The sequence below is a fragment of the Lepisosteus oculatus genome, chromosome 4 (assembly GCF_040954835.1).
Source record: "Lepisosteus oculatus isolate fLepOcu1 chromosome 4, fLepOcu1.hap2, whole genome shotgun sequence".
Taxonomy (NCBI): domain Eukaryota; kingdom Metazoa; phylum Chordata; class Actinopteri; order Semionotiformes; family Lepisosteidae; genus Lepisosteus; species Lepisosteus oculatus.
The window spans coordinates 39,860,973-40,149,330 of NC_090699.1; the positions used below are offsets into that span (position 1 = coordinate 39,860,973).

Consider the following 288,358-nt stretch of genomic DNA (forward strand, 5'->3'; position numbering starts at 1 on the left):
GAGAAAAATGGCTCAGTCCCTTTATGTTCTATGCCACTTCAAAGGCTCTTCTACAAGCTGCTGCTATTTGATGTAAAGTTCATAGAAAGCTTGGAAGTTCAATAAACAGAAAGATCATTGACATATTTTCCTACACCAGAAAAAAATCGAGATTCAGATGATAGAAAAGTAAGGTATTGTAAACCTCATGCCTTAACTCATGCACTGACCAAACACGATCCTTCTCAAGACTTTGGAGTTAGTTAGGGCACAGGGAGGTTTTGCCATCCCAACAAGCTCAATTTCCAGCTGTATCTTGTTTCCAGCTGCAACATTTCAAATGGATGTTGCCTCTTTGTTCATAACAACTAGACTAAGTGTAATTAAGAGATCCTGGCAAGCAGTTCAAAACCCAGCCTTTCCCAGTCCTAGGAAATCACTGAGCACCTGTGCTACACAAATGTTTTGGATAACCATCCCAAAGGATCTTTATTTAATCTTCACAGTTTCTTCACAGATCACAGATTGAAACATTTTAAATCAGGTGTATTTTAGCTGTAAAAGCTGTAGTATTTCCTACTCTATTGTTGTGCTGAATTAAAATAAATACTAGAACAAACTCTCAAAGGTTCTTTTGAGGATCATTTGAAATGTTCCTGAATGACTAGATTCCTTATATATAATGACATGGTGCTGAAGAAAAAGAGAAGAAATTCTTTAAATTTGTAAGGTCTAGTTCAATAGTTTTGTATTATTTATGAGTACGTGGTTATTAACTGAGAGTTTGCAGGGGATGTTTTGTCACTGCAAATACCAATAAAACAGCCAGAGACGTCCCCCAACATGCTCGATTGGAATAACTTCAGAGGTGTTGACCTCTCACTACATGATTGAATCCCACCATGCTATTTATGACATGGTTCCTTTTCTACTACCCTCTATAACAACATTTCAAAACTGTTTCATTCATCCATTTCACCAGAACAAACAATACCATAAAACTATAGCTCATCCTCTAAGAAGAGAGAAGACTAAATAAAAAGGGTTATTTTCAAAGCAATTAGGATATTTCCTATGTAGGTAACATGATATTCTGTTTTTTTACCAAACATACAGTGATCATTTACTTCATCACATGATTCTGTTTTCAAAGTTTTAAAATTTATTTTATTTATACATACAAAATAATTCAAGATGTAACTTAATTCACACACAGCTGAGCACTAATTCATCAAAATGTATACATTCTTCTCTAATGAAGAAAAAACACAGACTATAACAAACACAAATGGTAAACAAAAACAATATCACTATATGTTACTCAAGGCAATATTTGTATTGCAGCAACACTTTAAAGAGATTTCAGAGCTTGTCATATTAATTTCAGCTTTAATGTTCATTTCATTTTTTGATATAAACAACAACTAATATGGCTGGCAAAAAAGTAATATAAGGAAAAACAAACTAAGTTCCAATTAAACATTCAAATCAAATATCAAAATTAGATGTATTGATTTAATATACAGTATAATAACTTCACAATAGCATTTAGTAATGTTGATTTGATTAAATACAGTAAGACAATGGCTTGTCTTTAGCAGAGCTCACTGGGGCAAAATTATGAAGACGTGAAGACAATGTGTTTTTATTAAAAAATGAAAATACATTTTTCTTTTCAAAGAGGGAAATTTTAATGTATGCACCCTTTAGGTATTTGAAACTGAGGTATGAGCTATGGACTTTCACATTACTCATAGTTTGCTCCCTGATATGCTGTCATTTAACTTAGAAATATCAGAAGTGTTGAATGTACAGAATGGACAGTGGAATTTTAGACTAGCAAACCATTCATTGTATTTAAGGCTTCAAATTTAAAGACTGATAACATTCAAGTTAAACAATCATGCAAAGTATGTCATTGCAATGTTATCTGCCCCAAAAAGACAAATCACATTTATTTTAATACACAGTGTTAACACAAAAACATTAGAATGGAAGTTATATTTGTTAGAGAAGGCAATTCTTGTACTACTAAGGGTTTGCTCCTCTGCATATCTACAAATTAAATTTTTGTGTATGATTTCTGGTATTGAGTGGTAATTCAAGGATATTCTGATAACTGTAGTGGTTTTTATGAATATATAAACCACAGTGTCTCCCAAATATATAATGACCATTCTAACTCACAGCACACTTCCTATTTAACTGCATTTTGTTGCCAGGTGTTGAATGGTCTAATGTAAAACAGAAGCCAGTAAAATGTAACTGACACTCTGGTCTCTTTGAGGAAATATGCATGTGTATTATGCCTGTTTTGATAAACAAATTGTTTTGAGGTTTTTTTTTTCCAAAAGAGCTAAGTTTTCGTGTTTTTTTTACCACTCTGAATGCTGAATTTTTCAAACGAAACCATGTTTCAATGAACCCTTTGTAATTGAAAGGTTCTAGTGACATTTATTAAAATGGGTTTCCTTTCAAATGGAAAACTGCAGTTGTTTCAATTCCATCTAACTTAAACGCTTATTCTAAATGTTCTTATTCTGAATGTGTAATACTCCAAGTAACAATGTTTAATCTAAATATGAAACATTATATGACAAAATACTGTTTGTCTACAAACTAGTGACTCAAGAATTCTGTTAAGCAGGTGTGTTGGTGACAATAATTCCTCACATATACTATAATTCTGATGCTGCAAATAATTCAAAGAGCATTTAGGAGATAGGATATTTAAATACTCCATTGTGCATTTTCCAGTAAAGTATAACATGTGTTATTGTTGCAGTTCTGTTATCAGGAAATGTAAAAAAAAAACCCGCTAGAATTCTAAATTCTGCATTCTACATGACCCATGCTCTGAATGGACAGTGCAGCATGTATTACTCATAGTGAGAAATAAATGATTTAGCTGAGGTTAGAGCAGAAAAGACTAAATGAAATGGTTTTACACAGAGAAAAAGTGGCTGCCTTAATGTGCTATAAAAAGGGAACTGAGAACAAACCTGTAAAAAAAAATAATCCCAGAATTAAAAAAAACCCTCCAAATCAGACAATAACATGACAATAACCAAATGGTCAGTTTACTTTAAAGCTTCTCTGGTAATTTTTTCCCCATGATTAAGCAGTATCTGAAGCAAAAGATCAGCAAAATAAAAAGGAGAGAGGGGGATAATTGCTGGCCTAACCTCTCTATCAGGTTAGACTCAATTGTTTGTCCTTTAATCACAAAGGCTGGACAATTTAAATTATAGTACAATTTACCTACACTTTAAAAACCTGAAAGCCACTGGCCTTGATTTGATTTTTTCACTAAGGTTATCTCCAGATCCTTCAGTTCTGATCCAAGCAGTCATTTGTGAAAGGAAGAGGTCCTGCACGGTTTCCAAAGTACAGTAAGTTATTTTGGGTCCACAAAATACAACGTATCCACAATAGTCTTCCCTTCAGTGATACCAAAACTTCCTATCCGGCGCAAGTGTCATCTATCTCTTCCTGCAAAAATGCTGCTAAGGCTTCCCTCCGTATGGTATCTGTGGATTTCCCTAGACTCTTATACTAACTTGTGCGTGCGGTTCAGACAAGCTTAAGGCCTCTTTTGTGGGAAAGTGTCGTTGTATTCCCAGGACAATTGCCCTTTTAACTCCCGGTGACCATTGTCTTGTTTTGTTCCCAAGGAGAGCCATCTGGTGACAAAAGCACCAGCAAAAATGGACAGAATGCCACCTAGTTTTTAATTAGACAACTTCTCAGGGTTCCTGTTTGCCCAGCAGTTCAGATAACCTGTTATTACTGCCAAGGGGTTTGAGTTCGGTAGAGGTTTTTGTTTTTGCTTGAGGTGATGAGCTCACCGCCCACTCCATCTGCGCACTGGCTCTGCCCAACGTTTTGGTACTGACAGACCCCCAAATTAACTCCGCTCCCGGCTCGCGTGTTACAGTTTCTGAGAAATTAGAGGAGACCAAGGGTAAAATGAGAGAGAGCAGGTCTGAGTGAAGAAAAACAGCGGGGCTAAAATTATCCCAGCAGATCTGCTGTTCTCTGCCCGTCTTGTGGCTGGTGAGCTGGAGACAAGGGCGGAACAGAGACCTGACAGCCTGAAAGTCTTCAAACGCATTTCAGTAAGTGGGCCGGAGTCATCATTCCATTATTGTTATTTTTAGCCTCCCTCTCCTTCCCTCTGCTCTAGTTGATAAAACATGCGTGTTGTGCTCTGGGTGTCACACCGGTGCACTAAACTTTCTGGCTGCTTCTCCATTGCTGCATCGACTTAATATCCTCTTTTGTTTGTTTTTGCCTTAAGGTTGTTCATCCGCCCCTCACATTCTCTCACAAACACCTCAGCGAAGAACACACAGGGCAGCATCCCGTTTTGAAACTTCCTTATTAAAACATTTGGAAGCACAACTGTGAATCTTTCTCTCTTTCAATTGTCTGCATTTTACACGCACACACGTTTAATTTTAGTTACAATTAACTATTCTTAATTATGTATTTTTTCTTATCCTACTGCAGCTCATAGAGTCCACATATTGTAAATGGGCATTAAGGTACAGTTTAGGTTTACAGTATAACTGGCTGTGTTAGATATTTGGAGCATGTGCTTGTCTGAGGAGATGTGAAGCTACCATCTGTGGGACTATGACAGAATGCTCCTAAAACAGAATATTCCCTTAGAAGGTTAGGTCTTTTATATATTTGATTGCTTATCTGACAGCTCTAGAAATTATAGAACAAATATTGCATCAGACAGAAATCCTTAGTAAACCTGTCTGGAGTCAGAAGAATTAATTCCATTCTTTACAATTGTTCCACTATGACAATCCCATTAGATTGTACATGGCTGGATGCAAGCAATAAAAAGGAGCCTTGTGGAGGTTAGACCTGAAACAGCACTATTGAAATATTATGGGTTTGGCAAGGGAGTAAGGGAAGGAATACGTTTACTAAATTTTACCTCAACAGAAAAACAACAGCCCAAAATTGTGCAGGTCTGCTGTGTGCTGTGTTAGTAACTTGTACCTTATACAATAAGACATTAAAAAGGCAGCATGTGCTGTTGGTTCCAACTCATTTTTTAACAAAACTCCATCAATGCCTGTTTACAAAGAAAACGCTCACTTTCCTTCAAACTCTTTGAACACTGACACACACTGACAACCCTCCACCACTCTGCAAAATCTGAAAAGTACAAAACAGCCGTGTTCTGTGCAGTAACCTGCCTTTTAACTAAGTGATTGTTGTTGTGCGACAAAGAAGTCAAAGCAACATTTACGGGCTGTCTTATTTGTCTGTCTTCCTCATGTAAAGCGGTTATTTTAAGATCAGTGTGGTTTTAATTACCACAGACAGCACTGTGCTCTACGTCGACAAACAGAAATAGGGTTTCATTGAGGAATTCCAGTTACAATCAATCACTGCAAAAATCACATGGCTGACGTGGCCCACAACAAGAGTTACATGGCCTGTGACTTCATCTAATGGGATTTGGGTTCCACCCACTGCTCGACACTTTGACATTTTAATTACTGTCTTTAGACTCCTGTTTTTGCAGTGACTAGATGTATTCAGAAAGTGTTCACAGGTTTTGTCCTCTTTTGCAACAGATGTTCTGCACCTGGATTTCATTCTGTGCCCACCTACAATAAGAGGTAGATTTTCATTTGAAGAAACTTCCAGATTGAACAAGAGCTTCAGCTATCAACCATGGGTTCACACAACCTCTGACTCTGGCTGCCACAAGTGCTGAAAATAACTAGGATTCATGAAGAAAAAAAAAGGTTTACAAAGCTGCTACTGCACCACTATTTCTTAATAGAACTTCAAGGCAACTGCTAGGATGAATTTTACACTTTTAATTTTTTATTTAGTCTTTTTAAACAGTCCTGTTTATTTGTTTCAGTTTAAACTGTTGAACAGAGATGGAAAATATTTCTTTCAGTAGTCTGTTCCTGGTGGAAATGTACTACAGTATGGTTAACATGCATTTGTGTCAAGTGCAGTACAGTTGAATTTTTGCACTTTTGTCACAGATTTACTACACTACTGCCATGCTTGCAATTGGTTTTTATAAACATAATAAGCTTTAGAATCTTTAAATTTATAAGCTTTCCTTTGCTTACCGTAACTTGTCTTCTATAACTTTTGATGCTAGTCAATACCATGTGTATAAAATACAATAAATAAAAAATTCCAACTAACATTATGCAGTCTTCAACCTAGTTTATAGAGTATGGATTCAGAATAAAACATGATATTTATGAAAGAAATGTTTTTTTTTATACTCACTTTTTCATCTTATTAGCTAAATTAAAAGCGAAAGTAGAAAACTCTAGACATGGAAATCCCAATAACTAGACGCCCAGCGTTATTTATCACCTGTATCACATTCCCACACACATAATATTGCCATGTTTCGTTTTTTCATGTGTGAGTGAAGAAATGTCCCCACCTGATATATACGTTTGGGGCACAGGAGGGGGCAAGAGTAAAACCCTGTTCCCAAAATTCATTCTAACAGGAACATTGATGGATGCACTATTCCTTAAGTGAACAAGGAGGGTAAAGATGTTAATCCTAAAATCAATCACATAACCCCTAAGAGGAGTGAGGACAGAGGACAAAAAAATGGGCTCGGAGAGAGCAGAGGACAATCCTGACCAAGAACTAGATCTTCAATTCTCTGAACTTGGATGTCTGGCACTGTGTTTCAAGAGACAATAGGAGCTTCAAAGCGGTTTTTAAGTCAGGGCTCTAGAGAGGCCTCACGTTCAATGGTGACCTCTAGGTTTGTCTGTAACATCTGCACAAGTTTTGTTTAAAACCTCCGACGATGTTTTTAACCTCATAATAATTTGTAATGAAGTCCTGAATTGTTTTTCTAAATCTAAATCGCAAACTTTATTGTGCTTTTACCATAGCTTTCCATCTTTAACATTTGCCACAAGTTAATAGCGTCTCTATAAAATACAATAACTAAAAAATGCATAGAGGTGCTTTTTTACTTTTTTCTGTGTTATTTTTGAATATATCACATATTTATGAGAATGAAAGTTTGAGTGGAAGACATTTTGCTCTCTCATGTAAATTAATAATAATCACTATCAATTAATAAGGCCTTCACGATTTACTTCTGATAATATTCTGGGAACAAAATGTTTCTGAAATAAGTTTTGTATTCATTTAGGGCAAACAAACCAGAGACCTTTTTTTGAATTTTTTGTAGTGTGTGGCCACATGTTCAGTAATTCACATGCTTTAGAAGTGTTACTGAAATCTTGTTTGATCTGTTTATGTTTCAAAAAATGTTAGCAATGGTAAAATATGTAAAAACCTGTTGTCAACAGCACTGTATTTCTCCAGACCTTTAAACAAATAAAACTACTGCAACTTCTTCCACGATTTCATCTACGAGCAAGACACAATATTTCATTGTTCAAAGTGGAAAAAAAAGTTTGTATTTCATACAGCGGCTACAGCTGCAGAAGAAATAAAAGATAGCTTTGAATAGAATTTATTTCCATCTGACAGTCTATTTGCATTGCTTCTTTGACTACTTAATAAGTCATTTTTCTTAATAAAAAGAATACTGTGGTCAGAGCGAGACCCCTGTCTGAGCAGCCATGCGTGTGTGGAGAGGTCAAACTCAGACACAATGGCGGCAGATGGCTGAGACTCCACAGATTCCTGCAAAAAAGAGAGAAAGGGAGCAGATCTCCCTTGGAATTCACGTTGGCACAGTGCATTGGACTGCTTTCAGGTACATCCTTAGTTAGGAAACCCTTTAAAAATTGGGAATCTTGTGCTGCACCAAAAACAACATTCTTAAATATTTGTGGATTTTTTAAAATCTGAATTGTTGAATGACAAAACACGCTTATGCACGCAAAATACACACGTTTTTCATTATGTTCTGACAGAGGTACTAAATCAATGCTTTAAAGTTCTAGAACTAAGCTGCCTGTTAAAAGTTTGTAACTGTAATGAATAGCAAAATCCTTTTAGAACAGGAGAATGGTCTTGGCTACACCTCCTAATGCTAATCATATCTGCTGCCTGAAATAAGAAAGAAAAGTAAAATCTTTTTTCATGAAATAACAAACAAGCATATCCTTTTTCAAAAGCAAGTGCTTTACATTTACAGTTAAAAACATCAGTATGTTGACAGTGAAGTGAAAATTGTCATTTTTGCCATGTCCTAATGACAGTTGTATGTCAGATTAAAATATGAGGAAAAACTGCAGAATTTCAGCTCTTATTTCTGGGTGTAAATATATTAAAATAAGATACACAAATATCAGTGCTTTTTAAGATGAGTAGAAGACCAAGAACAAATGTGTACTGAGAGGCACATCATATAATATTTACTGTCGATAAGTTCTTGTTTGTCTGATGTACACTTCCAGGGAAAATTAAAATAAGAACCTGTGAAGCACTGAACAATCCAGTATATACAGACCTTATAGTAGAAGGGCTAGATGGAGTACATGTGTTTACAGTATTCTTGCTGAACTCTGTGGTTTAGGTTTTTCCATACATGAAGGGATGTCCTCATTTACTGTTCTGAACCTGTGGGCCGTGTATCTGTTTCCTCATCTCCCTATCTGGATGCTCCCATATGTGCTCTGTGGAACTCGTGGCAGAAGATAAATGCCCTTTTCCTCTTCCATATTGTTATCACTCAGGCTATGAGGCAAGTTATCTGTTTTCCAGAACTGAAGGGGTGTCAGACGGTAATACACCTCACTGGAAAAGAGGTAAGTACAGTGGTTCTGTAGAATAGTGAGTTTACTGGCAGCATATAGACAACCAACAAGAAAACAACATCCAGCTTTTCCAGCATATAAAAACAGCAGCCACCACGTCTGCAAACAGGAAAGCTGGTATTAATTTCCTGCTTTTCATCACACTCACACACATCTGCTGGAGCCAAACTACTAGTTGGGAATCATTGACAAGACCACTGTCATCCATCACATCAGCAGGATGGCACCACATTTCAGTAGCCCGGGAAAATCACCTCACTTGTGTATCTGCACTATGTGTATCCTGTCTACAATGTATTTGTCAGTGTCCTGTCTGTATGTGCACCGTGGACCAAGAGGAACGATATTTCTTTCCACTGTATACTTGTTTATGGCTGGATTGACAAATAAACGTGAACTTCAACTATATATCAAGGGCACTTGTGCATGGTATTAGAAACACAGAGTTGATGTCACATTTTCCCCTTTATATCATTTACACGTAAGGCAGTATGTATAACAGGTGGTTCTCTCTTTTTCAAGGGTGATCTCTAAAATTCTGCAAGGATAATATACAGCCACCCATTGTACTGATGTGCTTTTTGATTTGCTCTAAGAAAGGAAAAAACAACAACAACAACAACAACAACAACAATCAGCTCAATATATTATGTACCCTGCACACAGTCTTTGAACTGCCATGTTTTAAAATTATTTAGGAATCAATGCAACTGTGAACAGAGTAGTGAACAGACTATTTCACTGATCATTACCTTCATATTTGTCAGGAATTTACTGCCATCATTTGAAAATGTTAGAAACACATCAGAAAGGACAATTAATATTTGGATGTTAAACTTCACAAAGCAGTGGCTGCAGAAAGCACTGCAGAAATCCTCCCGATTCAACTAGAAACACAACACTTTGTTAAAGATTTGATGCAGTGTCTCACTTTAGCAGACTAGCTTAGCTCTGTGAGGTTGTGGGTGTTTCCATTGTCTCTTTATGATGGGCAGCACTTGCAGTCTTAAATCCCAGTGTGATTTCCCAAGGTCTGCAACTCATTGACTTCTCCTGGTGATATGGCAGAGTCCTAAGAGTATCACATTACTGTGACCCTTGTGTAATAGGCAGGTGTGGCTCACCATGACCTTTAAAAGTGGGGCACTGACTGCCTTCATCACCGAAGAGACAGGGAGCTCACAGGTACAGGATGAACCTGATCCCCTCTAATCTGCAAAGCCTTAGGCTTCCCTCTGGCACACGGCTGTCACTAAGGCAGTACAGTCAAAGTTCTCCTTCTCAGTTTCTGTTCGCAGTTGGGAAGGCCAGATGCAGCAGGAAATTACCCTCATTGCTTCACTGTTCCAAGCAGTAATCCCTTTTTAATTTAAGACTCAGAGGCGGATTCAGGACAACTCTGGAACATTTCAGACTTACACCTAGCTTTGAAGAAACAAGACTGATATACACTCTTTAATCTGGTCTATATAGTTAATAGTTAATAGCATTAGATTTGTGGTTTTTGTGTGTTCATTTTGTAACATTAACATATTCAAGTTGAAAGAAAAATAATCAGGTAAACCCATGATATCCCACAAACAGAAGCTGTGTAAAAGGCAGTACTATGTTGTACTACAGTGTCTTTATAAACACCAAGAAGTATTAGGATTATGATATGAAAGTGGTACCTGGAAAGTTTCCAGGGTACAGAGACTGCCAATGGTGTGTCCTTTAAAAGAGTGGCTATATGGAGGGTGTGGCAAACTATCCATCAAGTTAAATTCCTTAGGACAGCCTGGAATGGGAATATTGTGGAAATCCATTTCTGGTGAAGACACTGACTGCAGATAGGTGATAATGGATTGAGTTAACAGATTGGATTGACATATTGTGATCAGACACTTTTTACAGGCTTTTTGTACAATACAGAACCCTTTTTTGCTTTCAGAGGTAAATACTTCAAGTAGTGTCTCATCATTGTCATAGAGGAGGGATATACAAATATAGCCAAGCACAACTGGAAGTCATACAGTACAATTTTGTATATATTGCTGAAATACCTGGGTAGTTCTTGCAGTTGCCACAGTTTTGCTCTAGCAGGACAGATTTAATTAAAACTTCTTTCTCATACCTTTGTCATTTATGGCCATAGAGAATTCTTACACAGAACTGTAACAACATGTACATAGCTCTACAATTAGGAACAGCTTAAGAAAATGGTTTTAAATGGGGAAAACAAGGAAATTAAAAAAGTGGCAACAAATTCGCCAGCATCCATCAGTGTCACTCAGAAACTCTTACTCTCCCATTAAGTCCTTGGGTGTTCGGGAAAAAGAAAACACCTCAAGGCAAAAATGGAGATTCATCTAATTCTGCAGAGGCCATCCCTTATTGACCTCTTCATGGGAGATGCAACTCTCTTTGCAGTATGCTACCCAGTGGAGCGTGACCAGTCTCGGTGCTGCAAGTGTTGCTTGTGGTCCCGAAAAAGACACAGCCTTCCCCATTAACACATTGTCCCTGAGCATGTACATCCACCTGCCTATCATCATTATGGTGGGAATAAAAGCCCCATCCCTCCCCAGGCCCCCTCCTCCCAGCTCGTCCACACAAGCACACGCATGTCCCCATTGTCACTGCACAATCGCCGGCCTCCGAGGGAAAGGTCAGCGCAGCCGGGCAGACGTGGCAGGTCGTCACTCGAGCACGACACTCCCAGAGTACCATCTGCTCCTTACAGCCATGGGCACAGACCCAGGCCAGGAGCTCTGCATACCCAGTGGTTAAGAAAGCTGGGAGGATGAAGACGAAACAGGCCCAGCGTACCCACACGTCAGCCTTATTTATTTTGCGATCAGTCTAGCTTTTAATTTAAGGAAACTTGAAAAGTTCACGAGGCCTATACAGTATGTGTATTTTATTTATGTGTGATCTTTCATAGTAGACTTTTTCACTGTATATTTTTGTCACCATAAGCCCGGGTGCTTTTTCCTTTTCTTTCACCGTACCTACATCAAAGCCCAGAATACCGTTTTTTTATTCTGGGCTTCACATGACCATATTGAAAAAAAAATCAACACCAGCACGCCCACATTTCAGACATTTAATTTAAATGAGAACTTGTTTTGCATAATGCTAAAAAATGCAGGTGTTAAAAATACATGTGGTGGTGGGAAATGATGATTAAGATGTAGGATCTCCTGGGAGAATAACGTGAAGCCTGGATTACTGGCTTGAAGTCAGTTTGAAGATTATTCACTCTTTCCTTAGCTTGAACACCTGTTATTGGTAAGCAGATCCTGCCTTGGTAAATTACTGCCATGGAAACCAAACCAAACCCAAGAGGTGTTTCATGGTTCCTTTTAGAAATTAGTCAACTGTATATAGGTACTCGCAGATCCCCAAAACTTAACAATAACTATATTATGCTGTGGCATTTCATAAAAAGATCTTTTTTTCTCCTCAGTGGTAAAAATGTTTCTACATTAAAAAAGGATAAATTAATTTCTTTTAAATATCAATACTGTTGCATTTTAAATGCCAAAGATTTTTTTAAAAGCTAAAAAACATGAAAAAAGTTAATGTTTCATTATTCTAATGTTACACCAGGTAACAAGTATTAAAAATGAATGCAATTACAGACACTTCTTAACATGAAACAGGCCCATCATTTTCCCTTACTCCTCTCTGACAATTTGTCTGGTTTCGATCTTTCCTTGGTTCCTGCCAGATTCTGAGAGCATGCTTGAACCACACATCTTCCTTTTTTTCCCCAGTCACATGGCAAGAAACAACCATTTCATGCAGTGGCTGGCATCTCTTCTACCTTGTGAACAACCCTCATAGACAGAGCTGTTGACTGTTCAGGGTTGGAAAATAACTTTATTTTCCCCCTTCACTTACAACAGTTTTGCTGCTTTTGTAGTGTGTGGCCTGGTGACTTACGAACTTTCAAAAGGCTGGTTGTCAATGGAATTTTCTTGCAGTGCCTGCCCCCTTCAGCAAATGTACTTACAAGCTGTAACTGTAGCAACGCCATTCTTTGCTGGGAAGAGTGTGTGCTCTCTGTCAGACCCTGGGAATGGTTTAATTGCAGCAACAAGCTGAGTCAACTAAGCAGGGAACCAAGAGGTAAATTCCCATCACCCTTCTCTGGTGGTAAATGTGTGCCATTTTTACTGTTCTGTGCTTGTTTGCAAAAGATGCTGCTGGGGTCAAAGAAGTTCACAATCTTACGTGGTCATTTAGAGCCGAGAACATTCAATCGAGCTTTGGCATTACCTTCTTGTTGTGCTGTTTAATTGCAGGTTTAAATGAATAATTTTAAATTTTATCCCACTAGGCATGCAGTTTCCTATACCCGATGTCTCTCACACAACTTTGACTTGGGCTGAATTGAATGTGCGTTCTTTAAGTGGTGTCAAAAGCCCCAAATCATAAAATACTACCTGTTTTCAGCAGTTGCCTGCACACAAGGGGAACATGAGCAAGAGTCTTCCCTTAATTACTCATGTTCTAGACCGCAGACTTAATGTACATTACCAAGAAGTTTGCGATAGCTAATTTTCAAGCCCTCCTTTTCCACTGTGACCGTCATACCAGAATTGTACAAGATGAAGACCCCTGTCTTCCTGTCAGAGCCATATTAAACACCGCCAAGTCCTCCAGCAGATTTTGCAGAAATAACCATGAGGGTGATTTGGCTGAAAACACTTCAAGTTCACAAGCGCTCAAGGAGGGGGTCACGTAGGGGTCCCTAGTGCACAGGATACCATGATGGAAGCCTAGATGACTCTAGCAATGCTCAAGCAATTTTGTAGCATTACTTAGGGAACTCTGGTAATGACAAGCACACTAGGCACTGTCTGTACCGCAGGAGTCCCTGCTATCCCAAACAAGAATGTTTCTTTAAAGAAACTTGGACACATTACTCTGACTGGAATTCTGCCCATTGTTTAAAATCTGGTTCCACCCTGGAACAGATATGGTATTTCACTTTGCCACTAAATCTATATAAAAATTGCTAATACGAAGGCCACAATAAACACTGTTCATTCTTTAACCGACATAGCTTAAACTATGCAATGACAAAATACATTAAAGATATTAGCATTTTCTTGCAAAAAAACATATTATTCACTGTTGCTCAATAAGTGGGAGCATACAGGCAAAGGCATTTTGGAGCAGCAGAACGTGCTCTCCAAATTGTGGTTAAGAAAGTCTTTAGTTTCACTCGACTGATTATAGTTTTATTATTTTTTTTACTGATTAAATTGTAATGTTACACACCAGGTATATAACTTTTTGAAGTTAAATTGATAAATGCACACAAAATTCACTGAAACATTTGCATTACAGTATATTTGAACTGTCTAAAAAAGGAGAAAAGGCCTTTTCATTTCTTGTGGATGACAAACAGCACTTTAGTGAAGTAAAAGGTACATCAGCATTAATTTCTGAATTTAATTTCTTTAGCTCTCCAGGCACAGGGATTGATTGAAGACACATGGCTTAGTAATGTAACCACAAAGGACACTAACCATATTTACACATTAGAAGACTGGACTGCTTTGTGTACACAGTGTGACAGACTGGACAGCCCTTTGAAAATCTCCCAAGTAGTTCATAATTATAATTTCGGCATATTTTTTAGAAAAAACATCCTTCAGCAGTTTTCTAACTTTTTCAGTTTTTAGGAACCCAAAATGTATTAAATCATATAACATTATCAGAACCTATTTTACCTCCAACAGAGTCACTCACATATATATTAATAATTATAATATTATATTAAACTTCTCTCACAAAGATAACATCTAACAATCTCTAACAATGATAATGATAATGATAAGTTATTTAGTCGGCTTTGTTGAAGTCTACAGATCATTGTGTAGAAATTAGAATTTTCACTCATTAAATGACAATGTTTTAATGTTCATTGAGATTAAATGAGTGAATTCTGAAAATATGGCTGGACAGTATTTAAAGAATATTGCATACAGCTAATGAAGATTGAAGCTTTATTTGTATTTTAATACATAGCCTGCTGAGGTGATGCAAAAGCTGAAATACAAAAGGACCCACGACCCTTTGCGTTTAGATGCATTTAATTTTTAAAGCAAAGAAGCTATACAGAGTGCCACCTTTGTTTTACATTCCTTCATGTGCAGGTACCAAATGCAGTTAAGTTGCTTTACAGGAACATTTTATTTAAAATATATTTTTCAGAAAGCAAAAGAAGCTTTTGTTAAAAGAGGATAAAGGTTAGAGAAGGATTTAAACTATCAGCACTGCACAGTCAGCGTTCTATTTGACACAAAGTACAACTTCAAGGAAAAAAAAAACTTTGGGAAAAAAGAGAACTCAACAAATTAGATGTATTTTTGAAAGGCAATTCATTTTTTTTAGTTCTAAATTTCCATACAAACCGATGCATCTATTGCATATTTCATATAGTGCATCAGGGGAATAACTGTGTCAAGGCACAATGGCACACTCTTGTTGTTCCTTCATAACACTTAACTTTTAATTAACTGCAAAAAATGGCAATATTAAGAGTAAATTCTCCTAGTCACACCTGCTCCCAATGTGGATTTTCTTTGGAAAACAGCTTTTTCATATATATTTCTGTCAAGGTTTCACTATCTATGTGCCTGGCTTACTTGTGAACAGACTTTGGAGGTACAAGTTCATCTATGAGGTGAATTGAAATGTGTTACTCCCATGATGCACTATCACAAGCAAATGCATCTGTATAGGACAAACTGGCTTTTAAAGGCTGGATTTTTTACCACTATTGATATCTGAAAATGGGAAACCTTACGATGCGTTAACTACACAACTATGGTCGAATGAAATGTCTAATGGCATCTATGTCTAATTGTCATCAATATAGAAACAAGAATTAAGCTTCCATGACTATCATAATAGCTTGATCTTGACTTGTATGAGGCATGACTAGCCCTATAATACCACTTTTATTTTAATGCGTTCTAAAACATATTGCTTGTCATGTACTGTGTTGTACATGTTGCATAGAATCGTCAGACCATGCACTTGAAGGATTTGTGGACGAATTGAACAATTTTTAAAAGCATGCTTTTCTTTTTAGACATTTCTTTTCTATGGTGTAAAATAACCACTAGATTAGAAGTCCTGATTTTCTGGTATGGGGTGACTGAAGTGTTAGATTTCAGACTGAGCAAATGTTTTGCAGTACACCCAATTGGAGTATTCTTACACTGTCTGTTAACGCCACACACCCCTCAGGATTAGGGCAAAGTTTCTGTTGTATGCAAGGGACACCACAGAACGTTGTGTTACCACATCTATGAATGAAATAGCCAAAATGCAACAGAATATTTATTTGCATAAGTACCATTGTAGTTGAGTTCTCCTTTCATTCAAGACCATGTCCCCATGTTTACAGAGTTAAAAATGGCAATTGTTCCTTAAAATACTGTTTTATTTTGTGAATTTACATAGCAATACATCTAAAAAATGCAACTCCATTAGATAACCATTTATATAGCTTCCACAGGTCACAGAAAGGCTTGGCTCATTCTCAAGTGCCAAAGTAAATTCAAACAAATAGAACAAAAAAAGAGGCATCAGTAAAACAAGGTGCACAAGTCTGGAAAAAAAAAAGCAATGCACATCCATTCAGCAACAATGTATGCCTGTGAATGGTTATTAGAAGCATAATGCTCAGAAAACTATTTCATAAAATATACTGTAAAATAGTTATGGAAAATGTTAAAATTACATTTGAGCACAAAAAAATAAAAGTAAGCACATGGACAGTAAAGTTAAAACAAGATGTTACCAAAGGGTGTTTTTCCAGTATTAGTTTATTTCTCCTCAAGAAACGCGCACCCCATTCTCGAACTTTCATGTTTGCTCTTTCCAAACCTGGGCCAACACTAAGCCACATGCTATATACAAAGTTTAAAGGTTCCTCTCCTCTCTTGCCAAAGGAAATAATTCACATTGCTAGCTGGGATATTAGCATCTCTCATTTGACAGATGTCTATCCATTCTGTGTTCTCTTTTTGGATTTTATTTTGAAGACATGATCCAAATCATCATGAAAAAATTAAAAACAAAAGCTGCTTTACAATTAAAAGCAAACAGTACTGTACAACCCAGGGCACGCTTATTTCACTTGACGTTATCTACCAACACATTTACATTGGAGTAGAGGGGGGGGGGTGGGATGAGGAAGTCAGAGGAACATCATAATAAAACTACCTGGAGATGAAGATGTAAGAGGGCATGCAGATAACCTCTCAGTAACTCATGAAAACACACAGTTGTTTTACTGCTTAATGCCTGGGCGCTTTGGGGGTACTGTAGGTATGGCGTGGGTGACCTGCAAAGACAATGATTTTTCATTCTCCCTCACCACCGCCAGTGCAGAAACAGCTCCCAAGGATAAAAAAAGCTGCCTAGTCTTGAAATGTAACGGATAAAGAAGAAACGGAAGGGCAGGAATCACTTGCAGTGGAGCTTGGCATAAGGAAGGGAGAATTGAAAAGTGGTACCGGGAGGACTCCAAGACGAGCCCCACGCCACGTCTGCAGAGACAAGCAAGTCCATGGAATCACACTTATAGCTGCAAATAAGGCTTCCAACACAGCTGCTTCTGGGAGAGAGGGTGGGGGGGCTTTTGGATCACAGCCAGCGTGCCCTGGGGGCTCAGGCTAGGCTCCTTGTGGTTTTCTACAGCATCAGGGAGGCAAGATGGGAGAAGTTAAAAAGCCGCTCACAAATCGTCACCTTTTACAGCTGAAGGAATATGTTCCCAGTGTCTACATGCAATTTCAGACTCTAGGACTTAATCTAAATGGACTTAAAGATGTCCACTCCTATTTAGTTTTACATATGGAAACATTTTCTTGTCCGATTCAAATTGGGTTGAATGAGAACTTCCAATACAAGCCCCATCTAGCTGCCAACAAGGCTTTCAACACTAAAATGACAGCTGGTTTTGAAGGGGAAAATGATGCTTAACTGTTCCTCCCCAAATCTTAACCTCTCACTTAATGATTCTGGTAATACTCTTTCATTTTAAAATATGATCACCAGCTGCTACCTTTGTTAGGCCTGGCTGGAATTTAGAATGGTAGGTTGAGAACTGCATGGGGACCAAGCTAAGAATCTATCTTCATTTTCTGAGATGTGTTTTTATTACAACCATCTGAGATGTGTTTTTATTACAAAGCACTGTCCAACATAACTGACTTTCAAAAACCTAAAGCATATACCTTACAGAATCAGTTCTCTAACTCGCCCAACCACAGTCTTTCACTTTAAATCTAATTCTCCTTCATTTTGGTAAGATTTCTGAACACCTGTGTGTATGATTTATTATATACCATTAGAAAAGTGCAGTGAAGTAAAATAAAAATATATAATTAAAAAAATCTATCTATAACCACAAAATCCAGTTTTTTTATATATAATCTATACTTTTTTTAGTAATCTGAGCTACACTGTCTGCAACAATGCTAAATTTAAGAACCCAGGCGTTACTAGGTTTTCAGCTCAATACGATTTCTTGCAAAACATGCTGACGTTTGTATAGAAATAAGTATAAAACCGATTGGATTAATACCAGATTTGAATTGAATAAAAAAAAAGTTTATTCAGTGAGATGATCCTTTTCTCCATTTTTTAAATGTAAATGCAAGTAAATCTAAAAGAGAAAAATAATGACTTTTCCGAGATTATGATTCACTAAAACGTGAGCTTCTTTTCTTTTGGCAAAAACAAAAAAGGAAACTAAATGGAACAAATATGTGCTTTGAAGAAAAGCTCCAAATAAAACACTACACAGGTTTTTCCAACAATTTCTGAGTCAGTGCAGAATTAAAAACTTCTCTGAAAATAAAAAGTACAGGCATGCAAATAGAAGGTCCACCTGTACAGACCCATGTAAATATAGACCCATTAATCTTCTATGTGTATCAGAAACCCTGTAATTACTGATGATCTGTTAGTTTCCAGTGTGGCAGTCACTTATCCTGTATGGAATTTCTAGTGTGGTTATCCATGCTTCCAGGAACCAGCAGACAGAAAACATTACTAAGTCTTCCAAATAGTGGCAACACACAAACAAGACCTTTGTTTCATAACCAAAGGTGGGTAACACTGACAGCTACTGCTGAACTGGGTGGAGTCAAGGAAGAACAGAAGAACTCTGCCACTTTGTATTTTGTATCACCCACCCAATGTTAACAGTAATACAGAAGCAATAAAAAAATCATATTTCATATCAGCCCTTGGCAAAAGAGACTGGAATTAGGAGGAGGCAGATATCCAGGACTTATTTCCACTCCAGTTTGGCTCACATTAGAAATCCAATCTTTAAATTTCACCCCGACCCCCATTGCACCCTTGAGATCTGTTACCTCAGTTTCTAGTTTTCTTTTCACTGTGTTTTAAATTGTGCAGTCATTTTTTTTAACCAGAAAAAATAAATCGTTAGAAAAAAAATCCAAATAAAAAAACAAACCAACAAAATGAAAGGACTTGATTCGCTTCTTCTTAGGCCTCCGCTTTCTCCTTCTTTTTGTTTTTCTTGAGGAAGGAAGGCGTGCGGAACTTCTTCTTCTTCTTGTTGGGGGATTTGGAGGGCGAGCTCTCGGGGGACAGGGCCTCCTCGATCTTCTCCCCCGGCTTGGTGATCTCCACGCTCTCCATGGTGCTGGTGGTCAGCTGGCTGACCCTCTTGGCCAAGTCCTCCTCCACCTCGTGCAGGTCGTCCTTCCCGTTGACGATCACAGCTGGCGTGCCCTGGGGGCTTAGGCCGGGCCCCTTGTGGTTTTCTACAGCATCGGGGAGGCAAGACGGGAGAAGGTAAAAAGCCACTCGCTGGTCGTCACCTTTCACAGCCGAGGGAAAATGTTCCCAGTCTCTAGATGCAATTTCATAGTCGTTTCTAAGGATATGGCCAAATCAAATGTCCACTGCTACTTAGTTTTACATAAGGAAACATTTTCTTGTCTGATTCAAATTGAGTTGAATGAGATAACTTACTTGAACATACAACATCTGTAAGAGTCTTGAAGAGTATATTCACAGTAATTATGTGCCCTTTATAAATTGTATAATTATTCAAAAAAACAGACTTTTCATAAGTCTATTCATAAGTCCGCTTATGAATGAATGGATTGAAGGCCAAGAAGGAGTATACATCTGTTTTACAATGTTGTCATGTATATAGCAACAGGGATAATGCTTGCGTCTCAATCTCACTCCACTAAAGTTGTCTTGTGAGAAAGTATTTCTGCTTTAATAGTAATTGAGTGAGATAAATATCCACTGAACTAAAGAAAGACCAAAACCTGAAGACATTTATTGGAAATTCAAATAATAAACTGACAGGAAATTCAAATGATAAACTACTGCTAATATCACTGCTATGCTCTTTAACAGCCTGATAAAATAGTACTTAAAATGTAATTTATGACAGAGATAATATTTTGAATTATGCTGGGATTTTGTCATTTCATTGCCACTTCAAAAAACCAAAACAATGAGAAACATCGTTCAAAATACACCCAAAGGTGGGTTCAAACAGTGAGTTATTTCCGACAGATAACAACAGATTTCTTATCTTATAGTTTTTCTAGCTCTGTATAAAGTATCTGAGAACAATGCAGGAGGACATGGGCTGTCTTACTTATTCAGGAACCAGAACAAACAAAGTTGAAAAGTACCCAGTCCTTGACAATAGGTAACATTCACTGGTGGTATGCAGCAAAGGACTGGGAGATAAATGAAACAAATCAGAAACAAGGAGAGCTTGATATATCAGGTCAACGTTCCAGGCTATATATCTATTCTTGAGTTATCCACTATTTAAAAGTGACATAACTCTCTCCCATACGATTTAAGATTCAGAAATGTGCAACTGGCAAAAACCATACACTTATACGTTGCACATTTAAACAATATTTAAAGCAGGCATGTGAAAGGTTTTGGTTTTATTGCGCACAGCGTACTGTAACATGTTAGTGGTACAATTAAGAACTAAGGCATGCAGAATGTTTATAATGTTAGTTCGCCCGTTTAAATGACTGAATAGTAAGAATGTGTAATGTGAAGCAATGAACAAATATAATTGGGCCCGTTGAAAACTTGTTCCCAAAGAACAGCGATAGCAGACTACACACCAGTGAACATTAACGCTACTTGTTTGCATTTAAAACTTCCATTGATTTCTTTCCATAGTGGAGACACTTGAATAGGTTAAATATGCACACCCTGTATTTTAAAGATGCATCTATACTACACTTTGGATTTCTCTAGAGTGCTGTACTTTTTTATAATGGAGTCTGGAAGGGTAACAAGGTTAACATCATGAACAGGATCTCTTCTACTGCACTAATGAAACAAATGCAATAAATATTTCAGCTGGTCATAAAAAGTTCCCCTTTCCCTGTCATGCCCGATACCTTCTTTAGCCGGAGTGATTTGCGGAGACTGAGTTTGTGACTGAGACTGAGACAGAGTGGAACCATCGTCAGATGTTAACTCTTGCTCAGCATCTGAAAAGGGAGAGTTTAGTGTTCAAACATATTAGAAGCCATGCACAGCCATCAGGTCTTTAGTTAATACAGTAGTCAGGGAAATTAGTTGGCATGGTTTTATTATCTGCATTGTCAGCACTAACCCACACAAATCATATCAATGTGATGCAAAAGGCTACGAATGGGAGTGTGCACATTTTATCACCATCTTGATCATCATCTTGTTAATAAATTCTTCCGAATGGTGAAAATGCAATTACAAAAGATTCTTCCAAACAAGTCACGGTTCATTTCACATCATCTGTCTATGCACAATCTGATGTTTTTTATGTGTTATTGTTGTGCTTCAATTTAACATTAGTAGGTTAAATCAAATGTTATACATTAAAATCATGCTTTAAAGTTATTTCTTAATAACCAGTACAAAGTATAAATTGGGGACCATGATTGTGAGAGAAAGACCACAATTAGATTGACACAAAGCAGTTGTTATACGGTTAAAAGTGATCAATTGTAAAAAAAAAGGGTTCTCCAATACCTTTTTTAAACTGAAGAGATCAACAAATACGAAAGAGGTAATTAAATGGAGAGCAAATGGATGGACTTTGTACAGAGCTAACATTAGTATTTGTCTGGTCCCCTCAGAGCTCAATGCTGTGAACTGATGCTTTCTGGTCATGTGCTACTCATGGTTATATTACACGTAGGAGCAATGCAGACAGCAAAGCAGCCCCTAACCAGATTTGTGCTGTCATGTACTGACGGCCTACTCGGCCTACCCAAAAAATGATTTGAATTGGCTTGGATATCACATTGCTTAAGATATGAACATTTCAACTAAACTCTGATGTATTCAAAAAGGAATAAGAACTTCTCGGTTGACCAGGACTGAGGTTCCAGGGTGCAGTGTTTCTCAATGTACCGGATGCCTCACCCTCAATACCCAGCTGCCGGCGCTCCACGGTTTTTTTGTACTCCTCCAGCTCCTTCTCCGTCAGCTGGCTGAAGGGATTGGGAGGGAGAGGTTCCATCTGCTCATCATCGGGGATCACGAAGGGCTGTGGAGAGGCTGATGGCATTAGCAAGAATAGTGTCTGGTGGCGGCTGTCGTCTGGCAACCACACACCCCTGTGCTTCATGTAACACACTTCAACAGGAATAGACTTGAAACATGCAAAACACACTGGATTTCCCCCAGTTTCCTGAATACACCATGGGGAATGCCATGACTCTGACCGGCAGAAACAGCAGGGAAGAAGATGTATCAGAGTTTGTATTACAGTGACCTGTCTTTAAATTTACATGACCCAACTGCCAAACCTAGACTTCTGTTTGTAGTATTGTGTGCAAATTACTAACTAAAACAGGGGTCAACTAGGGGATCTCATTTAGGGAGCTGCATGGCAGGGAAAGACACAAAGAGACAGCAATAAAGATATTGATGTACCAATTGGATAACTGATGTCTATATACCACAGCAGCAACACAAAATACAGAGGAACACTAGCTGCAGCTGTGTCATATATACGATCACAATAAAATAGACGTTTTTGAGGTAGATGCATTAAAAAGCTGAGTAAAACAACTTCTGTAATAACTATAGTGTTTTCATCTTTTCTGTGCTGTTTCTACCCTAAGGGTTTTACTGTGTAATTCAAATGGTTAACTTTTACACTGCAACAGATCAAAAACTCACTATGTCATGCAACTTTTAGTGGGACACAAAAACAAACACCAATATCTACGTAAAAACGGACATTCCAGACACTTGCATTCAGGAACACAGATACTGTACAATTACCTTTAGGTAGACCTGACCATAAAGGAAGAGAACATAAAACCACATGATCAAAATGTCAGATCACAACAGGGAAAGAGCTACATTTACGCCGCAGCTACCATCAACTTTTAATTAATTTCTTTCCTTTTAATTCAGATGACCTCCTAGCTTGTGTCCCTCGTGTGCATTGCAATATTGAAAAACAGAAAGAACTAACAGTGGTTTGGCTGTGTTGAACCTTCTTCAAGTACAAATGCCAGAAGAACTCTCAACAGCCACAACTTTCTTTCTAGTTTTCAGCATGAACAACCTTTAGTTGCTCTCTGCAGCCAACGCGAGTTGACGTAGCTCCCCCCCCCCGAACTTCTGCAATACTGAACGCTTACAATGCTGCATTATTGCATTTCACATGGAAACAGCCCCATCTAGTGGAGGCCACAACGAATATATTCTACAACACCTAGATCCCTCAGTGCGGTGAGGTCAATGAACCTAGTCAGCATGATTTTGGGAGGTGGAGGATAACCATGGCATCTGAAGAAAATCAACACACCCTAAGCATTAATCAAACCTAGGACATAAGAGCTTTGAGACAGAAGTGCTAATGCCATTCTTTTGAATAATAAAAAAAGATACTGTATTATTGTAAGTCAGTAGTTCATTTTCTCACCTCCTCATCCATTTTAAAATCCCCTATTTTTATATTTGTACTTTTCTGGTTATTATTTTATTCAGATGACCATCCATTAAGCTGTTGAATCAAGATAAGTAAACATTCAGGCTTTCCACACATTGAACACTAAAGTCTCCTATGACACTCAAAGGACTGCTGCTCTCCAGGACTGGGGAAGCAGATACCCGACCTACCGGCACAGTTGCAGCTAATCTCCCATCAGAAACCTTTAGAGTATCGAACATTCCACCCATCCATATTCTCACTGCTTTATCCAATACAAGGAGATGGGGGAGCCAGAGCCTATCCAGAGAAACAATGGACACAAAGCAGGGTACACCCCGGACGGGGTGCCAGTCCATCGCAGGGCTCACACGAACATGCAGACTCACACCAGGGCCAGTTTTCCAAGAAGCCAATTAACCTACCAATATGTCTTTGCATGTTGGGAGAAAACCAGAGCATCCGAAAGAAGCCCATAGGAACACCCGGCGAACATAAAAAATCTATGCAGACAGCACCCCAGGCCTGGAACAGAACCAAGGGCCTAGTGCTGAGAGGCAGCACCGCTAACCACTGTGCCACCATGCCACCCTTTATTCAGTGTGTACACCTGAAATACAACTCGTTATTGGAAATGGACTGAATGTGAAGACAGCAACAGAAGACATTTCTCCCCAAGTTTTTTTTCTTAAAAGTTGGAAAAGTCTACCCTCTCAGTTGGCTTCATGGAAAAAATGCATGTTTCAGAGCAAAGAATATGTGAAAAGGCAGTTGCCGTTTTTTTTTCCCCATGGTGTGGATTCCCTCAGTGACCAAAAGAGAAACAGAACTGGCAGAAGCAGTGCTAATCAATCACTGGTGGCACTTCTGCGACATGAGTGGCGAGTGATGTCCGATGTCGTCAACCCCTCATGACAAACATCAATATCTACACAGCACAAAGGGACACTGAACCAGTGACATCGGGACTGCACAGCGCAACCTGGCCGGGCCACTTAGGGCTGGGCTCACCTCCTCCACAACACCCCAAAGAAACATTTCAGTGTAATGGCAATCGTGCTTTATAAACACTGGAAATACACTCTACTTACTGGACCTGGCTTCTTATCCACCACAATGCCGGCCAACAGCTGAGACTGGGGTCCTGCTGTCATAAGATCATATCTGTTCTGCTCCCTGATCTACAGAAACCAGAGACGAAGAGTTCAAATGAATGAGCGCAACACAGTAAATAACGGCCTTTAAAATTGTTTAGGTGGACTGAAGCATAATGATCAATGTACATACATTAAGGACATTAGCACTTCCAAGCATGTATTTGTCTGATAACATGAGGTTAATTACACAAGAACAAACAGACACACTTTATGCCTTCTGTTTGAACCTGCTAATCTCAGAAATTTGTTTGACCTCAAACTACATCTAAAAATACTTCAATAATATAGAGTACTAGAAAAATAAATTTTCTAGTACTAATAATATACATTATAGATGAACAGCCTTTGAGTAAAATACTAATTAACAAAATAATATACTGATACACTATTGGGTAGGAGAATATTGTCAGGTAACTCATTAGAAAAAGTGCCTGAAGGCCTCCATAAGCACAGGCACTGAAGAGTTGAAAATGTGGTACAGTATGTACCACTATGGCTCCTGGGAAGAAATCTCTCAAGAGCATAGAAATGAAACAGCTTCAGTAGAACACAATACTGTTAAAAGTATTACTTTTGACAAAAAGTTAAGAGTTTTTTGTTTTCCCAGTAATGCAGTATTTAAGATTTTGAGGGAGATTTATGAAAATAGTATTGTAGAGGAGGCGGAAGAAGTAAATTCAAACTCCCCAAGTCTGCTGTCATCTGTCTCAGAGCAAATTCTCTGCATTGCAGGTGTTTATAAGCAGATCTATGTACACTTAGCCAGACAGCATAACTCTCCGTTTTCACGTACAAAGACTTTATTGCTTATATTTTAAAAACCGTACTTTGTAAAAGCACAAAGATCAACATTAAATTGAAGAACACAAGCACTGGAACTGGTAGAAAATGAATAATTAACTCACAAAGACAAATCAAACCAACAGACTGCACAAAGACTGAGGAAAAGGATAAACCAAAGCCACTAAGCTAGGGCAGCTAATTGTCAAATTCTGATCATTAGAGTGATCAATATTCTCTTTTTAGAAAAGGAATTCAATACCACTTCCTGGTACATTCAATAAAGGAAGTCAATTTTCAGCACTCACTACCGCAGCGTAGCATTTGGGCCTGTCCATGTGAGCAGTGTCCTAACAAAGGAGAAAGCATTCTCTCTCACCTTGTTTCTCTTGGCCAGAACCTCGCTGGGGTTTGTGTTCATCGGAACAAACTGATTGGGGTCCTCAATCTTGATGGGGGTTCCACTGCTGTTAGCAGAGTCTTCTGCCTTCATCCACTATCAAACAAAATAAAAAAATGAGTAATTCCTGTAGTCACTAATTATAGTAAGATATTTTATATAGTAAGAGTAAGTAGGTAAGTCTCCTGTCACACTAATATCGAATTACAGAATCAGTTAAAAGTAAAAACAAATAACGATTACAAACGGCTGGCAACAATTGTGCATTTGAGGCCTCTTTATTAGGTTCACTGTGCCACATGGACATTTAATACAGTAAAGCTTTATAATAATGGAGACTTTTTGAATAGCTGGGGAGCATATAGTGGATTTTACCTTGACAGTCAGAAACTGGCTTATGTTTATAAGAAAAATGTTTATGGAAAAAAGGAGGGTAACGAGAACAGATCTGCCTTCTGTATATGGTATACCTGAACAATACAGTTACTATCTGCAAGGAGCTAATTTCGGAAACTGAAGAAGGCATGATGGGACACCAGTTTAAAAGGCAACAACTACATCTTCACTATCAATTTAACACACTAGGAATGAAGTAGTCATACAATTGTTATGCATTATAGTAATCAACTGTTTCAGATGTCAAATGCTTCAGAGAGGATGACGTAAATAAGAAGGGAAATAACATTTTTTTATAATGTGGTTCCAGGAGCTACCTCCAGATGGCAGTCAAGCGTAACAGGTCCCTTAAGAGCCTACAAGGCAACTGTAAATCAGAGCCTTTTGCTTATCAAAGCAGACACCAGAAATTACATTTATCTCCTGTGTTGACAGTTTAAAACTCAAGTCACAAAAACTACAATCATCCAGAATCATTCACAGTTTACTCATTTAAAACATTTTCATTCATGTAGAAAAACTACAAAAAATAAATGAAACAAAACTGGGTTTCAGGGTAGCTACATGGTTATTAAATTGAAAATAACTACAGTGATGTGAAAGAGAAAATACAGCCCCTTACGATTCAATGGTTTTACACATCAAGATATACAGTATCTGACCTTCACCTAGTCCTCACCAAGTCCTAACAGTAGATAAATCTAACCTCCTGTGACAGATAACACACACCAGTTTTGCTTTGTCAGTATTTTTTAAACAAAAAATCATTTTGTACACACTAAGTAGCCTTGTGTAAAAAAGTAAGTGCACCCCGTGATTCAGTAACATGGGGAACACCTTTAGCAGCAATAACTTGAAGCAATTGTTTTATTTTAAAAGTTTCAGTCTCTAACATCAACTGGGATAATTTCTGGCCCACTCCTCCGCACAAAACTGGTTCAACTCGGTGAGGTTTGAGGGCATTCGTTCATGCACAGCTCTCTTTAGGCCCTGCCGCAGCACCTCAACTGGGTTGAGGTCTGGACTTTGACTTGGCCATCCCACAATCCTGATTCTTTTCTTTTTCAGCCATTCAGCCACAGATTAACTGATGTGTGTTGGATCATTGTCCTGTTGCACGATCTGCTTTCAGCCAAGCTTTTAGCTGCTGGACGCCACTGTGATCTCATCTGTGAAGAGGATATCGTTCCAGAAGCCTCGTGGTCCATTCGGATGCTCTTTTGCACACCTAAGCCGTGCAGCAATGTTCTTTTATATTTTTGAGAGAAGGAGATTTTTCCCGTCTACCTTTCCACAAAAGCCATTCTTGTTCAGTCTTTTCCTCATGGTAGAATCATGAAGACTAACTTTTATACTGTATTACAGGTATTTACAGGCCTGTAGATCCCTGGATGTACAGTGCAGTGAAAAAGTATTTGCCCCCTTCCTGATTTCCTCTATTATTGCATATTTGTCACCCTGGATGTTTCAGACCTTTAGACAAAATCTCATATTAGATAAAGGGAAACTGAGTGAACAAATAACACTTATTATGATATCATTTATTTAATAAACAAAGTTATCCAACGCCTATATCCCCTGTGTGAAAAAGAACACTTAATAACTGGTTGCGCCACCTTTAGCTGCAATGACAGCAACAAATTGCTTCCTAGAATTCCTACACATTGCTGTGGAGGAATTTTAGCCCACTCTTCCTCACAGAACTGCTTTAATTCAGAAACACTGGTAGGTCTTCAAGCATGAACCATTCGTTTCGGCTCCTGCTACAACATCTCTATTGGGTTTAGGTCTGGACTTTGACTAGGCCACTCCAAAACTTTAATTTTTCTTCTTTTCAGCTATTCTGATGTGGACTTGCTTTTGTGTTTTGGATTATTGCCTTGCTGCATGACCCAACTACCTCTCAGCTTCAGCTCAAGGACAGATGACTGGACATAAAAGTACTTAAAAGTTTCTGATACAGAGCAGAATTCATGGTTCCTTTAATTATGGCAAGTCGCCCAGGTCCTGAGGCGGCAAAACATCCCCACACCATCATACTACCACCACATTGTTTGGCTGTTGGTATGATGTTCTTACTGTGGAATGCTGTGTTTGCTTTACACCAGCATAATGGGACCCATGTCATCCAAAAAGTTACACTTTTGACTCACCTGTCCATAGAACATTCTCCCAAAAGGCTTGGGGATCATCCAGGTGCTTTTTGGCATACGAGAGACAAGCATTTATGATCTTCTTGGTTAGCAGTGGTTTCTGCCTTGCTACTCTCCCATGAAGCCCATTTTTTCCCAGTCTCTTTCTGATTGTAGAGTAATGAACACTGACCTTAGCTGAGGCAAGAGAAGCTGCAGTTCTTTGGATATTTTTTAGGATTCTTTTTGACTTCCTGGATGATTTTACGCTGTGCCCTTGGAGAAATTTTGGCAGGACGTCCACTCCTAGGAAGATTCACTACTGTTCCAAGTGTTCTCCTTTTGGAGATTATGGCTCTCACTGTGGTTCAGTGGAGTCCCAGAGCCTTACAAATAGATTTGTAATCTTTCCTGACTGATAGATATCAACAACTTTTTTTCTGATCTCTTCAGGAATTTGCTTTGATCGTGGCAAAATGTGCTTGTTGAATCTTTGTACTGGCAACTTGACTCTGATGGTAAGGGTCAAAATAAGTGAGGTAAATATTAAGCAGGTCTGGCTGTAATCAAGCCTGGGTATGTTCAATTAGCTGACTCTAAATTATCCCTTTAATTTGGTTGATTTCCTTTTTCACACAGTGCCAGTTGGTGTTGGATAACTTTGTTCATTAAATAAATGAAATAAGTAAAAAGAAAGTGTTCTTTGTTCCCTCAGTTCCCTTTATCTAATATTAGATTTTGGTTGAAGACCTGAAAAAATTCAGTGTCAAAAATATGCAGTAATAGAGGAAATCAGCAAGGGGGCAGATACTTTTTCACTGTAGCTTTGCAATCTCTAGGAGCGTCATATAGTCTGATCTTGTGGTGAATTTGCTGGTACGCCCACTCCTGGTTAGATTGGCAGCCGAATTTGAATTTCTCTATTTGTAAATCATTTTTCTCACCGTGGAATGATAGCTTTTTTATTGTTTGGAAATGAATTTATAACTGATGATCAGCAATGATTCTTTCTCTGAGACCGTCTTTTGACCTAGACATGAAGTGTCACCACAAATCTGAATACCCCAGACCAGACAGACACAGTTTCTGATTTTATATACAGGTGGAAGCACTTACTGATAATCAACTTATCATGTGCATACGTTTAGCAGCACTCGATTCTAATTACATTCTTAAATTACTGTATGTGGAAGAAGTAAAAGTGTACTTTTTACAGAAGGCTTCTGAATGTCAGCTGATTTTTGTTTTTAATAAATAATAAAGTAAAAATTGTTATCTGTCACAAGAGGTTAGATTTATCTACTGTTGGGACTTGGTGAGGTCTAGGTGAAGGTCAGAAATGTCTTAATATGTACAACAACAGAATCTTAAGAATCTTAAGAATACTTTCTTTTTCACATCACTGTAGATCTGACAAACAGGCTAGACAGCAACAGCATTTTTGGATGGGGAGGGAAAAGGAAGTTAAAATGCCAACAGGAATATCAAAAGTAAAAAAATCAAACAAATCATTTTGGCTACTTTCCAAACAGAGAGGCAAATTTTCAGGATAAGTTAGAAACTACAATTGATGTTTGTTAACTCCTTAAAGGGCCAGTTTCACAACAGTAACCCCCTGCAGAACAAGTTGTTGAGCTGGGGTGAGCTCGCAATGCCCTCAGGATATCGGCACAGCTGGACATTCAGGGTAGCCGTGTCAATATTTCCCATAAAAATTCTCATGACTAGGTCTGCAGAAGTGTACCACAATAGGAAACGATGTGAGCAACTCACCGTCGTCTTGGTCCTGGGACTGCTCTCTCCGTTCTGCGACGCCTCTGGTACGTTCACCTTCATGTAGGTGTTGGGCGAGTTCAGCCACCTGGTCTTCTCGCGCTGCTGTCGCTGGGCCAGGTATTTGAAAGGGGAGCGCAGCATGGCGTCATCGTCGTCAAACATGAATGCCGTGACCGTGGCGGGGATCTCCACTTCACTCTTGTGTCGGGGTTTCTCTCTGACAATCGGGTGCCTGTAGGCATAGCCCGTCCTGTAGCCCTGGCAACCATGGGGAAAAGGCAAGGTGTTAAAAAACGGTGTCGTCATTTCTGGTTTGTTTGGTGTTGGGAGCTACTTCCTTGAAGTGTACTGAAAATATAAAGCTTTGTTTGCAGAAACAACAGAACAGAAAACATTTTAAGAGCATGGAGCTGTGCATGACATAAAAGAAAATTTCATTATTATTGTCACTTAGAAAAGCTTTAGTAGAAAACAATATTTCCTAATATCACTGTAACAAAAATATTATTGCTTATTTAGCATTATTATAACAATATTTTTTATTTAATAATATTCGTCAAAGTAAGATTACTGTTTAACTATATTAATTAAAAAAAAAACAGCACCAAAGACAGAGAATATAGGTTTGAACAAGAGCCAGGTTTTATGAATGATCCTCCATCATCCAGGTGGATGCTGCATATTGGTGGTGGTGGAGGGGAGTCCCCATTAAACACTTTTAGTAGAGTGCCCAGAAAAGCGCTTTATAAGTGTAAGCAATGATTAATTATTATAATAATAATTTGGGCTTATGGGATTCTGAATCAGCAAATAGGAGAGACATGAGTGTATTGTCCTTGATAAACATTATTGAGAAGCATACAGAGATATTGTGTGATTTCTGAGAGTAGAAAATTCACCAAAATTGTTGTTGTTTATGTAGAATACATAGCTCCGTAAAACCCATTAAGTAAATTCAACATTTAATTTGAGCTCATATTCACAAAGGTTTACGTTTTGGCACAAATCATACATTAATAAAGTGAAGCCAGAGTAAAGCATTACAAAGATATTCTTAAAGAAGATTTGATATTCTCTTACACATTACATATTAAACATGAGCTTTGGTTTTTAACACAAAACCAAAAACAAAACCTTTGCGTTTAACCAAAAGCAGACTCAAGTGGCATTACCACACATTCATGATATATATATATATGAGTAGTAGTGTATAACAAAACTCATCAGGTTTAGAGTGAGTGGAAATGTAAAAAAAGTTTCTTAAAGATATGCAGACTTCCAGTACATCTGAATCCACTCAGTATTCACTTCACTTGCATATGAATGTGGGCAGTATTAAATGTGCAGTAATGGCAGAAACTCCGTAATCTGAGGATGAACACCTGCTTTTCTCGGTGGCTCTGACCAAAGCCTTAACAACAATTCTCAAGACAGTTTTCCAAATAAACGTCTTTCAGTCTGAAAGAGTGAATGCAATTTCCAGATCCTAAAGTTATTTCACTCAGGCCTTCTCAGGAAACTGAATGATGTGTCGGTTGTGGGATTTGGCAAAGCATGCTATATAGTTAATTCAGGCATTTGATAAAGTGCTTCAGTAATACGAGTACCATTATTCCATTAATTTATAAAGCCTAAGAAGCTTTCATGTTTTGTTGACAAAGACCACTACTAAAGAATACATACATCAATCTTGGCAGTCCTTACAACACCTGAATAAGAAATAATTTTAAGAGTGTTATACCAAGAGTATCCCACTGGAATAGTATGCTTTTAATCCCACTATTTTGTTCCTGTCTAGGAAACCTAAGGAAGACCGCCTGGAAGCAGATTTTGCTCCTGCTGTAGTAGCCTTGCCTCAGCCTGGAACAGTTGCCTCAGCCTTGCCTCAGGCTGAAAAACAGTTTTCTAACTGCTCAATCAGGAATAAAAATAAATCCTGTAAAAAATACCTCCATAAAATTCTCTTTTTGTCAAACACATTATATGGTGGAATGGTCTAAAAATCCTTTGAATTTTTTTCCAGTTACACAAATGAAATAGTAGGTTCCATTATTAACAATTACACCCTTTCTAAAGTAGCAAAGGAATAATGAAGATTAGTAAAGGAAGTAAAGAAATCCTCATCTTGCTAAAGAAATGAATTGGTTAATAAGGTGGGATAAGCAATAAAGACTTCACATTTTCAGATCCTTGTTACTGTTGAAACTGAACTTTCTTTCCTTCACTGTGCAATCATTCCAGTATTTTCAGAGACTCAAGACTCCACGCCTGTCTCAGGCAGGTGTTAAAAACAAAGATGTCCCATACCTATGGTATTGATTTCACAGGGTTTTTTTTGCAGAAATTATATACACAAATTGCATACAAATTCCCACAACAAAACACTGTCTTGATGATTGCTTCCTGAGAATTTCACAATAATAAAAAACATGAAACGCATATGGCATTCATGGACCGCATTGTGCACTAAATAGCGGCCTGCAGGAGGCCTGTGTTTTACAGGCTAAAAATAGACAAGACACCTGTACCACTAACTAAACACATGCTATTACTTCTCCAGTCTGTTGGAGCTGATTAAACAGTTGCTGTCAAACGCAAAACTGTGGCAAGTCGAAATCAACAGAAAAGAAGCAAAAAAAATCACAACCGCAGATTCAATTCCCTACAAGACGTCTTAAATGAAAGCCAACTGGTTAGCCAGAAAATTCTGAATGCCGAGACGAACACCAGAGTATCAGGAAACTGCGCTGAAAGCCAGAAAGGCACCAGATGTAGAGCCAATAATAGTACCCTGACCTCTAGTGAAGAGCAGATGATATAACTTAGTTATATAACCTAGAAAGAGGCTGAGGCCTCACACGGTGGTGTCAACAAATCCACCCTACACTGTAGGCCAAGATGCTTGTGCTTTCAAATGTTTGTTCTCCGCTGACAAAAGTGTCTGCCTGCAGCCCTGTGTAAAAGCTTCTACCAACAGGCTTAAACACACAAACTCAATCATGCGCACCAGCTGGCTAGCCTGAAAATGCAAAAGTAGCCCCAGTGCAGTAAATAAATGCTAAACTAAGTGTGACACATATTGCTTGAGAGCAGTAATCAACACTGCTCACTCCATGTAAACTTTTTTTCTACACGAGGTGCCTTTACTAGCTGGCAGAAAGGGAATTCTTGGAAAGAGGAACATGGCTTGGGGAGGATGGTGCCTGTCCTAGTCCACATCTGTAACCACCACCAGTCAGGACACGAATGCTTGCCTGCAAACACACAGACTTTTCTCCATCGGTTCTGAAAATCAATTTGTCTGACAAGAGCATGTTCGTAATCATTCCACAAGTGTGCCAAACAGTGCCCCGTATAAAATGAATGCTCAAACTGGGGGGCGGGGGCAGACAAGCTCTGTTGGTAGAGCATGTGACTCAATCTCAGGGTAGTGGGTTTGTGTCCCACGTCAGGGGCCAGGTTCCCAAAGTTGGAGGCTGGGCACAAGACTAACAACCCTGTCCTGCAAAAGAAAATGTTACAGAAACAACAACAGGATGTTGCTGCCCCTACATGTCAGAAGTAGGGGCAGCATAATGTGCAAACATCCATCCATCAGTTTGCAGGGGTACCGATTCAGGCTTTTCAGGTTCCATTTCCTTCAGCTCCTGGCACATTAAGATCAGCGGTTGAGTTACTTACAAGATTGTCCAACATCCTCATGAGGGACTCAAACTCCAGTTCACCCAATTTCCATTTAATCTGAGAACCCATGTTCACGCCGGCCACCGCCACCCCTTGTGTCACGGGCTTGTACTTCTCCAGGTCAAGCACTATCAGGTTGTCTACTCCGCCTGCACATGACAGCGCATTTACCTAAAAAACACCCAAAAAGAAAGACCTGACGGCATTGAATATCATCTCGACCGTGGGTCAGTTTGCCATAGTGAAACAACACTGTTAAGTTTATTTTTAGAAATTAAATAGGCTTTGAGTGGATTATTGTTTTTTTCCTTCTCCTGGCACAGATTCAGACATGGATTGTTTTATGCTTATTAAATGACTGCACCCACTTGTTGCCCATTCCCACCGTATTCACAAGCAAAACAATTATTCACTCCAATCCCAGATGTACGGAGCTCTGAGTCCCAGCAAAGCAAGTTATTAAAAGTGATTTATGATATCCCACCAAAACACTGTTAAAACAAGTGGCATTGCATGCAAAGCCTCTGGCGAGAAGATGTTTTTTTTGAATGTGCAATGGTTTCAAAAAGAGCACCTCGAACATTACCAAATGTGTTGGACTATGGCTACATCAAGATTTTGCCTCACCCGCACACTACAAACTACAAAGTCAGACTTTGTGGATTGCTTTTGTTTAGAACTGGCCACCGAATACTGGGTTGGCAATTTAGGACTGATGGCTATACACCCAAGTTAGCGCTGGAAAACTAGGGCACGACTAAATGAAATATCGGAAAAAAAAACAATATTTGAAAACAAACAAACAAAAAAAAAACATCTGTATTGTTCAGTTAGGACTGAAGTGAAAACCCAAACATGCTGACCCAGATGGAACCACTGAGCAAGACTAACAACATCCAGACATTTTCACCTTCCGTCCTTCATTGCAAACCCCACAAGCAATGTACTTGACACAGAACTACCCCCGGGTGAAAAAATAATGTGCTGGTACAAAGTGTTCTGACCTGTGCCATTGGGAATGTTATTCTAGACTTTCAAGTCTTTGGTTACAATTTGTTTAAACAGATGCTTAGCAGATCACTGTTCGAATTCTGGTGGGACATGGTTTGAAGTACAAACTTGACAGGAAACACTTTTGAAATATTTTCTAAGATCAAACAGTTATTTTTTAACAGCAGATATTTTGCTCATGTGTTCTTAATGAATTAACTTTTGCTAAATTGTACTTTTAAGTCTAATATTTGCCATTGCAAATTAAAAAGACCCTTTCTGTAACACATCTGACCTCATGGTTTGAAATATACTGTATAGCCAACTCCTTCTGCACTTTTTTTATACAGAATATTAAAAAAAAAACAATGTGCGATATTTGATCAATTCTGCATAAGAACATTTTTAATATAAATAATGGGTGAAAAGTAGGATTGTGGTCAGTGCTACAATTTCAATCTGGATAACCTTATGTGTGGAGACTGCACATTCCTTTTTGTATGAGTGGGTACACTCCATGGGCACTGTTTTTTCCTCCCCAGTCCAAGGACATGCTGTTCACTTAAGACATACAGTACAGCCCCCTTCTCCTGAGATGGACTGGCCCGTCGGATTACGGTTTGTCATTGTGATCCACTGACAAGGAAGTGCAAATATCAAATTCCACTGGTCTCCGGGCCACTTCAGTATCAAATACTTCAAACAACTTCAGGTCTGTCGCAACAAGCTGAAATCTTACCTGGATTTCGCATGCCAGCTGGGCACAGTAAATGTAATGAAAGGCCTCTTCTATCGTTTCCCCAAGAGCCACAACACCATGGTTTCTCAGGACTAGAACCTAGAAAATCGATTTTCAAGAACAGAAGAGTCTTTTATAGTACATATGAGAATGAAGTCTTCATGCCTTCTTTATTAAACTTAATTGAATAATCTGAAAAATTGAAAGGGAAGTGCTTCCATCTTTGGCTAATGGCTTGTGCCAAACAAAGATGAATCAACATTCTTTTTTTAAACCCACCATGGAATTGGCACAAGACTATTTCTGCTCAGATATCTTCTGTCATATGGAATAATGGACAAAAAAAGGCTCCCTTTTGCCCATATTCAAAATGTTCTTATTTCACTTTTCTTTGAATAATAAAAATATATACTACTGGAAATGGTCTCCAAAATAATTTGAAATAATACATCACAATTTCTCAGACATTTATAATACTGTCTTCCAGATAAGGCTTAGGATCACCGTGACCATGTACTGAATTCGACTAGTTATTGAAAATGGACAGACAACAAAAAAGATGTGTTAACGCAATGTGATGAACCAGACACTGCTACTTAAAAAAAAAGGAATGAATGCTACCTTGGTTGAAGGACCAAGGGCTTTCTGGAGCTCAATCCTTTCTTCCTGATCATCAAGAGACCCCTGGTAATTGTAATAGGCAATATCTCCGAGAATCAGGGCCTCTTGAGAGATGGGGAGAATTCCACATTTCATAGAGGAGACCTGCATTTTTGGATACAGAGAGAGGTGTTATATGTCCAGGCATACTGAGAGATAGGGGGGCTTCTGAAAGCAGAAGAATCTAGGCATGGGAATTGTGGTTTGATTGTTTAGATTACAGCACAAGGGGGATTATAAAACACTTAGATGGTTATATTATAAAATACCAATCATCTACTGGATTTGGTATTAGTCAATACAATTGTTACCATAAAAATATGCATTGAATTTAAGTTCTAGAACTACATTCCCACTTAAAAAATTGTTTCAAAAAGCTGAAAAATCAGATGCAAGAATGCTTACAATATAACTGATAACACTGAACATGGCATTTTTGTTAGAGCCTAGTGTAGCTAGTCCTGAAATGATATAAGAGCACAGCTTATTTTTTTTCCCCTACTGCTAACCATTTACAATGTCAAGGCATTCTGTGAAGCTGCCTTAACAAACCCTTCTCTTCCTGAAACAGACATGGCTGTCCGGTTCAGTGTTGAGTACATTGGAGACTCACGGCAGCAGCTGCAGGTGTGTGGATGTGAATAATACATCTGGCGTCCGGTCGCATGGAGTAGATAGCTGCATGTGGACTAAAGCCAGCATGGTCAATGCTCAGGTTGGTGGTGCCCTGGTCTACAACCTCCCCGATGATGTTCACTTTCACCTGGAGATGAAGCAAGGACACATGTGGCAATGGTCTCTGCACAGTGAGAAAACAAACTCCGAACCTTTTCAAACGGAATTAACAGTGAAAACATCAGGCTATTTCCTTCCAGCGCAGATGTATTTTAATAGAATGTGCCAACACTGTGAGCACAATGATATAGTGTATTGTAAATACATGGAATAAATGATCAAATTATATTGTGGAGATGGATATGCATACTGTAAGCCTTCCAAAATTAAGCTAGATGCTGTGATAAGTTACACAGTGTAATAAAAATGGCAAGCTTCCATGTGCTGTGCTGGACATACAATGTTAAAGGTCTGTGCAAAGCCAAACGTTGAAGTTAATCTACCTTCCCCTGGAAGAGATCTTCAAAACAGAGTGTCAATTATTCTTGACCAGCTATTATTGTACTTTAAGAACAAACTCTTTTTATTAATACCCTGTCATATTCAACCACGAAACCTGAAATTTTATACATTTTAGATATGACCAAAACCAGGATTTCATAATTTAATAGTGTAGAATGGAAAAAATACATTGGGAAAAAGGAAAGTATAATTTAATCAAAGCTTTTGTCCAGCAGACATAACTGTCTTTTATTTACGATCTAATTGCCCTTGACTTTCTAGTGATTCTTGTGTAACTCCATCCATCTCACCAGGGGGTGTTGTTATTGGGGCTGGGCTGTGTCACCCATCAATATAGAAACCAATGCTTGTCTGACACCTGATACAAAACATCCCAAACCATAGTAAAGCAAAGCAAATGCATGGTATAACCATGGTGAAACCAGGGAGGTGGGTCAGCAAACATACCAAGTTCCAACATTAACCTTTCTTAAGGATTTAACCAAACACACAGGGATACTGCTGTGTGCATTTTAACACTGCAAAAGACCCTCAGCACAGAACATGACATGAATGGAAACGGTTTCTTTATATGATGCCCACTTTCACCTGGAGACGAGGCAAGGACAAATGTAGCAATGGACAGCAGTTGGCAAATTATTTTTCAATGATGACAGCAACGGTATTATTATAATCTTTATGGCAGCAGGTGTCTTTAGAAGGGGGTGCACCTTTTTAATCTTCCTGGTGATTTACATCGTAAGGGGCTCCTGAACTGATTTCTCCAGTTCATTTAGCTCCTAAAGCTTTAACATAGCACACATATTATTAGAAGCTACTAGACACTAATGCCAATGTTAATAAATACTGGCTCAAAAAGCCACTAAATCACAACCTGCGTTTCTTTTAGTTATGGTCAACTGTCTAACAGAAATGGTCGCCATGTTTTTATGACTGTTACACCGTCAATACAGCTGGTATTGATTACTGCACAATCTACTCCAAACCACTCCAATGAAGTCATTTCCTAATGTGGGGTTTTATAATGACAGGTTACAACAAACTCTGCAGGCTAGCTAAATATACTAGAAGTACGAAGGAAAGTTAAAATGAAACCTGAGAAACTACTTTATTTTTATATTTTTGGGAGGGGAGTGAAATGGAACTCTGACAATTTGTCTGACATATGAAAGCCATTCTACATTGATCTTCATGTGGAATGTCTCCAGCTCTGGGGCCTCGTGCTTCAACTTTCTTTTTTCAGATGAAATTTAAGGGCTAGTTTTAAAAGTAAGTGAAACTAAAAAAGAAGCAAGACCCTGAGAAAGGCGTATTCTGCCCACCCAAAGGTTCAAATATTACAAATTGTCCTTAGTCTGAATTGAGAATGACTTCGATTCATCTACAAGTGGTTATCCTCCAGGTAAAAGAAGATGGAGGGTAGTGTAGCATAATAGGTAAGTGGTGTGAATTCATATTCTCTCTACAGACACTTGGTGTGGCTTGAGGAAGTTGCTTTACCCCAGCTCCTCCAGCTCACCCAGCTGTATAAATGGGGACCAGTGTTTGCTGGGAATAGGCTCAGGGACGAACCAAGGTCCCATCCAGGCAGCAGTCACGTGCTCATTATTTGCTTAGTGCCATGGTAACCAGGATAAACTCTGGATCAATGGACTGTTGTGGCTCAAATAAGTGTCTTTACTCAAGAATTCAAACACTATGTGGCTGACTGTCAAGAATCTTTTAACGAAAAAATTAAAAAGCTTTAGAGGAACAATCCAGAATAATGGAAAACTGTACCAAATCATACCACAACATTAGGATGCAATAAAATTATTTGCATGAACAGGAACATGAAATGGAATGGAAATTAAATCCTAATCCTAATAATAATAATAATAATAATAATAATAATAATAATAATAATAATAATACGTTCCTGGTCTCTTTTCCTTGTTGTCAAATTGTATTCAATATATTACTCTAGTTTACTAACACAATTAAATGGTCACTGCCCAACAAACATCACAGATTTTCTCTTGGAGTATGAACAGAAAATTGTGACTATATTATACATACAGTTTCCCCACTATGGTAGGAAAAGATAGCAGATCCTGATTATATAATGTACTGCTAATTTAATTAAACATCATATTACACACATGCAAACGTCAAGCATATAAAAAATAAAGGAACAACCTTAATGCTTCACAAGCAGTGATGAGTTCCCCTAGTCAATGAGACAGCCTCTGGAAATGACTCTTTTCCAGCAGATGGAGAACTGGGAATCTATTTTAACTTTTCTTCAAAATATATACAAAAAATAATTTCCGATTTAATCCGTGTTCATATATTTTTGTAGTTAGAGGAATGTAGCCTTGTGAAATAGGGTGCTAACATCTGCTTTCATAAAAAACATAGAAGTGGCCAGCAGGGATTTCTACTAATCAGGCTGCAAAAACGAAAAGTAAAATAAAACGTATTGCCGAACACTGGTTCATTTGCAGCGTTCACAGGTACACAGTTTACACACATAATGGAGTCCTTTCCCTGTCAAAGTCTGTAAACTGAGTTAATTAACTAAACCCCAATGTCAAAGACCATTGCATCTGTCTTTTAAACAGCACTAAGACACTGTCTAAAGTGACTGAATGCCTCTGGCTGAATTAGCATCTACTTAGTCTCATTCTTTTCAAGTGAAACCAAAGGCACCTATCAGCCTCATAGCTGAGTTAATATTAGAACACCTACTGCAAATACTGCAAGATTAAACCTCCACTGCACTATATTGCATGCACAGTGCCTGTGTTCCACATGTGTTCCTGTTCACTAAGTACCACAGATGTGAGGGTTAGGAGTCTGTAAAAAAGTTTCAAATGGTAAACAAACTCAAATGGCTTCCAGAAGTTAAATTCATTTCATGCATTAAGAAAGCAGAAAAACTCTGCTTAGTACTATGTTGAAGAAGATTGAATGGTACTGACCATTTCTGATCTCTGTGGACACTTTTCAAAAACATTTCCCCATTCTAAGACAAAAGCTGCAGGACTTCAAAAAAGCACAATTTGTCAACACATTGGATTTCTTTTAATCTAATAGTGCTTCATGTGTTAAACTAAACTGCTGATTAACTGGAACGCAAACACTCAAGAGTCTCTGGCACAGCTTTCAGCAGGTGTGGTAAAGTACTGCCAGGAATGAGTAAGTTAAGAGGTATCTCTGTCATGGTAGCCAAACCCTTTATGTTATTGGAAGCTGATATACATAATTTTCACACTGATAACCTGATCAGGCTCAATTTTCTTAATATAGAATCCATTTGTCTTGTATTTCACCATTACATCAATGGACACTGAAAGATAAATTTTTACAATCTACATCACACATCAACTTGCTCATGCTGGTCAGCAAACAGATCCACACTATGACTATTTTGATTGGCCACTAAGTAACACTCACCTACTGTATAACACAGATTCCCAGCCATAACTGGATTTTGATTTTGCACAGCAGGATTAAAAATATTATCTACAAACCAGTGTATGTACACTGTCCACATACAGAACAATGAATGTCAACACACTATTAACCCCATTCGTATTTTGCCACTGCTCAAGACTACTCCAAAAACAGGTACATTTGAAACTTTGAAAGTTGAAACTGAAACTTAACTTGCATAGAACAGGATAACAGATCTGATCTTAGCTTTATGCAGTTCAAATATGACTATCATCTGTATTAAGACAACCTGATTATTCTGATGCAATCTTTTAAGCAAAGGGCTATATAAAACCAGGTCACAATTAGCCAATAATTACTGTACTTACCAAGTTTGAGGCTGTGGTTTCAGCAAAAGACAAGCCCCTGGGAATAATAAGAATATGGTCTTGTTCTTTGCTGACCCGAACCTGAGAGAGACCAAGAGAAAAACATATTTTGGTGCAATGGATACAGGATACATTGTTTTTAACAAACAACAATCACATGTTTGTTTTTTATATGTGAAAATCCTAAGATAAGCTTACTTGAAACAGCAAATCTGCTAAAACATAAAAGTTAAGCCACAGTAAAATGTGGCCACCCTTGAGACTAAGAAAAATCTTAATATATCTTAAAAAGTTGTTTAAAGAGTTAGTAAAAACAATGGCTGTTAAACAAAAATAATGGAAATGACTAACAACGAACCAGATGTACCAGGAAGGAAAACACGTTTGTATATACAGTGCCCCATTGATAGAAGATCTATTCAAGGAAACATACAGTTACTGTAGATGACACACCCTTAAAATGTCATAAGAATCCTTAAGGAGCATTGTGGTTGCATGAACATGGTAAGGTTAGACTGCAAAATGTTCAGAGAATAGTTTACATTTGTTCCCACAGAACTCTAAACCAGCTCTCTGCTGCAATTATTCACGACATCACTGTAGATGGTAATATTTTAAACAAATCCACAAGTATGGACAATAATTAAAAGCAAACTGCAACTCTGCTATTGCACACAACCTAAAAAAACAAATGGACTTAACAGAAGACCGTTTTAAAATAACAAACTGTATACCTTTAGAAATCTATGCATATACATAATATAACGCCATTTTCATGTTCTTCATTTGACTTAAATGTGTCTCAAAACCGAGCCTACATTAGAATGGATAAAAAAATCGCTTGAGCAATTTTCAACAGGGTTCAGTAAGAAAGACAGACAGAACATTATCTTATCTAGGCTTTTAGAGCCCAATTCCAGGTTTGAGCAGCTGATCTTACAATGCAGGTAGTCACTAGAAAATTAGTGAAGCTCTTCTTTTTACCAGGCAGAGAACCTCATGGAAGTTGTCAAACTATTGTACATGTACCACAGAAAGCTCCAGGGAATCATTCCTGAATCACCACATTCACTGTCCTCTTTCCAAATCCCAGAGCTAGCCAATGAGTGTCAGGCCAGCGTGGAGTAACGGCTGTACGTACTGTAATGTAGGAGCTGGCAAAGTGTGCCCAGCTGAAGAGGTCGACAAGCCTGTACAAGCTGGCCAGCTTACATCGGGTCTGTTTCTCCCCTTTCACGAATGAAGAGGATTCTACCGCTTGTAGGTCATTGATGGGCGTGACCATCCCAAGGCCTGGAAGAAACAGAAGGAAAATCAGAGCAGAAAAAACACAAAACACCAAATTAATGTGTAAATGAACAGCTGTCATCTACATATGTAAATATTTGAACTACACAGAGCCCAGATCAAACAGTGGTTACCCATGCTACTGTTTCACCTCTGCAGTACCCTGTAGTCCCATGTAGTCTTGAAGACAAACAATTCCCTGAGGGGGTCTCACATTCCCTCACTGACACCATCCATGAAAAGGTTAAATAAATACTAAATTGTATAAGATTCTCATTCGGTGTATGTTTGTTTTGGCATTTGCTTTACACTGTTAAATAAGCCACTGAACACCTCAGAAGTCTCAAACCTGATGGAATAAAAATGCCGTAACTATTATTTCTCTGCAAACTTGATGTTCATTTATACATACAGTATGTAAAGTTTAATTTTTTTTTCTGTTGCAATGAGATCGACTAGACTACATCTAGAGAAATAAAAGAAAAACACCAGCCACCTTTTCCAGAAAGTATGTACATACTTCCTCTTAATCCAAGGGAACCACAAGGTCCAGATGGTGTTAGTTACATATTAAGAGCTGAGCACTGCCAACACAAAGCCCGCAGGTGTGCCTGAGACATCTGACTTGTCAGGAGACATACAATAAAGTGGTGTCAAGAAGGTACTCTGTGCTCAGCTTTTAACACCCCACCTTATAACAAGGTCATGAGATTAATAGGGATAAGTAAATTGATAACATTAATATACATTTTATTTTTGGTAATCACGTGCATATACTTTCATTGTATTAAAACAAAAACACACTCTGAGTTCAACCCAGAGTGTTCGAGAGATGTATCTCAACACACTCACATTAAGTAAATCTCAGAGTGTAAAAGTCAATATTTTGGTTACATATGCTTGTAAGGCTATAACTGGATGAAGTTTGTGACCATTTCAGCTCTCCCTCCTTTTTGTGTAATTGTCTGAGATGCTTTGCTGCTTTGATTTGAGGGTTGGAGAGTCTGGAGACTGGTTTAGCAAGTTTAAGATGATTACAAACATACACTGCTTCAGAAATAAAAAAGGAAAACTAGTTTTGCTATTGTTGTCCCAATACTTTGGGAGGACACTGCAAATCTGACAATAGAAGGTCTAGAAGGTATATTTTGTGTGGTGTGAGAGCACATACCTGAGGCTACCCAAAATATATAAAAAAATTACAAAGCCCAGTACATTAGGGATTGTCGGGAGCAGAAATATCTTCCTACTAGTGTCACCTGTCTTTGCAGTAGAGTCAATCCAATGTCAGAATTCACTTGGTGACACACTGGGTATGTGCATTTCTGTGTAGGAAACAACCAAACAAAGCAAATGCTTTTTTCCTGCATAATCACTTGATAAAGCAAATGGGATTCACAAAGGTTAATTTGCAGTTTAGAATCTGCAGGTTCTGTTTAGCACTCATTTGGATGTCCTGTGCTCTAACAGACAAAGCACTGACACTTATTTCAGCCTGACTGAGCAGCTTGTTCTATAGCATCAGCATTTTACTCAGGCTCTCTGGAATCCAATTACATTGCTGAATTCCACACAGAAAACAAATCAATTGTTCATTAAAACATCTGCAAAAAATGCATTATGCAGTGTATCTATTACAAAGATCCAGCCATATTCAATCCTACTGCAGGATGAAGGTCTCATCAATGAGGAAAATGGCCATAGGCTTGCTGGCAGGTAAAGGCTCCATAATGGTACATCACCAGTATTCTGCCAAGGGGTCTACCAAGTGGGATACCCAGTCACCAATATATAGCTATTTGTATGTATGTATATGTGTACAAAATGAACAAAATTCCATTCTGATCAAAATCCAAAAGCGAATTGATATGAGGCATGCCACAACATACTACATTTACTTTTTAATGATTTGTCAAGTGGTCAGTTGTTTGAATAGTTCCAACACAATAAACTATTAAATAAATTACAAACGCAGCATGGTAGGAGAAACTTAAACTTAAATAGGCAGAGAGGGGATTTCCAAACCTGGTATATATTAAAAAACGGATGTGGCCAGTGCTGTTTATTAACAGATATCTTGTTCAAAGACACTTTTATCTGTTGGAAGGAAAACAATGCTTGTGAAACCTTAGTGACTCAGCCTGTGTGAAGCTCCCAGCAGCTCTGCATGTGCTCAGCGCTGCTCACCTGGGTCACACACACTGGCACTTACTGAGGGGAGACGTGGAGAAGCCTGCGATGGAGCTCGCCATGAAGAAGTCTGCTATCTGCCGCAAAGCCAGGAGCCCTGTGGGGTTGTTTCCTTTTCTCAGCTGCTCCTGGATGAGTCCCTCCAGCTCGTCTTTGAAGGCCTGGAGAGGAAGCCGAGAAGCGCAACAGATTAAAACCTGTTTTCTTGGCGTCACAGCCCTTCTGAGTCAGAGGGATGCACTCACCGCAGAGACACCGTGTCAGATGGTTTTAATCCCTGCCCTGACATAGCCTTCACCATCCGTCTTTCCCACACCTCGCCTACAGCAGCTTAGAGTACTTTATGAACAGCTACATTGTGATGAGACCTTTACTAGGTAAAATATAACCACCAGTGGCTCCTCACACTAAAGAGAACATTAGCCTGTGCCTTCAGAAATGCCTCCCTGTAATTCAATAATCCAAACACCGACACAAGAGGATACAGTAATCCAGGATAATGAAGTGCCAGGTCACTTAAAATTAGCCATGCTCATTTAATTATATTGGCAAAGTGACATTTTATGCCCTAATCTTAGCTGCACTGTCTAAACAATTTGTGTAAGAATTTCCTTTTGGTTTTCCTGTTCATTTGGCTGCTTTTGTCCTTGATCAATCTTAGAGTCCCATCAGTATCACCTCAAACAACAGGCTCACAAGCTTTGCAGGCTTTATGGAATAAACTAGGCAGATAAATACTGCTGATTAATCTTACTTTTATTGCCTTTTGCAATATTTCTTAGGTTCTATTGTATAATGTGGGGGATCCGAGGTAGGTAATTTAGAGGATTTATAGCTTGGAGAATTTGCTCAGTTGTTTATCTTGCTGTAAGATTCCCCTTGTAAAAACTGTCCTAGGTCAGTCAGGTTCAGTCAAAACTGTGCTTCAGCGCTTGCAGACTGGTTATCTGGAACAGTCTTACGCACTTTAACTAAAAGGTTTTTTGAGAGTTTCCCTTTGCTTTAATATATGTAGCATTTAGATCTGCAACATCTATTCATTAAGACTATTACTGTCTCCTTGGATCTGCAGTACACCTTTTGAAAAAGAACTCAAATAAGTTTAATTTTGCACCCCTTTGATCATACGCTGTAATGGCACAACATATATCACAGCCTTTCAGTGTGAAGAATTATCAGGAATCCTGCTGACAGCATTAAAAGTGTACGAGCAATATTAAACAATAATTTAGCGGTTCTGATGACGATACCTACAGTATAATCTTTCTAGGCTAGAACAATTTGTGTGGGAGTCTTGCCCCAAATGAAAGGTGTGTGTCACAGCAGTTGCTTACTCATATACATCCATCTCTTATTGAAATAAAGTACTTTAACAGATGTGACAAACTGAATTTCACCAGTTCATCTAGCTATGTTTGGAAAACACACATCATCAGATCCTCTAATACTACCTTGCTCTCTGGTGGAGACTCTCTTAATGCAAAACATCAAAGAGTCCTGCGTAGGTGTAACCATTACATACTCATGTTCTACTGCGTACATACAACACAGCTGATAATACTTTTTCACCTCACATCTTTGTTGACTAACTTTCTAGACTGTTAATTTATTAGGGGTGGAGTGAGAATCACTATTTCTTCAACGGTTTTATGGCACACCAGGGAGAGACTGTTTTTCTTTTTCTGTTTGAATCAATCCTCACACTTGCACGGCCCTCAGCCCTCCACCCTTTGTGTTCTTGTACTTTGCTTCCTCCCATTGAGCTGTACTGCAGCCTCTTCCACAGCCGAGAACCTTGCAGAAATAAATGAAGAATTATGCATTATATCCCTCAACATGCTGGAATCCACAAATATATTATTCCCATTTATTCTATTAGACATAATAAAAGAAAATGGAAATAAAACACTGCATGAAAAACATTTTCTACTAATACTACCAATATTAATGTAATTACTGGTAGCAAGTGTCTTAATTTAAAGATAGCCACGAATCCAGCATCAATACTGCAAGCCTTTGAACTAAAATGTTGCTCAATACTTGGGAGTCCCATTCACCCATTATTGCAAAGTGTACTGGCAAATCAGAGACTAACCTGTCCTATTCTGGAAAAAGACATAAAGCAAGACTCTCCAACATTCACCAGCCCATCGAAGGCTATAGAAAATGGGCCATTTGGAATAAGTTATATCATCTATCCGTCATATCTTTAAGTTTTTTTTATTCTAACCAATAAAAGTACAACCCTATGACAACTTTTAAAGCAAGGATACTTAACATTCCATCATTATTTATTATCTGCTCTCTTTCTAATTGCTGCTAACAGTCTTTTTATGGTTACTTGAAGCTTAACTCACAAGATCTGACCTCAGTATTGTCGGTTTCTGTCATTTTAAACCCCTCGACCCCTGCCTTTGTATCTTTCATGTGAATTTCAATCTGGGTTGCACATCTTTTCTAGGTACCTGTCAGTTTATGCCCACAAAAAACAGTTAAATGAAACGCAAGATTTTTAACATTACTCTGCTCACTGTGCAGCACTTTATAGACGAGGTCAAACATTCCCCTACATTCACAACTGTTGCCATGGAGATCTACTGTGGCCCAAACCTTTGCAATTGCTCTCAGCTGTGGAGGTACACCAAAGGTTTCCTCATCCCCTAAGAGCTATTTCACAACCGTTTACTGCATTATCAGTTCTCCGATAGGCAGGACTAGCTGCTTTGATGCGTAGGTTTAGAAGACATGGCTTGAAGTAACATGGCTCCTTCTTCTATTACATGTTGCCTATCATCCACACCCAATAACAGCTGTGTAAATAAACACAAACAATCTGCTGGGGGTAATCCACATGCTGTCAGCATACAAATGTATCTGTTAATCTCCATGGACAGTCTTTTGGAAATTGCATTTTTTCAGAATGCAGAAGAGACTATGCATTGCAAACAGATTAGATTTGGTCTGATTTTATTCATGGGATGGAGAAGGACTATACTACACATGCAGGCCAGGGAAATATGTAATGGCTTGATGTTTCTAAAGCCAATGCTGAGGGAAAATGCCTAACAGAATACATCTGAAGCACATAAAACCCAATGCAAGCATTTTTTGCAAAAGTAGCTGTTGATGGCTTAGGTTTTTGTAATCGATTCTATCATAGATAGATATGATGGCTGAAAGGCAAGTTACTGTAGAACATGTTTTAACATTCCTTGCATACAACAAGGCATTTCTAACTAAAGAACAAACCAGTCTTTTTCTAGACTGTCATTCAAGCGATTACTTTAAAATTGCACTTTAAAAGTCACTCCCTTCTTTCAGAAAGAAATGTTATCAAAAGAGCACTGACAGACTATGTAAACCTGCTCCTCTTGAGAAAGTAATGCTTACTTTTGCTGATGGCAGAAACAAGTGTTTAATTTAGAGGAAAATCTAATATGATTATGGTTTATTTCAAAGGACATCCCCCTAATGCTCCTACTGTATACATCACTAAATGGTCAAAATTCCCAGCCACTGTATACTCAGTTAAACATCAAAATCTTCAGAAGTGAATATAATACCCAAGCTAAGGAACCACAAGAAACAAAAAACAACTAATGGATGGCAAGGTCACTTACTTTAGAGGATAATGCCCCCAGCAGGGCTCATTAATGCTTATTAACCTTTAAAATTGCTTAATGCATCAATACATTATGAAGAACTTCAATTAGGCTACTTTTAACTGTGACAGGAAACAGATTTTCTGAGACTACACGCAGGCCTCTCAGCTATGGAATAAAATCCATGACTTGCTTAATGAGAAAATGGCTTGGGAGACAGAATTTATAGAATCCATAAAACTAAAGCAAATTTCAAAGAATCTCCCAAAATCCAATTTAAAACCCATTTCATTTAAATGCAAACAGGTAGAGAAGTGCAAAAACTGCTTCAACAGTTGAATTAAGGAAGAACGTTAAGCAGGCTAGACTGTGCAAGTAATCCCAGAGTCTAATTTAGCCAGGACACTAGGGTTAACAACTCTGTACTGTTACTAACAGCACCATTGGATACCTAACCATCAAGTAGTCCGGACCTCGATTTCAAGTATAATCTAAAGGATGGCTCATGCTACATTACAGTTGCTCCATTCACCATTCAGGGATTTGAAAATTCTGGTCAGAGAAAAGAGCATCACCTACTGGTTCACCAACACCACTTTCAGCACCTAGATGTGTTTCCTTACAGTTTCGATCTTGGTACCAACCAGAGGTAAGCTTTGGTGATCTGATAAAATAAGATCACTTTATTGGCCATATACAATTTCTTGTATTAGGAATTTGTCTTTTCGCATACGCCGACTTGCTCTCCATGAGACACACAGACAGGGAGAGGAGCTTGGGGTCAGAGCAGAGGGGGCAGCTGGGGATAAGGGCCTTGCTCTTTGGGCCCAACAGAGAAGGATTCCTCTGCCGGCCGCGGGATACAAACCGGCAACCTTCCAGCCACTGTGGCCCAGATCCTTAGCCACAGACCCACTGCACCACACTGATTTGATGAGCTCTGGCTAGAAGGTGGTAGTACTTTTGAAAAATATGTCTAAACTTGAAAAAAACTCCTATATTGTTTAGGTTTTATCCTATAATCATGTAATGAGTTCCCAGATAGCCCAATTAAGTCCCAGATCTGCTTCATAGGCTTCAGTCTAGCAGGTTTGTTTGATTTCTATTCATCTACCACAGCATAAAGACCATTTAGAATAAAGTAACTAGTTTAATTAAGCCAATTAAGCCTTAAATTCACCAATTTACCCCCTTTCCTTGGGTCCTGATTTAAAAAGAATTGGAAAGGATTGGCGATCCTGTAGAGGCAATTAAGTAGGATACTGAATGTGCTTTTTCAGCAAACCTTTTAAGTACTACTGTATGTGTGTGGAAACACTGAACGAGTCCAATGAGTCCGGGTAGATGGTGACGCTAGGAAATGACTAGGGTATAGTTTGCCACCTGGCATACATGAAAGCCATATTATGCCAACTGTTCATTTCTTTATACTTTATTAAAGATGTTGACTGTAAGTAAACCAACACTTATTAAGTTAAATTCTATCTCCCTGGCACACAATATTTTTTGCTGGCACCAGCAATCGGAATACTGGTTCTTCCTGCTGGTTCAACAAAAATGTTCTTGAAGTCCTAAACTGCTGTGTGTGTTTCTTTTCTTCTCTCTGCAAAGCTTCCGCACACCGATCGAAGTGAGACCACCATGGTATAACAGGATATTTAAACGACTGTCCACTTGATAATGGACATAATTTTAAGGATGATATTTGTGGGTACTACTGCTGTGAAGCATAATGCATCTTTGTCCAGATTGTTTCTGTAAATTGAGCTATATAAACAATTTAATTAAGAAAATCATCTGGCTGAACACAAAGCTTTTGTTTTATAAGCAATTGTATGCATTGAATTACTGAAAAACAAAATTAGCATTATATTGTGATTACCATTCATATTAATCTAATCATCACAAATGGATGGACTATAATGCAAAAATAAAAGTATACTTCGGCATTCCACTGCCTTTTAAATAAGCTGTACAGTATAACATCTGATTTAACTCTGTTTTAGGGATGATTTTTTTGTCCTGGCCATTATTTTAACTACTCCAAACAGGATGTCTGTCTGTGTGTGACACGGATACAGGCCAGGTGTGCATCCCTTTGCTAACTGTGGTAAAGGCAAAAAGAATCGAAAAAAGGTACGCAAGCTCTTAGCCATAATACATGCAATGTGTTTATGGTTACAATATAGTCAGGGCCCTTTGTAACTGCTCTGCTGCTACTCTGTGTGCGCAGAGCTCTTCAGTGATCTTGCCCATTTTGCTTATTAATATTCATGTGAGCCAAAGCTTGGCCCATCCCAGCAGATGTAGCTACTCCTATTAGTCTTACACCCAGTAGTTAATTTGCAGAAGTTCTGAAACTAATGAACTGTTGTATAGACATTTTTTCCCCTGTAACTATACAGCAATTTTAAAATAAAACTCCTTTCTGTAAAACTGATATTTGTCATTACATCCTGTGGTAAATATCAGTAATACTATAACTGATACCCCAACAAAGCCCACATACACAACCTATATGTAAGAAATAGTACTACAGAATACATCCCCACAGAACCAATGCTATAATTGCCTGTTAGTGCAGATTCTCACATTGTTCCCTTTGCTTTAAAGTATCAATAAATCTAGAACTAAATGAAGAATCGTTGTCTACTCCTCAAAATACATTAATTTAAATAAAGTTCTCAGAAAAAAAAACTTGAGACACTAATCTGTCATGTCTAACAAAATTAAAAATATTTTAATTGGGATTAACCCCCTGTTATTTAGTTGAGACAGCAGTATCAATTAAATGCAAAATAAAGGAATAGAGGTAACATCTTTCCATCCACGTTGAAAGACTGTGGTTGCAGGGTAAACATTATTAGTATCAGTAAACCATTATGATTTGCATGACACTCCAAAAGGTCAAACTTCTTTCCTCAGGGTTATACCCGACTACTTCAAAACTGCCCAAACTTGTGTGGAATTCAGGTCATATTAACCTTTTAGAAATGCAAGACTCTGCTCTCCAATATACCTTTCCAGTTCTTGTTTTGTTCCCTTCCAAAGCTTTGGATGGGAGGCATATTTTTCGAAAGCACACAGCTCCAATCTGCTATTGTCACAGGCACTGACAGATGAATGCCTGCAGGGGAACCGTGTCAGAAGACGAACAGCAAGGAGTTCTCCGTCAGAAGTTTGTTTTAAAAAAAGCAAAAATTCTAACATACAACAGGTCCAATTAAACAACAAAACAAGATGCAGAAACTCACCGGACTCTGCAGAATCTGAGTGACTCTTTTTTTCTGTTCCATCATATTGAAATCTTGCCGTAGGTCTGGTGACATGTTTCTGGCACGGAGGTACTCTGGGTCGTTCTCATTGATACGGTCGAAGTATCTCTCCTTCTGGGCCATGCTGGGTGGAGGAGGGGTGGTCACTACCTCCTGACTTGCATCTGCACTCATGCTTCACAGCTCTTCTCAGACTTGTCTCTTCACCTGCAGGGAGCACAGGGGCGAGGGGGAGGGGGATCAGAAGAGACAAAAAAAAATGATTTAGTCCCAACAGTCCTAATGCATTAGTTCTGAGGGGTGGGGTGCATGAAAGTACATAATTTCTGCTGAAGTCAAAATTTAGAAACTAATGGTACACTTCCAAACTGGTCAAAGACCTTTTTGGGGAAAAAAGAGAAACTTCTTCAAAGACACAGAAGCTGTAATGTAAATTCAGACTTATACACGCATTGAAAATAAATGCCGTGATATTTGTCAATGGAAAAAAAAATGCTCTAACCAGTTTTTGACAGAATCACTCTGTCCATCTCCTTTAAATACTGCAATGTAATGGAGTTTTAACTGCACAAAGAAAGTTTCACAGAAGAATCTTAATGGAAATAACCCACGTCAAGTCCAGTTGTTAATTCAATTTCCAATCAGGAAGAGGTCAACAAATACACGTGACTTCCCTTATAAGACCATTTATTATTCAACTCCCCTGATTGTCTTCTGAACAAACTAAACTATATTAAGGACTGTTTTGCTCAGTCATGTTGCTGCTTCAGACGAGTTCTGAAATGCTCTACGAGACTCAATTATCCACGATCCATTGTGAGGCTCTTCAAGGGAGGCTAAGCTGTGTCGCATTAAAGATTGGAAGCAAAACCCAAGCTCAGCCAGATGGTGCCCTGCAGTTTCAAGAGGGGGTGGTGGGGAAGGGATCTTGCTGTTGGGATTGTTTTGAAATTGCAGCACTGTCACATGACCACCTCCTCAAAGGTTTACTAAAGCTGCAGTGAAAGGCTATACCTGCGCGCTTTATTTTGCTTTGCTTTATAAACCACCCCGATGCAGTGAGGGGAGGGGAGGTTGGAGATCTGTTTTTTGATCTGCATTGCTAAGAATTTCAGGTCAAATGGCACTTTGAGAGTTAAGAGAGTTTAAAATTAGGCAGTATACAACTCAAAGTGTTTTACAAAGAGTTGTGTGGAAACAGAAGAGAGATGCCGATATTTCATTTTCTTCAATTTTTGTAAACAAAACTAAGAGGAAGGAAGACGGGCAGCTGTGCTGAGTAGGAGTCAGCAACACAAAATGCCCAATTCTTGATGCACATCTAATCTAAACCTGGCATCAGCTCAGAGCACGAGGCATTTTTTGGCTCAGAAATGACTGTTGGACTTAGCAGGTTGAGCAGATGTCTGGGGGACAGGAAGAGAGGTTCTGCATTCCAGCCTCAAACTGCCGGGGAGAACTCCTGTGAACTTTGGACCATGACAGTTCAACCTGTGCATGCTGCACTGCCAGCACTCATAAAATGTGTTAATTTTCACTTGATGCCAAATGCAGAGGGTGGGATCTAAGTGTCTTGTACAGGTGGCTTTCATGCAAATGAAAGCATGTAGAAAGGACTCTGTGCAATTAACAAGTTCTACAGTACCTTGTTGAGGGGAGACAGGACAGTGCTTTAGTCTCTGAAACATCTTTTCCTCTTTTAACAACTCCCAGCCTTCTTGGAACTATATCCCCTAGGACTGGGTGAGTGTGGTAAGGCTAGTGTTTGATTACAAGCAAAGGCAGTTAAATGAAAAAAAAAAACAGGACAAAAATTTCTACCCATTTTTATAAAGAATATCTAGAATGTATTAAATTCCACTTAAAACAGTGCTATTATAAGAAATGCATACTATATTGCATCTCTAACAGTAAATTATCAGACTTACAATTAATATTTTTAGGAACATAAGTGATTATAGAGAACTAATAAAAAGTAAAACAGCAAAGATTTGTAAGGCAGAAGCTAGGTTTTCCACTGTGAATTTGCTGATGTTGACATGCCTGCCCTAAGTTAAAAACAACAAAGATTGATGATGAGTATAGGAGTAAGTGCAGACAAGAGGGATTTTGCAATGCAAAAGGTCAGAAATATAGAAGTGCATTCATTGGCTGTCCAGTGTACAATGCAATAATCTTCATACAATATCTTTCCAAGATGTACAAAAAGCTTTGGAAAAGCAGTCCTCTAACATAGTGCTCAGAAAACAGCACTGCTGTCACATCAGGATCTCAGGTCTAAGAGTCACACTTCATTCTTTGATGCACTGAAGAAACACTTAGGCTTTGGAGTCCACAGAAACTTAATTAAAAGCATCGGTCAATATAAGGAATAGGGATTTTTAACAGATTAAAGCAATGCAAACATCTGTGAAGCTTTTACCTAATCGAATGCTCTGACAGCCGGAGGGAGACGTTTTTCTCTGATATCTGTGGAAAAAATGGCTTAAATTTCTGGTTTCACTTCTATTTTAATGCCCAAGGTGGCAATGAGTTTTTTTCCCCAACAGTTCTCCTTCTATATACTGTATGCAGGAAAAAACAAAAATTTTAGGTCAGCTTCAGATCAAGCATAACTCTCTACTATACTTCAAGCCACCAAATCAATAAACTAGTCCAGAATGCATTTGTTCCAATCCTCATTCTAACTGCCTTGTTGAAAGAGCCATGAACCCGTCAGCAGCAAGACTAATTTCACAGCTGTATTAAGAAAGTTTACAAAAAAAGCTGACAATTTCACAATGTAATAAAACAAAAGGCAATGAAATACAAATTTATACCTTCACTGATATTCCAATAGCAATTCCAGTCACTACAATCAGAGCTACCTTGATCAAACTTTGTACGGCTATCCCTGACCTTTTTGGTGTTGAACCACACTAGTGTAACATTGTGCAAGTGATGGAATACAGTATATTGCATTAAATTCAACAGGTTTACTTTATTGAGGGCTGCATCTTGCCTATCAAACGTAAATTAGAATCGCCATGAACTAAATTTTTAATTGAGGCAAATCAATTTTCAGGAAAAATTTTAAATTGACCTAAAAAAATAAATAGGCGTTTAAAGAATTTGAGATGAAATTCAACCAGCCTTTACCTTTTCACCTCACAAAATAAATAGCTTCTTTCATTCTTTTCTAGCATATGCAGACTCTGCTTGAATAAAGCCGATACTTATCATCCCTAATTAATCCCAGTCTCAAATGCAATTCTGAGTTGGACATTTTGATATAAAATTAAGAGACAAAATAAAATCTACTATTTTTAAGGAGCTTTTTACAAATGTTTTACATAAATTCTCCCAGTGTCAAAGATGAATGCAGATGAGGCACTTTCCAAGTTTACAGTATACAGTTGTGAAACTTAAGTTTGAAAGTAGATCTCCTATGAAGAAACAGAACTCCAGACACAAATGTAAGGCTGTAAGCTAGTGAAATTACAAAACACTTCTCTGCCAGTTAAATCAATGGCTTTTTGTGTGAGTTCCCCTCATGTTGAGGCATTCAAACTTTTGCAAATGTTCACTTAAAAGCCATTCAACTAATCAGAGGCAATATATTGGATTAGAAGCAAACCACAAAACCATAAAATGCCAACTCTGCATACTCAATTCCAAAACCTTGAGTTTGTCCTTTTGAATATTCATTAACCACGTTGTTTCTTTGAGGTGTTATTCAGCTGCAGCTCTGCAGCTTAAAAACAAACATGCAGAAACACCCTGGATTTGGAAATCTACAAACTGTCAGGTTCATATAGTCAGAATTAGATCATGCAGATTTCTTTTATTCATCTTTTGGATAGAAATCAGTAACCATTCTCTTGTAATTTTTTATTGGAATTAGTTCATAGTTTCTTCCTTGTCAGTTAATTATTTGAAGAAAACAAGCTCTATGGATACTTTACAAAGCTGCAAACATTACACCAGCTTTCTGACATCCAATGAAAAATGCTTAAAAATAATAATGAAGGTAGGTGGAAAGAAGCTTTAGTTTCTTGCAAGATATCTGCTGAATAAGAACATCAGCAACTATAAAAAGGATCCTAAAACACTATTTTATGCATAGTATACATCAACAAAACCTAAAACCTGCAAAATTGGTCTGAGGTTTGATTTGTTAGACTTCCTAAATGCATTGAAATCCTAAAACTCCAGATGCAAATCTTCAAGAACCTCCAGCTTTCCTTAAAAACACTAAATTATTTCTGCCAAGGACATGCCTGACATTTTATTTGCATTCTCTTACTGTATCAAAGAAAAACAAGATCATGTTATACAAAGCAGGTTTTTCAGCTTTTAAAACAGATACTTAAACCTAAGCAGAAAAAAAGCATCTATCTCACTGCCTTGTACAGTAACTGCACTGCAGCTAACATGCAGAGCAAGCAATAGCAAAAAAGAACACTGCCCATTGTATCCGCCACTGTACATCATTAATGTATACAGAAAGGGGTAAGGAAAAACAAATGAAATGGAATTTGACCATAAGGCTCTTCCCTTTATTTTGACTACATTTTTTTCACTCACTGATTTCTTAACTAAATTGCAAGAGTCATTAGATTTCACAGCGTTTTACTGGGTGAGGTACAGAAAAGAACTGCACTGGTTTTAAGTCCAGCAGCTTATGCTTTATAAAGATGGGAGCTTTAGTAATCCTCGTTATGTTTTTCCCTTTAATTCAATATACCATAAGATAACTTTTATAAGGGTTTTTTAAATGACGTTTGTGACGGTCTCCTAAAAGCTCCCTCAGACCTCCCACTCCTTTCTCTATCGGCAGACATCATGTTATAAAAGGAAGGGAGATGGTTTAATGACAAGTCTGAAAGGCAGATCAAAGCAGTAGGAAATAACCGACAAAAACAAACAACTTCAAGTGTACTTCCTATAAATCCTAATTCAAAGACAAAAATCTATTACTGCTAAAAACCAACTTGTAAGAGAATTTAAATAAGATGCAAACTAAAACTTTGAAAAGCCAACATCTGAAAATACTGGATGTGCTTTATACATATTCAAACATTCAGTTCTCGGTATCATAATAAACAAAAACATCCAACCTTTTTACTATCCTTGATGTACCACCTTCATGGAACAAAAGTGCCAGCTGACAAAAACATACTTCCTTCTTTCCTTGTAAATCCAAAGCCAGTTCCAGAAAGCAAAAGTATTTTTTTCACAGTTTAATCCACAACATCCTATTCCAACACAAATCTTCCTGTGGATTCCAGTTACAGCTCTCAGAGAATCTGCAATGACAAGCTCCGGGGTGTCATGCTCGCCAGCCGAGGGATTTCAACAGCTGTGTGTGTCTGTGTGTGTGTGGTGTGGGTGTGTTTGTGTGGGACGAAGATGAGGACTCACGTGATGGCCCTAATCCACCCACTGCCTGGAGCACACATTGTTGTCAGACCAATCTAAACAAGAGATAGCACAGTCCCATCTTTTCGTACTAAGTTCCTAATTAAAGGTTAATATACATAAATACATATACTGTATAAACCCACAATACCTGATCTCAACAAAGCTAGATTTCTACCAACATCCAAGGACTCTGAGATTGAGATATAGTTAATTATTTTAATTTTGATGTACTGTACACTGTTTAGTCTACTGTTGTTTACTGGACTCCCACTGTCTTTTTTTGAAACTCTCAGTCTTGATGGGGTCTATTAAAATGCTGTTTAAAACTTAAGTGAAGGTAAAGACTCAGCAGAGCCATTAGGAAACAATTTCAAATCAAGAGGTCAGTCAACTGGTAGCCTGCCTTACCTCCCCATGCAAGACCAGTCTGCGCTCTCCATGGACACTGATAAACTAGTACCACTGATTCGAGGACACGCTGTACATGAACTGACGGCTTGTTTAATTCTTCCCTTTCCTTCTACTCAGTGCAAGTGCAGTTGCTCCATTTCCTGTTTGAACACACCGGATTACAGAGAAGACAAGCCACACATTTTGACTTTGGCAAACCACGCCTTAGCCTGAAACCTCACCTGTGTTTCACCGGGTTGCGTCCAGATCATGGGAGACAAGAGCCGGCCAAGCCTATCAGGAATGGCTCACAAAACAACTTTTTACTGTTTCCAGGAGCCTAATATGAGACACTCTAATCAAAAGCTGAAGACAAACTGCTCACTTGAAAAACAAATCTAAGACATATATGAAAAAATACAGATTACATACTTATTTTGCATCTTAACCTTTGTACTTCACTGTCTGTTGAGAATATTCATTTGAATTATACTTCCTAGCTCAACGTACGTAAAGAACAATTCCATTTGGACTTTAATATTAAAAGACAGAACAAAAGCATCACAAGCTTCAAAGGCAAAAGGCTATGAAACAAATGTGGTAAAAACATTAATTACTTGCTTGGTAACAAAGAAATAAACAAGCATATTTATTTAATCTATTTATTTGGGACTATGTTGTGCCAATCCTCCATGCACTCTTAAGATAACTTTAGGCTCTAGAAGCCTGGGATAATTTTTACAGGAAACACGAATTCCATGGAGCCAAAATCAATATAGAGACAGCATACGTAGTGCCTTATTCTGTCAGTAGGGGCTTCTGTGGAACACTGTTCCACAATTCCTATAGGAGGTAACGGCAATCATTTACTTGTACTAGCACCCCAAAAAATACACACAGTAAAAACACTGTAAAATATACATTGACAATAGCATGCTTCTGTAAACAACAAAAATGAATGCAACTTTTTTTTTAACTATTACAGGCATTAGATAAATTTTATTTCATTCTTGAATGTAATCTTGTGAGACGGTCGGAGAATTCTTCTAATAAGCAGGAGTTTCACGGTTTGAGGAAACACCTTTCTATGAAGAATTCAACTCAATAAGGGGTACTGTTAAGTTCAATGTACACGAAGTACATACAGCACATACCAATAGTTTATTTTAAACAAGTTTACATGTACAGTTAAGAAGCTGAAAGTGTAATCAGGATGCTAGAAGACAGACATACCTATAGCTTGCAGCACAGTGATAGTTAAAATCTACACTGCCGACCCAACTGATCAATTCTAGATTAAGAATGGAACAGTTTTACAACTTAATTAAAAGGGGAAACTGTTTTTTTAAAAGATTAGAATAACAGTGAAAACCATGGTCCTGACAGAACAAGATAAAAAAAAAATTCTGAACTAGCAATACAAGAGGATTTTGAAGTGGTCTTTAAATAGTCAGGGAAAACGAACTGTTTGTAGTTTAAATACAAAAAGCTTGATGGTACAGAATAAGACCTGCCATTTCCTAAATGCAGTATCCATTGGAAAAAAGGTGGCTTAAGCTAAATGTGAAGAGCTAGATGCCACGGGGACAAGTCAGATGCTAAATCAATTTTAATGCATAACCTGCAGAGAATTTCAAATCAGTTTGATGTTCAAAAGGGAGATGAAGGGAAACAGTCATATCAGCAGAGCTGAGAACACTACTGGGTACAGAGCACAGCACCATGACAAATGAGAAGAAGGGTTCTTTAATATTTAATCGAAATACTTTAATCTGCTCATCACTTTCACTGGCCTTTAATTACATTTATCCACAGCCTACACCCTATCTGAAGCTTGAGTCTTAAAAGATGTAACTAATTAATTAATTTTTCGTCTGTAAAATAATCATTAACTGTAAAAGTGAAATCTGGGCACAGGTGTTCATTCTTATATAATCATTGCCTTCTCCGCCTTTCAAAAACAACTTTTGCATTGGAAGGAAAATGGAGCTTTAACAGGATAAAAATACACAAAGCTTTTCGGTTAAAAGCTTTGTAGAAATAAGTATTTTGACTTCAAGTACAGATTACTTTGGTAAATATGAAATGGTGAGGAATTTTGTTGTAATATGTTTTTATAACCCAGTGTTGGTCAAATGCCACACAATGATCTTGACTGCTCTCGGACAGCACGCACCCTAAGCTGTAGGCAGCGGCCATGCAATGCAATTTTCACGTACCTAAGAAGCTTGAAAAATAATCTGGCCGAAGCCTGAAACCAGTACAGTAATGGAATCATATCTAAATGAATGGAAAACAAATAGATTTTTATAGTTATCTTGATTTATACATTAAGCCAACCGAAAAGGGAATTCTTTAATCAACTAGTTAACACAACATATTCAAGAGCATTTTCTAATTAATGCAAGCAAGTGACTCTTATTTTTAAGAAGTGCTGATTGATTTATTTGCTGACCATAAAGAAAAATCTTTACGACAAAAGAGTGATGTTTCAGCACATTGTCTGTTTGCCATCTCCCGTTGGCACCAATATTACAGAGTCAGGCACCGTTTTCACACACAAAAGCCCCATGTATGAGCTATCAGGGTTCAGACTGTCACTGCTCAATAAACGAAGCCTTTATTAACCGTAACAGCACCATTGATCTGTCCTGGAAGGAATAAGAACTTCCATTTAAGGAAAATGCTTAACAGTATATTCGGCACACTTTCAAGCAGCCATGAATATCCTTAAAGTGTATCACCCATGAATGTAGTATTTATGATTCTCTTATCATTCAGTTCAATGTCTCCACCTTGTGATGAGTTTTTTTTTTAATATTGCATCTCTGCGAGGGCAAAAAAGGATTGTGGCAGCATCTGGGTTACATGAGCGGAGGCCAGTGACAAATCCATTCTTGCAGTTACAGTAACTGGAGAAAAATGTGGCCAGTGATACATTACCTATCATTTCCAAGGATCAGAGATGTATTCTCAATAAGGTGGCAGGTTGTTTATTATGGTCAAAACTGTAAAATGCAAGGAAGTAAACATTCTTTCATTTGTCATGTGACCTGCTGTGTCATGTGTCTCACCAACTTTAATTTTACAGGTGTCCAGCTGGCACTAGGAGTTGCTCAGCCTCACTGGTCGACAACAGTCACTTCCAAAGTGAGGAGATACTGTATGAAAACAAATGTGATAAATAGCAAATCCAGGTTTAATGAACAAACATTGTATAACAAAGCTTCATCACTGAGGTGCACCGCAAACATGAAGAGTGACTGCAAGTACAGTCTTGTTCACCAAGGCATCCCCAGAGGCCCAACGTTCAACTTGGTAAGAATTCTCCTCTACACTGACTGCTACAAGTTGTGCACACCTAGAATGGAAAAAAAAACCCAGGGATTCTTATGTTCCCCATGATACGTCAGGAAACATTTGGTCCCAAGACTCAAATTGAGATGCCTTGTTAAATCTAGGATGGCAGAAAACACTCCATGGTTACCAGACAATTTCAGCTGGCAAGGCTGTAAGTACTGTCAAACCACATGAGCTCACAGATTCCTTGGTCACATAAGACAAGTGGGACTGTCAGGTTTTATGGAATGTTAGGGTCTCTAATTTTAACCTTGTCATGTAATTCTGTCAACACCTAAAGTAACATCCGTGTGTGTTACTGCCCTTGGGCAGAAGACATATATGGGAGTTTTCTGTTAAATAAATCATACATTTCACTATGCAAAACAAACAAAAGAAAAGTCATTTTTCATACTTTTGGTCCACCATTTCTGTTTAAGTCAGACCAAAGAGCCAATCCTGTAATTAATTCTGTAATGCAGGGCATCAGTATGATTCTATATAATTCCTGGGCTAAAGAAAAAAAAACACTTCTATGGGTATCACATCAAGGTCAATGAGGTCATCCAGAAAACATCAGTAACACAATACCTCCCAGCCTCTATTCTATTATATATTCCTACTATTCCCTCAGTTTAAGCACACATTGTTGACTGACCTCTAAATTAATCAAAAAAGAGGGTAAACTAGATGATGCAGAGGATTTGGAATGGAAACACGTTACCTCATTTTAGCTCTCATTTCCCAACAATTGCAGATCCCTCTGGGCAATTTTTTAAAACTTACTTTGTAAAAATAAATTGCACAAGAGGTCTTTACAGCATTTATCGTCATCTTTTTTTGTCCAACTAGTGAAAAGGTTGCCTCATGCTGTCAGACATTAATGCAGGCAAATAAGAGTAATATGTTTAGCATGGTATGAAAGTGTACGCTGTATCCCAGCAGCCTCAAATTTTTTAGCCCCCTGTATATTAGGAAATGGGAAAATAAACAGAAAATGTAATGGGGTTCCCTTCTTATTCTATGCTTCACTGCCACAATTTTGATTTAAAATGAAGGATAAACATGCTTTTTCCCTGACCTGTTTCCTCAAGAATTCCAAAGGAACTACAAAGTTTTCTAATTGCAGTTTTCAGAAAACTGGCTGCAATAGTCCCTGTTATAGGGCTGTAAAGTATTTCAGATATAACACCACTACAGTATATATATATAAGTCAAATCAAAACCTCTGAGAGTGGAGTTGGATACGATATTGTGGTTTCTCAAGTGCAAAACTGACAACTTAATTTTCAATTTCTTTTCCTAGCCTGTGGTTGTCTTTACTGCTAGAGCCTAGAGAAAGAAAGTTGTTCCACCTAATGTTTGAGAAACTAACTCAGTAATGAACATCACAAACAGATTAACTTTAGATTAAAGTCTATAGATTAAGTAGAGATGAAAGAGAGTAGGAAGAAAAACTTTTTTTGGCGTTTTAATAGGAGTTCAATGAGGCACCACATAAATGACTGAAACTGCTCCAGCTTCAGTGCTCTGGTTAAGGAAAAACCTAGGATTACTCTGTGTTTAATAATAATAAACTAGTCATATTACATGAGCTTTGTCACTAAGAGACGTGCTGTTATTGCAATTCAATGGCTAGTGTTTACATTTACTGTGGAGCAACCCACTCTTGGCTGCCAAATTGTGCTATTATTTTTTACTTCATGTTCATGTTGATTAATCATTAATAGAGCATCAATAACTTTTTCATTGCACTCAGTACGGCTACAACAAGTTGTATATACCACACTACTAACATATGCTTTATAATTTCACTCAAAAAAAGGTTAAATATACATTGTATAAACTACTTAATTGCCAGTGTTATTGAGAGATTCCTTTTCTTTTGTAATTTAGTCAGAAACACATGTATCCGTGTGTATCCTGTGGAGAATACATTTCCTTTACTATTGTTAGTAGTTTTCTTAAAGTCACTAAAGAAAAACTGATGGTTCCTGACTGCAGTTAAAGTAACCAAAGCATTTTTAACTTAGGTATCGTGAATTGTAAATAGTTACTTTTATTCCGGCTCCACTATCTTTAGACATCCAGGAAACCTTTTCAATCTAATAGCAAAATGTAAAGAATGATTAAAAAATAAATTATTTCCAAACCAGCCAGAATCATCATGCACTTCTGTTCCTACCTCAGACAAAAGCTGCAGTACAATGCCGTGGTTATAGTTTGCACTGTAAATAAACTACTATGGAGGTAGTGCAAAAAGCCTTCATAGAGCATTTTTTTCCCTTGTTTTACTTCGAGAGAGCAATTCAAGAGAAAAGCCATGTTTGTTTCCTCTATCCTGTAGAACAATGCCGTCATTATCCAGCTGTAGTATAACCATCACCATTACCTCACGTTCAACTTTCATACAGTAGGTTACAGACAATCATCGCTGTAGTCCCCTCTGAAACAGCACTGTGGCTTTCCCAGTCTCAGAGGCATGCCAGGAGCCTCACAAGTTGAAACAGAGCAGAATAACAAAAGCTGCTTGGATCGCTGTTTACTAAAGGATTATAATTCACTTTTCCTTCATGACGAAACAAGGTATGGAGTCAAAAGTTCAGCCTTTGCAATAGAGTAATGATAATCATTATCCATGTAGCTACGGATGCCAACAGAAACTATCTTTTCTGGCACCCGATCCTCTGTAGGAATACTCAATGGAGAAAATCTACAACATTACGTATAAACACTCATAATTTTCATAATAATTACCATGGACTGTTTTTGAAAAATGGATCTATAGCAGCAGCTGTCTTAAATGGAGGTCCAGCATATCCTATATGTAAAAGTCTTTCTGGAGGGCTTGAAACTGCAAAACATGGTTGTCAAAACAAGTGGGCCGGTTGCAAAAGCATCACTGAACTCTTTACTAAAGGATTTGTTTTAGTAGGAAAATCAGGTCAGGCTGAGATCAACCTGGTTGAAGAATTTGTGCTGCAGGTAAAGTCAGTGAGAAATCTAAAGCTTGCAGAAGTCTATTTATACAGAATATTCAATTGAGTTCAGGCAAATATGTTTCACAGCTGATAGAGGGAATAGCTTCAAGTGCGTGTACTACTTGTCGTCAGATGTTTTGTGATCGAGATCGGTGTGAATAACAAATTATCTATTGTAAACTGCAAGCACACAGCAAAGGCTAAAAATCCTATACAGTACTATGCAGTCTCTATAACAGTCACAGACAAGAGGAAGCACAGCATTCCTTGATAGTCTTAAAATTATACGCCTTGCCTAGTCACATGGCCCAAGCTAAATGTATTTTGATACCCGTTCCTACAGCAACACCGATGCTATACACAGTATTCATGTACCCAGTTACCAAAAATGAATGCCTGCAACATTTTATCCTATGGAAAAGGCTGCACTAGGCAGATAATTAAGATTTTAGAAAGTGTATCAAATTTATCTCTGAAAGCGAGAAAGCACTAGGATCGGCACAAAGAAAGGAGCCCATCAGGAAACTGTAGCTTGTGAAATGAAGCTGTGCTCTAAACATCCACAGCAGAGCATGATCTTGAGCCCTGTCAGTAACTGAGCATCTTGGTCTCATACTCTGGAAGTCTAACAGGTTGGCTCTAGAAAGGCTCTAATTAAATGGCTACCCTAATAAAAAATGGCTTGAGGGCAACTGTACAGTTCATGCCACCATTTTCAAAACAGAAAAGAAAAGATGAGAATGAAAGTATTACAGATCACTTATTGTTTCAAGTAGGAACATAATTCCAGTGCAATACCAGTGGTGGTTATTTTGTTTGCCCAGTTTGAAGTAGGCTTGGCAGTGAAAGCAACAAAACCAGTGCTTTGTCACACTCCACTTGCCCTCATTATTGCCAATGTGGCGATGTGAACTTTCTGCTGTGAAAAGCGCAGCTTATTTAATGTTTTCTGTTACAAACTCTACACAAATTAGTAGTTTTCACAATATTGAATCATCATCAACATCGTTACATAGTACACATTCCCATGCCTAAAGCTGGAATGGAGGGGGAGACAACAAAACATGCACAAACTACACCCCACTCAACACTCCTCCTCATTTTATATTTAAAGCTGTAAAAGGAAGCCATCGTATTCTTGTCAAGCTTGGGAAAAGTGTTTGATGTAAAATGTTAGCGTAGAAAATTAAGTGCTGGCAACCTGTATACAAAAGTTACAAAAAAACCCTCAACTATTTGTTAGGCTAAATTAGGTTAAATATCATTGCGTAATGAAGAAATAGGCTATAGAATGTTAAATTTGCTGTAAATAATATGTTTGGGAATAAATTAAATTAGTTACATATACTAGGTGCCAATAATTGATCTGGAACCGACATTGGATTTACGTTACATCTGGCTTAGAACTGCACTTTTTATATTTTCAATAACTTACTCTCATCCTCAGTATGAATTGCAATTTCATGCAGTCTTTCAGCACAAATTCCACTGCTTTCAGATTTGGAAAGTTCATTATCTACAAAGCATACCAGTTAAAAACAAAAAACAGATGAAAAAATTCAGAAACAAATAGTTCAGTAAAGTGAAAGAAAAGTAAGCTGGGATAATGAAAGTGGAAACTCTCCAAACCTTTGACATCCCCCGACAGCAAAGAAGAATTCCTTTGACATCCCACTAATCATACTGCAATTATGGTTTTTAATGAGCAGCCCACAAAGACATATTCTAACAGACTCTGTTTGCTGTAAAAAAGGGTACTGCTCCATTGCTTTGGTTTCCTATCTGAAACCAAGGGCATAAGATGTTTGGAAATGTAACAGCTTAGGCCTGAACAGCAATCTGGTCTTTGATTTAGCAATACCAGTACAATGGGTGTCTGAGGGAGAGAGGCATGTTTACTCCACTGCAAACAAGGCTGTTAGGAATCAAGCCAAGAGTCTGATTCTTGAACTTTGTATTTTGTGGTTATATGCATTGGGTATTCAAGGACAAAACAACTTTCCTCATATCCATCCCATTTACCACCACACTAATAGTATTTGTAAATGTAAATTTTTCATTTTTTAAGCCCTCTGGCAGACAACAAAGGCTCTATGGCTGTGTGGCCCCAGAATAATTAAAGCTAATCTTTAACCTGACTAACCAGTCAGTTGAGACTAAAGGCACCAGTACATTTCTCCACCAGTAAGAAATGCAGAGCCTTATGCAAACAGGATTGAGGTACACAATTTAACCTGAATGTTCGATTAAACCTGTAGAAGAATGGCTGCATTAGGGGCCATTTTACCCCAAACAACATCTCTTAAAAGCTGTGGAAAAAATGACTAGGCAAATAATACAGCTGATTTATATTCATCGTTAATAATGCTTGGTTAGAATAAATTATTAACAGTGGTTTTACACAATAGACTACATTCAAAATCCCCTTAAAACGGAAGGATAGAACAGTGTGCTCGCTTCTCAGATTCAGCATTTGCTTGTTGACTTGTTTAAAGAGATGCCCATTAACTCACTGTTCTCGAGTCTGACTCATTAAAGTGGTACCACAATTTGCATGTGCATTGTTTTCGCGCAACACGCAAGACCAATAAACCAAACTGACTGAAACAGCATCCCAGAGAAAGCAGGAAAATGTGGGCCTTAATGAACTAAGATTTGGTAAACCTTTGACATAACCTCAAAGTACAATGGACAGCTGACTGGAAACAGCTGATGACGGGCAGTTATTGACTGGTGGTATTTACATGCCATTAAAGTGACCATGAGGGCTAAGCACCTGAAATTGATATCTGAATAACCTGCTTGCTGTGTCGATTATGTATGTGGTGGTTGAAGCAATATGATTTTAGTGAATTCTATATGAAAAGCCTATCTCAGCATTTTACTTTAAGCAAAGACTTTCCAATTAGCAAAGTTCAATCTGTCATGGTCAAAAACAAAAATGCTCTACATCAATCTTCATAAAACTGTTGTGCAAATGAGCTTCAAGGTGTTACTTCAGGCATTTAGTGTTTTTGCAGGTTCCAGTGAATACTAAAAGGTACCAGCCCTATTTAAATTTGCATTTTACCAACTCCTAAGCTTATGGATTACCTTCCTAGAAATCTGATCCTATTTAAGTAGCCGAGCTCCTCTGATACCACATGAAATTACAATTGTGAGATTAAAAAGTGAATCTTTTTTAGTTTTAGGAGTAAATCAGTTCTATTTAGCTGCATGCGTATTCAATGGTAGCAGATATTGCTGAGCCTCCCGGATTCTTGCAGCCGCCTCATACAAATGTATCATTAACATGAGATGCATAACAAGGTAAAACCACACTAGACTTCTTAACTGAGGTTTTAGACAGGCTGTCAAAATGTAGATAAGCACTGAATTAAAGAGTTGTGAGCTACAGTAGCTCACCAGTGAAGTGTGAAAAGTCCTAGATGTGAATCCTAGACAAACCCATTACTGAGAGAGGCTGGAGCAAATGGCCGCTGAAGCTGACATCTTGGGATCGTTTATTTACCTCAACTAGTTGATGAAATGAAAAAGATAGGTTACATGGCCACGTGTGGATGGTCCTCATGCTTATGCCTCACCTTGTTCTCTGAATAGCCTTTCACGAGCCAAACTGAAAGAGATCTAAACATCTGAAAACAATTCGCAAACAAAATACCATCAACAAAAAAAAACCAAAATCAAACAAAAGTGCATTCTATGTTCATATTCCATGGTTCAGTTACAAACTGTATTCTGTGTCCTAAGGAGAAACTGCCTGCAGTATGGTCACATGGTTCTGTCATAAGCCATTCACAATCAGTTTCCTTCATTCCGCTCTGAAAGAGTGCCGAAACTAAACGTCTATTCAGATGATGGGAAACACTGCCTCACCAGAGCACATCACTCTCCAGTGACGCCACTTCTAAAAATGTTTACTGCTTGGTATATTTTCAATGGCTCTTTTGTTATGTATGCCTAAAATTGACGATTTACACAGATCAAACTGCATGAGCTGGGCACTTTTTCCATTTAGTCGGGGGCAACCAAAACATTCAGTGCAGTGCAACCTATTAGTTCAGCTAATTATTAATTAAGTTATTATGCAGACAAACTGAAGAAGACAAACACTTGATGAACATTTAATAGAAGAATAAATACACAAATCAGCTCGATAAAGATTGATATTTCAAGATTTACATATTCTTTTTCGCCAGCAGCCATATCACCCTGCAGCTTTCAACTGTCTACCCACTGAATCTAAGCAGGGTTGAGCCTGGTCAGTACCTGGATATGAGACCTCCTGGGATGTTATGGTTGCAGCTGGAAGTGGTGTTAGTGGGACCATCAGGGGGCACCCACCCTGCCGTCTGTGTTGGTCCTTATGCCCCGATATAGTGGCCGGGACACTATACTGTAGTGGGCCCTGTCTTTCGGATGAGATGTTAAACCGAGGTCCTGACTCTCAGTGGTCATAAAAGATCCCCAGGCATTTCTACATAAGAGTAGGGAGTTATCCTGGTGTCCGAGCCAAATTTTCCCCCTTGACCTTTATCTTTACGGTGGCCTCCAAATTGTCCCCATGTATGATTGGCTTGCACTTGCCCTGTGATGGACTGGCACCCCGTCCAGGGTGTCCCCTGCCTTGCGCTCGTTGCTTGCCGGGTAGGCTCCGGCTTCCTGCGACACCGTATGGTATAAAGTGGTTTGGCAAATGACATGTCATATCCGTTGTGTTTTGATACACGTAATAATCACAAGTATTTGTTAGGACCTTTATCAACTGCATATTACAGACTGTACAAACATGGCCTCGTTAGTTCAAGTAAAGTGTTAAAGTTTAGGCCGATTTTTTCACTTTCTGTGTTTATTTTCCAGTTAACCCCGGTGTCCTGGTAAAAAAAATTCCCATTGGCCCTTACCAATCATGGCCTCCTAATAATCCCCATCTACTATTTGGCTTCATTACTCTGCTCTCCTCCCCACCGATAGCTGATGTGTGGTGGCATTTTGGCGCACTATGGCTGCCGTCATATCATCCAGATGGATGCTGCACATTGGTGATGGTGGAGGGGAGTCCCCATTACCTGTAAAGCGCTTTGAGTGGAGTGTCCAGAAAAGCGCAATATAAGTGGAAGCAATTATTTTAATAATTTATTATTATTAATAATGAGTTATAACTGCTTTATTGAATCTGCTTGTGCTAATGAAAAAATAATATTAAACAAAGATAGAAATGTATTTCTAACCAAGGCATGCACTTATTAATGAAAAGGATCTGGGAGGAATTTCCAATTGGTTTAATTTCAGCCATGCCAATGTTGCATTGTTCAGAGTGAGGGAAAAAAAAGATCTACGTGCTGATGTGTTTTCGTACGTTGTATGCAAGAATTGACTTTCATTTAAACACATCTGGGGCCCTGCTATTCCTCACAATAATAAGATGGTAATGATGGTGCAGTTGCATGATGCACCCAGTGAAAGAAGCACCATGTCCCATGAGTAAATTCACTCAACAATTCCAGGAAGTTCTACGGAGTCGCCAAGGCTAGGTTGATATGCGACACGTTTGATATAATGAAAAACAAAACTTTCTCACTACAATCAGTCTGACCCCTCAGCTTCTTACATCTGCCCTACAGTCAACTTTGTGAAGTTCCCTTGGAAACCTAAAGTAAACACATATGCATAGAACTTGACTTTCCTGATACTCTATTACAATTCCTGAGGGAGCCATCGTTAGAAAACACTTCTTCTGGAACAGATGTTTCATGTACATCTCATTCATAAAAAATACAATAAAGTTCAGACACAAACATGCACAAAAAGGTGAGCTGATGAAAATGTTTTACTTCTTTTTAACGCTAATCTTATTTTATACACCTCTCTCTCAAATTCAGAATTAACACTATTTCCCAAAAGTTGATTTATACCTTATTTTTGTATTTAATGATCACTAATATTATTTTTTAAGAAAATGGAACTGAGTTTAAATTAAACTGATGTGTATGCACTGATGTGTACAGACACAACAAATGGGGCTATCAATTGCTTAGCTGATGTCTTTAACCAGGACGAATAATAACGTACAAAAGTTTACATTAAGGAAAAGGAAAGGATAGGGTAGCATGCGAGAACAATTAAATATATTTGTGCTAGCCTTATTGTAAATTAATAAGTGTCATGGTAATACAAAGACACAAGACCTTTAAATAAAAAACAGACAGAATACCATGCTAATACTGGGCATATGAAGACATGCACATGAGCCTCAAAATCATACCACCAGGAATTCCATACTGAATAATCAAAACACAGCACATTTTTTTTAGATTGCAAATCAAAATAGAACAGACAACTTGGTTACCTTCTTTGCAAGTCTTAAAGGATAAAAATCCTTTAGAAACCTCAACAAAATGCCACCAGACTAGTAAGCAGCTGCCCTTATTACAGACATGAACTTGACCTAGTCTCTGTTGCAAAGTGCAACACGTAAAAATGCTGATTTATAGCTTGAAGAGGTCTTTGGAAACAGGTCCTGCTGCGTTCCCAATGGCCCTGCGTGGCTTCAAACTGTGCCAAGTGAATTCCTCACACATCACCCAAGTTCTTTCAAGTGTCAGTCAGCACAGCTGTGAGCTCTGAACAGAGACGCCGTTCAACATTCGCCGAACAAATTACACAAGATCACAATCGTGGTGCAAAGAGAAAGGATTGATAGGATAACGAGTTCTAGATTGTGCAGTCACTTAACTCAAACTATTATTTCATATTTTAGCCCAGCAAATTCAATGATCAGAGAAGTACTGTACACTCTTCTTGTAATACTACAGCTGAAAATATGTTGAGGTGTGGAATATGTGCAATATAAATTAACATGGTCTTTAGTACCTTCAATCAATCAATACTATTTAAAAAGTTTAAAAGCTGTGTCACAGCTGAACTTTGAGTTTCTTTACAATATTATTTCTACTTATTTTTAGATATGGGGATATGTAACCCTGACAATTCTATACGTCAAGATAGAAATAAAAAGGATACAAACAGCAATATGTACTGCCTATCCATTTGTTTCTACAGTACAGTAGGTTGGTCATGGATTAAGGATCCCCCCTTGTTCTAAATCAATACAGTAACTTTCTGACACATTCAAGAAATTTGCCTGCAAGAAAAACCATAGCCTTGTTTATGAAACATGTTCTATCCAGTGATGAGACAATTCCAAATAATATGCAGTATGTATTCCAGAATTTTTTTGTGGAAATGACAGCAATGAAATGAGCAAGAATAAAGACCGTCTTTGAAGATCATCTTCCAATTTCTAACTTCTGAGGCGAATTCCTGCTATTTCAGTTGCCTCTATGCAACCGTCTGTTATGTATAAAAAATTGTGAAGGATTTTATCACTGCAAAACATTTCTTTTGAAAGGCAACTACCAATTCAGGCGTACTGCAATAGAAAAGTGAAATTCTGGTTCCATAATGAGAGGCTCTGCAACATACATGTACTGTATGAGTACCTGAAAACACAGAGCTGTTTAAGTGTTAAAAAAAATTCAAAGGGAGTTGAGCTTCTAAAACCCTGTTCTCTTTGGGAAACAGAAGGGATGAATATAAAAAAAATATTTTACTAAACTATACAAGAGATTCTCAGCCTCGTTTGGTTATGAAACCCTTTTCCAGGACACTGTTCTCACCGAGAGGCCCTAATTTAACCAATCTGATCTCCATCACTATTACAAAATAAAGCAATTATTAACTTTAAAATGCTAAGTACAGCTGCGACACTCCATAAGCACTATCATATCAGATCCTCTGTGCAAGAGAGCAAATTTTACAAGGTATACAGATTGGCCAATAAAAAATTGCTATTTTTTTCCTGTTTTCTTCAACCTGAAGACTAGTCTATATTTCAAAAAAGTTTTCATTTGCAACATGGTAATGATGTCCAAGTTTAATTAACAAAAAAAAAAAACATTTTAGCTGTCACTAAGGTGCATTGTGTTACTGAATTTGCAATTGTCCAGCACAGCTGCTGAGTTCCTCTTCCAATTAAAGAATTCCTTGTAGCAGCAAAGCCACGACTAAACAAACTCAACAATGATGAAAAAATCCATTAGCTTCTCAGTTCACCTGTCAAGACTATTTTTTCTCATCTATGTCAAGCCTCCCTTTGGAGTAGCATGGAGCCTAAGGGCTTGGTTATTAAAATAAACCATCAATCACACAGTGCAAACACTAAGGGAATCCCTTCTCATTTCATTGAACACTCTTCAGAAGGTTTGCAACAATGAATCTTCCAAAAGACCAGTAAAAGAAGAAAAAAAACTACATAATTAGTTAATTCTTCACTTTTACTAAATGGAATCCAAACCGTCAACAATATTCCTTTAAAGCTTATGTTGGTTTCAAAACTTTACTGTTGGAAAAGACACCGAAGGAAAGTCTCTGGAAGTCAAATTCTTGGTACAGTGTTTGATGATTGTTTCTCTCCCCAGAGGGTCACTCTGCTCTTCTGCTAGGATAGAGAAACAGAAGGATAGTGGTGGTGTTGGGGAGGGTTGTACAGTTTGAGATTCTGAAGTTCTGCCAACACACTTCTTCCTCTATACAGCAGAGAACAAAGTAAATATTGGCTTGCTTATGATGGTCGTTGCTCTTTTCAGTTTAAATGGCTATTGTTCGCTTGTGGGCGCCTCAGTGAGATAATAAATTGAAAAACAGCATTTCCTGACAGGAAGTGAATTCCCACTGTGGGTCCCAGGCAACTAGCCAGGATTTTCCTCTGCTTGCTGGGATTGAGGGAAATAAGGAGGTGGTGGGGGGGGGGGGGGGGGGCGGCAATGAATTCTTTTAATAAAAACTTTGTTTACTATGAAACATTAATTTAGACTTATTTTGTTAGTGCCACTACTCAAAACATACTGATGCTTAAGGGTATTGCTAACACACACACAATGCTAATACAAAAAAAATGAATTCTGCATCTGCTTTATATTTTCTTACCTGAATCATTTTTATAAGATTTAGGTTTATTCTCCCTGAAACGTTTATTTTACAACATTGTGGATTATACAGCTTCACAGCTCTCCAAACCCAGTACACATTTTTCTGGTTAAGAGTTCACAGCAACCTCTTTGGTGCATTGTTATTGGACTAGTTTAAAGTAGGTGCATAAAATACATTTTATGCAAAAAACACTGTTTTCATCACAGAAGAACTTCCAGACCTTCCACTTTACAAAGATAAGAATAAAAACATTAAAGCAAAAACTAAAACAAAAGAGCATAACAGTTTTCCTCCAACTGATTAGATCTGATGTCAGTTAAATTAGTCTTTAGTTTCACATGAGTGCTGTTGCTTCACTCTGCTCAGTATGTAGATATTGTATAAGCATCACATGAATAGGAGAATGAACAAAGTAAAGAAGCTGCCAACTTTTTTTCTAATTACACCACAACAATTACACAACTACACTTCTTAAGTTTTGAATTAAACACAAATCAAGTGTAAATACCCAACCTACTTAGGCACAGCAGCTGATGCCCAGCCAGGTTATCACACCTAAGCACTTCTGCTTAGAAAAACGAAGACGGGTTTCGTACTTCCAAAGCTCACAGAACTCTAAGTCCACTGCAGTGGCTCAAACACACAACTGCTCCTACTTTTCCTATAGTATGTGTGGGTTTAGGGCAGGGGTGCGGGCGATTCTCACACTTCCAGGTCTACAATCATTTTTCTCAGATGAACCTCCAGGTCCACAAAGTTTTCTTTTTCTCAGAAGAACCAGATGCTGTACCGTGCTTCAGCTCTGTGTTCTCTCCTAGGCAAACTGTGCTGGCTCACTTTCAGAGACCAATTACCAACAGGTCCTGTTTTCCCTCCTCCTTCCAGGCTGAGTAAATGCAGTGCAAACATCCTAATCTTGGTTACTGTAAATTCCAGGTGCTGTTGCTGCTCTCTGCTTATTCCAGTTACCAGGACAGAGGGTCAAAAGTCACCCCTCACACTAGTTTCCTAAACTACCAATCAGAGACCTCCAATTCTAATGGTCAATTTCCATATCCACAAGAGCCTTAACTGTGGATTAAGCAGCTAAACACTGTAGATTAACTGTAGCAGAGCATTTCCCCTCTCTAAACACGCTGCAATACCACATAACCACAAAGCAATGTTACACAGGAATCATATGCATTATTAGAAAGGAAAAGCCCTTCATACTACAGCATGGACTACACAACAGATCTTAATTTGAAAAATTCGTATGTAGCTCTATCCTCCCCTACTCCTACCACAGTAGCTTCTACTAGAATTAATAACACAGATCTTACATTTCCATTCAAAGTGGAGTCTTGTATTCTACTTTGCTAGGTAATGTAAAGTACATCTTGGAAAGGCTAGTCAAGAAATCAACTGTAGTTTCTGAAATGAAAAAATGCTGCTTGCAATGGCAAACCAAAAAAATCTGAATAAGCATGTTTTCCATTTTACATATGGATTATTTTTTGCATGATTGCATACAGCTTAGACCTAAAATAACTTTCAAATTTTAAATGACAACCTTTAACTTTTTCTGCTTATTAAATTTTCACAGAAGACTTTATGTTCCGTCTTTACGTATCCACATGTCACATGCTATAAAGGAGAAAATACGATGAAATGCTCTGGATTTAAAGTAATGGGAAACAACATGTAACAACAGTACAGTGATAATCTACATAATAGTCCAAGTGGTCTACTTTGTAAAGACAACAGGTTGGGCCCAGCAGTACAAAGATCATTGGACTAAATGACAAAGGTGAGTACATATTGCCAGGATTAAGCAGACTGAAAGCTGGACAAGGATTTCTAGGCTTCCAGTGTAATCGCAACAACAGTGGCTCTTCTGATGAGCTTTCAGTGTTATCAGCGAGTGCTGCATCAGTCCCTAGTCTGGTGGCACTTTGGGCTCATGTGCAGCAAGGCAAGAAGCAGGTAGTGGCAGTAGACTTATGCTGGACATGTATGTTGTCTTCAATTGTCATGTAAGAAATTTGTAGAGGTAAATGAAGCAGATAAAAATCTGGCAATTGCAAAGTTACCAACTCATTACCCTTAACATTCTAAGAAAATCATAGTAGGGTCTTATCTAAAGGATCCACCTTGAGAGTGGAATGTAAAGCACAATTTCTTCATATTTACAACAGGAATACTGCAATACACTGTGAGGCTACAGGTACCCTGAAGTCATATCATTGTGTTAAATACTAACCATCTATAGGCTTTATGGCAGACACCAGATATGTTTTCAATACAGAGGCTCATCTCAAATCATCTAAACATATACTACTACAGGGCCAGTTTTCAGTTTTCTTGTGATATTTAATTATGAACCTGAGATCAATCAGTTACCAAATGGGATGAATGAGCCAAAGCCCTCCTCTTGTTTGTAACTCTCCTTATGTATTTACAAAGGATTAAGAACAAAATGGGTGATTTCAGGTATATTCATGCAATTTGGTTTTGAGATGAAAGCATGAATAAGACAAAAGTACAGAGTATTATCCTTTATTTGGGGACTTCTGTGTTTACGTTGTACCATTTTAGAATAAGTACTTTTTGTGTTCAAACCCCCATTTCAGGTGAGCAGAAGTATTGGAACAATTGACAGGTGATTCCCACACATAAAACAGTTGTGGATATGTAGTCTGGATTTAGACTTTGCTCTTCCCTTTGGTGTTGGCCTTTGGAGTCAGAAGGCCTAAACCAACATGAAGACTAGAGAACTGTCTATGAAAGAAAAACAAGCGATTTCGATGCTAAAACAAAAGAAGAATTCAATCAGAACCAATAAGGCAGAAACTGGGCATCGTTAAATCAACAACTTGAAATCTTGGAAAAAAAAAAAACTGGTGTACTTAGGAATGATCAGGACAGCCGAGGTTGGCAGTTATAGAAAAATGATCAGAGCTAGAGAAAAACTCTAAAACAACTGTGGGTGAAATCGCCAACAACCTACACACTGTAGGGGTGAAGGTATCACAATCTACGATTCACAGAAGACCGACAGCAGAATTATAATGGCTACATCATGAGATGGAAACCTCTCATTAGCACTAAAACTAGACAGGCCAGTTAGCAAGTTGCTAAAAAGTACAGAGATGAGCCAGCAGAGGTTTGGAACAAAGTGTTATGGACAGATTAAAAAAAACAAGGATAAACCTTTGGGATGACAAGGTGAAAGTGTGGAGAAAGAAACAACTGCACAAAATCCACAGCACACCACAAGTGAAACAAGGTGGAGGCAGTGTCATGGCTTAGGCATGCATGGCTGCCTCTAGAACACACATCTTAATTGATGATGTAACTAATGATTATAGCAGCAGAATGACTTCAGAAGTACGAAGAAATATTTAGTCTGCCTATGTACAAGAAAAAGCTTCCAGATTCATTGGCCAGCACTTCATTATGCAGTGAAACAATGACCCAAAACAGACTGCTAATGCAACCAATAAGTACATTAGGGGGGAAAAGTGGACAGTCTTAGACTGGCCAAGTCAATCTGCTGATTTAAATCCAATCAGACAAGCATTTCATTTGCTGAAAAGGAGACTGATGTACAAAAACCCCCTAAACAAACAGCCATTTAAAATGGCTGCAGCCAAGGCTTGGCAAAGCATCTCAAGAGAACAAACCAAGAGTTTGGTGATGTTGACGGGTCACAGGCTTGACGCAGCTATTGCAAGAAAAGGATGTGCAACCAAAGTTAATTTAAGTTAATTTGTCCTAATACTCATCCTCACCTAAAAGGGGGGGAAGGAACACAAAAAGTGTATTATTTTAAAACGTTAAAACATATATGCACAGAAATACCCAGAAATAAAAGCTAAAATTTTGCCTCATTTTTCATTGCATCCCAAATCCAAATTGCTTGAGTAACAGCACAAATTGCAATTTTGACTTCACTTCCCAGTACTTATGGCACAATGGCACAGCTGTGGTCTCTTCTAAGACTACCTTGCTTCACTGCTTCTTAAAAAACCTTCACGAAATGAAGTCTAGAAGTCTACAATAGCAAATGGGAAACACTGCTGGGACTAAATGACTTTCACATAGCATACTGTTAAAAGAAGAGCAACACAAAGATCAATTTAGGTTCTTTGCAACTCTTGTTGCCAAAAGTCTACATATAATCTTACTGTAAAATCTATAGAAAACCTATACTATATTGTTAGATATTGTTCAGATGTGCCAAATGAAACTTCAGATATGCACAAAAATTCTTACACAGATATTTAAAACACTTGGTATTTCACCCTTGCTGCTCTGTCCAGCACAGTGGAGGCTTGCACAAAGCTGCTTTACAATCTTCTACAAAAGGCCCTTTAATGTCTTACAGTATATTTTCTCCTGCTTCATTGAATGAGCCCACTTTTATACCAAGAACACAAACGTCTCGTGCAACAGGACTGTCAGCAGTACAGAAAATTACAACACGTAAAAGCCATTCTAAAGTCTGTCAAGCTCGGTTCCAACAGAGGGAAAAAAAAGCATGCCTCAGAATCATATCTACCCAGGGAATATCCACATATCGGATTATATTTTAACCCTGAGTGCCAATAACCAAGATTTAAGAAATTCTGAACTAGTCCCCTTCCTGAGTACTATAGCCTTCAAGACATAATGGTTAAAACGTATGTGACTCGAAGCTGTTAAAGTCAAGGGGACCAATTGCTGTTTTGCATAGTATTGCAACTTCGAGGTGGCTTTTGAGACCAAAGTTAATTCCCTCTTCACATTCTGCTTTACACATCAGAAACTTTTTCCTCAGCATGTGGCTTTTGGGGTGAAGCACATTACAGGAATCAAAATTTTCCACGCGGTTTAGGAAAAAGAATTCAAATTAATAGTTCATGAATGATGTACAGTGGATATACTGTATTGAGGAAAGATTTCATACACTAATGCATTTTGGTCTATAGAGCAACTTTCTTAATGACCCATCGCACAGAAATTCCAGTATGGCCCAGAAAATATGATAAAATCAACAAACAGACCCGCAGTTTCACAACAGCTTGATATGCACAGGAAGAGCCAAGTCATTTTTCTTATTAGTTAAGTTAATATGGATTAGATATTCAGTCCCTGACAACTTTATTTCAATGAATTATAGAAAGTGTGTTAAAAAGGTCAGTCTTTCTCATCTTTCAGTTAAGGTAAATTTAACAGTAGGCTAAGTCTTTTAAATCACTTGACTTAAGTGCACTTAAAAAACAGAACAATAAATGTCCATACTCTGACTTGAACAATAAAAGAGCAGTACAAATGCAAGTTTATAATCTTTTCCTTCCTGTGCCTTCACCTCCTGACTGGACATCCACTGCTAATCTCTTTTTACGTCTGCTTCAATGAGCTTTCAGCTCTCGTTTATTGACCGCCTTGTTCAGAGCAATCCGTGATTTCTGCCAGAGCCTTAATGGGACTCCATTTACAGAAAAGGACAGTGCAGCCCTCCTGAGCTCAGCCCACACTCAGAAAACAAACATGTTTGGGAGGAATTGTAATTGCTTCCATAACAGCATGTTACCTGCCAAAGACCAAAGAAGGCAGAGGACTTTGTGAAATTAGTTATTTCTATTGACACCACCTCCAAATGTTTTAAACATAAAATCACTACTTGCTTTATCAACATACAGTATTACATGCAAGTCACAAATAGCCAAAGAAGTGATAAAATATATGAAGTTATTATGTTATTATAGTTAGGCAGCTTAAATTTAGCAGATGTAGCATTTGGATATCATTAGAAAGTATTATAACCTGTATGTAATGCTAAAGTAAAACTATGTAGTTTTACTCTTAAATATGCATAAAACCTCTATGATCAATTCCTTAATAAAATGTTACAAGCCCATTTCCTATTTCTAATTAATGTGCTCATCTGAGGAATCCCTAGACATTTCTAGGAACTGTAGTGTGGCGATTCCTGGTTGCTTCTTTTCAATAGTTTTATTTTATACTGAACAGAACAAAGCAGTGCAGCACATTCAGATGTGCCTTTGATGTTTTTAACCACCCTTTAAACATTTAATTCAACATAACATCTGTAAATAGTCTTGTACGAATTGTGCTACTGAAACTGGGTGGTCTTGTGGGATACACGTCTTGTTTAGAGTGAAATACCAGTCATACAGCTGTGCAGGGAGAAAGAATGGTCCCAATATATCAAAGATTGTGCACCCACACGGTTAACTGTACCATCTGTCAAACAAAACCCAGCCTATGAATTATATGCTTAATATGATTTCTCATCGGCATGGTAGTACAGTGATTAGCATTCCTGCCTCACTTCACTGGTACCATTTTTTGAATTCCTCGAATGCTATCTGCATGGAGTTTGTATGTTCTCTGCGTGTTAGCTTGGGTTTTCTCCAGGTGTACGGTCCAAAAGACATGCTGGTATTTTAATTGGCTTCTAGGAAAATTGGTCGTGGTGCGAGTGTGTGTGTTTGTGTCTATGTGCGGCCTGCCAATGACAGGTATATCCTGACTTGTGCTCAATGCTTCCTAGCATAGGTTCTGAGCCATTATGACCCTGAATATGATAAGCATTTTGTATTGCCCACGTCATTTAATCTTGATAAATTGTCCCTGTAATTGACTGGATTTGTGGCTTGTCCAATCTACTCCGGTGCAGTACTGCATTGAGCATCTTAAATATTCTATTGATCCTGCAATCAAATTAAGAAATCAGGAACTGGATATTACAAAATTATCTAACAGAATGAGGGCTGGAAGAGTTAGAGACAATTTCAAGGACTGATTCCTAAACAGATTTGTATTTTTAAAGCAATGCTTGCTGCATCCTGAAAAAGAAGCCTTTATTCCAAATTGATGAGATCTGAAAAACACTCATCTCAATTATTAGAACTTGCATACATATTAATAAATATTAAAGAAGAATTAAGCTTATGAAATGCAGAGTAGTTGTTTTTACCTCTGACATTTCAATCAAATCTGACAGTTTTTCACAGACTGTAACTTTTAAGGCTATCTCAAAAGATTTCTTATTACCCCATATTTCAGCTGTATTTGCCCTGGCTTAATGGCAAGTGACCTTTTAATAATACTGCCAGAAAAATCCAAGTTCTGGAAAACAAAATGCACTTGAGAGCTTTTATAAGAAACAGAAGAGCTCAAGTTCATGGAAAATCCGATGACATTTCTGAGTAAAACCATGCTGAAGAACTACATTGGGCATGCAATCATGAATATAATGGCCAAAATGAGGTGCTTTGGAAAGCATTTATCTGAGGATCGAAATCTTTATAAAAAAGTAATAAGTGGTGGCCAAAGCCTTTCATATGAATGTTTTTAAATGGTGATAAAAAAAATACTATACACCCAAACACATGCTGGGTAAATGTTTAGATTTTAAACTCTTCTGGGCTGAGCATCTTTTGTTATTTTTCTCCTTCAGCCTGGAGCAGCTGCAAAGGAAATGACAATGCTAGGAAAACAAGAGCCAATGCAGGTCTGCAATTAATAATTCCATCCACAGCTGGCCAGCTGTGCAGTAACAGAGAAGTCTAGGCGTTTCCTATTGGGGGTTGACACTGAAAGCTGATATAATGCACACCAAGATCAGGACTCTCTCTAATGCAAAAAGAATTCACACAGGTTCTCAGGGAATGAAAACTGAAATTAGAAACAGATCTTGGGCTGCGGCATTCATATCGGATAAGACTGATAAACCCTGGTCTGCAGGAGAATTCACACCTTTTCGGTGTTTATTACCATGTACTCGGTCACAAAAATCAAAGCTGAAAAACAAAAATCAGCAGCTGCTGTACACTTATTAAGGTTACTGAGGGTACCTACATTTAGAGCTCAAATTAATCCTACCTGGTCATTTCAAAAGACCAGCTCTCAAAAGAAAACACTATGAGCTTTGGTAGTTTTTAATGGCTGGTGAAACTCAGTTGTCATCCAAGTTTCTGAAAACTAATGCCAATTAACTTAAGGTAAAAGTAGGAAAAACAAAACAAAAAAGTCATATCGACAGTCAAGCAACCCTTTTTTTGATGCTAGGGGAGTTTTGTTTCTAGGCCTTGGAAAAATAGTAATCGAAGGCTACAAAGCTGAGCTTTTTAGAAACTATTATTGTGATTTTCCTTCCAGAATTTTTCTACAAATGTGTTGACTGCTGTAGCACTGGGCTTGGGTCCTGGGACTGATTCCATACAACCTGTCCAGTGTGTAGTTCTGCATTTCACCCCATGCTTCTAGAAAAGGTGCTGTTGTGTTATGAACCATAACAGGAATGAGCAGCTCTCAGATAATGAATGGATGGATTCTGTCTGAAGCAGAGAGATTCTACAGAAACTATGCCCAAACCTCAATGATTTTCTTTCATGCACACATTCTCGTTTTGAACACTTATACCCATTTCCTTACAAATGGAGCATCACTGCAGAATCTAACAGAGCAAATACAGTTGATACAGGATCAGCCCTAGTGTTCAAGAGAAAAAAAAATACTTTTTGGTTTCACTTGTTTCCAATCTATTATATAACAGTATTATTTGGAGTATGCGGTGTCTACACAGACTGCATTACTATACTGTATGTATTGTTATATAAATAACTTGGAATCTCTTCTCAAGATAAAATGCAATAAAGCAGCAAGAAGCTTTCTTTATACATGAAAGGAACTGAATGGTTGAAAAACAAGGGGTAGTAGTACACACTTAACCACTACACACACAGCTGAACAAACCGACCCTACACTGACAGGCTGAAGGAATTGAATCTTTTTACTCTTGAACAGAGAAGACTATGAAGATACCGAATAAGTATTCAATATCCCAAAGGGCATTGACAAGGTCTGCTGAGCAGATTTCCTCAGAATGAACACTTGGGTTTTCACAGGACACAAGTGGGGAAGCACATTTAAAACTTGGAACAGGAGGCACTTTTCCCCTAGAAGTGGGGGCACTATGGAATAATCTACCTAACCATGTTGTTGAAGCTGATGCCCTGGTTTCTCTCATGAAGATGAAACTGTTGGATCAATTAGCTACTATCAAAAAAGCTAGATAAACAGAATGTTTGTAGTCATTAATATGTTCTCATTTTATTCTACTCACAGAATATCTCATTAACACCAGCCATTATCACCTTCGACGTCTACTTTCACAAAAAGCTCACAAAAATGCCACTTGTAAGACTGCTTTAATACATTTAAGTAAATAAAGCATACATTTACTTTGAAAGGTCAAAATAAAACAAACAATATTTGGATGTTCGGAGGACTGGAGACACACACCCAAAAGTGAGTTCATCAAAGTGGAAATGGAATTTCTATTGTTGCGCAGGAACTGGAAGACAAGGCCTGTATCAGTAAGGCAATATCCTTCTTCCTGTATCCTTTTCCTATTTTCCATTCAGTTTTGTTTTTTCTTCATTACTGAACTTTTGTAAACTGCACATTTACAAGACAGGATGTGCACATGTGAAAGCTGTCATGAAGAAAATAACTTTGCAAGGTCAAAGCTACTACAGGCAGAAGATCCCCACGTTACGTTATGCTGTCACTGGGAACAAAAACATAGTAAAGGGTTTCCTCTCTTATACCTCCTTCATTTCACAAAATAGACTAAAGTACTGCTTATCCAAGTGCAGTGATTATACAGAGATTAAGTTCTTCCTGTTATACATAGTAGTGCATTATCAGTAAATCAGGGTCTGTTTACTTTGACTAGAGTAGTATTTCATACTGATAGGGAGATCTTGCTTCTGATTCATGAAAGATCACAAACTATTTAAATCCAAAGTCTCTCTGCGGCATTTTTTCCCAAACTGGGATTCCGTGTCTTTTAATTGAATGGGATGGCACCATATTTTTAAAATATTTCATAGTGTAATGCAGAGCAGATTCAGCACAATGTAGTCAACTGCACCACAAGGCTTTCCAATATTTCCAAGCTCATGTTCCTAACTTCTGTAATGGGAAGCCTTCAAACACAGAAGCAAACCTTGCTAGACTTTCATTTCAATGCAACTAGAGAAAGTTGATTAGCTTGGATTTTCTTAATTATTAACACTACCTGGGAATTACCGAGAGGAGGCTGATTTCATTTCAGGTCCAATTTTGGTATGAAGCTACAAATCTAGGGCATTCTAACTTGATAGTGAAAAAGTCTTATGCAATACATCCAATAGGAGCTAGATGAGTGTTTATCTGTCAAACAATGGATTCTACTGTACTGATAAGACCGATTAATTCCTGTACCATGTTTCCCCACTTACAGTACTCCAGCAGAGAGGAAAATGTACGGTTCAGTGGTTGGGGAAGAAACTATCATTATCACGTCAGTGTTTGTGGGCGAGTCCCTGTAGGTTATGTATGAGATTCATGCCATCTGGTCTGACAGTGTAGAATACAGGGAATCAGAGCTGAAGCTCACAATAAGCTGTAAGTCTTATGCAAGAGTTTTCTCACAACGTAAACAAATCTAATTCCTTCCAGATGTAGTGGCCACAGCAAGCCGGGATTGGCAGCATACATATTTTAGCAACATACTGTACATTAGAGACAGTTGGTTTTTCTTTTGTACATATGGACAGAAAAACCCTAGTTCCACCTATCAAGTTGATTAAAATTAGTTCAATCTAAAAAAATTAATCTAGAACATATTAATGCCTTCCACATTAACACATGTCTGCATTTCAAAGCGTAATATATTACCACCCACTTACTCAATACTAATTGGGTGCTTGAGAAACTACAAGGTAAAATTCCTGACAAAGATGAAGAGATGAATAATTAAACTAAATGAATAATTCTTTAACAATTTAAAACAGAATGTTAACATTGTACAATTTATTTATAAAGCAGGTTAAATGAATTGAAGTTAAACAGAGACTTTTGGTGCTCAATGCAAGAACTTAGAATCCTCAAAGGTACAGGCAAAAATCAAACCAGAGCACTACTTCATGACCCAAGGAAAGAAAGACCAAAGATGAAGCACATCTTTACACCAGGACTGTGGGTGTCTTACTGGAAGCAATCCAACCACTTACTGCAGTATAAATATATCCTCGGAGATCCTTCAAGGGAAAGTTAGTTGAGAACCTCAGTTCAGTACTAGCTAGCCAAAATATCAGGAAACGCCTAATAAAGATTCAATGAGCAGCAAGACCAGCTTGAGCAGGATATGGCAAGCATTCAGTCTTTTAGTACGATCACATTAAGCTGAGGTTATGACAAGGGTAATGGTGTGCAGGAGCATAGATAACCATGTTGACTCTTTGGGATTTAATTCATAGTTGGATTTCATAGGATTTGACAGGCCAAAATCCCAGTATGCTGGCCCGTGCATGCGTAATCTATCAACAACCAAAGAAAAATGATCAGCCAAATGGCATTCTCTTTTCTTACCACAAGTCTTTATTACGTAAACCTCAGAGTAGGTTATGTACTCTAACATAGAACAGAGCTGGAAATTTAAGCCCGGATTAAATCAAAATGTTGACCCACTAAACTCTAAAACCAAGACACTGACAGCAGGTTTCTATTGGGTTTGTAATTTACAATTGGCAGGAAGGTCAATGTTTTGATTCAATCAGGGTTTTATTTCAATGCTCAGAAGAGGAAGAAAATCTGGAAGAATATTTATGATACATTGGCCTACTTGTACATTAGTTTGAACACAGTTTATGGCACGGTTTGGAGGTGTTCTGAGGTTTTTTTTTAAATTACTCATCTATTCCCCAGACCACATATCAATTATAAACATTTTCACAAAGCCAAAACTGTTCCCAAAGGGGTAAAATATGAAGATCTTATTCATCACACATGAATAGCAATATTGATGATAACTTGATAGAACACTGCATAAAATAAGCTCTCATATGAATCCTTCAGTAAACAGAGATAGTTAAGAGCATTTATCGCACTGTGAAAAACACTTTACAGGTTTCCCTCCAATTTTGGAGGACCTTAATAAAAGGCTCCAACCAAACACTACAGTAACACAAAGGGATTATAGAGAAGTTGTCATTAATAAGGCAACTCAATCTAAACCTGGATGTGAAAAGCATAGAAAGAAATCAGTTTCAAACCCCTCCTTGTGCATTCTTTACAGCTTTCGGTGGGATTCTGAAGGGAGCTTTCTTGCAGACCATCTCCTGCTTTGAGCTGAGGTGGGCCTGACTTGAGGCCAGAGCAGTGGAGAAAGAAGGACAAGCTGAAGCATATTTCTTTAACCCAGTGGGGTGGAAACATCTTAAGTCATCACAATTGATGAAATCATTAATCATCCCATTCTTTTCACTTATATGGACTCCAGAACTACCAATTGTTAACCGTTTTGCCGTTTTTTCAGTATACTGGAAGAAGGAAAACAATTTGGAGGGAGGCCCGGAATTCTCAAAGTCATCCTTTCACTACCATCAAACCATAAAAATGTCTATTGGTATTTTAATGTTTTCTTTGTTTTCAACTGAAAACAGTAAGGCCTTTTCTTATCACAGCAATAAAGAAGCATGGTATGACGAGCCTTTACTGTAAAACCTCAATTTTAGCAGCATTATCCAAAATATACATAAAGAACAATCTGAAAAGCAACCATAACTTTACTATATATTTTCATAAAGGCATTATTTGGTATAAGACTGTTAAATAAGTATGATTGTCTAGAGTGCTTCGCTTCACAGCTATTTCTCAGGAAGACTCCCTGCACAAAACAAGAAATCTGCTTGCTATAGATCTAAGCAGATGCAAAACACAAAATGTTTTTTTTTAAAAAGTGTCACTTGGATTGAAATTAAGTGCATGCAGCTGTAAATGACTTCAACAGCTGGAGCTCGTGCTGTTGAGTGACATCACTGCAGGCACCCCAGCCAAACAATTAAACTGAAAACACATTATCACAGCACCATTACATAAACCAATCTTATACACAAGGCGACCAACACCCTCATTTCTGTTTATCCTGCTTGTAAAGCCTTTTCACTGCCCCCCCCCCCCCTTAAACTATACAATAACAGTTTATCAGAATTATTTTTTATCAATTATTGGTCCATGTAACCAGTATCTCATTTCTTTCTTGCTTTCTGCTCTATTCTGTGTATTTCTCCCCGTTATTTCCTCTCTGACTTAAATGCCAGGCTGACAAATGGTTCAAGTTTATCAATGGACAAAAATGCAAAAAGCTCCTGTAATGGACTTTCAATATACATTTTCCACTAATATCCATCAAGACAACCAAGTTACTTTGCTGTTACAGTTTCTCAACATGTATCAAGGGCAACCTAGAATCACAGAGAATACCACAAGCTAAAGTAAATTAAAGTTAGCAAATTAAAATACATACAGTATAAGGGATATAAGACATCTAAATTAAAAATTACATGAAAGGACTGCAACTCCAGAACTACTCTAAACTATTAACAGCTGGTACAATTAGAATTTTTCAGCTTGGTATTTCTACTTTATCTTACAAACACTACTGCAATTTCTTTAAATGCTCACCTTTTCCATAACTGCCAGGTTTATTTTATGACGGGTTTAAGATGCTGTAGCTCTAGCATGTTTTGTTATCCAAAAACTGAATATGAGTGACTCAGTGTGTCTGGAGACACAGAAACCTGCCAGGCTCGGTCTTGTAGCCTGTCTGTGGGACACAAGTCTAAGAGATTAATCCAAAACTGGAGAGAAAAGTGTAATTTTCCCAAAAGCCAAAACTATCTTAAATCACTTTTTATCAAAATTCATTATTTATCTGAAAAGTGCATGGTGATTAAGTGTTATACAGGAACATTTTTCTTCTAAACATTTTAGAAAAAATACTGACCAAAAATATAGGCCTCAACTGTGACACAGAGTTAGGTGTTGCCACGGTAACTTCCAAATTGCAAAGTGCTGTAGCAGCTCTCGGTTAAACCCAAGTTCACTCCAAGAACTGCTCACTTAAACACGTAGCCATATAAACTCAGTGTTACATATTGTGTGATTATTCATGAAAAGTTTGCTTAGCCTAACAGAAAGCAGGTGTAGTTCTGTTTTGATTTATTCTGTTTGTGCTGTAACCTTTCAAGGCAATACGGCATTTGGAGAGCAAGCAAATACAGTACAACCATATGCTAAACATAACAGAATGATAGAGGTCAGAATGCATCATGCATGCAAAAAGGTAAATCAAGAACAGGATTGTTTTGCAGGGTAAAATTTTCCAAAATGTCAGCTCCATGAAACTGTTCCGTCATAAAGCAGCACGGAACACAAGATGTGTACCATGTTAGAAATACCTTCAAAAGCATCCTCATCAGATTTTATTTCAGTGGAGAGATCCAACAGAGGATTCCTGAGTAGTAAGACCTAAACATAGAAACTTATATATGGAAAATTCCCTTATCATTCCCTCTCACTCTAAGAGCAGTCCATGCAGTTCATAAAACAACTAACAGAAAGGTTCCTCTGCATCTCACATTGTTAGGTGGGTCTGTTGCAATGGGATCTCATTAGCTCACTGATGAAATATAGTTGTTCAAAGGGATTGAGAGCATTACCTGAAAGCAGCATCTTATTTGAAGCTAGTTAACTCTATTTGGAGAAAGGCATCACCACTGAGGTTAAGACTGATTCATCAATCAACAGCTGTTTACCTCTGGTGGCAGTTGTGACAGTAAACAGTAACAACCAACAACCAACAGTAAAAGGCGCACAGATTACACCCTGGACAGGACAGAGTCCATTGTAGAGTGCACAAACAATTTTGAGACAGCAGCTTACCTAGTCAATATGTTTAACATGTCTTTGAAGGTAGAAGAAACTGGATCACCCATCAAAAACATACATACTGTACACTTGAAAATAACATACAAACTCCACACGGTCAGATATCAAACAGAGGACTTAGGAGCTTCAAAGATTGATTTCCTGTTTTGTACCCATTGTTGGAACCATACACGGCAGGACTTCTGAAAGCCAAAGTGAAAGCCAAGTGTCATGGTAATGAAAACTGATCATTTTCTGTTATCTCATTTACAACTCTGAACAGACTGCCTAATCCTTGCACTCAGCATCTTTCTAGAATCCTCCAAGCACTGTAAAAGAACAAAACATCTTTGAGAAGTCTGATTCATGCAAGTGAAAAGTAGAGTCTCTTAAAATCAGTTCACAGCAGATGAGAAGCTGTGTGCTATAGTACACTAATGGCGAGATTCAGTTTAAAGAAGTTCCATACTGTATCAATCTGGCACAGACTCTCTACTTTCACTGTGAGCTTCAGCACACAAACACTGTAAGAGGTCACGCTTTCAAGTCAACTGCAGTCTTGCAACCAGAGGGAATCTGCTGCACTCTCTGCTTAATAGACGGTCAAGCAAGAATGGAAGCCCACAAAAAGTGGAGACATGTCTTTCCCGAACCAATGCCACGCAGCACCCTATAGGATTAGACAGCTTTCAAAACTCTGCCTTTGAACACTGCATGCATTATTTATAAACTGCAGGGAATTATCCTGGAAATCAAATGACTCGGTTCAACCTGCAGTTGATTAAAACATAATTTGCTACACATCTAAAGAATATTTGTTAACACATGAAGAGCTCGTAAAGAAGTAATGACCAGTTGTGCATTCAGACATGCACACACAAAGTATATTACAAATAGACGAAGCAGCAGCACATACATTACGCTCAACAAAAATCAATAAGCATTTCACATCATGAAAAACTAATAAAGAGGCATGCAGCCTTTCAATGCAGGTCCCTGCATGTTAAGAGCTCTCTTCTCAGGCAGTATAATCCCGTTTCCCAAGCAAAGACAGCAATTCTGTCTTTTCCACAAATCAGGGCAATTCTTACTAACCTGTAACAGATTCCGAATTTTCCTTGCAAAGGAAAGGCTTCACCTGGTCTGTGTCAGACAGCTCCGGAGTTTCTTTTCAAATTCCAAAGAAGCACTGTGGTCAGTCCCCCCTTTACATTCTGAGAGCGAACAGGGCTCCAAAGAGAGATGAGACACTGTTGCTGTGCTTCACACTTCTACTCTCTCCCTAACATTTGCTGCTTTATCTCACAGCACAGGAACCCGAGCAGAGAAAAGCGATACTAGGGAACTTATCTGGAGGGCAGGGAGAGCAGCCTCTGGCATGGGCTTTTTTTTTTCTAAAGAGGGGAGGAGCAAGGACACGCTGATTAGAATGCTCCAGGCACATGCAGGGACAGCCACAACAGCTTGACTTCTTTGGTTGCAGGCTTTTGTTCAGTTTTCCAGGAGAGTTTACGCTTTTTGGCCCATTCTGTGGGAGAATGTGGGGGGAAGGGAGCTTACAAACCACCACAATTAAATACAAGGTATTTGCACTAACTATTACCCTCCCCCTCCTTCACGCTCCTCTTATTCACACACACTGAAAACATGCTGTACTTCCGTGAAATCACTTTTACAGTTCAAATTTCGAAACTCGTATGAATAACGCTTAATTACTTGGAAACATGAAAGGACACAGCTGCTTTTCACAATGCAAACTGAGCGCCTCCACCGCCACTCCGATCTGTAAGTGGGATCTCAAACAGCCGAAGTCATCTAGAAATTCTTTAGCAGAAGTTCAGCCTGGAAGCTGAAATGCAACAAAGAATGATGGCAGCAATTGTTTTGCAATCATATAACCACTGAAGACTTTTATAAAGACAAAATGCTGTTTAGAGCAGCATATATTTAAAAAGAAACTTGCACATTAGATCACCAAACCAGCTAACTTTACAAGCATGCTGTATTGCAAACATCTTCTACAGTCTTGGATGAATTTAACTCTCTATTTTTAAAATAATTTTATTTTAGTGTAAAAAATCACAACCTATGTAATGTGGCCTGTTCCTAAAACCTCTGCCCCAAAAGAACATTTTTGCAAAAGGCTACAGAAAATACCTTAAGCTAATTCCCCTAGTACCAATGTAAAAGTAAACAAATTTGAAAATAGAGTTAAGTCATGTAAAACCAAAAAATGAATCCAGGATAAAACAGAAAAACAATGCCGTTGTTGATCGTTGTACATACTCGAATGAAGCAGATTCCAATTCACCTAAAAGTAACACGACATAAAAGATTCGTACTGCATTCAGTCAATATATTTTTCAAAAGCAAGATGGCTTTAATATTCATAAATGCAATCTCCCCATGTGATAACTGTATTTATTGTTTTCGTGAGACATATTCTATCCTTCACAGTACAAAACTCTTCAGCACAATGCCTCGCATCTGTAACCGTTTAATCAGGCCACTGAATTATCTGACGCTCTGCAGGACTGGGAAGAGACAGAAATCATCCAGCACTTTGCACTGCCAAGATTATGAATACCTCTGTATGTGACATCACACATATTTTGCCTTAGGTTTCACAACTTGAATCTCTCAATCAAAATATGGATAATTTCTTTTACTATGTGTGGTTTCGTGCCCTACACCTGAAAAACACTTTAATAACATAAATAAACATTTGCAAAAAAAAAAACTAGTTATCCCCAATGTGAAAAAAAAAATTCCGGTCAGTTTCCACCCAACCTCCCCCTGCCAAATAAAAAAAAACTCTTCCCACGTAGAGCTGAGCATTCAAATGCCATGCAATCTAACGCAATCCAAGAGTTTAGGCTATAGAGCCAATAAAAGTCACTTCAAAATTTAAGGACTAAGAACAGAATTGTTTTAATGTCTTCTTAATGTAAATTCTCAAAAATGAAAGACTGGAGCTTGTGGGCTCTCGTGGCAACAGATCAAAGAAAACATTTAAAGTGCATCAAACTAACATCTGAAATCCTTATCTGCATGGATGTGTTTTAATTGGTTCATGCTTCTCTCAATGGTTTCTTGTGTAATGCATTACAGAAAATGGATGCCAAAAGTTTCACTTTCCTAAATAATTAATACAATATTACATCACAAAACAGGCCTATCCATCAGTCTACAAACCTTTAGTAGCAAGAGGTTCTGCCAGCTTGCTATTTGTGGGGGTACTTGTCAGGGATGCCCACTTTCACCTATTGTGTGCCCAGGCTTTGGAACCACCAGCTTAGACTGTTCATCAAATCTACTATTTATTTGTAATACCTTTTCTGCTAACAGTACTCAGCATTGTATAATCTATGCAGACGACAATAATATGTTGACTGGCTTTCAAACTCTGCATTATCTGCCAAGTTCAAACTAATGAAGTCTTTTTTTTGTTTGTTTTATCAGGGTATAAGATCAATTGGTCCAAGTCAACGTGAATACTTTTAACGTTGAAATGGATAACTTTGATACCAACATTTAGTCCTTGTTACATGTCAACACAACCAATTGAAAAGAGTCTGAATCCTACAGATGCTAACGTGAAAAAAACTCTTGCCAGTCAAGCATTTGTTGCCGTAACTAAAATTCAAGATTTTTTGCTTAACACTTTGCTTAAACTTTCTCCCTCTTGAAGGTATTGGGGATTGACAGCTTATGCTAATTTCTTAATTCATTTGGAAAAGCAGATGACCACATATTAAATTCTTCACTCAGCACTGTGCGAGTTCTGCTGACGGCTTAGCTTAGCTAAACTCTAAATCTTATTGCTACTCCTTTGTTCGGCAAGTGCTGTCTCCTTGGTTTAATCCTGACACTCCTGCAACTTGAAGAATGTGCTCATCTTAAAGCTTGCAATCTCAATAAGAGCTTTCTGAGTACTTTTTTTACGTACATCTGTATTCTGCAATGTTACGGTGTGTCCCCTGGGGGTTGGGGTACAGGATGTCTATTCACTCAAATATACTATTGTATATAATGGGACGGATTTCAGGGGCTGATTAACAAAGTGATTGGATTCTTCTATTTGTATTTTCCTGTCATAATTTACACCGAAGATATGACTGTTACAAATTTGGCTTCACAAATCTTCCAGAATTATACAAGGATACCCTTATATGTTCTGCAGCATACTGGACCAAATATGTACTGTAAATGCTATAATATAAAGCAGGTTCCTAGTGCTGCACATACATTCTATCCATTCTATCCACATTTCTTACGTTCTGGAAATACCAGTCATCATCTTGGGCTACACGGTGGTGCAGTGGTAAGCATTCCAGTGCTGGGGTCCTGGGTTCAGTTCCAGACTTGGGGAGCTTTCTGCGTGGAGTTTGCATGTTCACCCTGTATTCACGTGGGTTTCCTGCTGGTGCTCTGGTTTCCTCCCACAGTCCATAGACATACAGAAAAATGGCCCTGGTGTGTGCCCTATGCTGGAATAGGTTCCAGCTCCCCCATGAAACTCAACAGTGGATGAAGCAGTCAGAAAAGGATGGATGGACGGACAGTTTTTGTCTATTCTTGACAAGAACATTCGTAGTTCTCTTACAGGGCTGTTGTTGAATGGTGGCTGATCTTGGCCTGTTGCCCCAGCATCAGCAAATTGTGGTTTAAACAATGGTGGTTCATCACTGGAGGCCTCCTCAATCCCCATCCTACCACCATCGTATTTTGGCCTATTTTAGGGTAATATAAGGAGAGAGTTCAGGTTCATGGTGGAAGAAGGGATGGGGGAACACTGGGTGCCTTGAATGCTTCTCCCGATACACACAAATTGTTATAACATGGTACTTCTACCATGGAGTCTGAATTTATTTTAGAAGTTTTTTGGTAAGAATTAGAAGGGGTGGTGATAAATCATTGTATTATTTCATTCTGTTTTTGAAAAATAAAAATAAAACTAATAAGAATTGGTCGACCAAAAACTGCAGACTTTGTGCTCATACAGAGCACATTATTCATCTCAAACTCTGCATGTAAGCCCTCTTTTTAATTAGAGTAATCTGTAACAAGGCATCATTTACAGTTTTTTCTTAATCAATGCACTTCTATTCTACTGAACACTGCATTAATTAGAATGCAGCATGACATTTTAGCTCTATATAATGTGGTCAAAGGGACTGTAAACTCCCCTGTATTATTGTTCACCAGTTAGTATGGCTGCTGGGGATAAAAACTTCCCAGCTGTATGCAAAGCGATATGCAATATTGCATAAAAATGAATGTATAATTAGTTCTCCTTTTATTTTAGCATTCATCTGAATGAAGGCATTTTGACATCTGGGGCATCACCAATGCCAGAATTTCAATTTTCTGTAACCACTTGGATTGAATTTCTCTTAGGGTGTATGCACTTCTTCTGGTCTGCTGGCTCTTTAAGTCAAGTTGTCTTGAGAAATATTAAAAAAAAAAACAATATAACACACCAAAGAAAGATCCAGATCAGAAATGAGGTAATACATATAAACAGTGGTTTGGTGAGCTTTAGTTCTTGGAGGAATAATCTTTATTAGGGCCAATCAAGTTGTTAAAGCATTTAGATTAAAAAGCCTCCTGAGGGTGGGGTGGTGATAGTGCGGTAAATACATGTAAATACAAGAAAAAAAGAAACATTGAAACTATCTTTCAAGTAATGCTTCCTTAAATCGAGCTTGAAACGCCCTGTGAAAGAGCACTCAGGCAGAACCGAGAGCACCGAAAAGCCAAACTACAGATAATTGTCATCACAGACAAGAAATGTTAGCCTTCATTTAAACCCATATAAATCCAACTGGAGGGTTTTGTTCATTTTCCGGTCTCATGAAACATCCACGCTTTAAAGAGCATTTTTCTCCAAAACTCACAACAGAACCAATCATTAAAATCAAAACCTTTGCCCCAAAATAACTTGTTTTTTTTCCCCACAAGGACCTAAACAGAGAGCACTCTAAAATTACCACATTTTTTATGTCGTAATTGTACGCTGAACTGCGGCTGTCACATTCTCCAGTCTAAAAAGAGTTGCTGGGATATACACTTTCTGACAAACTGCACTATATGAGCACTTTTGAAAGTTTTGCTATTACGTACTTACACAATTGTCCAGTCTTTTTAGACAAAAGAAGAAACATTTAATCACTTTTATTTGGTAAGATTACCAAATTGCCTTAAAGTAGCTTTCCATTCTCATGGTGATTCTTTTAGTTTGATTCAGAATTTGTTTACCATCTGCAGCAACACAAGCACAGTTCTAGTGAGAGGTAAAATGGACCAACAAAGGACAATCATACATCAGTATTGTGTAACCTCTTCTTGTAGGTCTGAAGATGATCTATTTATTCCTTATTCATACACCTAGCAATTTAAATACACCAAAAGGAAAAACACAAATGCTATTGGTTCAATAGTAACATTCTTATTGCCTCCCAGATTATTTTATTAATTTGCAGAAGGTCTTACAACCTGTTGAATCTATACTTTGTGACTGTTTTTGGTTATTCATTGTCTTATCAGTACCCTCACTTAGAAAAAAAAGCCTTGGAGAGTTTACCAATAGGCTTTCCAGTAAAAAGAAAGTGCTTTGACTCACAGGTGAATGCAATTCCTGCGCTACAAACATTTTACACAAGGACCTGCTGGCTCCCTAGCCAAAAGATCATTTACAGTAGCTGGGGCTCAAAAATGTAATTTGGGAAAGCCAAAAACACCTTCTGCTCCCCAGACTCACCTTTACATTAATGCACAAGAAGGGTTACAAAGTAAAGGAATCTATTTTGCTCATCTACCGTGTTGCAATTATGTAAATGCTTCTTCACCATAGCTCAGAAGATTTTTCCCCAGACACTCACGGCGTCCCTTTCAAGGGTGTGTCCCATTCTCTATGCTACAAAAAGGCAAAGGCTGTGCTGCAGGTGCCAGTGGAGACAAGCCTCAGTAACACATTATCCAAACACACAGTATTCTTTGGCCTTGTTTGTCTCCATTTTAGTGCAAACTGAAGTCTTGGCCTTGTGAAGCACAAATAGTGTTTGTACCGTTTATCAAATGGTGCTAGTCTGGTATAATATAGTTACTGCAAGTTTTTAAAATGAGAATTATAGTATAGAATGAATGAGAAAAAATAGTGGAATGTACCAATCTACTACATTTTCTTGCATTGACGGTTCGAGTGCTTATATTGTAAAGCTTGTGATCAAGACACAAAACAGAGCCGACCAAAAAACTCAAATGTCAGCGTTGTAACCTCCAGCTGTTGGTTTGGAGCTGTTCCTTGTTTTTCAAGTATGTAAATTCATATGCATAAAAACTGGTGCTCCAGGGAGGCCTTAAAGAAAGAAACACTGCTTTATAAAGTTTCGTGTGGTCCAAATAATCCAAAACTGTACTTTGGATTATGTAGAAAACCAACTAAAATCAAAGACAATATGGTACAGCTTTGACATTTAGCTTAAAGAAACCCAAGCCTTTTGCTTTAAAAAATATCCAGACCATGAAAACACCAATGTCATAGCAAAGTAAAAACCAAAAGCCACTATGTGTATTTTTTTGTCAATATTTAAAACATTTTGATTGGTTGCCCAGTCCATTCATGACCCTGGGCTACATCTTGCTCTACTTATGGATCTGGAAACTAAAATAACTCTACTCCAAACATAATATCATGTGACAAAACTGGACTGCACTTACTCTAATGAGCAAATGCTGCAGGCATGACAAGTGACCTGATATTTAATATGCTTAACTTACTGTACATTGAATGCCTTTGAAAGGTCAATGAAATAGAAAAGCAACTAACCCACTGTAAGGAATGATGTGCGCTTTACACACAGCAGAAGATGACCTTTCCAGTCCCCTCAGACAATGTGAAATATGTTTATGAGGGGCTGTTGGCCTAGCAGCAAAAGTCGAAGTAAGATGGAATGCTTTGATAATGGACAAAACTTAAAGCCTTTCTCTGCAGTAGGAAAAGGAGTAACCTGTGTGCTATTAAGAAAAAACAGTTTCTACATGTAGCCTGAAAGCTAGTGTAACATGTATCACAAAAAGGACTAGGTGAGAAGACAACCAATCATGACTTAATACTATTAGCAAATAACACAAAAGCACAGAGAAATCACCAAGTTACCAAAATGGAAGATTTCCTTCTGCACATTGCTGTTTGATGGATGATATTACCTAGTGTAGATATGTTTTGACAATATTACAAGGCCACAATAAGAAGAGAAACATTTTGCTTGTAGTTAGCACATAGCCCCCGATTTATCACTCCTCTATAGATCTAAGCTGTGAAGAATTCTCACAGACAAGCTGCAATTGTAGTCCTCCGATTCTCATTATGAACTGCTGACTCAGATGAGAAGAAAAACAAACTGGTGCTTGAAGATGAATGGAGCTGCAGACTACCAGGACACTGCAAAGGAGTTGGATGCAACAGTGCACATTGGGGTCAGACAATCTTCTAGCTTCAGAGTGCAATTAAAGTACTTGTGGTCTTTCACTAAATTAAACGGACCACAGATGCGTCATACAGACCAAATCGAGGATGAGACACCACTTGCTCCCTTAGCTTAAGAAATCGTTCTGACAGATGAGTAGAAACAAAAACGCAAGGAAGACTGGACAGCTTAAGTGCTCAGAAGTATAACAAATAGGTTTGGAATTATTTTGAATGAACTACTCTTTGTGGGAGGATTTATCCACATAGCATCTTCACTTAACATGAAAGAAATTAGAAATAATTAAAGAATCAAATAAGACACAGGAGAATATCCAGCTGTAAGATGAACACCCTACTACAGCATATTCTTAGCACCCCTGGACTTTCTCTGAGCTGGATTTTTTTTCATGTTTTATGGATAACTTACACAGTGCTTGCTGTCTTTGGCATTCTGAAGGGCTGAAGTCATTTTAAAAAGTCTTTCCAAAAACGTATCCTCCCTATCATCTGAAGACTGAATGAGAAGCAGAAGATTCAGATGCATTGCTTTCTTCGCCCAAATTTAATGTGAAAATATCACATCGCCCCTGCAGGGCAAAGGAAAGGGGCCAGGGAATGAGGGCTGTGAGAATGGCCTATGCACCATCCATCAGTAGGACATGCATGGGATTTTTTGTATCATCACACAGATCCTACTTTTGCTGCTGTGGGCAATCTGAGGCAACACATTCCAAACATTTCTACATGACGCCTGAAACTCAATTATCAAAAAAACAGAAGCACAATAGTGCTGTTATCGCTATAACAGATGTTCCATTCCATCTCTCTCATATATCCAATAAATTAAGGAGAAAAAAAACGTAAATAAAATTTGATCGTCAATCTGGCACTTTCTTTGTTCAGGATTTTCAACACTCATGCTAATGAAAATGTACATACAGTATTAAGGGTTTATACCTTCTAAATAATTTTAATTGATTAAACATGGGAAACCCTCAGAAGGCTTGGTAATACATAAAGAATTATTACAACTCTCATATATTTTCTTTCTACATCGTTTGATAGGAGCCCATTGCAATGTTTACTTTGACGAAACACTAATGGAGGAGCTCCTCTTACTTTTAGCAGCTCCTTCTTCACCACCAGTACTGCAGCTCTGCACCTGGAGGAAGTCACAACTCGGCACAAGGTGTTCCAGGACAGAGCGCCATATCACTCCCAGACTCGTCCATATCACTTTTTGACTGCAGTTGTACCATCAAGCAGAAGAACAGAATAGCAGGCAAAGATCAAGTCTCATTTCATCGTTTGTTTTCATAAGATAACATCCAAAGCACAGTTTCGCAATTACTGCAGAAATCTGTCAGCTGTGGGTGTAGAGGATATAATACTGAGACCTACACGTGGGTCACCGGATACTGGGATGGTAAAACTAGGTTTGTTTTGCACTCGTTACAATAAAAGGAAAAGAGCAATACAAACTGAAGTAGAAAGCAGTACATTTTCGAAAAGGAAAAGAATCACTGGCTCTGCATTCAACTGACATTTTGGCAAAATTTGCTTAAAAAACATCAGAACTCTCTATGTAAATTTCAGGGTTAGCAGGGCAGCTTACGGTTCCAATATTTACCCTTCAAAGTCATTTGAGTCAATGAACGATGCAAGGCAGGGCTGTTCAAGCCTTGTCCTGGACGGCCGGTGTGTCTGCAGGTTTTCACTCTAAATGGGCACTTAAACTAAACCACATAATTACTGGCTTAACTAAACCAGTTTAAGAGCTTCTCCCAGTTCTAAAAATGTATCTGCTTTAAAAAGACCTAGAAATCCTGCAGGCACTCTGGCACTTCAGGACCAGGATTGGTCACCTAGGAGGTAGTGTTAAATTAGACATCAGTGAGATATGATAATAAGGAATTAAAGAGTCCAGGCCAAATTTCTTGTTAAATACCCTACCTCCTACCTTATCAGTGCACTTGTCGACCAAACTTCTGACTGAAATAATTTTGATTCTTTTGAGAAACCCTGAATAAATAATGTCAAATATGCCATAAATGTCAAATATTCCAGTAAAATTTCAGTTCATTGAAAAGCAGTTCATTGAAAACAAGTCAGCAGTTTCCGGAGCCTGACCGTATGAAGTAAATCAGAAGGACAGTCACAAACCAGTGCTTCCATTACATCACAACAGAACACACATCTACAGCATATGGAAAATTATACTCTGCTGTACTTTCCATAGTCCAGACAGGCGCTTTATCCAGAATGCCAGGCCAAGACAAGTTAAATTTAAAGAGTGGCGAGGGACAACAGACAGGGCCCCTGTATTCTCAAGCAAGTAACCCTGGGGATGACCTTACAGAGGCGGTAAGCTTCTGATCTGGCACTTTCATCTTCATGTAAAAAGGTTTACATGAAATGTAAACATAATGTTTACATAAAATGTGCCTCATTTTTGGGAAATTATGTACCTGGCATAATGGCTTTGCAAAAGGTTGGATCTCAGTCAATTTTTTTCCCCTTCACCGACATTAGTCACATCAGACTGCCTGCAAGGAACTGAATACATTGGGAAAGCAAATTAAACAAGGATGGTAAAACCAAAAATTTAGTAGAACAGGAGAGTTCTGGAGGGGAATCTTAGAGTTCAGGTCTGTAGGGCAGTATAATCCAGGACTGACCTATAGAAACCTGATGTGAACGTTTAACAATTCACTTTTTAATTTTATTTTACTCAAAACAATCAAATTATGTAAAAAAACATTGGTGTTAATGGACAACAAAAGTAATCTCACACTGTTAGAATAGAACAGGAAGCATATTGATGGTCTTCAGACACTGTCTTTTCAGCAGATGAGTCCATTATGGAAAAAGTTAGTAGCTCAAAAAACAACTAATAAAGCCTAATTTAAGGATTACCTCACACAAGTTTCTCTTGAAGGCTTTGGAGAGATTTAAGTGTCTGACAACATGCCTACCTTACAGTATCTAAAGAACCCACCCAGGAAGTTAAAAAGAGTTAGAGATTAAAATCAAGGTCAGCCTTGCCTTTGAACTTGAATGAGAATGTTATTTCGAAAACGGACAACACATTTTTATAAAATAATTTCATTTTGTAAAAGGGTCCCTAGTTTAACAAGCTCCAACATATTATGAAATATATATATTTAGTATGCTGCCATTAAGCTGAAAATCTAATGCTGTTGTGTGAAGTGAACCAAAAATGCACATTTTTGTAGCATGTAACATAATTGCCTATAAGTGAAGGAGTAAAATCATTATAAGACTGATTTTATTTCTATAGACTCTATACAAATGTTACATTCCTAACAACTCCATGAAAATCACCATCTCCCACAGTAAGCTACAATACCAGAGTACCTTCAAGGCTTCTCATGACATTCACACTTATTAATAAGTTTTAATGTGAAGCACTTTCTATCAAAGTAAAACCAACAGTGAAAACAGAATTTTGAAAGGCGGGGTGGAACAGGACAGATATGTCTAAAGATGTGCTACAATCCTTTGCTGTGGTCACATCAAAAGAGTACGAAACAAAGACAAGAAGCAGATGCATAAAGATGTTCTGAAGCTGTCTGATGGCAGCTCTACCTGATGTGGAATGTGACACATGTACGGTGGCACGTCAGCACTCAGCTCACTCTTCAGTAACTTATAACACGCAACAGCAAGCTTTATTTCCCCATCCTCAGTGCTGTATTTTTACAAAATGTTTAGAGAAGATTAGGAGAGCTACAAAGACGGATAAATAAGACTTTAAGAGTATTCAAAATTATAAGAAGAGACTAATTACAGCTGATTAGAACACTGATTAGTCACTACAGCATAGAAGCCACATTACCAAACCCCTTGGTAACTTGGCATCTTAACTAAGACTCATTGCTTGCAACCTACACAGACATTAAGATAAAGGGTTCCCCATGTAAAAATAAGCAACTGCTTTTCCCTAATAAACCAATTTAGAGCCCTCAATGTGTACTCTGCTAAATCTTTCATTGCAATGCCATATTGATTTGGCACATATGAGGCCTTTGAAATGCATGGGCAACTGAGATGAGCCAGTTCTTTTGTTGTTTTACATGCAGAAAGGCATGTAAGGCAGTGGTTTAGCAGGACAGTCCTGTTGTCCCATAAATTCCACGGAAAATTCAGGGATCACTGCTTTGCGGTCATCACATCAACTCCAAGTCAACTCCCCTCTAACCACTAACGGTCCAAACAAATTATCATGTTCTGTGATACCTGTACTGCCATCTCTCTGCAGTCATAAACCTGTCTAGAAAGTTGTTCTGTTGGTCGGGTCTTGAGATTTTCAGTCTTTCCAGGCTGGAGTGTCCGTTTTGCAAAATATCGATTAAATTAATCTTCTACTAAAACAATTCAATTAGATTAAATTCTGTAGTTATCATGAATAGAGCTACTATAAAATATTAAAAACAGAGCAGACCAACATTTACATATGGAAAGCTCTGTACTGATGATACAACAAATGTATTAATTTATTGTAAGCACTACTAGATGTGTCTGCAAATCCCTGCATTACAATTTAAATAGGAAAAAGAATTATGCTCAACATTTCAAAGCAAGACATTTTGAAAGTGGTTAATCTAATGTTAAAATTTTTTTAAACAGATTTCAAATACTTTTGTTTCTGATCGTGAAGAATCAGTATTATTCCAAGAAGGACATCTTAAGATTATAGGTATTTCATTAATAATGACCCCCTATGCAAACAACCGGATCAATTTAAAGATCGTGGGCGGCACAATGACACAGTGTTAGCACTGCTGCCTCGCAGCGCTCTGGCTCTGCGCTCAATGCCAGACCTTGGGCCAAAACTGGCCCTGGTGTGGGTGTGTGAGTGTTTGTGTGCCCTGCTCTCTGGCTCCCACCCTACCCTGTACTTGATAAAACAGTTAGAAAACTGATGAAATTTTAAGATTGCCAACTGTCATGAAGTGAAAACAAGAATGCACAGTGACAGCTAGGAACTCTATCCAGCTACACCTGAGCAAAAACACTTCACCTTAGATATTCTGTTCTGTATCTGGGAACTGGGTTTATGAAGAAAACCACTTCAGACAAACCACCCCTTTCTTAGGGAGAGACTATTTCACATAAGACGCATAACATCTGAAACAGGACATGCATCAGATGATGCAAACAAGAAAGTCATTCCTGGATCGTTTCAAGACAAACATTTAAACGGTTTCTACTGCAGCCTAAACAACAACACTGAAATGCTTCTTGTAATAAGCGTTTCATTACAACGCCTTAATTGTTAATGAATGCAAAATGACTTAAGACTACAACACAAACCGTGCAAACTGGGAAAATGAAAAGCCACAATGCCTTGTGAAGAGAAGTATCCTCACCTTCTGAAGCTTCTGAGTTACTCTGAGCAACAGTGGCAACAGCTTTACCTGCAACCAATCACAAGGAAACGTTATCTTTTATGACATTCTTGGCAAACGTTTTTTCTTTCATATCACACTTAAAGTTAATGGATCACCCATGTCAGTCCCTGATAAACGTACACATCAGAAAGAACTTCCACCTGAATCTCACAACAGTTAGTTATACCAGAAGTACACAATGCACAATATGCCAACATATCACAGCTAACCAGTGGTTGCTGCATGCATTGCCGGAAATCTGGTGGTAAAATATACACAAGTACTTACAGTAAGCTAAAGTGCTTTTTGTGCTTTAAAACTGTAAACATAAACTGAGCGAAGTCTGAAAAGAGATGTGCTCAGATTTGAAACAAACGTAGCCAGACTATAAGCAGTACAATTAAAAATGACAAGATAAAACAACTGTTTCCAGCAATCTCTTGCCAGAAAATCTGAATATTTCATATACAGTACCTGTATATAGTATTAGGTCAATTAAATACTTGCCTATTACAACAGTTTACCACACAGCATGAACTCAAAAAAAGTTATGATGCTGGCAGTTAATGCCAATCTTTTATTTTACCTACTGTATATATGAAGGGATGTGTTGAAACTTGTCTTCAGCTGTTAAATATCAAAAGCAATCTTTAGCAGCGTGCAGATCTGGTAAAGGTAATGATCATATTACTCATACCCTTTTATGAAATCTTGATGGGAACAGTTACATACTACAGTTTTGCTATTACAACCCTGAAGACAGATCATGTCAAACCTAACATCAATCAGGTTTTTTGCTGCCCAGAATAATGTTATTAAAACAAAGATCCCTTTCACTTACAGCTTCTGTATATATAAAAAAAAGATTTCCACATAGGCCATCAATTCAATAACTTGTCCGGACCTTCATTCGTGTCTCCTGATATTCACCATTTCAATTGCACGGCTTGTATTATTTATCCTAGAAGACAAACAGTCTCAATAAAAATTCAAACTGCCTTCCCCAAAAACTGAGTTGAGTCACTTTTGTAAGCCTCCACCCAAACTCGATGCACATCTGCAAATTTAACATCTTAACCTCAATCAACATGCAAATCACACAACAGCAAGGGGTGTATAGCTTTTTGCACTATGGATATCGTATTATGGTATACTAGTATACCACTGCTTTCAATTCTGGATCCAAGTTGTTCTCAAATTTGCACCTGAATTCCATTTCAAGGCTTGAATACAGCACATACAGCACATACAGTACACAAAGCTGAAAAGCAATGAAGCTAAACTATGACCTATACAGAAAACATGCACATTGCATCACATGAAGCAACACATTCTGTGGTCTCCAGCTTATGTCTTACAACAAATATAAGCTGATTCATGCATGTGGAAGTGGCCACATCTGAAACCACAATTTATCCTACGTGAGCAGTGGTAACTGGGTAGGCCAGATCTGTGGCCGAGGCCTTCGTGTGCCTGTGGTTCTATTGGTTGAGGCTAGGGCTTCAGATGCATAGAAACCAGCTAAATACAATGGCAACTACAAACTGAGATATAAAGGGGGAGAAGAATGGGGAATTCTAGACTTGGTTACTGGAAAAAAAAAAACATTTTTTCCGTCCTTGAAAAAGCCACTCTGTGTTGAAATCAGGATGCAGAGTAGTGACACGTAGTTGGGAAAGCATTCAAGGGACAGACTCTTTAATTACAAACTAATAAGGACAGGGCTCCAGTTTGTGCCTAAATTGTTGCATAACTGTAATCATTAGTCCGATTTTGTCAGTCCTTTCAAAAACTGACTAACAACTGTGCTTTGGCAGTTATAAACCTATCAAGAGCATTAGAGAAACTACATGTCTTTGGGGGAACAAAATGTAGCTAAAAGGAGTGTCTGTATTACGACAGACATGTTTGTCATGCAATCTTAACTCTTTGTCTGTTCAGCTGAGCACTTGAGGCATTCTTATCATTGGCTGTCAGTATTTTGTACAGGAAAGGTGCTACTTATTACATCATTGATGTCTGTTTCCAGAAGGACAAGTTACATGGGTGTTTTGTGATTTTGTGAGTGCAATATTCTTTGTGTACTACACAGTAATGTTACTAAACAAGCCATTTTTCTGATACACGCTGACCCACACGATGAACTCTTCTCAACTAATGTATGCCACTGCACAAAAAAGGATTTGTTCCTCCCTAGTTTAATCTATTTACAAATACAATTAATTTAAAAAAAAGTTTCAAAAGGGGCACGCCAAAAAATAACAATCTCATGTGTAAATTAAGCTAGCCATTATACTCTTCTTAATTTCATAGTTCATAGTCATAGTTACTTTTTTGAAAAAGTAATGAAAAGTGCCAAATACATAAGTCAAAGGCTCTACCGTTGCAGCAGTTCTGTGATTCCAGGTTCGAGCCTGCGTTATGTCTCTATCCAGCTGCGACCAAGATTGCTCAAGTGACAATGCACAAATGGTGGAGCACCTCCAAGGATAGTGCTGGAGGTAGCTAGTTAATCAGTCAACGATCTTTAGGCCGAGCTCTCAATGACAGCGGCCTTGGCCCCTTTGGCCTCTCTGGCATTGGAGGCATGCTGTGCGGTCAGTGGGAGATACACCTCTTTCCAAACTGTTCTGCAGTGCCTGTGACTCATGTAAAGACAAGTGGCTTGTAGGTACAGTGGCTAGCACTGCTACACCTGCTGTGTTGGGGTACTGGGTTTGATTCCTGGGGTGCCATCTACTTGGAGTTTTTATGTTATCCCTGTGTTCAGTTAGGTTTCCTCCAGACGCTCCGGTTCCCTCCCACAGCCCAAAGACATACTGGTAGGTAAAATGGCTTCTGTGAAAACTGGCCGTAGTGAGTGCACGAGTCCTGGGATAGGCTACAGCAGGGGTGGGGAACATCCGGCCCGCGAAATCATTTGGTCTGGCCCTGCCAAGGCAACCGCAGGCGTAGAGCCTGGCGATAATTCGATAACGATAATTATCGCGATATAATTTTCCTCAATATAATTTTAACAAAAGTTCGATAAATGTTCATGCTTTACGCACGATTCGCGCATGCGCACTAAATACTGCATGAGTGCGCGTGCGTGTTGCAGACCGGGCAGCTAACAGATTTGTTTAATGTTTCTGCTGTTTGGCAAGTGATAAAGAGTAGTTTAATTCACCAATTAACGGTCTGGTTTCTTCAACTTTCACTCAGGAGAAAAAAATCTGCCTTTAAACTTGAAAGAAATAATGATTTGACATTTATCGTGTCAAATATACTATCGATATCAACTGATATGGCATTTTTTATCGTGATAATGTTTTTGGCCATATCGCCCAGCCCTACGCAGGCGGAACTTGAAATTCAATAAATCTAGGAGCTTTTTTCATAGCAACATAAATTTATATTAAGTGAATCATAATAATAACGTTAATTTTGAGGGACAAGCAAGGAACGTCCATTACGGGATAGACAGGACACATACAAGTACATGACGGGACAGACACGCATGCTTCTCGTCAGCTGCCCGCGGCCCGTCTGCCTCTATTGCGGTGACTCAGAGGGCAGTCAGTGCCAGGCAGGCTGGGAGTGTACACGTTGTGAAAGTGTTAACACACTGTGTTTTACAAACTGCGGGATGAAGTCAAGCAGTTCATGGAGGTGAAGGGAAAACCTGTCAGGGAACTCAATGATAGCAAGTGGCTGTTTGATCGACTGGGCTCCAGACTGACCGACGCAAACCTGGAAAAGCAGTTGCGAGTAGCAACATCATCAATACCAGCTAACATCACACGCCTCACCAAAGAGAGGCAGTTCCAGCCATCACATTAGGGGTGAGTTAATTAAATGTTTGACCAAATATAGCAGGCTAATTTTTAAATTGATAATTTTGTATGGCCCGCGAATGATGTTATAAATATCCAAATGGCCCTTGGCAGAAAAAAGGTTCCCCACCCCTGGGCTACAGCAACCACGCAACCCTGTATTGGATGAAGCAGTTAGAAAATGGATGAAAGGATGGCTTGAAGGCAGGTGGCACAGAGCAGTCTGCCTACACTGACACATTCTTCCCTTTGTGCGGACATGGTGTTCATAGCAGCAAGCCGAGACCTATGAACTACAGAATTGCATATTCCGCATCGGCTGGGTACACCAAAAAATAATTGGCAAATCTAAATTTTAATATATAAATAACTGTTCTAAACATCTGTTTGGAATGATTAAAATCTCAATCAAAACTACAGGTTAAAGGGCCCATCAAGTTTTTGCATAACATATTTTTCAGTGTTACAAATCTGTAAAATTGTTGCTCAGGGCCCCCTTGACAGTCTCTGTTTCTGAACCATGACTGATACATTTCAGACTCGTCAAAGCAAGTTCACTCAGAGTTACATTTCATTCTTGATAATCACAAAGCAGCCTTTCTAAATTCCACAGAGCTTCCCCTGATATGAAGAAACTACCAGAATACCTTTTTATTTATTTTACGGTGACCTGCATTTTACACTAAAAAGGCAAACTGCCTTGAAGAAGCAGAAACCAATCCGTGAACCAAGAGGGAATTTTTATTGCCAAACTGGTGACAAAACGCTAGCTATCAGACGACAAAGTGAACTACAGTATTTGCAGACCCCTACTTGCGAGTCAGACTACAATCATGTAGGTAAGTGCCCAGTACACAATCGCCCTCGCCAGGAAGAGCAGCTGCTAAACAGGTTACGTCTGCCAGTAAGTCCTGTGAAGGCTACTTAGAGCTGAAACACAAGCAGCACTTTCATGTCATGTGATGTTGTTGTCAATTCTACTCCCGATAATGCTCACAACCAAAGAAGGCCTGGCACACACCAGGAGTGAAACACATTGCAGAGAGCAGATAAATCCAAATTATGCATGAGGAAACACTACAATACAAAGGACAAAAATAGTCAAAAACCTTGAAAAGTGACCCCACACCTTTGTTTTGGAAACATCTGAAGAAAAAAAAAGGTTATTTTCTTGTGCCATACAAAATGTCCTTCATTAGGATATGAAAAACATTTTTTCCCCACTGTAACATTAACAGTATCATAGTACACGGTAATTTGTAGAATGATTTCACCAACATTAGACCTAACTAAAAATCATCTTGAAATCCCACTTACAAGAAACTGTAGCTTCCCTTTATTCATGCAATGACATTATATGGATCAAGATTTTACATGTACATTTTCTAACCACATGAATGCTTATCACCCGTTTCTTACAGCACCAAATATCCAACAGTTTATGGGTTAATACATCTGTTCAATCTGTTCAATGCTCTGCTACAAACATACAGTATCACAGCATAGTTAGCCACATGGAAACCAATGGACATGTAAAACAATGGACAATCAATACAAATACAAATCAACATGTCAAGACTCAGATTTTCAAGTGATGATAATTTTTCATCTCGTACAGGAATTCCACTATAAACACCATGGAAATTGACAAAACAAAGGAAAAAACAGTTCATCTAATGAACAGTGAACATAGTGAATCTGGTGAACAGCCAGTTATTTTTAATGCCATCTGTCAGCTTAAACGGAGCATGTCTGAAATCTTTAGGAATGCACACCCAGTCAATGGCCACCCTACACCCACATACACAATTTGAACAATCTCACAATTAAAGTGTGTAGACTTTTAATACACAAATATGGTTTGACTTGGGTTGTTAACAATACTGGCATCTGTCTAAGGTAGGTAATTAGAGTAATCTAATTATTTTCAAATATGTATTATAAAATACCACTAGGCAAGTAGAGGTGTACAAGGCAATGTTAAACATCACTTATTTTTCAAGCTGGTTTAATATTCTTTGTTGAATTGTTCTGGAGTTCTTAGTATTGTGAACAGATTATAGTTCATGCTAACAGTTTCAGAAAGCTGAGGCAGTAAAGAAGGTATGGGATGTGTAGCAGAGTACATTTTGATGAAAAGCAAGCAATATAAAGCATCATTTGACTGCCTGTGGAAGAACAATAAAGTAAAGCTTTCTGAATCATGTCTATTTGGAAATGGTTATAATTATATATACCTGACCTCCAAACATAAGCCTTGTTTAACACATTGCTTCCACGTTATAAATTAAACTTTAAGATTGTCTTTTTTTCAAGTGTTTAACATTATTTCTCGAAAATGTCTGTCTGTATGACAAAGCATTGTCAGAAGGAGTTTATATCAGCTAAGCTTGACAAAAAGAAGTCCTGAAAACACAAAACAGCAAGTTAATGATAATGAATGTCATAAACTAAAGGCTATAAACTAAACAAGAATCAAGCAGCAAGTTAAAAAAAACATTCGAGGTAATTCATGAATTATGATGTATGCAGAAGCCTACCAACTATATAAGCAAATAGTCTGCATTTTCCTTGATTTGACAGTATAAAAACTGAAATACATTTCCAGAAATAATACAACACTCACAGTTCTTCTGAGAGGGGTAGTTTTAAGAGTGATTCTATGTTTTCTGCACACTGAATGCCTCTTCACCTGCTATGTTGTTTAGGGAGAAATGGCTGGCCTCTTAACATTATCAACAATCTACAGTTTATGCATTATATCCAAAACATACCATCATGCTGTGCGGTTATTTACCAAAATAGGTTTAATGTCAGAAGCTGCATCTTTAAAGCAGATTCCATTAAATGGAAATTGTTGCTGATACCACTCAACAGTGTCTAACAATTACAACCACTACAGCTGCAACACTGTTACAGTAAATACCTTTATGGCGTATTCTCTTTACTTGGGTTTACTTGAGTGATGTTCCATTAACATTTCAATGGGGGGGAGGCAAATCAGACTTCTAAATCTATTCTTAAATCAGCATTTTCAGTTGCTCAACCTAAGTCAATGCTCAAAGATCTGTTGTCACTGCTTCTGACTTTTCATTAGAATAATTCACAAAAATTCAGACTATGACAGAGGCGTTGCTTGTAAAAAAAAATTAAAAATCCTGAATTGAGAAGTGAGTGTCTCCAAGAGACATTCAAGTCAAAAACAGGGTGGTTAAAAACCGGAGAACAGGAATTACAGAAGAGTAATGACATGAACCCCAACAGAGGGAAATAATTAAGCATGATGTACACTAAAGTTTAACTACAAACAAAGAATGCTTTTAAATATTGTTTTCTAGTTACATTTCTCACCATGCAGCAAAAGTGCTTATATACAGTACGTGTAGTATGCACAGCATAACAGGGGCCCCCAGCATTAGTCCCACCGTCCAACATTCATGTCCATGTTCAAGTTCTATTCAGGTTCATGTCCAAGCCAGCTAAACCTGAACACAAGGATAATACAGCAATCTCTAATATATAATACCAAACCTCACTAGTTACTGAAGGTCTGACTTCAGAAAACGTTCAGAGAACTCTTCCGTGAACAAGTACCAGATACCTTGTATCTTGCTGCTATCATTGCGTTTACTTTCTCTACTGACAGATAGCCACTCACTGCTTACTTATGAGTTACTTAGGAAAGCCACTGACACTACCTCTTGTGAGAATTTTTTTAAAATAAAAATTTTAAGTCTTTCTTATTGATTTCACAAGGGTTGTATAAACCAGCTTAACACATTTAAGTCAATGTCATGGTTTAAGAAAAGTTATAAATAATTTAAGATTTGATGCATAGCATTGTGTATGGACATTTAGAAAACACTTCAAATGTCAAGCAGGCTAAGGTTTCCCCTTTATGATGACATTGACATTAATTATTCTGCTTTTAATTTCATACAATTCACATTTAGAGGTGAAATTCACAAGATATCTGCCACGGTTTGAACGACAATTTAGTATGAATTAAATGATCAATACTCATTTCTGCCCAGCTTGATCATTTAATAAACATTACGCACACAAAAGTGTTAAAGTGTTCAGCAAACATTTCCAATTTTATTAAAAAGATAGATGTTTTTTTTTTGTTGGTCAAAAAAATGTTACTTAATAAAATGCATTTCTCACGTTAACAACACCCCAGGTGTACTCAAGGAAAGGGAAAGTCATTCATTTGCTTTATGTTGTATTTGACATGAAGTGAAGTTTTGTTGGATTCCACTCTGCCGATCACTGTAACAGACAAGCAATTAATTCATGTTGCTGAAAGGTGCCTAGTCATGAGATACCACTTGCATGTAATCCAGATGAGTTTAATGTATTTCTTCCACAGTGTGTGATGTGACAGTTTGGAGCGTCTCAACCCAACTCAACCCAAAATCTGCATGTCTTCCAAAAGCCAGCAAAGGACTTTTAATTAAGTACTACAGCATTCATTCCTGCAGTTCTTCAGTGTTCTTGGCTATGCATCTGTTATTTTCCAAAATACAATTTCCCTGCAACTTCATAACAAAAAGGTATTGACTGAGATGGTAATTTTACTTTGGCACTTGCACAGGCATTAAAAGGCAAGCGTCCAGGCAAGTCTGCCTTATCTTTCTTGCATATCTCACTGCTTCTACTGAAATATGAACTCACTTTTAAAAGCCTAAGCTATACTTCAAATGGCAGTGAAAACCATTTTACCTAAGCCATAACGAACCAAATGCTGACAGAGATATCTGATATACTGGATTCAGAGATTAATGAGAAGAGATTATGCAATCAGTGCAATGTATACAATATCAGAATTAGAATTCTCTGGTTTATTGCTACAACCCTTCCCCTTACAAGATTTTTTTGTAATCTCACAAATATCAAAGAACCATTTTTGGCAACAACAGAGTTTATGTAACTGAAAACACGGCGATTTCAACTGGTTTGAGTGAGGGGTTTCTACTGAAATGCTGGGAAACAGGGTGACTTGACTCAGTTAATTAAGTGTTTTGTTCTAATTCAACAGTACACTTACATTTAACATGATTTGATTTGAAAACCCTCTACATCTGATGTTTTGTGTATTTTCTCATGCCTGTTTGTGAAAGCAAATTTAAAACCAAGGGGCCTGGTATAATCACATCTTAACAGCACTGCAGCATACAGTATATTCAGATGATTTAATTGGTAACCATAACAAACTGGACTGCTGTGAGAGCGGTTACCAAACCGACCCCCCCAAAAACACAAACAAGCATGCAAGTTAATAGATTCCATGAGGAATCACTGTTATCTGTTATTTCATTTCTTAAAGAGGCTGCATTATATCAAGTGGTGCAGTACAGATAAAACAGATACCATCAACAAAGAACTTTGATATGTTAAATGAAAAACGCACTTGTGAAAGAGCAATGATTAGCTTTTTGTTCCGGTTAGCTCAGTTACTATACGGACAAACCCAAACGTACTAAATCACTATTTTGCAACTTAAAATACCACATTAGGAATATGTTTATTTAAGCAGACATTATAATCTGACTACAGAACTATATAGTGGTGCGACACACATTCCTATTCCCATCGCAGTGTATCCCTGCTTTATAACGTGCACAAATTCTCACCAAGTGTTACTAGTGGGAAGAGCAATCTCTAATCTGTACAGACACTTCCTAACTGGAAATTGTGTAGGGGCGCTCTGATAAGATGCAAAACGTACTTGTTATGTATGTCACCAGTTACCAGGCCTGTGTTGGGACTTTTTCACTGTTTGCCTTTAACAGCAAGCACTGTCATTACCCTGAACTCACCACCATCAAGACCAACCAACTGGTGTACCACTTAGCAAATGTATTTTTAATGAAGAGCACAAGATACCACATCCCCTGACTGGCCAAACACAGACAGTGGTGAATGGTATTGCTTGCCAAGAAAGGCTCTGGCTCCCTCGCCAGGCCTTCCCCACTTGTTTGTATTTCAATTCATCAGGTGTCTCAGATTGTAAAATGCTTTACCTTGATTCCACTCTGCTTCAGTACACCTTATACATCCTTGACCACTGTATTCAACAAGAGATTTCAGCAAAATAACTCACTGGACACATTCAAAAAGATTGGTAGCATCCTATGGTTTTAATACCAAGACTGGGGTTTTCCATACTGCTCTACAACTTTAATCAGTAACACTGCTCTATTACTTTAATCAGTCAGCTTAAACAGCTTTTATAACTCCTTAATAAAGGCAATCTTAAAAAAATATTAGCATTTTTTCTAAATCACAATTTCCTTCCAAACATTTTGGAGTCTGGAGAAACAGTTTATGGGAAGGCATCGTTCTAAAAGCAAAACCACAACTGTGGGGTATGAAATTAGCACTGGCCCACCATCTACTCCTGCATTTAAGTGCAGCATTAATCAAGAGAGATACAATACTGCATAGCAAATGACCAACCATGTACCAGAAACTCTCTCTTGTACAGCCCCTGTATAGCAACAAATCTGTACCACACTACAGTTATTTTTTTCTGTCTCTTTTTGTTATCATGAAGCACTTCAACTGGATTGGCAAAATAAACATTTCATGTATGAAATGGGTAATTTTACTTCATAATCACCTGAACATGCCAGACATCTTTTTAGACCCCATTTCTTATATCTGATTCTGAAAGAATTCCTTCAATTAAACACTTGTTTTTTTTTTTGTTTTGGAGCAGAGCGCCACCATGTCAGAAAATTAAAGTTTGGAAGTTGGATGAGTAGGGAGAGATGAGGATTCAGTGAAAAGGGCTGGGGGAAAACTTTACAGAAAATTATATGAATGGATAAATGATAATGGAAAAAAAATAATACAGGTATAGTATCCCTTAGATCTTCTTTACTTAAAAAACATTTTTTCCTTTTAATAAAGAAGGCAAGCAAAGAAAAGAAAAGAAGAGAAAAACTCATTATCGTCTTGTGGAATCTCATGTTATTTATCAGCATTGAGCTTCTGCTGCAAATGAGTGCAAACAACCAGCCAGCCGAGCATGCCAACACAGCACAGACACAGGAGCCAGAGTTCCTGTCCCATCAGCAGTATCCAGTCTCTCAGAGAAGAGAAGCTCTGGAGGGAATGTTAAAAAGGCTTGACGGAGCAATAAAGCAATGACAATTAAGAAACACAGCAGCCAGCTCTAAGCCACATAACCCCCACCCCACACCCACCAAAAAACAGGTAGACCTTAGCTAAATCAAAACCCCACACCTCGGGCAACAAATCAGAATGGATGAGTTCTGTTTATATATATATTTTTTCCAAAAAGTATCTAAAAAATGTAGAGACAAGGATTTTGTTTCAAAAGGCATACACGAAACGCACGCAAGCCCCTCAAAAGATCAGACTTCAAAACGTGGCATAAAAACAGCCTTTTCAAAGCAATCCAGAAGGATTTCCCTGAAACCTCTTGGATACTGACCAACTATTTCGAAGCTCCTTCACAGATTCATTTCTGATCAGAAATATTTACCTTCTGCTTACTCTGTTGACTTCGACCCTAGTACCACAGTTTTTCTTACTCCTCAATCAGAGTAGAACCAAACAACTGAGCAAAAATTAAAGGATTTTAAACAGAATACTACTGTGCATGAAATGATGTGATTTGAAATTTAGTTCAGTCTCATGATGGATATACAAAGATGAAAAACAAAAAAAGCCCTGTAGGCATTTTTTAATGATTATTTCTCAATGAAAAATTGTTGTTCTACAATTGTTTTCTAAGCCTGCTTAAAGTATATATAATGTACTAAAATCAGTCTAATGTTTGTGCCTCTCTTATGCCTGCAATCTGATCATACTTCAGCACTGTTACTTCAAAATGAAAAGATTGCAAAATCCAATATTACACAGTTTTCTAATGCCACAGGAAGCTTTATTCCTCTTCAAATACATCTGTACCAAATTCACTCTGAAGAAAGGAAGTCAAACATTCGAGCACACAAAGCATGAACTGGCTATCATTGTATCCTGTTTATGCACTCATTTCCACCAGTTTTTTCTTTATTTTCCAGATGAAATCAGCTTCTTTCTATAGCTCTTATGCTTTTCAAGGAAGATTCTGTTCTACCAGCTCTGACCTGTGACCTGGATATTATCTAATTAGTGGAATTAGTTCGCTGCCAACGTGAAGGTAGTGATCCAAGACAAACAATTTGGCCAAAACTGGTCAGTGCAGAACATCACATACCGTATAAAGCTAAATATCAGTAAACTCAAATTGCAAATTCAGACTACTGAAAATAAAAATGACATACAATCCTCATTTAGCCGGTCTTGCTTGTTTTATAGTTATCCAAGGACCTCAGTATATTGAAGATTGCCTGGTAAACATCTTCAGAAACATGTAGCCAAGTAGCTTGTTCAAGCCCATTCCTTATTCCACTTATTTACCCTGAAAATGTACTCTGAATAGACATGGTCAAGACGCTTTAGATGTTACATGATTTTATCAGTTTAGCCTTTTTCACTCAAGGCCGAAGAACTGTATGTCCTTTAATCTGTCAATGTAGGTAAGGAAATTAATCTTTTTGTTACTCTTTGAGCTGATTCAACACATTCTGTACTCCAGCACTAATAAACAAATTATTAGAGCTTGTACTCCAGCAGATGAATGTGAACACTAAATATCATGAAGGCCCTAAGCACACACAATAACATTTTATTTTTAATTTCTTTCTTCTAAACTATTTTGTCTGGGATATAATCAAAACTTCAACCTACAGTACATACGAATCACAAACTACAAATTCCATACATGATTAAAGCTTACCCTCTGATTTAAGTCTTCTCCATTCTTCCAACAGAAAACCGCTGTTATGTCAGGAATTATCAACCAGTGAAAAGTCAAAGCTATTCATCAATAATCTGAGTCACTTACAAGTAAACAAGCACCAATGCTGCCTTTTTGTCTGATTTTTTCCCCAAAGTAGGGTAAAACTGTGTCTAACAAAGTTTATCATAAAGATAACAAAGAACTTACAGTACGTACAACAATATGACACATCTGAGGTAGGCACACCCTTTAGAAGCCTCACAGTCAACTGTTCTGCCTGGAAAAGCTGCTGCCAAAACAAACCCCTAACATTGTGGAAATAATTGTGCTGGGGCATAGCACAGAAAGGTGTACTGTACATTATGAGACTTACATTTCTAGCTGAAAACTCTAGTTTGATCTACTCAATATTCCATAGGACACAATGATTAATGGCTCATCTATGATCTGCTGAAGTGCAGAAGGCAGTTGTCACCTGTCTGCAGTTAGTTAATCACTCTGTCTTGGTTCATAAATACACGTCATTAAAGCACACAAACGTATTGTGAAGAAAAGATTTTAAAGTATATGGGTAACATACCTTACCACTTTCTAACATCCTCAGGAAAACTATCAGATAAAAAAAAAGTATAGTATACTTTGCTTTAGCACTGATAAATTATTTTCAAGCAAGTTGTACATTTATTTCTTCTTTAGGATGTATTTCTTAGATTCCAAAACCAACAAGACAACAAGTGACACTTATAACAAATGGGTCTCTCTTTTTCAAAGTTTATGATGGATGTACACCTCAGATGTCACATTAGCACTATATTAGTGCTAGATTAGTCTGGAGAACAGGTTTTAAAATGTTTCTTAATAAACACCTTTTAAATTAAGCATATACAAGTTTTCAGACACTGCTAAAAGATTAACACTGACATCCACATACAAAAGCAGCTGTCCCTCATCCTAAAGCAAAATATAATGGAAAGAAACACAATATAACTGTTCTGGACAGTGTTAAAATCAATGATCCCCAAAAGTCACAGCCAGACAGGACTGGACTTAATTAACGTCTTCTTCGATTAGCTTCACGAAAGTGGGATTCTAATCTCTTCAACTGGACATGAGGAGTCTATGGAGCAGAGGAGATATGACAGATGCCACGTCTGAATGATGTCTTCTTTACAACAGATTATGTTCCCTTTGGAGTTTTCTTGTCTTTTTTCAAATAAAACGGCTGGTAACATAAAAAACACTGCTTGTTAACATAACGTAAGGAAGGAAAAAACTACAAATCATTTTGCAAAAGCAAACTTAAAGAACTTAAATAGTGCGATGAAGGGTAGAGAAGATCTTTTCTATTAAATGTATTAATTTTATTATTGATAATGATAGCAAATACTGTACATGGAAAAAATAACCCAGGACAAACTCCAGGGCTGTACAAAGGCACAAATGCAGGTACAGTAAGATCTGATATTTCTTTGCAAGGCACTCTTCCTTAGCAGAACAGAATTATAAGCAAAGGGGAAAAAAGACATGAATGCACGTCCTGCAATTCTAATAATAGACTAGTTGAAGCACATCCTGCACACTTCTCTGTTTGAATGTACTCTGTGAAAGCAATTAATGATCTGTGATTAAACACTAACATGTGCCCTGTGTGTTACAGGAGTTATTTAGAGATCTAATTTCACTAGGCATAGTAAACATGATACTGTCCTCTGCAGTTTACAGCCAGTAAGTCGCATACGACTCTGTCACCAAATACAGGATGAAAAGAGTCTACTGTTTCCACTAGCCCTCTCCTCAATGTTTATTTTTAGCAAAAAGGGGTCATACTGCCATATTGAACAACCCACAGTAAATGAAAAAGGGCATTCCTTTTCAAAACGACTAGGTTTACAAATGTTCTCATTAAGAGAATAATCATTTGTGTATATTTGACCAAATGCAAAGGTTTAAGTGTGCTGGTCAAAAACACTGTAGAGAAAGTTACAGATTGAAATAGTTTATTGTTTTACAGTGTAATCTGTACTGATTGTTTTTATTACAAACTGAAAAAAACATGCAACATGTCCACTAACTCCACGAGTACTTGAAGGCGATCCGACACTCAGCAGTCCGCGTTTTGGTAACCCCTCAACCTGGGTGAGATGCTGCGGTCAACATGGCACTGGACTATTTAAGCACAGCCACCTGCCACCTTTCATCTGGGCAGATCTAGTGAACTTTAATAGCTCTTCAGGCCATGACTGAAAATGTGTGAGATTTCACGACCACATAAAGAAACAGACATTTCATTCCCCCACCCAAAGTATCTACTGGAAACCAGCATTTCTGTAAGGAACAACTCAGGACAAAGCTGCAGCTTAAGTCTCTTTTGAGTTTGGCTCACAAGTCCAGCACTTTTCTAATCAAGTAGTATTTAAGTAAAAAAATAATGCTCCATCAGTTTCTCCTTTTCTCATTCACACTAAATAAATACTGCAGTTTACTCAGTGGCCAAAGCAATTAGGGAAAGTTAATTAATTTGGTAATTATACAATATCACGAAGTACAGAAATACCAAAGGCATCATCACAGGATTCACGCTAAGAGGCTTACCTGTAGTCAACACTGGGTTATGTATATAATCTTCCACAAAATGCAACCGTGTTTGTTTGATAGAGAAGATGATACAAACATTTCCTGAGCCCCTGCACAAACAGTGACTCCACCCTGAGGCAGGATACAGTGCCCCACCCCTAAACACAACTAAAAGGTCACAGATTAAAACTGGTCTGACTCATAATAAAACTGGCTACATTAATATTTTTCTACTTGAAAAACATGTGAGTTCCAGTCTACAAATGGAAAACAAAGGGTCTTACATTTTAAGCATTTTCTGACATCATTCCACCTTTTTATCATTTTCTGGTAAATACCCATACTGTACCTCAGATGGTCATGCACCAAACGCCTGAGGTAGAAATCATATTCTGGCTCGTTTCACATTGCTCGATTATTTCATGGAAACTTAGGTCACTGGCTTTGGTTTCAGCTCAGCTCTGACTTAAAAATTTCAAACAGCACTTTACTGGCTAAAAGACAAAAAAAATGCTATATGAGGAACACAAAGCAGAAACCTACAGGAATAATACCAATAATGACATATATAAAATGGAATTTGATTGTCCTTGACTTAAAAGATCACAGTTGATAGCTGTCCTTTTTAAAAAACAAGAAAAATTAGAATTGCCAATTATTTTCTGTTATACAGTACCTACCCAACTTCCAACTAATTTTCAACTTATCTTTATTTTATATTGCACCTTTAAAGGTGGCTTCTCAAAGCACTTTAAAGAATGACAACAGCAACAACATCTAAAAATAAACAATAAAAAATACACAAGATAAACATGATGAGAATACACAGAGGAGACAGTAGATGGTTATACTAAATACAGTACGTGGTAAATACAGAGGGGTAAAGAGAGGTAAAGAAGGGAACCAGTTAAGTAAAGGCTCTTCTAAAGAAGAAAGTTCTGAGTCTGGATTTGAAGGAGTTTAGAGAAGGTGAGTCTCTGATATCCCTGGGGAGAGTTCCAGAGCTTAGGGGCATAACAGGAGAAGGCCCTGCCACCCCGTAGAGTGTAGACGGGCTTGGGGGACAGTTAGGAGACCACAATTAGAGGAGCGAAGGTTGAGAGATCGGGAGCAGGACAATTATAGATCAAACAGGTACTGAGGTGCCAAACCATGCAGAGCCTTATAGGTGAGCATAAGGATTTAGAAGTCGACACAAAACTTGACAGGAAGCCAGTGCAAGGTCTCCAGGATAGGTGTAATAAAGTAACTTGCATTAGATCTGGTCAGGATTCTGGCTGCCAAATTTTGGATATACTGGAGTTTGGAGTTTGTTCAATATGGATTTAGATACACCAGCGAGTAGAGCATTACATCTACTTGGAAATCGCCACAAAGTCTTTTGTTTATGAAATAAAGAAAACAATTTCATAATATTTGGTTTTGTGGTGGTATTGCAAGTGATTTTCCATAGAAGATGGTTAAGAGGTCCAAAGGTTGAGGGGCATTCAAGAATTTCTTACTACGAGTTTTTAATGCTACTGCAACATTCTGGATATCATTTTGGATTAAGTGTCGACTAAATGACTTATCAAATAAATTATCTACATAATTAAGGACATCTTTAGCAATATTTCCAAAATGCAGAGTTGTTTCTGCTTTTATTCAACACTGCTTGGCAAATTTTAATTATTTTTTTGGGCAAAGGGGAGAGTCTCCAATGAAAGCCTTCTTTGCTGGGCAACATTATAAAGTTTAAAATGAACAGATTATCAATAAAATTTTCAGTAGCCTCAAAAATGAACACCAGAAAATTCAAAATTCAGAACAAATCAAAAAGCTATCATTTTAGGATCAATAAAGTTGTGCTACAATGTACAATCTACAATGTATGCTGAATCTGCAAAATTCACACTGCTCTTCATAGCATACCAACATAAACTAAAGCCTAATATATGACTTGAGAATACAGTATATTAAACCACAGGATTGCAAAAACTTAACACCACTAATGGGTATTTCTGCTGTTTAAAGGCTACTGTCTGACCCCCAGCTATTTAGCTAGACTGTGACTAAAGCAAAAAGAAAGAGAAGGGTTAGATATTCACAGTGACATTTTAGACCGTTTTTCATTCCTGTTTAAAACATTGCTTAGAAGCCCATAAATAAAGCAAACAGTTGAAAGCACTTCCAAAAGCATAATGAATGGAATGCTATACTTAATCCTAAATAGCTCTGGAAACACTACACACATACCATTGAGTTCAGTGCACAGTACCATAGAGCCGCTTCTGACCCATAAATTCTGCTCCAGAAATAAACGTGCAAAGCACAACCCTTTATTGAGCTGGGCCAAAAATCAGCATCACAAATGGAATCCTTAAACAAGACTTCACACATCAAATGAGAATCTTAAAGCAGTGCTTGTCCACATCATCGAAGTATTTTAATTTCTTTGCTCATAGTTCCTTGATAATGAATGTGTACCTGTTCTAATTCAGAGCAGCTGAGAAATCCTCTGACATAGTTCCTGAAAAAGCATAATAAATGGAAAATAAGTACCTCTTGCAAAAATATACCATGTCTAATATACACTGTCTATGATAATAATTCTACAATTCTCTGATCATAGCACCAAAGCTTTCAGGAAGAAAACTTAATCAGAAGATAAAAAGGAACACGGCTTAAATAAAACTTCTTTCTTCTAGCCAAGACATTGCAAATGGTCTGCAAGGATCTTTACTAACCATGTTTGGAATTTCAGGTTGTGCATTGGTACTGCATGTGCAGTTGTGTGCAAAAGTTTAGGCAGCCCTGGTCACATTGTATGTTTCTGTGAATCTCTAAGTGAAAAGAATCTGAAACAGCCTCTTCATGGTAGGAACTTAAACATAACACCTTTCTGCAAATTTTACTAATTTTTTCTTAGTTACAACCACACGCTCCTTAATGCAGCTGTTTGAGGACTCAAAAATAATTCACCATAGATAATTCACTCTTACACAGCAGGGGGAGCCTATAAAAAGGTCTCCAAATGCTTCATTGTTGCAATTTGTACTGTCAGGAATATCATTAAGAAATGTCATTTAAAGGGATCTATTGAAGTCAAGGCTTCTTAGACCTAGAAAAATGTTCTGTAGAAATGCTTGAAAACTGGTCAGATCTGCAAAGCACAACCAAGAGATCACTGCAAAAGACCTACAGAAAGTTTAGCCGACACTGAAGTAGATTTCCACAGGTCCACAGTACAGCACTGCTTACACGAAAATGATCTGCTTAGGAGATTTGTCAGAAGGAAACCTTTCTTATGACCTCATCACTAAAATCAATGCCTGAAGTACGCAAAACAAAACCTTGATAAGCTTGAAACATTTTGGAACAAAGTGCTAAGGACTGATGAAACAAAACTAGAACTTTCTGGCCACAACCAAAGAAGATACATTTGGAGAAAAAAAACAAAGTATTTGAAGAAAAGAACACATTGCCAACCATTAAGCATGGGGATGGATCTGTTATGCTTTGGGGTTGTGTGGAAAAGAGGTTGGATATTTCATCAAGACAACAATCCGAAACATAATGTACCTCAAAAGCATCCATGAAATACTTAAGTGAAACGTGAAGGTTTTGGAATGACATTCACAGTACACAGACTTGAATGTTATTGAAAACCTGTGGGGGGATATCAAACATACACTGCATGCAAGAAGATCTAAGAATGCTTCTGAACAAAAAGAGCAAAAATAGAAAGACTCTTAGCTGGCTACAGGAAACATTTGAAAGCTGTGATTTCTGCCAATGGATGTGCTTCTACTGTAGGTACTAACTGACAGGGTGCCAACTTTTTCACATGCCATATTCACTGTTTTATTATTTTGAATATCTATTAAAAACAGTACATATTAAAATGTGTAGTCAGAAAGTCATGTTTAATTATGTACTGAGTTTGTCAGCTTCTTTCCACTGAATCAATTTGAACAGGGCTGCCTACACATGGACACAATTGAATCTAGTTTTAAAAGAAATGGAAATGCTGCAACTGCAGCGATTTACGTTTTTTAAAATGAGATTGCTTTGTAACAAAAAGTTTTCATCAGTGGTAGTGATGGCTGTTTATTTAAATAAACTACTTTTAAAATTAAATGAATAAGACACAAACATACGGGTCCCAAAATCCAGAAACATCAACAGCGGCTAAGAAAAAATAGCAGGTGTATGACTGCAAGGCAAATCAATAACATCGTTATTTAAGGCAAAACAAACTTTCCAACACAAAGGTTATGCGTACCACAGATAAACAATACACTGACAGCCAAGCATAGCTCTCCTTGGTTGGAAATACATGGCTCTTTTACTTGCTAGCTCAAAATAGCAAAGCAGATAGCTTCATTAGTGTTTATTAATATCCTGGTACACAAGTGCATCTTTTTTTGCACAGTAAAAATGATTCACTCTAATATACAGATGCGCAGGCATGAGAGACATTAAGTAAATAAAATGGCTGAAATCAGGCACTTGACCTGATGAACATCTGCTTGAACTAGGACTGCTCCAGGTGCAACCGCTAATCTTAGAAGGGAAAACAAACCACTTTTTTTTTCCCCAACGCAGTGGCGTGGTAGCGCAGTGCTTAGTGTTGCTGCCTCAAAGCTCTGTGGTCCTGGGTTCAATTCCTGATGTGCTATCTGCATAGAGTTGATATATGTTATTCCCATGTTTGCGCATGGACGTTCCAGTTTCTTTTCTCATTCAAAAGATATGCTGGTAGGTTACCTGGTATCTGGGAAAATTGGTACTGGGGTGTGTGTGTCTGTGCTGGCATGTGTGTTGGCATCTCCAACTCTTGAGATGGAATGGCATCCCATCAAAGGTGTATCCTGCCTTACTGGGATGTTAAATGGTTATGAAATGGACGGACCTTCAATGCAATGAAAGTATTTTTGCACATATTTCATGAAGAAGCTTATGCATTCAGCTTCTTTAGCGAATGAAGACTAAAATATCCCATTTCAAAGATGTCCACACAAAAAAAGGCTAAGTACAACTTTACACAAACATCTTGATTTAAACTTTACTTGCCTAAATAAGCAGTTTAAAGCATAAAAGCATTCACTCTGAACAGAAGTTTCAAAGCTATACAATACGATCAATTTTAATGTGAACAAGCAACTACTTTACATCTTAAGCTGTACTTTTGCTGTAATACATTTGTAATGGATTAGTAATGTTCAGCTTTAAGAAAGGAAACTCAAAATGATGATCAAATCAACAAGCTGTTTTAAAAAGCTGCCTTTTTAGTTCATATACTGTAGGTAGCTCTACTTCCTAAAAAACACTGTTTAAATACATTTTTCAAAGCGTAAAGGAAATACAAAGGCAATGCATGTAAAGGGTTTACCCTCAACCAAAGGGTTGGACTATAAAATAAAAACACAAGCATCCATATAGTTATACTAAAATTATTTTAAAGTAAATATTTGTTCATGCATTAACTGCATGTAAAATGAGAAGGGAAGACTGTTGTTTGCGGTGGGTGGTGAAAAGTGTTGGAAATACAGGAGTTGCCAGTGGAATTCAATCCTAGTCCAGGTTGGCTGGTAAGTCTAGAGGGTTTCAGTGGGTCTGGGTTCGTAAACTAGTCTAATGCTCTAATATTGAGCTGATTTACCTTAACAGCAGGTGATGCTGCATTGAAGAGACCTGGAACACCTGAAGACAAACTGGCCCTCCGGGACAAGGACTGTTTAAAACCACCACACGCAGCCAGACATTAAAAGTATCAGTGGCTAGCTTCTCATCTTACAGATAAAACAATATTTTGCATAATCAAATAAAACAGAGAAGGTGTATTGTTTTATGGAAAGCAGAGATGATAAAGGGAGGAAATGATAAAGCATAAGCCAAGCAGATTTTTTTAAAAAAAGCAGTTAAAATTTCATTAACACACACAAGTCAGAACCTTATCAGTGCCCTCTTTAGCGCTTTTCCCGAGTTGGAACAACATGTCAGCTTGTCCTACGATAACACAGTAAACAAGTAAACATACTACATACTCGGCCACTTCTTTTTTAATCTAATTGAGAAAAAAAAATGAGCACACCCATTTATACAGCTGTTGATTTACTGGAACAATTGAATGAAAGGCACTCGATTATTCAAAGGTGCCATAGCAGAGCCCCTGCCTAGGACCCACTACAGTATGTTCAGGTACAAAATTCTGAATTCTAAGTGCTGAAACCAACTTCCCAGGATGGTGACAGGGGACACTACTATAGGAGTTGCCATTCTTTTGATGAGATATTAAAGGAAGGTCCTGACTCTTAGACTTGAAAGATCCCATGACATTCTTTGAAAAAGTAGTAAGCTTTAGGGGAGAATTCTGTTCAAACCCAAATTCAACTGGTGAGCCAAACTGTTCGTACATGTAGAGGGACTGCTGCTTTTTTTCCCTCACGACAGCAAAAAACCAGGTTGGCTGGCCTCCTTGCAAATAAATGGATATCAGCGATTTGTTGGGAATCTCCACATTCCTATTCCTGGCATGACTGGATCCTGGCCTTTCCTGACATTATTTAATAGTAACTTTTGAGCACCCGGATTCATGGTGCCATAGTGTTTTGTGTGTCAGGAAACAGTACCCTAAGTTTGGTCCTGGGTTTGTTATATTTAGAAAAATCAAAACCTTACAAATAAAAGACAAAAACAGAAAACTGCTCATAGTTTTTGGAGGAAAAATATTTAAGCCACTCATGTACTGTATATACACAGGGCCGTGGCACTTGACGTTCTGGTGCCAACTGTACAGAAGATTAAGGACAACAGAATGTTGCGTGTGAACAATGAAAGCACTAAGATTTTCAAACTAAAATTAAACGTTATAAATCATTTCTAGACACTAAACGTCTAAGCCACCAAGAACGTATTTACAGAGAGTAAAGAACCAGCTCTTATGAGATATAAACATCCCTCTTTAACTGCCATTACAGACCAAATCAAATACAAAATTCAAACAAATGAGAACTTTGATTACTATAAGGGGTATATTACAATTCTTAGACAACAGCTTATGAGTAGAATAAGGTTTAAAACTGTACTTGTTTACAATGCACTATATTGTTTTGCATCTCAGATTTTCAAAATCCTTTGAAAGGACATTCTTTTGTAACAATATAAATCTGCAAAAACAAAAAATAAAAATAAATTTGTGATCTTAACAGAACAGATGTAAACCTGGTGTAAGTTAATACACAGAATAAAATTCATCCATTTATCCAATTTTAGTCTGCCTTTCCCGTCGAGGCTGTAGCATGTGCAGGAATCCAGCCATCCACCTCTACTGGTTCCTGATGAGACCTATTGTACCTCCAGGGTGTCTGATGGCCTTCAGGTTCCCTCACCATTGGGACATGCCTGGAGGAGCTTAAGTGGTAGCATCCCGTGAGGCAACCTTACAAGAAGCCCACACCACCTCAATCTCGCAATCAGGAGGATAGTCACAGAGAGCAAGCCTAAGATGACCTTGTTAAACTGGTAATTACCCAGAGCTCAGGAACATAGATAAAGATGGGGAAGTATATCAACCTATAAAATGAGAGCCTGGCCTGAGTACTCAGCTCCCATTTGTCCACCACAGACCAGTATCACCAACACAACAATCTGCTATCATACTTCAGGCTGTAACATGCAAATAAATTGACTCCAGCAGCAATGAAACGGAAGGGTTAAGGTATGGTTTTTATTGTACTACCAGAAAACCAACCAAGCTAACTTTGTTATTCCAACCAAGCTAACTTTGTTATCAGAAAATCTTTTTTAAAACAAATTAATCTTCATAAAATGCAACATGGTACATTACACAGATTTGTCTTACTTTTAAATGCAGAATGTCTGCTAGAATTTGAGTTCCATCCCAAAGCAACTACACACTCCCTTAACATTAGAGCACTCACACACCCGTAGGAGTGATTTAAAAATATTTCCCTTGCATCTTCTGCGTGTTTTCATAATCTGGTCTTTTCAGAAAGGCAGTAAACCACCTGATACGTTATTCTGACAATAATGACTACAATATGTACAGTAATTTACCTTTAGTGATGTATTTACTGTGCCAGAGTGCAATCCTTCCAAGCATCAATACCGTGAGGGATAAGTGGTTCATGCAATCAGGGCTTTTAATGTCGGTGCACCTCTTTGCAAAATGGCACGTCAGAAAACCAGTAACAAATTAAAGCCACATTGAAAGGAAAATGTCAATGAAGATCTCTCATCTTTCATTATTATTACTAACTTGTCTTTTTTAGAAATTCAAAAAAGGAAAAGAACACAAAACCTGAAATATGGTATATACAGAGTATATAAAGTCGAAACATCTTTTATATTAATAATTGTAATAAACCTAATATTTTTTAACGATCCGCTTTGCAACATTATTACTGACATTGTCTGTCAGTAATTATCACTGACGTACTGGAGACTGAGTTAAGATTATGCTAAATAAAAAAAAAAACGAGATGTAAACATGATTTAAAATATTAACTACAAAATATAAAAGTCTATCAATCTGAAGTGGTATCCAAATGCCTGCTGATTGGGAAATCCAGAGAACAAAAAATAAATGAGTAAGTGTAGCAGGAATACAACATATCACATGGTGATAAAGGAAGACTGGAAGTTAATCTTAATGCTTTTTTCCTGTGCTAGAGCAATGTCTGACACTTCGAAGGCTACAGTACTGAAGAATAAAACTCATTTTGTTTAAATTTGGCCTCTCCAGCATTCCCATGGCTGATGTTGACCCAGTAACCATAGTAAAACACTTCGATATCTATGCACACAGCTTTTCTATCCTCAAGAACTCAACAGCACCGGAAAAGTGTTGTATCCTACTGCCAGACTCAAGCTCTTCAAAAATCTCTCTATCGTGACCTTGAGACTCCTCACTTCCTCACAAGAACAAAAATACTCAGTGAAAGAGCCAGAGAAATTCAGAAACTGAGGACTATCTACAGACATAAAGGCACTGTATGGTGCAGTGCCCACAGCATCTGCCAGGATGCTAAAATAATAATTAACTATGGTTTACATTTAAAAAGTGAAATTACTGTCTTTTAGGAGGCCTTTTGATGTTTTTGCACGATACCACAATACTGTACATTTAAAACTTGACCAATACCCAAAGTCAATGATTACTCCACCATATTGTCTATTCAGTATTAACACAGGTTCTTCGCGTCTAAATAAAATCTTTGCAATCAGATGTCCAGTTACTTCTAGACACCTTAAAATAAACTTTAGAAAACTGTGCAGTCCTGAAACATGTTGACAGAAGACAGCAATCACATGTTCCACTCAAAAACAAATGCACTTTTGTCTCATTGTTTATCCATCATTTGATTCTATGTGGCAGCAAGAAAAAAAACAGTAAAAGGTCCAACAATTAAAAGCACCAGGGAAAGCCTGAAAACTCATGTAATGGTAAGAATTCAGGCCAACCCAGTGTCACTGTCTTGCAGACATACATGTAGATTGTAGGTATACAGAATCCACGTATAATCCCAGAGAACTGCAAAAGGCTCCATAATTTCTTCATAACTTAACTATATCCAAGAGCAACAGTGAAGCTGGATTACTGTATGCATTCACTTAACTAACACACATTAAACCGTAAGACTGGGCCAGACCAGAATCTAAGTGCATCACCAGTGTTAAAACTTGTGCAATATAGGCTAATTTGCCAGGAGAACTTTCCTTTTTAAATTTTCTTTGAAATGACATCAAAAACAAAAAAAAGAAAGAGTTTTATCTAACTTCTAGACAAAAGGAAGAAAATAAAAATGGCAATTTTAAAACAATTAATTCGATTGCTGGATGAAACCCGAAACAGTGAAAATAGATTTGCCAACGATGTTGTTGGGGAAGGTCACAAGTATGATTAAAAGTCACAATTTACAGTATTTATGGAAATTGGACAGAAGTCAGCTTGTCCTTGAAAAATCTAATAAAATGACTTGTGCTTTCAGACAGCTTCTTCAGCTCCCCTGGACATATAACAAACCATGTAAATGTCTACAATTAGGTCACATTTTGCAAACAGGCACTGTTAACTGATGTTAATATGAACAAGAAATGAATGTTTCTTTGACTAAAAAGCAAGGGAAGAAAATACGAGAGGAAAGAAATGAGATACAAAGTTGGCTTACAAATAATCACTAAAAGAATGAAATGAACTTTACTTTGGAAACCCAAACGCATACACCCACGCAAATGCCTGATTTTCCTGACAAAGGAGAAACTTTGATAAAATATTCAAAGATATCTTTTTTCATTTCCAAGACCGAAACACATGGTTTTGATAAGCGTCTCTGAGAAGAATGAGGTAATGGTGAAGTCATGTTTGTCCTCTAAGCCAGTTCAAATCCAATGTTTGTTCTATTCTAGAGATGCAAACAAGTTATCTGTTCCTCACGCTTAGTTATCGCTATTTTGCTGTAGAGACATCATCATGACTGACAGATGATCCGCTATAAGGAACCCAAGTACTGAAGGGCTGCCAACATGGCCTCATCATCCAAAGAAATATTAAAGCTTCTTGAGTGAAAAAGTAAGAAAAGTTGTAGAAAAAAGATTGACTAAATCCAGTCAGATTAAATAGATTTTACCATTGTTATTTTCTGAGGAATAAAGTCAATGATAGTGTCGTGGAAAAAGGAATCTGCATGGGTTTGAGCACCAGGAAGTAATTACAAGACAAACACCAATTTCAAAAGCCTTTCAGAAACATAATGAAGAACGGATACAAACGAAGGGAGGCTATTTGGCTACCCTAGCCCATTTCGGAATTACTAAACAAGTCCAGAGCACAATCTAGACACATCATTTTAACCATTATCTTAAAAATATCGGCAACATTTCAACAGAAAACCAACCCATAACTTCATAAATGTGAAAAAAATCAATTAAAGTAAAGGGTTTGGTACAGCATTTTAAATGTCTTACATATTAGAATCAGACCTGGTTTAAGGTATCCCAAAAATGATACCTCCTGAAGCACAGTCATCGTAATCAAATACTTGGAAATTCCAAACCAGTGGGATATACAAGAGGTGTAGCACCAGAGGTGGTACCAACAACAGCTTATATTATTCATTTAAACCTGAAAACCATTTACACCACACTATATGCAGCTTACATTTCCTAATGTTTAAGGGGATGCACGTCAAGCAAAAATCATTGGTCAGATCTTTTGAAAGTTCACTGAAAAATACCCATCCTTCAAATCAGATGTAATAACAGACTGTTGCAGCTGAACAGGGAGTTGCCTTTTCCTGTGCAACCGAAGGCTACTGCCGGACCCACCCACTTCTTTCACACACTAGTAGGTTGCAAAACGTAGTGTAATGTTTATGAATACAAAGAGAGGACAGCAATCTCCAAAAACAATCCTCATAAGCCACAAGCACTTTAAAAGACATTTAAAACCATTTCTGAAGAAGCATGCCAGTAAGACAGTTAAACTGATCTATCAGCATTTGAAAACAAAACTTTCATAAAACAGCTGATGTCTGTGTGTGTGATCTGCTCTAAATTCAACTACTTAATTAGTAAACGGTTCACCCTGGAGGCTCCAAGGCAAAGTAGGAGGAGATTCTCATGAGAAGGCAATTATCTATCCAATCTGAGCACAGTTTGTTGTGTAGGTAGGTCAGCATGACAGAAAATCATTGTGATCTCAATCTTTTGCAGAATTCACAGAGAAAGGAACGCTTTAGTCTGTCTCAAGCCCGTCTCCAGTGTGCATTTTTAAAGATCAACAACCTGCCAAAGCCTGGATCACATTTGTTGCGATTGGCAGCAAGCAGTCTAGATGTCTCTGCATTTCACAGCAAATGCCTTGAGTGGGGCCTTGCACTGCATAAAAGCACAGATATGCCATTGCAAAAAAACCCAAAACAACTGCAATTTGCCCACTCTATGAATTTCTATGTCCTTTCACTAGAGAAATCACAAAGGTTTTGCTATGAACAAAGATGGTTTTCCATACAGATTATACAAGCTTTGGGGAAGATCTTTCTATAAATACACACTACAGAAAACACTAATTTCCTTATCGGAAGTGACAGGTAGAACCACTATAAACTATTGTTACAGCTTAAGAACAAAATATAATAAGAAATGTTACAAATAGCTTATCCATTTATGTTACTAATAATGATGGAGAATTATTTCATCCTGTGGTGCTCATTTGGTTGCTAGGAGCTAATGCATTTGAAGTTAGTGTCTTAAAGCTCTGTCCCTATCAACATGACTTGGTTACATGGGTTTTAAGCGTGTGTTTAAGTGTTTTCTCAGGGTGTTCTAAATAACCGGCCTTATCAAGCAATCACATGGAGAATGAAGATCTTTTGCAGAAAACCAAAAAACAGTTTGGTCTCAAAACGGAGTTTAAAGTCTTCTCACCATTTTTTTTTTTTTACCTTGTCACAACATTGCAGCATTCAGAGCTCAGCATTCAAAAGACACTGTTGGGTCACAGGTAAAGCCTACATCACCTTGAAACTCAAGGTTAAGGACATTAGAAAACATGCTGTTTACAAAAGCTTTACTTTAACAGTGACTGCAATCAAAGCATCCAAAAAATCTTCATATCACTGATGAACATACCACACCAATTGTAGAGAAGAATTTTTATGTTGTGACTACATTGAGCAGAACAGACTTACCTAAGGTCACAAGAAGAACAAACCCTCAGACGTCAGATTCAAAGGAGCACCATAATGCACTATGGAAAAGACTGACGTTTGGGCAGCGGCCTATTGAACACACAGAGCAACTTACCTGCAGATACACACTTGACTACAGTGACATTTGACTAAATGCCATTATGCATTTTAAAGGAGTGTAATATACAAGGACATATCAACTTTTTACTAGAGTGAATGAGTGTTCATCACACTTAGAAGATATGTCGGAGGCAAATAAGTTGGGTCAAACTATTTTCTTCCACTTATAAAACAGTGAATACAAAAAGTACATTATTTCATTGTTCATTCTGATCTTATGTATGACTTCATCATAACAGCTCAAGGTAAACAATACAGGAGCACCCATTAGGAAATGAAGTAGCAGCAAATCCATCATATTTACCAGTCAAATATTTATTATCATTCACATCTTTAGTTCCATTCTACACATCCTTGAAACAGGATACTTTTTGTACTACAAAACACAGATGTCCGGATTAAATGCCGACTTCAAACAAAACTGGGTATAATTTTGGTAGAGTTTTGCACAGCCACTTAAGTCTTTTTTCTCTAGTTTTGTAACAAAGCACCGTTGATAAGGTTTATTGGGGAAAATGAAAGAAAATAATCAATTTTCATTCTTTTGGAGTTCTGACAAAGAGGTTTTAGTTTGCCGCTGGCTCTGTTACCCTAAGACGAAGACCGAAGACAAGGGGTCTAGCCAGACTAAGCTTTCTCAGCTTCTGCAATATTTATGTAGCTCTTATAAAACAAAGCACGGGGTGGCAAGAGAGAGGGAATATTGTATGTAAGGCAATACAACAGATAAATCATGAAGCTTTGGTTTTGTATTTTCTTTAAAAGTAGGTGGCTACAGTTTAAAAAAAATGCCTTAGCACAGGCCAGTCTTGTGTCTGGACAAGGCGGAAAAGAAAGAGCATTTGACGTAACAAATTAAAACAGAGACAAATCTGTTTTTCTCCCAGCCCCACATCAGAAAGTTCCTGTGTGTTTTTCTATGTACTCGTGCCAATAATTAGCATGACATCTGATGGTAAAAACATGCACACAAAAATTAAACCTGGCACGGTAGAGTCCAGTATGCCAAAGTATCTATATAAATCCACAATTGTGGAAACTCCTCTCTAGCTATTCAACCAACACCTGGAAAAAACACAAGAGCATTCCTTCCTTTAAAAAATCCACCCAAAAATGCACTACCTTTTTTCCTATTTAGAAGGCCTGAATTATAGATACATTTTCATGAAAAAATGTATTATTCCAGTAGTTTCAATTACGGTAAAGAGCTAAAATTCATGACACTCTAATTGCACATTGTTTCGATGGTACAAGATAGCTCGCATCACCAAATAAAAACTCTTCTACAGTAATTTCATCAAGAGGAAAGTTAAACTATGATTTTTTATCCATTCCAAAGCCACTTGTTATGCATATCCAATAATGCCTGCCTGTACTTACAGTGCGCTTGTGTCTTGGCAAGTCCCTAACCAATAGAACACCTAATCGCAATTTTTAAGAACATCGGTGCTTCTAAGAGCTGCAAAGGCCTTTGAAGAGAAAAGTTTTTGTTTTGTGTACTGTAGGGCAAAATCAGGCATCAACTGAGCCAAATGTGTCATCACATGTAACTTTAAAAACACTAAGGTGAAGCACACAAGGCCAAGAGCTATAAACACCAAAATCCAAGTAAGAACTCTCAACTCACAAGAGAGACAGGCACTCAATGCAGTCAGCTCCAACTCTCCTTTAAGACACTGTAAAGCTTGCAGCTCGTCAAACAGTGAAGTATGTCCCTCATGGTGAGTGGGTTAGAAGTGCATAACTTCCCACTTGTGCAGTACAGCAATAGCTCTCCTGCTGCGAAAAAAAAAATCGCTAGTTTGAAATTGGGTGTGTAGAAAATGAAGAAAATATTGTTCAAGGAACAATTCTTTATAACATTTTGAATTGCTTTTAATTTATTCATCCATTTTCTAACACTTCTTCCAACTGAAGGTCGCCGGGGAGCCAAAGCCTGGGCGCAGCAAACAAGAGGGACCAAGGTAGGGTACAGGACACCAGTCCATTGCAGGGCACACACAGACACAAACACACACACTCACACCAGGGCCAGTTTTCCCAGAAGCCAATTAACCTGCAGTGCATCTTTAGGCTGTGGGAGGAAACTGGAGCATTTGGAAGAAACCCATACAAGCACAGGGAGAACATACAAACTCCACAAAGACGGCATCTTTAGAACTGAAACCAGGCCCTAGTGCTGCGATGCAGCAATGCTAACCGCACTACGTCACTGTGCCGCCCACTTATGATTTATTAAATATGTAGACCTGAAGCTAAAGCATAAATTGCAGTGTACTTTGTCCCTAGCAGTTAGTTAACCATTAAACAAAATCAACAGAAAAGTTGCTTTTTCCTTTGCCAATGTGCAGCTGGGTTTGTCAAAGCAGGCACAAGTCTCACCACTAGGAATAAACTAAGACACACTGTCTGTCAAAATGTGAATTTAGGCAATTTAGTAGTAGTCCTAAATCGCAGCCTCTTTTGCCCAACCTCAAATCATTTTATCCACAGTCCTCACCTCAAATTAGTCAGATGCAACAGTTCTTTTTTTTAACAATCAGCCTGTCCCTGTATCTCCAGGCCACTTCTGTAACCCAGACTACGACTTTATCTTGCAACACAATGGCCAACTTCTGGATCAATGCCATGAAAATATTCTTATTTGCAGAAGACTACAGAAGATTACTTTTCCCCGGTCACTGTAACCCTTAACCCTGAACTAAAGACAGTAAGAGTTTTGTAATCACTGCCTTGAGGCTCTGAGTGGAAACTAAAGACAGAACCTACTGAAAGTGAAATCCCTCTAAAATCACCTAGCCATGCAGATATGGAAATACGTTGCTCAAGTACCCAAGTTTCTCACACCCTACTATGTGACTTGACATCAGTTTGTCATTCCCTAAAGAGACTGTCTGTGCCAAGTTCTGTTAGAAATGTTGGTGCCAGATCTCAGTGTAATTATCTATCATCAGCAAGGCCATTGAAAATAGTTGCAGAATTAACACCTTTTTAATTTGGGAATAGATACTGTATGACTAACATGATTTCACTCCCAAGCACAAGCAGTAGAGGCACTGTAAGTATTGTGCTAATAAATTTGGCTAAATATGCAAAAGATAAGATGTTGTCTTTCACTAAATATTGCCAATGTAGACCGAAAAACGAAACTGATACACCTGTCCTTTAGACAAAAGAAAAAGCTCCACTTCACATAAACAGAAGTACCACTTGTGCAAAGTACTGGATTTCACAGTGCAGAGCTTAATGTGCGTTAACAATGTGCCTCATTTATTCCAATTGTGTCTTGCTGTTATTTACAATTGTTGTTGGATACAAGCAGGTTATGATAGTGTTTTCCAATATATCCCCTTCTATTGAGACCGCAAAGCACTGAAAGTATTCAACAATACTTTGTGCATAAACTAATTTAATAACGTGTTCTTTTTCAAACCATATTAAATATTTGTGACTAATAGAACAGACTCCTGGGAAAATAATTTCACCTGAATAACAGCACTATAACTAAATCCAGCATTACATGTCCATATGCTTAATTATTCAAACACTGTAAGGTTTACGCCTAACACACCTACTATATGTGAACAATCACTTTTATGATCAGATCCTACATATGTCCCATCAAAAACAATGAAGTAATGAGATTTTATAGCAACCATGCAAATTGAGCTCATAATAGGGGTGTGCTCAAATATAAAAAAAAAACCCTCTCTGCCTTTTTGTTACAGTACTCCCTTTAGTGTGCCTTGACAGACCATGCATTTGATGTGCCATCTCTCCAACACCTCAAAGTGCCCAACTCATGCTGCCCACGCAAGCAGCATACAAATCTACTAAGTCAACAGGCCAGCCTCCAGGCACAGGAGGTTTGGATGCTCTAAAGAGTCTCGACTTGCAATATCACTGCAATAATCTCATTTTATGCAGAAGGGACGAGTAGGCCTACATTTGCAATCAGAGAATGCACACTGGCTCTGGCGCAAAGACATCTTCAGTACCACTGTGACTTTACAAGGTCAGGGAGCTTCAGATGTATCCTAGAAGGGAACATTCTGCTTAATAAAGCAGAAACACTTCCAAACAGAGCATTTTAAAATAAAAATTATATTTTGGTTGAAGGAATAATTATACAGTACACATTATATGGTAAAGTCCATAAATACACCCCACACAGGATTCTTAGTAGTCCCAACTTGATAAGTAAGAGTAGCTGCCTGCAGCTGGTTTGTATCTGCCAACAGAATTCACTGCAGAGCATCAATCACAGGCTGACCTCACAGAATTGTTGGGCTAGATTCATACATTCTTAAGATCTTACTGCAAAACATTTTCAGATTACCAAAACTCTATTAATAGTGGAAAACACCCTCATGCATGAGACAATAAAATTCCCTAAGCAAAATGATCTGAAGCCTCTCTGCTTTATGCAGTTATTTGTTTTTTCCATGTTGGTTGCCCACACCATTCCTTTACAAATCAAATGTAATTAAATAAAGATTCCAGAAGAATAGCACCATGGTAAATTGCCCAGTTTTATAAAGTTGCTATAACTTTTTCTTGTCTCTTTCCACTTTTAAGGAATGGTAGATGTACTTACAGTACGTAATGTAAAATTCATATTCTGTTGCTGTATCTTTCATACAGTGCAAATTCATATTTATACACATATAGGTCTATATAATGTAGATGCTTCCAAAGCCTTGGAAGGTTTAGATAGCAAATCAAGCAGAGCCTTTCTTCATCTTATGTACATCAGAATAATAATTTTAATTGGCTATACTGTTTGTAGACTCAAAGCCCTACTAGGTCTTTATTAAATCAACACAGTTATAAAGGCAACACAACATCCCAATGACCACTTAGAAAGACCGTGTTTTCTCATACATTGGTATAACCTCAGAACATGTAGTTATCTGCTATTATGAAGTTGCTGGTCTGAGTCCTTCACAGGAACCTATCACACTTTCTACAGGATGTTTGCTATGTAAACACCCTACTGTTACACAAAGTGTGGAATTACAAATACACGGTTTAATGAGAAGATACAACATCTGACCTAAACATTTTGTGTGCAGACTCCACATCAGTACACCTTATTTACCATAAGACATTTACCTGCTTACATGATTAAGGGTACTTCATTAGGGTACCCCAGGAATATTAAGGGTCCTCATAAAAGACATGGCTCTTTCCACAAAGGTCCATATGTCCTTTACTTACCAATATTGATCATATTAATGGAGTATGCTTCTTTAAAAAGTATAACTGAAGGAAAATCTACTTTCCCTTTAAATCTCAATGTAGTTGTTAAACACAGGAAAGCAAAGGTACTTGTAGCTCATTATAATTAGTAAATCTAGCAAGTTAACTATCTTGATAAAGTTAATCCACAGCATATTCAAGTCACATTTCTTTCACTCGCAGCTTTTAGGCTATTGCTAAACCATAAAACAGTTAATTACAAAATCTCAGTTACAGATTTTCTTCTAGAAGAAGATAACAGTTTCTGTTCTCAACAATCTCAAAGATTTCCGAAATTAAAGAACTGGCACAGATTATTTTAATGTTACAATTCTTTACATGCACCTTTGCAATTGGTCTCTGTCAGACTTCAGTATTTCTAATAGCACAGATTTCTAGAATGAATGGTGGTTTTTTGTTTGTTTCTGGAGGCATTTAATGTATTGCTGTCGCATAACCTTGCCCTGATCATGCTTACGTACCTCAGTTACCTGCGTTCACTTACACAGCTCATGTGATTATAGGGGCATAAAACTTTGCCTATAAATAAAATTGACTTCATAGTAACTTTTTTCAAAATTCGCAGAGCTTCTCTGGACCATGTGAAAGGACACACCTTAAAGGTGGTTGCCAAAATCTATCAGCCGCATCTCACTGCTACAGTACACGGCACTTCAGCAATTAGCGAGCTATGGTCTCCCCATTTAACTAGTGCAGCTGAAGTCGACCTGAGACCGTTCAAAATCCTAACCCTATTACATTTGCAACCTGGAGTGTTTAAAGTCTTTGCTAAATCCGTCTGCTTAAGGATTGTTTCAAACATCTAAAATCAATACAATCTTCACCTCATTCTAATTCACCTTGCTATGTTAATCAATAAACCCTTGCTTCGGTTATGTACAAGACTATTTGCAGCTGTTGTAATGATACATAACTCGCTACCTTTCGTTTTGCTAAGCTATCATTTTCTAACCCACCCACTCCCAGTCTACTGAAATCGATAAAACGGCTTTAATAAACGAGTAAACAATTTGTTTGCGACTGCTCATCTGATCCGCATCCCTGCTTGAGGATTGCATGTGTGCTACCAGCTGCTGCAGTGAATCTTCATGCACACAGTCAGAACCACTTGAACTACAGCGTAAATCCTAATAATGTTTTTATTTCATACCTAAATTCCGACAGCATCTGACAGAATCTTTAAACAATGCGTTACCTGAAATGTTCCCCTTCGTCGAAAAAAAACAGGTGCTTTCATTCACTTCCAGAACCAGATTGCTGCAGTATCTCCTGTTGCTAGCGTTTCCAGCCTGGGACTCACTATCTGGCAGGAAGTACCTTCTGCCCTCTCTCGGCTTGTGTTGCAAGCTTCACATGAAGAGCACAATCTGGCAGATCCTCCACCCTGCATGTGAGAAAACGAGACTGGATTCAAATTCAATTGGAGTGCTTGAGGGTCAATAATTACTCATTTTGTTACAGCGATAGTATTATAATTCCACTGCACTACCCTTTTGTGTTTTAGTAGCCAGTTAAACTGGAAGTCAATTTCTTATACCAAATCCTCACATTTTATACTTAAAATGTTTGATACGGTGATATACAGTGCTTTATAGACAGCATGGTTTTCCGTTTGTCGTTTTTTAAATTGAACCTTCGCATTTATAGTGTTTACATCTAAATTTGTGTTTCAGAATTAACAACATCTATTGCAGGATTATAGTCTACCCGCGCTATTACTAGAGGAATGCATTCTGAAACGTATGATCCACAATACACACACATTTAGAGGTACCTGGTTTGCATAAAAAAGATGTCGCAATACTAATTAATGTGCCAGTCGCAGCGATCGGCCACTATGTTCTTGAAAGAGTCTTGCCTAAAAACGAACTCTTTGACAGTAGCGGTAATCTTATTCGTTTCCTCTGCTTAACTCAAACATCTCCCGCAGCAGCACACAGTGTGTCAAATGCATCTGCAGGCAATTCAAGCCTGTTTAGGCTTCACTGAAACTGCATCACAACGGACGTTTATCGCTATCGATTTTGTGCAACACGCCCCCCTCCAGAGACAAATAAATGATAACATAGTTTCATATAATGTAGGCCTTTTATATTTTTTCAATTTATATTAAATATATATGGTATTCGGTTTAAACTAACCTCCTCTAGTTTTACATTAAATACACAGAAATACATAAAAGTGTTGGCAAGTATTGCAGGGTGATTTTATGGCGTACCTTCTGAGGCTCTGTAAGGTCATTAACTAATCTAGTGGAAATAATTATCTTTCAAAATCTGTGGGGATAATCGTGTCACAATATCTATTTTATAGTAAAGTGCCAAAAACGTTTTTTTATTTTAATCACAATATTCGATAGCTGATTTTTTGATTGATCAATCATTTGAACGACCCAGTGTCCATGAAACCTGTGTCTCCTTTCTACGCTAATAATGGGTTGTAGTTACACCTTCCATGGGATTGCTGGTGAGACAAAAACATATGCTGCCATTAACATTCCCAGCCAGACAGGAAAAAGGGAAATAGTTTTCATTATTAATGAACTTAATAAAACATCCTGGAGCTATGCAGTACCTTCTTCACATTTCAACTTTACCTAAATGGAAGGCATTGCACAGAGCTAATGTTAGTCAACAGCGAAGCTAGGAAAGGCATTACTTGCTGCATTGAATACAGCATTGTTTACTGTTAAATCTGTGTTGTCATAACACAAAGACTAAACATATTCCCAGATTCAGCCTAAGTTTGAACCTCTCAATTGGTTTAAGGTTCCTCTTTCAGAAATGAACTGTGTCCAGTCAAGTGCATTCTGAGTGCAATTGAAAATACCTAATTTAAGGGTTGCCAAAGTGAAAACCAATTCTATATTCTGCATACCCATCTCTGTTTGGGGTCAACTAGTGTGGAAATAATATATTTAGGCTGCAGGTCAAAGACTTCAGAATGCTTTTTCTACTGTATATTTAGAGTAAGGTTTTAACACGCTTAAGTCCCTATGTCTGCTTGGTTCCACACATATACAGTACTCACATATCCAGAACTGCCTGGACTCCTGCCTTACACAGTCACATAACTGAAGAGGAAGTTTAAGAAAGAGGTAACACTAACTTATTTGTAGTGCAGGAAGTCTAAATGTTTAACAGAAACATATAAATGTTATTCTAGCCATGACAGACATATTCAGGCTTATTTTGAGAATTTCACTTCATCTGCACAAATAGTGTAAATCTAACTAAAATAAACACTTTGGAGTGTATAAAAACAAGCCCAGGTATGTTTCACAATATTTTTGTTTAGTTCTTATATATTTGATTTTTATATTTGGACTGGAAAAATAATGTACTGTTTTAAAGCAAGAATAAGTTATCTTGAAGTGTGGACATTTCATACAAAAGTGATTGTAGATATTGAAGTCAAACAGCACTTTGGTCATAAGTTGTATATTTTTCACATATACAGTATTGGAAATTTATTGTGGATTTTATGAGCATTTTAAATTATATTATTGTATAGCACATTCCTCTTGCCTAGCAAATTAAAAACTAACATACAGTTAGTTTATATATATTGAACTTATTTTTTGGTCTTCACCTTTATTTTCTCTTTTTGTGACAGAAACCAGTATTGCAGTCATTAAGATATAATTGTAATAAGTATATTCTAACAAAAGTAGTAATAAAAAAACTCAAAATTACAGAAAACAGAATATGTAAGACTAATATGAACAGATGTCACAACTTACATTCTTGGACTAGTCCGGTCGAACTTTTTTTTCTCATAGGAGCATACAGTATACACATGCTTGTGGTGTGACAAGAAACTGTCTCATACAGCTGTACATTTTTATAAACTATCAACAATGCCTCTTCTCAGACTGTCCTGTGTAAATGCACCAAAAAAACTATTTACTCTTCACTGGGTGGTCAAGGACAGTGTACACAGGCAGATTGACTACGACAGTAAAAGATGTAGTATTTTAAACTCCATAGCAACTGGTTGCAGTCGTAAGTGGTGAAGATAAAATATAATTCAACAATTACAATTTTGTCTCAACTGTGGTTTCAAAAGCATTCGTTGTCTAGAACTTAGTGCTCCCATAAGAGAAACAAGTTTTGATTTCTAAAAAGTTTGGAAGAGACATTCTCAAAGAAACAGAGAAACACCCTCACAGACAAAAACCCTTTTTCCATCTTAAAGTATCCAACTGTATGCTTAACATTAGTTTTTTGATGCTTGGAATAGTTTTCAGGTCACATCTATGTTCTCACAGTGAAGGACACTTCAACAATTAGTTAAATGCTGGGACAGGGCTTAGAAACCTTCATTGTTGTCACATTATTGTCTCTTTAAAGGAACTATGAGTATCATTTTGGAAAGAACAGTATTGTTTACCTCGACTCTTTGATGTCAAGAAAAAAAAAGAGTGAAAACTAATTTCTGTGTTTTTTTTCACTTTAGTAGTTTCCTTTTTTTTACATACCAAAACTATAAAGAACACATTTGCCAGCCACCATAAAACATCAAGTATTACGAGTGTGAATAAGTATTACATTTCCTGTTCGTTTCTAGTTCAACAGGGAACAGGGTGCAAGGGAGAAAGAGGACACAAAGAAAAACATATAATAGTTATTCCTCCCAGTAATTCTCAAAAACTTTATTTTTTTTCCTTTGTTTGTCTCAGCCCATAAGCCACTGTATTTTTTCAATCACATAAATCTCAGAAACAATAGCAATCTAATTTTCTGGCTGGGGTATCTCTGGAGCCTTTTTATTGATTTCTTATTGCCACAAATACTTCAAGCAGGTATTTATCCCCTCCAAAAACCTCCTCTGTTAGATTGCCCATATACATAACTGATCAGTTCAGTTATAAATTTGGTTCTGCTGTTGATCACACCCTACTTTTAAGTGAGAGTATATCTAAAAGCCTTGAGGAAAGCTTTGACAGATGCATTGAAGAAGTTCTTTGTATTTCTATCTGCCTTCATATTCTTTTTCTAGGATTCCAAAGCTTTATTTTTGCAATTTATGTAAATATATTGTCAACTACTGAACTAAAAGATTTTAAAAATGATTTTCACTTTGGAACAAGAGTTAGAAATACTCCGTGAAAAAATAGGCAGAAGAAATAGGCAGGCAAATGAAAAGTTTGAGTCCACTGTAGGGCCCAACAGATCTACTGGAAGTAGTGTAATGATTGTCAGCATACAAATACTGTCCTCTGGTGGATATTTACAGTAAAACAGGCGATAAACTATTATACTTTTAAATACACTTCAGAATAATTTCTTCCAAATAAGAACCATCCTTTGCAAAGATCCGAGAACATAGTAACATAGTTTTGTTTTGCTACGCACTGTGCAATACAATTTCTGTTCAAGCTCTATTTGAGCCAAGTTAATTCTCTTGACATGGGGACTTCTTTGTTAGTTTTGCATACCAGTGGACTAAAAAAACTGAAACAGAATGAGAACAGGACCTTTATTCTTTCCAACTTTCTAAATACATTACATCTATCCCGTTGTGAAGAGTGTACTGAACAGTGGTGGTTCAGAGGGACATATCGTAAGTAAGATATGGTCAGACATGAGCTAGACTAGAGCAACAAAGGAATAAAAATACACTTGGTTAACAATTTTCTGTGCAAAACCAACAACTTGCAAGCAACTCTATTCATCCACTGGGGGCAGTACAGTGGTAAGAGGGTTAGTACTGCTGCCTAACAGCTCCAAGGACTTGTGTTTGATTCCAGGTTATAGTGTCTGTATGTGAGAAGTTTGCATATTCTCCCTATGTCTGTGTTGCTGCAGTATTTTCCGATTGATTGGCTACGTCAAATTGCACTGTAGCTTGATTTGGCAGAATGTTCCTGGGGTTTCTCCCCATGTGTCTGGGCTCTATACTGAAATGGCTTTGGTGCTTCAGTTTATATTTGCTTTAGTAAGAAACACCTCATTCTGTGCTCATTCTGTGATGTTTCTACTGAGGTCCACCAAGCATGCTCACAACTTCTACTCACTAATGACTGCCACTCTTATATACAGATATAACATGTGTATCTTTATTCTACACCATTAGCACTCAAACAATTAGTGACTTGTTTTTACAATTACGACAGATGAAATACTGTATGTACACATGAAACAGCTTGTGGCTGTCTTTATGGTGACTTCTAATGACTGTACTGTCCCCAGAGTTCTTCTTGCAATTCATCACAAATGAAAAAAATAACATTGTGAATGATGCCTTAGGACAGACATTCCTTTGGGGAATTTTTGAAGATGATGTTGTTCAACAATTCTAACTATTTAGCTGCTTTTATGTTGGTTGTATTTTAATTGCATAACTCATGTTTTTATGTATCAGATTTTATGTACAGTAATTTTCCTCAGTCTACTGATAAAAAATTAAAATAGATTTGATCAAAAATAATAATACATATTTTCAGGGCTATAACATCAAATGGAACTGTAAGCAATAATTATGAAATTATGTATAACTACTAAAAGAGCAGAGGTATGTAATGAGAAGCGTAATTTCCCAGCTGCAGTTCAATCAGGAAAATGTAGACAATTTAATTCAGTGACAGAATCAGAGAGATACAAATTAAGACATGTTTGAATGAATGGCTATAAGAATAAAACATAATAGTACATCTCAGTTCAATATGTTTAGATGTTCACAACATGTTTGTGTGGGGTCTCACCCAGTGTTAAAATTTCTTCCTACCTTCTGCTCTGTGATAGAGTGATATCCCATCCAGCTCCACCTTGTGCCCTGTGATAAACTCATATACCATCCAAGATGAGTCCCATCTTGTGACCGTTGTTTCTGGGATATGTTCCGACTTGACACTAAGCTTACCAGGAATAAGAAGCTTTTAGAGAAAGGAAGTTTAGAGTGGAGTGGTCAAGTACTTTCAAGCCGACTCTGTCTGTACAGACATAAAATAAACATCAAGACAAATGGCCTCTTCTCCTCTACAATATAACTTTTTACACAACCATGCTTGATTCATACTACTCTGCACATACAGTATATGCTTATGTGTATATACTATATATATTTCTTCTGTGAATTCAGAAAATATATCAAAGGATTCACCTTGATGTGTTTTCTACAGAGAGGTCCTCACACTTCAGCTCCTACACAACAGCTATGATGTTTTACAGCAGAGGTAACTGTTCCTCTGCAGTTAGTTGCTACTTAATGATCAATTATGTACTGTAATACTAAAAAGTAATGACATTATTAAAAACACCACTACAATTAAAATTAAATTATGATTAAGTGCAATGTTCCTACATCTAACACTTATTTATAAAGCACTATTTGACTACATTACTTTTGACAAATGTAGTCTCTTATTTTCCAGCTGAGCACTGGAAGACATAATCTCCCATAATTCAGGATACCCGAGTTTCCTTTCTGTGAATGCTTCTTTGTTCTTGATTAACAATTTCGAAATAGCCTGTTCTGCAGCTCATTTCACCAGCGGTGAAAACATTTCAATGGTGCTCTGTACTGTACCACTAGAGAGCAGTCTGAGATTAAGTGTCTGAGAATTGTTCGGCTCCAAGCTTATGGCAATTACTAACAATCCCTCTCTTTCTCCATTAGTTATTGGAATGACAATAACAATAATATTGATAAATAACTTCATGAAACACAGCTAACCTTTTTTCTTTAGAAATACTTGAAAGGGACAGTTATTATTATGATTGGTTCACTTAAAAATGGCTTTCATGGGGGAGAGTATCATCATGTTATCTCTAAGGGCTCAGAAAAATAGTATTTTTTTTTCTAGCTGAGATGCATCTATTTGGACGCAGAGTCTGAAACTGCATGTTAGATCATACTGTATGTCCATGTTCTTGACTTCATCATTTGTTTTGGTCACTGGGGTCACTTGCAGTGTGTATGGTTTTTTTGTCCAAGCTTGTATTTCGCTTTATAACAAGCTGTGGAATTTTAAAAAAGTGTAGAAAATGTTATTTACTTTCCAAAAGCATTATGTAATCTTTCAGGTTCAGAGCAGGTACAAGAGTGGTTTGATAGAATTTGAAACTCTTCTTACAGATCTTGCATGCCTACAGTATGTACAGTATAAGACAAATATGACTGTAAAGACATGCAGCAATAGATTTGACCATTGACCTTGAAGTCACTGGTTCAGATACTAAGACCATACTATAGTATAGACCATAACCACTGGCCAGACACCAAAAAACTGGTGCAGCACCTGATAACTCTCTGAGTTTGCCTTACATTGTTTATGCCTTTTCTAGTGGCAAGTCTCTGGCACTTGACAGTTGACAGATCTGTACACCATTTGCTTGTACCAATGTAGCAGAGTTTCCGATCTCTGCTGTAAAGCAAAATAGCCCCTTAAGGAATCTCCTAGGTTCTTGGAAGGTAGAAAAGGCTGAGCAGAGCAGCTTATCCAATATAAGAACATGAGAACATTTCCTAACGTGAAAAAACTGTTTGACTCATCTACTTTGTTTGGCCTTAAGTACATATCTGACAATTGAAGAATGGTAAACATTTACAATTTAATTTTTTCATGCAGTATGGGTACAACAGGATTGTGTTTTTCCTACCTGGGATTTGAGATTTTGTTTAAAAATGTAATTAGTTTGAAATGAGAAACTGATACGGTAGGCTGTCAACATTTATTGAAAGGATATGTATATTGTCTTCATGATCAAAATATATTTCCTGATCCAATTTTTATTTAATTTAAACTCATTTTGTCTCTCAATCTTATTAATTTAACACTGGCTATTGGCATTGCCCATGCACATTACAGATTGTCACTGTATTGTCTTATCTGATCGAGTAAAGTGAGACTGTACTGTATAAAATAAATTTAATAAATAATAAATCCCTAAATCAAATATTTTTTATAACAAAAGGCAAAACAAACCACTTTGACACCTTATGTATGATGATATTGTTTGATATCAGATGAAAATCTTAAATTATTTTGTTTAGAAAACCTTATTATATGAAGCCAGAAAGGCAATTCCATTTTTAACCACCTTACAAAACTGCTAAGCTATAACTTGGTACTTGAAATTCTTGGAGTAGAAATCACATTATTGTCGGCACACTGAGGTTATACAGAAATTAAGAAATACTATTCCTTTATTTTTTATTTTGATTAAAATTAGCCTACCTTTGCATGGCAATTTATCTATTAGTATGCTGAACATAACTTTTACATACTTATAACAACTGATGATTTTGTGCAGTGGGTACTTTGAGGAAATGGTTCATGTACAGTACGCCTATTTCTTATTATTTCTGCAATTGCTGAAACTGATTGCAGTAATAGCAGCCTTAAAGAACTATCAAATCAAGCAGTGTCTGCAATCATTAATGACTCCATGATTTAGGAGCCAACAAAAAATGTCAATGGTCCTTTGTGGCTATTATTAGAAAATAAGCAGCACTTCAGTTTTACTTTCTTTTTTTAAATGTAAATAAAGGAAACTCTGAAACAATATACTAAAAAAACGAGTTGCTTTAAATACAGTAATATTGTATAGAGCTTTTTGCTAGACTGGAAGAAGACCTGAAGGTTATTTCTTTTTATCAAACTGTGTGTTATTTAAAATAACCACAAACAGTCTTGAACTGGTATAAAATTATATTGTGGGTATGCCTAATGAACAAAAAGGAGAGGCAGGAGAGGCAATTTCTGTTCCTTTATAATCTCTTAATCCTGTTTATTAAGTGCTGCAGAGAGCGTGCATTGTGGGCAGGGTGAACAGAATCTCATTATCTTCGACAAGGTGTACCTCTTCTGTTTCCCCAGCCTGAGTGCCTGAGAGAGGTAGCCCCTTCCTTGAGCCAATCAGAGCTGGCCTGAGCACAGACTACAAGTGCTCCCAGCTCTCTCCCTTACCTTTACTCAGGAGGCAGCAGGAACGCACTGATTAACCAGCACTGCTAGTCAGTACCAATGAGAGATGTCTGCCATCATGTGCCTTTCTTTGGGTCTGTTGCTGCTTTGCTTGTGGGGTAAGTAACAACAGTATTTCATAAGGCTTTGCTGTCTAGTTATTATGTAGTTTATATTTTCAATGTTGTAAGACTGTCTGAGAAAAGCAGGTAGCACTTGTTGTACGAAATGTTCTATCTGATAATGCGGCTGGCTCTTGATGCCGCACTGAAACAAAGTAAAAAAAAATATTAGCAATTAAATGACATTTCAGTTTCACCTAACCTTGTTAAACTTCTCTTTTACATGTCCAGTGTGAATTTTGTTCTGCTTTTTCTACTTTCTAAGCTACAGTATGTGCAAATGGAGAAAAATAGTTTCCAAACTTACATTTTCTTGTGCTGGATTTACAAAGTTTTTCTAATTATTTTAAACAATAGGGAGCAAAAATATGTGTTTTTTAACTTTGGGAATTTGAAACAAAAACAGGCTGAAGCTTGTTTATAAAAGATAACCATGTTGAACACTATTGGCTAATCACTTAAGTTTGAAAGAAAGTAATCTCTTCCCCTCTAAGAAGCTGATCTTTAAAACAAAATGCTCCAGTTCAAAATAAAAAGAGTTTTAAAGTGGGATTGTGGTGAGATACAACACAGATGTAGGAAAGAGAGAGAGAAAAACAATGTTTTATCTTAACATTTTTCTTTTGAGAGTAGATTGTCCACATAATCAAGAAGTTTTGAAAGTTATTTTGTAAGCAATTAATCTTTAATCTGCAATCATAAAAACTTTAGAGCTACACTCTTGTTGATGAAAGGCCTTTCCCATGGTAAAAACTCCTGTGATTTTTGTAGTATATTTTATAGTAATACATATAAAAAGATCTACAGTACATTCTTTTAGGTTTCTAATTTTTATAACTTTTGTCTCTAAATACACATTCTATAATTTACAATTATTATATTGTCTCTTGTCCTGTGATGGACTGGCATGCCATCCAGGGTATACCCTGCATTGCATACCATTGCTTGCCAGGATAGTTCTGGCTCCCCTGCAACCCTGTTTTGAGTAAAGCTAATAAAGCGGTAAAGGAAATGTTTGTCTCAGCTATGTCTATGTTCTCCTTGGAAGGTAAGACAGTATGTACAGTATGTTTTAAATAAAGCTTAGAAGACTGGAACATAGCGAACATAGTACACTCTCACCCAGGCTTATACAAACCATTGTTAAAAAGAACATGTACAATAGAAAAACAGTTGATTAGATCACTTACACTGTAAGTAATGTGCAGAATTATATTTCGTCATTTAGTTGTAATTGTAATACAGAATAGACTGAATTTTTACACCACCTCTGTCTACCTTTGAAGAACTGAAATTTGAAAGCTTTCTCTTTTCTCTTAACCTAATATTAGTATTCACCTGAAATGACACCTTTTGTTTCCAAAACTGTGAGTCAGCCAAGGTCTTCCAAGATCGAGTCCCTTGTTTTCTATTTTCCCTTTCAAGCTCAAACCGAAAATCCTCCAAACTGAGCTAAAACTGTTGCCAAAATACTGAGAGAAGCTGGAAAAGTCCTATACTGTGAATACTGTGAGGTGGGATGAGCCACAAATGGCATTTCTGAATCAGGATCTGTCATGTGTATTGAGGTAAAACAAGATCAGGAAAAATAATGCTACACCTGTGCAGCTTATCTGTGCTCAGCCTGTGTGGTTTTATTTTCACCAAAAACTGTGTGGTTTTGTGCCTGCTTTGGCTCTTCACTCACTAGACCTAGAACACTTTCGCATGAGTGGATGAAATTTAGCGAAGTAAAGCCCCATGACACACGCTACACTGGCCACACTATTAGGTGCCCCCGGTCAAATAAAAAGAGCCTCCCTGTGACAAAATGTGTCATTCGTTGTAATACACTTCCATCACCTGACCTAGCCAGAGCAATTCCCAGGACTCAGGCATGCTGAAAACCTGCAGAATTGTACAGCTTAATACCAAACAGCTGAAATTCCAAATCCCACAGTTAACTGACCAAATAAAACCGAGACTAAGTAAACAACAATAAAATATTACAGTAGCGATAGGTCTTTTGAGCCATATTTTAACACAATAATAGATTTTAAACACAATTGCAGAGTCTCTAATGGATTTGTGAAATGAGTTCCACAGCAGGGATCCATCTCCCATTGTGTGGAAGAAAGTATGTACAGTATAAGCTGGACAAACCTTAAAATCAACATGTCTTAGGGAACCAATGCAGGAGAGGACAGGGGTTATGTGTTATAGCAACCGGCTATCATTTTAATGTGAGATGGCCATACTGAAGCCTACTTAGTATCTTTAATAGTTACCACACTAAGTAAGGGATTAATGTCATCCTGATTAAATAAAGCTGTGCAACTATTATTCAGTACCATACAGAGAAAGGATGGTAACTGAGAAATGTTACGTAAATGGATCAAAAGTAAAAGTAACTTGGGATTTATTTTCAAAATCGACTTCTGTCAAGGGTTTAATTTCAGTGTTGTCGAAAAACTACATTAAAACCACTTTCTTTTCATATATATTTTTAAGAGCCAAGAAGCTTAACCACAGTTCAACCACAGTTCACAGTGCTTATATTCTGAAATGAATTTGATCCTGCTAAAAGAAGGGGTTGGGCTTGTGTCACAAATATTACTAAACTGTCTGGGAGAACATGCCATGTTCTGTAAGTCTCTGGTTGTAAACTGGACTGATTGTGTTACAAATATTACTAAACTGTCTGGGAGAACATGCCATGTTCTGTAAGTCTCTGGTTGTAAACTGGACTGATTATGCAATTTGCAGTTTATTACTGTTTGCAATAAAGCAGTTAAGGTACAGTAGAACTAAGTATTATTATTATTGTAACGCATATGGCCGAATGGTACTGTGTAAGAGCCGGCTTACCAGAGCAGGTGACGTCACCGCCCTTCCCAGTAATAGCAGGACCACAGTCCCTGGGCTGTGGAGTGGAGAGATCTCTCTTTGGCTGACCGGGCTGGGTCGCTGTTGAGTGACGCAGGAGTCCCGGGTTCGAGCCCCCGATGGCGGGGGACCGACCTAATGCGGCAAGGGCGCCCGCCTGAACCCCAGTTGCATTACATTATTATTATACTGTATAGTATGATGGTAGACAAAACTAGTCTTGTTTCCAGGAGAACAGAGTTATTACAATTCCAACCGCCCACGTTAGCATAACATACCAAGTAAGATACCTGTAATGTGGTATGATTAATTGTTTTAAATAATTGAAATGAGTCCAGCTAGATGATTGTGGACTATACATTGACAGAAACATATAATATCTGTATCCATTTTCAGGTTTTGCAGATACTCTACTGAGAAGTCTCAAAGTTTGTTTCCAAGACTAAAGATTATCACTGTGGTAAAAGTCACAACATTATCAGAAACCACTCCAGCAAAATATAACAGAATTAATGATAAAATTATATTTTCTGAGTGTAGTACAATAGTACAAACAAGTAGTACAAATTTGTTAATCTTCAATGAATCAGTGCATACGTGTTCTCCAGTGCCTGTCCTTACAGCATTTGTTTTTTCTCCTCCTTTCAGGGTCTGCTTTCTGCAAGCAGTTCAGAGCTGATATCAACATGGCAGGGGTGAAGGGATGGGTCAACTTTGATTCCAGCCAGAAAACAGCCTCTGTGAATTTGACAGGGGCCTGCAATCAAGTGAACCTGTCTCTAAATGAATTTCCAGTTATGTATGGCCACTTCATATATCCCTGCCTGCAGACAAACATTGGATCAAGCATCTACAGATTCAGTGTCAATCAGCTGAGCATGTCTGTCAGTGTTCCAGACCTTTTTGAAAATAGATCCAGTCTAGATGACCTATCCCTTTTAGTTGAAGCCTGTAATTCCAGAAAAGCCTGTGCTACAGTAAAACAAAATAAAATTGTAAAAACGTGGCAAGCCAAATTTTATTCCTCTGTGGCTGGAGATCTCTACATCCGTCAAAATGAAGCAGAAAGTGCTGCACAAATTCTCTCTGACCTTGTGTCTCTCCATTCAGGTGCTGCTGTAACTTCTGTCAGCATGTTCATTGCCCAAGCCAATTTTTCTGGTTGTGCCATTCTTCTAAGCCAACCTGACCCATCCACCTTGTCACTGCTTGGTAGGCTAAGGGTGGGCTCCCCTCTACAGCCAATAAAGTCACGACTAGAGATTGCAAATCTCACAACAGTACGTTTTGCACTGATTAATTATGGCACAAATTATGCATGCGCAGAACTCAGTGTGATGGAACAAAAGACAGTCAAGGCCATCATCAACATGAAGGGAGCTAAAGGTTCCTTCAGCTTTACCCAGGCTTCTCCATTCGATGTCACCGAACTTAAAGTGAATCTGACCAACCTAAAAAGCCAGGTGCGGTCGTATCATGTACACGACTTTCCAGTCCCCCAAAGGAAAACATCGGAAGAAAACGTGTGTAGCAATGACAATGTTGGTGGGCACTGGAATCCATTTAACGTGGATGCGAAAAGTCCCACGTATCCCAAAGATCCAGGAGCAACTCATGACCTGTATGAGATTGGAGACCTCAGCGGAAAGCATATGTCCTTAGAAAACATGGACACTTTTGAGGAGAGTTTTACTGACTGGAATCTACCTCTGTTTGGAAGGAATAGCATTATTGGGCGCTCAGTGGTAATCCACCAGCCAGACTCTTCAAGGCTTCTCTGTGGAAACATTGGTTACCCAGGAGAAATGGTGATGGCAAAGTCTGTCTTTAGGGGTCCTGTGGCAGGGACAATTCTGTTCAGTCAGCTGAAGAACAGTCCTTACTCAGATTTAACGGTGTTTCTGGATCTCTTTTATGCGAGCTCAACAATACCTGCAAGCAGTAACCATAACTGGCATGTTCACATGTACCCTATCAGCTCTGAGACAGATTTTGATCCGAATGTATGCATGAGCACAAAGGGCCATTTCAATCCTTTCAACATTAACACTACTGACAGCAGTTATGTCCTGAACTGCAAACCAGACAGTCCTTTTGCTTGTGAAGTGGGAGACTTTTCAGGCAAACACCAGCCGATTGATTTACACTCTGATGCTGGGAATCTGAACAGCAAGCACCTCTTCACTGACACAACATCTGGGATGTCCGGGATCACTTCCATTCTTGGCAGATCCGTGGTGATTCACACAGCTAACAAAACCTCACCTAGACTGGCTTGCGCAAACATAACTGCTGTGCGCTTGCCCTCTGCAAGAACTGGTCTCTGGTTCGGCACCGGGAAAGCTCAAAACCAAGTGCAGTTCTCTCAGAGTTTTCCCCTGGACTTGACTATAATCAATGTGTCGCTGGCAGGTTTAGGAGCAAAAGCTGGGGGATATCATGTCCATATTCTGCCTATCAAAAATGCATCCACAAGCACAGACCCTTGTTCAGACCAGAACATTATGGGTCACTTCAATCCGTTTTCTGTTAAAGTGTCTTTATCCCCGGCACCTGGCTCAGGCACACAAGATCAATATGAAATTGGAGACATTAGTGGAAAGTATGGGCTGCTCAGCAATCTTGATGAGATTAAAAATCAGTACATGGATAATAACATGCCACTGTCAGGGCCAAACAGCATCATGGGACGCTCAGTGGTTATTCATTATCCTAATGGATCCAGGTAAGATAGACTCCCTTCAGTCAACATCTCTGTGTTCCCTCCAACTTTCTCTTAGGTTTATTCATGGTGCTTCAGCAGAGACAGCCATTTTAGCAAAGTCTCTTTAATCTTTTAAGAATAAGGTGTGCAAGCAACTCATTTCTGTGAAAATTTAGTGAACTCTCTGCTCATTTCCAATACAGCAATGTAAAGCAAATGTGCTGTTATCATGTGCAATAGATATTGGCTGCACTGCATAACTGACCAACAACTTTGAACAATACAGAACAGAAAAAGGGGAAGAAAAATTACAATGGAAAATCATGAACACCAGGTGCATCCTAAAACATTTCTAATAAAGGAACATTTTAAGACACATTTAAAGGTGTCCTAGTTTTAATGTTCCTCATTCTGAGAGAAAATTACCATATAAAGGGTATCACTAAGTAAGCATGATTGTCATTTAACAAATAGCTAAAGGAAGAATAAGAAATATTTTAAGATCACCAGCTGTTCATGGGTAAAAATAAAATGAAGGTACTTTATTTACAGGCATTATTCAAGCTACACCTTCTGAATTAATAAAACATAATAGCTGAAATCAAATAGTAAATATTGATGGATTATTATTATTATTATTATTATTATTATTATTATTATTATTATTATTATTATTATTACATTGGGTAGCATGGTTGTACAATGGTTAGCATTGCTGCCTCATAGCGCTGGGGCCCTGAGTGTAATTCCTAGGGCTCTATCTGCATTGGGGTTTATTTGCGCTCCCTGTTTTCGTGTGGATTTCATCTGGGTGCTATAGTTTTCTCCCCCAGTCCAAAGACATACTGTTAGGTTAAATTCCTCCTGGGAAAATTGGCCCTGGTGTTCCCATATAGTACAGTATGTGTGTGTTTTGGACTGTGTATGCCCTGCAATAGATTGGCTTCCTGTCCAGGGTGAATCCTGCCTGCCTGTTAGCTTGCCAGGTTAGGCTTTCCCTTTGATCCTGTATTGCGTAAAGTGGTTAAAAATGACCAGCAAACCCAGTCATCAGAAAACATGTGATAACATTAATTACCTTCGACATGCACTATGTTTGCACTTCATAAGAATGATTCTCTCTTAAAGAAGTTTTGCTGCTCTTCTGATACAGTTAAATTGGCACGTCAGCAGCAGTGTAACCAAGCTATAACCTGATTTTGTCAGATGTAAGAAGCTATGTAGGGCTGGACCTGCTTGAAATGGAGACCTCCAAGTAAAGCCCGGTTCTGCTATAAGTGATATTTGATGACAAGTAGGTGACACTTACGGCGCCATGGTACCTCAGATGGCAAGGGCGTCTAGCTCCTGACCGGAAGGTTCTGGATCCAATCCCAGGTAGGGGCAAGTGATTTCGCTTGCTCTAATTCCTTCCAGATGGCTCCCAGGTCCACTCAGCCTGCTTTCCAAATGAGTACTGGGGGTTAATCCTTCTGGGGGTAATAGGTCAGCCGGAGTGTTATACTGACCACATCACCTCCACTTCCAGTGTTGGATGGTCAAGAAAAATAGTGGCTCTTGTTCCCCATTCCCCCCATGGGCCTTTATGGCCTGAAAAGGGACCTACGTACTGTACCTACTGTACTACCTAGGTGACACTTATCCCTTTGAACCTGGACTTTTGAACCAGTGTTTCAGGTGGATGATCATGGACACTGTGCATTAGAAGGTGTTGTCTTTCAGATTAAATCACAAATGGAGGTCCTGACTTACCTAAAAAAAATCCACTGCATTGTTCATAAGATGGAGGACTAACCCCAGTGTCCTGGCTACATAAATTAATACATAAATCATTAAATTACTTATTTATTCAATTGATGAAGTTGAACTTCTTTTTTTCCACCTGCTCTGCTGTATAGGGGGCTGCTGGAAACAGAATTCCCACCTATATGTACATGTAAAGCACGAAAGCAGTTAAAATCCCATATTAATGCTAAAAATTATTATTACTGGGGAACGGTGGGTGCAGTGGTTAGTATGGAGTCTTGTGAAGCCTGGAGTTTGCACATTCTCCCTGTGTTCACGTGGGTTTCCTCCAGGTGCTCCAGTTTATTTCTGTAGTCCAAAAACATACTGATAGGTTAATTGGCTTCTGGTGTGTGCATTTGTGTCTGCATGTGCTTTGTGATGGACTGGAGTCCCATCCAAGGTGAGTCCTGCCTTGCACCTGTTGCTTCTGTAGGCTCTGGCTCCCCTGCGACCCTGTATAGACTAAAGCAGTTAGAGAATAGGTGGATGGATTATTACTAATGATCACATCATTACAAAACTTTCAATAACCACTTATCCAATGCAGGGTCACAGTGGCCTGGAGCCTATCGTGGGAAGCATTGGGTGCAGTGTAGGAAACACCCTGGACTGGATGCCAAGTCATCACAGGGCACACACAGACACCCCCAACCACACACCAGGGCCAGTTTTCCTAGAAACCAATTAACCAACCAGTATGTCTTTGGACTGTGGGAGATAACTGGAGCACCTGGAGAAATCCCACATTTCCCCACATTTCACAATACAGGGAGAACATACAAACTCCACGCAGATATCGCCCCAGGAATAGAAACAACCAACCCACAGCCGTAGGCAGCAATTCTACCTACTGTGCCACCATTCTGCCTACAATGCAGCCCTTTGTTTCTGAAAGACTGATACTTATAATTTTCATCAGGAAGTTTTAGTTCTATATGTAACCATAGATAGAGGTATTAATTAGTATTTTTACATGTGAAACTATTATGCTAAAGTAGTATTATTATTATTTTATTACACTTTAACTTTTACTCCATAACTCATATCTTGTGTTGCTCAGCTTTTAACTGTAATATGTCCATCACATTACATGTTTATTTGTAGTTATATGCATTTTTTAATACATTGGCTAATTTCATTCATGCACACGATGACCTTGTGTTTCCTTATTCTCTGGGCCACGGATAGAGTTACTAGACTTTCTACCCTGATAGCTCCTTGCTATTTTTTGGAAATATTTTGGATACTTTTTAGCTTGGACTGTATAACAGCACATGGATTCATTAGGTGCAACAGGAAAGAGGAATATTGCTGCACCTTTTAACTCATTCATGTTAGTGACTGTGCCACAGTGCTACTTATGTTACTAATGATTATTTCTCTAAAATATCATTAAGCAAATTGTAGCAGTATCTGCAAAATAGATTAGTATTTTGATGCTGAACCTTAGTGAGACATACATTATGCCAAATGTGTACAAGGGAATGGGTCAGCTTAGCTCATGCAATAAATCATGGTCAGCATGTACAGTAACAAAGGAATCATAAATGTTTCCAAGCATGCTACTACCTTAACCACAGAACCAAAGTGATGAATACAATGGGGATTAAGAAATGGAACTGAAATAATTACAGTATGAAACGTTTACTTGTTTTTCAATAAACTTTTATATTAATTACAATTAAATTATATCAACAATAGGTAGAAATACATACCAGTGTTATGCACTAAATGACAAAGCCAGTGGCATTTTATCACTTCAGAATATTACTAATTTACAAAAGTTAACTTTTTGTCATCACTAACAATTGTCTACAAAATCTTTCTTCACAGTCAAGAATCTTGATATCCTGGGAAAAAGTTTCTATTTAAATTCAATGTTTTTTACAAGACTGCTATTAAATGGTGACAATTATTCTGTGCTTTCCTTCCTGTATTTTTCATTAGTGAATTTTTCCCCGGCACTTAGTGGCTTCCATATCATTTTACTGTAGAAATTCTTTAGCACAATGAGACACAGGGCCTAGTAAAGTTGAACTATGAAATAATTACAGTATTAGATATCAGAAACACTGAACAATCATCTCTTTCTAAGTCTCTTTTTCCTAGTAGGAAACTAGGAAATATATTGGTTTCAAATTGCTACTGAATAAGGCTAAAGTGTGCAGGTGGTGACACATTTGGGTTTCAGTCTGCATTCTGGTGGATGTAGTGAACTGGATATTTTAAAGGCAATGTCTTTCAGGGTTAAGGAAATTAATCAGAAAACGTAAGCAAATAAATACAGAAAATTACATAACTGTTTGTGGCACAGTGGTGCAGTGGTAAGCGTTACTGTCTTGCAGCACTGGAGACCTGGGGTGCTCTCTGTATGGAGTTAATATGTTCTTCCCATGTTTGCATGGGTGCTCTGGTTTCCTCCCACAGTCCACAGACATACAGTACTAGCTGGTTGATTGGCTTCTGGGAATATTGGCCCTGATATGTGTGTGCTGTGCAATGGACTTGTATCCTGTCCAGGGAATATCCCGCCTCGTACCCTTTGATTGCTGGGCTCCCCTGCAACCATACAGTATGAGGCAATTAAAAATGGATGGATGGCTGTATAAAACCTTTTAGCAAAACAGCACAAGTCTGATGTACAACAACTACAATAGTAAATACTAATCTGAATGGAGGTAAATCTGTTTAGTTGTTAGTATGTAAGATACACATTAATAACAGTACAATTAACTAAATTAACATCTGAATAGGTTTGAGGAAGGAGCTGCTGTATTGGCTGCAAAGGAACAAATAAAGGATAATTCTAGGCTAAAAAGTAGAAAGAAAGTTTTCACTGTTGAGTCTTCTTTAGGTATCAGGTGTTCCTTAATTTGTCTCCTATCATGCATGAGGTACGTATTTAAATGAATAACCGTTTTTATAAATGTTAGGCATTTGTGTTCCTCTCTTCCGGTGAGCTACAGTAATGTGGGTTGTGAAGGGAACTCAAACTCCTTACCACTGAAGACTTGGAAACAGTGGTAATTACGGGTAATTAAGCCACTTATAGATTCAATCAAGGTATTAAAAGCTAGAGTGGAATGAAAACCACAATACCATTTGATCTGAAGTGATCATAAATTAGGATCAGGGTCTTAAATCAGAAATGTACATTTATACCTAAACAGTTTTAAGCCAGTTTTTAAGATTGTAATTTACCTTTCAAATATTCAATTACAGTGTTGTTATTTATGTTAATTTTCCATGTGAAGGTGCTCGTGTAATTCCTTGATTTCCCCCCTTTTTAAAAAAAAAAACCTGAAGAATGCAGTGTGCAGACATCCTGCCTGATCAAGCCTCAGATGGACACTGGGTTCGAGCAAAGGCTACGTTTAATAGTTCTGTGAAGGGGACAATATCACTGGTAAGTTTTAAAAGACCTGGAAAAAATAATATCCATTCCGTCTTCAAAGATAGTCCTGTGGCTCATTATAAGGGATGAAACTTGTCAAAAAAGAATTACTGATAAAAAGTGGCTTACAGTATGTCTTTTTAAATGGTCAAATTGGCTTTCTTTTCAACAGGAGTTCTATTGTTTTTGCGCTGGAGTAATCCCATTGTCTCAAGAGGTTCCTGACTTTGACCAAAGAAAGAAACAAAAAGCAATGGCTGCAGGTCAATTTTGGCTAGGGTTACTTGGTTTCTCAAGGCTTGTGAAAGATCAGTCTTGTCTCAGAGATTCTGCATTGCTTCCTCTTTGACTTGAAACTGCACAGGTGGGAGTGGTTTTGAGTACAGTAGAGATCTGAAACACCTGAAGGATTATTGTTTAGAGCTAAAAACCTGTTTAGGATTTGAAGTAGAACCTTGCTGCTTAATGGTTATACTCCTTTCTTAACAGCTGAAGAATGAAAATGCATCTTGAACAAAAGATTGTTTTTAACCATTTAAACCTTGCATGCATCATAAAATTGTATTTTTTCTCTTTTTTCCTGTCACTTCTAAAGACAACACTATACATGTTTCTCCTTGTTAGATGCTAGGAATTGTATTTTAGTCTCACAATACCTATGCCGATATTTTATACAAAATGATGTGAACGTTTTCAGACCCTTGCACAGTTTTCTGTCTCCGTTTTTGAAGCTCACAGTCATAACTTTAAAATTGACATTAATATTTGTTTTTACACACATTCAAAGACAAATAAAAAAGAAGCAAATAGATCATATTAAAAATACAAAAGTCATGACCCAATAAGTACCAAGTAACTATGTAAATGTACAGTAATTTAATTAAGGTACACAACATTACCTTAATGAGCCATACAATTAGTTGAGCGGTCTCTGTGCATGGTAAAAGTGGCTTTAATGAATACAGCATAATAACACCTGCTATTTAGGCTTCTTTAGTCATACAATGAATTTCAAGTAAAGACTTGAGGTTGTGGATACATTTATTGAAAGCACAGATTAAAAGAAACATATTACAATCACTGAATATCCTCATGAGCACAGTCTACTCAATCGTCAAGAAATGAAAGGTGAATCATACCACCCTGACACTACCTATTGTAGATCCCTCCAAATGGGGAAGCTGGGAAAGGAGGAAACTGGCCACAGGACACTGTTTAACTGTTGAAAAAGCAATAGAGTTCAACGGCTGAGATGGGGAAAAATGTACAACACTCAACATTATCCAGAACATTATACAAAACTAGCCTGTAAGGCAGAGTGGCATGAAGGAAGTCATTATTAAAAATAACCCATCTCAAAGCCAGAATGGAGTTTGCAACAATGCACCTGAGTGACACTTTAAAACTGTAGCAAAAGGTGTCTAAGATGAGACCAGATTAGAAACTTTTTGTATAAAAGCCAAGCATAAAATCTGGTGCAAATCCGGCACAACATATTTCCTATACAACATCAACACTGCAAAAAATAAATAGTAGTTGTAGTATCAAGCTATGGGAATGCTTCTTTACAACAGAGTGTGAAAAGCTTGCTAGGAAAAATGGATGAGGCAAATTACAGGGAAAGACTAAAGGAAAACCTGTTTCAGTCTACTAAAGACTTAAAGCTGGAAGGAAAATTCAGAATTATTGTCCAGAAAAAGTAGTTGTCCAAAAATTAGTTGTCCAGAAAAAAGCCCTGACTTGAATCCCATTGAGAATCTATGGAAACCACTGAACACTGCTGTTCATAATCAATCCTCAAGTAACTTAAGAGAGCTTGAGCAAACCCACAAAATCAGAGAAGGGTACAAGGCACTGTATATCTGAAATGACTCCCCAGTGAACCTAAATTTGAAGGTTTAATTTGAAGGTTAAATATAGAGAGTTTTCTCTAAAAAACAAGTTTAAGTTACCAGTTAGGCCATACTGTGTACATTCAAACAAAGAAAAGGAGAGGAAATAGTAAATATCAATAAATTGAAAACTGAAGATATAGCGAATGATATTTCTTTATCAATATATAAAAATCACAACATGTTAGGTAAGTTATGCATCCTGTCCAAAGGACTCTCTAAAACGGTGAATGATGGAAGAAACAATTATTTTGTTAAAGCTGTCACAAAAATATGACACACTTGCCTAGCAAGTGAATTAATGAGCAGAACTGGGAATAATGAACTGTGTCCTGTTGGGATGTGATGTTGTGCTGCTTTTCCAAATGATCCCTGAGTCCTAGCTCACTGTTGCTCCTGGAGTTGGCTGTGGGCTTAAGTCTTATCTGCATGCTCACCAGATGTATCTGTCAGATGAAGGGTTCAATAGTGATGTGTTCAGTTTTAAAAGTGGAATTTGGTTAACTACAGTATAATCTCTCAGTACAAAATGTCTTTAAAGATAGAATATTTATGTAACACGTATCGTTATGGAATGAGAAATTCAGGGCTTTGTGAAGGTTCCTTAGATTTTAATGTAAGTTCAGGTTATGATGTTTATATCAGGATATACAATACTGTTTTTGATTTCCAATAAATTCTGTATTCTGCATTGGAAAGCCCCTACATATACAGTAGAAAGAGGCACAGTATAGGATGGTTTTGTAGAGAAACGTCTCTCTTTAGGATACAGTATTCAAACAGTGTTTCAGAGGCTATGATCAAGTGTGAAGTCTACTTTGTTCATGAAGGAAAACACTTAAAACAATTACTATATGTGCTTTAGACCCAACAGGTATATCCCGATGGCAGCTGCAGTGACACTATCATTAAGGTGGACCTACAAGCATCACAGAACATTAATGTGAGTAAGGATTTTACTGTCTCAGCATGACAAAGACAATTGATATGTCTCAGTGACTATCAATACCCCAGTTGATGGATACCACTGGATACCATGTGATGAGCAATGCAATACCTCTGGAATGCAGTCTTGTTCCAATTAAATGGGAAATGCTGGTTTTACTGTGGGAAAAAAAAAAACAAAAGGAAGAAAAAAATACTTTAGTGTAATATTCACACTGCATCACCAAAAGAATTTCAGTTATGCCAAAGTAAAAAAAATGCCATTGGCACCCAAATCCAGCACAGTTTTTTCTTTTAACACAACCCAAACCTCACAGCTATTCCAGCATCTTTCCAGAACTGAAGGAGGAAAAAGAGCCTTACACTTCATAACTACCGGATTACATAGTCACAAATAGCCACAAATCATTCCTTAAGTTGTAAGGCTGATCAGTTAAAAAGTTATTGCTTAATTTTAATTAGAACAGTTGCCAATGAGATGATGGAGGTTTAAATTCTGTCACATCTGCATCAATAAAGACTTACTGTAATTACACCATTAACATAGAGGAGCTCCATTAAAATGTTACATAAGCATTAAAAAATACACAGACTGGAACCTTAAAAGCAATATAATACTGTTAAAGGTTTTTAAAACTACTGTATATATATATTTCCATTCCCTTACAATTCCTTCTCTTTCACTACACATTCCAGCTGATTTCATTATCCTTTTTTTAATTCTATTTTTAACCATTGAAGTGAACCAAAAATTCATTACTCCATTAAAATAAATAGCGTAATTCATTCATGTTATATCCTATTAAGTACCTGTATATTTTACCTGTAATGGCTATTTTATGTGCATGCAAAATCCAAACACAAGTAACTCAATAACTAACTTCAGCAATGAGCACAATATCAGACCGGCTTACTTTAAATATAACTCAAAACAATCTCTGTTTTTCTCTAAAGAAATAGACATATAATCTTGATATATTTTAAAACTGTGAGCATATTTAAGTTGTGTTTCATTTGAAATATCTTGGGATTGATAATAATTCAATAATCATAAAATAATTTTAAAAGTGTTTTTGTATTTGGATATAGGCTGGATTAATGATTTGGTGGCAAACAATTAATCAGGATTCTATCCAGTGGAGGCTCACAAACAGAGTAACATTTGTTCTATGATGTTTTTGTTTCAGTTCAAATTAACAATTTAAAATAATTGTATTCCTGTTCATTTTTATTCCATTTATTATCCAATGTCAGTTTCACTTAGAGTAAACTGAATTATTTTAGCATTAGCAGAAATAATGCCACATAAGTCACTAAGAAACAAGACAAAAGTCCAATGGTACTTTACATGTACAGTATGCAAAACTATACTTGGCAAAAACGTTTTGGTAACTGAATTCAGTGTGATTCAGTTAATAAAAAATTGTGTTTGTCAAAGATAGAACCTGTTCTATACTTATTTCTTGCTGTCAAATAGTCATTGATAAATGTGCTCATATGTTTTCCTCCAAATGATTCCAACAAGGGTATTTTTCTCATGTGTCTTATTGGATTTCCTTTCATATTCTTAGGATTATAATAAACTCTAGCTGAGAGACACACCACACCACAGGTCGCCATAGGATAAAATATGGAGTGGACTTGTTAATGCCATGATTGTGACCCTTAATTGACTTGTTATTCTTGCATAGTACTGTACTAATTGAGCTCTTCAAAAACAAATCAGCTTCTACTTTTCTTAACTATCATAAAACAATAATATTATGCATTATATTCTCACCTTTTTGTCCATTGAAAAAAACACCTTGTAGGGTAAGGTCGATTTTTCTGAATGTTGCCATTCTTTCTACACATTTTAACCTCTCAGATATTACTGTGTAATAATGTGGAGGAACCTGCTGAGGTCATTATTACAGAATGAGATTCTATGTCATTTCCTTCATTTTCAAAACGCCGTGTCTTCTGAGGAAAAAGAAAATATGAGAAGATAAGGAACACCATCTTGAAATTCATTCATTTTGAATGAGCTCCTTGTTGGTTTGATTGAGGATATAAGAGGTGGTGTTTAGGAGTCTTTAATGCTGTGGGGTAAAAATTTCTTTGAACCTAGATGTCAGGGCTTTTATAGACAAGAAGGAAGAAGAGAGAAAAGTGCATTCCCGGTGTGGTTTTGGTCTTCGATTATGTTATTTGCTGTTCTGAGGCAGTGTGTGGTAAAGATGGTCTGGATGGAAAGAAGTTCTGTAACAGTGATGATCTCAGCTGTATCAACCACCTTCTGTAGTTTTTTTATGTTCATGAGCTGAGCAATTGCTGTACCAAACTGTAATGTGATTAATGCAAAAAAGTAATGCTATTTTAAACACCGATTGAAATAAAAAGGAAATAAAAATGGATTTTGCCAGCACTGACAATTTTATTTTATTTTATTTTTTACTGTAAGGTCACTGAAGCTCTTTGGCATATCCATGTCAACTACATACAAGAGAAGGATGACAGATGTTCTGGTACAGGAGGCCACTTCAACCCTTTCAAAATAGACACTGGGGTGAGACATCTCTAAATTCCACTTACAAAGGAATCAATGTTACCAGGTGGATTATGATTTTAAGAGCTTATTCTGTGAATTGCACCTGCTACTTGTTGGGATAGACTTTGGCTCCCTGAGACCATAGAAGAAGCCATTGAAATATGGCGCCATGGGTGGATGAAATGGTATTCAGTTATGTGAGATCCATGTGCTAGACCATAGTTTGGGAATCCTTGTCCTCTAAGTTTTCTTCTTCATTAATTATTTAAGAAATTAAAGCTTTTTATTTGAACTTTTTTTTATAAGACCTTTTAATGCAAGTTCTAAAGTTAATAGAAGTGAAAATAATGGTATGAAATGAAGAGCGGATTACCACAAATGCTGCATATCAGAACAACTGAGCTGCTGTTATTTAGGTGTGAGAAATTTCAGTAACTGAGCCCACTAAGAACTAAGAATGCTTATGTACAGCAGGTAATATTTCTGAGAGAAAGAACTGAGGATAGAACAATTTAAATATTTCTAATTAAGAAAATAGTTCAATTAAAGGCCCCAAAGCATTTGTGATGAACCCAGTTGTGAGCAGTACCAGACAACACTAGGAACGTGATCAGTCTATTGAAACACCTGGGTACAGGAGCTCATGGAAAGACTCAAAATCTCAAATAGCCAATACTCCAAGAGGAATCACTGCTGCGTGACAACATGACGTTAATGCTTCCTGTACCACAGGGAAACCTAGCTGCAGTCACGGGTACACTGTCTGAAGGTTTTAACTTCAGTTCATGCCTTACCAACCCACTAGAACATTTCTCATTTCTGGCTCAATTAGAGCAGTTTTACAGCCTTTCCCAGCACAGATGTGCAGATTTGATAAAGAGATCTACCAAACTTTCTGGATGTCAGCCCTCCAGGACTGGAGATGGTTTCCAGCTGTTGTAGCAGCCACTAAGGAATTAATGCAGTCTATAACATTTTAACCCTTGGACCTGGAGACCTACAACCATGCATGTTGTTTTTCATGCTCTTTAGTGACTGAAAACACGGAAGTAGTACAATTACAGTATGGATACTTTTAAGGGCTTTTTGCATTAAAATATTTAAATAACATTGCAATATTCTTGTAAAATGCAAAATTTATTTGGGTTATGGGAATATGGAACAAGCTATCCATTAATGTTTTGAAGCTGATAACCTGGCTTCTTTCAAGAAATATGTATTCCTGCCTTTCTTGTTCTTTTTTCTAAATGTACAGTACAATCAAATACTGTACATATCTATAAATTCTAAGGACATCTTATTTGGATATGTATTTGATTTTCTTATTACGTAACTTTGTTTTCACCTTCTTGTTTAAAGACCATAAGAAATTGAAAGAAACATGCATGATTCAAAGGCTTCTCTTTGAACATATTTGTCTTTGTACAGTATGTATACATATATTGGTGTGTATTCATTTCTTTATTGGTATCATAGTTTTCAAATAATTACATTATTTGAATGTTGATGTTGATATATATTTTTTGCTTTTCAAAGCAAGTTGCATATTAAATAAATCTGTAACTCTTTTTTACTTTTTTACTTCTAGCCTGGTTACAACTTCAGCTGTTCCCCTAATAATGTACTGAACTGTGAAGTTGGGGACCTGACAGCAAAACATGGTCCTGTCAGTCTGCATTTGAGGCAGCTCTTCACTGACACCAACCTTGACCTGACTGGAGATTTCACTGGTAATAACATAAAAATACAGCCTCCTTTAAATTAACCATATTTTGTAAGCCAAAGCTAGCAAGAAAACAAGAAATGCAATTTCAACCCAGTCTAAGGAGGTATTGGTTAACTGGCTTCTAGGAAAACTGGCTCTCATGTGAGTGTGTGCATGTTTGTGTCTGCTCTTCAATAGACTGGCATCTCTACCAGAGTGTATCCTGTTTTGCTGTAGTAGTAAAGACAGTCCCTTAAATCATTTTTTATAAAGTGCTTTGTGACTTATAGATTTGTGGTTTGGATTAATCTTATCCCAAATTAATACTGAAGTCCTTCAATGACATGACACATCTGGTGAATCATGAGCAACATGATATTTAATTTGCAATTGGTGATTGTGCTGATTTAATTTTGCTACCTTTATACGTAGTAGAAATGTTATTTTTCTTTTCCATTACTTACTGTATGTGTGTATATTTTAAAACTGCTGGCTTGTCAATTATTTTGTGTTACATATCCACTCAGTCTGATTTTTGTTTGCACACCTGGTGATACCAGAAAGATGAAACAGGTTCCTGTGACCCTGTCACCTTCCAGCCACGCATCCTGCAATGAGCTGCATGAACTACAAGCTCTGCAGCAACTTAAAGAAAGTTCAGCAAATGCCCACTGACTCACAGGCCACAATACTGCCCCAAAATGAGGTCCACGTGTCCTCAAAAATTCACAAGCTTACCATGCATATGTCAAAATTATTAGTATTATGATGGTCTCCAAGTAACTGCTAGTTCTCAGTCCACCAAGAGGTCTGCTAACTTCTCCTCATTCTGACTCCTCACTTCTAGTGGGGAAACTGAAGACCTGTCTGCATTTGTAAGGTGTTATAAGATGCAGGTGAAACACTACTCAATGAAAGCAGGTTTTTATTTTCTTACCGTAAAAATCAGAAAGCCATCAGAGGACCATGAGCTTCTGAAGGTGGTACCCTTTATTCTTGAATTAGAAGTACACCTAGACCTTTACACATTGCTCATAATAATGCTTTTGTACTGCTCCAGTCTAAGTCATAAGTCATACAGTACTGTATGTGTGAATCTCTGTTTGCTATTGAAGTGTCATTTACAATGCCTCTGATTGTGGATGGCAAGATATTCACCCCCTGTTGGGGGTGAAGCAGGGTGACATAGATTTCCTGGATCTCAAGTTGCTGACAGAGCTCTGCAAAGACCTCTTGTCCCAAAGTTTCTTCTCTGGTCACTGCAGAAACCCTTTTGGAACCTCAAACCAGGCAGATATAGGGCCTCAGCTATATTTGGAGAACCTTGATCTGAGAGTGAAAAAGTACAAAATATTTGGTGAAATAATCCACAGCAATTCAACTGAAGACAAAGACCCCCATATATTCCATTTGTTCTGCATTGATGATGCTGAAGGGAAGAAAAAGAGCATTCACTGGGAACCTCTGCACCTCACAGGTTCTGCAGGTCCGATAGCAATATTTTCTGTCCCAGTGAATTCCAACCAGAAGTAGCTCTGCATTAGTCTCAGCATCCATTGGGTCCTAAGTATCATTTCTGCATAAGTGTCTTGATTCTGTGGTGTGACTCCTAATAATCCCCATCTACAAATTGGCTTCATCACTCTGCTCTCCTCCCCACTGTTAGTTGATGTGTGGTGAGTGTTCTGGCGCACTATAGCTGCCGTTGTATCATGCAGGTGGATGCTGCACATTGGTAGTGGAGAAGAGGTACCAATTACCTGTAAAAATGGTATGAAGTGTAAGCAATTATTAATTATTAAATAAATGTTTGGACGTCTGTTAAGCATGACCCCGACAACGTGCTCTGCTACATCATGTTTGCAAGTCAATGACTGTCAAACTGAAGGCACGTGTCTTCCCGTTAAGTTACGCTAAATGTGCAAACTGTATCACATATCTGATGCTTATAGTATATAATCTCATCATTTTTACTCTTCTATAGCGCTTTTCTGGACAGTCAAAGCACATTGTACAGTAGGTAATGGGGACTTCTCTCCACCACAAATGTGTGGCACCCACCTGAATGATGCCACAAAGACAAAGTTCACCAGTATGCTCGCCATACATCAGCTATCAGTGTGGAGGAGAAAAGAATAATGAAACTAAGTGATAGATGGGGATTATTTCCCTGCCACCATTCGTAAAGACCACAGGGAAATTTGGCCAGGACACTGGTGTAACGTCTCATCCAAAGGACAGCACCTTTTTTACAGTATAGCATCTTCATCCTTAAACTGGGGCATTAGAACCCACACAGACCGCAGGGTGAGCACCCCCTACTGTTCCCACTAATACTGTACCTCTCCCAGCAGCAACCTTAGTTTTCCAGGAGGTCTCCCACCCAGGTACAGGCCAGTTTCACACTGCTTAGCTTCACTGGGCTACAAGTTGTGACTTGCAGGGTGATATACAGTAGCTGCGAACTAGATATTGCAACTTTCTAAATATTCTAAATATAGTTTGGAAAGAAAATGCCTTTAAATTTCTTTTATTGTCTTAACTGTAACTAAATGGTGAAGGACATGTGGTCTAAATGTAGGTTGTGTTACAGTTGTGTACAGGTCAATAAGCCTCAGCACCACAAGTGGTATCTTATCTTGTGCAAACATCATACCAGACTCTCCTTCAGAGCAAGTGATATTTCCGAAGCTCGACTCCTTCAGCAGGTGAGCATGAAGTCCACGTGAAAAAAATGCTTTACAGAAACAGTATTGTTTGTTTTGAATTTTCATTAAATCAGTCTCTTTCACAGAATATCTCAGTGTGTTAGCATACAGCATTCTTATTTTAAAAATATATTTAAAATGTATTTCTTACAGCACATCACGTACATGATAAATCATAACTCTATGTATGAAACAGCTTGTACATCAGTTAAAGACTAAAAGAATGAACAGGTTACTGGATGGAAATAAAATTCTCCATCTTGTCTAGGTTTGAATTCCGCAACAAGGTTGCCAGTGTTCTGGAAGTTGACTTCTGGAGGGTCACTATCTTGCCTGAAGCGTTATCTGTTGTTGACCAGGGAAAATGCCAGAATGTCACTTTCTTCTTATCAGGTAAAACTGACATGAAATATCAATTTTTTATTTACAGCAATGCTGTTTGAATTTAGCATCATGATTCGCGACTAACATTACTTTCTTTTGAAAACAAAGTTTGAGAAGTATGATTAATTTAATGAACAGTACAGGTTTTCTGAAAACACAAATAATAAATGTTCATAGATACACTAGCACTTAAAGATAAATAATTTTCAGCAAAGCTGAGTTGCTCCTAAGTTACGGGTAACTCCTCACTGATTTGTAAGATAAGATTCTGTGTTTTCAATACGTTCTTTCTGGATTTCCAGAATGACAGGTTGGGACCTTATTTATGTCTATGTAAAAGGAACAATTCCATCCTTTCAAAAGCCAGCAACTCACAGAAACTTTAAACGGTAACATGATAGTTCACCTAAGCAGGTTTATAAAACTCATAGTCTGACAATACAATGAAAATGATGTAGTAGTTTTTCTCTCTAGCAAAGGTGTCACTTATTCTTTGAACTCTTTTTAGTTCTGGATTGCTTTGAAAAACCCAAAACATGCTCATGTACAATGTTAATTAAGTACTACTGAATTTTCTGTACTTATCAAGCAGAGTAGATAAGAATTGTGGTAGAGGAATAAAACACTTCTCTATATGGTCTGTCAGACAGTGGGTGCTGCACTTCAGCAGCAGATTAAATGGGTCCACTCATATACAGTATGTAATGTTATTTGGGATTTGAAGGATTATATAAATGATTATATACAGTATATGAGCACTATGTAAAGAAGGAATTATTATTTTTGTTGGTTTTATGAAAATCAATGTGTATCTAAAAGAACAAATCAAAAGTGCACAAATTCCAATAATTTCAAAAGGGATCAACAATATAAAAATGTTGAATTTGGTGAATGATAATGACTGACTAAATTATCACACTCTTAGTGGTATATTGATATTGTATCTAATATTTTGCTGTCTTTCAGGAGATGTAGATGCAACAAAACTTAAAACAATTCAATACAACGATAAGATGGGAAAGTTTCAGCAATCCAAACTCTGCTTGCAAAGTAAGAATTCCTCTTGTTGTTGCCTCAGAATATGGAACTCTTTCTTTTGTGTAAATCTACACACACACATATATATATACACACACACATATATAGGTAGTGCTCCCTGATTTGAGTGTTTACAGTATTTTATGTCATGTAAAAAACACTACAACTGCTAATTAGAAAACAAAGCTAAGCTGCTTTTCAGCTGCCCAGGTTTGCTTCATCAATCCCACAGGTAACCCTGGTCACTAATCTCAGAGCCTCTCCTACTTGCAGATTTACTGTTGAGGTGTGTACACATGGCTTAACACCATACTTACTTTTTAGTCATTGTTCAGTAAAACATTCAAATATCATACAGTATATAATACATAATATATAAAAATAATATATTCAATATCCTTTTCATCAGATTGAAGATGCAGGTAGTTTTCAATGAACAAGACTATTTTACTTAAAATAATAATGGTTAATAATAAAAAGGTTTTTACAGTATAACCCAGACGGCTAATATTGTTTTTTTCTCAACTGGGATCTGATAAAGATGCAATGACTGTTAAGTGTCAGTAGGTATTAATTTCAACCTACACAATCCTACATTCACACATTAAATTATTAAGCTCAAAGCACTGAAAAATAAAATATTCTTCATTGCTGGAATGGATTACATAAGAAGGAGTGTTTAAAAAGATCAAGTTAGCCATTTTTTTCACAGCAACACAATACATTGCAAATCAGTTACCTATAAATTTTCTCCCGGAACAAAAGTTTCTTTGTTGAAAACCCTGATGTATCATTCACATGATTAACAATGATGTTGCAATTGCTTTTTAACAGGTGGCAATGCCGCTCATCTGCTGGTGCCTGGTGGATATCTCCTGACAGCCGCTATTCTTGTAGTCCAGTCCTCCTTATACCTGGTGCAGCAGTAACCCAAAACTCCATTGAACACTGCGTTCCTCCTGACCTGTCCAGCATTGTGTGATTAATGGTTAAACTCATTTGATTTCCACACAGCACAAAGGCATTATTTTGAATGTCTCATTAAATGAAATCGGGCACCAACCTTGTCAAAAGAGTTTTGAATACTCCGTGTACTATTATGATGGGAAATACACACTGGCAGTCAGAATTATGGGGTCACCTGGATAATTTTGCTGAAATACAGCTGAACCAGGAAGAATCACTGTACATTTTTGATTCATGTAAAAATAAACTAAAACTAAACAAAGTCTCAAAATAAAATTTAACAGAAAAGATGTAGTTTTATGATATTTCATAGCCTCATCATACTTCCTGTCTTCACAGTATTTCAGTTAGACCGTCTAGAAGATCCATTCTTCTCATTGACTATGAATACCAAGAGTGTTTTGTGTTTCATGTACAATACATAACCAAGCCCTTATTATCTAATGATTAGCTAACTCATGACTTACAAAAAATTAAACATACTTTTACATGGTCCAAACACAGAATTAACTGAAGAAATTAAATTAATAACATGTTTCTGATAGTCTTACAATAGTCTTCTAGTTTTAGTCTTCCATTCCAATGAGAAGCAATGTATTGATAGCCAGAATTGATAGAATTTTCTTTTAATTGCAAAACTATTCATCTTATTCTTAAAGGCTGAAAACAGTAAAATGTAGACTTTTACAGGGAGAAGGTGTGAGAGTAGTGTTAAAATGAGATGTGATAAGACTGATCTGAGCAATGAAAAATAAAAATGTCAGGATAATGCATAACTTATGTGCTCATATTTTAGGATTATTTACATTATGAAACAGATGGTATACAAAAATTGTTTACTCAGGTGAAATGTAATTTTTTGGTGATTGCTGTTCTTTATACTGTAGGATTAAAAACTCTAATCTTAAAAGAAGAATATTCCTTGGGAATGTGTTTAGTTAAGAAATTGATTATTTTTCGTGAGCCAACACACACAAGCTCCTGTGTGCAGCTACTGAACCCAAAAAAAACCCAAAACACTGAATTATTTTGTAATTAATTATCTACAATTACAAACATCATGCTATATTAAGCAACACTTGCTATGTTTAGTTTTTGTATCATTAAACTCTGTGAGCTTTTCAGAGCCAGTCTCTAGGGAAACCCCAAATCCAGTGCCTTTTGAAGCAGTTGCCACGGAGATGCATCTTGATCCATGTTCTATCCTGCTCACCTGCCTTCAGGAACAGCAGAATTAAGGACATAAACAGCTTTAATTCAACAAATTGGATCAGGGGGTTGGGGATCATTACCATTCTTTCAAAAGCAAATTATCTTTTTTTTAAGAAAAGGAGTGAGCAGTCATTGCCGTTAAGAATATTTAGAGAGCACTAATGCACATAACTGTGTACCCTGCAGTAACAGGGTTATATCAAACTATATATACAGCATTTTAGCTACTATTGTCAAACTGAACTGTGTTTTACTTATTTTTACCATATTCACGCTTTTTATTCTATTTCTGATCAATATCTTTCAGTGTCTATTACAGGATGGTTTCATCTCTGGAATCTAAGGTTTAGATCTCTAACCTACTTTATATATTATATTGAAAACTCTGCATTTAATACTATATTCAGACAAATTTAAAGAAATATTAAAAATGTATCATGATCTTCTGCTAAAGTATTGTACGTCTATGAATTGCTATACAGTAGATAATTGTGCTAGGAACTATCGTTATTTCTCCTCATCATGATTTTTCAATGTACAGGCACTATATATTGATATGTATTGAGTACATTGATTTATTATGTGAAGATATTATCTGAAAACTTTATTTTCTGAAATCATATCAAGCCAAAATATGTTAAAACAACTGTGTAATATTTTCACAAACAGCCTATAATGAAGTGTTTATTGGGGTGTCATTATTTTGTTCAACTGATTGCAGCATTGTTTTTCACTTGCATTGAGAGAAACATGTAAACCCTGCTGAATTACAATTGCTTGATTAAAATCTCTTCATGGTTTGTGGTGTTTTCGCTTGAGTACTATTAATTTCTATCACTGTTGTTTTCAAAAAGTGCTAAGTGTACCAATTAAGTAAAATAAATAATAACTGCATCTTCTTAATATTGTAAGTACAAGTAATATTAAGATAAAACCTACCAGACAAGCAGGAATAAATAGATTTTAAAGAATTGCACACCATTAACATTAGAAAACATTTTGTGTTTTTAAAGCTGTGCATTTAGAATACTTACAAGAGATCACTGTGAAGGATTTGAATTCCATGAGTTCCCCCTGGTGGGCACAACTCTGTATTACTTCAGGTTGGATGAAGATTCATCTGTCTTAATTTTAACGGAGTAAAATCAATATTTAATTAAATATTAACATTAAATTCAATTAATTTTTAATTAAATATTTAATATATATAAAAACTTCATCCACATGCCATTTCAAAATACCATAAACAACTAATGGCAACACACTTCTGAGCATCTGAGGATTTTTTCTATATAAGATATGATAAGATCACTTTATTTGCCATATGCAATTTCTTGCTCTTCATGAGACACACACAGAGACAGGGGGAGAAGCTGGGGGTCAGAGCACAGGGTCAGCCATTGTACAGCGCCACTGGAGCAGTTGGGATTAAGGGCCTTGCTCAGGGGCCCAACGGAGGAGGATTCCTTTGCCGGCCGCGGAATTTGAACCAGAGGAAGGCTATCCTGTATTGAGTTTTAGAATTTAACGTTGGCAAGTAGGATTTTAATGAAGACCAAGCATGTTATCTTTTGTGGTATATAAATAGCCTAATGGGAAAATTCTAGGCAGTATATAAAGCAGATAAAATAATATTCCTTCATATAGATTGAGCAAATAATTGTAGGGCAATCCCTTTAAATTTTACTGATTACAAATGCCAACAGTCTAATTTTTTTAGCATATTACTATAGCACCGCAGAAATTAAATGGCTTATTAAAAGTTGTTAATTCAATATAAAAATAACCACTAACAATTTTAATGTTAGACTCTTAGACTCACATAGTTTAACATATTGAATAATTTGCTCTGGTTTCTTGGTTGTGTTTCCTAAAATTAATAGCATTATTAAACAGAATCCTTATTGTGATTCAGCAAAAGCTTAGCAGATACAATATGATTAAACAGTGCTCAGTCAAAATGAGCTTAAAAAACATGCACTGTACTCATTATGTATCTGTGAAAATGCTCCATGACCTGAAAATGTAGGTTTTAGATTTAGGTTATCTATGATTTATTATCATTATTATTATCAATACGATGAAGATTTAAACAATTTGATGCTATCAGCCTGGCATTACACACCTTGCTAATTCTGTTGACAACAGCTTTGAACAGTGCTTTACAAATGTGTTCAAACGTTTCGCAATTTGTACATCGACATGGCGCTTTGTGCTTGTTTCTCCTGTTTTGAATGTCTCCCTAGATTGACTCCTCTGCTTCTTCCCTTGATCACAATTCCTTGCTCTCCCCCTGGCTTAGTTCACGTCTTCCTGTGTTAGTCCCAGACTGCCTAACTTCATGGACTCCCTCCAATGTTTGGACACCTTGCCTGCTCGACCAAAGCAGTGCCTTATCTGCTCTGCCTGCCTTCTTGCTCCTACATCTCTGTTGCCTGTCATTGCCTTTCTTCAGTTCTGCACCTGTCTTCTCCTACCCAAGGATCCTTTTTCCAACCTGGACCACTGCAACCTTCAGGCTTGTTCAGGGGTCCAGTACCCTACTCCACACACTCAGATTAAGCAGATGGATCCTGGCCCTATCCCAGAGGTGTTGTGCTTGATGAGGGAAACCCCTGTCATGCTAGCCAAGAGCACCTCACTTGAGCCAGTTGAGCCTCTTGGGAGCACAAGGTATAAACTTTGGTGTGGAGGGGTAGTAATCTACTGAATCATTTCATGTACTTTTGTGTACTTTTTGGGTGGCCCAGAGATACCATTGGAAGGTATCAATTTCTACCAACAATCCATTTTATTAATCCTGCAGAAAGATTGCAGCAACAGTCCTGGAGTAGAAATTAGAATGAAACTGAAGTCTGTGTACTATAAGAGTCTATAAAGGAATATTTAGTAAACAATAGCAAGCTATTTTTGAAATGGGATGTTGTTGCTTTATAATGCCAGGGAAAAGACTAATGATAACAATTTAAAGAGACTGACCCTCTTCAAACTGTCAGATTTAATGATTTGGATTCATTAGAGGCATGGGATCTGGTCTCTGCTTTCTTGGTCATGCCTCTGTTGGACTGAGTTATTAGTTTTACTTTATTGCTTTACTTTTTTTAATTCACTGTATTTTCAGTTCCCTTTTCAAAAACATAACCAGATCACAAAAGAGGGTCATTAAAAAATACAACATCCAAGTTAACAATACAAACATCTGATTTGCTGCAGTGTCTAGAGTACTTTACCAGGATTATCAGTATTTTTAATGCATCTTCTCCAAATGCAGTAGTTGACTGACACCACTTTCACTGCTATACCTTGCTGTGCAAAACTCTAGTGTGCTTTAGAGCAGTTCAAGCAGTTAATTTAATCAGCACAACCAACCTTTATGCAGAAGACGTATGCTTTTTGTTTTAAAGCTGAATCTGAGGAAAATGGGAGTTTTTACATTTTAATGTTATGATTTTATATTTATATATGATTCCCCCAACTCAGTTTTCCATGTTTTCACAAACATTAGAATTACCAGCACTTATTTTTGAGTTTGGTGGTTGCAAGCCGTTCTCCCATATGCATACGAAATAAAGAGACTGATGCTACACAGACACCTGGACTTCATTTCCTAAATTCCTTTTCTGTCCTTAAACACAGCCATGACATCCAAAATTATTTATGTTTTGTGGGAATCCTAACCCTAAACCTAGTTTTAGATTTGGCTTAAAGTAGGTTAGGATTAAGGTTAAGACTTTGTTCAAAGATGTACCCCAGTCCTTCACTCATCTAGGTGAAAATATACTTCACAGAATGCAAATATTAGCCTGAAATGACTTAGCAACCTCAACCAACCAAAGAGAGTGCATCAACAATTGTGAAATTCTATTATTGACAAGTGTTGTGTTATTAAAAATGTACGCTGAATTGTGTCCTCAATGAACATTATACCCCATAATTGTTGGCTTTATTTGTTAATATATTGGTGTATTCAATGCCAAATGCAAGAGTTTGAAACATATAATTGATTTCTTTGAATCTTTTTCTTTTAGGGCTACATAGACAACATTGCATTGTAGGTCAATGCAGTATACACACCCAAATAGGTAAGAAGAAAAAGTGAAGATAACATTAACATATCACATTTCCTAACTTCCTTTTCTGTCCTAAAACCCAACCATGCCATCAAAAAGTATCTATGTTTTGCAGGAATCCTAACCCTAACCCTAGCTATGGGTTTGCAAGGATAGGGTTAGGGCTCAGAATTACCTCAAAGAATGAATGCAACCTTCCACTCAATTGACTGAAACAAAATATTTGTCAGAAATGGTTAAGCAAGTCCACCAAACTAAAGAGAATGTACCAACCAGTAAAATTCTGTATTTGGATCTCAATCAGTGTGGTTTCAGGCTTAACTAGTGTACAGTAAGAGTCAGCAAAACCCCAAGAATCTGGGCTTTATTTGATAATATGCATGTGCATTCAATGACAGAGGTAAGATTTTGAAAGGTATTTTAAGTTTTGCCTTAGTGCACTTTAGGCAAAAATCCCTTTTGAAGCAATGCAGTGCAGTTAAAAATGGAAGAACAAAATTCGGCAGATATCATTGAAACAACACTTTTCCTAAACATAATTTCTGCTCTACAACACAACCATGCCATCAAAAAGTATCTATGTTTTGCAGGAACATAGTTTTCTAAGAACGAATGCAACCATCCATTCAAGTGAGTGCAAAATATACTTGACTGAAACAAAATATTTGTCAGAAACGGTTAAGCAAGCCCACTAAACTAAAGAGAACATACCAACAAGAGTAAAATTCTGTATTTGGACAAGTATTCTACTATTGGAAATGTTTTGGAAGGTGATGTCAATTATGGGTGATTTTAGACGCACATATTATGATATTATGAAGCATGAAAAGTAACATATAGAATATATATATTATATAATTTATATAGAATATACTGTATGAGTCTAAAAGGGACTGTATAATCATCTTTGAGAAGCACACACATAAGCTAACTATAAGATACCTTATACTCTAAAAATGTATGCTTTGGCAATCATACTTTATGGTATTCCTTCCAACATATACATATGTTCTTTGTTAAGAATGCATATTTTGTGGTATACCTCAACATATACATATGTTTTTTATTAATAAAGCCAATGAGGTTTCGCCACCGATATACTTGCATAAAAGGAATAAGAAGGAGGAGAAGCCCCACCTCAAAAGGTATGCCCAGGACTTGGAGACAATAGTGGTGCAAGGCCAAGAGGGAGTAGCTGTATATGTTAAAAAGAATGAAATTGTATAAAAGAAAACTTCTGAGTTGGGATAGGCAGTTGCTCCATGGACCAACCCAGTTTGTTACATTTCTAATAATGTTTATCTTGAACTCACAAGCTCCGGTGTCTGGGAATTATTTTTGAGAATATTCCATGACATAATTTGGTGCCACGAACAGAAGTGCTAAAAAGGGACCAGGAATGGTGAAAACCTGTGGCTGTGGAAGGCTTGGACGAGCTGCACAAACAAGTGGCCACTAAAAAGGTAAGCAAGGTTTTGCTTGTTAGTATAGAGTTTGTGTAGTTCGTTCCAGGAAACCAAGTAAGGTCTCTCCAATTTAAGAACTTGGAACAATATAATGTGGGAGCATTTAAGTAAACAAATTGCATGCAAAATAACAATAGAATAAAACCTCGAGGGTTACAATAGCAAAATCTCTAGGTAGGGTCACGTGAAGTAAAAGTCCTGTGGATACTGCTTTATTGTGTCATGGAAGTGTATCAATAAAGGGCTGAATAGGAAAGCAAAAATCCTGTAAAATACTGTTTTATTTGTGTCGAGGAAGTGTATCAAAAAAGGGCTGAATTTGCAGGTCGCTAATGGAGAAGTGCATAGAATACTAAAATGTGTGAGATATTCCGGATCTGGGTGAGAAAAGAGGGAATTATGCCCTCCTGGACATATGCCCTCCTGGACTGTTGCTTGAGAAGTGGCACACTAGGAGTAGTATGCTCAAAATCTCACACCAGGAAGGGAAACAGGTGAATGGTGCATGAATGACTATTGAAATAATAAAAAAGAGAAAGCTATAGGCTGCTGAATGAGTTGGAGATAAGAAAAATAAGAGTGGAAAAAAAACAATTTATGAGATTAGCCACAAGAGAGTGGTGGAGATTAGGAGAAATAAGCATGAGAAACACGAACACATACATTTAAAGTTGTAGAGCTGTGGCTAGGGGAATTGAGAGTGTGGACAAGATACTCCTAGAGAAGTAAAATAGCAGAGCAGAGTGAGACTAGGGATAAATAAAGGGAATAAGAACACATTTTTGGAGAAATAAAATCAATCAGAATACGAAGACTTATTTGGAAAAGAGAAATTATCTATCTGTCAGAGAAAAAAATAAAAATAAAAATAAAAATTCTCTATTAAGAAACTTGAAAGAGATATGAAATTTAGAGGGAGTAAGACAAGAGTAGCCGTACAAAGACTGGGAAGGTGTAATTGGAAGAAACTGGATTATCAGGAAAAATAGTTACCACATTTGGAGATAGGTGTGCAAGAAAGGTTTGAAAAAAAGAGAGTTACAGGAAAACAGATAGAAGAACCAAGTACAGAAATCTCCGTAGCATTAAGACACATAGAGCGACTAACAACTAAAAAGGCAGCAATATTACAACCGCAGAAAGCCGCTAGGCTGACATTAGAGAAAATATTCCACAATACCTAATAAAGAAAAATAATTATACTTGAGACTGGGAGTAGGGAGCCCCAGGATACAAGCTGTAAAAATTAGCAAATTGGCAGTGGAAATCTTATCTAACAAACACCCTCTGTGGAAAAAAGAAATAGAAGAGATGTCTAAAAAGCGAGAAAATGCACAAGGAAAATGAATACTAAGTGGCCAAAAAGGGGGACATTTGATGTTCCTCAGTGTGTGAGGAAATGGACACAGTAAAAAAAACCATAAGGCACAAGATAAAGGTAAAAAGAGGCAGGAAAAATGAGAAAAGGAAAGGGAAGTGTTGTGAATGTTCAAGAAAGAGGGAGAAGAAATACTGAAAAATATACATTTAGGAAAATAATTAAGGAAGATGAGAAAAAGAATGATGAAAAAATGGTGGAGTGGAAAACTGAACCCCCACCGTATATCAGTGGACAATACCCACTGGTGTCGGGGACAGTAGAAATAAAAGGAGTAAATGTGGAAAAGGAGAGAAGGACTCCCTCGGCATCTCCAGTAGTGAAAGGAGAAGGCAGAGGAAAAGTGGAAAAAGGTGAATGTACCTCAGAAATGAATCAGGAAAGGATTGATTATTACAAAGAATTGAGAGATGTCCTGGAAAAAAAGGAAGATAAGAGATGAAAGAGATGAGAATTCTCTAGAAGGAAACGCAATAGATGAAAATGAGAGGACAAGTGAATTAGTGGATAGGGAAATAGAGAGGCTAACAAGAATATTGATGAAAGAGAAAGAAAGTACGGGATGAACTGGGAGAACAGTAATTTAAATAAAGAGGATGAAAAAGGAAAGCTAGAAGAAGAGCCAATGTTAGGCTCAAGGGGAACAGTTTATAACAGGGAAGAAAGGGGAAGGTTGCGGAATCGGAGAAAACTGAAAAGACCTGAGAAATACAACACTCAATTCCCAATTCTAGTGAAAGGTGCACAAGGGCATTATGTTCTGTGGGCATCACAGGACCTGGAGAGGTTGGTTGCCCGCCTACCAGACATACATGAGGGGGCAGGTAAATGGATAAGAACCTTTGAGGAAAATACAATGGGAAAACTGCTGGCTGTGGGGGACCTTAAGGCAACAGAGTCCCGGGCAGCAACAGGGCCCTGTGAACCCATGGGTTGGGCCCAACCAAGGGTGCTAGGGGTGCCTAGGGAATCCTTCGGGGAGGGTCAGTTTCCTTAATAACCACGCAAGCTGATCAAGAACCTATGCTGCAGGTTCAGATAGAAAATAGGGGCACACCAATGATGACAGATACTGGCGCAACTTACACTTTTGGAAGTCCAAATTATGCCTCTCACCTCCCCATGTCAGGCAAATATGCCAAGACAGTAGGATTCTTGGGACAGACACAGCTAATCCCAATGACAGCTCCAGTTCAACTAACGGCTAACAATCATTCTGCAACCCTCCCCATACTAGTGTCAGAACATACTCCTGTCAACTTATTGGGAAGAGACGCCCTATGTAAAATGGGCATACAAATTTGATGTTCCCCAGAAGGAGTGTTTATAAACAAAAGAGGGATAAACTTACAAATGTCAATGACAGGAGGCATAGTGAATGTGTACTGGTTAGGGGACATAAAAGAGGAGATGGATAAAACAATGGAAAAATGGGGAAGGTTTATTTATGGACAGATACCCCAGGCAGAAAATAAAAAATCTGAATATCATTGCACAATGTGCTATGACCCCACCTGCTATCCTTTATTAGAACAGCTCTGGCTGTTGGATACAAAAGGGAAGTTAGCTCCTATTATATCTCAATATATGGTGATAGGAAGACAGGGAGCAGCCATGGAAGTTACAGATGGGGAAAGATCAGACTTTATAACCAGATGACATAATGTTCCTGGAGCTGAACCTCACATCACCTTACTGGTTAATGAGGGAGCTACAGCGAAGGACCTAGGTCCCATGATGAAGTGAGCAAAAGAAATCCATTGGGAAAAAACGGATAATCCTTTAATTTATCATTCCGTAGATAAATCGCTCATTAAGATACTGTGCGCCACAGTGATGACTGGAATTCCACGGGAGGTAGAAATTACAGCCAGACAGCAGGTACAGTTAGGTGGAGAAATGACAGTTAGTGATCAGCTTAGGGAAAAAATAGAGAACAGCATCCCTGATAGGGTATGGTCAAAACATGATACTGATGTAGGATTGGTAGAATCAGCCAGCCCTGTGTACATTGGCACAAAACCTGGTGTCAAACCCCCTTGGAAGGCACCATATAACATGAAGCCTGAGGTAGAAGAGGGTATAAGAATGACGATTGAAGGACTAGTCGAAGCAGGGGTATTGATAGAAACAAAGAGTTGTTGCAATACACCGCTGTTGCCAGTTCCCAAGGCAGATTAACAAAAGTGGAGACTGGTCCATGACCTAAGGGCAGTAAATGAAATAGTACAGGATTGGCCTAATGATGTTTCAAATCCACACACATTACTGACTAATGTTCCCCCTGATGCTAAATATTTTACTGTAATAGATCTACTGTATGTGGAGCATTCTTAAGCGTACCCCTGGCAGAAGAATGCAGACATCTGTTTGCATTTACACACAAATGAAAGCAATACTCGTATGCCACAGGGGTTTAAATACTCAACCCATGTGTTTAATGGGATTCTTAAAGCAGACCTTGAAAGCCTGACACTCGAAGGAACACTGATTCAGTATGTGGACGACTTATTGATCTGCGCACCTACATTAAAATAATGTCATACTGATTCTATGAAGGTCCTGAAGAGGTTGTCTGAGGGAGGACATAGTTTCAAAAACCAAGCTCCAATTTTGCCAGCCTCAAGTTGAGTATTTAGGGGGAATGATAGCTCATGGAACAAAAGCAATAGCAGCAGGACAACTGGAAGGCATTAGCAAAGCATCGTTGCCTCAGACAGTGGCCCAAATGATGAATTTTCCTTGGTATGACAGGATTTTGTTCGGACTGGTTAGAAGACTATGCCATCAAGACGGCTCCTCTGAGAGAATCAATGAAAAATGCAGGACAATTGGACTTAAAAGTTACTCGAGTGGACTACTGACGCACTTGTGGCATTTGACACTCTGAAAAGAGAAATGCAGTCTGCTCCTGCATTGGCAACTCCAGACTATAAGAAACGTTTTTTGCTATATGTAGTGAATCATTGTGATCAATATGCTACTGCAGTCCTCCTGCAGGAATCCTGCAGTGGGAGGTGCAAACAACCCATTGCGTACTATAGCACTAAGCTGGATTCTGTAACGCAAGGATACCCGCCTTGCTATAAAGGATTGGCTGCATTACAGTATGCTTATGATAAAGCATCTACCATTACCATGGGATACCCTGTAGTGATATATACCCATCACAAAATAGTTGAACTCATTGAACAAGGAAAGTTTGTACTTGACTTTACTGACCTACCCCGATGTCACCATTAAACGCTGCAGTACAGTTAACCCAGCAGAAAGGCTTCCCTTAGGATTTGATGGAGCACCACATGATTGTGTGGCAGAATCCTTAACATTCACCAGACTTAGGCCAGAACTAGAGACAACACCACTGACCACTACTGAAGGTTGAGAGGTAGAAGATTATTTTGTTGACGGTTCCTGTTATAAAGATCATACTGGCACTCATGCAGGTTTTGCAGTAATAAAAAGAAAGGGAAAGGAGTTTGAGGAGGTTATAACGGAACACAGCCGTGCTCAGTCCAAATGGCTGAACTAAAAGCACTCACTGCAGCATGTGAGATAGGGGCTGGAAAGATGATAAACGTATACACCGATTCAGCATATGCACATGCATGTTTGGAGCAGTTTGGAAACAGCGAAGGTTTAGGAAAAGTGATGGCACGCCCATACAACACCATGAACAAATTACAAAGCTCATGACAGCTCTAATGCGCCCTGCATGACTGGCAATCGTTAAATGCCAAGCACGTAAGAAGGGCAATGACTTTGTTATCAAAGGGAATAATGCAGCCGATGAAGCTGCCAAAGAGCCCTCCAAGTGTAACACCCCTATTCTAGCACCAGTGGTTACAATTGAATCTATACCACAGTTAGATGACATTATCAGGATGCCAGACAGAGCAGGACCTTATGAGAAAACAACAGGGTACCAAAGGGGAGCCACTAAAGACACAGCAGGATTATGGAGATCACATGAAGGCATTATTGTGGCACCTACTACACTACTCAGTCTATTAATAACTGATGCGCATGGTTTTGACCATTACGCAAGGGGGGAAGTGGTAAGGAAAATCAAACAACAAGGTTACTGTATGTATGGTGACATACCTACAGGCAATGGTAGATGATGCAATAGCAAGAAAGTAGAGAAATGTAGAAAAGAAGGAACTATAGTGATGAAAACCATATGTACCAAAGATCAGTGTATGGATCTGAATAAATATAGAAAAATTATGACTATAGAACAGGCCAAACAATTCATGATTCCTTCCGTACCAAATAAATTAAAACGGGATACAAGGTGGAAATTGTACAGTCTAGCTGCTTTAATGGCAAAAATACATCAACAAGCAGAAGTTGGATACTGTAGATTGTGTCACTGACTACATTAACTTTGGCGTAGACAACACCATCCCCACCAAAGACATACACTGCTTTTCCAATAACAAACCCTGGATCACCAGCGACCTGAAGGCTCTTCTGAATGACAAGAAGAGAGCCTTTAGGAGGGGAGATAATGAAGAGGTCAAGCGTGTACAGAGGGAGCTAAAGCAGAAGTTAAGAGAGAGCAAGGACGCCTACAGGAGGAAGGTAGATGACAAGCTCCAAAGGAATAGGGTGAAGGATGTATGGAGCTGCATGAGAGAGACCTCTGGCTTCAAACAGGCTGGGGGTGCAACAGAGGGGAACCTGGAGATGGCCAACGAGTTGAACCAGTTCTTTAACAGGTTTGATTCTGGGTCCTCTGTGGCTCAACACCCATCCCCCCACAGCCACACGCTCCCTAACCCTTCACAGCTGCGACTGCCCTATACCTCCTCCATCCCCCCAAAAACATGGCCGCCTACAGCTACAACCCCCGACAGCTACTCACCCACCCATTCCCCACAGCTGCCACTCTCCAACATCTCCGCCATTAACACCTGCAGCACTGAAAGCACTATGAGCACCATCCCCCAGGCCAGGCTGACCATCACAGCTGACCAGGTGAAGAAGGAGCTGAAGAGGCTGCACGAGGGTAAGGCCACAGGACCAGATAACATCTGTCCCAGAGTTCTGAGGGCCTGTGCTGATCAGCTGAGCAGAGTGCTCCAGCGACTGTTCAACCTGAGCCTGCGCTTGGAGAGAGTCCCGGTGCTCTGGAAGACATCATGCCTGGTCCCGGTACCAAAGAAAGGGCGCCCCTCTGTCCTCAACGACTACAGACCAGTTGCACTGACTTCTCACGTCATGAAGACACTGGAGAGGCTGGTCTTATCCCACCTGAGACCCCTGGTCAGCTCATCACTGGACACCCTACAGTTTACCTATCAGCCCAGTGTTGGTGTGGAGGATGCGATCATCTACATGCTACAAAGGGCCTACTCATACCTGGACAGGGCTGGCAACACTGTAAGGATCATGTTTTTCGACTTCTCCAGTGCCTTCAATACCATCCAGCCCTTACTTCTAAGGAGTAAGCTTGAGGAGATGCAAGTCGATGCCTCCACGACCTTGTGGATCACTGACTACCTGACAGGCAGACCACAGTCTGTGAGACTTCAGAACTGTGTGTCTGAACAGGTAGTGAGTAACACAGGGGCACCTCAAGGGACAGTTCTTGTCACCCTCTATACTTCGAACTTTAAGTACAACTCAAAGTCATGCCACCTGCAGAAGTTCTCAGATGACTCTGCAATTGTGGGATGGATCAAGGGTGAGCAGGAGGAGGAGTACAGAGGACTGGTCAGCAGCTTTGTGGAGTGGTGTGGGGTGAACACATCGACGATAGACTGGAATGGTCTAAGAACCTCGAGGCCACCTATAAGAAGGGACAGAGACGACTTTACTTCTTGAGGGGGCTCAGGTCCTTCAATGTATGTAGTAAGATGCTACATATGTTCTATCAGTCGGTGGTAGCGAGTGCCATTTTCTACGCAGTGGTGTGCTGGGGCTCTGGGATTAGAGCAGTGGATTCTAAAAAGCTGAACAAGCTCATCTGGAGAGCAAGCTCTGTCATTGGGTCTGACCTGGACCCCTTGGAGGTAGTGGCTGAGAGGAGAATGATGTCCAAACTAGAGACCATCATGGACAACTTCTCCCATCCCCTCTATGACAGGCTTGCAGGAATGAAGAGCACGTTCAGCAATAGACTGATTCATCCACAGTGCGACAGGGAGCGCTACAGGAGCTCATTCTTGCCTTCTGCCATAAGACAGTACAAGACTGTACTGTCTTGGCAGAGGCAACATGGACAGTGACCTGTTTCTGGACTAAACGCATCTACACATCTACTGCTACATCTGTTCTCTTTCTTTTTCTTTTTCTTATCCCGTTTACAACCATCTTTTGTGCAATATATGCCAGGGACCTCTGCAATACATTTATATTTATATCTATATTTACATCTATATTTATATTCATATGTGCGATACGATTTTTCTGTGTACTGTTCTGTCTAGTTTTTTCTTTGTGTATCTGGACTGTGAGTAACTCTTGTATTGTATTGTATGTATTGTATGTATTGTTTGGGATCAATAAAGTATCTATCTATCTAGCTTAATAGGTCAGATTTATCAAAGACCAGATGTCACGATCGCTAACCCCTTCTCTTAAGGGAGCTCCAGCCCTTCCTCGTTCCCTCCCATTGTTTGCACCTGATCCCTATTCCCGTTCCCCCTTTAAAGCCAGACGCGGACCTCACTCCTGGTTCCTCATTGATTTCCACATCATGAGAGCCCGGGGTCTTGCTGCGTCTGGCTCCGTTATGCTTTTAACTCTCTGTTCCTAGTTCCTGGTTCCCCTCGCCGGTTCCGACCCGGTTCGTGTTTTAACTTCCTGGATGGATCCCCTGGCCTTGGACTCTACCCTTTGTCTCGGATTACTCTTTTGGATTTCCTACATGGATTGTTCGCCTGGATTCACTTCCCCTGGACACCTACACTCCATGGACACGCCCCCCGTCTCCAGACCCTTTTCCTGCATGACTATTTTTCCCCTTGTGTCTTCACTATTCTGTATTGCGTCGTCCGCATAGGGCCCGGAAAGAACTGTTCGTTACACCAGATATAGGAACAACCACAATAAGAACAATGACGACTGACCAAAGATGAAAAGTACAGGTAACTCAGATAGAGAATATATGTAAATTAGGTGAACCTGGATACCAGTTGAAGACCTATGGTATGTAAATTAAGTGTCACTATAACTGGTGCATCTTAACAGATGAGACTGACATACTCCTTATAAAGGAAGATGTAGGACAATATCTTAGTCAACAAATACCAGCATTTGAAACTCATTCTCCTGAAGAAAGGGGAATGTTTCATATAACCCTAGTGGGAATAGAAAGGGAAGGAAGGGATATGGTGGAAAAAAAATAGAAAAAAGAGTCCCAATGATAAGAGCAAGATTACCAAGAGCTACAGAACCTAACACAACCTTGATACAGTAAGTACTGAACTACCACCCACCATTTTCTTCTACTGGGAGGTAGCTTACGCCAATCAAACTTTGTTTGAGATTGTCTACAGATTTCTCTGGTAAAGTGTACACAAATCTGGTCTGGCTATTTAGCGCTCTGGTTTGTGAACTGCTGGAAAGTTCACCTGGTTTTGTGAAGGTCTAAATAAGATCTTTCACCTGGTTATTTAGCCCTCTGGTTTGTGAACTGCTAGAAAGTTCACCTGGTTTTGTGAAGGTTTAAATAAGATCCTTCACCTGGTTATTTAGCGCTCTGGTTTGTAAGCTCGGTTAGGGTTTACCTGGTTATAAAGATATTGTGAATTGTTAAATTGGTAATTACTGCAGTATGGGAAATTTTGAATAATGTGATTTAAATTGTGCACAAGGGAAAGGTTAAGTAAGTAGATAAAAGAAACGCAGAGTACAGTATGTCAAGAGTTGTAAGAGTTGGTGAGAAAGCAAACTCTCGCAAACTTGAGCGTAGGTGGCGTCTTTCCGGCCTAAATGTACATTATCAGGCCTGGAGAGATTACTTATCTGATTATAAGGTTACTATAGAGTCTGCTAGATCCACCTACTTCTCTCACATCATTGAAAATCACCAAAACAATCCCAGACATCTTTTCTCCACCATCAACAGACTGCTCAAGCCAAACTGCCCCACCACATTACCTGCCTCATCACAACTTTGCAACACATTCTTAGATTTCTTTAGTTCTAAGATTGACAACATCCGGCATCACATTCTCTCCACTACGGATATAATTTCCACACCTCCTCCCTCCTCATCCAACTTCTCTGGTTCCCGTCTCTCCAGCTTCTCTCTTCTTGACTCAGCATCCCTAAACAAACTAGTTACGCGCATGAAACCCACCACATCTATTTTAGATCCCATTCCCACCACTTTATTCCAGTCCTGTTTCTCTTCTCTCTGTCCCATTGTCCTCAATATAATACATGAATCCTTGAGCACCGGCATTGTACCAACGGTCCTCAAAACTGCTGCTATTACCCCAGTGCCAAAGAAGCCTAACATGGCTCTCGACAATCTTAACAACTTTCGCCCCATCTCCAACTTACCCTTTCTCTCTAAAATTCTAGAACGTGCTGTCACACTTCAGTTACATAACCACCTCATGACAAACAACCTTTTCGAACCCCTCCAATCTGGCTTCCGTCAACTTCATAGCACAGAAACCGCCCTAGTCAAAGTCACCAACGATCTCCTAATAGCTTCTGATTCTGGTTCTCTTTCCATACTCATCCTTCTTGATCTCAGTGCTGCCTTTGACACTGTTGACCATAACATCTTGCTTTCTCGTCTCGAGACTGTGTTTGGAGTCTCTGACACTGCCCTCAAATGGTTTAAGTCTTACCTCACTGATCGCTGTCACTTTGTCTCTCTCAATGGGTACAGGTCTGAAATTGGTCTTGTCAAGTCTGGTGTCCCTCAGGGCTCAATACTGGGCCCCTTGCTCTTCAGCATTTACATGTTCCCACTTGGTCAGCTTTTAAGATCACATGGCCTCAGCTTTCATTTTTACGCTGACGATACTCAAATATACATCCATACCAAACCCGACACTGATGTGGCTGTCTCTATTCTATCTAATTGCATCTCTGACATAAAAATTTGGATGACTCAAAACTTCCTTCATCTTAACTGTGACAAGACTGAAGTCATGCTTATTGGTACCCCCCATCAACTTCGTAAAGCCAGTCCTGTAACCCTGTCTGTAGATGGCTCTGTACTTGAGCTCCAATCAAAATTGAAAAACCTTGGGGTTATATTCGATTCTGGCTTAACATTCGACCCACATGTACAGCATACTGTCAAAACATCTTTTTTTCACCTTAGAAATATCGCAAGACTACGCCCTATGCTATCATTAACTGTGGCTGAAAAGCTGATCAACATATTTGTATTCTCTCGAATTGACTACTGCAATGCTCTGCTCCCTGGGGTATCTAAATCTACTCTGAACAAGCTGCAGTATGTCCAAAATTCAGCAGCCAGAATCCTGACCAGATCTAGTGCAAGTGTTCACATTACTCCTATCCTGGAGTCCTTGCACTGGCTTCCGGTCAAATTCCGCGTAGACTTTAAAATCCTCATGCTCACCTACAAGGCTTTACATGGCTTGGCACCTCAATACCTGTCTGAACTTTTATCGCCCTACTCCCCACCTCGCAACCTCCGCTCTTCAAATTCTGCCCTCCTTACTGTCCCCCAAGCCCGTCTACATTGTATGGGCGACAGGGCCTTCTCCTGCTATGCCCCCAAGCTCTGGAACTCCTTGCCCAAGGATATTAGAGAGTCACCTTCTCTAAACTCCTTCAAATCCAGACTCAAAACCCTCTTTTTCAGAAAAGCCTTTACTTAACTGCTTCCATTCTTCACCCCTCTGCTCTTCTTAATACCATCTTCCACGGTCTCCTCTATTGTTATTGTTGTATTGTTGTAATTATAATTGTGTCCTGTCTTGTGAAATTTTCTTATTTATTGTTGTAGTCTTCTTATTTATTGTTATTGTCATCCTGTAAAGCGCTTTGAGAAGCCACCTTTAAAGGCGCCATATAAAATAAAGTTTATTATTATTATTATAAAGGAATGTTGTGGAAAACAAGGAAAAGGAATGTATGATGTGAATGAAAGTGGGAAGTAGAATATGCGCGTACGCTGTCTGATATTTTCTTGTTCGCGAACACACACACACACATACACACAACACCCAAAAAAAAACACACACCTCATAATAAAAGAGCAAATCACTTTGTAACAGGGTTTAAAGGACGTTGGGAGCCGAGTATAGCTCTGACTGGAGAAGTAAAGCAGTAATGCTGGCGTTCTGGGAATAGTGAATTACTGATCCAGAAAGAGAGTACTTGAGTTCTCGTTTCTTACCTGTGAACAGTGAATTGTAAGCCCTCTCTAAAGACTCTGAGAGTCATTTAGATCTAATAGTAACAGACACCCGTAGTTGCATGAGTGCAGGACTGCACAGGATTTCCAAGTGGAAAGCACTCCCCTATGAGCTGTTACCTCACACAACACCGTAAGATCATACTGAATGAGGAGGAAACAATCAACTCATCCTCCCCCAAAAAGGACCTCAGCTTACTGTATACTCTATATAAGAGTGAGAGCCCATATACCAGCCCAGCGCGAACGATACTTTAGTTACAGTTCACTCGCTGCGGATGCCCGGTGATTTGAGAAAAATTGTTAAAGAATTTCTTAATAGCCGGGAAGAACCTGAAAAAATCCAAAGAGAAATTACTACGGTCAAAGAATGTTATAATCTAAATTGGTCTGATCTAAATAAAACTATTGCGAGTTGTTACACCTTCAGAAATTAGACAACATGTGCAAACTGCTGCCAATTGGCCAGTGCAAAACCCCAAAACAAGTGCGGCTCTGGAATCACCCCGCATTAGGTTAATAGAGGCTATACTGTAAGTACGGTACACCTCAAAGAGACCGATTCATAATCGCAAACAAAATAAAGGAGGAAACCCTGCTGATTCTATAGAAAGAACGGCCAAACTCTTTGAATTACATTCAGGTACTATATTCATCAACCAAGAGGTAACGTGAACTGCCTAAAGTACAAAACCTGTTGAAAATCATCTGTGTTGGTTGATAAAATAAAGATCTGGAAGAATTGGTAAATATAGCCCACTATTGTTATTGATGTCAGGAGCAAAATAAAAAAGAGAAATTAAAAACCGCTAATGACCGTGCAGAATTGGCTATTCTACAGGAAGCTGCGGATGAAATAAAGACTCCTGGTTGCTCCTTATATCCTGACAAACTCTGGCGTTCTCAGGACGGCCGCCTGGTAACGCCTAGAGCTCAATTGCCCTGTCTTGCTCACATCTCCCATGAGCTGGCACATGTGAGCAAAGGGGGGATGGTGACTGCAATACAAACAAAAAGAATGTTTGCCCCTAATTTTGCTTCAGTTGCTGCACAAACCTGTAAAAGATGTGTAACCTATCAGCAGCTTAATGTGGGAAAACCTGAAAACTTTTCAAGCAGCACACCCTCCCCCTTGGGGATTGTTTGTAAATATTTAAATATATTTTGTACAGTTGACTAAATGTTGTGGATATGAGTAGGTCTTAGTAATGGATTGTAGTAGTGGATTAATTTACAAAATTAGTAGAAGCATTTCCCTGCAGAAAGGTTGATGTGAAAAACTGTAGTGAAAGCTCTGATGAAAGACTTTGTATGCAGGTTTGGGATTCCTACTAGTATTAACAGTGACCGAGGAACTCATTTTTCAAATCAAATCATGAAGGAACTATGTCATGCCCGGCAGATTAAACAGAATCTTCACTGTCCTTATCACCCACAGTCTGCAGGACTGGTAGAAAGACAGAATGGAATACTGAAGAACAAACTGGCTAAGTTATGTAATGTGACGCGGTTTAAATGGCCAGATGCATTGCCACTGGCTCTCATGAGTATGCAGTGTACACCCAACAGGAAAACGGGGCTAAGCCCTCATGAAATTCCATGGGCAACCCCATGAGAGCCCCTTTCTCACTCCCTCTGACTATGGCAGAGATGGGTATCCACTTCATGGATGATATGTTGCTTTCCTTCTGTCAGAACCTAATCAGAAATGTGAAGTGTATCCACTCTCAGGTACGTGCAGCCCAGGAAAAAGAACCTGATTGACCGTGTCACTCCATCCAGCCAGGAGACTGGGTCTACATCAAGGTATACTAACAAAAGACGGCACTGGAACCTCTCTGGAAAGAACCTTTCCAGGTTCTGCTAATCACCAACACTGTCATAAAGTGTCAAGGCCAGCCCACATGGATCCACGCATCCCACTGCAAACTCGCTGCTGCACCTGACCTCAACGAGACGGACCCGCCAGAATCATCACAGGCCTCTAAAAAGGGCCCAGAAAAAGATGAAAGTTCTGTGCCACCAGAACCAACGCAGGCCTGGAGTAGTGGCCCAGAAGAAGATGAATAGAATTTGAGTTACAGACTCTCGACAGGATCTGCTGTTTATTTGAAATGTTGTTTCTAATCTTTATGTGTGGTCTAGGAAGTGTCGCACGGGGGTGGGAGAGTAACTCTTTCCTTAAATTCACACACCAGTATGCAAAATCATTGAATAAATCAGAATGCTGGGTTTGCTCCCACATCCCACATAATTCTGGAGCAGGTATCCCCATGGCACCAGTTCCCTTTACTTGGGATGATATGTGTGCCAACTGAAAAACAGTTAAATTGGCAACCTGATGAGAAATAAAAAATATGGCATCCCAGTGGCTGCAAGTATTCTGTGTACAGTACTAATGTCACTTTTGGAGGATGGTATAAACCTCCCTATAATGTCACACAAATAACTAATGATGTTCCAGGCTTAAAATTGGCTAACAAAGCTGAAGGGCTTCTCTGTTAACAATGGCATTGTCTATATGGGAAATAGTTCCTGCAATTATACCCTTAGTTGTTATCAGAATGTTACCATGAAGATAGTTAACCGCACCGACCCTTCCTCAGTTTTTTATGCAACCCAGTACTTCAGCAGAGGTTATATTTTCAAATCCTCTGGAATGCGAAGTTACAATGGGACTTATTTCATTTGTGGGGATCAAGCATATCCCTGGCTTCCACTTGACTATTGCTCTTATTTGGCTGTGTAATTGGAGTATATGCATGCTTTTCAGTTATTAAATGTTGTTGTACTTGCACATCAAAAGAAATCCAAGCCCAGATGTCTAACACAGATGTAAAGCTAATGTTAATTAAATGTAAAGAACAAAGGAGACAAGAAGAAGAGGAAATTGACAGGTGATGCAGACAGGCATTTAAAGAGTAGTAGAGAGTAGAGTAGTCAAATAGTTTTATACCATATGTACATCTACTTTGGAATTGTTAATTGCACTGATCTCTCGGACATACACAGTACAATGGACAAACGCAACGCAGACAACAGGAACAATTATAATGTAGACAACAGAAATAATAAAGTGGGGAGTGTGGAAGACCGAGTCAAAAGGTCAGGACAGTGACTATGCGTGGGAAAGGTTTTCTGTTCACACCTAAGACCACTGTCTTAGGTGCAAACTAAAGCCTGTGATTCCTCACACCCATTCAACCAGAGAGAAATGAAACAGATTTCAGGATGCCAAATGGCATCTTCCTGTCCTGTTTGTTTGACTTCTGACACTGCCCCTCTCCCTTTATGTTCCTTTGATATGTTAAAGTCTTGCCTACTTTTAATGTATAAAAAGGAAAGTATAACTTCAGTCCAGTGAGCATGTCTTTGGTGCTAGGGGTTTCCTATCTCTGTAATGTGCTCCCCTTCAGCTGATTGTATTAAAGATCTCTGTTTGAAAATCTCCTACCTGAGTGAAAACTGAGTTTTCTTCGACACAAGGAAAATGTATGAACTGTGCTACAATTTTATTTTTTGATAAGTATTCTGTCATGAGAAATATTGTGTTGAATGGTGTTCTCGATAAGCATTGTTTCAGGCTTAAATAGGTTAAGAATAGCCAATACATACAGTATCTCTGTAGGTCAGAATTTTTTTTTAGAAAACATTAAATAAACTATATTCCTAAGTTTCCTTTCAGCCCTAAAACACAGCAATGCCATCCAAAACTTTCTACATTGTACGGGAATAAAACCCTAACCTAGCTTCGGGTTTTGCTAGTTAGGATTAGGGTTCAAATATTTCTCAAAGACAATGTTGTTAATAATAATAATAATAATAATAATAATAATTGCTTACTCTTATATAGCGCTTTTCTGGACACTCCACTCAAAGCGCTTTACAGGTAATGGGAACTCCCCTCCACCACCACCAATGTGCAGCATCCACCTGGATGATGCGACGGCAGCCATAGTGCGCCAGAACGCTCACCACACATCAGCTGTCAGTGGGGAGACCGTGATTGGTAAGGGCCAATGGGGAATTTGGCCAAGACGCCGGGCTTACACCCCTACTCTTTTCGAGAAAAGCCTTGGGATTTTTAATGACCACAGAGAGTCAGGACCTCTGTTTTACGTCTCATCCAAAGGATGGTGCCTGTTTACAATATAGTGTCCCCATCACTATACTGGGGCATTAGGACCCACATGGACCACAGGGTGAGCACCCCCTGCTGGCCCCACTAACACCTCTTCCAGCAGCAACCTTAGTTTTCCCCAGGAGGTCTCGCATCCAGGTACTGACCAGGCTCACAACTGCTTACCTTCAATGGGTTGCCAGTTGTGAGTTGCAGGGTGATATGGCTGCTGGCTGCTCAATATTCTCAATATTCCACTCATTTGACTGGAAAATTTGCTTCTCTGAATCAAAATATGAGTCTGAAAAGACAATACAACACTGCCAAAACAAAAGAGTGGGTGAGGAGTGGTCACATGAATTTTTGAAAGGTATTCTTTCATTGGAAATTTCGTGTTGAACGGAGTGCTGAATGAATGTACGTTTAGGCTTAAGTGGCCTAAAAGTCCGAAACAACTAATACATTTTGGCATTATCTGTTAATATGCCTGTGATTTCAAAGCCCATGGCAAGAGTTTAAAAGTTCAATCAGGTTCTTTCGAACTCTTGTTTGTTGGGCACTTCAGACACCATTCCTTATTGGGGCAAAGCACTGTATACAGCCATATAGGTCAGAAAAAAAGGTTTAGTAAACATCGAAAGAACTATATTCCTAAGTATCCTTTCTGCCCTAAAACACAGCCATGCCATCAAAAACTGTCCACATTGTATGGGAATAAAACCCTAACCCTAGCTTCGGGTTTTGGTAGTTAGGGTTAGGGTTCAAATATTTCTCAAAGACACTTTTCTCAATATTCCACTCATTTGACTGGAAAATTTGCTTCTCTGAATCAAAATATGAGTCTGAAAAGACAATACAACACTGCCAAAACCAAAAGAGTGGGTGAGGAGTGGTCACAAGAATTTTTGAAAGGTATTCTTTCATTGGAAATTTCATGTTGAACGGAGTGCTGAATGAATGTACGTTTAGCCTTAAGTGGCCTAAAAGTCCGAAACAACTAATACATTTTGGCATTATCTGTTAATATGCCTGTGATTTCAAAGCCCATGGCAAGAGTTTAAAAGTTCAATCAGGTTCTTTCGAACTCTTGCTTGTTGGGCAGTTCAGACACCAACCCTTTTTGGAGGAAAGCACTGTATACAGCCATATAGGTCAGAAAAAAAAGTTTTGAAAACATCGAAAGAACTATATTCCTAAGTATCCTTTCAACCCTAAAACACAGCTATGCCATCAAAAACTGTCCACATTGTATGGGAATAAAACCCTAACCCTAGCTTCGGGTTTTGCTAGTTAGGGTTAGGGTTCAAATATTTCTCAAAGACACTTTTCTCAATATTCCACTCATTTGACTGGAAAATTTGCTTCTCTGAATCAAAATTTGAGTCTGAAAAGACAATACAACACTGCCAAAACCAAAAGAGTGGGTGAGGAGTGGTCACATGAATTTTTGAAAGGTATTCTTTCATTGGAAATTTCGTGTTGAACGGAGTGCTGAATGAATGTACGTTTAGGCTTAAGTGGCCTAAAAGTCCGAAACAACTAATACATTTTGGCATTATCTGTTAATATGCCTGTGATTTCAAAGCCCATGGCAAGAGTTTAAAAGTTCAATCAGTTTCTTTCGAACTCTTGTTTGTTGGGCACTTCAGACACCATTCCTTATTGGGGCAAAGTTGTGTATACAGCCTATAGGTCAGAAAAAAAGGTTTAGAAAACATCAAAAGAACTATATTCCTAAGTATCCTTTCAGCCCTAAAACACAGCCATGCCACCAAAAACTGTCCACATTGTATGGGAATAAAACCCTAACCCTAACTTCGGGTTTTGCTAGTTAGGGTTAGGGTTCAAATATTTCTCAAAGCAGTTTTCTCAATATTCCACTCATTTGACTGGAAAATTTGCTTCTCTGAATCAAAATATGAGTCTGAAAAGACAATACAACACTGCCAAAACCAAAAGAGTGGGTGAGGAGTGGTCACATGAATTTTTGAAAGGTATTCTTTCATTGGAAATTTCGTGTTGAACGGAGTGCTGAATGAACGCAGGTTTAGGCTTAAGTGGCCTAAAAGTCCGAAACAACTGATACATTTTGGCATTATCTGTTAATATGCCTGTGATTTCAAAGCCCATGGCAAGAGCTTAAAAGTTCAATCAGGTTCTTTCGAACTCTTGTTTGTTGGGCACTTCAGACACCATTCCTTATTGGGGCAAAGCACTGTATACAGCCATATAGGTCAGAAAAAAAGGTTTAGTAAACATCGAAAGAACTATATTCCTAAGTATCCTTTCTGCCCTAAAACACAGCCATGCCATCAAAAACTGTCCACATTGTATGGGAATAAAACCCTAACCCTAGCTTCGGGTTTTGGTAGTTAGGGTTAGGGTTCAAATATTTCTCAAAGACACTTTTCTCAATATTCCACTCATTTGACTGGAAAATTTGCTTCTCTGAATCAAAATATGAGTCTGAAAAGACAATACAACACTGCCAAAACCAAAAGAGTGGGTGAGGAGTGGTCACAAGAATTTTTGAAAGGTATTCTTTCATTGGAAATTTCATGTTGAACGGAGTGCTGAATGAATGTACGTTTAGCCTTAAGTGGCCTAAAAGTCCGAAACAACTAATACATTTTGGCATTATCTGTTAATATGCCTGTGATTTCAAAGCCCATGGCAAGAGTTTAAAAGTTCAATCAGGTTCTTTCGAACTCTTGCTTGTTGGGCAGTTCAGACACCAACCCTTTTTGGAGGAAAGCACTGTATACAGCCATATAGGTCAGAAAAAAAAGTTTTGAAAACATCGAAAGAACTATATTCCTAAGTATCCTTTCAACCCTAAAACACAGCCATGCCATCAAAAACTGTCCACATTGTATGGGAATAAAACCCTAACCCTAGCTTCGGGTTTTGCTAGTTAGGGTTAGGGTTCAAATATTTCTCAAAGACACTTTTCTCAATATTCCACTCATTTGACTGGAAAATTTGCTTCTCTGAATCAAAATTTGAGTCTGAAAAGACAATACAACACTGCCAAAACCAAAAGAGTGGGTGAGGAGTGGTCACATGAATTTTTGAAAGGTATTCTTTCATTGGAAATTTCGTGTTGAACGGAGTGCTGAATGATTGTACGTTTAGGCTTAAGTGGCCTAAAAGTCCGAAACAACTAATACATTTTGGCATTATCTGTTAATATGCCTGTGATTTCAAAGGCCATGGCAAGAGTTTAAAAGTTTAATCAGGTTCTTTCAAACTCTTGTTTGTTGGGCACTTCAGACACCATTCCTTATTGGGGCAAAGTTGTGTATACAGCCTATAGGTCAGAAAAAAAGGTTTAGAAAACATCGAAAGAACTATATTCCTAAGTATCCTTTCAGCCCTAAAACACAGCCATGCCATCAAAAACTGTCCACATTGTATGGGAATAAAACCCTAACCCTAGCTTCGGGTTTTGCTAGTTAGGGTTAGGGTTCAAATATTTCTCAAAGACACTTTTCTCAATATTCCACTCATTTGACTGGAAAATTTGCTTCTCTGAATCAAAATATGAGTCTGAAAAGACAATACAACACTGCCAAAACCAAAAGAGTGGGTGAGGAGTGGTCACATTAATTTTTGAAAGGTATTCTTTCATTGGAAATTTCATGTTGAACGGAGTGCTGAATGAATGTACGTTTAGGCTTAAGTGGCCTAAAAGTCCGAAACAACTAATACATTTTGGCATTATCTGTTAATATGCCTGTGATTTCAAAGCCCATGGCAAGAGTTTAAAAGTTCAATCAGGTTCTTTCGAACTCTTGTTTGTTGGGCACTTCAGACACCATTCCTTATTGGGGCAAAGCACTGTATACAGCCATATAGGTGAGAAAAAAAGGTTTAGAAAACATCGAAAGAACTATATTCCTAAGTATCCTTTCAGCCCTAAAACACAGCCATGCCATCAAAAACTGTCCACATTGTATGGGAATAAAACCCTAACCCTAGCTTCGGGTTTTGCTAGTTAGGGTTAGGGTTCAAATATTTCTCAAAGACACTTTTCTCAATATTCCACTCATTTAACTGGAAAATTTGTTTCTCTGAATCAAAATATGAGTCTGAAAAGACAATACAACACTGCCAAAACCAAAAGAGTGGGTGAGGAGTGGTCACATGAATTTTTGAAAGGTATTCTTTCATTGGAAATTTCGTGTTGAACGGAGTGCTGAATGAATGTACGTTTAGGCTTAAGTGGACTAAAAGTCCGAAACAACTAATACATTTTGGCATTATCTGTTAATATGCCTGTGATTTCAAAGCCCATGGCAAGAGTTTAAAAGATCAATCAGGTTCTTTCGAACTCTTGTTTGTTGGGCACTTCAGACACCATTCCTTATTGGGGCAAAGCACTGTATACAGCCATATAGGTCAGAAAAAAAGGTTTAGAAAACATCGAAAGAACTATATTCCTAACTTTTCTTTCTGCCCTAAAACACCGCCATGCCATCAAAAACTGTCCACATTGTATGGGAATAAAACCCTAACCCTAGCATCGGGTTTTGGTAGTTAGGGTTAGGGTTCAAATATATTCAAAGACATTTTTCTCAATATTCCACTCATTTGACTGGAAAATTTGCTTCTCTGAATCAAAATATGAGTCTGAAAAGACAATACAACACTGCCAAAACCAAAAGAGTGGGTGAGGAGTGGTCACATGAATTTTTGAAAGGTATTCTTTCATTGGAAATATCATGTTGAACGGAGTGCTGAATGAATGTACGTTTAGCCTTAAGTGGCCTAAAAGTCCGAAACAACTAATACATTTTGGCATTATCTGTTAATATGCCTGTGATTTCAAAGCCCATGGCAAGAGTTTAAAAGTTCAATCAGGTTCTTTCGAACTCTTGCTTGTTGGGCAGTTCAGACACCATCCCTTTTTGGAGCAAAGCACTGTATACAGCCATATAGGTCAGAAAAAAAAGTTTAGAAAACATCAAAAGAACTATATTCCTAAGTATCCTTTCAGCCCTAAAATACAGCCATGCCATCAAAAACTGTCCACATTGTATGGGAATAAAACCCTAACCCTAGCTTCTGGTTTTGTTAGTTAGGGTTAGGGTTCAAATATATTCAAAGACATTTTTCTCAATATTCCACTCATTTGACTGGAAAATTTGCTTCTCTGAATCAAAATATGAGTCTGAAAAGACAATACAACACTGCCAAAACCAAAAGAGTGGGTGAGGAGTGGTCACAAGAATTTTTGAAAGGTATTCTTTCATTGGAAATTTCGTGTTGAACGGAGTGCTGAATGAATGTACGTTTAGGCTTAAGTGGCCTAAAAGTCCGAAACAACTAATACATTTTGGCATTATCTGTTAATATGCCTGTGATTTCAAAGCCCATGGCAAGAGTTTAAAAGTTCAATCAGTTTCTTTCGAACTCTTGTTTGTTGGGCACTTCAGACACCATTCCTTATTGGGGCAAAGTTGTGTATACAGCCTATAGGTCAGAAAAAAAGGTTTAGAAAACATCAAAAGAACTATATTCCTAAGTATCCTTTCAGCCCTAAAACACAGCCATGCCACCAAAAACTGTCCACATTGTATGGGAATAAAACCCTAACCCTAACTTCGGGTTTTGCTAGTTAGGGTTAGGGTTCAAATATTTCTCAAAGCAGTTTTCTCAATATTCCACTCATTTGACTGGAAAATTTGCTTCTCTGAATCAAAATATGAGTCTGAAAAGACAATACAACACTGCCAAAACCAAAAGAGTGGGTGAGGAGTGGTCAGATGAATTTTTGAAAGGTATTCTTTCATTGGAAATTTCGTGTTGAACGGAGTGCTGAATGAACGCACGTTTAGGCTTAAGTGGCCTAAAAGTCCGAAACAACTGATACATTTTGGCATTATCTGTTAATATGCCTGTGATTTCAAAGCCCATGGCAAGAGCTTAAAAGTTCAATCAGGTTCTTTCGAACTCTTGTTTGTTGGGCACTTCAGACACCATTCCTTATTGGGGCAAAGCACTGTATACAGCCATATAGGTCAGAAAAAAAAGTTTAGAAAACATCGAAAGAACTATATTCCTAAGTATCCTTTCAGCCCTAAAACACAGCCATGCCATCAAAAACTGTCCACATTGTATGGGAATAAAACCCTAACCCTAGCTTCGGGTTTTGCTAGTTAGGGTTAGGGTTCAAATATTTATCAAAGACACTTTTCTCAATATTCCATTCATTTGACTGGAAAATTTGTTTCTCTGAATCAAAATATGAGTCTGAAAAGACAATACAACACTGCCAAAACCAAAAGAGTGGGTGAGGAGTGGTCACATGAATTTTCGAAAGGTATTCTTTCATTGGAAATTTTGTGTTGAACGGAGTGCTGAATGAATGTAAGTTTAGGCTTAAGTGGCCTAAGAGTCCGAAACAACTACTACATTTTGGCATTATCTGTTAATATGCCTGTGATTTCAAAGCCCATGGCAAGAGTTTAAAAGTTCAATCCGGTTCTTACATACTCTTGCTTGTTGGGCAGTTCAGACACCAACCCTTTTTGGAGGAAAGCACTGTATACAGCCATATAGGTCAGAAAAAAAAGTTTAGAAAACATCGAAAGAACTATATTCCTAAGTATCCTTTCAGCCCTAAAACACAGCTATGCCATCAAAAACTGTCCACATTGTATGTGAATAAAACCCTAACCCTAGCTTCGGGTTTTGCTAGTTAGGGTTAGGGTTCAAATATTTCTCAAAGACACTTTTCTCAATATTCCACTCATTTGACTGGAAAATTTGCTTCTCTGAATCAAAATATGAGTCTGAAAAGACAATACAACACTGCCAAAACCAAAAGAGTGGGTGAGGAGTGGTCACATGAATTTTTGAAAGGTATTCTTTCATTGGAAATTTCGTGTTGAACGGAGTGCTGAATGAACGCACGTTTAGGCTTAAGTGGCCTAAAAGTCCGAAACAACTGATACATTTTGGCATTATCTGTTAATATGCCTGTGATTTCAAAGCCCATGGCAAGAGTTTAAAAGTTCAATCAGGTTCTTTCGAACTCTTGCTTGTTGGGCAGTTCAGACACCATCCCTTTTTGGAGCAAAGCACTGTATACAGCCATATAGGTCAGAAAAAAAAGTTTAGAAAACATCAAAAGAACTATATTCCTAAGTATCCTTTCAGCCCTAAAATACAGCCATGCCATCAAAAACTGTCCACATTGTATGGGAATAAAACCCTAACCCTAGCTTCTGGTTTTGCTAGTTAGGGTTAGGGTTCAAATATATTCAAAGACATTTTTCTCAATATTCCACTCATTTGACTGGAAAATTTGCTTCTCTGAATCAAAATATGAGTCTGAAAAGACAATACAACACTGCCAAAACCAAAAGAGTGGGTGAGGAGTGGTCACAAGAATTTTTGAAAGGTATTCTTTCATTGGAAATTTCGTGTTGAACGGAGTGCTGAATGAATGTACGTTTAGGCTTAAGTTGCCTAAAAGTCCGAAACAACTAATACATTTTGGCATTATCTGTTAATATGCCTGTGATTTCAAAGCCCATGGCAAGAGTTTAAAAGTTCAATCAGGTTCTTACATACTCTTGCTTGTTGGGCACTTCAGACACCATCCCTTTTTGGAGCAAAGCACTGAATACAGCCATATAGGTCAGAAAAAAAAGTTTAGAAAACATCGAAAGAACTTTATCCCTAAGTATCCTTTCAGCTCTAAAACACAGCCATGCCATCAAAATCTGTCCACATTGTATGGGAATAAAACCCTAACCCTAGCTTCGGGTTTTGCTAGTTAGGGTTAGGGTTCAAATATTTCTCAAAGACACTTTTCTCAATATTCCACTCATTTGACTGGAAAATTTGCTTCTCTGAATCAAAATTTGAGTCTGAAAAGACAATACAACACTGCCAAAACCAAAAGAGTGGGTGAGGAGTGGTCACATGAATTTTTGAAAGGTATTCTTTCATTGGAAATTTCGTGTTGAACGGAGTGCTGAATGAACGCACGTTTAGGCTTAAGTGGCCTAAAAGTCCTAAACAACTAATACATTTTGGCATTATCTGTTAATATGCCTGTGATTTCAAAGCCCATGGCAAGAGTTTAAAAGTTCAATCAGGTTCTTTCAAACTCTTGTTTGTTGGGCACTTCAGACACCATTCCTTATTGGGGCAAAGTTGTGTATACAGCCTATAGGTCAGAAAAAACGGTTTAGAAAACATCAAAAGAACTATATTCCTAAGTATCCTTTCAGCCCTAAAACACAGCTATGCCACCAAAAACTGTCCACATTGTATGGGAATAAAACCCTAACCCTAACTTCGGGTTTTGCTAGTTAGGGTTAGGATTCAAATATTTCTCAAAGCAGTTTTCTCAATATTCCACTCATTTGACTGGAAAATTTGCTTCTCTGAATCAAAATATGAGTCTGAAAAGACAATACAACACTGCCAAAACCAAAAGAGTGGGTGAGGAGTGGTCACATGAATTTTTGAAAGGTATTCTTTCATTGGAAATTTCGTGTTGAACGGAGTGCTGAATGAATGTACGTTTAGGCTTAAGTGGCCTAAAAGTCCGAAACAACTAATACATTTTGGCATTATCTGTTAATATGCCTGTGATTTCAAAGCCCATGGCAAGAGTTTAAAAGTTCAATCAGGTTCTTTCGAACTCTTGTTTGTTGGGCACTTCAGACACCATTCCTTATTGAGGCAAAGCACTGTATACAGCCATATAGGTCAGAAAAAAAGGTTTAGAAAACATCGAAAGAACTATATTCCTAACTTTCCTTTCTGCCCTAAAACACAGCCATGCCATCAAAAACTGTCCACATTGTATGGGAATAAAACCCTAACCCTAGCTTCGGGTTTTGCTAGTTAGGGTTAGGGTTCAAATATTTCTCAAAGACACTTTTCTCAATATTCCACTCATTTGACTGGAAAATTTGCTTCTCTGAATCAAAATATGAGTCTGAAAAGACAATACAACACTGCCAAAACCAAAAGAGTGGGTGAGGAGTGGTCACATGAATTTTTGAAAGGTATTCTTTCATTGGAAATTTCGTGTTGAACGGAGTGCTGAATGAATGTACGTTTAGGCTTAAGTGGCCTAAAAGTCCGAAACAACTAATACATTTTGGCATTATCTGTTAATATGCCTGTGATTTCAAAGGCAATGTCAAGAGTTTAAAAGTTCAATCAGGTTCTTTCAAACTCTTGCTTGTTGGGCACTTCAGACACCATTCCTTATTGGGGCAAAGTTGTGTATACAGCCTACAGGTCAGAAAAAAAGGTTTAGAAAACATCGAAAGAACTATATTCCTAACTTTTCTTTCTGCCCTAAAACACCGCCATGCCATCAAAAACTGTCCACATTGTATGGGAATAAAACCCTAACCCTAGCTTCGGGTTTTGGTAGTTAGGGTTAGGGTTCAAATATTTCTCAAAGACACTTTTCTCAATATTCCACTCATTTGACTCGAAAATTTGCTTCTCTGAATCAAAATATGAGTCTGAAAAGACAATACAACACTGCCAAAACCAAAAGAGTGGGTGAGGAGTGGTCACAAGAATTTTTGAAAGGTATTCTTTCATTGGAAATTTCATGTTGAACGGAGTGCTGAATGAATGTACGTTTAGCCTTAAGTGGCCTAAAAGTCCGAAACAACTAATACATTTTGGCATGATCTGTTAATATGCCTGTGATTTCAAAGGCCATGGCAAGAGTTTAAAAGTTCAATCAGGTTCTTTCGAACTCTTGCTTGTTGGGCAGTTCAGACACCATCCCTTTTTGGAGCAAAGCACTGTATACAGCCATATAGGTCAGAAAAAAAAGTTTAGAAAACATCAAAAGAACTATATTCCTAAGTATCCTTTCAGCCCTAAGATACAGCTATGCCATCAAAAACTGTCCACATTGTATGGGAATAAAACCCTAACCCTAGCTTCTGGTTTTGCTAGTTAGGGTTAGGGTTCAAATATTTTCAAAGACATTTTTCTCAATATTCCACTCATTTGACTGGAAAATTTGCTTCTCTGAATCAAAATATGAGTCTGAAAAGACAATACAGCACTGCCAAAACCAAAAGAGTGGGTGAGGAATGGTCACAAGAATTTTTGAAAGGTATTCTTTCATTGGAAATTTCGTGTTGAACGGAGTGCTGAATGAATGTACGTTTAGGCTTAAGTGGCCTAAAAGTCCGAAACAACTAATACATTTTGGCATTATCTGTTAATATGCCTGTGATTTCAAAGCCCATGGCAAGAGTTTAAAAGTTCAATCAGGTTCTTACATACTCTTGCTTGTTGGGCACTTCAGACACCATCCCTTTTTGGAGCAAAGCACTGAATACAGCCATATAGGTCAGAAAAAAAAGTTTAGAAAACATCGAAAGAACTTTATCCCTAAGTATCCTTTCAGCTCTAAAACACAGCCATGCCATCAAAAACTGTCCACATTGTATGGGAATAAAACCCTAACCCTAGCTTCGGGTTTTGCTAGTTAGGGTTAGGGTTCAAATATTTCTCAAAGACACTTTTCTCAATATTCCACTCATTTGACTGGAAAATTTGCTTCTCTGAATCAAAATTTGAGTCTGAAAAGACAATACAACACTGCCAAAACCAAAAGAGTGGGTGAGGAGTGGTCACATGAATTTTTGAAAGGTATTCTTTCATTGGAAATTTCGTGTTGAACGGAGTGCTGAATGAACGCACGTTTAGGCTTAAGTGGCCTAAAAGTCCTAAACAACTAATACATTTTGGCATTATCTGTTAATATGCCTGTGATTTCAAAGCCCATGGCAAGAGTTTAAAAGTTCAATCAGGTTCTTTCAAACTCTTGTTTGTTGGGCACTTCAGACACCATCCCTTTTTGGAGCAAAGCACTGTATACAGCCATATAGGTCAGAAAAAAAGGTTTAGAAAACATCGAAAGAACTATATTCCTAAGTATCCTTTCAGCCCTAAAACACAGCCATGCCATCAAAAACTGTCCACATTGTATGGGAATAAAACCCTAACCCTAGCTTCGGGTTTTGCTAGTTAGGGTTAGGGTTCAAATATTTCTCAAAGACACTTTTCTCAATATTCCACTCATTTGACTGGAAAATTTGCTTCTCTGAATCAAAATATGAGTCTGAAAAGACAATACAACACTGCCAAAACCAAAAGAGTGGGTGAGGAGTGGTCACAAGAATTTTTGAAAGGTATTCTTTCATTGGAAATTTCGTGTTGAACGGAGTGCTGAATGAATGTACGTTTAGGCTTAAGTGGCCTAAAAGTCCGAAACAACTAATACATTTTGGCATTATCTGTTAATATGCCTGTGATTTCAAAGGCCATGGCAAGAGTTTAAAAGTTAAATCAGGTTCTTACATACTCTTGCTTGTTGGGCACTTCAGACACCATCCCTTTTTGGAGCAAAGCACTGTATACAGCCATATAGGTCAGAAAAAAAAGTTTAGAAAACATCGAAAGAACTTTATCCCTAAGTATCCTTTCAGCTCTAAAACACAGCCATGCCATCAAAAACTGTCCACATTGTATGGGAATAAAACCCTAACCCTAGCTTCGGGTTTTGCTAGTTAGGGTTAGGGTTCAAATATTTCTCAAAGACACTTTTCTCAATATTCCACTCAATTGACTGGAAAATTTGCTTCTCTGAATCAAAATTTGAGTCTGAAAAGACAATACAACACTGCCAAAACCAAAAGAGTGGGTGAGGAGTGGTCACCTGAATTTTTGAAAGGTATTCTTTCATTGGAATTTTCGTGTTGAACGGAGTGCTGAATGAATGTACGTTTAGGCTTAAGTGGCCTAAAAGTCCGAAACAACTAATACATTTTGGCATTATCTGTTAATATGCCTGTGATTTCAAAGCCCATGGCAAGAGTTTAAAAGTTCAATCAGGTTCTTACATACTCTTGCTTGTTGGGCACTTCAGACACCATCCCTTTTTGGAGCAAAGCACTGTATACAGCCATATAGGTCAGAAAAAAAAGTTTAGAAAACATCGAAAGAACTATATTCCTAAGTATCCTTTCTGCCCTAAAACACAGCCATGCCATCAAAAACTGTCCACATTGTATGGGAATAAAACCCTAACCCTAGCTTCGGGTTTTGCTAGTTAGGGTTAGGGTTCAAATATTTCTCAAAGACACTTTTCTCAATATTCCACTCATTTGACTGGAAAATTTGCTTCTCTGAATCAAAATATGAGTCTGAAAAGACAATACAACACTGCCAAAACCAAAAGAGTGGGTGAGGAGTGGTCACATGAATTTTTGAAAGGTATTCTTTCATTGGAAATTTCGTGTTGAACGGAGTGCTGAATGAACGCACGTTTAGGCTTAAGTGGCCTAAAAGTCCTAAACAACTAATACATTTTGGCATTATCTGTTAATATGCCTGTGATTTCAAAGCCCATGGCAAGAGTTTAAAAGTTCAATCAGGTTCTTTCAAACTCTTGTTTGTTGGGCACTTCAGACACCATTCCTTATTGGGGCAAAGTTGTGTATACAGCCTATAGGTCAGAAAAAACGGTTTAGAAAACATCAAAAGAACTATATTCCTAAGTATCCTTTCAGCCCTAAAACACAGCTATGCCACCAAAAACTGTCCACATTGTATGGGAATAAAACCCTAACCCTAACTTCGGGTTTTGCTAGTTAGGGTTAGGATTCAAATATTTCTCAAAGCAGTTTTCTCAATATTCCACTCATTTGACTGGAAAATTTGCTTCTCTGAATCAAAATATGAGTCTGAAAAGACAATACAACACTGCCAAAACCAAAAGAGTGGGTGAGGAGTGGTCACATGAATTTTTGAAAGGTATTCTTTCATTGGAAATTTCGTGTTGAACGGAGTGCTGAATGAACGCACGTTTAGGCTTAAGTGGCCTAAAAGTCCGAAACAACTGATACATTTTGGCATTATCTGTTAATATGCCTGTGATTTCAAAGCCCATGGCAAGAGCTTAAAAGTTCAATCAGGTTCTTTCGAACTCTTGTTTGTTGGGCACTTCAGACACCATTCCTTATTGGGGCAAAGCACTGTATACAGCCATATAGGTCAGAAAAAAAGGTTTAGAAAACATCGAAAGAACTATATTCCTAAGTATCCTTTCAGCCCTAAAACACAGCCATGCCATCAAAAACTGTCCACATTGTATGGGAATAAAACCCTAACCCTAGCTTCGGGTTTTGCTAGTTAGGGTTAGGGTTCAAATATTTCTCAAAGACACTTTTCTCAATATTCCACTCATTTGACTGGAAAATTTGCTTCTCTGAATCAAAATATGAGTCTGAAAAGACAATACAACACTGCCAAAACCAAAAGAGTGGGTGAGGAGTGGTCACATGAATTTTTGAAAGGTATTCTTTCATTGGAAATTTCGTGTTGAACGGAGTGCTGAATGAATGTACGTTTAGGCTTAAGTGGCCTAAAAGTCCGAAACAACTAATACATTTTGGCATTATCTGTTAATATGCCTGTGATTTCAAAGCCCATGGCAAGAGTTTAAAAGTTCAATCAGGTTCTTTCGAACTCTTGTTTGTTGGGCACTTCAGACACCATTCCTTATTGAGGCAAAGCACTGTATACAGCCATATAGGTCAGAAAAAAAGGTTTAGAAAACATCGAAAGAACTATATTCCTAACTTTCCTTTCTGCCCTAAAACACAGCCATGCCATCAAAAACTGTCCACATTGTATGGGAATAAAACCCTAACCCTAGCTTCGGGTTTTGCTAGTTAGGGTTAGGGTTCAAATATTTCTCAAAGACACTTTTCTCAATATTCCACTCATTTGACTGGAAAATTTGCTTCTCTGAATCAAAATATGAGTCTGAAAAGACAATACAACACTGCCAAAACCAAAAGAGTGGGTGAGGAGTGGTCACATGAATTTTTGAAAGGTATTCTTTCATTGGAAATTTCGTGTTGAACGGAGTGCTGAATGAATGTACGTTTAGGCTTAAGTGGCCTAAAAGTCCGAAACAACTAATACATTTTGGCATTATCTGTTAATATGCCTGTGATTTCAAAGGCAATGTCAAGAGTTTAAAAGTTCAATCAGGTTCTTTCAAACTCTTGCTTGTTGGGCACTTCAGACACCATTCCTTATTGGGGCAAAGTTGTGTATACAGCCTACAGGTCAGAAAAAAAGGTTTAGAAAACATCGAAAGAACTATATTCCTAACTTTTCTTTCTGCCCTAAAACACCGCCATGCCATCAAAAACTGTCCACATTGTATGGGAATAAAACCCTAACCCTAGCTTCGGGTTTTGGTAGTTAGGGTTAGGGTTCAAATATTTCTCAAAGACACTTTTCTCAATATTCCACTCATTTGACTCGAAAATTTGCTTCTCTGAATCAAAATATGAGTCTGAAAAGACAATACAACACTGCCAAAACCAAAAGAGTGGGTGAGGAGTGGTCACAAGAATTTTTGAAAGGTATTCTTTCATTGGAAATTTCATGTTGAACGGAGTGCTGAATGAATGTACGTTTAGCCTTAAGTGGCCTAAAAGTCCGAAACAACTAATACATTTTGGCATGATCTGTTAATATGCCTGTGATTTCAAAGGCCATGGCAAGAGTTTAAAAGTTCAATCAGGTTCTTTCGAACTCTTGCTTGTTGGGCAGTTCAGACACCATCCCTTTTTGGAGCAAAGCACTGTATACAGCCATATAGGTCAGAAAAAAAAGTTTAGAAAACATCAAAAGAACTATATTCCTAAGTATCCTTTCAGCCCTAAGATACAGCTATGCCATCAAAAACTGTCCACATTGTATGGGAATAAAACCCTAACCCTAGCTTCTGGTTTTGCTAGTTAGGGTTAGGGTTCAAATATTTTCAAAGACATTTTTCTCAATATTCCACTCATTTGACTGGAAAATTTGCTTCTCTGAATCAAAATATGAGTCTGAAAAGACAATACAGCACTGCCAAAACCAAAAGAGTGGGTGAGGAATGGTCACAAGAATTTTTGAAAGGTATTCTTTCATTGGAAATTTCGTGTTGAACGGAGTGCTGAATGAATGTACGTTTAGGCTTAAGTGGCCTAAAAGTCCGAAACAACTAATACATTTTGGCATTATCTGTTAATATGCCTGTGATTTCAAAGCCCATGGCAAGAGTTTAAAAGTTCAATCAGGTTCTTACATACTCTTGCTTGTTGGGCACTTCAGACACCATCCCTTTTTGGAGCAAAGCACTGAATACAGCCATATAGGTCAGAAAAAAAAGTTTAGAAAACATCGAAAGAACTTTATCCCTAAGTATCCTTTCAGCTCTAAAACACAGCCATGCCATCAAAAACTGTCCACATTGTATGGGAATAAAACCCTAACCCTAGCTTCGGGTTTTGCTAGTTAGGGTTAGGGTTCAAATATTTCTCAAAGACACTTTTCTCAATATTCCACTCATTTGACTGGAAAATTTGCTTCTCTGAATCAAAATTTGAGTCTGAAAAGACAATACAACACTGCCAAAACCAAAAGAGTGGGTGAGGAGTGGTCACATGAATTTTTGAAAGGTATTCTTTCATTGGAAATTTCGTGTTGAACGGAGTGCTGAATGAACGCACGTTTAGGCTTAAGTGGCCTAAAAATCCTAAACAACTAATACATTTTGGCATTATCTGTTAATATGCCTGTGATTTCAAAGCCCATGGCAAGAGTTTAAAAGTTCAATCAGGTTCTTTCAAACTCTTGTTTGTTGGGCACTTCAGACACCATCCCTTTTTGGAGCAAAGCACTGTATACAGCCATATAGGTCAGAAAAAAAGGTTTAGAAAACATCGAAAGAACTATATTCCTAAGTATCCTTTCAGCCCTAAAACACAGCCATGCCATCAAAAACTGTCCACATTGTATGGGAATAAAACCCTAACCCTAGCTTCGGGTTTTGCTAGTTAGGGTTAGGGTTCAAATATTTCTCAAAGACACTTTTCTCAATATTCCACTCATTTGACTGGAAAATTTGCTTCTCTGAATCAAAATATGAGTCTGAAAAGACAATACAACACTGCCAAAACCAAAAGAGTGGGTGAGGAGTGGTCACAAGAATTTTTGAAAGGTATTCTTTCATTGGAAATTTCGTGTTGAACGGAGTGCTGAATGAATGTACGTTTAGGCTTAAGTGGCCTAAAAGTCCGAAACAACTAATACATTTTGGCATTATCTGTTAATATGCCTGTGATTTCAAAGGCCATGGCAAGAGTTTAAAAGTTAAATCAGGTTCTTACATACTCTTGCTTGTTGGGCACTTCAGACACCATCCCTTTTTGGAGCAAAGCACTGTATACAGCCATATAGGTCAGAAAAAAAAGTTTAGAAAACATCGAAAGAACTTTATCCCTAAGTATCCTTTCAGCTCTAAAACACAGCCATGCCATCAAAAACTGTCCACATTGTATGGGAATAAAACCCTAACCCTAGCTTCGGGTTTTGCTAGTTAGGGTTAGGGTTCAAATATTTCTCAAAGACACTTTTCTCAATATTCCACTCAATTGACTGGAAAATTTGCTTCTCTGAATCAAAATTTGAGTCTGAAAAGACAATACAACACTGCCAAAACCAAAAGAGTGGGTGAGGAGTGGTCACCTGAATTTTTGAAAGGTATTCTTTCATTGGAATTTTCGTGTTGAACGGAGTGCTGAATGAATGTACGTTTAGGCTTAAGTGGCCTAAAAGTCCGAAACAACTAATACATTTTGGCATTATCTGTTAATATGCCTGTGATTTCAAAGCCCATGGCAAGAGTTTAAAAGTTCAATCAGGTTCTTACATACTCTTGCTTGTTGGGCACTTCAGACACCATCCCTTTTTGGAGCAAAGCACTGTATACAGCCATATAGGTCAGAAAAAAAAGTTTAGAAAACATCGAAAGAACTATATTCCTAAGTATCCTTTCTGCCCTAAAACACAGCCATGCCATCAAAAACTGTCCACATTGTATGGGAATAAAACCCTAACCCTAGCTTCGGGTTTTGCTAGTTAGGGTTAGGGTTCAAATATTTCTCAAAGACACTTTTCTCAATATTCCACTCATTTGACTGGAAAATTTGCTTCTCTGAATCAAAATATGAGTCTGAAAAGACAATACAACACTGCCAAAACCAAAAGAGTGGGTGAGGAGTGGTCACATGAATTTTTGAAAGGTATTCTTTCATTGGAAATTTCGTGTTGAATGGAGTGCTGAATGAATGTACGTTTAGGCTTAAGTGGCCTAAAAGTCCGAAACAACTAATACATTTTGGCATTATCTGTTAATATGCCTGTGATTTCAAAGCCCATGGCAAGAGTTTAAAAGTTCAATCAGGTTCTTTCAAACTCTTGTTTGTTGGGCACTTCAGACACCATTCCTTATTGGGGCAAAGCACTGTATACAGCCATATAGGTCAGAAAAAAAGGTTTAGAAAACATCGAAAGAACTATATTCCTAACTTTCCTTTCTGCCCTAAAACACAGCCATGCCATCAGAAACTGTCCACATTGTATGGGAATAAAACCCTAACCCTAGCTTCGGGTTTTGCTAGTTAGGGTTAGGGTTCAAATATTTCTCAAAGACACTTTTCTCAATATTCCACTGATTTGACTGGAAAATTTGCTTCTCTGAATCAAAATATGAGTCTGAAAAGACAATACAACACTGCCAAAACCAAAAGAGTGGGTGAGGAGTGGTCACATGAATTTTTGAAAGGTATTCTTTCATTGGAAATTTCGTGTTGAACGGAGTGCTGAATGAATGTACGTTTAGGCTTAAGTGGCCTAAAAGTCCGAAACAACTAATACATTTTGGCATTATCTGTTAATATGCCTGTGATTTCAAAGGCCATGGCAAGAGTTTAAAAGTTCAATCAGGTTCTTTCAAACTCTTGTTTGTTGGGCACTTCAGAAACCATTCCTTATTGGGGCAAAGTTGTGTATACAGCCTATAGGTCAGAAAAAAAGGTTTAGAAAACATCAAAAGAACTATATTCCTAACTTTCCTTTCTGCCCTAAAACACAGCCATGCCATCAAAAACTGTCCACATTGTATGGGAATAAAACCCTAACCCTAGCTTCGGGTTTTGCTAGTTAGGGTTAGGGTTCAAATATTTCTCAAAGACACTTTTCTCAATATTCCACTCATTTGACTGGAAAATTTGCTTCTCTGAATCAAAATATGAGTCTGAAAAGACAATACAACACTGCCAAAACCAAAAGAGTGGGTGAGGAGTGGTCACATGAATTTTTGAAAGGTATTCTTTCATTGGAAATTTCGTGTTGAACGGAGTGCTGAATGAATGTACGTTTAGGCTTAAGTGGCCTAAAAGTCCGAAACAACTAATACATTTTGGCATTATCTGTTAATATGCCTGTGATTTCAAAGCCCATGGCAAGAGTTTAAAAGTTCAATCAGGTTCTTTCGAACTCTTGTTTGTTGGGCACTTCAGACACCATTCCTTATTGGGGCAAAGCACTGTATACAGCCATATAGGTCAGAAAAAAAGGTTTAGATAACATCGAAAGAACTATATTCCTAAGTATCATTTCTGCCCTAAAACACAGCCATGCCATCAAAAACTGTCCACATTGTATAGGAATAAAACCCTAACCCTAGCTTCGGGTTTTGCTAGTTAGGGTTAGGGTTCAAATATTTCTCAAAGACACTTTTCTCAATATTCCACTCATTTGACTGGAAAATTTGCTTCTCTGAATCAAAATATAAGTCTGAAAAGACAATACAACACTGCCAAAACCAAAAGAGTGGGTGAGGAGTGGTCACAAGAATTTTTGAGAGGTATTCTTTCATTGGAAATTTCGTGTTGAACGGAGTGCTGAATGAATGTACGTTTAGGCTTAAGTGGCCTAAAAGTCCGAAACAACTAATACATTTTGGCATTATCTGTTAATATGCCTGTGATTTCAAAGCCCATGGCAAGAGTTTAAAAGTTCAATCAGGTTCTTACATACTCTTGCTTGTTGGGCACTTCAGACACCATCCCTTTTTGGAGCAAAGCACTGTATACAGCCATATAGGTCAGAAAAAAAAGTTTAGAAAACATCGAAAGAACTTTATCCCTAAGTATCCTTTCAGCTCTAAAACACAGCCATGCCATCAAAAACTGTCCACATTGTATGGGAATAAAACCCTAACCCTAGCTTCGGGTTTTGCTAGTTAGGGTTAGGGTTCAAATATTTCTCAAAGACACTTTTCTCAATATTCCACTCATTTGACTGGAAAATTTGCTTCTCTGAATCAAAATTTGAGTCTGAAAAGAGAATACAACACTGCCAAAACCAAAAGAGTGGGTGAGGAGTGGTCACATGAATTTTTGAAAGGTATTCTTTCATTGGAAATCTCGTGTTGAACGGAGTGCTGAATGAACGTACGTTTAGGCTTAAGTGGCCTAAAAGTCCGAAATAAGTAATACATTTTGGCATTATCTGTTAATATGCCTGTGATTTCAAAGCCCATGGCAAGAGTTTAAAAGTTCAATCAGGTTCTTTCGAACTCTTGTTTGTTGGCCACTTCAGACACCATTCCTTACTGGGGAAAAGCACTGTATACAGCCATATAGGTCAGAAAAAAAGGTTTAGAAAACATCGAAAGAACTATATTCCTAAGTATCCTTTCTGCCCTAAAACACAGCCATGCCATCAAAAACTGTCCACATTGTATGGGAATAAAACCCTAACCCTAGCTTCGGGTTTTGCTAGTTAGGGTTAGGGTTCAAATATTTCTCAAAGACACTTTTCTCAATATTCCACTCATTTCACTGGAAAATTTGCTTCTCTGAATAAAAAAATGAGTCTGAAAAGACAATACAACACTGCCAAAACCAAAAGAGTGGGTGAGGAGTGGTCACATGAATTTTTGAAAGGTATTCTTTCATTGGAAATTTCGTGATGAACGGAGTGCTGAATGAATGTACGTTTAGGCTTAAGTGGCCTAAAAGTCCGAAACAACTAATACATTTTGGCATTATCTGTTAATATGCCTGTGATTTCAAAGCCCATGGCAAGAGTTTAAAAGTTCAATCAGGTTCTTTCGAACTCTTGCTTGTTGGGCAGTTCAGACATCATCCCTTTTTGGAGCAAAGCACTGTATACAGCCACATAGGTCAGAAAAAAAAGTTTAGAAAACATCAAAAGAACTATATTCCTAAGTATCCTTTCAGCCCTAAAACACGGCCATGCCATCAAAAAGTGTCCACATTGTATGGGAATAAAACCCTAACCCTAGCTTCGGGTTTTGCTAGTTAGGGTTAGGGTTCAAATATTTCTCAAAGACACTTTTCTCAATATTCCACTCATTTGACTGGAAAATTTGCTTCTCTGAATCAAAATATGAGTCTGAAAAGACAATACAACACTGCCAAAACCAAAAGAGTGGGTGAGGAGTGGTCACATGAATTTTTGAAAGGTATTCTTTCATTGGAAATTTTGTGTTGAACAGAGTGCTGAATGAATGTACGTTTAGGCTTAAGTGGCCTAAAAGTCCGAAATAAGTAATACATTTTGGCATTATCTGTTAATATGCCTGTGATTTCAAAGCCCATGGCAAGAGTTTAAAAGTTCAATCAGGTTCTTTCGAACTCTTGCTTGTTGGGCAGTTCAGATACCATCCCTTTTTGGAGCAAAGCACTGTATACAGCCATATAGGTCAGAAAAAAAAGTTTAGAAAACATCAAAAGAACTATATTCCTAAGTATCCTTTCAGCCCTAAAACACAGCCATGCCATCAAAAACTGTCCACATTGTATGGGAATAAAACCCTAACCCTAGCATCGGGTTTTGCTAGTTAGGGTTAGGGTTCAAATATTTCTCAAAGACACTTTTCTCAATATTCCACTCATTTGACTGGAAAATTTGCTTCTCTGAATCAAAATATGAGTCTGAAAAGACAATACAACACTGCCAAAACCAAAAGAGTGGGTGAGGAGTGGTCACATGAATTTTTGAAAGGTATTCTTTCATTGGAAACACACCTGAAGAAGGCTCCACGGCCGAAACGTTGTGTTCTCTTTCTTCTTTTTTTCAGCATGGAATAAACCTATTACTTGTTCCTTTATCTGTTAATATGCCTGTGATTTCAAAGCCCATGGCAAGAGTTTAAAAGTTCAATCAGGTTCTTTCGAATTCTTGTTTGTTGGGCACTTCAGACACCATTCCTTATTGGGGCAAAGCACTGTATACAGCCATATATGTCAGAAAAAAAGGTTTAGAAAACATAGAAAGAACTATATTCCTAAGTATCCTTTCAGCCCTAAAACACACCCATGCCATCAAAAACTGTCCACATTGTATGGGAATTACACCATAACCCTAGCTTCGGGTTTTGCTAGTTAGGGTTAGGGTTCAAATATTTCTCAAAGACACTTTTCTCAATATTCCACTCATTTGACTGGAAAATTTGCTTCTCTGAATCAAAATATGAGTCTGAAAAGACAATACAACACTGCCAAAACCAAAAGAGTGGGTGAGGAGTGGTCACATGAATTTTTGAAAGGTATTCTTTAATTGGAAATTTCATGTTGAACAGAGTGCTGAATGAATGTACGTTTAGGCTTAAGTGGCCTAAAAGTCCGAAATAAGTAATACATTTTGGCATTATCTGTTAATATGCCTGTGATTTCAAAGCCCATGGCAAGAGTTTAAAAGTTCAATCAGGTTCTTTCGAACTCTTGTTTGTTGGGCACTTCAGACACCATCCCTTTTTGGAGCAAAGCACTGTATACAGCCATATAGGTCAGAAAAAAAAGTTTAGAAAACATCAAAAGAACTATATTCCTAAGTATCCTTTCAGCCCTAAAACACACCCATGCCATCAAAAACTGTCCACATTGTATGGGAATTACACCATAACCCTAGCTTCGGGTTTTGCTAGTTAGGGTTAGGGTTCAAATATTTCTCAAAGACACTTTTCTCAATATTCCACTCATTTGACTGGAAAATTTGCTTCTCTGAATCAAAATATGAGTCTGAAAAGACAATACAACACTGCCAAAACCAAAAGAGTGGGTGAGGAGTGGTCACATGAATTTTTGAAAGGTATTCTTTCATTGGAAATTTCATGTTGAACAGAGTGCTGAATGAATGTACGTTTAGGCTTAAGTGGCCTAAAAGTCCGAAATAAGTAATACATTTTGGCATTATCTGTTAATATGCCTGTGATTTCAAAGCCCATGGCAAGAGTTTAAAAGTTCAATCAGGTTCTTTCGAACTCTTGTTTGTTGGGCACTTCAGACACCATCCCTTTTTGGAGCAAAGCACTGTATACAGCCATATAGGTCAGAAAAAAAAGTTTAGAAAACATCAAAAGAACTATATTCCTAAGTATCCTTTCAGCCCTAAAACACAGCCATGCCATCAAAAACTGTCCACATTGTATGGGAATAAAACCCTAACCCTAGCTTCTGGTTTTGCTAGTTAGGGTTAGGGTTCAAATATATTCAAAGACATTTTTCTCAATATTCCACTCATTTGACTGGAAAATTTGCTTCTCTGAATCAAAATATGAGTCTGAAAAGACAATACAACACTGCCAAAACCAAAAGAGTGGGTGAGGAGTGGTCACAAGAATTTTTGAAAGGTATTCTTTCATATGAAATTTCGTGTTGAACGGAGTGCTGAATGAATGTACGTTTAGGCTTAAGTGGCCTAAAAGTCCGAAACAACTAATACATTTTGGCATTATCTGTTAATATGCCTGTGATTTCAAAGCCCATGGCAAGAGTTTAAAAGTTCAATCAGGTTCTTTCGAACTCTTGCTTGTTGGGCAGTTCAGATACCATCCCTTTTTGGAGCAAAGCACTGTATACAGCCATATAGGTCAGAAAAAAAAGTTTAGAAAACATCAAAAGAACTATATTCCTAAGTATCCTTTCAGCCCTAAAACACAGCCATGCCATCAAAAACTGTCCACATTGTATGGGAATAAAACCCTAACCCTACCTTCGGGTTTTGCTAGTTAGGGTTAGGGTTCAAATATTTCTCAAAGACACTTTTCTCAATATTCCACTCATTTGACTGGAAAATTTGCTTCTCTGAATCAAAATATGAGTCTGAAAAGACAATACAACACTGCCAAAACCAAAAGAGTGGGTGAGGAGTGGTCACATGAATTTTTGAAAGGTATTCTTTCATTGGAAATTTTGTGTTGAACGGAGTGCTGAATGAATGTACATTTAGGCTTAAGTGGCCTAAAAGTCCGAAATAAGTAATACATTTTGGCATTATCTGTTAATATGCCTGTGATTTCAAAGCCCATGGCAAGAGTTTAAAAGTTCAATCAGGTTCTTTCGAACTCTTGTTTGTTGGGCACTTCAGACACCATTCCTTATTGGGGCAAAGCACTGTATACAGCCATATAGGTCAGAAAAAAAGGTTTAGAAAACATAGAAAGAACTATATTCCTAAGTATCCTTTCAGCCCTAAAACACAGCCATGCCATCAAAAACTGTCCACATTGTATGGGAATTACACCATAACCCTAGCTTCGGGTTTTGCTAGTTAGGGTTAGGGTTCAAATATTTCTCAAAGACACTTTTCTCAATATTCCACTCATTTGACTGGAAAATTTGCTTCTCTGAATCAAAATATGAGTCTGAAAAGACAATACAACACTGCCAAAACCAAAAGAGTGGGTGAGGAGTGGTCACATGAATTTTTGAAAGGTATTCTTTCATTGGAAATTTCATGTTGAACGGAGTGCTGAATGAATGTACGTTTAGGCTTAAGTGGCCTAAAAGTCCGAAACAACTAATACATTTTGGCATTATCTTTTAATATGCCTGTGATTTCAAAGCCCATGGCAAGAGTTTAAAAGTTCAATCAGGTTGTTTCGAACTCTTATTTGTTGGGCACTTCAGACACCATTCTTTATTGGGGCAAAGCACTGTATACAGCCATATAGGTCAGAAAAAAAGGTTTAGAAAACATCGAAAGAACTATATTCCTAAGTATCCTTTCAGCCCTAAAACACAGCCATGCCATCAAAAACTGTCCACATTGTATGGGAATAAAACCCTAACCCTAGCTTCGGGTTTTGCTAGTTAGGGTTAGGGTTCAAATATTTCTCAAAGACACTTTTCTCAATATTCCACTCATTTGACTGGAAAATTTGCTTCTCTGAATCAAAATATGAGTCTGAAAAGACAATACAACACTGCCAAAACCAAAAGAGTGGGTGAGGAGTGGTCACAAGAATTTTTGAAAGGTATTCTTTCATTGGAAATTTCGTGTTGAACGGAGTGCTGAATGAATGTACGTTTAGGCTTAAGTGGCCTAAAAGTCCGAAACAACTAATACATTTTGGCATGATCTGTTAATATGCCTGTGATTTCAAAGCCCATGGCAAGAGTTTAAAAGTTCAATCAGGTTCTTTCGAACTCTTGCTTGTTGGGCAGTTCAGACACCATCCCTTTTTGGAGCAAAGCACTGTATACAGCAATATAGGTCAGAAAAAAAAGTTTAGAAAACATCAAAACAACTATATTCCTAAGTATCCTTTCAGCCCTAAAACACAGCCATGCCATCAAAAACTGTCCACATTGTATGGGAATAAAACCCTAACCCTAGCTTCGGGTTTTGCTAGTTAGGGTTAGGGTTCAAATATTTCTCAAAGACACTTTTCTCAATGTTCCACTCATTTGACTGGAAAATTTGCTTCTCTGAATCAAAATATGAGTCTGAAAAGACAATACAACACTGCCAAAACCAAAAGACTGGGTGAGGAGTGGTCACATGAATTTTTGAAAGGTATTCTTTCATTGGAAATTTTGTGTTGAACGGAGTGCTGAATGAATGTACGTTTAGGCTTAAGTGGCCTAAAAGTCCGAAATAAGTAATACATTTTGGCATTATCTGTTAATATGCCTGTGATTTCAAAGCCCATGGCAAGAGTTTAAAAGTTCAATCAGGTTCTTTCGAACTCTTGTTTGTTGGGCACTTCAGACACCATTCCTTATTGGGGCAAAGCACTGTATACAGCCATATAGGTCAGAAAAAAAGGTTTGGAAAACATCGAAAGAACTATATTCCTAAGTATCCTTTCAGCCCTAAAACACAGCCATGCCATCAAAAACTGTCCACATTGTATGGGAATAAAACCCTAACCCTAGCTTCGGGTTTTGCTAGTTAGGGTTAGGGTTCAAATATTTCTCAAAGACACTTTTCTCAATGTTCCACTCATTTGACTGGAAAATTTGCTTCTCTGAATCAAAATATGAGTCTGAAAAGACAATACAACACTGCCAAAACCAAAAGAGTGGGTGAGGAGTGGTCACATGAATTTTTGAAAGGTATTCTTTCATTGGAATTTTCATGTTGAACGGAGTGCTGAATGAATGTATGTTTAGGCTTAAGTGGCCTAAAAGTCCGAAACAACTTATACATTTTTGGCATTATCTGTTAATATGCCTGTGATTTCAAAGCCCATGGCAAGAGCTTAAAAGTTCAATCAGGTTCTTTCGAACTCTTGTTTGTTGGGCACTTCAGACACCATCCCTTTTTGGAGCAAAGCACTGTATACAGCCATATAGGTCAGAAAAAAAAGTTTAGAAAACATCAAAAGAACTATATTCCTAAGTATCCTTTCAGCCCTAAAACACAGGCATGCCATCAAAAACTGTCCACATTGTATGGGAATAAAACCCTAACCCTAGCTTCGGGTTTTGCTAGTTAGGGTTAGGGTTCAAATATTTCTCAAAGACACTTTTCTCAATATTCCTTTCATTTGACTGGAAAATTTGCTTCTCTGAATCAAAATATAAGTCTGAAAAGACAATACAACACTGCCAAAACCAAAAGAGTGGGTGAGGAGTGGTCACATGAATTATTGAAAGGTATTCTTTCATTGGAAATTTCGTGTTGAACGGAGAGCTGAATGAATGTACGTTTAGGCTTAAGTGGCCTAAAAGACCGAAACAACTAATACATTTTGGCATTATCTTTTAATATGCCTGTGATTTCAAAGCCCATGGCAAGAGTTTAAAAGTTCAATCAGGTTATTTCGAACTCTTGCTTGTTGGGCAGTTCAGACACCATCCCTTTTTGGAGCAAATCACTGTATACAGCCATATAGGTCAGAAAAAAAAGTTTAGAAAACATCAAAAGAACTATATTCCTAAGTATCCTTTCAGCCCTAAAACACAGCCATGCCATCAAAAACTGTCCACATTGTATGGGAATAAAACCCTAACCCTAGCTTCGGGTTTTGCTAGTTAGGGTTAGGGTTCAAATATTTCTCAAAGACACTTTTCTCAATATTCCACTCATTTGACTGGAAAATTTGCTTCTCTGAATCAAAATATGAGTCTGAAAAGACAATACAACACTGCCAAAACCAAAAGAGTGGGTGAGGAGTGGTCACATGAATTTTTGAAAGGTATTCTTTATTTGGAAATTTCGTGTTGAACGGAGTGCTGAATGAATGTACGTTTAGGCTTAAGTGGCTAAAAGTCCGAAACAAGTAATACATTTTGGCATTATCTGTTAATATGCCTGTGATTTCAAAGCCCATGGCAAGAGTTTAAAAGTTCAATCAGGTTCTTTCGAACTCTTGTTTGTTGGGCACTTCAGACACCATTCCTTATTGGGGCAAAGCACTGTATACAGCCATATAGGTCAGAGAAAAAGGTTTAGAAAACATCGAAAGAACTATATTCCTAAGTATCCTTTCAGCCCTAAAACACAGCCATGCCATCAAAAACTGTCCACATTGTATGGGAATAAAACCCTAACCCTAGCTTCGGGTTTTGCTAGTTAGGGTTAGGGTTCAAATATTTCTCAAAGACACTTTTCTCAATATTTCACTCATTTGACTGGAAAATTTGCTTCTCTGAATCAAAATATGAGTCTGAAAAGACAATACAACACTGCCAAAACCAAAAGAGTGGGTGAGGAGTGGTCACAAGAATTTTTGAAAGGTATTCTTTCATTGGAAATTTCATGTTGAACGGAGTGCTGAATGAATGTACGTTTATGCTTAAGTGGCCTAAAAGTCCGAAACAACTAATACATTTTAGCATTATCTGTTAATATGCCTGTGATTTCAAAGCCCATGGCAGGAGTTTAAAAGTTCAATCAGGTTCTTTCGAACTCTTGCCTGTTGGGCAGTTCAGACACCATCCCTTTTTGGAGCAAAGCACTGTATACAGCCATATAAGTCAGAAAAAAAAGTTTAGAAAACATCAAAAGAACTATATTCCTAAGTATGCTTTCAGCCCTAAAACACAGCCATGCCATCAAAAACTGTCCACATTGTATGGGAATAAAACCCTAACCCTAGCTTCGGGTTTTGCTAGTTAGGGTTAGGGTTCAAATATTTCTCAAAGACACTTTTCTCAATATTCCACTCATTTGACTGGAAAATTTGCTTCTCTGAATCAAAATATGAGTCTGAAAAGACAATACAACACTGCCAAAACCAAAAGAGTGGGTGAGGAGTGGTCACAAGAATTTTTGAAAGGTATTCTTTCATTGGAAATTTCATGTTGAACGGAGTGCTGAATGAATGTACGTTTAGGCTTAAGTGGCCTAAAAGTCTGAAACAACTAATACATTTTGGCATTATCTGTTAATATGCCTGTGATTTCAAAGCCCATGGCAAGAGTTTAAAAGTTCAATCAGGTTCTTTCGAACTCTTGCTTGTTGGGCAGTTCAGACACCATCCCTTTTTGGAGCAAAGCACTGTATACAGCCATATAGGTCAGAAAAAAAAGTTTAGAAAACATCAAAAGAACTATATTCCTAAGTATCCTTTCAGCCCTAAAACACAGCCATGCCATCAAAAACTGTCCACATTGTATGGGAATAAAACCCTAACCCTAGCTTCGGGTTTTGCTAGTTAGGGTTAGGGTTCAAATATTTCTCAAAGACACTTTTCTCAATATTCCTTTCATTTGACTGGAAAATTTGCTTCTCTGAATCAAAATATAAGTCTGAAAAGACAATACAACACTGCCAAAACCGAAAGAGTGGGTGAGGAGTGGTCACATGAAGTATTGAAAGGTATTCTTTCATTGGAAATTTCGTGTTGAACGGAGAGCTGAATGAATGTACGTTTAGGCTTAAGTGGCCTAAAAGTTCGAAACAACTAATACATTTTGGCATTATCTGTTAATATGCCTGTGATTTCAAAGCCCATGGCAAGAGTTTAAAAGTTCAATCAGGTTGTTTCGAACTCTTATTTGTTGGGCACTTCAGACACCATTCTTTATTGGGGCAAAGCACTGTATACAGCCATATAGGTCAGAAAAAAAGGTTTAGAAAACATCGAAAGAACTATATTCCTAAGTATCCTTTCAGCCCTAAAACACAGCCATGCCATCAAAAACTGTCCACATTGTATGGGAATAAAACCCTAACCCTAGCTTCGGGTTTTGCTAGTTAGGGTTAGGGTTCAAATATTTCTCAAAGACACTTTTCTCAATATTCCACTCATTTGACTGGAAAATTTGCTTCTCTGAATCAAAATATGAGTCTGAAAAGACAATACAACACTGCCAAAACCAAAAGAGTGGGTGAGGAGTGGTCACAAGAATTTTTGAAAGGTATTCTTTCATTGGAAATTTCGTGTTGAACGGAGTGCTGAATGAATGTACGTTTAGGCTTAAGTGGCCTAAAAGTCCGAAACAACTAATACATTTTGGCATTATCTGTTAATATGCCTGTGATTTCAAAGCCCATGGCAAGAGTTTAAAAGTTCAATAAGGTTCTTTCGAACTCTTGCTTGTTGGGCAGTTCAGACACCATCCCTTTTTGGAGCAAAGCACTGTATACAGCCATATAGGTCAGAAAAAAAAGTTTAGAAAACATCAAAAGAACTATATTCCTAAGTATCCTTTCAGCCCTAAAACACAGCCATGCCATCAAAAACTGTCCACATTGTATGGGAATAAAACCCTAACCCTAGCTTCGGGTCTTGCTAGTTAGGGTTAGGGTTCAAATATTTCTCAAAGACACTATTCTCAATATTCCACTCATTTGACTGGAAAATTTGCTTCTCTGAATCAAAATATGAGTCTGAAAAGACAATACAACACTGCCAAAACCAAAAGAGTGGGTGAGGAGTGGTCACATTAATTTTTGAAAGGTATTCTTTCATTGGAAAATTTGTGTTGAACGGAGTGCTGAATGAATGTACGTTTAGGCTTAAGTGGCCTAAAAGTCCAAAACAACTAATACATTTTGGCATTATCTGTTAATATGCCTGTGATTTCAAAGCCCATGGCAAGAGTTTAAAAGTTCAATCAGGTTCTTTTGAACTCTTGCCTGTTGGGCAGTTCAGACACCATCCCTTTTTGGAGCAAAGCACTGTATACAGCCATATAGGTCATTAAAAAAAGTTTAGAAAACATCGAAAGAACTATATTCCTAAGTATGCTTTCAGCCCTAAAACACAGCCATGCCATCAAAAACTGTCCACATTGTATAGGAATAAAACCCTAACCCTAGCTTCGGGTTTTGCTAGTTAGGGTTAGGGTTCAAATATTTCTCAAAGACACTTTTCTCAATATTCCACTCATTTGACTGGAAAATTTGCTTCTCTGAATCAAAATATGAGTCTGAAAAGACAATACAACACTGCCAAAACCAAAAGAGTGGGTGAGGAGTGGTCACAAGAATTTTTGAAAGGTATTCTTTCATTGGAAATTTCGTGTTGAACGGAGTGCTGAATGAATGTACGTTTAGGCTTAAGTGGCCTAAAAGTCCGAAATAAGTAATACATTTTGGCATTATCTGTTAATATGCCTGTGATTTCAAAGCCCATGGCAAGAGTTTAAAAGTTCAATCAGGTTCTTTCGAACTCTTGTTTGTTGGGCACTTCAGACACCATTCCTTATTGGGGCAAAGCACTGTATACAGCCATATAGGTCAGAAAAAAAGGTTTAGAAAACATCGAAAGAACTATATTCCTAAGTATCCTTTCAGCCCTAAAACACAGCCATGCCATCAAAAACTGTCCACATTGTATGGGAATTACACCATAACCCTAGCTTCGGGTTTTGCTAGTTAGGGTTAGGGTTCAAATATTTCTCAAAGACACTTTTCTCAATATTCCACTCATTTGACTGGAAAATTTGCTTCTCTGAATCAAAATATGAGTCTGAAAAGACAATACAACACTGCCAAAACCAAAAGAGTGGGTGAGGAGTGGTCACATGAATTTTTGAAAGGTATTCTTTCATTGGAAATTTCGTGTTGAACGGAGTGCTGAATGAATGTACGTTTAGGCTTAAGTGGCCTAAAAGTCCGAAACAACTTATACAGTTTTGGCATTATCTGTTAATATGCCTGTGATTTCAAAGCCCATGGCAAGAGCTTAAAAGTTCAATCAGGTTCTTTCGAACTCTTGTTTGTTGGGCACTTCAGACACCATTCCTTATTGGGGCAAAGCACTGTATACAGCCATATAGGTCAGAAAAAAAGGTTTAGAAAACATCGAAAGAACTATATTCCTAAGTATCCTTTCAGCCCTAAAACACAGCCATGCCATCAAAAACTGTCCACATTGTATGGGAATAAAACCCTAACCCTAGCTTCGGGTTTTGCTAGTTAGGGTTAGGGTTCAAATATTTCTCAAAGACACTTTTCTCAATATTCCACTCATTTGACTGGAAAATTTGCTTCTCTGAATCAAAATATGAGTCTGAAAAGACAATACAACACTGCCAAAACCAAAAGAGTGGGTGAGGAGTGGTCACAAGAATTTTTGAAAGGTATTCTTTCATTGGAAATTTCGTGTTGAACGGAGTGCTGAATGAATGTACGTTTAGGCTTAAGTGGCCTAAAAGTCCGAAACAACTAATACATTTTGGCATTATCTGTTAATATGCCTGTGATTTCAAAGCCCATGGCAAGAGTTTAAAAGTTCAATAAGGTTCTTTCGAACTCTTGCTTGTTGGGCAGTTCAGACACCATCCCTTTTTGGAGCAAAGCACTGTATACAGCCATATAGGTCAGAAAAAAAAGTTTAGAAAACATCAAAAGAACTATATTCCTAAGTATCCTTTCAGCCCTAAAACACAGCCATGCCATCAAAAACTGTCCACATTGTATGGGAATAAAACCCTAACCCTAGCTTCGGGTCTTGCTAGTTAGGGTTAGGGTTCAAATATTTCTCAAAGACACTATTCTCAATATTCCACTCATTTGACTGGAAAATTTGCTTCTCTGAATCAAAATATGAGTCTGAAAAGACAATACAACACTGCCAAAACCAAAAGAGTGGGTGAGGAGTGGTCACAAGAATTTTTGAAAGGTATTCTTTCATTGGAAATTTTGTGTTGAACGGAGTGCTGAATGAATGTACGTTTAGGCTTAAGTGGCCTAAAAGTCCGAAATAAGTAATACATTTTGGCATTATCTGTTAATATGCCTGTGATTTCAAAGCCCATGGCAAGAGTTTAAAAGTTCAATCAGGTTCTTTCGAACTCTTGTTTGTTGGGCACTTCAGACACCATTCCTTATTGGGGCAAAGCACTGTATACAGCCATATAGGTCAGAAAAAAAGGTTTAGAAAACATCGAAAGAACTATATTCCTATGTATCCTTTCAGCCCTAAAACACAGCCATGCCATCAAAAACTGTCCACATTGTATGGGAATTACACCATAACCCTAGCTTCGGGTTTTGCTAGTTAGGGTTAGGGTTCAAATATTTCTCAAAGACACTTTTCTCAATATTCCACTCATTTGACTGGAAAATTTGCTTCTCTGAATCAAAATATGAGTCTGAAAAGACAATACAACACTGCCAAAACCAAAAGAGTGGGTGAGGAGTGGTCACATGAATTTTTGAAAGGTATTCTTTCATTGGAAATTTCGTGTTGAACGGAGTGCTGAATGAATGTACGTTTAGGCTTAAGTGGCCTAAAAGTCCGAAACAACTTATACAGTTTTGGCATTATCTGTTAATATGCCTGTGATTTCAAAGCCCATGGCAAGAGCTTAAAAGTTCAATCAGGTTCTTTCGAACTCTTGTTTGTTGGGCACTTCAGACACCATTCCTTATTGGGGCAAAGCACTGTATACAGCCATATAGGTCAGAAAAAAAGGTTTAGAAAACATCGAAAGAACTATATTCCTAAGTATCCTTTCAGCCCTAAAACACAGCCATGCCATCAAAAACTGTCCACATTGTATGGGAATAAAACCCTAACCCTAGCTTCGGGTTTTGCTAGTTAGGGTTAGGGTTCAAATATTTCTCAAAGACACTTTTCTCAATATTCCACTCATTTGACTGGAAAATTTGCTTCTCTGAATCAAAATATGAGTCTGAAAAGACAATACAACACTGCCAAAACCAAAAGAGTGGGTGAGGAGTGGTCACAAGAATTTTTGAAAGGTATTCTTTCATTGGAAATTTCATGTTGAACGGAGTGCTGAATGAATGTACGTTTAGGCTTAAGTGGCCTAAAAGTCCGAAATAACTAATACATTTTGGCATTATCTGTTAATATGCCTGTGATTTCAAAGCCCATGGCAAGAGTTTAAAAGTTCAATCAGGTTCTTTCGAACTCTTGCTTGTTGGGCAGTTCAGACACCATCCTTTTTTGGAGCAAAGCACTGTATAGAGCCATATAGGTCAGAAAAAAAAGTTTAGAAAACATCAAAAGAACTATATTCCTAAGTATACTTTCAGCCCTAAAACACAGCCATGCCATCAAAAACTGTCCACATTGTATGGGAATAAAACCCTAACCCTAGCTTCGGGTTTTGCTAGTTAGGGTTAGGGTTCAAATATTTCTCAAAGACACTTTTCTCAATATTCCACTCATTTGACTGGAAAATTTGCTTCTCTGAATCAAAATATGAGTCTGAAAAGACAATACAACACTGCCAAAACCAAAACAGTGGGTGAGGAGTGGTCACATGAATTTTTGAAAGGTATTCTTTCATTGGAAATTTCGTGTTGAACGGAGTGCTGAATGAATGTACGTTTAGGCTTTAGTGGCCTAAAAGTCCGAAACAACTAATACATTTTGGCATTATCTGTTAATATGCCTGTGATTTCAAAGCCCATGGCAAGAGTTTAAAAGTTCAATCAGGTTCTTTCGAACTCTTGTTTGTTGGGCACTTCAGACACCATTCCTTATTGGGGCAAAGCACTGTATACAGCCATATAGGTCAGAAAAAAAGGTTTAGAAAACATCGAAAGAACTATATTCCTAAGTATCCCTTCAGCCCTAAAACACAGCCATGCCATCAAAAACTGTCCACATTGTATGGGAATAAAACCCTAACCCTAGCTTCGGGTTTTGCTAGTTAGGGTTAGGGTTCAAATATTTCTCAAAGACACTTTTCTCAATATTCCACTCATTTGACTGGAAAATTTGCTTCTCTGAATCAAAATATGAGTCTGAAAAGACAATACAACACTGCCAAAACCAAAAGAGTGGGTGAGGAGTGGTCACAAGAATTTTTGAAAGGTATTCTTTTATTGGAAATTTCATGTTGAACGGAGTGCTGAATGAATGTACGTTTAGCCTTAAGTGGCCTAAAAGTCCGAAACAACTAATACATTTTGGCATTATCTGTTAATATGCCTGTGATTTCAAAGCCCATGGCAAGAGTTTAAAAGTTCAATCAGGTTCTTTCGAACTCTTGCTTGTTGGGCAGTTCAGACACCATCCCTTTTTGGAGCAAAGCACTGTATACAGCCATATAGGTCAGAAAAAAAGTTTAGAAAACATCGAAAGAACTATATTCCTAAGTATCCTTTCAGCCCTAAAACACAGCCATGCCATCAAAAACTGTCCACATTGTATGGGAATAAAACCCTAACCCTAGCTTCGGGTTTTGCTAGTTAGGGTTAGGGTTCAAATATTTCTCAAAGACACTTTTCTCAATATTCCACTCATTTGACTGGAAAATTTGCTTCTCTGAATCAAAATATGAGTCTGAAAAGACAATACAACACTGCCAAAACCAAAAGAGTGGGTGAGGAGTGGTCACATGAATTTTTGAAAGGTATTCTTTCATTGGAAATTTCATGTTGAACGGAGTGCTGAATGAATGTACGTTTAGGCTTAAGTGGCCTAAAAGTCCGAAACAACTAATACATTTTGGCATTATCTGTTAATATGCCTGTGATTTCAAAGCCCATGGCAAGAGTTTAAAAGTTCAATCAGGTTCTTTCGAACTCTTGCTTGTTGGGCAGTTCAGACACCATCCCTTTTTGGAGCAAAGCACTGTATACAGCCATATAGGTCAGAAAAAAAAGTTTAGAAAACATCGAAAGAACTATATTCCTAAGTATCCTTTCAGCCCTAAAACACAGCCATGCCATCAAAAACTGTCCACATTGTATGGGACTAAAACCCTAACCCTAGCTTCGGGTTTTGCTAGTTAGGGTTAGGGTTCAAATATTTCTCAAAGACACTTTTCTCAATATTCCACTCATTTGACTGGAAAATTTGCTTCTCTGAATCAAAATATGAGTCTGAAAAGACAATACAACACTGCCAAAACCAAAAGAGTGGGTGAGGAGTGGTCACAAGAAATTTTGAAAGGTATTCTTTCATTGGAAATTTCGTGTTGAACGGAGTGCTGAATGAATGTACGTTTAGGCTTAAGTGGCCTAAAAGTCTGAAACAACTAATACATTTTGGCATTATCTGTTAATATGCCTGTGATTTCAAAGCCCATGGCAAGAGTTTAAAAGTTCAATCAGGTTCTTACATACTCTTGCTTGTTGGGCAGTTCAGACACCATTCCTTATTGGGGCAAAGCACTGTATACAGCCATATAGGTCAGAAAAAAAAGTTTAGAAAACATCTAAAGAACTATATTCCTAATGATACTTTCAGCCCTAAAACACAGCCATGCCATCCAAAACTGTCCACATTGTATGGGAATAAAACCCTAACCCTAGCTTCGGGTTTTGCTAGTTAGGGTTAGGGTTCAAATATTTCTCAAAGACACTTTTCTCAATATTCCACTCATTTGACTGGAAAATTTGCTTCTCTGAATCAAAATATGAGTCTGAAAAGACAATACAACACTGCCAAAACCAAAAGAGCAGGTGAGGAGTGGTCACATGAAGTTTTGAAAGGTATTCTTTCATTGGAAATTTCGTGTTGAACGGAGTGCTGAATGAATGTACGTTGAGGCTTAAGTGGCCTAAAAGTCCGAAACAACTAATACATTTTGGCATCATCTGTTAATATGCCTGTGATTTCAAAGCCCATGGCAAGAGTTTAAAAGTTCAATCAGGTTCTTACATACTCTTGCTTGTTGGGAAGTTCAGACACCATCCCTTTTTGGAGCAAAGCACTGTATAAAGCCATATAGGTCAGAAAAAAAGGTTTAGAAAACATCGAAAGAACTATATTCCTAAGTATCCTTTCAGCCCTAAAACACAGCCATGCCATCAAAAACTGTCCACATTGTATGGGAATAAAACCCTAACCCTAGCTTCGGGTTTTGCTAGTTAGGGTTAGGGTTCAAATATTTCTCAAATACACTTTTCTAAATATTCAACTCTTTCGACTGGAAAATTTGCTTCTCTGAATCAAAATATGAGTCTGAAAAGACAATACAACACTGCCAAAACCAAAAGAGTGGGTGAGGAGTGGTCACAAGAATTTTTGAAAGGTATTCTTTCATTGGAAATTTCGTGTTGAACGGAGTGCTGAATGAATGTACGTTTAGGCTTAAGTGGCCTAAAAGTCCAAAACAACTAATACATTTTGGTATTGTCTCTTAATATGCCTGTGATTTCAAAGCCCATGGCAAGAGTTTAAAAGTTCAATCAGGTTCTTTCGAACTCTTGCTTGTTGGGTACTTCAGACACCAACCTTATTGGGGCAAAGCACTGTATACAGCCATATAGGTCAGAAAAAAAAGTTTAGAAAACATCGAAAGAACTATATCCCTAAGTATCCTTTCAGCTCTAAAACACAGCCATGCCATCAAAAACTGTCCACATTGTATGGTAATAAAACCCTAACCCTAGCTTCGGGCTTTGCTAGTTAGGGTTAGGGTTCATATGTTTCTCAAAGACACTTTTCTCAATATTCCACTTATATGACTGGAAAATTTGCTTCTCTGAATCAAAATATGAGTCTGAAAAGACAATACAACACTGCCAAAACCAAAAGAGTGGGTGAGGAGTGGTCACATGAATTTTTGAAAGGTATTCTTTCATTGGAAATTTCGTGTTTAACGGAGTGCTGAATGAATGTACGTTTAGGCTTAAGTGGCCTAAAAGTCCGAAACAACTAATACATTTTGGCATTATCTGTTAATATGCCTGTGATTTCAAAGCCCATGGCAAGAGTTTAAAAGTTCAATCAGGTTCTTTCGAACTCTTGCTTTTTGGGCACTTCAGACACCATTCCTTATTGGGGTAAAGCACTGTATACAGACATAAGGGACAGAAAAAAAAAGTTTAGAAAACATCGAAAGAACTATATTCCTAAGTATCCTTTCATCCCTAAAACACAGCCATGCCATCAAAAACTGTCCACATTGTATGGGAATAAAACCCTAACCCTAGCTTCGGGTTTTGCTAGTTAGGGTTAGGGTTCAAATATTTCTCAAAGACACTTTTCTGAATATTCCACTCATTTGACTGAAAAATTTGCTTCTCTGAATCAAAATATGAGTCTGAAAAGACAATACAACACTGCCAAAACCAAAAGAGTGGGTGAGGAGTGGTCACAAGAGTTTTTGAAAGGTATTCTTTCATTGGAAATTTCGTGTTGAACGGAGTGCTGAATGAATGTACGTTTAGGCTTAAGTGGCCTAAAAGTCCAAAACAACTAATACATTTTGGTATTGTCTCTTAATATGCCTGTGATTTCAAAGCCCATGGCAAGAGTTTAAAAGTTCAATCAGGTTCTTTCGAACTCTTGCTTGTTGGGTACTTCAGACACCAACCTTATTGGGGCAAAGCACTGTATACAGCCATATAGGTCAGAAAAAAAAGTTTAGAAAACATCAAAAGAACTATATTCCTAAGTATCCTTTCAGCCCTAAAACACAGCCATGCCATCAAAAACTGTCCACATTGTATGGGACTAAAACCCTAACCCTAGCTTCGGGTTTTGCTAGTTAGGGTTAGGGTTCAAATATTTCTCAAAGACACTTTTCTCAATATTCCACTCATTTGACTGGAAAATTTGCTTCTCTGAATCAAAATATGAGTCTGAAAAGACAATACAACACTGCCAAAACCAAAAGAGCAGGTGAGGAGTGGTCACATGAAGTTTTGAAAGGTATTCTTTCATTGGAAATTTCGTGTTGAACGGAGTGCTGAATGAATGTACGTTTAGGCTTAAGTGGCCTAAAAGTCCGAAACAACTAATACATTTTGGCATCATCTGTTAATATGCCTGTGATTTCAAAGCCCATGGCAAGAGTTTAAAAGTTCAATCAGGTTCTTACATACTCTTGCTTGTTGGGAAGTTCAGACACCATCCCTTTTTGGAGCAAAGCACTGTATAAAGCCATATAGGTCAGAAAAAAAGGTTTAGAAAACATCGAAAGAACTATATTCCTAAGTATCCTTTCAGCCCTAAAACACAGCCATGCCATCAAAAACTGTCCACATTGTATGGGAATAAAACCCTAACCCTAGCTTCGGGTTTTGCTAGTTAGGGTTAGGGTTCAAATATTTCTCAAATACACTTTTCTAAATATTCCACTTTTTCGACTGGAAAATTTGCTTCTCTGAATCAAAATATGAGTCTGAAAAGACAATACAACACTGCCAAAACCAAAAGAGTGGGTGAGGAGTGGTCACAAGAATTTTTGAAAGGTATTCTTTCATTGGAAATTTCGTGTTGAACGGAGTGCTGAATGAATGTACGTTTAGGCTTAAGTGGCCTAAAAGTCCAAAACAACTAATACATTTTGGTATTGTCTCTTAATATGCCTGTGATTTCAAAGCCCATGGCAAGAGTTTAAAAGTTCAATCAGGTTCTTTCGAACTCTTGTTTGTTGGGCACTTCAGACACCAACCTTATTGGGGCAAAGCACTGTATACAGCCATATAGGTCAGAAAAAAAAGTTTAGAAAACATCGAAAGAACTATATCCCTAAGTATCCTTTCAGCTCTAAAACACAGCCATGCCATCAAAAACTGTCCACATTGTATGGTAATAAAACCCTAACCCTAGCTTCGGGCTTTGCTAGTTAGGGTTAGGGTTCATATGTTTCTCAAAGACACTTTTCTCAATATTCCACTTATATGACTGGAAAATTTGCTTCTCTGAATCAAAATATGAGTCTGAAAAGACAATACAACACTGCCAAAACCAAAAGAGTGGGTGAGGAGTGGTCACAAGAGTTTTTGAAAGGTATTCTTTCATTGGAAATTTCGTGTTGAACGGAGTGCTGAATGAATGTACGTTTAGGCTTAAGTGGCCTAAAAGTCCAAAACAACTAATACATTTTGGTATTGTCTCTTAATATGCCTGTGATTTCAAAGCCCATGGCAAGAGTTTAAAAGTTCAATCAGGTTCTTTCGAACTCTTGCTTGTTGGGTACTTCAGACACCAACCTTATTGGGGCAAAGCACTGTATACAGCCATATAGGTCAGAAAAAAAAGTTTAGAAAACATCGAAAGAACTATATCCCTAAGTATCCTTTCAGCTCTAAAACACAGCCATGCCATCAAAAACTGTCCACATTGTATGGTAATAAAACCCTAACCCTAGCTTCGGGCTTTGCTAGTTAGGGTTAGGGTTCATATGTTTCTCAAAGACACTTTTCTCAATATTCCACTTATATGACTGGAAAATTTGCTTCTCTGAATCAAAATATGAGTCTGAAAAGACAATACAACACTGCCAAAACCAAAAGAGTGGGTGAGGAGTGGTCACATGAATTTTTGAAAGGTATTCTTTCATTGGAAATTTCGGGTTTAACGGAGTGCTGAATGAATGTACGTTTAGGCTTAAGTGGCCTAAAAGTCCGAAACAACTAATACATTTTGGCATTATCTGTTAATATGCCTGTGATTTCAAAGCCCATGGCAAGAGTTTAAAAGTTCAATCAGGTTCTTTCGAACTCTTGCTTTTTGGGCACTTCAGACACCATTCCTTATTGGGGCAAAGCACTGTATACAGACATAAGGGACAGAAAAAAAAGGTTTAGAAAACATCGAAAGAACTATATTCCTAAGTATCCTTTCAGCCCTAAAACACAGCCATGCCATCAAAAACTGTCCACATTGTATGGGAATAAAACCCTAACCATAGCTTCGGGTTTTGCTAGTTAGGGTTCAAATATTTCTCAAAGACACTTTTCTGAATATTCCACTCATTTGACTGGAAAATTTGCTTCTCTGAATCAAAATATGAGTCTGAAAAGACAATATAACACAGCCAAAAGCAAAAGAGTGGGTGAGGAGTGGTCACAAGACTTTTTGAAAGGTATTCTTTCATTGGAAATTCTGTGTTGAACGGAGTGCTGAATGAATATACGTTTAGGTTTAAGTGGCCTAAAAGTCCGAAACAACTAATACATTTTGGCATTATCTGTTAATATGCCTGTGATTTCAAAGCCCATGGCAAGAGTTTAAAAGTTCAATCAGGTTCTTTCGAACTCTTGCTTGTTGGGCACTTCAGACACCAACCTTATTGGGGCAAAGCACTGTATACAGCCATATAGGTCAGAAAAAAAAGTTTAGAAAACATCGAAAGAACTATATTCCTAAGTATCCTTTCAGCCCTAAAACACAGCTATGCCATCAAAAACTGTCCACATTGTATGGGAATAAAACCCTAACCCTAGCTTCGGGTTTTGCTAGTTAGGGTTAGGGTTCAAATATTTCTCAAAGACACTTTTCTCAATATTCCACTCATTTGACTGGAAAATTTGCTTCTCTGAATTAAAATATGAGTCTGAAAAGACAATACAACACTGCCAAAACCAAAAGAGTGGGTGAGGAGTGGTCACAAGAAATTTTGAAAGGTATTCTTTCATTGGAAATTTCATGTTGAACGGAGTGCTGAATGAATGTACGTTTAGGCTTAAGTGGCCTAAAAGTCCGAAACAACTAATACATTTTGGCATTATCTGTTAATATGCCTGTGATTTCAAAGAACATGGCAAGAGTTTAAAAGTTCAATCAGGTTCTTTCGAACTCTTGCTTGTTGGACACTTCAGACACCAACCTTATTGGGGCAAAGCACTGTATACAGCCATATAGGTCAGAAAAAAAAGTTTAGAAAACATCAAAAGAACTATATCCCTAAGTATCCTTTCAGCCCTAAAACACAGCCATGCCATCAAAAACTGTCCACATTGTATGGGAATAAAACCCTAACCCTAGCTTTGGGCTTTGCTAGTTAGGGTTAGGGTTCATATGTTTCTCAAAGACACTTTTCTCAATATTCCACTTATATGACTGGAAAATTTGCTTCTCTGAATCAAAATATGAGTCTGAAAAGACAATACAACACTGCCAAAACCAAAAGAGTGGGTGAGGAGTGGTCACAAGAATTTTTGAAAGGTATTCTTTCATTGGAAATTTCGTGTTGAACGGAGTGCTGAATGAATGTACGTTTAGGCTTAAGTGGCCTAAAAGTCCGAAACAACTAATACATTTTGGCATTGTCTCTTAATATGCCTGTGATTTCAAAGCCCATGGCAAGAGTTTAAAAGTTCAATCAGGTTCTTACATATTCTTGCTTGTTGGGCACTTCAGACACCATCCCTTTTTGGAGCAAAGCACTGTATACAGCCATATAGGTCAGAAAAAAAAGTTTAGAAAACATCGAAAGAACTATATCCCTAATTATCCTTTCAGCTCTAAAACACAGCCATGCCATCAAAAACTGTCCACATTGTATGGGAATAAAACCCTAACCATAGCTTCGGGTTTTGCTAGTTAGGGTTAGGGTTCAAATGTTTCTCAAAGACACTTTTCTCAATATTCCACTCATTTGACTGGACAATTTGCTTCTCTGAATCAAAATATGAGTCTGAAAAGACAATACAACACTGCCAAAACCAAAAGAGTGGGTGAGGAGTGGTCACAAGAATTTTTGAAAGGTATTCTTTCATTGGAAATTTCCTGTTGAACAGAGTGCTGAATGAATGTACGTTTAGGCTTAAATGGCCTAAAAGTCCGAAACAAGTAATACATTTTGGCATTATCTGTTAATATGCCTGTGATTTCAAAGCCCATGGCAAGAGTTTAAAAGTTCAATCAGGTTCTTTCGAACTCTTGTTTGTTGGGCACTTCAGACACCATTCCTTATTGGGGTAAAGCACTGTATACAGACATAAGGGACAGAAAAAAAAAGTTTAGAAAACATCGAAAGAACTATATTCCTAAGTACCCTTTCAGCCCTAAAACACAGCCATGCCATCAAAAACTGTCCACATTGTATGGGAATAAAACCCTAACCCTAGCTTCGGGTTTTGCTAGTTAGGGTTAGGGTTCAAATATTTCTCAAATACACTTTTCTAAATATTCCACTCTTTCGACTGGAAAATTTGCTTCTCTGAATCAAAATATGAGTCTGAAAAGACAATACAACACTGCCAAAACCAAAAGAGTGGGTGAGGAGTGGTCACAAGAATTTTTGAAAGGTATTCTTTCATTGGAAATTTCGTGTTGAACGGAGTGCTGAATGAATGTACGTTTAGGCTTAAGTGGCCTAAAAGTCCAAAACAACTAATACATTTTGGTATTGTCTCTTAATATGCCTGTGATTTCAAAGCCCATGGCAAGAGTTTAAAAGTTCAATCAGGTTCTTTCGAACTCTTGCTTGTTGGGTACTTCAGACACCAACCTTATTGGGGCAAAGCACTGTATACAGCCATATAGGTCAGAAAAAAAAGTTTAGAAAACATCGAAAGAACTATATCCCTAAGTATCCTTTCAGCTCTAAAACACAGCCATGCCATCAAAAACTGTCCACATTGTATGGTAATAAAACCCTAACCCTAGCTTCGGGCTTTGCTAGTTAGGGTTAGGGTTCATATGTTTCTCAAAGACACTTTTCTCAATATTCCACTTATATGACTGGAAAATTTGCTTCTCTGAATCAAAATATGAGTCTGAAAAGACAATACAACACTGCCAAAACCAAAAGAGTGGGTGAGGAGTGGTCAGATGAATTTTTGAAAGGTATTCTTTCATTGGAAATTTCGTGTTTAACGGAGTGCTGAATGAATGTACGTTTAGGCTTAAGTGGCCTAAAAGTCCGAAACAACTAATACATTTTGGCATTATCTGTTAATATGCCTGTGATTTCAAAGAACATGGCAAGAGTTTAAAAGTTCAATCAGGTTCTTTCGAACTCTTGCTTGTTGGGCACTTCAGACACCAACCTTATTGGGGCAAAGCACTGTATACAGCCATATAGGTCAGAAAAAAAAGTTTAGAAAACATCAAAAGAACTATATCCCTAAGTATCCTTTCAGCCCTAAAACACAGCCATGCCATCAAAAACTGTCCACATTGTATGGGAATAAAACCCTAACCCTAGCTTCGGGCTTTGCTAGTTAGGGTTAGGGTTCATATGTTTCTCAAAGACACTTTTCTCAATATTCCACTTATATGACTGGAAAATTTGCTTCTCTGAATCAAAATATGAGTCTGAAAAGACAATACAACACTGCCAAAACCAAAAGAGTGGGTGAGGAGTGGTCACAAGAATTTTTGAAAGGTATTCTTTCATTGGAAATTTCGTGTTGAACGGAGTGCTGAATGAATGTACGTTTAGGCTTAAGTGGCCTAAAAGTCCGAAACAACTAATACATTTTGGCATTGTCTCTTAATATGCCTGTGATTTCAAAGCCCATGGCAAGAGTTTAAAAGTTCAATCAGGTTCTTTCGAAGTCTTGTTTGTTGGGCACTTCAGACACCATTCCTTATTGGGGCAAAGCACTGTATACAGCCATATAGGTCAGAAAAAAAATGTTTTGAAAACATCGAAAGAACTATATTCCTAAGTATACTTTCAGCCCTAAAACACAGCCATGCCATCAAACACTGTCCACATTGTATGGGGAATAAAACCCTAACCCTAGCTTCGGGTTTTGCTAGTTAGGGTTAGGGTTCAAATATTTCTCAAAGACACTTTTCTCAATATTCCACTCATTTGACTGGAAAATTTGCTACTCTGAATCAAAATATGAGTCTGAAAAGACAATACAACACTGCCAAAACCAAAAGAGTGGGTGAGGAGTGGTCACATGAATTTTTGAAAGGTATTCTTTCATTGGAAATTTCGTGTTGAATGGAGTGCTGAATGAATGTACGTTTAGGCTTAAGTGGCCTAAAAGTCCGAAACAAGTAATACATTTTGGCATTATCTGTTAATATGCGTGTGATTTCAAAGCCCATGGCAAGAGTTTAAAAGTTCAATCAGGTTCTTTCGAACTCTTGTTTGTTGGGCACTTCAGACACCATTCCTTATTGGGGCAAAGCACTGTATACAGCCATATAGGTCAGAAAAAAAATGTTTAGAAAACATCGAAAGAACTATATTCCTAAGTATACTTTCAGCCCTAAAACACAGCCATGCCATCAAAAACTGTCCACATTGTATGGGAATAAAACCCTAACCCTAGCTTCGGGTTTTGCTAGTTAGGGTTAGGGTTCAAATATTTCTCAAAGACACTTTTCTCAATATTCCACTCATTTGACTGGAAAATTTGCTTCTCTGAATCAAAATATGAGTCTGAAAAGACAATACAACACTGCCAAAACCAAAACAGTGGGTGAGGAGTGGTCACATGAATTTTTGAAAGGTATTCTTTCATTGGAAATTTCGTGTTGAACGGAGTGCTGAATGAATGTACGTTTAGGCTTTAGTGGCCTAAAAGTCCGAAACAACTAATACATTTTGGCATTATCTGTTAATATGCCTGTGATTTCAAAGCCCATGGCAAGAGTTTAAAAGTTCAATCAGGTTCTTTCGAACTCTTGTTTGTTGGGCACTTCAGACACCATTCCTTATTGGGGCAAAGCACTGTATACAGCCATATAGGTCAGAAAAAAATTTTTTAGAAAACATCGAAAGAACTATATTCCTAAGTATACTTTCAGCCCTAAAACACAGCCATGCCATCAAAAACTGTCCACATTGTATGGGAATAAAACCCTAACCCTAGCTTCGGGTTTTGCTAGTTAGGGTTAGGGTTCAAATATTTCTCAAAGACACTTTTCTCAATATTCCAATCATTTGACTGGAAAATTTGCTTCTCTGAATCAAAATATGAGTCTGAAAAGACAATACAACACTGCCAAAACCAAAAGAGTGGGTGAGGAGTGGTCACATGAATTTTTGAAAGGTATTCTTTCATTGGAAATTTCGTGTTGAACAGAGTGCTGAATGAATGTACGTTTAGGCTTAAATGGCCTAAAAGTCCGAAACAAGTAATACATTCTGGCATTATCTGTTAATATGCCTGTGATTTCAAAGCCCATGGCAAGAGTTTAAAAGTTCAATCAGGCTCTTTTGAACTCTTGTTTGTTGGGCACTTCAGACACCATTCCTTATTGGGGCAAAGCACTGTATACAGCCATATAGGTCAGAAAAAAAATGTTTAGAAAACATCGAAAGAACTATATTCCTAAGTATACTTTCAGCCCTAAAACACAGCTATGCCATCAAAAACTGTCCACATTGTATGGGAATAAAACCCTAACCCTAGCTTCGGGTTTTGCTAGTTAGGGTTAGGGTTCAAATATTTCTCAAAGACACTTTTCTCAATATTCCACTCATTTGACTGGAAAATTTGCTTCTCTGAATCAAAATATGAGTCTGAAAAGACAATACAACACTGCCAAAACCAAAAGAGTGGGTGAGGAGTGGTCACATGAATTTTTGAAAGGTATTCTTTCATTGGAAATTTCGTGTTGAACAGAGTGCTGAATGAATGTACGTTTAGGCTTAAATGGCCTAAAAGTCCGAAACAAGTAATACATTTTGGCATTATCTGTTAATATGCCTGTGATTTCAAAGCCCATGGCAAGAGTTTAAAAGTTCAATCAGGTTCTTTCGAACTCTTGTTTGTTGGGCACTTCAGACACCATTCCTTATTGGGGCAAAGCACTGTATACAGCCATATAGGTCAGAAAAAAAATGTTTAGAAAACATCAGAAGAACTATATTCCTAAGTATACTTTCAGCCCTAAAACACAGCCATGCCATCAAAAACTGTCCACATTGTATGGGAATAAAACCCTAACCCTAGCTTCGGGTTTTGCTAGTTAGGGTTAGGGTTCAAATATTTCTCAAAGACACTTTTCTCAATATTCCACTCATTTGACTGGAAAATTTGCTTCTCTGAATCAAAATATGAGTCTGAAAAGACAATACAACACTGCCAAAACCAAAAGAGTGGGTGAGGAGTGGTCATATGAATTTTTGAAAGGTATTCTTTCATTGGAAATTTCGTGTTGAACAGAGTGCTGAATGAATGTACGTTTAGGCTTAAATGGCCTAAAAGTCCGAAACAAGTAATACATTTTGGCATTATCTGTTAATATGCGTGTGATTTCAAAGCCCATGGCAAGAGTTTAAAAGTTCAATCAGGTTCTTTCGAACTCTTGTTTGTTGGGCACTTCAGACACCATTCCTTATTGGGGCAAAGCACTGTATACAGCCATATAGGTCAGAAAAAAAATGTTTAGAAAACATCGAAAGAACTATATTCCTAAGTATACTTTCAGCCCTAAAACACAGCCATGCCATCAAAAACTGTCCACATTGTATGGGAATAAAACCCTAACCCTAGCTTCGGGTTTTGCTAGTTATGGTTAGGGTTCAAATATTTCTCAAAGACACTTTTCTCAATATTCCACTCATTTGACTGGAAAATTTGCTTCTCTGAATCAAAATATGAGTCTGAAAAGACAATACAACACTGCCAAAACCAAAACAGTGGGTGAGGAGTGGTCACATGAATTTTTGAAAGGTATTCTTTCATTGGAAATTTCGTGTTGAACGGAGTGCTGAATGAATGTACGTTTAGGCTTTAGTGGCCTAAAAGTCCGAAACAACTAATACATTTTGGCATTATTTGTTAATATGCCTGTGATTTCAAAGCCCATGGCAAGAGTTTAAAAGTTCAATCAGGTTCTTTCGAACTCTTGTTTGTTGGGCACTTCAGACACCATTCCTTATTGGGGCAAAGCACTGTATACAGCCATATAGGTCAGAAAAAAAATGTTTAGAAAACATCGAAAGAACTATATTCCTAAGTATACTTTCAGCCCTAAAACACAGCCATGCCATCAAAAACTGTCCACATTGTATGGGAATAAAACCCTAACCCTAGCTTCGGGTTTTGCTAGTTAGGGTTAGGGTTCAAATATTTCTCAAAGACACTTTTCTCAATATTCCAATCATTTGACTGGAAAATTTGCTTCTCTGAATCAAAATATGAGTCTGAAAAGACAATACAACACTGCCAAAACCAAAAGAGTGGGTGAGGAGTGGTCACATGAATTTTTGAAAGGTATTCTTTCATTGGAAATTTCGTGTTGAACAGAGTGCTGAATGAATGTACGTTTAGGCTTAAATGGCCTAAAAGTCCGAAACAAGTAATACATTCTGGCATTATCTGTTAATATGCCTGTGATTTCAAAGCCCATGGCAAGAGTTTAAAAGTTCAATCAGGTTCTTTCGAACTCTTGTTTGTTGGGCACTTCAGACACCATTCCTTATTGGGGCAAAGCACTGTATACAGCCATATAGGTCAGAAAAAAAATGTTTAGAAAACATCGAAAGAACTATATTCCTAAGTATACTTTCAGCCCTAAAACACAGCCATGCCATCAAAAACTGTCCACATTGTATGGGAATAAAACCCTAACCCTAGCTTCGGGTTTTGCTAGTTAGGGTTAGGGTTCAAATATTTCTCAAAGACACTTTTCTCAATATTCCACTCATTTGACTGGAAAATTTGCTTCTCTGAATCAAAATATGAGTCTGAAAAGACAATACAACACTGCCAAAACCAAAACAGTGGGTGAGGAGTGGTCACATGAATTTTTGAAAGGTATTCTTTCATTGGAAATTTCGTGTTGAACGGAGTGCTGAATGAATGTACGTTTAGGCTTTAGTGGCCTAAAAGTCCGAAACAACTAATACATTTTGGCATTATCTGTTAATATGCCTGTGATTTCAAAGCCCATGGCAAGAGTTTAAAAGTTCAATCAGGTTCTTTCGAACTCTTGTTTGTTGGGCACTTCAGACACCATTCCTTATTGGGGCAAAGCACTGTATACAGCCATATAGGTCAGAAAAAAAATTTTTAGAAAACATCGAAAGAACTATATTCCTAAGTATACTTTCAGCCCTAAAACACAGCCATGCCATCAAAAACTGTCCACATTGTATGGGAATAAAACCCTAACCCTAGCTTCGGGTTTTGCTAGTTAGGGTTAGGGTTCAAATATTTCTCAAAGACACTTTTCTCAATATTCCACTCATTTGACTGGAAAATTTGCTTCTCTGAATCAAAATATGAGTCTGAAAAGACAATACAACACTGCCAAAACCAAAAGAGTGGGTGAGGAGTGGTCACATGAATTTTTGAAAGGTATTCTTTCATTGGAAATTTCGTGTTGAACAGAGTGCTGAATGAATGTACGTTTAGGCTTAAATGGCCTAAAACTCCGAAACAAGTAATACATTCTGGCATTATCTGTTAATATGCCTGTGATTTCAAAGCCCATGGCAAGAGTTTAAAAGTTCAATCAGGCTCTTTCGAACTCTTGTTTGTTGGGCACTTCAGACACCATTCCTTATTGGGGCAAAGCACTGTATACAGCCATATAGGTCAGAAAAAAAATGTTTAGAAAACATCGAAAGAACTATATTCCTAAGTATACTTTCAGCCCTAAAACACAGCTATGCCATCAAAAACTGTCCACATTGTATGGGAATAAAACCCTAACCCTAGCTTCGGGTTTTGCTAGTTAGGGTTAGGGTTCAAATATTTCTCAAAGACACTTTTCTCAATATTCCACTCATTTGACTGGAAAATTTGCTTCTCTGAATCAAAATATGAGTCTGAAAAGACAATACAACACTGCCAAAACCAAAAGAGTGGGTGAGGAGTGGTCACATGAATTTTTGAAAGGTATTCTTTCATTGGAAATTTCGTGTTGAACAGAGTGCTGAATGAATGTACGTTTAGGCTTAAATGGCCTAAAAGTCCGAAACAAGTAATACATTTTGGCATTATCTGTTAATATGCCTGTGATTTCAAAGCCCATGGCAAGAGTTTAAAAGTTCAATCAGGTTCTTTCGAACTCTTGTTTGTTGGGCACTTCAGACACCATTCCTTATTGGGGCAAAGCACTGTATACAGCCATATAGGTCAGAAAAAAAATGTTTAGAAAACATCAGAAGAACTATATTCCTAAGTATACTTTCAGCCCTAAAACACAGCCATGCCATCAAAAACTGTCCACATTGTATGGGAATAAAACCCTAACCCTAGCTTCGGGTTTTGCTAGTTAGGGTTAGGGTTCAAATATTTCTCAAAGACACTTTTCTCAATATTCCACTCATTTGACTGGAAAATTTGCTTCTCTGAATCAAAATATGAGTCTGAAAAGACAATACAACACTGCCAAAACCAAAAGAGTGGGTGAGGAGTGGTCATATGAATTTTTGAAAGGTATTCTTTCATTGGAAATTTCGTGTTGAACAGAGTGCTGAATGAATGTACGTTTAGGCTTAAATGGCCTAAAAGTCCGAAACAAGTAATACATTTTGGCATTATCTGTTAATATGCGTGTGATTTCAAAGCCCATGGCAAGAGTTTAAAAGTTCAATCAGGTTCTTTCGAACTCTTGTTTGTTGGGCACTTCAGACACCATTCCTTATTGGGGCAAAGCACTGTATACAGCCATATAGGTCAGAAAAAAAATGTTTAGAAAACATCGAAAGAACTATATTCCTAAGTATACTTTCAGCCCTAAAACACAGCCATGCCATCAAAAACTGTCCACATTGTATGGGAATAAAACCCTAACCCTAGCTTCGGGTTTTGCTAGTTATGGTTAGGGTTCAAATATTTCTCAAAGACACTTTTCTCAATATTCCACTCATTTGACTGGAAAATTTGCTTCTCTGAATCAAAATATGAGTCTGAAAAGACAATACAACACTGCCAAAACCAAAACAGTGGGTGAGGAGTGGTCACATGAATTTTTGAAAGGTATTCTTTCATTGGAAATTTCGTGTTGAACGGAGTGCTGAATGAATGTACGTTTAGGCTTTAGTGGCCTAAAAGTCCGAAACAACTAATACATTTTGGCATTATTTGTTAATATGCCTGTGATTTCAAAGCCCATGGCAAGAGTTTAAAAGTTCAATCAGGTTCTTTCGAACTCTTGTTTGTTGGGCACTTCAGACACCATTCCTTATTGGGGCAAAGCACTGTATACAGCCATATAGGTCAGAAAAAAAATGTTTAGAAAACATCGAAAGAACTATATTCCTAAGTATACTTTCAGCCCTAAAACACAGCCATGCCATCAAAAACTGTCCACATTGTATGGGAATAAAACCCTAACCCTAGCTTCGGGTTTTGCTAGTTAGGGTTAGGGTTCAAATATTTCTCAAAGACACTTTTCTCAATATTCCACTCATTTGACTGGAAAATTTGCTTCTCTGAATCAAAATATGAGTCTGAAAAGACAATACAACACTGCCAAAACCAAAAGAGTGGGTGAGGAGTGGTCACATGAATTTTTGAAAGGTATTCTTTCATTGGAAATTTCGTGTTGAACAGAGTGCTGAATGAATGTACGTTTAGGCTTAAATGGCCTAAAAGTCCGAAACAAGTAATACATTCTGGCATTATCTGTTAATATGCCTGTGATTTCAAAGCCCATGGCAAGAGTTTAAAAGTTCAATCAGGTTCTTTCGAACTCTTGTTTGTTGGGCACTTCAGACACCATTCCTTATTGGGGCAAAGCACTGTATACAGCCATATAGGTCAGAAAAAAAATGTTTAGAAAACATCGAAAGAACTATATTCCTAAGTATACTTTCAGCCCTAAAACACAGCTATGCCATCAAAAACTGTCCACATTGTATGGGGAATAAAACCCTAACCCTAGCTTCGGGTTTTGCTAGTTAGGGTTAGGGTTCAAATATTTCTCAAAGACACTTTTCTCAATATTCCACTCATTTGACTGGAAAATTTGCTTCTCTGAATCAAAATATGAGTCTGAAAAGACAATACAACACTGCCAAAACCAAAAGAGTGGGTGAGGAGTGGTCACATGAATTTTTGAAAGGTATTCTTTCATTGGAAATTTCGTGTTGAACAGAGTGCTGAATGAATGTACGTTTAGGCTTAAATGGCCTAAAACTCCGAAACAAGTAATACATTCTGGCATTATCTGTTAATATGCCTGTGATTTCAAAGCCCATGGCAAGAGTTTAAAAGTTCAATCAGGTTCTTTCGAACTCTTGTTTGTTGGGCACTTCAGACACCATTCCTTATTGGGGCAAAGCACTGTATACAGCCATATAGGTCAGAAAAAAAATTTTTAGAAAACATCGAAAGAACTATATTCCTAAGTATACTTTCAGCCCTAAAACACAGCCATGCCATCAAAAACTGTCCACATTGTATGGGAATAAAACCCTAACCCTAGCTTCGGGTTTTGCTAGTTAGGGTTAGGGTTCAAATATTTCTCAAAGACACTTTTCTCAATATTCCAATCATTTGACTGGAAAATTTGCTTCTCTGAATCAAAATATGAGTCTGAAAAGACAATACAACACTGCCAAAACCAAAAGAGTGGGTGAGGAGTGGTCACATGAATTTTTGAAAGGTATTCTTTCATTGGAAATTTCGTGTTGAACAGAGTGCTGAATGAATGTACGTTTAGGCTTAAATGGCCTAAAAGTCCGAAACAAGTAATACATTCTGGCATTATCTGTTAATATGCCTGTGATTTCAAAGCCCATGGCAAGAGTTTAAAAGTTCAATCAGGTTCTTTCGAACTCTTGTTTGTTGGGCACTTCAGACACCATTCCTTATTGGGGCAAAGCACTGTATACAGCCATATAGGTCAGAAAAAAAATGTTTAGAAAACATCGAAAGAACTATATTCCTAAGTATACTTTCAGCCCTAAAACACAGCTATGCCATCAAAAACTGTCCACATTGTATGGGGAATAAAACCCTAACCCTAGCTTCGGGTTTTGCTAGTTAGGGTTAGGGTTCAAATATTTCTCAAAGACACTTTTCTCAATATTCCACTCATTTGACTGGAAAATTTGCTTCTCTGAATCAAAATATGAGTCTGAAAAGACAATACAACACTGCCAAAACCAAAAGAGTGGGTGAGGAGTGGTCACATGAATTTTTGAAAGGTATTCTTTCATTGGAAATTTCGTGTTGAACAGAGTGCTGAATGAATGTACGTTTAGGCTTAAATGGCCTAAAAGTCCGAAACAAGTAATACATTTTGGCATTATCTGTTAATATGCCTGTGATTTCAAAGCCCATGGCAAGAGTTTAAAAGTTCAATCAGGTTCTTTCGAACTCTTGTTTGTTGGGCACTTCAGACACCATTCCTTATTGGGGCAAAGCACTGTATACAGCCATATAGGTCAGAAAAAAAATGTTTAGAAAACATCAGAAGAACTATATTCCTAAGTATACTTTCAGCCCTAAAACACAGCCATGCCATCAAAAACTGTCCACATTGTATGGGAATAAAACCCTAACCCTAGCTTCGGGTTTTGCTAGTTAGGGTTAGGGTTCAAATATTTCTCAAAGACACTTTTCTCAATATTCCACTCATTTGACTGGAAAATTTGCTTCTCTGAATCAAAATATGAGTCTGAAAAGACAATACAACACTGCCAAAACCAAAAGAGTGGGTGAGGAGTGGTCACATGAATTTTTGAAAGGTATTCTTTCATTGGAAATTTCGTGTTGAACAGAGTGCTGAATGAATGTACGTTTAGGCTTAAATGGCCTAAAAGTCCGAAACAAGTAATACATTTTGGCATTATCTGTTAATATGCGTGTGATTTCAAAGCCCATGGCAAGAGTTTAAAAGTTCAATCAGGTTCTTTCGAACTCTTGTTTGTTGGGCACTTCAGACACCATTACTTATTGGGGCAAAGCACTGTATACAGCCATATAGGTCAGAAAAAAAATGTTTAGAAAACATCGAAAGAACTATATTCCTAAGTATACTTTCAGCCCTAAAACACAGCCATGCCATCAAAAACTGTCCACATTGTATGGGAATAAAACCCTAACCCTAGCTTCGGGTTTTGCTAGTTATGGTTAGGGTTCAAATATTTCTCAAAGACACTTTTCTCAATATTCCACTCATTTGACTGGAAAATTTGCTTCTCTGAATCAAAATATGAGTCTGAAAAGACAATACAACACTGCCAAAACCAAAACAGTGGGTGAGGAGTGGTCACATGAATTTTTGAAAGGTATTCTTTCATTGGAAATTTCGTGTTGAACGGAGTGCTGAATGAATGTACGTTTAGGCTTTAGTGGCCTAAAAGTCCGAAACAACTAATACATTTTGGCATTATTTGTTAATATGCCTGTGATTTCAAAGCCCATGGCAAGAGTTTAAAAGTTCAATCAGGTTCTTTCGAACTCTTGTTTGTTGGGCACTTCAGACACCATTCCTTATTGGGGCAAAGCACTGTATACAGCCATATAGGTCAGAAAAAAAATGTTTAGAAAACATCGAAAGAACTATATTCCTAAGTATACTTTCAGCCCTAAAACACAGCCATGCCATCAAAAACTGTCCACATTGTATGGGAATAAAACCCTAACCCTAGCTTCGGGTTTTGCTAGTTAGGGTTAGGGTTCAAATATTTCTCAAAGACACTTTTCTCAATATTCCAATCATTTGACTGGAAAATTTGCTTCTCTGAATCAAAATATGAGTCTGAAAAGACAATACAACACTGCCAAAACCAAAAGAGTGGGTGAGGAGTGGTCACATGAATTTTTGAAAGGTATTCTTTCATTGGAAATTTCGTGTTGAACAGAGTGCTGAATGAATGTACGTTTAGGCTTAAATGGCCTAAAAGTCCGAAACAAGTAATACATTCTGGCATTATCTGTTAATATGCCTGTGATTTCAAAGCCCATGGCAAGAGTTTAAAAGTTCAATCAGGTTCTTTCGAACTCTTGTTTGTTGGGCACTTCAGACACCATTCCTTATTGGGGCAAAGCACTGTATACAGCCATATAGGTCAGAAAAAAAATGTTTAGAAAACATCGAAAGAACTATATTCCTAAGTATACTTTCCGCCCTAAAACACAGCTATGCCATCAAAAACTGTCCACATTGTATGGGGAATAAAACCCTAACCCTAGCTTCGGGTTTTGCTAGTTAGGGTTAGGGTTCAAATATTTCTCAAAGACACTTTTCTCAATATTCCACTCATTTGACTGGAAAATTTGCTTCTCTGAATCAAAATATGAGTCTGAAAAGACAATACAACACTGCCAAAACCAAAAGAGTGGGTGAGGAGTGGTCACATGAATTTTTGAAAGGTATTCTTTCATTGGAAATTTCGTGTTGAACAGAGTGCTGAATGAATGTACGTTTAGGCTTAAATGGCCTAAAACTCCGAAACAAGTAATACATTCTGGCATTATCTGTTAATATGCCTGTGATTTCAAAGCCCATGGCAAGAGTTTAAAAGTTCAATCAGGCTCTTTCGAACTCTTGTTTGTTGGTCACTTCAGACACCATTCCTTATTGGGGCAAAGCACTGTATACAGCCATATAGGTCAGAAAAAAAATGTTTAGAAAACATCGAAAGAACTATATTCCTAAGTATACTTTCAGCCCTAAAACACAGCCATGCCATCAAAAACTGTCCACATTGTATGGGAATAAAACCCTAACCCTAGCTTCGGGTTTTGCTAGTTAGGGTTAGGGTTCAAATATTTCTCAAAGACACTTTTCTCAATATTCCACTCATTTGACTGGAAAATTTGCTTCTCTGAATCAAAATATGAGTCTGAAAAGACAATACAACACTGCCAAAACCAAAAGAGTGGCTGAGGAGTGGTCACAAGAATTTTTGAAAGGTATTCGTTCATTGGAAATTTCGTGTTGAACGGAGTGCTGAATGAATGTACGTTTAGGCTTTAGTGGCCTAAAAGTCCGAAACAACTAATACATTTTGGCATTATCTGTTAATATGCCTGTGATTTCAAAGCCCATGGCAAGAGTTTAAAAGTTCAATCAGGTTCTTACATACTCTTGCTTGTTGGGCAGTTCAGACACCATCCCTTCTTGGAGCAAAGCACTGTATACAGCCATATAGGTCAGAAAAAAAGGTTTAGAAAACATCGAAAGAACTATATTCCTAAGTATCCTTTCAGCCCTAAAACCCAGCCATGCCATCAAAAACTGTCCACATTGTATGGGAATAAAACCCTAACCCTAGCTTCGGGTTTTGCTAGTTAGGGTTAGGGTTCAAATATTTCTCAAAGACACTTTTCTCAATATTCCACTCATTTGACTGGAAAATTTGCTTCTCTGAATCAAAATATGAGTCTGAAAAGACAATACAACACTGCCAAAACCAAAAGAGTGGGTGAAGAGTGGTCACATGAATTTTTGAAAGGTATTCTTTCATTGGAAATTTCGTGTTGAATGGAGTGCTGAATGAATGTACGTTTAGGCTTAAGTGGCCTAAAAGTCCGAAACAAGTAATACATTTTGGCATTATCTGTTAATATGCGTGTGATTTCAAAGCCCATGGCAAGAGTTTAAAAGTTCAATCAGGTTCTTTCGAACTCTTGTTTGTTGGGCACTTCAGACACCATTCCTTATTGGGGCAAAGCACTGTATACAGCCATATAGGTCAGAAAAAAAATGTTTAGAAAACATCGAAAGAACTATATTCCTAAGTATACTTTCAGCCCTAAAACACAGCCATGCCATCAAAAACTGTCCACATTGTATGGGAATAAAACCCTAACCCTAGCTTCGGGTTTTGCTAGTTAGGGTTAGGGTTCAAATATTTCTCAAAGACACTTTTCTCAATATTCCACTCATTTGACTGGAAAATTTGCTTCTCTGAATCAAAATATGAGTCTGAAAAGACAATACAACACTGCCAAAACCAAAACAGTGGGTGAGGAGTGGTCACATGAATTTTTGAAAGGTATTCTTTCATTGGAAATTTCGTGTTGAACGGAGTGCTGAATGAATGTACGTTTAGGCTTTAGTGGCCTAAAAGTCCGAAACAACTAATACATTTTGGCATTATCTGTTAATATGCCTGTGATTTCAAAGCCCATGGCAAGAGTTTAAAAGTTCAATCAGGTTCTTTCGAACTCTTGTTTGTTGGGCACTTCAGACACCATTCCTTATTGGGGCAAAGCACTGTATACAGCCATATAGGTCAGAAAAAAAATTTTTAGAAAACATCGAAAGAACTATATTCCTAAGTATCCTTTCAGCCCTAAAACACAGCCATGCCATCAAAAACTGTCCACATTGTATGGGAATAAAACCCTAACCCTAGCTTCGGGTTTTGCTAGTTAGGGTTAGGGTTCAAATATTTCTCAAAGACACTTTTCTCAATATTCCACTCATTTGACTGGAAAATTTGCTTCTCTGAATCAAAATATGAGTCTGAAAAGACAATACAACACTGCCAAAACCAAAAGAGTGGGTGAGGAGTGGTCACATGAATTTTTGAAAGGTATTCTTTCATTGGAAATTTCCTGTTGAACAGAGTGCTGAATGAATGTACGTTTAGGCTTAAATGGCCTAAAAGTCCGAAACAAGTAATACATTCTGGCATTATCTGTTAATATGCCTGTGATTTCAAAGCCCATGGCAAGAGTTTAAAAGTTCAATCAGGTTCTTTCGAACTCTTGTTTGTTGGGCACTTCAGACACCATTCCTTATTGGGGCAAAGCACTGTATACAGCCATATAGGTCAGAAAAAAAATGTTTAGAAAACATCGAAAGAACTATATTCCTAAGTATACTTTCAGCCCTAAAACACAGCTATGCCATCAAAAACTGTCCACATTGTATGGGGAATAAAACCCTAACCCTAGCTTCGGGTTTTGCTAGTTAGGGTTAGGGTTCAAATATTTCTCAAAGACACTTTTCTCAATATTCCACTCATTTGACTGGAAAATTTGCTTCTCTGAATCAAAATATGAGTCTGAAAAGACAATACAACACTGCCAAAACCAAAAGAGTGGGTGAGGAGTGGTCACATGAATTTTTGAAAGGTATTCTTTCATTGGAAATTTCGTGTTGAACAGAGTGCTGAATGAATGTACGTTTAGGCTTAAATGGCCTAAAACTCCGAAACAAGTAATACATTCTGGCATTATCTGTTAATATGCCTGTGATTTCAAAGCCCATGGCAAGAGTTTAAAAGTTCAATCAGGCTCTTTCGAACTCTTGTTTGTTGGGCACTTCAGACACCATTCCTTATTGGGGCAAAGCACTGTATACAGCCATATAGGTCAGAAAAAAAATGTTTAGAAAACATCGAAAGAACTATATTCCTAAGTATACTTTCAGCCCTAAAACACAGCTATGCCATCAAAAACTGTCCACATTGTATGGGAATAAAACCCTAACCCTAGCTTCGGGTTTTGCTAGTTAGGGTTAGGGTTCAAATATTTCTCAAAGACACTTTTCTCAATATTCCACTCATTTGACTGGAAAATTTGCTTCTCTGAATCAAAATATGAGTCTGAAAAGACAATACAACACTGCCAAAACCAAAAGAGTGGGTGAGGAGTGGTCACATGAATTTTTGAAAGGTATTCTTTCATTGGAAATTTCGTGTTGAACAGAGTGCTGAATGAATGTACGTTTAGGCTTAAATGGCCTAAAAGTCCGAAACAAGTAATACATTTTGGCATTATCTGTTAATATGCCTGTGATTTCAAAGCCCATGGCAAGAGTTTAAAAGTTCAATCAGGTTCTTTCGAACTCTTGTTTGTTGGGCACTTCAGACACCATTCCTTATTGGGGCAAAGCACTGTATACAGCCATATAGGTCAGAAAAAAAATGTTTAGAAAACATCAGAAGAACTATATACCTAAGTATACTTTCAGCCCTAAAACACAGCCATGCCATCAAAAACTGTCCACATTGTATGGGAATAAAACCCTAACCCTAGCTTCGGGTTTTGCTAGTTAGGGTTAGGGTTCAAATATTTCTCAAAGACACTTTTCTCAATATTCCAATCATTTGACTGGAAAATTTGCTTCTCTGAATCAAAATATGAGTCTGAAAAGACAATACAACACTGCCAAAACCAAAAGAGTGGGTGAGGAGTGGTCACATGAATTTTTGAAAGGTATTCTTTCATTGGAAATTTCGTGTTGAACAGAGTGCTGAATGAATGTACGTTTAGGCTTAAATGGCCTAAAAGTCCGAAACAAGTAATACATTCTGGCATTATCTGTTAATATGCCTGTGATTTCAAAGCCCATGGCAAGAGTTTAAAAGTTCAATCAGGTTCTTTCGAACTCTTGTTTGTTGGGCACTTCAGACACCATTCCTTATTGGGGCAAAGCACTGTATACAGCCATATAGGTCAGAAAAAAAATGTTTAGAAAACATCGAAAGAACTATATTCCTAAGTATACTTTCAGCCCTAAAACACAGCTATGCCATCAAAAACTGTCCACATTGTATGGGGAATAAAACCCTAACCCTAGCTTCGGGTTTTGCTAGTTAGGGTTAGGGTTCAAATATTTCTCAAAGACACTTTTCTCAATATTCCACTCATTTGACTGGAAAATTTGCTTCTCTGAATCAAAATATGAGTCTGAAAAGACAATACAACACTGCCAAAACCAAAAGAGTGGGTGAGGAGTGGTCACATGAATTTTTGAAAGGTATTCTTTCATTGGAAATTTCGTGTTGAACAGAGTGCTGAATGAATGTACGTTTAGGCTTAAATGGCCTAAAACTCCGAAACAAGTAATACATTCTGGCATTATCTGTTAATATGCCTGTGATTTCAAAGCCCATGGCAAGAGTTTAAAAGTTCAATCAGGCTCTTTCGAACTCTTGTTTGTTGGGCACTTCAGACACCATTCCTTATTGGGGCAAAGCACTGTATACAGCCATATAGGTCAGAAAAAAAATGTTTAGAAAACATCGAAAGAACTATATTCCTAAGTATACTTTCAGCCCTAAAACACAGCCATGCCATCAAAAACTGTCCACATTGTATGGGAATAAAACCCTAACCCTAGCTTCGGGTTTTGCTAGTTAGGGTTAGGGTTCAAATATTTCTCAAAGACACTTTTCTCAATATTCCACTCATTTGACTGGAAAATTTGCTTCTCTGAATCAAAATATGAGTCTGAAAAGACAATACAACACTGCCAAAACCAAAAGAGTGGCTGAGGAGTGGTCACAAGAATTTTTGAAAGGTATTCGTTCATTGGAAATTTCGTGTTGAACGGAGTGCTGAATGAATGTACGTTTAGGCTTTAGTGGCCTAAAAGTCCGAAACAACTAATACATTTTGGCATTATCTGTTAATATGCCTGTGATTTCAAAGCCCATGGCAAGAGTTTAAAAGTTCAATCAGGTTCTTACATACTCTTGCTTGTTGGGCAGTTCAGACACCATCCCTTTTTGGAGCAAAGCACTGTATACAGCCATATAGGTCAGAAAAAAAGGTTTAGAAAACATCGAAAGAACTATATTCCTAAGTATCCTTTCAGCCCTAAAACCCAGCCATGCCATCAAAAACTGTCCACATTGTATGGGAATAAAACCCTAACCCTAGCTTCGGGTTTTGCTAGTTAGGGTTAGGGTTCAAATATTTCTCAAAGACACTTTTCTCAATATTCCACTCATTTGACTGGAAAATTTGCTTCTCTGAATCAAAATATGAGTCTGAAAAGACAATACAACACTGCCAAAACCAAAAGAGTGGGTGAGGAGTGGTCACATGAATTTTTGAAAGGTATTCTTTCATTGGAAATTTCGTGTTGAACGGAGTGCTGAATGAATGTACGTTTAGGCTTTAGTGGCCTAAAAGTCCGAAACAACTAATACATTTTGGCATTATCTGTTAATATGCCTGTGATTTCAAAGCCCATGGCAAGAGTTTAAAAGTTCAATCAGGTTCTTTCGAACTCTTGTTTGTTGGGCACTTCAGACACCATTCCTTATTGGGGCAAAGCACTGTATACAGCCATATAGGTCAGAAAAAAAATGTTTAGAAAACATCAGAAGAACTATATTCCTAAGTATACTTTCAGCCCTAAAACACAGCCATGCCATCAAAAACTGTCCACATTGTATGGGAATAAAACCCTAACCCTAGCATCGGGTTTTGCTAGTTAGGGTTAGGGTTCAAATATTTCTCAAAGACACTTTTCTCAATTTTCCACTCATTTGACTGGAAAATTTGCTTCTCTGAATCAAAATATGAGTCTGAAAAGACAATACAACACTGCCAAAACCAAAAGAGTGGGTGAGGAGTGGTCACATGAATTTTTGAAAGGTATTCTTTCATTGGAAATTTCGTGTTAAACAGAGTGCTGAATGAATGTACGTTTAGGCTTAAATGGCCTAAAAGTCCGAAACAAGTAATACATTCTGGCATTATCTGTTAATATGCCTGTGATTTCAAAGCCCATGGCAAGAGTTTAAAAGTTCAATCAGGTTCTTTCGAACTCTTGTTTGTTGGGCACTTCAGACACCATTCCTTATTGGGGCAAAGCACTGTATACAGCCATATAGGTCAGAAAAAAAATGTTTTGAAAACATCGAAAGAACTATATTCCTAAGTATACTTTCAGCCCTAAAACACAGCCATGCCATCAAACACTGTCCACATTGTATGGGGAATAAAACCCTAACCCTAGCTTCGGGTTTTGCTAGTTAGGGTTAGGGTTCAAATATTTCTCAAAGACACTTTTCTCAATATTCCACTCATTTGACTGGAAAATTTGCTACTCTGAATCAAAATATGAGTCTGAAAAGACAATACAACACTGCCAAAACCAAAAGAGTGGGTGAGGAGTGGTCACATGAATTTTTGAAAGGTATTCTTTCATTGGAAATTTCGTGTTGAATGGAGTGCTGAATGAATGTACGTTTAGGCTTAAGTGGCCTAAAAGTCCGAAACAAGTAATACATTTTGGCATTATCTGTTAATATGCGTGTGATTTCAAAGCCCATGGCAAGAGTTTAAAAGTTCAATCAGGTTCTTTCGAACTCTTGTTTGTTGGGCACTTCAGACACCATTCCTTATTGGGGCAAAGCACTGTATACAGCCATATAGGTCAGAAAAAAAATGTTTAGAAAACATCGAAAGAACTATATTCCTAAGTATACTTTCAGCCCTAAAACACAGCCATGCCATCAAAAACTGTCCACATTGTATGGGAATAAAACCCTAACCCTAGCTTCGGGTTTTGCTAGTTAGGGTTAGGGTTCAAATATTTCTCAAAGACACTTTTCTCAATATTCCACTCATTTGACTGGAAAATTTGCTTCTCTGAATCAAAATATGAGTCTGAAAAGACAATACAACACTGCCAAAACCAAAACAGTGGGTGAGGAGTGGTCACATGAATTTTTGAAAGGTATTCTTTCATTGGAAATTTCGTGTTGAACGGAGTGCTGAATGAATGTACGTTTAGGCTTTAGTGGCCTAAAAGTCCGAAACAACTAATACATTTTGGCATTATCTGTTAATATGCCTGTGATTTCAAAGCCCATGGCAAGAGTTTAAAAGTTCAATCAGGTTCTTTCGAACTCTTGTTTGTTGGGCACTTCAGACACCATTCCTTATTGGGGCAAAGCACTGTATACAGCCATATAGGTCAGAAAAAAAATGTTTAGAAAACATCGAAAGAACTATATTCCTAAGTATACTTTCAGCCCTAAAACACAGCCATGCCATCAAAAACTGTCCACATTGTATGGGAATAAAACCCTAACCCTAGCTTCGGGTTTTGCTAGTTAGGGTTAGGGTTCAAATATTTCTCAAAGACACTTTTCTCAATATTCCAATCATTTGACTGGAAAATTTGCTTCTCTGAATCAAAATATGAGTCTGAAAAGACAATACAACACTGCCAAAACCAAAAGAGTGGGTGAGGAGTGGTCACATGAATTTTTGAAAGGTATTCTTTCATTGGAAATTTCGTGTTGAACAGAGTGCTGAATGAATGTACGTTTAGGCTTAAATGGCCTAAAAGTCCGAAACAAGTAATACATTCTGGCATTATCTGTTAATATGCCTGTGATTTCAAAGCCCATGGCAAGAGTTTAAAAGTTCAATCAGGTTCTTTCGAACTCTTGTTTGTTGGGCACTTCAGACACCATTCCTTATTGGGGCAAAGCACTGTATACAGCCATATAGGTCAGAAAAAAAATGTTTAGAAAACATCGAAAGAACTATATTCCTAAGTATACTTTCAGCCCTAAAACACAGCTATGCCATCAAAAACTGTCCACATTGTATGGGGAATAAAACCCTAACCCTAGCTTCGGGTTTTGCTAGTTAGGGTTAGGGTTCAAATATTTCTCAAAGACACTTTTCTCAATATTCCACTCATTTGACTGGAAAATTTGCTTCTCTTAATCAAAATATGAGTCTGAAAAGACAATACAACACTGCCAAAACCAAAAGAGTGGGTGAGGAGTGGTCACATGAATTTTTGAAAGGTATTCTTTCATTGGAAATTTCGTGTTGAACAGAGTGCTGAATGAATGTACGTTTAGGCTTAAATGGCCTAAAAGTCCGAAACAAGTAATACATTCTGGCATTATCTGTTAATATGCCTGTGATTTCAAAGCCCATGGCAAGAGTTTAAAAGTTCAATCAGGTTCTTACATACTCTTGCTTGTTGGGCAGTTCAGACACCATCCCTTTTTGGAGCAAAGCACTGTATACAGCCATATAGGTCAGAAAAAAAGGTTTAGAAAACATCGAAAGAACTATATTCCTAAGTATCCTTTCAGCCCTAAAACACAGCCATGCCATCAAAAACTGTCCACATTGTATGGGAATAAAACCCTAACCCTAGCTTCGGGTTTTGCTAGTTAGGGTTAGGGTTCAAATATTTCTCAAAGACACTTTTCTCAATATTCCACTCATTTGACTGGAAAATTTGCTTCTCTGAATCAAAATATGAGTCTGAAAAGACAATACAACACTGCCAAAACCAAAAGAGTGGCTGAGGAGTGGTCACAAGAATTTTTGAAAGGTATTCGTTCATTGGAAATTTCGTGTTGAACGGAGTGCTGAATGAATGTACGTTTAGGCTTTAGTGGCCTAAAAGTCCGAAACAACTAATACATTTTGGCATTATCTGTTAATATGCCTGTGATTTCAAAGCCCATGGCAAGAGTTTAAAAGTTCAATCAGGTTCTTACATACTCTTGCTTGTTGGGCAGTTCAGACACCATCCCTTTTTGGAGCAAAGCACTGTATACAGCCATATAGGTCAGAAAAAAAGGTTTAGAAAACATCGAAAGAACTATATTCCTAAGTATCCTTTCAGCCCTAAAACACAGCCATGCCATCAAAAACTGTCCACATTGTATGGGAATAAAACCCTAACCCTAGCTTCGGGTTTTGCTAGTTAGGGTTAGGGTTCAAATATTTCTCAAAGACACTTTTCTCAATATTCCACTCATTTGACTGGAAAATTTGCTTCTCTGAATCAAAATATGAGTCTGAAAAGACAATACAACACTGCCAAAACCAAAACAGTGGGTGAGGAGTGGTCACATGAATTTTTGAAAGGTATTCTTTCATTGGAAATTTCGTGTTGAACGGAGTGCTGAATAATTGTACGTTTAGGCTTTAGTGGCCTAAAAGTCCGAAACAACTAATACATTTTGGCATTATCTGTTAATATGCCTGTGATTTCAAAGCCCATGGCAAGAGTTTAAAAGTTCAATCAGGTTCTTTCGAACTCTTGTTTGTTGGGCACTTCAGACACCATTCCTTATTGGGGCAAAGCACTGTATACAGCCATATAGGTCAGAAAAAAAATGTTTAGAAAACATCGAAAGAACTATATTCCTAAGTATACTTTCAGCCCTAAAACACAGCCATGCCATCAAAAACTGTCCACATTGTATGGGAATAAAACCCTAACCCTAGCTTCGGGTTTTGCTAGTTAGGGTTAGGGTTCAAATATTTCTCAAAGACACTTTTCTCAATATTCCAATCATTTGACTGGAAAATTTGCTTCTCTGAATCAAAATATGAGTCTGAAAAGACAATACAACACTGCAAAAACCAAAAGAGTGGGTGAGGAGTGGTCACATGAATTTTTGAAAGGTATTCTTTCATTGGAAATTTCCTGTTGAACAGAGTGCTGAATGAATGTACGTTTAGGCTTAAATGGCCTAAAAGTCCGAAACAACTAATACATTTTGGCATTATCTGTTAATATGCCTGTGATTTCAAAGCCCATGGCAAGAGTTTAAAAGTTCAATCAGGTTCTTACATACTCTTGCTTGTTGGGCACTTCAGACACCATCCCTTTTTGGAGCAAAGCACTGTATACAGCCATATAGGTCAGAAAAAAAAGTTTAGAAAACTTCAAAAGAACTATATTCCTAAGTATCCTTTCAGCCCTAAAACACAGCCATGCCATCAAAAACTGTCCACATTGTATGGGAATAAAACCCTAACCCTAGCTTCGGGTTTTGCTAGTTAGGGTTAGGGTTCAAATATTTCTCAAAGACACTTTTCTCAATATTCCACTCATTTGACTGGAAAATTTGCTTCTCTGAATCAAAATATGAGTCTGAAAAGACAATACAACACTGCCAAAACCAAAAGAGTGGGTGAGGAGTGGTCACATGAATTTTTGAAAGGTATTCTTTCATTGGAAATTTCGTGTTGAACAGAGTGCTGAATGAATGTACGTTTAGGCTTAAATGGCCTAAAAGTCCGAAACAAGTAATACATTCTGGCATTATCTGTTAATATGCCTGTGATTTCAAAGCCCATGGCAAGAGTTTAAAAGTTCAATCAGGCTCTTTCGAACTCTTGTTTGTTGGGCACTTCAGACACCATTCCTTATTGGGGCAAAGCACTGTATACAGCCATATAGGTCAGAAAAAAAATGTTTAGAAAACATCGAAAGAACTATATTCCTAAGTATACTTTCAGCCCTAAAACACAGCCATGCCATCAAAAACTGTCCACATTGTATGGGAATAAAACCCTAACCCTAGCTTCGGGTTTTGCTAGTTAGGGTTAGGGTTCAAATATTTCTCAAAGACACTTTTCTCAATATTCCACTCATTTGACTGGAAAATTTGCTTCTCTGAATCAAAATATGAGTCTGAAAAGACAATACAACACTGCCAAAACCAAAAGAGTGGCTGAGGAGTGGTCACAAGAATTTTTGAAAGGTATTCGTTCATTGGAAATTTCGTGTTGAACGGAGTGCTGAATGAATGTACGTTTAGGCTTTAGTGGCCTAAAAGTCCGAAACAACTAATACATTTTGGCATTATCTGTTAATATGCCTGTGATTTCAAAGCCCATGGCAAGAGTTTAAAAGTTCAATCAGGTTCTTTCGAACTCTTGTTTGTTGGGCACTTCAGACACCATTCCTTATTGGGGCAAAGCACTGTATACAGCCATATAGGTCAGAAAAAAAATGTTTAGAAAACATCGAAAGAACTATATTCCTAAGTATACTTTCAGCCCTAAAACACAGCCATGCCATCAAAAACTGTCCACATTGTATGGGAATAAAACCCTAACCCTAGCTTCGGGTTTTGCTAGTTAGGGTTAGGGTTCAAATATTTCTCAAAGACACTTTTCTCAATATTCCACTCATTTGACTGGAAAATTTGCTTCTCTGAATCAAAATATGAGTCTGAAAAGACAATACAACACTGCCAAAACCAAAAGAGTGGGTGAGGAGTGGTCACATGAATTTTTGAAAGGTATTCTTTCATTGGAAATTTCCTGTTGAACAGAGTGCTGAATGAATGTACGTTTAGGCTTAAATGGCCTAAAAGTCCGAAACAACTAATACATTTTGGCATTATCTGTTAATATGCCTGTGATTTCAAAGCCCATGGCAAGAGTTTAAAAGTTCAATCAGGTTCTTACATACTCTTGCTTGTTGGGCACTTCAGACACCATCCCTTTTTGGAGCAAAGCACTGTATACAGCCATATAGGTCAGAAAAAAAAGTTTAGAAAACTTCAAAAGAACTATATTCCTAAGTATCCTTTCAGCCCTAAAACACAGCCATGCCATCAAAAACTGTCCACATTGTATGGGAATAAAACCCTAACCCTAGCTTCGGGTTTTGCTAGTTAGGGTTAGGGTTCAAATATTTCTCAAAGACACTTTTCTCAATATTCCACTCATTTGACTGGAAAATTTGCTTCTCTGAATCAAAATATGAGTCTGAAAAGACAATACAACACTGCCAAAACCAAAAGAGTGGGTGAGGAGTGGTCACATGAATTTTTGAAAGGTATTCTTTCATTGGAAATTTCCTGTTGAACAGAGTGCTGAATGAATGTACGTTTAGGCTTAAATGGCCTAAAAGTCCGAAACAACTAATACATTTTGGCATTATCTGTTAATATGCCTGTGATTTCAAAGCCCATGGCAAGAGTTTAAAAGTTCAATCAGGTTCTTACATACTCTTGCTTGTTGGGCACTTCAGACACCATCCCTTTTTGGAGCAAAGCACTGTATACAGCCATATAGGTCAGAAAAAAAAGTTTAGAAAACTTCAAAAGAACTATATTCCTAAGTATCCTTTCAGCCCTAAAACACAGCCATGCCATCAAAAACTGTCCACATTGTATGGGAATAAAACCCTAACCCTAGCTTCGGGTTTTGCTAGTTAGGGTTAGGGTTCAAATATTTCTCAAAGACACATTTCTCAATATTCCACTCATTTGACTGGAAAATTTGCTTCTCTGAATCAAAATATGAGTCTGAAAAGACAATACAACACTGCCAAAACCAAAACAGTGGGTGAGGAGTGGTCACATGAATTTTTGAAAGGTATTCTTTCATTGGAAATTTCGTGTTGAACGGAGTGCTGAATGAATGTACGTTTAGGCTTTAGTGGCCTAAAAGTCCGAAACAACTAATACATTTTGGCATTATCTGTTAATATGCCTGTGATTTCAAAGCCCATGGCAAGAGTTTAAAAGTTCAATCAGGTTCTTTCGAACTCTTGTTTGTTGGGCACTTCAGACACCATTCCTTATTGGGGCAAAGCACTGTATACAGCCATATAGGTCAGAAAAAAAATGTTTAGAAAACATCGAAAGAACTATATTCCTAAGTATACTTTCAGCCCTAAAACACAGCCATGCCATCAAAAACTGTCCACATTGTATGGGAATAAAACCCTAACCCTAGCTTCGGGTTTTGCTAGTTAGGGTTAGGGTTCAAATATTTCTCAAAGACACTTTTCTCAATATTCCAATCATTTGACTGGAAAATTTGCTTCTCTGAATCAAAATATGAGTCTGAAAAGACAATACAACACTGCCAAAACCAAAAGAGTGGGTGAGGAGTGGTCACATGAATTTTTGAAAGGTATTCTTTCATTGGAAATTTCCTGTTGAACAGAGTGCTGAATGAATGTACGTTTAGGCTTAAATGGCCTAAAAGTCCGAAACAACTAATACATTTTGGCATTATCTGTTAATATGCCTGTGATTTCAAAGCCCATGGCAAGAGTTTAAAAGTTCAATCAGGTTCTTACATACTCTTGCTTGTTGGGCACTTCAGACACCATCCCTTTTTGGAGCAAAGCACTGTATACAGCCATATAGGTCAGAAAAAAAAGTTTAGAAAACTTCAAAAGAACTATATTCCTAAGTATCCTTTCAGCCCTAAAACACAGCCATGCCATCAAAAACTGTCCACATTGTATGGGAATAAAACCCTAACCCTAGCTTCGGGTTTTGCTAGTTAGGGTTAGGGTTCAAATATTTCTCAAAGACACTTTTCTCAATATTCCACTCATTTGACTGGAAAATTTGCTTCTCTGAATCAAAATATGAGTCTGAAAAGACAATACAACACTGCCAAAACCAAAAGAGTGGGTGAGGAGTGGTCACATGAATTTTTGAAAGGTATTCTTTCATTGGAAATTTCGTGTTGAACAGAGTGCTGAATGAATGTACGTTTAGGCTTAAATGGCCTAAAAGTCCGAAACAAGTAATACATTCTGGCATTATCTGTTAATATGCCTGTGATTTCAAAGCCCATGGCAAGAGTTTAAAAGTTCAATCAGGCTCTTTCGAACTCTTGTTTGTTGGGCACTTCAGACACCATTCCTTATTGGGGCAAAGCACTGTATACAGCCATATAGGTCAGAAAAAAAATGTTTAGAAAACATCGAAAGAACTATATTCCTAAGTATACTTTCAGCCCTAAAACACAGCCATGCCATCAAAAACTGTCCACATTGTATGGGAATAAAACCCTAACCCTAGCTTCGGGTTTTGCTAGTTAGGGTTAGGGTTCAAATATTTCTCAAAGACACTTTTCTCAATATTCCACTCATTTGACTGGAAAATTTGCTTCTCTGAATCAAAATATGAGTCTGAAAAGACAATACAACACTGCCAAAACCAAAAGAGTGGGTGAGGAGTGGTCACATGAATTTTTGAAAGGTATTCTTTCATTGGAAATTTCCTGTTGAACAGAGTGCTGAATGAATGTACGTTTAGGCTTAAATGGCCTAAAAGTCCGAAACAACTAATACATTTTGGCATTATCTGTTAATATGCCTGTGATTTCAAAGCCCATGGCAAGAGTTTAAAAGTTCAATCAGGTTCTTACATACTCTTGCTTGTTGGGCACTTCAGACACCATCCCTTTTTGGAGCAAAGCACTGTATACAGCCATATAGGTCAGAAAAAAAAGTTTAGAAAACTTCAAAAGAACTATATTCCTAAGTATCCTTTCAGCCCTAAAACACAGCCATGCCATCAAAAACTGTCCACATTGTATGGGAATAAAACCCTAACCCTAGCTTCGGGTTTTGCTAGTTAGGGTTAGGGTTCAAATATTTCTCAAAGACACTTTTCTCAATATTCCACTCATTTGACTGGAAAATTTGCTTCTCTGAATCAAAATATGAGTCTGAAAAGACAATACAACACTGCCAAAACCAAAAGAGTGGCTGAGGAGTGGTCACAAGAATTTTTGAAAGGTATTCTTTCATTGGAAATTTCGTGTTGAACAGAGTGCTGAATGAATGTTCGTTTAGGCTTAAATGGCCTAAAAGTCCAAAACAAGTAATACATTTTGGCATTATCTGTTAATATGCCTGTGATTTCAAAGCCCATGGCAAGAGTTTAAAAGTTCAATCAGGTTCTTTCGAACTCTTGTTTGTTGGGCACTTCAGACACCATTCTTTATTGGGGCAAAGCACTGTATACAGCCATATAGGTCAGAAAAAAAATGTTTAGAAAACATCGAAAGAACTATATTCCTAAGTATACTTTCAGCCCTAAAACACAGCTATGCCATCAAAAACTGTCCACATTGTATGGGAATAAAACCCTAACCCTAGCTTCGGGTTTTGCTAGTTAGGGTTAGGGTTCAAATATTTCTCAAAGACACTTTTCTCAATATTCCACTCATTTGACTGGAAAATTTGCTTCTCTGAATCAAAATATGAGTCTGAAAAGACAATACAACACTGCCAAAACCAAAAGAGTGGGTGAGGAGTGGTCACATGAATTTTTGAAAGGTATTCTTTCATTGGAAATTTCGTGTTGAACAGAGTGCTGAATGAATGTACGTTTAGGCTTAAATGGCCTAAAAGTCCGAAACAAGTAATACATTTTGGCATTATCTGTTAATATGCCTGTGATTTCAAAGCCCATGGCAAGAGTTTAAAAGTTCAATCAGGTTCTTTCGAACTCTTGTTTGTTGGGCACTTCAGACACCATTCCTTATTGGGGCAAAGCACTGTATACAGCCATATAGGTCAGAAAAAAAATGTTTAGAAAACATCGAAAGAACTATATTCCTAAGTATACATTCAGCCCTAAAACACAGCCATGCCATCAAAAACTGTCCACATTGTATGGGAATAAAACCCTAACCCTAGCTTCGGGTTTTGCTAGTTAGGGTTAGGGTTCAAATATTTCTCAAAGACACTTTTCTCAATATTCCACTCATTTGACTGGAAAATTTGCTTCTCTGAGTCAAAATATAAGTCTGAAAAGACAATACAACACTGCCAAAACCAAAACAGTGGGTGAGGAGTGGTCACATTAATTTTTGAAAGGTATTCTTTCATTGGAAATTTCGTGTTGAACGGAGTGCTGAATGAATGTACGTTTAGGCTTTAGTGGCCTAAAAGTCCGAAACAACTAATACATTTTGGCATTATCTGTTAATATGCCTGTGATTTCAAAGCCCATGGCAAGAGTGTAAAAGTTCAATCAGGTTCTTACATACTCTTGCTTGTTGGGCACTTCAGACACCATCCCTTTTTGGAGCAAAGCACTGTATACAGCCATATAGGTCAGAAAAAAAAGTTTAGAAAACTTCAAAAGAACTATATTCCCAAGTATCCTTTCAGCCCTAAAACACAGCCATGCCATCAAAAACTGTCCACATTGTATGGGAATAAAACCCTAACCCTAGCTTCGGGTTTTGCTAGTTAGGGTTAGGGTTTAAATATTTCTCAAAGACACTTTTCTCAATATTCCACTCATTTGACTGGAAAATTTGCTTCTCTGAATCAAAATATGAGTCTGAAAAGACAATACAACACTGCCAAAACCAAAAGAGTGGGTGAGGAGTGGTCACATGAATTTTTGAAAGGTATTCTTTCATTGGAAATTTCCTGTTGAACAGAGTGCTGAATGAATGTACGTTTAGGCTTAAATGGCCTAAAAGTCCGAAACAAGTAATATATTCTGGCATTATCTGTTAATATGCCTGTGATTTCAAAGCCCATGGCAAGAGTTTAAAAGTTCAATCAGGTTCTTTCGAACTCTTGTTTGTTGGGCACTTCAGACACCATTCCTTATTGGGGCAAAGCACTGTATACAGCCATATAGGTCAGAAAAAAAATGTTTAGAAAACATCGAAAGAACTATATTCCTAAGTATACTTTCAGCCCTAAAACACAGCCATGCCATCAAAAACTGTCCACATTGTATGGGAATAAAACCCTAACCCTAGCTTCGGGTTTTGCTAGTTAGGGTTAGGGTTCAAATATTTCTCAAAGACACTTTTCTCAATATTCCACTCATTTGACTGGAAAACTTGCTTCTCTGAGTCAAAATATAAGTCTGAAAAGACAATACAACACTGCCAAAACCAAAACAGTGGGTGAGGAGTGGTCACATTAATTTTTGAAAGGTATTCTTTCATTGGAAATTTCGTGTTGAACGGAGTGCTGAATGAATGTACGTTTAGGCTTTAGTGGCCTAAAAGTCCGAAACAACTAATACATTTTGGCATTATCTGTTAATATGCCTGTGATTTCAAAGCCCATGGCAAGAGTGTAAAAGTTCAATCAGGTTCTTACATACTCTTGCTTGTTGGGCACTTCAGACACCATCCCTTTTTGGAGCAAAGCACTGTATACAGCCATATAGGTCAGAAAAAAAAGTTTAGAAAACTTCAAAAGAACTATATTCCCAAGTATCCTTTCAGCCCTAAAACACAGCCATGCCATCAAAAACTGTCCACATTGTATGGGAATAAAACCCTAACCCTAGCTTCGGGTTTTGCTAGTTAGGGTTAGGGTTTAAATATTTCTCAAAGACACTTTTCTCAATATTCCACTCATTTGACTGGAAAATTTGCTTCTCTGAATCAAAATATGAGTCTGAAAAGACAATACAACACTGCCAAAACCAAAAGAGTGGGTGAGGAGTGGTCACATGAATTTTTGAAAGGTATTCTTTCATTGGAAATTTCCTGTTGAACAGAGTGCTGAATGAATGTACGTTTAGGCTTAAATGGCCTAAAAGTCCGAAACAAGTAATATATTCTGGCATTATCTGTTAATATGCCTGTGATTTCAAAGCCCATGGCAAGAGTTTAAAAGTTCAATCAGGTTCTTTCGAACTCTTGTTTGTTGGGCACTTCAGACACCATTCCTTATTGGGGCAAAGCACTGTATACAGCCATATAGGTCAGAAAAAAAATGTTTAGAAAACATCGAAAGAACTATATTCCTAAGTATACTTTCAGCCCTAAAACACAGCCATGCCATCAAAAACTGTCCACATTGTATGGGAATAAAACCCTAACCCTAGCTTCGGGTTTTGCTAGTTAGGGTTAGGGTTCAAATATTTCTCAAAGACACTTTTCTCAATATTCCAATCATTTGACTGGAAAATTTGCTTCTCTGAATCAAAATATGAGTCTGAAAAGACAATACAACACTGCCAAAACCAAAAGAGTGGGTGAGGAGTGGTCACATGAATTTTTGAAAGGTATTCTTTCATTGGAAATTTCCTGTTGAACAGAGTGCTGAATGAATGTACGTTTAGGCTTAAATGGCCTAAAAGTCCGAAACAACTAATACATTTTGGCATTATCTGTTAATATGCCTGTGATTTCAAAGCCCATGGCAAGAGTTTAAAAGTTCAATCAGGTTCTTACATACTCTTGCTTGTTGGGCAATTCAGACACCATCCCTTTTTGGAGCAAAGCACTGTATACAGCCATATAGGTCAGAAAAAAAAGTTTAGAAAACTTCAAAAGAACTATATTCCTAAGTATCCTTTCAGCCCTAAAACACAGCCATGCCATCAAAAACTGTCCACATTGTATGGGAATAAAACCCTAACCCTAGCTTCGGGTTTTGCTAGTTAGGGTTAGGGTTCAAATATTTCTCAAAGACACTTTTCTCAATATTCCACTCATTTGACTGGAAAATTTGCTTCTCTGAATCAAAATATGAGTCTGAAAAGACAATACAACACTGCCAAAACCAAAAGAGTGGGTGAGGAGTGGTCACATGAATTTTTGAAAGGTATTCTTTCATTGGAAATTTCGTGTTGAACAGAGTGCTGAATGAATGTACGTTTAGGCTTAAATGGCCTAAAAGTCCGAAACAAGTAATACATTCTGGCATTATCTGTTAATATGCCTGTGATTTCAAAGCCCATGGCAAGAGTTTAAAAGTTCAATCAGGCTCTTTCGAACTCTTGTTTGTTGGGCACTTCAGACACCATTCCTTATTGGGGCAAAGCACTGTATACAGCCATATAGGTCAGAAAAAAAATGTTTAGAAAACATCGAAAGAACTATATTCCTAAGTATACTTTCAGCCCTAAAACACAGCCATGCCATCAAAAACTGTCCACATTGTATGGGAATAAAACCCTAACCCTAGCTTCGGGTTTTGCTAGTTAGGGTTAGGGTTCAAATATTTCTCAAAGACACTTTTCTCAATATTCCACTCATTTGACTGGAAAATTTGCTTCTCTGAATCAAAATATGAGTCTGAAAAGACAATACAACACTGCCAAAACCAAAAGAGTGGGTGAGGAGTGGTCACATGAATTTTTGAAAGGTATTCTTTCATTGGAAATTTCCTGTTGAACAGAGTGCTGAATGAATGTACGTTTAGGCTTAAATGGCCTAAAAGTCCGAAACAACTAATACATTTTGGCATTATCTGTTAATATGCCTGTGATTTCAAAGCCCATGGCAAGAGTTTAAAAGTTCAATCAGGTTCTTACATACTCTTGCTTGTTGGGCACTTCAGACACCATCCCTTTTTGGAGCAAAGCACTGTATACAGCCATATAGGTCAGAAAAAAAAGTTTAGAAAACTTCAAAAGAACTATATTCCTAAGTATCCTTTCAGCCCTAAAACACAGCCATGCCATCAAAAACTGTCCACATTGTATGGGAATAAAACCCTAACCCTAGCTTCGGGTTTTGCTAGTTAGGGTTAGGGTTCAAATATTTCTCAAAGACACTTTTCTCAATATTCCACTCATTTGACTGGAAAATTTGCTTCTCTGAATCAAAATATGAGTCTGAAAAGACAATACAACACTGCCAAAACCAAAAGAGTGGCTGAGGAGTGGTCACAAGAATTTTTGAAAGGTATTCTTTCATTGGAAATTTCGTGTTGAACAGAGTGCTGAATGAATGTTCGTTTAGGCTTAAATGGCCTAAAAGTCCAAAACAAGTAATACATTTTGGCATTATCTGTTAATATGCCTGTGATTTCAAAGCCCATGGCAAGAGTTTAAAAGTTCAATCAGGTTCTTTCGAACTCTTGTTTGTTGGGCACTTCAGACACCATTCCTTATTGGGGCAAAGCACTGTATACAGCCATATAGGTCAGAAAAAAAATGTTTAGAAAACATCGAAAGAACTATATTCCTAAGTATACTTTCAGCCCTAAAACACAGCTATGCCATCAAAAACTGTCCACATTGTATGGGAATAAAACCCTAACCCTAGCTTCGGGTTTTGCTAGTTAGGGTTAGGGTTCAAATATTTCTCAAAGACACTTTTCTCAATATTCCACTCATTTGACTGGAAAATTTGCTTCTCTGAATCAAAATATGAGTCTGAAAAGACAATACAACACTGCCAAAACCAAAAGAGTGGGTGAGGAGTGGTCACATGAATTTTTGAAAGGTATTCTTTCATTGGAAATTTCGTGTTGAACAGAGTGCTGAATGAATGTACGTTTAGGCTTAAATGGCCTAAAAGTCCGAAACAAGTAATACATTTTGGCATTATCTGTTAATATGCCTGTGATTTCAAAGCCCATGGCAAGAGTTTAAAAGTTCAATCAGGTTCTTTCGAACTCTTGTTTGTTGGGCACTTCAGACACCATTCCTTATTGGGGCAAAGCACTGTATACAGCCATATAGGTCAGAAAAAAAATGTTTAGAAAACATCGAAAGAACTATATTCCTAAGTATACATTCAGCCCTAAAACACAGCCATGCCATCAAAAACTGTCCACATTGTATGGGAATAAAACCCTAACCCTAGCTTCGGGTTTTGCTAGTTAGGGTTAGGGTTCAAATATTTCTCAAAGACACTTTTCTCAATATTCCACTCATTTGACTGGAAAATTTGCTTCTCTGAATCAAAATATGAGTCTGAAAAGACAATACAACACTGCCAAAACCAAAAGAGTGGGTGAGGAGTGGTCACATGAATTTTTGAAAGGTATTCTTTCATTGGAAATTTCCTGTTGAACAGAGTGCTGAATGAATGTACGTTTAGGCTTAAATGGCCTAAAAGTCCGAAACAACTAATACATTTTGGCATTATCTGTTAATATGCCTGTGATTTCAAAGCCCATGGCAAGAGTTTAAAAGTTCAATCAGGTTCTTACATACTCTTGCTTGTTGGGCACTTCAGACACCATCCCTTTTTGGAGCAAAGCACTGTATACAGCCATATAGGTCAGAAAAAAAAGTTTAGAAAACTTCAAAAGAACTATATTCCTAAGTATCCTTTCAGCCCTAAAACACAGCCATGCCATCAAAAACTGTCCACATTGTATGGGAATAAAACCCTAACCCTAGCTTCAGGTTTTGCTAGTTAGGGTTAGGGTTCAAATATTTCTCAAAGACACATTTCTCAATATTCCACTCATTTGACTGGAAAATTTGCTTCTCTGAATCAAAATATGAGTCTGAAAAGACAATACAACACTGCCAAAACCAAAACAGTGGGTGAGGAGTGGTCACATGAATTTTTGAAAGGTATTCTTTCATTGGAAATTTCGTGTTGAACGGAGTGCTGAATGAATGTACGTTTAGGCTTTAGTGGCCTAAAAGTCCGAAACAACTAATACATTTTGGCATTATCTGTTAATATGCCTGTGATTTCAAAGCCCATGGCAAGAGTTTAAAAGTTCAATCAGGCTCTTTCGAACTCTTGTTTGTTGGGCACTTCAGACACCATTCCTTATTGGGGCAAAGCACTGTATACAGCCATATAGGTCAGAAAAAAAATGTTTAGAAAACATCGAAAGAACTATATTCCTAAGTATACTTTCAGCCCTAAAACACAGCCATGCCATCAAAAACTGTCCACATTGTATGGGAATAAAACCCTAACCCTAGCTTCGGGTTTTGCTAGTTAGGGTTAGGGTTCAAATATTTCTCAAAGACACTTTTCTCAATATTCCACTCATTTGACTGGAAAATTTGCTTCTCTGAATCAAAATATGAGTCTGAAAAGACAATACAACACTGCCAAAACCAAAAGAGTGGGTGAGGAGTGGTCACATGAATTTTTGAAAGGTATTCTTTCATTGGAAATTTCCTGTTGAACAGAGTGCTGAATGAATGTACGTTTAGGCTTAAATGGCCTAAAAGTCCGAAACAACTAATACATTTTGGCATTATCTGTTAATATGCCTGTGATTTCAAAGCCCATGGCAAGAGTTTAAAAGTTCAATCAGGTTCTTACATACTCTTGCTTGTTGGGCACTTCAGACACCATCCCTTTTTGGAGCAAAGCACTGTATACAGCCATATAGGTAAGAAAAAAAAGTTTAGAAAACTTCAAAAGAACTATATTCCTAAGTATCCTTTCAGCCCTAAAACACAGCCATGCCATCAAAAACTGTCCACATTGTATGGGAATAAAACCCTAACCCTAGCTTCGGGTTTTGCTAGTTAGGGTTAGGGTTCAAATATTTCTCAAAGACACTTTTCTCAATATTCCACTCATTTGACTGGAAAATTTGCTTCTCTGAATCAAAATATGAGTCTGAAAAGACAATACAACACTGCCAAAACCAAAAGAGTGGCTGAGGAGTGGTCACAAGAATTTTTGAAAGGTATTCTTTCATTGGAAATTTCGTGTTGAACAGAGTGCTGAATGAATGTTCGTTTAGGCTTAAATGGCCTAAAAGTCCAAAACAAGTAATACATTTTGGCATTATCTGTTAATATGCCTGTGATTTCAAAGCCCATGGCAAGAGTTTAAAAGTTCAATCAGGTTCTTTCGAACTCTTGTTTGTTGGGCACTTCAGACACCATTCTTTATTGGGGCAAAGCACTGTATACAGCCATATAGGTCAGAAAAAAAATGTTTAGAAAACATCGAAAGAACTATATTCCTAAGTATACTTTCAGCCCTAAAACACAGCTATGCCATCAAAAACTGTCCACATTGTATGGGAATAAAACCCTAACCCTAGCTTCGGGTTTTGCTAGTTAGGGTTAGGGTTCAAATATTTCTCAAAGACACTTTTCTCAATATTCCACTCATTTGACTGGAAAATTTGCTTCTCTGAATCAAAATATGAGTCTGAAAAGACAATACAACACTGCCAAAACCAAAAGAGTGGGTGAGGAGTGGTCACATGAATTTTTGAAAGGTATTCTTTCATTGGAAATTTCGTGTTGAACAGAGTGCTGAATGAATGTACGTTTAGGCTTAAATGGCCTAAAAGTCCGAAACAAGTAATACATTTTGGCATTATCTGTTAATATGCCTGTGATTTCAAAGCCCATGGCAAGAGTTTAAAAGTTCAATCAGGTTCTTTCGAACTCTTGTTTGTTGGGCACTTCAGACACCATTCCTTATTGGGGCAAAGCACTGTATACAGCCATATAGGTCAGAAAAAAAATGTTTAGAAAACATCGAAAGAACTATATTCCTAAGTATACATTCAGCCCTAAAACACAGCCATGCCATCAAAAACTGTCCACATTGTATGGGAATAAAACCCTAACCCTAGCTTCGGGTTTTGCTAGTTAGGGTTAGGGTTCAAATATTTCTCAAAGACACTTTTCTCAATATTCCACTCATTTGACTGGAAAATTTGCTTCTCTGAGTCAAAATATAAGTCTGAAAAGACAATACAACACTGCCAAAACCAAAACAGTGGGTGAGGAGTGGTCACATTAATTTTTGAAAGGTATTCTTTCATTGGAAATTTCGTGTTGAACGGAGTGCTGAATGAATGTACGTTTAGGCTTTAGTGGCCTAAAAGTCCGAAACAACTAATACATTTTGGCATTATCTGTTAATATGCCTGTGATTTCAAAGCCCATGGCAAGAGTGTAAAAGTTCAATCAGGTTCTTACATACTCTTGCTTGTTGGGCACTTCAGACACCATCCCTTTTTGGAGCAAAGCACTGTATACAGCCATATAGGTCAGAAAAAAAAGTTTAGAAAACTTCAAAAGAACTATATTCCCAAGTATCCTTTCAGCCCTAAAACACAGCCATGCCATCAAAAACTGTCCACATTGTATGGGAATAAAACCCTAACCCTAGCTTCGGGTTTTGCTAGTTAGGGTTAGGGTTTAAATATTTCTCAAAGACACTTTTCTCAATATTCCACTCATTTGACTGGAAAATTTGCTTCTCTGAATCAAAATATGAGTCTGAAAAGACAATACAACACTGCCAAAACCAAAAGAGTGGGTGAGGAGTGGTCACATGAATTTTTGAAAGGTATTCTTTCATTGGAAATTTCCTGTTGAACAGAGTGCTGAATGAATGTACGTTTAGGCTTAAATGGCCTAAAAGTCCGAAACAAGTAATATATTCTGGCATTATCTGTTAATATGCCTGTGATTTCAAAGCCCATGGCAAGAGTTTAAAAGTTCAATCAGGTTCTTTCGAACTCTTGTTTGTTGGGCACTTCAGACACCATTCCTTATTGGGGCAAAGCACTGTATACAGCCATATAGGTCAGAAAAAAAATGTTTAGAAAACATCGAAAGAACTATATTCCTAAGTATACTTTCAGCCCTAAAACACAGCCATGCCATCAAAAACTGTCCACATTGTATGGGAATAAAACCCTAACCCTAGCTTCGGGTTTTGCTAGTTAGGGTTAGGGTTCAAATATTTCTCAAAGACACTTTTCTCAATATTCCACTCATTTGACTGGAAAATTTGCTTCTCTGAGTCAAAATATAAGTCTGAAAAGACAATACAACACTGCCAAAACCAAAACAGTGGGTGAGGAGTGGTCACATTAATTTTTGAAAGGTATTCTTTCATTGGAAATTTCGTGTTGAACGGAGTGCTGAATGAATGTACGTTTAGGCTTTAGTGGCCTAAAAGTCCGAAACAACTAATACATTTTGGCATTATCTGTTAATATGCCTGTGATTTCAAAGCCCATGGCAAGAGTGTAAAAGTTCAATCAGGTTCTTACATACTCTTGCTTGTTGGGCACTTCAGACACCATCCCTTTTTGGAGCAAAGCACTGTATACAGCCATATAGGTCAGAAAAAAAAGTTTAGAAAACTTCAAAAGAACTATATTCCCAAGTATCCTTTCAGCCCTAAAACACAGCCATGCCATCAAAAACTGTCCACATTGTATGGGAATAAAACCCTAACCCTAGCTTCGGGTTTTGCTAGTTAGGGTTAGGGTTTAAATATTTCTCAAAGACACTTTTCTCAATATTCCACTCATTTGACTGGAAAATTTGCTTCTCTGAATCAAAATATGAGTCTGAAAAGACAATACAACACTGCCAAAACCAAAAGAGTGGGTGAGGAGTGGTCACATGAATTTTTGAAAGGTATTCTTTCATTGGAAATTTCCTGTTGAACAGAGTGCTGAATGAATGTACGTTTAGGCTTAAATGGCCTAAAAGTCCGAAACAAGTAATATATTCTGGCATTATCTGTTAATATGCCTGTGATTTCAAAGCCCATGGCAAGAGTTTAAAAGTTCAATCAGGTTCTTTCGAACTCTTGTTTGTTGGGCACTTCAGACACCATTCCTTATTGGGGCAAAGCACTGTATACAGCCATATAGGTCAGAAAAAAAATGTTTAGAAAACATCGAAAGAACTATATTCCTAAGTATACTTTCAGCCCTAAAACACAGCCATGCCATCAAAAACTGTCCACATTGTATGGGAATAAAACCCTAACCCTAGCTTCGGGTTTTGCTAGTTAGGGTTAGGGTTCAAATATTTCTCAAAGACACTTTTCTCAATATTCCAATCATTTGACTGGAAAATTTGCTTCTCTGAATCAAAATATGAGTCTGAAAAGACAATACAACACTGCCAAAACCAAAAGAGTGGGTGAGGAGTGGTCACATGAATTTTTGAAAGGTATTCTTTATTTGGAAATTTCGTGTTGAACGGAGTGCTGAATGAATGTACGTTTAGGCTTAAGTGGCTAAAAGTCCGAAACAAGTAATACATTTTGGCATTATCTGTTAATATGCCTGTGATTTCAAAGCCCATGGCAAGAGTTTAAAAGTTCAATCAGGTTCTTTCGAACTCTTGTTTGTTGGGCACTTCAGACACCATTCCTTATTGGGGCAAAGCACTGTATACAGCCATATAGGTCAGAGAAAAAGGTTTAGAAAACATCGAAAGAACTATATTCCTAAGTATCCTTTCAGCCCTAAAACACAGCCATGCCATCAAAAACTGTCCACATTGTATGGGAATAAAACCCTAACCCTAGCTTCGGGTTTTGCTAGTTAGGGTTAGGGTTCAAATATTTCTCAAAGACACTTTTCTCAATATTCCACTCATTTGACTGGAAAATTTGCTTCTCTGAGTCAAAATATAAGTCTGAAAAGACAATACAACACTGCCAAAACCAAAAGAGTGGGTGAGGAGTGGTCACATGAATTTTTGAAAGGTATTCTTTCATTGGAAATTTCGTGTTGAACAGAGTGCTGAATGAATGTACGTTTAGGCTTAAATGGCCTAAAAGTCCGAAACAAGTAATACATTTTGGCATTATCTGTTAATATGCCTGTGATTTCAAAGCCCATGGCAAGAGTTTAAAAGTTCAATCAGGTTCTTTCGAACTCTTGTTTGTTGGGCACTTCAGACACCATTCCTTATTGGGGCAAAGCACTGTATACAGCCATATAGGTCAGAAAAAAAATGTTTAGAAAACATCGAAAGAACTATATTCCTAAGTATACATTCAGCCCTAAAACACAGCCATGCCATCAAAAACTGTCCACATTGTATGGGAATAAAACCCTAACCCTAGCTTCGGGTTTTGCTAGTTAGGGTTAGGGTTCAAATATTTCTCAAAGACACTTTTCTCAATATTCCACTCATTTGACTGGAAAATTTGCTTCTCTGAGTCAAAATATAAGTCTGAAAAGACAATACAACACTGCCAAAACCAAAACAGTGGGTGAGGAGTGGTCACATTAATTTTTGAAAGGTATTCTTTCATTGGAAATTTCGTGTTGAACGGAGTGCTGAATGAATGTACGTTTAGGCTTTAGTGGCCTAAAAGTCCGAAACAACTAATACATTTTGGCATTATCTGTTAATATGCCTGTGATTTCAAAGCCCATGGCAAGAGTGTAAAAGTTCAATCAGGTTCTTACATACTCTTGCTTGTTGGGCACTTCAGACACCATCCCTTTTTGGAGCAAAGCACTGTATACAGCCATATAGGTCAGAAAAAAAAGTTTAGAAAACTTCAAAAGAACTATATTCCCAAGTATCCTTTCAGCCCTAAAACACAGCCATGCCATCAAAAACTGTCCACATTGTATGGGAATAAAACCCTAACCCTAGCTTCGGGTTTTGCTAGTTAGGGTTAGGGTTTAAATATTTCTCAAAGACACTTTTCTCAATATTCCACTCATTTGACTGGAAAATTTGCTTCTCTGAATCAAAATATGAGTCTGAAAAGACAATACAACACTGCCAAAACCAAAAGAGTGGGTGAGGAGTGGTCACATGAATTTTTGAAAGGTATTCTTTCATTGGAAATTTCCTGTTGAACAGAGTGCTGAATGAATGTACGTTTAGGCTTAAATGGCCTAAAAGTCCGAAACAAGTAATATATTCTGGCATTATCTGTTAATATGCCTGTGATTTCAAAGCCCATGGCAAGAGTTTAAAAGTTCAATCAGGTTCTTTCGAACTCTTGTTTGTTGGGCACTTCAGACACCATTCCTTATTGGGGCAAAGCACTGTATACAGCCATATAGGTCAGAAAAAAAATGTTTAGAAAACATCGAAAGAACTATATTCCTAAGTATACTTTCAGCCCTAAAACACAGCCATGCCATCAAAAACTGTCCACATTGTATGGGAATAAAACCCTAACCCTAGCTTCGGGTTTTGCTAGTTAGGGTTAGGGTTCAAATATTTCTCAAAGACACTTTTCTCAATATTCCACTCATTTGACTGGAAAATTTGCTTCTCTGAGTCAAAATATAAGTCTGAAAAGACAATACAACACTGCCAAAACCAAAACAGTGGGTGAGGAGTGGTCACATTAATTTTTGAAAGGTATTCTTTCATTGGAAATTTCGTGTTGAACGGAGTGCTGAATGAATGTACGTTTAGGCTTTAGTGGCCTAAAAGTCCGAAACAACTAATACATTTTGGCATTATCTGTTAATATGCCTGTGATTTCAAAGCCCATGGCAAGAGTGTAAAAGTTCAATCAGGTTCTTACATACTCTTGCTTGTTGGGCACTTCAGACACCATCCCTTTTTGGAGCAAAGCACTGTATACAGCCATATAGGTCAGAAAAAAAAGTTTAGAAAACTTCAAAAGAACTATATTCCCAAGTATCCTTTCAGCCCTAAAACACAGCCATGCCATCAAAAACTGTCCACATTGTATGGGAATAAAACCCTAACCCTAGCTTCGGGTTTTGCTAGTTAGGGTTAGGGTTTAAATATTTCTCAAAGACACTTTTCTCAATATTCCACTCATTTGACTGGAAAATTTGCTTCTCTGAATCAAAATATGAGTCTGAAAAGACAATACAACACTGCCAAAACCAAAAGAGTGGGTGAGGAGTGGTCACATGAATTTTTGAAAGGTATTCTTTCATTGGAAATTTCCTGTTGAACAGAGTGCTGAATGAATGTACGTTTAGGCTTAAATGGCCTAAAAGTCCGAAACAAGTAATATATTCTGGCATTATCTGTTAATATGCCTGTGATTTCAAAGCCCATGGCAAGAGTTTAAAAGTTCAATCAGGTTCTTTCGAACTCTTGTTTGTTGGGCACTTCAGACACCATTCCTTATTGGGGCAAAGCACTGTATACAGCCATATAGGTCAGAAAAAAAATGTTTAGAAAACATCGAAAGAACTATATTCCTAAGTATACTTTCAGCCCTAAAACACAGCCATGCCATCAAAAACTGTCCACATTGTATGGGAATAAAACCCTAACCCTAGCTTCGGGTTTTGCTAGTTAGGGTTAGGGTTCAAATATTTCTCAAAGACACTTTTCTCAATATTCCAATCATTTGACTGGAAAATTTGCTTCTCTGAATCAAAATATGAGTCTGAAAAGACAATACAACACTGCCAAAACCAAAAGAGTGGGTGAGGAGTGGTCACATGAATTTTTGAAAGGTATTCTTTCATTGGAAATTTCCTGTTGAACAGAGTGCTGAATGAATGTACGTTTAGGCTTAAATGGCCTAAAAGTCCGAAACAACTAATACATTTTGGCATTATCTGTTAATATGCCTGTGATTTCAAAGCCCATGGTAAGAGTTTAAAAGTTCAATCAGGTTCTTACATACTCTTGCTTGTTGGGCACTTCAGACACCATCCCTTTTTGGAGCAAAGCACTGTATACAGCCATATAGGTCAGAAAAAAAAGTTTAGAAAACTTCAAAAGAACTATATTCCTAAGTATCCTTTCAGCCCTAAAACACAGCCATGCCATCAAAAACTGTCCACATTGTATGGGAATAAAACCCTAACCCTAGCTTCGGGTTTTGCTAGTTAGGGTTAGGGTTCAAATATTTCTCAAAGACACTTTTCTCAATATTCCACTCATTTGACTGGAAAATTTGCTTCTCTGAATCAAAATATGAGTCTGAAAAGACAATACAACACTGCCAAAACCAAAAGAGTGGGTGAGGAGTGGTCACATGAATTTTTGAAAGGTATTCTTTCATTGGAAATTTCGTGTTGAACAGAGTGCTGAATGAATGTACGTTTAGGCTTAAATGGCCTAAAAGTCCGAAACAAGTAATACATTCTGGCATTATCTGTTAATATGCCTGTGATTTCAAAGCCCATGGCAAGAGTTTAAAAGTTCAATCAGGCTCTTTCGAACTCTTGTTTGTTGGGCACTTCAGACACCATTCCTTATTGGGGCAAAGCACTGTATACAGCCATATAGGTCAGAAAAAAAATGTTTAGAAAACATCGAAAGAACTATATTCCTAAGTATACTTTCAGCCCTAAAACACAGCCATGCCATCAAAAACTGTCCACATTGTATGGGAATAAAACCCTAACCCTAGCTTCGGGTTTTGCTAGTTAGGGTTAGGGTTCAAATATTTCTCAAAGACACTTTTCTCAATATTCCACTCATTTGACTGGAAAATTTGCTTCTCTGAATCAAAATATGAGTCTGAAAAGACAATACAACACTGCCAAAACCAAAAGAGTGGCTGAGGAGTGGACACAAGAATTTTTGAAAGGTATTCGTTCATTGGAAATTTCGTGTTGAACGGAGTGCTGAATGAATGTACGTTTAGGCTTTAGTGGCCTAAAAGTCCGAAACAACTTATACATTTTGGCATTATCTGTTAATATGCCTGTGATTTCAAAGCCCATGGCAAGAGTTTAAAAGTTCAATCAGGTTCTTACATACTCTTGCTTGTTGGGCACTTCAGACACCATCCCTTTTTGGAGCAAAGCACTGTATACAGCCATATAGGTCAGAAAAAAAAGTTTAGAAAACTTCAAAAGAACTATATTCCTAAGTATCCTTTCAGCCCTAAAACACAGCCATGCCATCAAAAACTGTCCACATTGTATGGGAATAAAACCCTAACCCTAGCTTCGGGTTTTGCTAGTTAGGGTTAGGGTTCAAATATTTCTCAAAGACACTTTTCTCAATATTCCACTCATTTGACTGGAAAATTTGCTTCTCTGAATTAAAATATGAGTCTGAAAAGACAATACAACACTGCCAAAACCAAAAGAGTGGGTGAGGAGTGGTCACATGAATTTTTGAAAGGTATTCTTTCATTGGAAATTTCATGTTGAACAGAGTGCTGAATGAATGTTCGTTTCGGCTTAAATGGCCTAAAAGTCCAAAACAAGTAATACATTTTGGTATTATCTGTTAATATGCCTGTGATTTCAAAGCCCATGGCAAGAGTTTAAAAGTTCAATCAGGTTCTTTCGAACTCTTGTTTGTTGGGCACTTCAGACACCATTCCTTATTGGTGCAAAGCACTGTATACAGCCATATAGGTCAGAAAAAAAATGTTTAGAAAACATCGAAAGAACTATATTCCTAAGTATACTTTCAGCCCTAAAACACAGCTATGCCATCAAAAACTGTCCACATTGTATGGGAATAAAACCCTAACCCTAGCTTCGGGTTTTGCTAGTTAGGGTTAGGGTTCAAATATTTCTCAAAGACACTTTTCTCAATATTCCACTCATTTGACTGGAAAATTTGCTTCTCTGAATCAAAATATGAGTCTGAAAAGACAATACAACACTGCCAAAACCAAAAGAGTGGGTGAGGAGTGGTCACATGAATTTTTGAAAGGTATTCTTTCATTGGAAATTTCGTGTTGAACAGAGTGCTGAATGAATGTACGTTTAGGCTTAAATGGCCTAAAAGTCCGAAACAAGTAATACATTTTGGCATTATCTGTTAATATGCCTGTGATTTCAAAGCCCATGGCAAGAGTGTAAAAGTTCAATCAGGTTCTTACATACTCTTGCTTGTTGGGCACTTCAGACACCATCCCTTTTTGGAGCAAAGCACTGTATACAGCCATATAGGTCAGAAAAAAAAGTTTAGAAAACTTCAAAAGAACTATATTCCCAAGTATCCTTTCAGCCCTAAAACACAGCCATGCCATCAAAAACTGTCCACATTGTATGGGAATAAAACCCTAACCCTAGCTTCGGGTTTTGCTAGTTAGGGTTAGGGTTTAAATATTTCTCAAAGACACTTTTCTCAATATTCCACTCATTTGACTGGAAAATTTGCTTCTCTGAATCAAAATATGAGTCTGAAAAGACAATACAACACTGCCAAAACCAAAAGAGTGGGTGAGGAGTGGTCACATGAATTTTTGAAAGGTATTCTTTCATTGGAAATTTCCTGTTGAACAGAGTGCTGAATGAATGTACGTTTAGGCTTAAATGGCCTAAAAGTCCGAAACAAGTAATATATTCTGGCATTATCTGTTAATATGCCTGTGATTTCAAAGCCCATGGCAAGAGTTTAAAAGTTCAATCAGGTTCTTTCGAACTCTTGTTTGTTGGGCACTTCAGACACCATTCCTTATTGGGGCAAAGCACTGTATACAGCCATATAGGTCAGAAAAAAAATGTTTAGAAAACATCGAAAGAACTATATTCCTAAGTATACTTTCAGCCCTAAAACACAGCCATGCCATCAAAAACTGTCCACATTGTATGGGGAATAAAACCCTAACCCTAGCTTCGGGTTTTGCTCGTTAGGGTTAGGGTTCAAATATTTCTCAAAGACACTTTTCTCAATATTCCACTCATTTGACTGGAAAATTTGCTTCTCTGAATCAAAATATGAGTCTGAAAAGACAATACAACACTGCCAAAACCAAAAGAGTGGGTGAGGAGTGGTCACAAGAATTTTTGAAAGGTATTCTTTCATTGGAAATTTCGTGTTGAACGGAGTGCTGAATGAATGTACGTTTAGGCTTTAGTGGCCTAAAAGTCCGAAACAACTAATACATTTTGGCATTATCTGTTAATATGCCTGTGATTTCAAAGCCCATGGCAAGAGTTTAAAAGTTCAATCAGGTTCTTACATACTCTTGCTTGTTGGGCACTTCAGACACCATCCCTTTTTGGAGCAAAGCACTGTATACAGCCATTTAGGTCAGAAAAAAAAGTTTAGAAAACTTCAAAAGAACTATATTCCTAAGTATCCTTTCAGCCCTAAAACACAGCCATGCCATCAAACACTGTCCACATTGTATGGGGAATAAAACCCTAACCCTAGCTTCGGGTTTTGCTAGTTAGGGTTAGGGTTCAAATATTTCTCAAAGACACTTTTCTCAATATTCCACTCATTTGACTGGAAAATTTGCTTCTCTGAATCAAAATATGAGTCTGAAAAGACAATACAACACTGCCAAAACCAAAAGAGTGGGTGAGGAGTGGTCACATGAATTTTTGAAAGGTATTCTTTCATTGGAAATTTCCTGTTGAACAGAGTGCTGAATGAATGTACGTTTAGGCTTAAATGGCCTAAAAGTCCGAAACAAGTAATACATTTTGGCATTATCTGTTAATATGCCTGTGATTTCAAAGCCCATGGCAAGAGTTTAAAAGTTCAATCAGGTTCTTACATACTCTTGCTTGTTGGGCACTTCAGACACCATCCCTTTTTGGAGCAAAGCACTGTATACAGCCATTTAGGTCAGAAAAAAAAGTTTAGAAAACTTCAAAAGAACTATATTCCTAAGTATCCTTTCAGCCCTAAAACACAGCCATGCCATCAAACACTGTCCACATTGTATGGGGAATAAAACCCTAACCCTAGCTTCGGGTTTTGCTAGTTAGGGTTAGGGTTCAAATATTTCTCAAAGACACTTTTCTCAATATTCCACTCATTTGACTGGAAAATTTGCTTCTCTGAATTAAAATATGAGTCTGAAAAGACAATACAACACTGCCAAAACCAAAAGAGTGGGTGAGGAGTGGTCACAAGAATTTTTGAAAGGTATTCTTTCATTGGAAATTTCGTGTTGAACGGAGTGCTGAATGAATGTACGTTTAGGCTTAAATGGCCTAAAAGTCCGAAACAAGTAATACATTCTGGCATTATCTGTTAATATGCCTGTGATTTCAAAGCCCATGGCAAGAGTTTAAAAGTTCAATCAGGTTCTTTCGAACTCTTGTTTGTTGGGCACTTCAGACACCATTCCTTATTGAGGCAAAGCACTGTATACAGCCATATAGGTCAGAAAAAAAATGTTTAGAAAACATCGAAAGAACTATATTCCTAAATATCCTTTCAGCCCTAAAACACAGCCATGCCATCAAAAACTGTCCACATTGTATGGGGAATAAAACCCTAACCCTAGCTTCGGGTTTTGCTAGTTAGGGTTAGGGTTCAAATATTTCTCAAAGACACTTTTCTCAATATTCCACTCATTTGACTGGAAAATTTGCTTCTCTGAATTAAAATATGAGTCTGAAAAGACAATACAACACTGCCAAAACCAAAAGAGTGGGTGAGGAGTGGTCACATGAATTTTTGAAAGGTATTCTTTCATTGGAAATTTCGTGTTGAACAGAGTGCTGAATGAATGTACGTTTAGGCTTAAATGGCCTAAAAGTCCGAAACAAGTAATACATTTTGGCATTATCTGTTAATATGCCTGTGATTTCAAAGCCCATGGCAAGAGTTTAAAAGTTCAATCAGGTTCTTTCGAACTCTTGTTTGTTGGGCACTTCAGACACCATTCCTTATTGGGGCAAAGCACTGTATACAGCCATATAGGTCAGAAAAAAAATGTTTAGAAAACATCGAAAGAACTATATTCCTAAGTATACTTTCAGCCCTAAAACACAGCCATGCCATCAAAAACTGTCCACATTGTATGGGGAATAAAACCCTAACCCTAGCTTCGGGTTTTGCTAGTTAGGGTTAGGGTTCAAATATTTCTCAAAGACACTTTTCTCAATATTCCACTCATTTGACTGGAAAATTTGCTTCTCTGAATCAAAATATGAGTCTGAAAAGACAATACAACACTGCCAAAACCAAAAGAGTGGGTGAGGAGTGGTCACATGAATTTTTGAAAGGTATTCTTTCATTGGAAATTTCCTGTTGAACAGAGTGCTGAATGAATGTACGTTTAGGCTTAAATGGCCTAAAAGTCCGAAACAACTAATACATTTTGGCATTATCTGTTAATATGCCTGTGATTTCAAAGCCCATGGCAAGAGTTTAAAAGTTCAATCAGGTTCTTACATACTCTTGCTTGTTGGGCACTTCAGACACCATCCCTTTTTGGAGCAAAGCACTGTATACAGCCATATAGGTCAGAAAAAAAAGTTTAGAAAACTTCAAAAGAACTATATTCCTAAGTATCCTTTCAGCCCTAAAACACAGCCATGCCATCAAAAACTGTCCACATTGTATGGGAATAAAACCCTAACCCTAGCTTCGGGTTTTGCTAGTTAGGGTTAGGGTTCAAATATTTCTCAAAGACACTTTTCTCAATATTCCACTCATTTGACTGGAAAATTTGCTTCTCTGAATCAAAATATGAGTCTGAAAAGACAATACAACACTGCCAAAACCAAAAGAGTGGGTGAGGAGTGGTCACATGAATTTTTGAAAGGTATTCTTTCATTGGAAATTTCGTGTTGAACAGAGTGCTGAATGAATGTACGTTTAGGCTTAAATGGCCTAAAAGTCCGAAACAAGTAATACATTCTGGCATTATCTGTTAATATGCCTGTGATTTCAAAGCCCATGGCAAGAGTTTAAAAGTTCAATCAGGTTCTTTCGAACTCTTGTTTGTTGGGCACTTCAGACACCATTCCTTATTGGGGCAAAGCACTGTATACAGCCATATAGGTCAGAAAAAAAATGTTTAGAAAACATCGAAAGAACTATATTCCTAAGTATACTTTCAGCCCTAAAACACAGCCATGCCATCAAAAACTGTCCACATTGTATGGGGAATAAAACCCTAACCCTAGCTTCGGGTTTTGCTAGTTAGGGTTAGGGTTCAAATATTTCTCAAAGACACTTTTCTCAATATTCCACTCATTTGACTGGAAAATTTGCTTCTCTGAATCAAAATATGAGTCTGAAAAGACAATACAACACTGCCAAAACCAAAAGAGTGGGTGAGGAGTGGTCACATGAATTTTTGAAAGGTATTCTTTCATTGGAAATTTCCTGTTGAACAGAGTGCTGAATGAATGTACGTTTAGGCTTAAATGGCCTAAAAGTCCGAAACAACTAATACATTTTGGCATTATCTGTTAATATGCCTGTGATTTCAAAGCCCATGGCAAGAGTTTAAAAGTTCAATCAGGTTCTTACATACTCTTGCTTGTTGGGCACTTCAGACACCATCCCTTTTTGGAGCAAAGCACTGTATACAGCCATATAGGTCAGAAAAAAAAGTTTAGAAAACTTCAAAAGAACTATATTCCTAAGTATCCTTTCAGCCCTAAAACACAGCCATGCCATCAAAAACTGTCCACATTGTATGGGAATAAAACCCTAACCCTAGCTTCGGGTTTTGCTAGTTAGGGTTAGGGTTCAAATATTTCTCAAAGACACTTTTCTCAATATTCCACTCATTTGACTGGAAAATTTGCTTCTCTGAATCAAAATATGAGTCTGAAAAGACAATACAACACTGCCAAAACCAAAAGAGTGGGTGAGGAGTGGTCACATGAATTTTTGAAAGGTATTCTTTCATTGGAAATTTCGTGTTGAACAGAGTGCTGAATGAATGTACGTTTAGGCTTAAATGGCCTAAAAGTCCGAAACAAGTAATACATTCTGGCATTATCTGTTAATATGCCTGTGATTTCAAAGCCCATGGCAAGAGTTTAAAAGTTCAATCAGGTTCTTTCGAACTCTTGTTTGTTGGGCACTTCAGACACCATTCCTTATTGGGGCAAAGCACTGTATACAGCCATATAGGTCAGAAAAAAAATGTTTAGAAAACATCGAAAGAACTATATTCCTAAGTATACTTTCAGCCCTAAAACACAGCCATGCCATCAAAAACTGTCCACATTGTATGGGAATAAAACCCTAACCCTAGCTTCGGGTTTTGCTAGTTAGGGTTAGGGTTCAAATATTTCTCAAAGACACTTTTCTCAATATTCCACTCATTTGACTGGAAAATTTGCTTCTCTGAATCAAAATATGAGTCTGAAAAGACAATACAACACTGCCAAAACCAAAAGAGTGGCTGAGGAGTGGTCACAAGAATTTTTGAAAGGTATTCGTTCATTGGAAATTTCGTGTTGAACGGAGTGCTGAATGAATGTACGTTTAGGCTTTAGTGGCCTAAAAGTCCGAAACAACTAATACATTTTGGCATTATCTGTTAATATGCCTGTGATTTCAAAGCCCATGGCAAGAGTTTAAAAGTTCAATCAGGTTCTTTCGAACTCTTGTTTGTTGGGCACTTCAGACACCATTCCTGATTGGGGCAAAGCACTGTATACAGCCATATAGGTCAGAAAAAAAATGTTTAGAAAACATCGAAAGAACTATATTCCTAAGTATACTTTCAGCCCTAAAACACAGCCATGCCATCAAAAACTGTCCACATTGTATGGGAATAAAACCCTAACCCTAGCTTCGGGTTTTGCTAGTTAGGGTTAGGGTTCAAATATTTCTCAAAGACACTTTTCTCAATATTCCACTCATTTGACTGGAAAATTTGCTTCTCTGAATCAAAATATGAGTCTGAAAAGACAATACAACACTGCCAAAACCAAAACAGTGGGTGAGGAGTGGTCACATGAATTTTTGAAAGGTATTCTTTCATTGGAAATTTCGTGTTGAACGGAGTGCTGAATGAATGTACGTTTAGGCTTTAGTGGCCTAAAAGTCCGAAACAACTTATACATTTTGGCATTATCTGTTAATATGCCTGTGATTTCAAAGCCCATGGCAAGAGTTTAAAAGTTCAATCAGGTTCTTTCGAACTCTTGTTTGTTGGGCACTTCAGACACCATTCCTTATTGGGGCAAAGCACTGTATACAGCCATACAGGTCAGAAAAAAAATGTTTAGAAAACATCGAAAGAACTATATTCCTAAGTATACTTTCAGCCCTAAAACACAGCCATGCCATCAAAAACTGTCCACATTGTATGGGAATTAAACCCTAACCCTAGCTTCGGGTTTTGCTAGTTAGGGTTAGGGTTCAAATATTTCTCAAAGACACTTTTCTCAATATTCCAATCATTTGACTGGAAAATTTGCTTCTCTGAATCAAAATATGAGTCTGAAAAGACAATACAACATTGCCAAAACCAAAAGAGTGGGTGAGGAGTGGTCACATGAATTTTTGAAAGGTATTCTTTCATTGGAAATTTCGTGTTGAACAGAGTGCTGAATGAATGTACGTTTAGGCTTAAATGGCCTAAATGTCCGAAACAAGTAATATATTCTGGCATTATCTGTTAATATGCCTGTGATTTCAAAGCCCATGGCAAGAGTTTAAAAGTTCAATCAGGCTCTTTCGAACTCTTGTTTGTTGGGCACTTCAGACACCATTCCTTATTGGGGCAAAGCACTGTATACAGCCATATAGGTCAGAAAAAAAATGTTTAGAAAACATCGAAAGAACTATATTCCTAAGTATACTTTCAGCCATAAAACACAGCCATGCCATCAAAAACTGTCCACATTGTATGGGAATAAAACCCTAACCCTAGCTTCGGGTTTTGCTAGTTAGGGTTAGGGTTCAAATATTTCTCAAAGACACTTTTCTCAATATTCCACTCATTTGACTGGAAAATTTGCTTCTCTGAATCAAAATATGAGTCTGAAAAGACAATACAACACTGCCAAAACCAAAAGAGTGGCTGAGGAGTGGTCACAAGAATTTTTGAAAGGTATTCGTTCATTGGAAATTTCGTGTTGAACGGAGTGCTGAATGAATGTACGTTTAGGCTTTAGTGGCCTAAAAGTCCGAAACAACTAATACATTTTGGCATTATCTGTTAATATGCCTGTGATTTCAAAGCCCATGGCAAGAGTTTAAAAGTTCAATCAGGTTCTTACATACTCTTGCTTGTTGGGCACTTCAGACACCATCCCTTTTTGGAGCAAAGCACTGTATACAGCCATTTAGGTCAGAAAAAAAAGTTTAGAAAACTTCAAAAGAACTATATTCCTAAGTATCCTTTCAGCCCTAAAACACAGCCATGCCATCAAAAACTGTCCACATTGTATGGGGAATAAAACCCTAACCCTAGCTTCTGGTTTTGCTAGTTAGGGTTAGGGTTCAAATATTTCTCAAAGACACTTTTCTCAATATTCCACTCATTTGACAGGAAAATTTGCTTCTCTGAATCAAAATATGAGTCTGAAAAGACAATACAACACTGCCAAAACCAAAAGAGTGGGTGAGGAGTGGTCACATGAATTTTTGAAAGGTATTCTTTCATTGGAAATTTCGTGTTGAACAGAGTGCTGAATGAATGTACGTTTAGGCTTAAATGGCCTAAAAGTCCGAAACAAGTAATACATTCTTGCATTATCTGTTAATATGCCTGTGATTTCAAAGCCCATGGCAAGAGTTTAAAAGTTCAATCAGGTTCTTTCGAACTCTTGTTTGTTGGGCACTTCAGACACCATTCCTTATTGGGGCAAAGCACTGTATACAGCCATATAGGTCAGAAAAAAAATGTTTAGAAAACATCGAAAGAACTATATTCCTAAGTATACTTTCAGCCCTAAAACACAGCCATGCCATCAAAAACTGTCCACATTGTATGGGGAATAAAACCCTAACCCTAGCTTCGGGTTTTGCTAGTTAGGGTTAGGGTTCAAATATTTCTCAAAGACACTTTTCTCAATATTCCACTCATTTGACTGGAAAATTTGCTTCTCTGAATCAAAATATGAGTCTGAAAAGACAATACAACACTGCCAAAACCAAAAGAGTGGGTGAGGAGTGGTCACATGAATTTTTGAAAGGTATTCTTTCATTGGAAATTTCATGTTGAACAGAGTGCTGAATGAATGTACGTTTAGGCTTAAATGGCCTAAAAGTCCGAAACAAGTAATACATTCTGGCATTATCTGTTAATATGCCTGTGATTTCAAAGCCCATGGCAAGAGTTTAAAAGTTCAATCAGGTTCTTTCGAACTCTTGTTTGTTGGGCACTTCAGACACCATTCCTTATTGTGGCAAAGCACTGTATACAGCCATATAGGTCAGAAAAAAAATGTTTAGAAAACATCGAAAGAACTATATTCCTAAGTATACTTTCAGCCCTAAAACACAGCTATGCCATCAAAAACTGTCCACATTGTATGGGGAATAAAACCCTAACCCTAGCTTCGGGTTTTGCTAGTTAGGGTTAGGGTTCAAATATTTCTCAAAGACACTTTTCTCAATATTCCACTCATTTGACTGGAAAATTTGCTTCTCTGAATCAAAATATGAGTCTGAAAAGACAATACAACACTGCCAAAACCAAAAGAGTGGGTGAGGAGTGGTCACATGAATTTTTGAAAGGTATTCTTTCATTGGAAATTTCGTGTTGAACAGAGTGCTGAATGAATGTACGTTTAGGCTTAAATGGCCTAAAAGTCCGAAACAAGTAATATATTCTGGCATTATCTGTTAATATGCCTGTGATTTCAAAGCCCATGGCAAGAGTTTAAAAGTTCAATCAGGCTCCTTCGAACTCTTGTTTGTTGGGCACTTCAGACACCATTCCTTATTGGGGCAAAGCACTGTATACAGCCATATAGGTCAGAAAAAAAATGTTTAGAAAACATCGAAAGAACTATATTCCTAAGTATACTTTCAGCCATAAAACACAGCCATGCCATCAAAAACTGTCCACATTGTATGGGAATAAAACCCTAACCCTAGCTTCGGGTTTTGCTAGTTAGGGTTAGGGTTCAAATTCTTCTCAAAGACACTTTTCTCAATATTCCACTCATTTGACTGGAAAATTTGCTTCTCTGAATCAAAATATGAGTCTGAAAAGACAATACAACACTGCCAGAACCAAAAGAGTGGCTGAGGAGTGGTCACAAGAATTTTTGAAAGGTATTCGTTCATTGGAAATTTCGTGTTGAACGGAGTGCTGAATGAATGTACGTTTAGGCTTTAGTGGCCTAAAAGTCCGAAACAACTAATACATTTTGGCATTATCTGTTAATATGCCTGTGATTTCAAAGCCCATGGCAAGAGTTTAAAAGTTCAATCAGGTTCTTACATACTCTTGCTTGTTGGGCACTTCAGACACCATCCCTTTTTGGAGCAAAGCACTGTATACAGCCATTTAGGTCAGAAAAAAAAGTTTAGAAAACTTCAAAAGAACTATATTCCTAAGTATCCATTCAGCCCTAAAACACAGCCATGCCATCAAAAACTGTCCACATTGTATGGGAATAAAACCCTAACCCTAGCTTCGGGTTTTGCTAGTTAGGGTTAGGGTTCAAATATTTCTCAAAGACACTTTTCTCAATATTCCACTCATTTGACTGGAAAATTTGCTTCTCTGAATCAAAATATGAGTCTGAAAAGACAATACAACACTGCCAAAACCAAAAGAGTGGGTGAGGAGTGGTCACAAGAATTTTTGAAAGGTATTCTTTCATTGGAAATTTCGTGTTGAACAGAGTGCTGAATGAATGTACGTTTAGGCTTAAATGGCCTAAAAGTCCGAAACAAGTAATACATTCTGGCATTATCTGTTAATATGCCTGTGATTTCAAAGCCCATGGCAAGAGTTTAAAAGTTCAATCAGGTTCTTTCGAACTCTTGTTTGTTGGGCACTTCAGACACCATTCCTTATTGGGGTAAAGCACTGTATACAGCCATATAGGTCAGAAAAAAAATGTTTAGAAAACATCGAAAGAACTATATTCCTAAGTATACTTTCAGCCCTAAAACACAGCCATGCCATCAAAAACTGTCCACATTGTATGGGGAATAAAACCCTAACCCTAGCTTCGGGTTTTGCTAGTTAGGGTTAGGGTTCAAATATTTCTCAAAGACACTTTTCTCAATATTCCACTCATTTGACTGGAAAATTTGCTTCTCTGAATCAAAATATGAGTCTGAAAAGACAATACAACACTGCCAAAACCAAAAGAGTGGGTGAGGAGTGGTCACAAGAATTTTTGAAAGGTATTCTTTCATTGGAAATTTCGTGTTGAACGGAGTGCTGAATGAATGTACGTTTAGGCTTTAGTGGCCTAAAAGTCCGAAACAACTAATACATTTTGGCATTATCTGTTAATATGCCTGTGATTTCAAAGCCCATGGCAAGAGTTTAAAAGTTCAATCAGGTTCTTACATACTCTTGCTTGTTGGGCACTTCAGACACCATCCCTTTTTGGAGCAAAGCACTGTATACAGCCATTTAGGTCAGAAAAAAAAGTTTAGAAAACTTCAAAAGAACTATATTCCTAAGTATCCTTTCAGCCCTAAAACACAGCCATGCCATCAAACACTGTCCACATTGTATGGGGAATAAAACCCTAACCCTAGCTTCTGGTTTTGCTAGTTAGGGTTAGGGTTCAAATATTTCTCAAAGACACTTTTCTCAATATTCCACTCATTTGACTGGAAAATTTGCTTCTCTGAATTAAAATATGAGTCTGAAAAGACAATACAACACTGCCAAAACCAAAAGAGTGGGTGAGGAGTGGTCACATGAATTTTTGAAAGGTATTCTTTCATTGGAAATTTCGTGTTGAACAGAGTGCTGAATGAATGTTCGTTTAGGCTTATATGGCCTAAAAGTCCAAAACAAGTAATACATTTTGGCATTATCTGTTAATATGCCTGTGATTTCAAAGCCCATGGCAAGAGTTTAAAAGTTCAATCAGGTTATTTCGAACTCTTGTTTGTTGGGCACTTCAGACACCATTCCTAATTGGGGCAAAGCACTGTATACAGCCATATAGGTCAGAAAAAAAATGTTTAGAAAACATCGAAAGAACTATATTCCTAAGTATACTTTCAGCCCTAAAACACAGCCATGCCATCAAAAACTGTCCACATTGTATGGGAATAAAACCCTAACCCTAGCTTCGGGTTTTGCTAGTTAGGGTTAGGGTTCAAATATTTCTCAAAGACACTTTTCTCAATATTCCACTCATTTGACTGGAAAATTTGCTTCTCTGAGTCAAAATATAAGTCTGAAAAGACAATACAACACTGCCAAAACCAAAACAGTGGGTGAGGAGTGGTCACATTAATTTTTGAAAGGTATTCTTTCATTGGAAATTTCGTGTTGAACGGAGTGCTGAATGAATGTACGTTTAGGCTTTAGTGGCCTAAAAGTCCGAAACAACTAATACATTTTGGCATTATCTGTTAATATGCCTGTGATTTCAAAGCCCATGGCAAGAGTGTAAAAGTTCAATGAGGTTCTTACATACTCTTGCTTGTTGGGCACTTCAGACACCATCCCTTTTTGGAGCAAAGCACTGTATACAGCCATATAGGTCAGAAAAAAAAGTTTAGAAAACTTCAAAAGAACTATATTCCTAAGTATCCTTTCAGCCCTAAAACACAGCCATGCCATCAAAAACTGTCCACATTGTATGGGAATAAAACCCTAACCCTAGCTTCGGGTTTTGCTAGTTAGGGTTAGGGTTTAAATATTTCTCAAAGACACTTTTCTCAATATTCCACTCATTTGACTGGAAAATTTGCTTCTCTGAATCAAAATATGAGTCTGAAAAGACAATACAACACTGCCAAAACCAAAAGAGTGGGTGAGGAGTGGTCACATGAATTTTTGAAAGGTATTCTTTCATTGGAAATTTCCTGTTGAACAGAGTGCTGAATGAATGTACGTTTAGGCTTAAATGGCCTAAAAGTCCGAAACAAGTAATACATTCTGGCATTATCTGTTAATATGCCTGTGATTTCAAAGCCCATGGCAAGAGTTTAAAAGTTCAATCAGGTTCTTTCGAACTCTTGTTTGTTGGGCACTTCAGACACCATTTCTAATTGGGGCAAGGCACTGTATACAGCCATATAGGTCAGAAAAAAAATGTTTAGAAAACATCAAAAGAACTATATTCCTAAATATCCTTTCAGCCCTAAAACACAGCCATGCCATCAAAAACTGTCCACATTGTATGGGGAATAAAACCCTAACCCTAGCTTCGGGTTTTGCTAGTTAGGGTTAGGGTTCAAATATTTCTCAAAGACACTTTTCTCAATATTCCACTCATTTGACTGGAAAATTTGCTTCTCTGAATCAAAATATGAGTCTGAAAAGACAATACAACACTGCCAAAACCAAAAGAGTGGGTGAGGAGTGGTCACAAGAATTTTTGAAAGGTATTCTTTCATTGGAAATTTCGTGTTGAACGGAGTGCTGAATGAATGTACGTTTAGGCTTAAGTGGCCTAAAAGTCCGAAACAACTAATACATTTTGGCATTATTTGTTAATATGCCTGTGATTTCAAAGCCCATGGCAAGAGTTTAAAAGTTCAATCAGGTTCTTTCGAACTCTTGTTTGTTGGGCACTTCAGACACCATTCCTTATTTGGGCAAGGCACTGTATACAGCCATATAGGTCAGAAAAAAAGGTTTAGAAAACATCGAAAGAACTATATTCCTAAGTATCCTTTCAGCCCTAAAACACAGCCATGCCATCAAAAACTGTCCACATTGTATGGGAATAAAACCCTAACCCTAGCTTCGGGTTTTGCTAGTTAGGGTTAGGGTTCAAATATTTCTCAAAGACACTTTTCTCAATATTCCACTCATTTGACTGGAAAATTTGCTTCTCTGAATCAAAATATGAGTCTGAAAAGACAATACAACACTGCCAAAACCAAAAGAGTGGGTGAGGAGTGGTCACATGAATTTTTGAAAGGTATTCTTTCATTGGAAATTTCGTGTTGAACAGAGTGCTGAATGAATGTACGTTTAGGCTTAAATGGCCTAAAAGTCCAAAACAAGTAATACATTTTGGCATTATCTGTTAATATGCCTGTGATTTCAAAGCCCATGGCAAGAGTTTAAAAGTTCAATCAGGTTCTTTCGAACTCTTGTTTGTTGGGCACTTCAGACACCATTCCTTATTGGGGCAAAGCACTGTATACAGCCATATAGGTCAGAAAAAAAATGTTTAGAAAACATCGAAAGAACTATATTCCTAAGTATACTTTCAGCCCTAAAACACAGCCATGCCATCAAAAACTGTCCACATTGTATGGGAATAAAACCCTAACCCTAGCTTCGGGTTTTGCTAGTTAGGGTTAGGGTTCAAATATTTCTCAAAGACACTTTTCTCAATATTCCACTCATTTGACTGGAAAATTTGCTTCTCTGAATCAAAATATGAGTCTGAAAAGACAATACAACACTGCCAAAACCAAAACAGTGGGTGAGGAGTGGTCACATGAATTTTTGAAAGGTATTCTTTCATTGGAAATTTCCTGTTGAACAGAGTGCTGAATGAATTTACGT

General features: G+C 37.8%; 2 protein-coding genes across 8 annotated transcripts; one reads left to right on the plus strand and one right to left on the minus strand.

Annotated features, from left to right (window-relative positions):
- Positions 1-14,812: 14,812 nt before the first annotated feature.
- On the minus strand, positions 14,813-136,064 carry add3a (adducin 3 (gamma) a). 7 transcript variants are annotated; one of them, XM_069189213.1, is made up of 16 exons: positions 135,948-136,064; positions 101,448-101,495; positions 51,706-51,933; positions 44,872-45,010; positions 42,514-42,665; positions 41,373-41,453; positions 37,043-37,192; positions 36,391-36,534; positions 35,770-35,868; positions 34,038-34,211; positions 30,354-30,614; positions 26,032-26,148; positions 24,807-24,896; positions 22,194-22,317; positions 21,185-21,277; positions 14,813-19,552 (listed from the first exon to the last, which is right to left on the minus strand). In XM_069189213.1, exons 3-16 carry the CDS (start codon positions 51,898-51,900, stop codon positions 19,272-19,274), a joined length of 2,100 nt encoding a protein of 699 aa, XP_069045314.1. In that variant the 5' UTR covers positions 51,901-51,933; positions 101,448-101,495; positions 135,948-136,064; the 3' UTR covers positions 14,813-19,271. The 7 variants fall into 7 exon arrangements, with proteins under 7 accessions (XP_069045314.1, XP_069045316.1, XP_069045313.1 ...); XM_069189215.1 differs by lacking the exon at positions 101,448-101,495; XM_069189212.1 differs by lacking the exons at positions 101,448-101,495; positions 135,948-136,064 and adding an exon at positions 88,677-88,930.
- An 8,530-nt stretch (positions 136,065-144,594) lies between these two features.
- cusr (Copper-only SOD repeat protein) lies at positions 144,595-169,715 on the plus strand. The gene is made up of 10 exons (XM_015347514.2): positions 144,595-144,781; positions 148,298-150,374; positions 155,448-155,547; positions 158,293-158,370; positions 160,816-160,920; positions 162,491-162,632; positions 165,201-165,315; positions 165,584-165,708; positions 166,666-166,749; positions 167,572-169,715. Exons 1-10 carry the CDS (start codon positions 144,730-144,732, stop codon positions 167,664-167,666), a joined length of 2,973 nt encoding a protein of 990 aa, XP_015203000.2. The 5' UTR covers positions 144,595-144,729; the 3' UTR covers positions 167,667-169,715.
- The last annotated feature ends 118,643 nt before the right edge of the window (positions 169,716-288,358 follow it).

Coding starts and splice junctions, on each gene's coding strand:
- add3a (XM_069189215.1), bottom strand. CDS start 51,900: ATGAGTGCAGATGCAAGTCAGGAGGTAGTGACCACCCCTCCTCCACCC. Junction 36,535..37,042: donor ACACACCTGCAGCTGCTGCC/GTGAGTCTCCAA, acceptor CCAAAAATGCAG/GTCTCCTCTATGAAATGTGG. Junction 35,869..36,390: donor CCCTTGGTCCTTCAACCAAG/GTAGCATTCATT, acceptor TCGATTTTCTAG/GTTCTAGTCCTGAGAAACCA.
- cusr (XM_015347514.2), top strand. CDS start 144,730: ATGTCTGCCATCATGTGCCTTTCTTTGGGTCTGTTGCTGCTTTGCTTG. Junction 165,709..166,665: donor TGTCACTTTCTTCTTATCAG/GTAAAACTGACA, acceptor GCTGTCTTTCAG/GAGATGTAGATGCAACAAAA. Junction 166,750..167,571: donor ATCCAAACTCTGCTTGCAAA/GTAAGAATTCCT, acceptor GCTTTTTAACAG/GTGGCAATGCCGCTCATCTG.